A 288,358-nucleotide genomic window follows, 5' to 3' on the forward strand; every position below is an offset into this window, starting at 1 on the left:
TCGAGCCCTCGTTAGCCCAAGAAAGGAATGCTCACTGTCCCCTTTGTTTTTTTCCTCTGCCCTGCTGGGCGTCGCTTGCTCCTGTCTCAGGAACTGGACCGGGAACAGAACCTAGCATTAAGAATTCACATAAATTCTCCCAGACTTAAGGTAGGTGGGATCAGGAACACTATTAAAAGACCCATTAGCTAAGAATAAAACAGGAGGGGAGAATAGGAGTCCTATGTCCAGAGACAGGTGCTGCTGCAAATAGATCTTGCAGAGTTCCAGCTGATTTAGGGCAAGAGGGCATCTCCAGATCGTGGCCTCAGTTGCCCCTGGGAGTAAAACTGGGATGTCAAACCGCAGCGTTTAGTGAGAGGCAATCCCTGGGAAATCAAGGCTAGATTTATGGAAACAACCCTTTCTTTTCCCCCGGGGGCACACCTGTCCAGAATCCAGGAGTCAGAAGAGGTTTATGGTAATAATAATAATAGTACCATTAAGCTCTTACTGCATGCCAAGCACTGTACTAAGTGCTGGGATCGATACAAGGTAATCAGGTTGGACACAGTCCACGTCCATCGTCAGGTTCACGGTCTACGTAGGGGGAGGAAAGGAATCGAATCCCCATTCTGCTGAGTCCCAGAGACATTAAGTGACTCGTCAGAGGTCACACAGCAGGCAAGTGGTAGAGTTGGGGTGAGAAACCAGGCCCTCCGACTCCCAGGGCTGAGCTCGCGCCACTAGGTTATGCTGCTTTGAAGCACCTAAAATCTTAGAGATGAAATTCAACATTGTAAATTGCTATCCAGAAGCAGATTAACAGTCACTCCAGGTCAGAGGTCACTGGTTCATTGTTCTCCACGGGGCTGATGTTCTAAATTATAAGCTCCCTCTAGACTGGAAGCTCATTGTGGACAGGGAACGTTTCCGCTAATTCTATTGCATCGTACTCTCCCAAGCTCTGCACATAATGAGCGCTCGATAAATACAACTGACGGATCAGATCCAGGTCCTCTTCCATTTTCCACGGCTTTGAGACGGGGGAGGTTACTTTTCAGCTCCCGTCATCTGGCTGATTTTCCACATTTTGGATGGTCTCATCCTCTTTGGTGGAAGGCATATTCAAGGATTGATTGCAGCACTCCTGTCACGTTGACTGTGTTGAGAGAAGTTCCACCCAGACTCCAGAGATGTGAGAATAGTGCGCACGGGGCGTTCAAGTGAGGTTGAAGACGGCTGCGTCCCCATTTAAGGAACGTCGTATAACGGACAGCTTCCCTGCCCAGAGCGAGCTTACGGTCTAGAGGGGAGCTTGATGAAATTCCTGCCGAAATCTGTAGACGACAAGGAGATCTCAGATCTCTTCATCGGCTTTTTCTCAACATAGGGATCACTGAGACTTCAAAGACGCTATGATAAGCACCATCTTCAAGAAGAAAGCTGTGAAAGCAGCGCAAGCAACAGGAGGATCTACCTGTTGTCCAGCGCTGACAAGACTCTAGCCAGTCCTTCTGCACCGACTCCTGAAGAACACCGTCAACCGTGCGCCTCCTCAATCACAAAATGGTGTCAGACTAAATTGCCGTTCAGCTGATAGGATATTTGCAGCACGACAAGATATAGGAAAAGTGCAGAGAACACCACCAAAACCTCTCCATCATGTCTGTTGACCTTTGCATTCAACGCCATCAACGGGGAGCTGGTGTGGGCTAAGCAAATAATAGTAACAGTTGTATGTGTTAAGCACGTTCTATGCGCTAAGCATTGTAGTAAGCATGGTGTAGATCCAAGATAATCAGGTCGGTCCTAATCCCGGTCCCACATGGGGCTCACGGTCTAAGAAAGAGGGAGAACAGATATTGAACCCCCATTTACCGATGAAGAAACTGAGGCTCAGAGGAGTCAGTTGCCTTTTTCAAGGTTAGAGCTGGGATGAGAACCCAGGCCCTTTCACTCCCAGGGACCATGTTCTTTCCATTAGGCCATGCTGCTTTTTTAATTTGCCCACTCTGATAAATTCACAAAGATTCTCAGTGATGGACGGATGGTTGGGCTAGAGTTGCAGGAGCCTTGCCTGACTTTCCCCGTCCCTGCCGTTGTGAAAGAGGGTTGTGCGGTTGGACCGGTTCGGTTCAGCCTGTGCTGAAGGATACACGATCGAGGATACAACCAGAGATCCGCAAGGTGAAGTGGGAATATGCTTCTGATCCACTGGGAGGTTCTTCCAGCTCATCATCTTCAGAGCATCATCAAAAGTCTTGCAGGCGGTAGCTTTCGGGCGACTGTGCCCTCGAAGCACACACAGCCAGGAAGACATGCAAATGGTTATGATTATGAATCCCTTTGCGGAAGGGGCACAGTGTTACCAACCGACCATAATTCTGAAGAAAACAGAGGTCACGGATCAGCCCGTACCCGAGAAATCCTAGAGCCAAAGCAGCGTGGCCTAGTGGAAAGAGCAAGTTCCTGGGTTGTAATCCTGGATCTGCCACCTGTCCGCTGTGTGACCTTGGGCAAGACACTTAGCTTCTCTGGGCCTCCGTTACCTCATCTGTAAAATGGGGATTAAATCCCCCTCCCTCCGACAAAGACCGTGAACCCCGTATGGGGCCCAGACTCTGTCCAACCTGATTACCTTGTATGTACCCCAGTGCTTAGCCCAGGGCTTGACACGTAGTAAGTGCTCAACGGATACCATAATAGTAGCAACAATAATTATTATGATTATTCCTCCACAACACGGAACTCAACACAAACACACAATTCAGCTACCTCGGCAGTTGACTGTGACGTGCGGAGTGGCGGAGGCGGAAAACGGAATCGAAAAAGGCAGTCCGGCTTGTGGGAAGGCTGCCAGAAGGAATCTTACGGGAACGGGCATCGAGCTTCATTCTGAGACGCATGTCTATAAGGCTGTTGTGGCGTCTGAACTTCCTTATGGTTTCGTGAAGCCTGAGGTGCAAGAAGGAAGAGTTGAAAACGGAGAGCAGTGATGTGGGAAAAACCCTAGAGCACAAAAAAGATTAATCTTGATTGCAACGATGCAAGAGAGTAGATTGATTCTTCCCCCTCCCTCCCACTTCCATCCTCCATAGGCATTTTCAGCCACATTCCGGTTGCATGGATAGGATCTTACCGTCAGTAATAATAATGTTGGTATTCGTTAAGCGCTTACTACGTGCAGAGCACTGTTCTAAGTGCTGGGGGAGATACAAGGCAATCATGTTGTCCCAGGTAGGGCTCACAGTCTTCATCCCCATTTTACAGATGAGGGAACTGAGGCACAGAGCAGTGAAGTGACTCGCCCACAGTCACACAGCTGACAAGTGGCAGAGCCAGGATTCGAACCCACGACCCCGACTCCCAAGCCCATCAGCTTTGAATAGTAAAGGCGGCATCATGCAGAAGGATAGCCTTTCACTGCCGATGGCGCCGCTTCCCGTATTTAATTTGTTATGATGACGATAACGGCATTTGTTAAGCGCTTACTTTGTGCGAAGCACTGTTCTAAGCGCTGGGCACCGTTCCAAGTGCTGGGTTGTTACGGAGGATGTACCGGGATTCAAAGTGATGATGGAAACTTCGTCACGTTAAACATCTAATGGATTTGAAGGTGTGACGTTATTGTTGTCATTTAAAAAAATCATATTGCCACAAATTCAATCGCAAGTTTATTTAGAAGATCAACCTACCGGTGAAGCGCTGTACAAATTTCGGATGCTGACGACGTGCAAGGTGAATATAAATCTAGAATGCAGATTTTATTTTTACCGAAATAGCGAGCCCCGTGGGGCCCGGGCTACGGATTTCTAATCCCAGAGTTGCCAGGTGCTGAAGCACTGGTCGGCTCTGAATTCCCCCAGCGTGTTCACGTCAGGCCCATCTCTCTCTTGCGTCTTCTGCCTGCGTTGGCCCCTCCATTTATGGAGGTCTGTGGGAGGCAGGGAGGGATCCGAGAAGTGGTGGGACCCTAAAGCAGCCCCTGACTCCCCTCCCCATCTCCTCTCGTCCAGCACTTCTGTCCCTCGGCCCTCCTGAAAACTACCGGCGCCTGGAACTGTGGTGAAATCCATCCGCGGAACCCCAAAAGTGTTGTTCCACCATTTAGCCCGAGATCAACGGACAGTAGTCATTTCCTGGGCCTCTGCTGCATGCAGAACGCTGTACTGAGCACCTGGGAGCGGGCAATATCAATCGACGATATTATTCACTGAGCGCTCGGTCTCTGCAGAGCAGCGAACCGAGCACTTAATACCTAGAACTCGCACTTGGAGTCGGACTCTTCATTCATCCGTCCCTCAGCTCCGCGGCATTTCCGCATATATCCGTAATTTATTTTATTTATAAGAACGTCTGCCTCTTCCTCGAGAAGCAGCGTGGCTCAGCGGAAAGAGCCCGGGCTTGGGAGTCAGAGGTCGTGGGTTTGAATCCCGGCTCGGCCACTTGGCAGCTGTGGGACTGTGGGCGAGTCACTTCACTTCTCGGTGCCTCAGTTCCCTCCTCTGTAAAATGGGGAGAAAGACTGAGAGCCTCACGTGGGACAACCTGATTACCCTGCATCTCCTCCAGCGCTTAGAACAGTGCTCTGCACATAGTAAGCGCTTAACAACTACCAACATTATTATTATTATTATAAATACGAATGAATGAATGCTCCGCACACAGTAAATGCTCAATGAATACGATGGATTGATTGATTGATTGATTGATTGATTGGCTTAGGAGACATGCCAGAATTAGTAGAGGTGATCTGTTCCCTCTAGGAGTTGCCACCGAAGAGGTTACGGTGGAGGGGTCACCCCGGAGAGAAGTGTTGATGGCCTTTCGGCTCAGAGCGAGCAGCGGAAAAACTCTCCTAGCCACGGCGGTTGCCTAGGAATCCTGACGAGGAGAGTCTCAAAGACCGCAAGCCTTCTGTGCTCAGTTAGGTCAGGGAGGGGGCTGACGTAACCGGGGCCACGCTCGCCGGGCTGGAGCTTCCTGCCGGTCCCTTTAGGGGCTCCGGAATTGGACGCTAGCTGAAACACGACTAGATCAAGCCTCGGGCTCGTTGCCCGGGCTCAGGGCTGGCTTGCTGTGGGATGGTCGGGTCAAAGCCCAAGCAGCTGGGCAGTGGCAAGAGCAGGGGTCTGGCCGTCGGGAGGACGCGGGTTCTAATCCCAGCTCCGCCACTTGTCTGCCGGCTGACCTTCGGCAAGTCGCTTCACTTCTCTGGGCCTCGGTTCCCTCATCTGTACAATGGGGAGTCATAATAATAATGATGATGATGGTATTTGCTAAGCACTTACTGTGTGCAAAGCACTGTTCTAAGCGCTGGGGGGGATACAAGGTGATCGGGTTGTCCCACGCGGGGCTCACAGTCTTCACCCCCATTTTACAGATGAGGGAACTGAGGCTCAGAGAAGTGAAGTGATTCACCCAAAGTCACACAGCTGGGATAGGAACCTCTGACTCCCAAGCCCGGGCTCTTTCCAGTGATCCACTCTGCTGTGAGCCCTACGTGGGACAACCTGATTACCCTGTATCTACCCCGGCGTTTAGACCGGTGCTTGGCACCTAGTAAGCACTTAACAAATACCATCATCATTATTATTATTATTATTCTCTGCGCCTCATTTACCTCCTCTGGAAAAGGGAGATTAAGACCGTGAGCCCCAACGTGGAACGTGAGCTGGGTCCAACCTGATTAGCTCGTATCTAACGTAGTAAATGCTTAAGAAATACCATAAATAAAATAATAAAAGATAATCAAAGGTCCAAGCCTTTCGCCCTCCTGAGCGATCCGAAACTCTGGTACTTGGCTAAGAGCCAGGACCGTGTGGTGGGCCGGAATAGCTCGATTTGGCCAGGAGGGCTGGCCGGGGGCAACTTTCTAGACGCCTAGCCTCTCTGCAGAGGGGGCGAGTTGTACCCTGCTTTGGAGTCACCCGTTATCTCTCTTGCGAGGGATTCCCGGGGCTGGGAGAGCTTTGCGACTTCCCCTAGCCCATCTCCTCGCCCGGTTTGAGAAGGTGCCAAAAACACACACTTAAAAATCTCCACCATCTCCACCGGTGACCAAGTCTCAGTCCTTACGAGCGGGAGGTTCATCCTATTGTCCAATCTAAATCCCTCCTCTTGAAGTTTCGGCTACTCACTGTTTGTGTCTGCCCGGGGCCCGGTGGGTGAGGAACGTTCAGATCTCGCCTCGGTTCGATCGGGGGGCCGAAAGGGCCTGAGGTCCCAACCCGATGCCGTGCGGTTGGACCTAAAGTCTGTGGAGGCACAGACATGAAGATTCCATAAAACCCGCCCCTCCGCATGAGCGACCGAGCATTTCAGGGCGTGGAAATTCACTTCCCGGTCCTGCCCCCCAATCTGCTGCTGCGTTCAGCGGCCCGGCACCGTGAGCCAGCGGCTTTCAATCAGGGGGACTCCTGGGACGCCCAGAGATCAGTGTCTCGCCACCACCAGCTCAACTCGCGCTTTTGAGTCCCGTGGGGCTCACGTAATGCAAAAGGCTCCGCGTAAAGACCTCCTCGATGTCTCTTGAGACGTCTCCCCGCCCTATTTCCCCTCCCTAGTGCATCTCCCTTGCACTTGAGTCCTTGTACTTGAGTTCTTGGATACTCATCCCACCCCCTGCCCCAATAGTCCTTATTTACATCAATCGATGGTATTTATTAAGCTCTTACTGAGTACAGGGCACTGTACTAAGCGGTTGGGAAAGCGCAACACAACAGAATTGGCAGACGCGTTCCCAGTCCATAACGAGCTTACAGCCTAGAGCTTACGTGTCCTTAAAGTCCACTCCTTCCCCTCCTCGAAATTTGTTTTAGAGACTGTCTCCCCCTCTAGATTGTAAGCTCCTCGAGGGTAGGGATTTTGTCTACTAACTTGATTGCGCTCTCCCAAGTACCGCGCTCTGGACGGCGTTAGCACTCAATAAATAGGATCGCTCGATTGATCCACTGACCCTGACAATCCCACAGACTACCCAACACCTTCCTTGGCCGCAAAGAAAATCCATTTATCTGACCTGACTCCCAGGATTCTTGAGTGAACTGCAGGTGAGAAGCAGGGCGGTCTCCTGGAAACGGCACGGCCCTGGCGGTCCGAGGACCCGGGTTCTAACCCCGGCTTCACCACTCGTCTGCTGTATTTGCTGTGTGACCTTGGGTAGGTCATTTAACCTCTCTGTGGTTCATTTACTTCTACTGCAAAATGAGGATTAAAACTGCGAATGCTGTCCATCTGATTATTTTGTATCTACCCCAGCGCTTAGTAGAGTGCCGGGCACATAATGAGCTCTTAACAAATACCATTAAAAAATGGTGGGGCAAAGTGTGGGTATTGTAATAATAATAATAATGTTGGTATTTGTTAAGCGCTTACTATGTGCCGAGCACTGTTCTAAGCGCTGGGGTAGACATAGGGGAATCAGGTTGTCCCATGTGGGGCTCACAGTCTTAATCCCCATTTTACAGATGAGGGAACTGAGGCACAGAGAAGTTAAGTGACTTGCCCACAGTCACACAGCCGACAAGTGGCAGAGCTGGGATTCGAACTCATGAGCCCTGACTCCAAAGCCCGTGCTCTTTCCACTGAGCCACGCTGCTTCTCATTGTGGATCCCTACGGTGGGGTGGTCCTCTAGACTTCTCCGCCTTTAGCAGATAGAGCACGGACCTGGGTGTCACGAGGCCCTGGGTTCTAATGCCGACTCCTCCGGTTGTCTGTTGTGTGACCTTGGGCAAGTCACTTCACTTCTCTGGGCCTCAGTTACCTCATCTGTAAAATGGGGATGAAAGCTGTGAACCCCCTGAGGGAGAGGAACTCTGTCCAACCCGATTGACTTGACTCCACCCCAGCACTTAGAACCAGCGCTCGGCACAGAGTAGGGGCTTAACAGATATCGTAATTATTATTATCTCTTCTCCTGGCACACGGGCAGCTGCTTTTTTCATCCAGCTATCCTCCTCTCGGGGCAAAGTGGAACGGGCCGGGCTAAGGCAGGAGGAGGAAGAGACGGGGGAGGAGGGAAAAAACCGGGGAGGAGAAGGTCGACCTCAGGATGGGTCTCAGCGCGATCGCGGCTCCCTGCCTCCCCACCGCAACTTCCCCACCCCAGTGCCTTGCCCGCATCTCGACCGTCATCCCCTGGCTCGACCCACAGCTTCGCGGCAGGTGTCGCGGGTCAGGGCAGTTAAGGCGTGGGTCACAGGGTGTTCGGGTCTGGGCGGGCGGGCCTCCGGTCCCAGGATCAAATTCTCCTAATGTTAACTGCCTTATGAGTGAGCTGGATTACAGCTGGGCCGCTAAAGACGTGGAGATTCCTTAAAATGCTTTAAGTGTGACGCTGGATCGGTCCCCCTGTAGACCTGGCCACTGTGTGTCATTCGGTATCCCTTCTATTTTCCAGACTATAAAACCACAGCTCCTTCATCCTGGGGGGAAAGGACGGAGTGGAGAGCTGATATCATCTTCACGTTATGGAGGGAGATGTCAGAGGGAAGAGAAATAAAACCCCATGGATGACGTCTGGTGGGTAGAGTTGAAACGAGAACCCCGGTCACCGGACTCTTTGGCGATGCTTTTTTTCTGCCGACTCTCATCGTGACCAGTTTGTACGTGGTAAATCTCCACAGCTGAACTCACGTTAGATAGGATTGTATCTGCCACGAATTCCTAAATTCCCTTAAATATCTCCTCACACGAAGGACCCCTCTTCACCTTGCCCAAGCAGATGTCTTGAGGAAAGGTGGTCTTTCCTCCTTCCAGTGCAGAGTTTTAGGTTTGGAAGGGGTCTCTTTGAAAATCTCTCTCTCTCCCCCCCATAGAGGATTTTCATATTTTCTCCCTCTCTCACAGGTCCGCGGTATTGCTCGGCCCTGGGATCTCCCCCCAGAGCTGGTTGCATTTCAGAGAGCGAGAGACTTCCGAGGAGCAGCTTCTCCTAGTGGAAAAGTGCAGGTCGGGGAATCTGGAGACTTGATTAGCTCCTAATCCAGGCTCCAGCCTGGCCGACTGTGTGATCTTGGCCGGGTCACTCAACTTCTCTGTGCCTTCATTTTTTTCACCTGTAAAATGGGGATTAAATAACCGTGGCTTTCCCCCTTAGGCTGTGGGCACCATGTGGGACAAGGACTGTTTCCCATCTGCTTTTACTCTATCTACCCCAGAGTTCAGTACAGTGCTTGGCCCACAGTAAGCGCTGAACAAATACCACAGTTTCGATGATCTTTCTGGCTAGTGTGTGCAACATGGTGGGCGCCTCGGGCAGGGTCTGCCTTTAGGGTTGTGTTTCCCCTTGCCTGACTGTGCAAAATTCCTGAATCGGAGAGTAAGCTGCATTAGCATTTACGTTATGATGGCGGGGGATTCTGAACTAGAGCACCGAATTCCTCACTGTTTCGGTGCATCGAAGTGACAGCAAAGAAAAGTGCAGTCTCCCTCTAGACTATCTGGGCAGGGAACGTTTCTGCTAATTCTCCCGAGCGCTCAGTACACTGCTCTGCGTGAAGTAGGCGCTCGATCAATACCATCGCTCGACTGATACGTGAAAAGCTAGTATAGATGCGCGCCTGGCTGTAGAAGATGAGGACCGTGGAGGGATGCTTTATGGCTTCCCAGTCCAGTCTCTTGGGAAAGACGAGGGGTTGTGGGATCAAACCAGTTGGGATCCCTTGTTTAATTAACAGCAGACACTTGTTCACAGCCTCAGACTGAGGCGGGGAGGATTTTACCCTCTCCGGGATCCGCTTTAATGGAGGGATTCCATGTGAAGGAGAGGCAAGAATATGGTGGAAGCAGCACCGAAGGCATCACCCGTTTTTTCCTCCTCAGAATAGGAAGCTGGATCTGCCTAGTTCGAGGTTCTGTTTCACTAGGGAGATTCCTCCGACTCTCATGTAGGAAGGAAGAGCTCAGACAAAAGGTTCGGGGGGAGGGGGTGGGAATGAGCAAGGGCGGGTTTGGCAAAAAGGGGGAACTAAACCCATCTATCTGTAGCCCGGTGGCACGCAAACCAACCCCCTGGAAGCGGGGACGGAGAGGGGGGAGAGAGAGATGGAGGAAGAGAGAGGAGAGAGATTGCTTTCCTCAGACAGGAGAGGGTTAATCCCTCTGGGGAGCTCAAGTGCGTCAGAGCGGGTTCTTGTCTGTGGCAAGCAGAGCTCAGCTTGGATTGAGAGCTTTTATCCCTTGTTATTTTTCCTGATGTCTTTGCTTTTTATTGTGTTTGGATTTCTGGATTTGGCTTTTCCTTTTCACATTTAAAATATTTGGGGTGAGAGACACTCATTCCATTGGAAGGGCAGGAGACCATTAGACCCAAGGTGGGGAGAGAGGAGGAGAAAGTGCCCGGTTTAGCTGCGGCTCGAGCTGAGCACCTTCCGCCCCCGTCCACCCACCATCCTGGAGAGACACCCCGCCTCAGGGCCGCGGTCCGTCTGCTGGCGGCTCCCACTCCAGCCTCTGCCCTTTTCCCAGTCGCCCTCCAAGAGGAAGGCCTGCTAAGGAACTTTTCCTCAGGTCACGCCCTGGTGGAGAACCCTCGTTTCAGCCTAGAAAGCGGCTCAGAGACCCGGGAGCCAAGCCAGGCATCCTGCCCATCCTGAAATCCCACTGTCCGTTCCGAGCCCCTCGGTCAGGCGCCGTAGGGGAGAACCTCAGGAAGGAGGAGGAAATGGCGGTGCTCAGGCAGAGGTGTAAAAACCACAGCGCAGACGGTAGCTTGGTTGGCCTCACGGGGCTAGAGCACGGGCCCGGGTGTCAGGAGGTCACGGGTTCTCATCCCGGCTCCACCACGTGTCTGCTGCGAATCGCTTCACTTCTCTGTGTCTCAGTCACCTCATCTGTAAAGTGGGGATTGAGACTGGGAGCCCCATCCATGTGGGAGAGGGAGTGTGTCCAAACTGATTCGTTTGTACCTACCCCACCGCTTAGTACAGTGTCCGGCACACAGTAAACCCTTAACAAATGGCACAATTATTATTATCAGACAAATTGGGGCCGAGGATGTTTGAGAGGGAAACTGAGATCACTGCTGGAGGAGAATGGTGCCTGGGAATGAGGGAAGGGCTAGGGAAAAGCTCAACACGAGAATCCCTGAAGGCCGATGTGGGGAAGAGCGGAGGGACTCTATCCCAGGGATTGGGTTGGGCTGCTAGGACTGGAGGGAAGAGATTTATCTGTGTGAGTTCTCTCGCCACCGTATCCGCTGTCCGGAGACCAGAGGGTGCGGGAACTGAATCGTAAAGGACGCAAATGAAATTTCAACCTTTTGGGGGAGAGGACAGCCAACCGCCACTTCCAAGGGTCACAGAGTGTAAGCCAGACTTGAAGGACGGAGACCATCATTATCTGGGGCTACAGCCAAAGGAAATTTCGCAGGATCTAATTCTGGGGACCACCATAAGAGAGCCCCAAGTTATCTTATCTTGCATGGTGTTTCACAGGGAGTAGGGACTTGCGTTTGGGGTTTGTTTGGGGCTCACGCCGTTTCCTCTGACCAATCCACACTGTTCTTCTCTGTAGACCACCTTGGACGTGGCGTGTCTATGTCGAGCGTTCTTGAGGGTGACGTGTGGAAGGGTGGGGCGGAGGAGGCTAAAACCACCAGGACAAAGCCCTCTTCTCCACTTCTTTTTTGAGAACAGGGTGATACTAGGGAGGCTACTTGCTTGGCCTGAGCTCTTTTGGTGAAGAGAAGAGGGTGAAGTTTCAAATCTCAAATGTTCAATGAGAAGCAGCGAGGCCTAGAGGAAAGAGCACGGGCCTGGGAGTCGGAGGACCCGGGTCCTTATCCTGGCTCTGTCACTTGTCTTGCCATGTGTGACCTCGGGCAAGTCATTTAACTTCTCTGTGCCTCAGTTGTCTCTCTGTAAAATGGGGACCGTGAGCCCCACGTGGGACACGGACTGTGTCCGACCGGATAATCTCACATCTACCCCAAGCCTTAGTACAGTGACTGGCCCAAAGTAAGCACTTAACAAGTACCATTTGGGAAAAAATCTCCGATTGGTGTTGTGTTGCTATCTCCCCATCCTGACTGGTGGGACTCCGGACTCCCTCAGGATCCCACACCCTAGGGGATTTTCCCAGTGATAGTTTTGCCTGGAATGACAGGGAAGTGGGGAGAATCAAGGGGGAGCTGGAACCATGGGTCAGCTTAGGGACCACTCCTCCTCACCCACCGTCCCATGTGGCGGCTGCTCGCCAGAATCCCTCTTGGCTTGGGGAGGAGTGAGGGTGGGGGGCAAGGAGGAGAAGGAGGAGGAGGAGGAGGAGGAGGAGGAGGAGGAGGAGGAAGAGGAGGAGAGGAGGAGGAGGAGTTCAGTTTGCAGAAATAGTAGGGAGTGCTCGTGAGCTTTGTCTCCACCAGCCCAAACTCAGGGGACCAACAGCATGGGTGGCTAACCCTGTTGGGGCAGAGATTGCCCCCTCCCACTCAATAATAATAATAATGATAACAATGATGATTATTGTTATTACTGTTATTTTGTTAAGCGCTTACTTTGTGCCGAGCACCGTACTAAGCGCTGGGGTAGATAGGTCCGACCCAGTCCCTGTCCCACGTAGGGCTCATCGTCCGAATAGGAAGGAGGATGGGTTTAATTCCCATTTTACAGATGAGGAAGCTGAGCACAGCTCAGTAAGTGTGCCTGTTAAGTGGCAGTCACAGTTAAGGGATTCGCCCAAGGTCACACAACGGGCAAGTGGCAGAGCTGGGTTTGGGACCCGGGCCCTCCGGCTCCCACGCCCGGGCTCTCTCCACTAGGCCATGCTATGTTTTCACAGGGGGTTTTCTGGCAGGCATTCAGTAAAGTTGAGACTTAGAAGTAGTTATAGAAGAAGTAATAGCAGCAGGAACAGCATTATTGAGCACCCAGGGGATGTGGTACACCGGACTAATTGTTTGGGAAATACAGAATAAAAAAGTAACACTTTCCCTGCCTAAAAGGAGCTTACACTCTAAACAGGGAGGCACGCATAAAAATATTTGCAGCTAGAGTAGTCCAGATAAATAAATTGAGCTGACATACATACTTGAGTGCTAAGGAGGGTGTAAATGAGATCCTAAGCGGCGTGATGTAGTGGATAGAGCACAGGCATGGGAGTCAGAAGGTCATGGGTTCCAATCCTGGCTCCACCACTTGTCCGCTGTGGGATCCTGGGCAAGTCAATTGACTTCTCTGGGCCTCATTTACCTCATCTGTAAAATGGGGATTGAGACTGTGAGTCTCACGTGGGACAGGGACGGTGTCCAACCCGAGTTGCTTGTATCCACCCCAGCGCTTAGTACAGTGCCCGGCGCATAGTAAACGCTTAACAAATACCATAATTAGTAAATACTATCATTATCAAGTGCTAGAGTTGACTGAGGGGAGGACACGGCCCGGGGAGCTGGGAACTTGCTCAGGGACAGCTTGTTGGAGAAGGTGGTGGGATGTTAGGAGGGAATTTGAACGTGGGAGAACCGTGACTGGATTTGATCTTGTAACTCAGAGGTGGACTCCCCCATATCCTACTTCCTGGCCCATCCGGCTGCTCACTCCCACTCCCCCAAAACAAGCGTTCCCTGTTGGCTAAGTTGATGAGGAAGGAGAAGGCCACCGCGGTCCAGAGGAGTTGTAGGAGACTCGCGGCTGGAGGACCGATGGCGGGACTGCGGAGAGACGCCTCGGTCAGATGCCTCAGCCCCTGGGAAGGGGGGCTGTTACGTCCAGCCTGCTGCGGAGGGCACAGGGCCGTCCGCCCGCCCACCTCTCCATCCCCTGACTGCGGGGTCCTCAGCGGGGTCCCTTCAGCCTAGTTTTCCTTGGACAGTCGCGGGGCACACACCGGTCCAGAGATAAGTTCTCACCTGGAATGTCTCCTTCTCATCTTTCGACCCCAGTCGGTCAATCGATGGTATTTACTGAGCACTTACTACGTGCGGGGCGCCGTACTAAACGCTTGGGAGAGTACAGTACGACAGAAATAGCGGACAGGTTCCGTGTCCATAATGAGTTTACCAATCTGGAGGGGGAGGCAGACAAGAATTTATAATATATAGTACATAATTTAAAGATATATACCTAAGTGTTGGGGGTTGGGGACGGGGTGAATATCAAAGGTCCAAAGGTCAGAGATCGAGGTGCATAGAAGATGCGGAAGAGAAAGTGAATTAAGGGAAAAAGGGCTTACTCAGGGAAGGCCTCATGGAGCTTTACAATGTTTTGAAGGTAGAGAGAGTGATGGTCTGGCATATATGGAGGAGGAGGGAGTTTCAGGCCAGGGGAGGACGTAGGGAACCCCTTGGTCACATCCTCACTTCTGCCTGGAATTCCCTGGCTCTTCACATCTGGCAGACAACCACTCTCCCCATCTTCAACGCCCTTCTGAAGTCACATCTCCTCCGGGAAGCCTTCCATGACTAGTTTCTCATCCCTTCCCCCATTCCCCCTCCCTTCTGTGTCACCAATGCACTTACCCTCTAAGCACTTTGATTCTCACCCCGCAGCACTCATGTACTTACCCTTTGGTTCTGGAATTCATTTTAACGTCTGTCTCTCCCAGTACTCAGTAAGCTCTTAGAAGGCCGGGATCAGGTCTACCGACTCTATTGCATTGTTCTCTCCCAAGTCGGTAGTACGGTGATTTGCACATAAGAAGAGAGCAGAAGCAGAATAGAGAAGCAGCGTGGCTTGGGAGTCAGAGGACGTGGGTTCTAATCCTGCTCCTCCACTTGTCTGCTGTGTGACCTAGGGCAAGCCACTTAACTTTTCTCTGCCTCAGTTACCTCATCTGTAAAATGGGGATTAAGACTGTGACCACCTGATTACCTCGTATCTACCCCGGTGCTTAGAACAGTGCTTGGCACATAGTAAATGCTTTACAAATACCTTTATTATTAATAATAATAAGCACTCAACAATGCCACCGATAGACCGACGGACTGTTTGAGTTCGAGGTCCGACGTCGCTTCGAGGAACACGCTCAGCCTCGGGGCTTTGCGGAGTTGATGACTCTGGGGAGTTGGGCATTACCGCGGGGGCCTGCCCACAGTTCTCTGAACTGCCCCAAGGAGACTTAGGAGAGGTACCCTAGAAATCCCTTCCTCTCCTTGGAACCAAGTCCCAGGACCCTTGGGGACTCCGATGAGGCCAGGGGGAAAAGAGAGGACTAAAGTAACGATAATAATAATTTCGGTATTTGTTAAGCGCTTACTATGTGCAGAGCACCGTTCTAAGCGCTGGGGGAGATACAGGGTCATCAGGTTGTCCCACGTGAGGCTCCCGGTTAATCCCCATTTTACAGATGAGGTAACTGAGGCACAGAGAAGTTAAGTGACTTTGCCACCCCCCTTCCCCCATTCCTCAACAGTGTTACATTTCTGCCCTTTCTGGGAGCAACACGTCCTAATTCCACTCACATCTCTCTGATCCCAAACACAAGCCTACCTGGGTCGGGGAGGAGGGATCCTTCTTAGACTTTTAGAATGAGTTGGTTGGATTGGCGGGGGGGCATACAGAATTTGGAGAAGCCCCTCAAGGTGGGTAGTTCGACACCTCTTTGAAGGAAGAGATGCCCTTTGGGCCTTGGGGGAGAGATGAGAGTTTCCCCATTTGCAGGGGAAGAGAGCAAAATTCAGGGGTCCCTTACGGCTCCCCACCGTCCCCTCAATCTCACTCCCCAGCTGTCACGTCAGCCTTCCTTCCCCTTCTCCTTGTCTCGCTCCTTGCGATTTCGCCTTCGCTCCAACCGACATTGATGCCTTAAGCCTGCCCCTGTCCGGCCACAGGCCCCAACTGCCCAGGCTCTCCTCCAGGATGCTCAGCCTTAGGTCCAGCTGCCACCTGCAGGATTTGGGAAGCAACGGGCTGAAGGCGCCCTGCTCCTCCTGGACGAGGAACCAGGACTGATCTTGCCCCCCCGCCCCCCCCCAGACCCCACCCGAGCTGAAGAGCCAGGTCACCGAGGGCCCCAGCCTGCGGTCTCGGGAAGAGCGATCCCAGACCGGCCACTTCCCGAACCCTCGTCCCCTAAAGCTCCCCATCCAGCTTGGAATTTTGTCCTTAAAAAAGGCAAATCACGGCAGCCAGAGTCAAAAGGGCAGACCGATGGGTCGAGCCCCCGAGTCTCCCGAAAGTACTCATTCACTCATTCAATCCTATTGATGGAGGGCTTACTGCGTGCAGAGCACTGGACTAAGCGCTTGGAAATACAATTCGGCAACAAATAGAGACAACCCCTACCCAACGACAGGCTTAGAGTCTTGAACGGGCCAGACGGACAACAGAACAAGTAGACAGGCACACTCATCTGTAAACCCTGAGTAGGACAAGTGGTGTCGCCCGGGGGCTTCTGCTGACAGGGGACCTGGATGTTCCCGTTTGAAGGTGTCATTTTATTACTGTTTATTTCATTTTTAGATTTCTAAAGTCGCGCCCTTCGCTCTAATGGTCTCAGACCGAGTACCCTACTCTGACCCTCACGGAAAGCCGTCTACACCGCGCAAAAAGGCCGAGGATGTCTGTTTCTGGTGACCTTCGGTCCTCACGCCGTGGAGAAGAGTTTAAACCATCCACCTCCTGGGCTCTAGGAAGCAGGTGGACGATCGCAGCGCTCCTTGGTGGAAAGAGCTTAGGCCCCGGGAGTCACAGGACCTGGGTTCTAATGTGAAACCCACCACTGGCCCGCTGTGTGACCAGATCACTTAACCTCTCTGTGCCTCAGTTACCTCATCTGTAAAATGAGAATTAAATCCTATCAATCAATCCTATTTATTGAACTACTGCCGTGTGCAGTGCTTGGGAGAATGCAATAAAACAGAGTTGGCAAACCTTCCCTGCCCACAAAGAGCTTATAGTCTAGTGGGGGAGACAGACATTAGAGAAATAAATTGTAGTAATGAATGTAAACGCTGTGGGGCTGAGGGAGCGGTGAATAAAGGATGCAAATCCAAATGCAAGGGTGATACAGAAGGTAGTGGGAGAAGAGGAAATGCGGGTTTCGTCAGGGAAGGTCTCTTGGCGATGCGCTTTTAAAAAGGCTTTGAGGCTGGGGAGAGCGATCGTCCGTTGGGTATTCGTTCATTCAGTAGTATTTATTGAGCGCTTACTGTGTGCAGAGCACTGTACTAAGCGCTTGGAATGAACAAGTCGGCAACAGATAGAGACGGTCCCTGCCGTTTGACGGGCTTACGGTCTAATCGGGGGAGATGAAGAGAGGGTGCTCCAGGCCAGCGGTGAGATAGATAAGATCAAGGCACACTGTGTAGGTTGGTATTAGAGGAGTGAAGTACGCGGGCTGGGTTATAGTATGGGACCAGGGAGGTAATATAAGACGGGACAAGGAGATTCATTCAATCGTAATGGATGAGTGCTACTTCTTCCTGCCTAGACTGTAAGCTCCAAGTGGGACAGGGACTGTGCCCGATCTGATTATCTTATATCTAAACCAGACATAGTACAGTGCTTGGCACATAGTAAGCACTTAACAAGTACCATTAAAAACCAACCGATACCACAACGATTGTTATTATGACACCTTGAAAGAGCTCGGATCTCTTCGGTCGAGAGACGCTGGGTATTATTTGGGAGTCGTCAGGACGTCGCCTTGGATTTCATCTCCTCGGAGAGCTAGGCCTCAATTTCCAGCTCCCAAAGTAATCCACCAGAAAACACTCTGGCAATTCTAAGTAGGGTGCTCGGAGATGGGAGACACCATTTCCCAGGATAAAGCACCATCAACGAAATGAGCATGGATTTAGTCGTCAGAAGAAGTTAGATAGGCACGCAATCTGGGGGCAGGTTGGGAGGAGTCAGAGAGAGTTCTGGGACAGACGAGCAGATGGCTTCTGGAGCCAGAGTGAGAGATATCGGAAGAAGTAGAGAGAGTAAAATTCACCCTCATGGCTTTGGTGGTTGGAGGTGGTCTTTCTTTGGTTCTCTTCTTCCTTCCCAAGCTGAGATACGTTTCTCTGCATCTGGCTATAAAGGGGGTTGGGAATCCTATGAGATCCAGCTTTTTTCCCCCTTTTAAATGGTAATTATTAAGAGCTTACTATGGATCAAACATTGTTCTAAGAGCTAAGTGGGACACAAGTTAATTAGGTCAGACCCGGTCCTTGTCCTGCATGGGGCTCACGGTCTAAGTAGGAGGGAGAAGTGAGGCACAGAGAAGTTAAATGGTTTGCCCAAGGTCACACAGCAAGCAATTGGCGGAACCAGGATTAGAACCGAGGTTCTCTGACTCCCAGGTCAGTGCTCTTTCCACTAGGCCATCCTGCTTCAAGTCTTGCTCTTATGGTGGTCCCTGTAGTTTCCATTGCTTGAGGTGTGGAAATGGTTTACTTTAGCCTCGAATCTCCCTTCCCTACCCGCACACTATTTCCCGTTCCTCTTTTTCATTTTTGTAAAGGTATTTAAGTACTTACTCTGAGTCAGGAACTTTACTAAGTGCTGGGGTAACTGCAAGATCATCGGGTTGGACACAGAGCCACAACCTCAATCCCCGTTTTTACGGATGAGGTAACTGAAGCACGGAGCAGTGAACTGACTTCCCAAGGTCACACAGCAGCCAAGTGATGGAGCTGAGATTAGAACCCAGGTCCTCTGACTCTCAGGCCCGGGCTCTTTCTAGTAGGCAACACCGCTTCCCTTTTTCTCTCCCTGCTACGATTTTCCTACTCTTAGACTGTTGGGTGTGTGACAAAACCACAGTGGTCGGGCACCCCAGGTCAGCTCACAGATACGCCTAGAGAGAAAAGAGGCCGAGAAACTCTGAATTCACATTAAACTAGATGAATATCTGCCCTCTTACTGAGATCTCCAGGATGGAGATTCTGCAACCTCGGAAGATTTAGTCAGGTGTTTGCCTCACCCCAGAAGTGAAAATTTTTTCATGCCCCACCATAATCTCTGCTTTTAGGTAAACATTTCCTCCTACAAGATTTGGACACGGAAAGTGATCGACCAGCATTCCACTCTTCAAAAAACCCATCATCTACACAGAAATGGTCCTCGGACTTCCCTTCTCTAGGCTAAACAATACCAATTCCTTTAACCTTTCCCCTTGGGACCCAATTTTCCATCTCTTTAATCATTTTTGTGTTTTTTCTTGCTGCCCCTTCCAGATTCTAACCATCCTCTCTAGAGTGCAGTGACCCAGGCTAGACCAAAGTTGACCAGGACAGAGTTCAGTGGATTACTTTCTTGCCCTTGATGTTTTACTTCTGCCAATAGTCCCAGTACCGTGTAGATTTTGAAAATACAGGCACTTTAGCCACGTGACTTAGTGGAGTCAGAGAAACCTGGGTTCTAAAATCTTGACCCCGCCACCTGCCTGCTGTGTGACCATGGGCAAGTCACTTAACTTCTCTGGACCTCGGTTCCCTCATCTGTTAAATGAAGACGCAATACCTGTTCCTCCGCCGTCTTAGACTAGATGGGGAACAGGGATTGCTTCCTATCTGATTACTTTGTATCTATCCCGGTGCTTAGTACTATGGGTGACACGTAGTACTTACCTACGTCAATTATCGTTACGACATTCAAGGGCCAAGAAATGAAAGGTGCTAAAGCTCATCTTTCGTATTTACCGACTACTATGGGCAGAGCACTGTATGAGGCGCTTGGGAGAGCGCGGTGAAACAGAATTAGCAGAAACGCTCCCTGATCACGACGAGCTCGCAAAGAAGGTTAAGGTCCAGTAGTGGCTCCTAGGAGGCAATTTTCCGGGACCAGGTGACGTTACAATGGGGACAACTGTTCTAAGTGGGGATGCGGTGACCGGGTTCTACTGGACTTTGCCGATCCGTATTCACATCACGGTGGACCGTTAAGCTCTATAAGGAAAGTGAGCCCGTTGGTGGGTAGGGATTGTCTCTGTTGCTGAATTGCACTTTCCAAGCGCTTAGGCCAGTGCTCTGCACGCAGTAAGCGCTCAACAAATACGATTGAATGAATGATGGGGCCGATTACCTGACACTTGAGCCACCCACCTGAAGGCAGAGAGGGGTGGCCTTTCAAGGTCCGTCTCGGCTGTCCGCTTCTCTGGTGCCGTTCCCCCTCCTATGGGGCTCGAGAAAATCAAGCAATGTCATTTACTGAGTACATATCGCTGCATTGAGCGTTTGGGAAAGTAATAATATTGGTATTTGTTAAGCGCTTACTGTGTGCTGAGCACTGTTCTAAGCCCTGGGGGAGATACAGGGTCATCAGGTTGTCCCGTGTGAGGCTCACAGTCTTCATCCCCATTTTACAGATGAGGGAACTGAGGCCCAGGGAAGTTAAGTGACCTGCCTTGGGGCAATTGCTTTTTTGCGGGAAGTTAAGTGACTTGTCCAACAGCTGACAAGTGGCAGTCAGAATTCGCACCCATGACCTCTGACTCCCAAGCCCGTGCTCTTTCCGCTGGGTCACGCTGCTTCTACAGCGCAACAGAGTTGGTAGACGCGATCCCTGTCCACAAGGAGCTCACCATCTACAAGCAGCCGCTTAGAGACGTACTCCGGCCAAGTTCTAACTGCTAACGAATGGATACAGTGATTTAGTCGTGCACGGCTCAGACATTCACCCCCGATTATCCCATGCCGGCAATGTCCCAGCTCAGTGTGGCTCAGTGTAAAAAGCCCGAGCTTGGGAGTCAGAGTTCATGGGTTCGAATCCCAGCTCTGCCGCTCTCCAGCTGTGTGAATCAACTTCTCTGTGCCTCAGTTCCCTCATCTGTAAAATGGGGATGAAAACTGTGAGCCCCACGTCGGACAACCTGATCACCTTGCATCCCTCCAGCGCTTAGAACGGCGCTTTGCACATAGTAAGCGGTTAAATACCACCATTATTATTATCATCAGAGGAGCTCGGGGCTGGGAGCGGCTTCGGTTGAAGGCTGGGGAAATGACGACCGATGAAGGGGAGTGGCCGACTTGGAGGCAGTGGTCGTACAGTTGTACCTCCCCGTCCACGGGGACTACGCGTTTCCACCGTCACCTGTTTACTCTGGGCTTTTCATTGCCTAAGTAAGCCACTAGCCTCGTGACCCATCTAAGTCTCTCTCCTGCCAACGCCAACCTCGCCGCCGAGCTCCCATCCGCATTTGGACTCACAACACCGTTGTGGGCAGGGAACACGTCTCCCAACCCCGTTGTATCGTCCTCTCGCGCACAGTAAGGGCTCAATCAACGCGATTGACCGGTCACCCCAAACTAGCCAGCGAGTGATGATTCTGATGCAGTTCAACAGCTCAGAAGACCCTTCCCTTTCCCTTCCAAACCAACGTCTGACGTGCCACTTACCTTCATCGCCATCCACCCGAGTCCAGTTCAGAAGTGTGGCAAGAATCGCTTTCCACGCGACGAAGCGGACCGTTCCCGCCCGGAAGAGGTCTGGTGACGAGAAGACCGAGGCGGACCTATTTTAGATGATCTATCCCAGAGGACTGCGGACAAAGGTGAAATGGGCCGCCTGACAAGGGGACCCCGCTGAGAACCGGACGCAAAAAAGCAATTGGTACAGAGCCGCCAGCCTTACTTTTCTTAGCCAGCAAACGACTTTGTTTCTCTCGACCTACGTGATAGAATCTCTTGGCGTCTATTGGCATTTAGCTACGGGCCGCGGAAGGCACACGGGCAGTTTTGATTTTTTTCTCCCTCCAAAGCCCAAACCGACTGTGCTGTGTTGTGAGTTCTAGACCTTTCTCTGCTACTTTCTGGAAGGCTTCCTGGAGCCCCAGCTGTTACCGGAATCGTGGCGTGGCTTAGGGGCAAGAGCCCGGGCTTGGGAGTCAGAGGTCGTGGGTTCCAATTCCGGCTCTGCCACTTGTCAGCTCTGTGACTCTTAATCCCCATCTGTAAAATGGGGATTAAGACTGAGTCCCACTTGGGACAACCCGATTACCTTGTATCCACCCCAGTGCTTAGAACAGCGCTTGGCTCATGGTAAGCGCTTAACACTATAATTATTATGATTATTATCTCCGAGAGACACCCCTCCTCTCTACTTCACACTACTTTCGGCACGGCCCTTCCCTCACCCTTCTCTGGATCTCTCCGGTGAGAGGACCCTGCCGAAAACGGACCAGCAAGGGGCATCCACTTGACAGGCTCGGGTGATTTTTCTTAACGGCAACTGGCAACCACACGCCTGACCTGAAAAATCCGCTGACGACGTACCTCCCTCCGTCATTCGGAGTATCCCGATAATGACGCCATCCGCTCTCGCGATCCACGTGATCTACCCTCACCTTGAGGTCGCCGGGAGCGGACGACTTAGGAATCATCTGCACCCGGTCTGAAGTCGCGGCTCGGCTTCGGCTTTCCCGAGGGCACCTCCGCCCAGTGGGAATAAAACACACTAAGGACCTGTGTTTTGCTCATAAACATTTTTTTTATTTTTGCCCCAAGTATGTGCCCTTATAGATCCAACAGTGTCTGGAGTTTCCAGTCCTCCCTGGACCAAAGGGAAAAGCTTTTATTTGGAAACACTCAGCCACGGCTCATTCTCTCCTGAGCAGCTTTTAAGTCAGAAGGCCTGAGAGGCAGAGCTTATACTAGCTCCTCGTTCTGCGATGGGTAAAAAAACACAGAGAACCAAGAATTAGTAACACAGAGACTTAGTTCTGCAGAAGGCTTCGAAGATACATACATATATATAAAACCTCTTATATAGGAATTCGACTTATTGGTTTTCTGGTGTTTTGAAATCAAAATACAAATGGTTTTAGATGTTATACATTGCTGATTTTTCCCTTCTCAGCCCGTCCCTCCCCCCGCAACATAGATAGCATCACAAAAGGTCAGATGTTCCTCGGATGTTTTTTGCTTTTTAAATCGCTTTCTCCCTGCTCCCGTGAATACTGCGGCACGTTCTGAAGGAGACTGGGTAAAAGCATGGATTTCCAATGGACGGACAATTGATCATGGATTCTCAGAATCTGGCGCGGAGGACGTGCGTCTGCCTCCGCACCGACTTGAGACGCCACGGCATGAATCGGATTCTTTTCCCAGGCCCGGCCCCGACCCCTAACAGGTGGGAGGTGGTCGGGCGCTGAGAAGATCCCGACCGCTTTGAGACTCGGGGACCGCAAAACATCTTCTGAAGTATCTTGGCTCGGTATTTACATAATTTATCTCAAGCTGCATTTTCCTTTTGGAAGTTTTATTTCCAGAGAGGCCTTGGGGAAGGAAAAAAAAAAACCGAACAAATAGCCAAACCAAATCCCATGTATTTAAAAGTTTTGTTTTAGATCTGAATTATCCTCCTTATCTTCTCACACCTCATTAAAAGCAGATACTGAACAATGATTGGTTTCTTTTTTAAAAAGGGCGGAAAGAGACAGAGAAGGTAGAGTCCGGAGGGGGGTTGATACAGGAAGAGAGAGCGAAGGAAGAACATTAAGGAGAACGCCGGGCTTTCTTCGTGAGTAAATGACACTGGATGGTCCGGAGCCGGTTCTTGGCTGGGGCGAACTCGGGCTGCAGCTTCAGGGTCGATTCGTACCACACCATGGCCTTTTCAAACTCCTCCTGTGTACAGGGGCGGATGTCCAAACGTTAGACACACGGGACGGTCAACAGAACACACGTGCAACAGTCGCAGACGCGCAACGGCCGCGCTTTTACTTGAGTCTCTCGAGTTTTCTACGGCTCTGGCAACCCGGCGGCACCAACGCGTCAGCATCTCTCGTACCGTACGACGGACTGCGTCCAATCTGCTAATACCGGACCCGTCCCCGTGGTTAGCACGGAAGAGCGCGCTCACGAAAGACAATTACGGCTACCGTCGCCAAGCCCTCGCGTGGCTGGGCGGAGTCCAAACCCTGTTTGACCCGTGGGAGGAAATCGCAACCTCTGACGGACCACCGAAGAAAGGCACCGTGAGAGAAAGCTTCCGTTCGGAGGTGTGCGATGCTCTGTTGCCCGTGGAGCTTGTCACTGTGGGAAAACGGACAACTACAGTTCCTCTGGCTGGGGGTGAGTAAGCTCGTTGTGGGCAGGGAAGGTGTCTGTTTATTGTTATATCGTACTTTCCCAAGAGCTTAGGACAGTGCTTTGCACACAGCTCTCAATAAATACAACTGAATGAACGAATGGCTGAGATCTTGTTTGGGTAGCTGTGGTTTGAATGGGTAGCTCGGCACGTGTGGTTGGGTGACCTGGATCCCAGTTGGTGAGTGACTTTGAACTAAATCCACCTCCTGGGGCAGACTTAAAGGAATACTAACTTTATTCCTCTCGGGGGCTAAGTAGGGACCTGGACAAAAACAAAAAGTTGACCTAAGGACACACGTTTTGTCAGAAATTTCCATTATTCTTTTTGAACTGTGAAAGTGACAGAAAGCACGCAGAAGAGTACTTTCCACACAGTAAGCGCTTAATACATACTATTACTACTAATTAATAATTTTGGTATTCGTTAAGTGCTTACTATGTGCCAAGCACTGTTCTAAGCGCTGGGTAGATACAAGGTGATCAGGTTGTCCCACGTGGGGCTCACAGTCTTCATCCCCATTTTCCAGATGAGGTCACTGAGGCACAGAGAAGTGTAGTGACTTGCCCAAAGTCACACAGCCGATAAGTGGCAGAGCCGGGACTAGAACCCATGACCTCGGACTTCCAAGGCCGGGCTCTTTCCATTGAGTCACGCTGCTTCTCAATCGCTACTACTACTAATAATGGTGGTATTTGTTGAGCGCTATGTGCAAAGCACTGTTCTAAGCACTGGGGGGGAGACAAGGTGGTCAGGTGGTCCCACGTGGGGCTCACAGTTTTAATCCTCATTTTCCAGATGAGGTCACTGAGGCACAGAGAAGTGAAGTGACCTGCCCGATGTCACACAGCTGGCGAGCGGCGGAGCCGGGATTCGAACCCATGACGTCTGACTCCCAAGCCCGGGCTACTACTTCATCTGACAAAATGAGGGATCCGGAGCGCTTCTAGGGTGCCGAACAGCCTCACGCTCCCTGATGTCCGATAGGTTAGGCTGGACCTCTTGCTTTTAGTTCTGCACACGGACTTCACGTACGGAACTGAAACTCAGACACTGATCGGGGACAAGAGCGGAGGTGTCCGCTCTAAAAAGCAGGAAGGGGAAACCGTTAAATCTGCCATAGTGAAGTCTCCCTGCCTAGCCCAGGTTTCCAGCTTCCGGGTTCGGAGTCGAGATGCGAACGTGCAGCTCGGCAGCAGCCTTCCGGGTGAATGTTCTCCGCTCATGTTCCAAAGCGGTCGGCTCATGTCGGAGAGACCGAAATCTTCACACGAAACGGGGTGTCCTGCAACGGCGAGTCAGGGGACCCCGTGGCGACTCTTACAGAGACAGCGTGGCCTAGTTGACAGAGCCCGGGCCTGGGAGGCAGAAGGTCATGGGTTCGAATCCCGGCTCCGCCACTTGTCAGCTGTTTGACTGGGGGGGCAAGTCACTTCACTTCTCTGTGCCTCAGTGACCTCATCCGGAAAATGGGGATGAAGACTGTGAGCCTCACGAGGGACAACCTGATTACCCTGTATCTACCCCAGCGCTTAAAACAGTGCTCTGCACATAGTAAGCGCTTAACAAATACCAACATCATTATTATTATTCCAATCTCAGCCCCGCCACTTGTCTGCTACGCGACCTTGGGCAAGTTACTTTACTTCTCTGTGCTTCGGTGAACTCGTCTGTAAAATGGGGGCTGAGACTGTTAGCCCCACATGGGACAGGGACTCTGCCCAACCCGATTTGCAAGTATCTACCCCGGCGCTTAGCACAGTGTCCGGCACAGAGCAAGCAACTAAATACCAGAATTGTTATCACTATTATAATTTCTGAAACTAGGCTTTGTCCCTAAGGTTGGGCATTCTGATGACAGCCTCACCATTATTTCTCTGAAGAGTCATGAACCAAGGAAGCCGGTACATTTTAGGCTTTGACAGTCAATGATGAATCGTGCTCCATCACTGCCGTTGAGCTCTTTGGCAGGAAGAAATCTAGGAGGTCAGGGCAGAAATACTTCCAGACGTTTCATTTATTTTCAAGTGAAAAGGAAAGGGGTTTCCTTTCTCTGACCCAAAAAGACTCGAAAGAGATGGGACCCTCGAGGAAAGGGAACGAGACGGACGTATTCGGTACCCGCTTGGAACCTCCGGCCCCGTGCTCACCATCGCGACGTAGACGTTGGCCAGGGTGAAGTGGTTCACGACAAAATGGGGGGCTATTTCCACTGCCATGGTGGCCACCACTATGGCATCATTCCAGAGCTTTGCGTTGTGCAAAATGTTGGCCAGGCTGATCAGAGGCACATCCTGGAGAGACAGAGCGCGGAGAGAAGATAAAGGAGGAAGCGGTCTGTGTTCTTCTGCTTCGTACGTTTCAGAACACTAAGCGCCTGGTTTCTGGGCTGTGATTCCCACCCTTAGCAAGGCTTGGGCGTCTCACTGCTGGTGTCACCTGTAAAATGGGGATTGAGATGGGGAAGCCCGTGTGGGACGCGGTTTTCGGCCAACCTGTTCAGCTTGCCTCTACCCCAGCGCTTAGCACTGGGTCCGGCACATACTGCTTGACAAATACCAATAAGAAAGAGCCGCTTATGGCGGAGAACACCGTATCGGTCACGGTCTCTCGTCCATTTCTCTGCGGCACACGTACCGGGCAGAAGGGAGGGGATTCAGTGGCACAGACGTACAAAGATATCGCCAGGTAGCACGGTCTATTAGAAAGACCCCAGGACCGAGTCGGCAGGCTCGGATTTGAGGCGCGGCTCCGCCACTGGTCTGGGTGACCCTCAGCAAGTCACCTGACTACCGTGGGCCTCAGTTTCCTCTTCTTTAAAAGGGGAACGATGGACTGTGAGCATCTTATGGGGCAAGAACCCACCCCCTATTAAGTGCTGAATAAATGCCACAATAATGACGTGGCGTGCTGATTGGCTTGGTGATGGTCCCGGTGGTAATTTGTTGAGAAGACTGAGACAAGGGCTCCTCGGGTCCCCCATAGCTTCTTTCTGGCGGAGGGATCCGCAAACGGCACCCGAGGTGAAGAACGCCGTAAAAGGCCGGGGCGTGGGAGGTCGTTTACCCCCAGTGGCTACTACTACAGCTCCACATCCCTCTCCTGAGGACGAGGGGCTAATCCTGGGGGATGTGGAGAGCAGCCAGGAGCTGGCCTTCCCTCTGCTGCCAGCAGGAACCACCGCCTCCACTGCCACCCACGTTTATTCAGGTACTCACAGGGACAGACCAACTTACTCGAAGTGAGTGGAGCAGCTGTGGCCATCACCTCTAGTTGGCTGGAACGCCCAGTGTGCATTCTGAAGGCCTAGATCTGGGCTTTTTTTTTTGCCATCTCTTGCTTCACTTACCTCCCACCGCCGCCCTGCCCCGGCTCCACTCTGGGAGCACCATCCCTGCGGTCAGACAGATCTCCCACCTCCGCTGGCTTCCTAAAGAATAGGCACTGGGGATTCTGGCCAGCCAGAGAGAATGGTGATCACATCTGGTGACCTCTCACTTACCCTCCCCTTGCTGCCTTGCTCGGCAATGAATAGGCCTGTGTCAGGAAGCACGTTAGTCTCCGAGAGAGCGCTGGGTTGGGGTGCGGGTATCTCTGTCCCCCCAACACACACCTCTTTATTACTTTCCCGTCCGTGTGCAAACAATGGATGGGCCTTTTGGCTAACCGAACCATTTTTCATTAAATATGTAAAAGTACAACGAGGACGCTGGGAAGACGTGGCCTCTTCCCCGAAGATATTTACACTTTAGATGAGTTATTCTCCAACTTTTTCATCCTGAGGTTTCCCACGTCCCCTCTGCTACATGGATTCCATCACCATCAGATAGTCGTTCTGACCGTCTGAGTTGAGGGATTTCTCCCGAACATCATAGCAGAAAACTGGAGTGGGGAGGGAGGGGATTCCACGAGGGGGCCAGAGAGTAAAGGGCCCTGATCACCTCGTATATGCAGGACGGGGTTTGCCGTTACTAACCCCGGCACTGCATCTCTAACCACCAAATTACAAACGCTCATCTGGATCAGCAGCATGGATGGGGAGGGCAAAAAAGAAAGCTTGGCCGCACCTAGTCTCAAGCCCCTCAATCCACCAAGGTTCCGGGGGTCCAGAGAGTCGAAGGGAGGGCTTAAGGCTGCGGCATCTTCCCTGTCCCTCCCTCTTCCCCAAGCCCCGGCAGGACCAAAGAGCAGATGTCAAATGGCATATTAGGAAGGAGTTCTGGCCCAGCCTTAGGAGTGTGGAGAAATCCATCAATGATAGTTACTGAGCACTTACTTGGTGCAGAGCACTGTACTAAGCACTTGGGAAAGCACATACAAGAGAGTTGGCAGACACAATCCCTGCCCACAGTGAGCACACAGCTTCCAGTCTCAAGGATCAGACACAAACTGGACCGGTCCACGGAGTGAGGTACAATCTGCCTGGGTATTTTCCCACTGACTCTTTTGACTTGCTGTCAGAGAACCCAAAGAAGATGGCAAATCTATTAATGGCACCAAGTCTCACCTGTCCACTGGGGAGATCTCAAATGTAAATGCAGCCGAAGCCCACAGCAGAGTGAAGACTATAAGTTCACGACTACAATTAGTTCGAGAGTCCTTTACCTAGGGATGGCCCCCTCCGGCGGTCCTGTCGGCTCGCAGAAACCCCGGGATTAACCACTGGGCAACCAAAAGGCTCGGGAATCGGGAGGTTGCCTGAACGGTGAGAGAGAGTCCTCCTAAAGTCCGGGTCACTCACCTTCATGTGATGTGGGGCATAGTGTAAGGCCTGACGCAGGCAGTCGATCGCCTTTTTCCCCTGCCCCTTCACCCGCCAGTACAGGGCCGCCACGCTGGAGAGGACCCAGGAGGTCTGGTTCTGAAAGGGAAAACGGCAAGGGATCGTCCGTTGAAGGTGACCGTGCTAGGGGAACGGTAAATCCGAGTGTCCGTTTTATGAAAAGCTCATACGTGGGAGCTTTCTAACGGGCCCGGAAAGCGGCTTCCCCCTCCATTGGCCGCAAAGAGACGGGTAGCTGCCACAGTCCGATGAATCGTTTCCATTTTACAACCCAGACGGGTAGTTTCAGGAACCAAACCACAATCAAGAAAATAGACTGTAAACCTTGACTCGTCTCTCTCGTTCACCCCACACATCCTATCCGTTACTAAGACCTGCCGGTTTCACCTTTACAATATCGCCAAGTTCCGCCCTTTCCTCTCCACCCAAACGGCTACCTTACTGCTACGGGCTCTCGTTATATCCCAGCTAGACTACTGTGTCAGCCTTCTCTCCCATCTCCCTTCCTCCTCTCTCGCCCCGCTCCAGTCTCTTCTTCACTCCGCCGCCCGGCTCATCTTCCCGCAGAAACGATCTGGGCATGTCACTCCCCTTCTTAAACACCTCCAGTGGTTGCCTATCGACCTCCGCTCCAAACAAAAACTCCTCACTCTAGGCTTCGAGGCTCTACATCACCTCGCCCCTTCCTACCTCTCCTCCCTTCTCTCTTTCTACCGCCCACCCCGCACGCTCCGCTCCTCCGCCGCCCACCTCCTCGCCGTCCCTCGGTCTCGCCCATCCCGCCGTCGACCCCCGGGCCGCGTCCTCCCGCGGTCCCGGAACGCCCTCCCTCCTCACCTCCGCCAAACCGATTCTCTTCCCCTCTTCAAAACCCTACTTAAAACTCACCTCCTCCAAGAGACCTTCCCAGGCTGAGCTCCTCTTCTCCCTCTACCACCCCCCCCTTCACCTCTCCGCAGCTTAACCCTCTTTTCCCCCCATTTCCCTCTGCTCCTCCCCCTCTCCCTTGCCATCCCCTCGGCACTGTACTCGTCCGCTCAACTGTATATATTTTCATTACCCTATTTATTTTGTTAATGAATTGTACATCGCCTCGATTCTATTTAGTTGCCATTGTTTTTACGAGATGTTCTTCCCCTCGACTCTATTCATTGCCATTGTTCTCGTCTGTCCGTCTCCCCCGATTAGACCGTGAGCCCGTCAAACGGCAGGGACTGTCTCTCTCTGTTGCCTTGTTCATTCCAAGCGCTTAGTACAGTGCTCTGCACATAGTAAGCGCTCAATAAATACTATTGAATGAATGAACCCTAAGATGAAATCACGCTCCTGTGCCCTGGCTAAACTCGCAAATCTTTTCCTTTGTCTTTGAAAGACGGACTCGGCGGAGGAGAAGAGATTCGGGAGAGAGAGAGAAAAAACCGGCCGGACGGAGTTCACACGATCCGAGGTCACTGAAAACTGCCCGAGCCATGAAAACCCGGCAGAACAGCTTCTCGAGTACGATAAGTTTAGTGATTTTGTGATTTCCCTTTAGTCGCTGAATGGGGTTCAGTTAAGGGGGTGCCTGAAGGAGGGAGAGCCATCTAGTGGCAAACCAGCTGGACCCGTGCTCTGGGAAACCGCAGAATCACCTACCTTCTCCAAAACTTTCGCGATTCGCGTGCCAATCTGTTCAAACGACTGCTGAGGATACTGATCTTTGCCCAGATTCTGCAACACCTGGATGGGATTAGGAAGGAGACAGTTTAGAGGGACGAAGCACAGGCACGCCGCCGTGACGCGGACCCGGGGGATCTGAGGCAGCGTTAGGAAGCAGCGAGGGTCCGTCCCCTCCCTTCGATCGGAAAGACAGTGTGGCGCAGTTCTAAGGCACGCCACCCAGCCCGTTTTGCTCCTTACCCGGCCACACAATAAAGCTTGAGCCCACGGGCCTAGAGTTAAAAAAAAAAATTAGCCTGTGAAACGCCTCCAGCTCATGCTGTTCCCTCGGCTTGCAATTTCCACCCCAAATCTATCTATTAACTGTACATTTGATTACCTAGTAAACACTTTCATGTCTATCTCTTCCATTAGAGTTTAAGTTCCTTTAGAGCAGGGAGTGTCGCTTGCTCGTTCTGTACTCTAGAAGCGCCCGATAGAGCGTATTGCACCCAGTGGATGCGTAATAGGCGCTACTGCTGCTAACTACTATTATTATATCATCTTCGAAAATGAAGGACGGGTACAAAGAGAGAATAGGATTAAAGGAAAATCAGGCGATGAGTGTCAGAGGATTGGGGCCAAAAAAAAGAGACAGCTTCTAGCCCTACTATTTCAGACCACTTATGCTCACTGCCTCTAGATGAATCCCAGTTTAGACACCCCCCGGTAACACGCTGACTCCCCGTCTTTCCCGAGGCAGAATTCATTCTCCGCCTGGGTCCACAGCCCAGGGTCTGGCTCACCTCCTTCAGCTGACTTTCCCCGGTATAGTGCAGGCTGGCCCGGTTAGCGACCCCATGCAAGTGGTCCAGGGTGTGCATGCTGGCAGGCAGGTTACTGTTACAGAGAGGCTCGAAAGCCGGTTCCTGTAGTTGGGTGGCAAAATCTATGTGCTCGGTGATGCTGGAAGACAGAGAAACTACAATCACCCGGGGAACCCTCAGGTGGCTTGGGAAAGAGTTGGCCTGAAGCAAGTATATGGAGGAGTTCCAACCTCGGACAACACCGGGAATCTTGGTTGGGAGCTGGGTGGCGACGGTTCCTTTTTAGCTTTCTCTGAACGGTACCTGACCCTTAATAAGACTACTGAGAGGGTGGTAAAGCAGATGGATCCCCGCTGCTTCTTTCCTCCTCCCAGCTGCAGCAGAGTATCTGTCTCTCAAGACCAGGATTGAGATCACCGGCCGCCTCGGCCGGGGTTACTGGGACACATCGATTCTTGAGGTGAGGACACTCTGCTGGACCCAGTGGCCATTTCTCAGTACCTACTGGTACTCGGCATCACGTGAGAGGGGTGGTGGGTAAACGCCCTGTGTAGGAAAAGCCACACCCGTGTAAAAGAAACTAACACTTCTTAAAACTTGTCTAGGATTAAAGACTGAGAAGCACCAGTCTCTGAATTCAGGAATTACACTTTAACCCCAATCCAGTCCTCAGGGTGATCCAGATAAGACGGGACGTATCGGAAAGATAACTAAATAATACAGCCGTATTCACCAACCCACCAAGACTGAGCTGGATTCCTCCATCAGAATCGGGAGAAGCAGTGTGGCCTGGTGACTAAGGAGACAGAGCAGGGGCTTGGGAGCCCAAGGACCTGGGTTCTAACTCCGGTTCTATGACGTGTCTGCCTTGAAGCCTTGGGCAAGTCAATTAACAACTCTGTGCCTCATTTTCCTCATCTGGGGACTCAATACCTGTTCTCCCTCCCCTTTAGACTGTGAGCTCCACGTGGCACAGGGTCTGTGCCTGACCTGATCATCTCGTATCTACTTGACTGGCACGTAATGAACGCTTAACAGATACCACCACCATTATCATCCTTGAGTCCTCTCTCTTTTTCAACCCCCATATTCAGTCTGTTGTCAGATCGTCACTTCTTCCGTCACATTTGCAGAATCTGATCCTTCTCCATCCAAATGGGCATCATCCAGGGGCAGGCACTTGGTACGGTCTAGCTTTTAACCGCACCTGCCTCCTCAATGATCACCCTACCTCCAGTCTCTCCAAAATCCAATCCACTGCCCAGATCATCTTTGGAAGAAGTCATTCGGTGTGTATTTGCCCACTCCTCAAAAACCTCCAATGATTGCACGCTCCTCTCCATATCAAAGAGAAATTCCTCACCATGGGCTTTAAGATACTCAATCAGCTCTTTGCCCATCTGCTCTCTTCTCACTCTATAACCGTGGCTGCACGTTGTGTTCCTCTCAAGCTAACCTTACTGTACCCCAACCTTTTCTCTCTTGCTGCCAACCACTGCCTGGAATTTTCATCCCCTTCACATGCAACAGACCACTGCCCTCCCCATATTCAAAGGCCTTCTGAAATCAAATATCCTCCAGGAGGCCTTCCTCAATTAACTGTTAATCTCCCCACCAAACATCTCTTTGGGTTCTCCCACCCACAACCCTCACATACATATCTTTGATACTCTGTTGCTTCCTCCTATTTATAATTCATTTGAGTGTCTGTCTCCCCTGCAGGATTGTAAGTTCTCTGAGGGCAGGGATCATGTCTGCTATTCAATAAATATTTCAAATGATAAGGTGGCGTGTTACCTCTTTGGGGCTTCTAGCAAAGTTGGCTGAGGACAACGGGGCTCAGGTTTTGGGACTTGGTTATGCTCACGGACATGTTACTCACTCAATGTTCTTAGCTGAAACTGCCAGCCAGGTGCTGGCTACAGCAGTCAGCTCCACTCGGCGGAGTTTTAAACACTCGTCAGGGCTGGGCCATCCCAGGCTGCGATAATCTCGGTTTTTCCCTGCAAGAGAAAAAAGGATACAAGTCGGGGTCAGGCACGGCTAAGGGTCAGGACCAAAGGGCGGTAGGGATGCTGGGATCAAGTTAGAGGGAACTGGAAGGGCCGAATTTCCTCCTTGTCTCTAAAACGTGAATCACCTATCACTCTAAAAGAACCCAAATCAAACATTTTAGAGGTGACCCTAGGGAAGAGGGAATGGTCCTAAGGGCCAAGGAAGCTAGAGAGAAGTTATAAGGCATGGTTCCTGTGTTCTAAGAACTTATAGGCTAAGAAAACAGTTTAAAATGTTTTAGTAATAACCATAAGCCATAATCAGAGTACAAAGAGTAGGACCATAATAATGTTGGTATTTGTTAAGCGCTTACTATGTGCCGAGCACTGTTCTAAGCGCTGGGGTAGACACAGGGGAATCAGGTTGTCCCACGTGGGGCTCACAGTCTTAATCCCCATTTTACAGATGAGGTAACTGAGGCACCGAGAAGTTAAGTGACTTGCCCAAAGTCACACAGCTGACAAGTGGTAGATCCGGGGTTCGAACCCATGACCTCTGACTCCAAAGCCCGTGCTCTTTCCAGTGAGCCACGCTGCTTCTCTAGGGGCCGTTACTTCAGTTTTTAAAAATATCTGTTTCATGAAGTTTTTCCTATGGGCAGTAGGTGAGGCACAGCACAAGACCAAGATTCGACTACTGCCTTGACTTTCTTCACCAAGGACCAACACAGGAAGGAATAAGAGTTATGAAGCTGAATTGCCCCCATCAAATTTGCAACTAGTTCCCCTATGCTTTCATTAGATAAAGACAATGTAGGTGTTGAGAGTGGAAGCATCCGTCTTGACAAAAAGACACAGAATGTAAGGCTGACGTGTTTTGGGAAAGAGATGCTTAAGCACCCAAACACCCATCGGCCCCTCCCGCCGAGTTCGCTTAAGAATCCTGATATCGGCAAATCTATCTGGCACTAAATGGTTCGCGTTGGAAGAACTTATGGCGTTATTATTATGGTATCTGTTAAGCAAATACTACGTCTCGAGCACCGGGTTACCTACAACTTAATCGGATCGGACACAATCCCTGGAGCCTAAGCAGACTAGTGACAGAGGGCAAGGAACAGTTCTAGGCCACTAATTCCATGGGCAACAGCTATCGCTCGTGTGGACTTTTGGGCCGATCAAGAGGCTTGCCAGAAGAAGCAAACCCATAACCAAACGGCCCCTGCCCGTGAGTTCAACCGATAGCGTTTCAGCCCTTCCGTGCTGAATTCCAATACTAGCGATCAAGCTTCTTTTATCGCTGGGTTCCAAATGAAGCTGCTAGGAGTTGGAGCCATATTACTCAAAACACAGGATTCATTAATTCGCTTTTTATTTCTACGTGCCTTTTGCCTTTTTAATCATAGTAATATTTACTTAGTGCAAATACACGCAAAGCGCTGTGCTGGGCCCGGGAAAAAACTGGAGGGTAAGAATTAGACAGGGTTCATGGCCCCCAAGAGCTCACAATCTAAGAATGAAAAGGAAAGGGAACAGATTCATAAGGAAAGATGAAACAAACAAACCACAAAATCGTGAAAGACAAGAAAATGATAAATATATTTTAAAAAAACCCAAAACAATATCGCAACAGGGAACTGTGGCTAATGGAGGAGAATTTCGGATTCCTCACGACTCAGAAACCGAATTTAATATGAAGCTTTTAAACCCGCCGTATTTATTCCGGGGCAGTGAATGAGTCAGGCACTTAACTCAGGTCAAGTGCCACACAAGCAGGAGAACCAGGAACCTTGCTTCCAAAGGAGAAGCTCCACTAGAGAACACAGATTTGTTCATGAGTTACAGTGGGTGAGGAGCTTTAAGCATACTGTGGGCCCCCAACAACTCTTGTTTAAAACAAAATATACAGAAGACTTTCAAAGTTTGAGTGGGGCTGTTGGTGGATCGAAATCTGTAGCCTTGTAAATCAGTAAACATTGGCATTTCCGATTTACCCCACTTAAATGGAAGAATTTAATAGACTGTGAGCCCCCTGATGGCCAGGGATTATGTCTAATTCCCTCCTGTGCAGTCCTTCCCGGCACTCACTAGAGTACTCTGCACACAGGATCCGTTTAATAAACGCTATTACTAAATAAGCCACAAGGTCCAAAGTGGAACCTCATTTGAAATCTCTTACTGCGCACTTAAGTAATATGGGTGAGTTGAAGTGATTACCCTGAAGGAAGTCCGGAAAGCTACTGCCTGGCACTTCCAGGGTGACGGACTCCACTTGGTGAGTGCCGACCAGTTACCAAGTACCTGCCGATTCCAACTTGTGTATTAGAAAATTCTATCGCCACAGGCACGTACCTACTTAAATGATGATGCCCCTGGCAGAAGGTGGGTTAGGAGAGGGTGTTCTATTTTGGTGAGCAGGGACGGGGCCATCGCCTCTCCTGGGGCACGGAGGGTCCCAGATCGACCATTTCCTCCCAGTTTACTTGAAAAGGATTCCTTGTTGCCTTGAGAGGTCACACCCGGCCAGTAGGACAACGCGTCTCACCCGAGTTTGGTTTCTTTTCCCCCTCTAGACTTGGTGAGCGTCTACCCACCGTTAACACCTCACTCTCTCAAGTGCTTCGTAAGGTGCGCTGCACACAGTAAGCGCTCAAATGGGGTTGACTGACTGATCTGTTTCAACCCTACAGTGAATGGGATCCTGCCAAATGACGAGGGCCTCTGTATCTGCAGAGCTGAAGACCTAAACTAGCTGAGGCCGAGTGTGCTCATTCCCTGGAGGGAGAGGATCTCTTCCAAAGTTACTTCAGTTGGTAAAATAGAGTATGGGGGGAGTCTGTCTTTTCAGTTTTGTAAGCCCCAAAGATTTTAGAAGTTTGAGTGGGAGTGTGAGTGGGCTGACATATGCAGATTTTGATTTCTACCTATTCTATTTGGAATTAACAGAAAGGTTTACTTTCCTTCTGGAGAGTCAATCCTAGAACTACAGGAAAAACCTGCAACCCACTACCAAATGATTAAGTACACAAATTCAAGTAAGTTGCAAACGGTTTAAAATATTTCTCAACAGCCCTTACACTCTCTAGCGGGATTTTAAGTACTGTTCTGTACTGCCCGCTTTACAGGCTGAAATCTAAAGACAGAGGTACCTTCTCATGGAAAATGGAAATTTACCTTGTGGCCCAGGAGAGGGTATTTTGGGGCCACTGATTTCCAGAGCAGTCTGGTAGGGCTGTTCAATTTCTGCTTGAACCCGTTCCTCTCCATTTCTCCCAGGAGGCTCCAGAGCATCCAGGCTCTCTGCTTTGGGCTTCTTTAAACGTTTGACCTGGAATGTTATCTGAGGAAGGAAAATGTTAGGGAAAAAGGGAAGAGGCCAACTGCCAAGACCCAAAGGAGGTGGGAATTTCATGAGCTTTCAATACAGCTCTTTCTGGAGCTGGGTGTGGATGACAGAGAGGAAAACAGCCTGGCAGCTCTGCTCTTGAGTTGAACTGTAATTCTGGTTCCTGGGAACTGGCCGCTTGGCCAGTAGACATTATGCCAAGGTCTGTCTCAGGTCAAGTCCGCGTAATCTTTAAATCCGACATTTTAAATTACTTATTTATTCATATTAATGTCTGTCTCCCCCTCTAGACCGTAAGCTCATTCTGGGCAGGAAACGTGCCTGCCTATTCCACTGTGTTATCCTCTCCCCAAGTGCTTTGCCCAGTGCTCCGCACAAGGTAAGCACACAATAAATACCGTTGACTGATTGATCGTAACCGCTCCGTGAAAATCACTGCTCAGTAAAGCCACATCACCATTCAGTAGACACCTGGAGAGATCTAGTCCCTCTTCTTGTTCATGCCACTGTTTGACTGTGATATTGGGCAAATCACATTACCCGTCTGTGCCTCTCTTCCCACCTGCCAAATGGGAAGAAACATTCCCACTTCACTTCTGCTCCCTTTGACTTACGCGGGGAGGAATGAGGAGCAACCCACAACGCTTCATGGAGAAAGAAAATGCTGGCTGAGGGGTTTTATATTTTAATCGGTCAACAGTATTTATTAAGCGCTTACTCTCCGCAGAGCACTGTACTACGCACTCGGGAGAGTACAACACAACAGAATTAGCAGATATGCTCCCTGCCCATAATGAGCTCACAGCCTAGAGGGGGAGACAGACATCGATATGAACAAATGAGTAATTTATAATATATAATTTAAAGATATGCACATAAGTGCTGGGGGATCTGGGGATGGGTGAATATCAAGTGTCCAGAGGACACTTGTGTATTTGAATTAGAGACCTAGGGATGAAGAGGTGCCCTTACATTCCATGGGAAAACCTGCGCTTCCAGAAAAACACCCCCACAAGCAAGCATAGGCCACCACTCTCCCCATCTACTAAAATTCTATCTCCAAGAGGCCTTCTCTGGCTAACCCTTCATTTCCTCACCTCCGTACCATGGCCTGAGCCCCCTTAAGCACCTGGATATTCCCCCCGCCCCCATCCCCGTAGCCCTTCCGGGCGTACCGTGATGCGCTGCTGCTTCCCTTATCTGTAATTTCTTTTAACGTCTGTCTCCCCCAATAGATGGGCGGCTCCTTGCGAGCGGGGATGACGCCTACCAACTCTACTGCATTGTGCTCCCCCAGGCACTTAGTAGCGTTCTGCACACAGTGAGTGCTCAATAAATACAAGTGACTGATGGATAAGTACCTGGAGCGAGGCATCGGGAAATGAAAATTGCTTCCGCTTACCCATTCGGCTTCGTCGTCGTCGTCATCTCCGCAATCTCCGAAACAGGAGCCGGCCAGCCCATCCTGTGAACCTTTCTTCAGTACCCGGATGCCCTGCAAGTCCATCCTCCGCCCTTTCACTTCCAAAGCCCCGTCGAAGGCTTCTAGAGGCCACGAGTTTTCAAACTCATCCACCAGAGCCAGCATCTCTTCCGACATCTGGGTTTCGCCTACGCTCTCCATCCCGTCGGAGCCATTGCTTTCCGCGACCACGGTACCTAGGACGCAAAGGTCGGCAGATTCGTCTCCAAATGGACATTCGTGACACTCTGTTACACACCCGCTGGTCGACAAGTGCGAAGATGGACCGACCCCAGAGCTCTTGGTGTGGCTGGATTTCAGGGACACTGGCCTGGTGCAGTGGTCCTCAGAAACACGGTAAGCGACATGTGGCTTGTGACTGTCTGGGCCTTGGTAAGCGTTCCTCATGTTTTCTCTCTCGATCGTGTCACCTCGCTGTCAAGCGGTGAGACATAGGATTTAAAATATTTTGATGGGTCCTTCCCCGGGGACTACCATCCGGGTCTGGAGGGGCCCCAACCTTAATTTCCAGCCACTTGATTAATGGAAGGCCAGAGTTCTGAATTTTCTCCTTCCTATTTATACCTCCTGCTCTCACTATTTTCAGGGATGGCTGAAACCCTGGGAGGATTATCTCACTCTGAGTCTAACAATACACCTTGAAGACTCTGGGCTCATCATCTACTGGGAATTTTGAAAAATGGCTTGTGACCCAAGGAAAGCTGAGGATGTGTTTCAGAAGACTGCTTGGGAGTCTGGTTCCTTTCCAAGATAACTACCGGGTTGCAAACATTTACCTTATTCCTTGTTGCAAACAGACTTAATTCCAAGGGGTCAAAACCAACACTGTTTCTTTTAAAACCAAGGATTTCTGTGGAGAAATCCTTTAAGTACATACAACAGTCTCCGAAAGGAAGAGGGTGAATCCTCTTGTTCCATACCCAGCCCAACCATGTGCTAAACTCTGAAGCCCTTTTTCAAATAATGCATAATTTATAGGATCATGGAAGATTCCTACAGATAACTTGCAGGAATAGTTAGATTTCTTTAAGGTGAAATGACAGTATTTGAAAATAAAGTACAAGGAAGAATCTTGGAAAAGACCAAAGAGGCCCTAATAATCTCCAATTGAAATAACTAATGTTCAAATACCAACCCATGCAAACGACTAATCCTAACCACTATTATTAAACATATTACTGGCAAGAAAGTCAGGATTTTACAACAGGTTCAACCATCCCTTCTCCCTCTGCTGAGAGCACAATCTTCCAAGTGTCTGGTTTTTATCCGATTGGAGCGGGCTCCTCCGAGAGACTGCTCGACGAGGGTCTACCTCTGAACAGAGATGTGTTTCTCCACTCAGGCAATCCCCTTCTGTCCAATAAAAGGCTGACTCCGAACCGAAGGAAATTCTTTATACCCCGATCACTTGATCAGGAATCATCTCTTCCAGCTGGAGACTCTCTTCCACATGAGAGGGCTTCCAATCTGACGGAGGAGTACGATCAGAGAATACTTCCGTTCTGACAGAGGACACGGATTCTCCATCAGAGGTGGCTAGCCCTGACTGGTTCACAGATTTGTCAATTTGAGTCCGCTACGGTTTGCCAATAGTTGAACTGTCAATTCTGATTCTTGACATGGTGGACTATAGGATTTTGTCCATTCTTGACCTCTTTTTGGTCACAATTAAACGGACAGTTTTGACATGTTTTAATAGTATTGCTTCATTTATTCGAATAGCTGAACTTGGATACGACTTGGATCGCTCAAGTGAGGATCACCCTTGGTCACTGACCAGTTGGTTCGCCCATCAAGCATTACAAATATCTTCAAAAACCTGAGCCATGAGGGGATCGTTTCTGATTCAGACTGAATACCTCTTATTTTGTCTGGGAAAATGAAAAAGCCTGTGGGGGAAATAAGATAGGGAAGCAGGAATAGCATTTTTATAAATAGTACATCTTCAGCCTTGCCACAGAGTGTCACACTTATGATTCTCACTGCACACAAAGAAGCTGTCAAAAGATAGGTAACCAACATTTTAAAGAAAAGAGAATCCAGACAAACTCTGGGAACTGTCTTCTCCCAGAAGGCCAGAGTGAAATGTCAACTTCGAACTTACTTTCAAGTCTTAGGGCATCTGAATCCCTCCCTGAATTCTGAATGGAGACTTCAGGGTGGTCTTTTGTTCCCCTCTCGGTGGGTTCTTCTTTTTCTGCTCGCAATGAACCGTCAAAGTATTTCTGTTTGCTGTGGCCGTTGTCCTGGTTTTTTTCATGACAATGTCCTTGACGGCAACAGACGTGAATGGGCACATTAGAAACACCTCTGACAAACTCCTTAGCTAAAGCTTCCGAACAATTAAAACGTAGAACACAGTTTCATCGCTACCTCTCCAATCCCACCCTGCAACATGCAAAGTTGCACTTAAGGAGATAAGACAACTTGATTCTTAGTACGGTGTGAACTTTTATTTGGTGGCCAACTCTTTTTGTGGTCAAGAATACTAGGTGAAGTCAAATACCCAAGAAAAATCTGAATTCACAGAGCTAACTTTAACGAATCACTTTCCACTTAAATTTTTTTGGAGAAAAAAACACCACATTTTCAAAAATTGAAAATTCCAATGAAAATGTATTTCTGCATTTAGTTTTCCCACCCCTGCCGGAGGTGAGAATCTCCAATCAGTAGCAAAAGTCCCCTGAAATAGTAACAAACGTGAAAGAAATCAAGCACTTTTGAAATGGCCTAACACGAATGCTGCCAGAGAGAACAAACTAAAAGAACAAGATTCATCTTTCCCTCTAGACCGTAGGCTCGTTGTGGGCAAGGAATGTGTCTACCAACTCTGTAACACTGTTGTACTGTAATCTGCCAAGCGTTTAGTACAGTGCTCTGCACACAGTGCGTGCTCAATAAATAGGACTGATTGAGAATTAAAGACCTTGCATTAAACACAGCCCTTTTCAGCTATCTCATGTAATCTGAACCTGAATCTATGCTCAAAAAGTCAGGAAGCCTAGTATAATTCTAACTCTCCTGATGATGTGCTCTCACCCTAGCAGCCTCCTTTTCCCAGATATTATTCGAGGATGACAATCCCATATCTTTGGGGAAGGATGTGGAGGATTAATATCTGAAAAATGAGAATCAGCTTTTCATCATGGACCGAACGCTTAACAACAAAGTAAAATAAAATGAGTAGCTACTGTAGGCAGGATATTGTACTAACTGCTTGGGAGCGTACACCTCAAGGAAGAGACGTGGTTGTTGTCCTCGTGAGGCCTTCTAATCCAATGGAAAGGAGAAACAGATTCTTTATATAGAGTGGGAGCAGGAGGACAAAAAGGATATAGCAAGCAGTGGCATGAGTATGCCAGAATGAAGACTGCAGATCGTAGACTCCTTGTAGATAAGGATTGTGTGCCCCAACTCTTTTGGACTGTACTTTCCCAAGTATTTAGTACCCGGTGCTCTGTACATTAAGCCCTCAATAAATACCACTGATTGACTGAGAAGCTGCCTGGCTTAGTGGAAAGAGGACAGACTTGGTAGTCAGAGGTCGTGGGTTCTAATCCCGCTTCTGCTGCTTATCAGCTTTGTGACTCTGAGTCACTTCACTTCTCTGAGCCTCAGTTCCCTCATCTGCAAAATGGGGATTAAGACTGTTAGCCCCATGTGTCCGTATTTCTATATCATCTTGTGTGTACCCCAGCACTTAGAACAGCACATAGTAAGACCTTAGCAAGTACCATCATTATTATAATTATTAATGAAATAGCTGAATAATCTAATGTGCATAGCTGAAATGTATTTATTTACATTAAGGTCTGTTTCCCCCCTCGAGACTCACTATGGGGAGGGAATGTGCCTATCAACTCTATTACAGTTCACTCTCCCAAGCACTCGGTAGAGTGCTCTGCACATAGTAGACACTCAAACAGTACCATTGACTGATGTACAATTGTACACATGTAAGTAGTGGGGATGCACATAAATACTTATGTGCTAAGAGTAACTTAATCTGACACAGCTAGGAATGTGACAAATTAAATCAGGGAAGGCTTTATGATGATGATGGTATTTGTTAAGCGCTTACTATGTGTCAAGCACTGTTCTAAGCCCTGGGATAGACAGAAGGTAATCAGGTTGCCTCACGTGGGGCTCACAGTCTTAATCCCCATTTTACAGATGAGGTAACTGAGGCACAGAGAAGTTAAGTGACGTGCCCAAAATCACACAGCTGAGTGGTGGAGTGGGGAGTAGAACCCACGACCTCTGACTCCCGAGCCCTGGCTCTTTCCACTGAGCCAAATTGCTTCTTGGAGGAGGATATCTTGGAGCAGGTGGAGCTCTATGAGGATTTTGAAGATGGGAAAGCCGTGGTCTGGGGGGTTTGAAGGGGAAGTCGTTTCAGAGCCGGACAGCACCGTGAGCAGGGGACTGACTGAAGGCAGGAGAGTCAAAAGTGAGGTAAAGGTGGAAAGTGAGCTTGGAAAGAGGAAGGAGTGTGAGCTGGTGAGTGTGAAGTGAGGTGAGACATAAGACGGAGGGAGCAGGGAGAGAGTTAGGACGCCAACGGAATGGAGTTTTTTCAGCTGGATGCCGAGGGGAATCGAAGCAATTGGAGATTTCTGAGGAGTGGAGATAGATATATCAAATGATTCATTCATTCAATAGTATTTACTGAGCGCTTACTATGTGCAGAGCCCTGGACTAAGCGCTTGGAACGTACAATTCGGCAACAGATAGAGAAAATCCTTGCCCAGTGACAGGCTTACAGTGATGTTTTAGGAAGATGATGCAGGCACCAGTGCGAGGTAGAGACTGAAGCGGAGAGAGGCCGGAGGCTAGAGACCAGTGAGGAGGCTGATGCAATAGCCTAGTCATGACATGACAAGAACCAGGGTGGTGCCTGCTTGGGAGAAGAGGAAGGGGTGGACCAGGAAATGGGGTGGAGGAAGAACTGGCAGGGTTTAGCAGTTGACTGACTGTGAAAACCAAAAGACAGCAAGGAGATGAGCCTGATGACATGGTTGCTGGCTTCTGGGATATGGAGGACTGTGGTATTTTTTGACAGAGGTGAGAAAATTAGGAAAAGGAGCTGGGTTTAGGGAGAAGAGAAGTTCAGTTTTAAGATGCCTTTGGGATTTCCTTCTCCTGGAGTTAAGGTCTCTGCCTGACGATCATTTCTCTGGTACGGAAATAAACAGCCAGCTCCACTCAACTCTCGTATTGTTGTAAGTACAGAGTAGTTGAGCGCTGGAGCTAGAATTTTGTGGAAAAACAACAAAAACACAACTCCCACCTACCCCATAAGTCAAGGGAGCATTTGTCAAATTCTCTTTTTTCCCCAAGCCAAGAAAACACAGACCCAAAATTCTATGCAATTTCCTTCCCTCCAGATTTGCAGGATTGGAGCCGAGGGACACTTGGAACTGTATGGGATGGGAATTATTCAATCGTATTTATTGAGCACTGTGTGCAAAGCACTATACTAAGTGGTTGGGAGAGTACATCCGATACATTCCAGCCCACAACGAGCTCACAGTCTAGAGGGGGAGACAGACATTAAAATAAAAATATAAATTACAGATAAATACAGAAGTGTGCATAAGGAGCATTCTACAAAGCACCGGCTGAAACAGTAGCAGACTGAGATGCTCTATGGAGCCCGAGAGAGGGGATCCCAGATCAGCTTCTTAGATAAAAGTCTTTCCCAACAACATCTATGGAATTGTCAAAGCCCCCATATCGTATACCGTATTGAAGGATGTATCCATCCATTAAACTCACCTCCTACGCATGAGCATGGGGCATAATTTAACTGCCCCTTGGTTCCCTCAGGTGATCCTCCAGAGTTCAATTAAAATAACTCTGTGGAAATGGGATGGGAGAGAGAGTTCTGGATAAGTGAATGCGCTAGTGGCCAGCTACCACTGACTTTAGTTTTGTTCCAGTGAAGATTCTTCCTAGAATCCTCACGTGGAGCAACGCTTTCTGTTCCGAGAAAGCAAAATTCACGGCGGAAAGCCCAACTCTATTGCAACGTTAACCCAGAGAGTCGTTGGAGGGTTCATCATGGTGACATCTTGTAAGCTGTACTATTCGTTTACATCCCATTTTCAACATTTAATACCGATCCGTGAATGGGGAGAATCTACTCATTGAGTATCGCTGGGTGATCGATTTCACTCTTCCTCTAAAATGCTGCGAGTCTTGATTTCAGTGGCGTTTCAGGAAATGGTTTTTCAGCCCCTCCATAATAAGTAGCGTGCCCTGTGGATACAGCACGGGCCTGGGAGTCAGAAGGACCTGGGTTCTAATCCCGGTCCGCTACTTGTCTGTTGTGTGATCTCGGACAAATCACTTCTCTGTGTCTGTTACCTCGTCTGCAAAATACAGATTAAGACCGTGAGCTTCATGTGGGGCACGGTTTGCGTCCAAGCTGATTAGCTTCTAACTACTCAGTGCCTGACACATAGCAAGCATTTAACAAATAACCCTTTAAAATGAAACCAAAAAAAAAAAACCCCTTGTACTTTGGGTGGAAAGGTAGGAAAATCATCCTTTTTTACAAATGGTATTGTACTCCTGAGTGAAAATCTTTTATGGAATGTTTCACAATCCCCATATCACAGAAGACACCTATCTTTCTGCCCTCCAAGTTCTGTGAATCCCATCTTCAAACTCCCTGCTTCGAATCAGGTGAATCAAAGCAAGGTGCCACGCATACAATAGCTAGGCCCCAGATGTTTTCAATATTGGCACCCACTAAAATTCTTGCTGGCTTTCACACTTGACTACTTCCACCAGCCTATGCCTCTCTTCTCCCTTCCCTCTCCTGCCCCCCGCCCCACTATGAAAATTTAATTGGATTCATCTTTTTAAATCTCTGCAATACGCAGAGTGCTTCATGGGTAATTTATAAGATACGCTGCGCACAGGACCCCAAAGCTAAAATTAGTCCTCCCGTCTGACATCAAACCCAGACGGCCTTTGATGCAAGCCCGGCGCATTCTAAGAATGTGCTGCCCTTCAATAAAGAAGACCTGGGCCAACACCATTTCCTGACCAACGGGAAGACAGAGAAAGAGGTCAGGGTAGAACAGAGGGGGAAGGCAGCTAGAGGTGGGGAGAGAGGATGAGAGGCCCATTTCAAGATTTCGATTTAAATTGCACGCTAAAGAGACGGGAACATCGAAATGGAAAACAAGAATGTGACTTTGAGATTAGAGCCGTTAATATTAACGTTCGTACACCGATGGCTAAAAAAGATTGGGAAAGAGTCCTGGTGTGCTGTGGATAAGTAACGCAGCTAAATATAGAAAGCCAAATTGCCTAATTCTTTAATTACTCTTTCGAGTCGTCTAGTGATGAACAGAAGCAGTATGAAAAGGAACTGAAATTTCCATGAGCTGGGCGACGGATCTCCTCTGGCCCCAAATGAAGCTGAAAAAGGTTTCCTAATCAAAATACACCTCTCTCTCTTCAGGAGTGGGAAATCAGTGTAATCACCAGTGTAAGAAATAAAAAATCGATTGAGAGGGAAAGAAGGGGAAAGGATGATCTGGGCACTAACAAGCCATCTTACAAGCATGTGACTGTATTTTGTAAACCTAGCTCTAGCTTGAATAGAAATGTGTAACTTGGGCTAACCTCATGTCCTTTTGAATACACAGTTAAGTGGGAAAGACCTCACTTTGAATCCTGTGATGTATGTGGAATTCCATATTTTTCCTTATGCACTCCTTGTGTGCAGAGAATTTGGTAAGATAATCTTCTGCTGCCCGTTATGCTTTTCTTAGAATTACATTTATAAGAATGATTTAAAAAAAAAACACCTGTTACCAGGTGGGTACAATATAGCCTTGTACTGTCTCCAAGAACATCCTTTCTAATGTTTAGGGATGCTCCATGCACCATCCCTAACTTGTCCTCTAGCATCTCATCAGGGACCTCTTGGCTTTGAATTTACCCAAGACTTCCTTTAACATTTTGATGATTTTGGCTCTCGCTACTCCTTGTAATGAATTCCACTCACTTCCCCCTGGATGAAGTAGGGCTTCTTTTTGTGTGATCTCGGAAAGGTCTCCGAGCCTCAGTTTCCTCTTCTGCAAATTGGGCATTCAACGCCTGGGCTCACTCCTACTTTGATCGGGAGCCCCATGTGGTATCTATATCTACCCCAGGGCTTAGAACAGTGCCTGATACATAATGCTCAACAAATACAAGATAACAACAGTAATCAGATTGACACCATCTTCATCTGAATTGCTGAGTTTTTATGGGATTTTGAGTACATCTTCTTCTCTAATTCCAGTCTAGAACCTATTCACTGCTCAGGGGCAATTTCTATTTGCCGAGTGTGCTAAATAATTGTGTGAAACATTCCAGAGGGTCAGTAGACTGTAATCTTCTTGTGCGCAGGGATCAGGCCTATCAACTTTGGTATACTATACTTTCCCAAGCGCTTAAGTCCGGTGTTCGGCACACAGTAAGCACTAAAAAAACCCACTGATTGACTGCTTCTTATCCCAGCTGCTTTCTCTGGACAACTGAGATCTTTTTTCTGCTCAATTTTAGACCTTCCCCGGTTTTTCGTTCTTTAAGAAGCAAAGGGGGTAAGAACCTGTTCCTCTCCTGACAAGGAGCTGGCTTGAATTGGGGATCACAGGCTGGAAAGGCCCCGATGTATCAACCCAAAGATCTCGGCCCTCAGGGACGCCCGCGGTCGTATCCAAGAAAGCACCACCCCACGGCCCATTAACCAGCAGTTTTCCAAAGAACAAAATACAGTCGGATTCACTTGTAACAAGTTGGGATTTGCATCTGGGTTTTAGGACGTCAAAGTGAAGAGCAAATGCTGAATGGAAGGTGGTCCTGCAGAGGGAAGTTATTTTAAAAGGTCACCTATGAAGTGATCACCCAAATATATTTGCCTTAATAAACATTAAGCCTTACGGCTTCTTTTCGATGATCTCCTACAAAACATGTCTCAGAGTAGGCGTTCTGATACATTCAATTATAAAGCTCAGTGGTGAGAAATACAGATAAAGCCTTCCTCCGTACACAATCGTGGATGCCTTTTTATAGTTTTTATCCTCGCCCCCTTCACTGCACCGCACTCAAATCATGCAGCTGTACGACTAATCCTTTTCCTAAACTAGCAGGTAACCTAGTAACGTTTTACGTTAACCGAAAACAATTACAGCATCACTCTATGCCATCTCATCCCCTCCCTAGAAAGAACTTGTTTCTAAAGCTTTTCAGACAGCTCATTATGGCGCTGAAGAGGTCACACAGCTGTTCAACGTTTCTTCATCGGAGTCACATTTAAATGCCCCCAGATGCTTTCCCCTGTGATGAGCAGGGCATTAGTGATTCTTGGGGTGACAGTGCTATACGGCTTCAGCCACAGGAATTCAGTATCGCAAAACAATTCCAGGGCATCTTCACACACGGTGAGGAGGTGTAGCTCCTCAGGAAACAAGAAAGCCAACAGGCCACAGAAACTTTAGTATTTCTGACCATACTCGCCCAGTAGGCTAAATGCTTAACAAACATCCGCCGTCGTGAATCCCATTCCCGGCTCAACCCTTGCCTCGCTGGTTGACCCTGAACAAGCCTATTCACCTTTCTCTACCTCGTTTTTTCATCTGCAAGGGGGTGGGGTAGAAGAAAGATAAATTATTGACCTAAATTTCTTGGGAAGCACCTCCAATGAAGTACAGAGGCTCCCACTCTGGCAGGGAATGGGGTTTCAGAAGGACTTTGAAATAAAAGAGAAACCTCTGCTGGCAATATTGGTTCCTTAGAAATGGAGATGCAAACATTCCGCTCCCAGGACCGTTCCCTGCACAGCTGGTGGTGCAGAAAGGACAGGGGAATTTATTTTGACCAAAGGAAAGTTTACCTTAGATCCACTCGCCGGCAGCAATTATGGGCAAGGTTCCTCTTGGAGGCTTTTTAGGGAACGGATTAATCATTTAAAAAATGCAGCTTTACGGTAGAAAATGAGCCAGGTGAAATTTTAGCAAACTTGGGATGGCACGTTCGCCTCCTCCTAGTGACGTAAATGAGAAACCGTAAGAAAAAAAAAAATCCATGAGGCAGAACACCTCTTCTTTGTCCTTGAGCTGGATTTAATTCCCGTTCTCTGTTGTATCAGTGGATAGGCCAAGACAAACTGGGATGTTTAACCAACTGTTTGTACAAATACCCAGCCTCTTTCAATGGCCACAGCAAGCAGGACATACCGGGTGACGCTTACTCAATGGAGTAGTGCTCTGGGCAATTGCTGGGCGGCAGGCAGTAGCCAGCTTAATGGCACGTGTGTGATCGTCTCAGAGCAGGGGATGTTCTACCAAGAGAATTTAGAGAACGCTTTTAGTTTCTTCAAGTGCTTTCACTTCAGTGACTTAATCTGTCCTTGAAACGTTCCTGAGAAGTAGAGGCAAATATTATTATTATTCGCGCTTTACGTAATGGGGAAATTGCAGGATCCAGGGAAATGTTGGCTAAGTGGATTCTGGGAATCAGGAGACCTGCGTCCTAGTACTGATCTGCCTGTGGTTGGCTAAAAGTGGTGAGGCCCAAACACGTACTCCGCACCCATGACCACCTAATTGGGCCGTTGCCCTCCGCGATTCAGCGGGAGCATGATTAACACGGAGAAAAGAGTCCAGGTCACCCCTGTGTGAGTGGCGACCTGTTGCATCAGCCTCCTCGCAGACCTCCCTGCCTCCGGCCTCTCCCATCTCCAGCCAATACTTCACTTGGCTGTTCAGATCCCTTTTCCGAAACAGCTGTCTTCGTACATCTTCCCGCTCCGTAAAAACATCCACTGGTTGCCCATTCCTCTCCAGACCGAGCAGAAACTATCAGCTCTAAAGCATTTCGTCAGCTCCCGTCCCCCCCATTTATCCTGGCTCCTCTCCCACTACACCGCGGCTCGCTTGAGCTTTCCCAAGATCTGCGTTCTGCACGGTGGAAGCGTTCAATACGCTACATAGTGATTAATTGAAGCCACTAGCGCAATAATTCCTCTTCTGAATTTTGAAGCCCACCCTGAAATCTCAGAACAGAGACTCATCCATCTCTCCTAACGGTGACTTCATCATCCAGCCAGTGGTAGCTCTGGGTGTAAGACCCAGGACTGCCAGAAATGTACATTTTCAATGAGGCCGTGGGGCTCCCGTTGCGCAAAACCAATACTATAAACCCTCATTTCAAAATGAATTAAAAGTTAAGGCCTAGAAGACTACTTTCTTTCTTTTATCGATCAGTGCGAAACAAAGAAAGTGGATAAAGCACGGGCCTTGGAGTCAGAAGGTCAAGGATTCTAATCCCGGCTTCACCACTTGTCTTCTGTGTGACCTCAGGCAAGTCGCTTTTCTTCTCTGCGCCTCAGTTACCTCATTTGTAAAATGGGGATTGAGACCGTGAGCCCTACATGGGACAGGGGCCCTGTCCAATCCCATTTGCTTTTATCCACCCCAGCACTTACTCCAGTGCCTGGCACAGTAAGCGCTTAACAAGTACCATGATTATTATCTTTATTATAGAACTGAAGTTTCTGAATTCTGTTTCACCTTGGCACCTAGTATGACAATCGTGGAAAAAATCTAAAATTGCTGAACCAGGATTGTTGTCAGGTCTACTGCATTCGCCTTAGACTGTGAAGTCCCAGATAGCAAGGGTAATCTTTCAGGGAGCCGGTCGGAGAGAAGGACAATCAGTAGTAGAAAAAGCATTTAATTAACGCTTACTGGTGCAGAGTGCTTATACCGAGAAAACAACACCCCGGTGGGAATTAGATATGGCTCCTGTCCTGTGCAACTCTCATGAAAGGCAGCAAGGCCTACAGACAAGGCAAGCAAGTGATGCAACTGGAAGATCTCCATCAACCTCACTAGAAACCCAACTCTCCAGCTCCAGCACTTGTGTGCTGTGTGACCTTGGGCAAGTCACTTAACTCCTCTGAGCCTCAGTTACCTCATCTGTAAAATGGGGATTAGACAGTGAGCCTCACGTGGGACAGGGAGTGTATATCTACCTACCCCAAAGCTTAGTAGTGTTCGGCACATAATAAATGCTTGACAAACACTTAAAAAAGGAAACAAAAAACCAACTCTCACACCCTTCCTGTCTCATACAATTAACTTGATGTAGAAAAATGTCCTACCCTACATTTACTATCGGTATTTTAGGGGTGCTGGATTTTGATTGAGACGGTTCAAAAAATACTCGTGGTATCTGTTAAGCACACAGTAAGTGCGTAAGCGTTGGGGTGGATACACGATAATCGGGTCCTACAGGAGGCTCCCAGGGATTGAAGCCCCATTTTACAGATGAGGGGACTGAGGCACAGAGCAAGTCACAATGCCGACGAGTGGCAGAGCCGGGCTTAGAACTCAGGTGCTCTGACTCTCAGGTCTGTGTTCTTTCCCCTAGGCCACATTACCTCGTAGCATTCCCTCCTGGCTCTCCTTTATAGGAGTCAGGCTAAAAAAGGTGGGGGGGACACAATGACAGTGAGATATCCCAAATATTCAAACTTTATTTCCTACCTGGGGACTCAAAATTTCGCCTTCCAAAATTGCACTGAAACATGTCCTCTACAAGCAACCTAGTTCTGATTTTTCAAGACTTTGGACCTGAGAGACAAGAGAATTTATTGCTTTAAACCCAACACTAGCTTTCTTCTTCACTAGCCTTATCAATAAGCAGACCGAAATTTACAATGTTGCAGCAGTAAATAGAGGGCTTGCTCAGCAGCGGTTGTCTCATCAGATATCCTTCCTTCTTGCTCTTCCTGTTGAAATTTCATCGGTTCTTACTGTTCACGCTCATGACTGGATACTTGTGAGATGACTGTTAGAAAAGCGATGACTGACAGCTAATGAAGTTGAACAGCTTTGCTAAAGAAACAATTAGAGGGATAATTTAGCCTACAAATTCAGACGGTTTAAAAAAAGGAACTGAACCATAAAGAAGTGGAAAAGAAAGTGACATATCTTCCCCGGCAGAATCACAGCCTAAATGTACGCAGAACTGAATTCATGTACTACCAGAACAAAGAATGAATGTGACCAGTTGTATTTTACGCAAACGAAAGACAGTTTTGGAATTTTTAAAGTTTCTTTTCAAGAATATTTCATAGTGGGGTAAAAGTCCCAGGAAAAAAATCTATACACCTCTCCCCCCGACTAGCCAATCATATTTATTAAGAGCTTACTGTGTGCAGAACACTGTACTAAGCACTTGGGAGAGTTGGTAGATACGTTCCCTGCCCACAATGAGCTTATAATAATAATAATAATAATAATAATAATAATGTTGGTATTTATTAAGCGCTTACTATGTGCCGAGCAGTGTTCTAAGCGCTGGGGTAGACACAGGGGAATCAGGATGTCCCACGTGGGGCTCACAGTCTTAATCCCCATTTTACAGATGAGGTAACTGAGGCACAGAGAAGTTAAGTGACTTGCCCACAGTCACACAGCTGACAAGTGGCAGAGCTGGGATTCGAACTCATGACCTCTGACTCCAAAGCCCATGCTCTTTCCACTGAGCCACGCTGCTTCTCATAGTCTAGAGGGGGGAGACAGACATTAATATAAATTATGGCTATGTATTTAGTACTGTGGGGCTGGGAACTAATTCCAGGATGAAAAAAATAAAAGCCAAAACCAAGTGAAACAAGTTCAGCTCTTCCACAGAAACTAAAGGCATCAAGTCAACCAGCTGCCGTAAACTTACAATGGATATGGGGCATTAATTCTTAATAACAACTTCATGCCCCTAAAAGGAATTCACTCCAAAATGGAGGTCTCAGAATACACCGCCTATTTCCAACAGGACACAGACTTGATTTTTCACCTAATGTATTTACGATTCTATCTGAAAATTTTAGACTGAAAGAGGGACATAGAGCAAAATTCCTTTCCTTCACCCCACTTTTGAGAAAAATCAGTTCAAGAACGAAACCAGTGGCAACCCAAGTTATAAATAGCTCATTTAATAATTAATGATGCTGGGGGGAGGGCCCAGTTATAATAAACACAATTTCTCCCTGCTCTATCCCTCCTTCCCCATCCTTCACTGGCTACCAGGAGGACTTGTCCTTTATGACGTGGGCAAAGAAACCACAGCAAGCTCCCTGTGCTGTCTGGGAATGGAGCCCAAATTCAAGAGAATGACATCTAAATTTAACTCTCCAACCCCGTCAGCAGATAAGGAACTACAGAATGCGATTAGTGGGGCCTTTCGTCGGGCACCCTGGTGTCACATATAGAGCAGGAGGGGAGAGCTGAATTGTGGCCTGAATTTCAATCGACTCCCCAGAAGTGTTCCTTAAAGGAACTAAAGTAGGGAGGTGTGTGTCAGAATGAGGGAAGGCCACACACAAGTCTCAAAGATGGAACCGGATGGCTGCGCAAGCCGTGATTTACCTATCAGTCGCAGCGGCAACAAAATAGACACCCCAAAACTGGAAAGACTGGATTTTCAGCAGTTTGCTTTTCCGACTAATTAGCAGGGAAAGGTTGAAACCGTCTGGCAGTCTGTCAGGTGTGTTATCCGGGGTGACCATTAGAAGAGTCATCTGAAAATCACAACACTTTTGAGGTTGCACAGCTCAGCTTCTGCTTTATGTGAGTGGATGATCTCTCTTCTCCCCAAGGCAATGACTACATTCTGCATTCTGCAATCACTCCGCAGGTCCAGGTTAAACAGAACAAAACTGTTGGCATAGTTTCTCTAAAATGCTGCTGGTTAGAGCGGCTTTCGACTAATTAGAACATTTCTTCATGTTCAGAAATGTCTATTATTAACCCACGAACTCATCTTCACCCTATACGTTTATAAAGCGAAGTCAAAACAAGTTCTTCCTTCTGCCTTATTTACACTAAATGGCTCACTAACAGGGCCTTTTAGCATACAGGGCAAGGCTAACTCTTTCTGAATCTATGGCTCACATCAAAAGAAGCTGTTTGGGATCGGCAGAATGGAATGCCAACAGCAGAATAAAAACAGGTCATGTTCTTTTAGAGAATGTCGCTTCACGTTTTAATGAATGACTGTGTTCCCCAAACTCACAGGAGCCACAGTACAAAGGGAAGAAATGAGGTGTTTAAGGTATGGTGGTTGAAACCTTCATTTACCTTGGGGATCCCTTCTAAATTCAATCAGGATGGGATGTAAAAAGTATCGTATTTTAAGAATTTGTCCCTCGTCAAAAATTTTAGTTTCAAAATAGTATTTCCCAGGCGGTTTAATGAAATCTTCACTGATAAACTTACACTAAAAACTGAGAATCGATTTATGAATAAGAGACAAAATACTAGCTATCATTTTCTTTAACCGAGATCAACGGGTGATGCAGCTAAGAAATGACTGCTATTAGGCAAGCGAGAACCAATATGATCACAAGCAGGGACGAGACACGGTAACTGCTGTTGAGCTAGAAAGCTTAAAGAAGCTCTATTATCCCAGAAAGGAGGCACATGGGACACAACAGTGCTATACAAATTACCAAGGATTCTTTCTCCCCTTTCTCTCTTCACCTCTGAGGATTTCTTCACCCTTCATGGACCTGGGTTGCTAAGGCTAAATTCAATCAATTGCATTTATTGAGTACTTATTGTGTTCAGGGCACTATATTAAGTGCCTGGGCAAGTACAACACAACAGATACATTTCCTGTCCACAGTGACTGTAAGCTCACGGACCGGTCACAGTCCAACCTGATGAGCTTGTGTCTCCTCTAATGCTTAGTAAAGTGCCTGGCACAATAGTAAGCGCTTAACAAACACAAACCCCACAACACACCCAAGAGCTCATCCTTGGGAGTCAGCGGTCAATTTCTGCTGTTCCTCTCTGCCATTAACACGGATTATCTTTGGTGCAAGCCTACAGGACTGACGAGATACACTGAGCTATTTAAGTAGAGGAACGGAGCCATTCTGAAGTCTTCAAATTTGGGGAAGCAGTGTGAAGCATAGGTAGAATTAGGATTAACTCTTCCAGAAGCCCAGTCAGGGAATCTCTGCGAAATTCAACCGGATGACACCAACGGAGTGGGAGAGCAAAAGCGTGGAGCTGGTATGCTGCCAACTACACACTTTGAATATTTCGGGTTTCAACCGGAGGGATTTTCCGCTATGAAAGACAGCGTAGACAAGAACGGCCAGGCGGCCGTGCCTGTTGAGGTTTCATTCTCGAGCAAGTTGGGATTTCTGTGTTAAAAGCAGCATAAAGGCATCAACCTACTGAAGGAAAACCATAACCACCTCAGCTTCCAGATCAATGAAAATCCTTGTCAGGATCCTTTCACTGGAGGATCTGAAGGCAAAAAATATACACCGATCAGATTCTGTCAAACTGTCGACAGCGCATCCTCTCCCAACTGCGTTTCTACAGTTAGGTACCACGAAATGCCGGTGGTGAAACAATGAAGGTCCCTTTTTCTTCCGGCAGAAGCATGCTGACCTCTCGGCTATTTCTTTGAACAACGGTGGGGAAGGAGTTAGGAGAGAGTAACTAACTGGCAAGCAAGATGTGCACTTGAAACTTGTCTTCTTCCACACACTAGCTCGTTAAGAAAGTGACTCCACTGCAGTACATTTCAATTTACCCAAGATGCTGAGTTGGCACTAGTTTACCGACGCCCGACTATTTTTACGGTTTAGAAATTCAATACATAGCGACCTTGAACTTGGGGAAATCAGAATGAGGAGGTGACTGAAAACAGATTTTCACATTGTTCCCTTGATTAAAAATCTCTCTCTCAACAAATGATTCATGCAGTGCTTATGAGGATGGGCCATCTGACTCTAGAACTAGATGCAAGGTACACAGTAGAAGTGAGAATTGAGGACTGAGGCTTCTCCTCCCTGCGCCGCCTTTCTCTTCCCCACCCCAAGGTTTGCAAGATTTCAGCTAAAGCGTGTGAGAGGAGATGCTAGGGAGACTCTCCCTTCTTTTAATAAGGGAACACCGGTGTATTTTCCCCAGGGAGCTGATCAGGGTGATAAAACACAAGGGTTATGGAGGAGACAAAGTAAAAGAAAGCAACTGTTCTGGGAGGTGAGGCAATTCAAAACTGTACAATCCAAGGGCTAAAAGGGACCCGAGATGTCATTTAGTCCACGATTTTGTTTCCATTAAACAGGATATGGCTTGGTTCCTTAGCCATTGTATAAAATGCCTGGCCTCCCTCTGGCAGGCAGATGGACTCAAATTCCCCTATAATGTGAAGACTGCTTCCTTGCAAAACCTCATTTTAATAAAAACTTGTGCTGTACGACTTACCTCTTCTACTGAGGTACACGTGTGCACAAGCAGTTTTTTTGACAACTCATTATGTCAAGCCCCAAACAAAGCTGGCATTGTTGAGAGAATGTCCCTTAAAAGCGGTCTAGCCAAAATTTATATTGAAAATTTGCCTGGTGGCACAATGGAATGTGTCTGCTTAGGCAGTACACAGACAGTAGGCCGACTCCCTAAAATAATTTTTTATGCAAGGAAGAAATGGGCTAATAACAGGAGAGCGTTCAAGTGGTCCTTACCTCTTTACAGAAAAGGAATTATTGAGAACAGGGGAATCAAAGATGTCAGTTAGGATGGATTGATCCATCCTGCTCTGCATACAGAGTATTCAATAAATATGACTGAATGAAGGAATACTCTCCTGACTAATAATAATAATAATGTTGGTATTTGTTAAGCGCTTACTATGTGCCGAGCACTGTTCTAAGCGCTGGGGTAGACATAGGGGAATCAGGTTGTCCCACGTGGGGCTCACAGTCTTCATCCCCATTTTACAGATGAGGGAACTGAGGCGCCGAATAGTGAAGTGACTTGCCCACAGTCACACAGCCGACAAGTGGCAGAGCTGGGATTCAAACTCATGAGCCCTGACTCCAAAGCCCGTGCTCTTTCCACTGAGCCACGCTGCTTCTCTACTCAGTACTCTACTCAGTACTGTACTACTCAGTACAATGCTCTGCATACAGTAAGTGCTCGATAAATACCACTGAATGACTGCAGAGTCTGTGTTACATGGGCTGAAACTTCTCTTTTCTGTGGTAGTATTCCTAATGCTAAAAGAATCGCTCATTGCAAAATGCCACATATCATGCCAGCTACGGGTGAGATTCTTATCACTATGGGGATAATTTCAGATCACTGAGTCGGAAGCAAAACTTCCAATTTAGTATCGGGGGCAAAAACTAGTATAATATTGTCTAATGGATACAACACAGGTCTGGGTACTGGGAGATCTGGTTCCTAGTTTACACTAGGCCACTTACTGTATTCTTTCAGGCAAGTGATTTTACCTGTCTGTGACTTATTTTTCCAGCAGTAAAATGGGGAAGTCCCTTACTTTCTTTATACAGGTTTTCTGAAGACATGGGAGAGTAGTAATAATAATAATAATAATAATAATAATGATGATGTTGGTATTTGTTAAGCGCTTACTATTTGCAGAGCACTGTTCTAAGCGCTGGGGAGCTACAGGGTAATCAGGTTGTCCCACGTGAGGCTCACGATTAATCTCCATTTTACAGATGAGGTAACTGAGGCACAGAGAAGTTAAGTCACACAGCTGACAAGTGGCAGAGCCGGGATTCAAACCCATGACCTCAGACTCCCAAGCCCGGGCTCTTTCCACCGAGCCACGCCGCTTCTCGTGATTCATGAAAACGTTCGGCGATTTCGGGAGGAAACGGTGCCACGGAAATCCCAAGTCACAAACTACCTGCAGAGCTACCTCCTGTTGATTGGGTTCAATCGCCGAATACGAAGACCCGCGCCGAGGATCAAAGCTGTAGCTCCTCCAAAGAGATGGACACCCTGATGGTAAAGAAGGTGTCAACGAAGAGCCGAGAAAGGAAAATACAGACACAGGATATTACCTATTAAAAAGCAGGTGATGTTTTCTTCTCGAATAGCGAAGAGAAGAGAAAGAAAAGAGGCTCGACTACACGCAGTGAATACCAGAGAGACCACGAGAGGGCACCAGAAACCTAGTGTTTTTCCTCCGCGACGTGCTGTGCACATTTGCTTCCCGATGCAAGCTATTTAGGGAATCCAGAAGGTGAGAAGAACAATACGTAGGCTAACTAATTTCGAAGACAGAAGGCAGTGAAACCAAGTTCTCTAAGGAGATGAGATCTGTGTAAACATTGTGCCGTAAATATAGAAACGCTGCGCTACGAGAACATGTTTCACTGAAACGCATGTACAGCAGAAACCGACCATCTGAACACTGGACCAGAGAAAAAGGGCATGACTCAATACTGGTGGAGTTTAGGTGTCAAAGTGAACGTGAATAAAATACAGTAAAATCCAGGAAGTGTGCAACCTTTACAGAACAATCATGGACTGTAAAATCTACAGTGTGCACAAACATACTCAAATTAGAAACCCTTGTATAAAGGAGTTCATGTTTTATCAACCTAGAAAGTCTGGCCCATTTAGAAAAATGAGCCTACAGCTTTATAAAAGGCAAGGAGACTAAGGGAACAAAGGAAAGGGTGGAAACTGGGACTGTAACTTGGGCCCTGCTACAAACTCTGCTATTCTCTAGTTGCAAAAGACTCTCCCTTCTTTACCAATGTGAGAATGATGTGCCTAAACAGAGTTGGAGAAAGCGAGGAGAATTAACGTTAACGGTGAACTCTGGAAACCTCGTGTGCTCTTTAATTGGACACAAATATACCGCTGGGGAAAAACCCCTGCAGTTTAGAGGGGCAGTTATCAGGGCTTTCGAATCAAAGGTGAACTGGTCGTACAACAACGAGAGGTTCCACTTGCATTTAATGCTGCTTTGAAAGGGGTCAGTTGAAGAGATATAGGATCGGCGGGGAGAACTAAGTAGGGGTTGTGAAAATCGACTTGTCAAGCAAATTCAAAAATGCCATCATCAACGAGTCACCTGTTCTTATAACGCATCTGAACCTGAGTTGAAGGTTTTGCCCTGTTGGGGGCAAATCATTTAAGCGAAGTCTAATTTTAGTAACCCACGTACATGGACCCTACATTCCCTAAAAGAAAAAAAGAGCTGTAAAGCATTCTCTGGCATGCACACTCTAAAAGCACTAAGAGCCGGGTTAATATCTGGCATTTAAAATTTTCTTCCAAGCATGCGGCACGGGGTAGGATATACATAGGTACAAAAAGGCTTGTCCCAAGCAGAGGGAACAAAGTACAGCTGCACTGTAAGCCCAAATTATTTGGAACACACAGGACAGACGCCAATACAGACACCCAGTGTTCTAGAAAGCTGAGTCCGGTGATAACAGAACAGTAAGCCTGCTAAGATTAGCATGCCTGCTGCTCTACTAATGGAGCTGTGGGACTCTGCTCTTAACTTAGGGCAGCTGCTAAATTTAGCACTTCTGCTGGTCTAATATCAATGCTGTGAGAATCCTCAGGGTTATTTTAGGTCAAGTCCCAGCCCCTGGAGTTAGTTCCTGGGAATACCCCTGACCCTGGATGGCTACTGGGTCCTCACGGGGGCCATAACAGACCTTTTAGATAAAGCCCATTATGGTTGTGGCTAATCAAATAACTAAACTCCACGAGTCCACGGAAGCTAAGTCGTCTGACATGTGCCATCTGGCATTTTTTTTTCTGTAATTGAAGGAAACTGCAAGAGTTCATACTGAAGCAGAACATCAAAAACTATGGTTTAACACTTTTCAGGCAACAAAATAGGCTCCCAAAGTCAAGGATCAATTTCAGTTGTTGGGTAATAGGAGCTGGAAAAACTTGTACTGACTGGAGCCGACCTGGATGATCCTCTAAATCCTGCCTATTTCCAAACAGATTTCGAGTATATTGGTACATACACTGAGGGTTTTATCTGTGGGTTTCGTCTTATAGTACATTAACCATAGGCAATTATTCAATCATTCTGGTTCGAGTGTCCTATTTTTGAACACTTTTCAAATATTACATTAAAAGCTGCAACAGAATGCACGTTTCTAGAGGGCGGGGAGCGTACCGATTATCTTTTAGCATACGCTCTCAAAAAGTCAGTACAGTGTTCTACACCTAATAGGTATTCGATAAACCTGACTACTGAACGGTTTGCAGCATATATTCTGAATGTCCAGAATATTAAAGGAAACATGAGGATTCCCTGTTATGGTGTATGGAGAGGTTATATTTCATGACACGCTATTTACCCAGTAAAGCAAAGTGCCTTTGACTCTGATTTTGTATCTAAGCTTATAAAACGATTATAGTAAAACCTTACGTAGCACACAATTGTCGTTTTGGGAAAACATATCTTGAAAAGTCACTGAATGGGAAAATGGCAGATTTGGACACGTACACGCACAGATATACACGCCACCCCCACAAGTAGGAAAATCTGTTTTTCAAATAGGTGATGTCCCTCTGGTCCTTGTCGATAGGTTTGTGTGTTTCTGTTGTTGCTGTGTGTGAGCACACGCCACTGTATCAAGGCCCTCCCTGTGTGCGGATCTACTTACCAGCTAGTGCTGCTACAAGAGAAAGCCTAATACAAATTGTCTGAAAAATGACTTTATAAATGGGCTTCCAAACTTTTTCTTTTGTTCCAAATCTTAAATTCCAATTTGCCTGCTCCACAGTCATTCCTTCCTGGAGAAAAAAACAAACAAAAAAACCAAAAACCTCCCTCTTTCATAGTAATTCAAATACCAGAATCCAAACAGAGCTGAATAATCTGCTCTTTCAGGATGTACAATCTGTTCTGGTTTTCAAATATTTGAAGTGGTGAAGTTTGAGGACTCATTCCGACCCTCTTCTAATTACAGCCGGAGGTGGAACGGTCAGACCTGTACCGAAAAACATCAGAGGTCTTGCTAATTTGGTGGAAAGTTTTTGAAACACAAGGAAAGGTATAATCTATTGGCCATCTCCTCAAATGAGAAAATATTAAAATACTAGTCCAATCTGCCGGTCCAGTGACAAACTTTTTGTACCCCAGTACCAACTTCATGCAACAGAAGCTATGATGGAGGAAATATAAGCACTAGAATCAGAGACGCAACTATAGCAGTTCATAAGCCAGGAGAGACACTTTGACAAAGCTTTTCATTACGAGGTAGAGTAGGATGCTACAGTTGAGCTTTTAAGGAGGAAGATCAGTAGTACTGGCAATATGGTTGACCTTCTCCCCTCACCCCCACAACCTTTCCAGAAAACTTTTAGGTTGCCCATGGCTAACAGGTTTAATTCATAAGCTAAGTCATCTCAAGGGAAAAAAAAAAGACCCCGGGGTCAGATTCACAGAAGGCCTACTGTGGAAATTGCTCATCTTAATGAACTCCAAACTGTCCCCTTAAAAAAAGATCTAACCGACTTGTTTACTCCCGGCTCAAGTACGGTCTTAGTGCAAGAACTGGAAATAAAATTTGCATAAAGAGAAATCATCTAGCTTTGCAAGCACGCCCCATAATTTAACACTTTCCAAACTGGGAGCTATAAAAGAAGCTTTAAGAAGAGCCGTAGGACACTGAGGGACTAAATCTCCAGTGCTCCCTCAATCACTACTTGGCAAAGGCATCAACTAACCTGTTTCCCACTCTTACGATCTTTAAGATCCGTTTGCCACAGGCAAAGAGCTTAAAAAAAAAAGGGGGTGCTGATGTGGACAGTGGAGCTCCCAGAAAAGTTACAGAATAAAACATGTTCTCCAAACAACTCCTTACTGTTTATTATGGCAACACATTACTGCCCAATTCCACTGTCCACCTTTGGGCTCTGAGTTTACTGCAGGTAAAACCTGTTGCGTACTGTCACAGCTGCAAAATTCTCGAGAACACCTCTGGGAAGAAATAGGAGACGAAATCATTACCCTTCATGACATGTGACACTTCTTTGAGGACTGAAATTCGAATTAAAAGCATCTGTAAATATCCTCTGGCTGAGATTCTTGAAAAAGAATTGCCGCACACATTCAAGGTCCCTCTTTCCAGGAAGAGCAAGATAATACATAGCAAGCTTAGAAACTACAGAAAAAAGTAGAAGTTCAGTCGGGAGCGAACAACTGTCTACAAGGCTGCTTTGAGGCATCTTACAATTTTTTTTTGGCGCCTGGATCACGTGTTCTTAGGATCCCTATAATTTGAATCTATGAGGTTCTAAATCCTCAAAATTGATAACCATCATCTTTTCTTTATCCACCAATCTGCAATTATTTCAAATCACCAGCTTCGGTACGAAAGCACACAATAGGTCTCCCTTCACCTGTCTACACAGCAATAAATGGCAGACCTAAAGCGATCCAGTGAAAAATATCTGTGTGTACAGTATCTATTTACACACATTTCCTGGGACGCTTTTTGGCTCTTCAGCTCTTCGTCAGCTTTCCGTACGACATTCAATTATTTATTCTGAGGATTCCATTTGTATTCCTCCTGGGCAGGGACAAGATCTACCAACACTATTTTACTGCGCTTTCCCTACTGCTCAGGAAGGTGCTTGGCACATACTAAGTGCTCAATAAATACCACTGATTGATTACGTCTGCCTTCCCTATTAACAGTAGAAATTTCTTGTGGGCAGGGGACTTGCTCTGTGTTTCTATTACACTTTTCCGAATGCTTAGAACGGTGCATTACGTTTAGTGGACGCTCAATAAATTCATATTACTACATGTCATTCAAACAGTCACAGATACCTCCAAATCAACAACTAGGGAAGAACTCGGAGATATTGGCATGAGCAGATAAAGCCCCACCCCCAATCCATTTAAAACCGATTCCAAAGAGTCATACCGCCTTATCCTCCACAAATATACAGAAGCATGCCTGGGTAAAAAGCAGTACATGAATTCACTTTCCGCTGTGAAACCAGGCAGTTCAGTGACTCGCAACAATTTTCTCTATGACCTGCATAGGGAGATCTTGAGAAGGCACAATTCTACAAGAGGGATTATGAACAAATAGGAGTGCTCTACTGCCATTCAGTGCTCATCGAGACCTCCCTCTGTCACGATATAATGCTCATTCTGAGGTAGACCTTTAGTGGAACACCTTTTGGTCTCTAAACACCCAAAAGCCTTGTAGTCAGGGTACACTCCAGATCACTTTTCTGCCAGGTCTCAGCAGCCGCTTACCACTGCAAACAGAAGAGGTGATGTTGTACAGAAAAGGGTAAAACTGCACACAGCGGATCAATCTCAGGCTGTTCTCACACTCAGGGCATTTGGTCGTCAAATCCAGAGCCTGCCTGAAGGCCTTAAGCGCTCCACTGATGTTCTTCAGAGCAAGATAGGCATTTCCTAGGCTCAAAAAGGTCAGGGGCTACGAAGAGAAAAAGCAATCACATGTTAGAGAAATGTCCCAGATTTAGCAGTGGAACAAAACTCCAAAATCTAGGCAGCTCCCAAGTGCAGCAACCAGCTCTTGCCCACCGATAAGTCTTGAAGCCAAATCGTTATTCTCACGTTATTGGATATTCCAAGAATGCCCAGTGTAAATGAAACTGCTTTTAATTTGCAGCTAACGCTTCCTTAGTTTTGATCCTTCAACTGGTTTTCATTGTGCAAAACGTATCCTTATGCCATCACCATTGCTCTTAAATTTATACTGAATCCCAGACCCCTCTCTGTTTATGCTCAAGCCTTACAACACCACTGAATTTCAAGCTCTCCAGAGCTCCATATTTGCAGGTATGAGATAGCAGGCACAGAGATCAAAGTGAAGGTAGAGCAGCACCAAAAGACACTCATTAACGAGTTAATTTCATTAGATTGTCCAAGATAAATAGATAATATCAAAATGGAAACTTCTTGAAAGAATATGTAATTTAATTATAACTCGTTCATTACCCACACTCCCTTCATGCCCTCTATTTACTCTCTTGTCCAGAGAGTAATTTAATTAGGACAAAAATTCAATGTGAGAACAGAATTGTGCTTTAATTGTTACTCATGTTTACAGTACTAAACTGACACGTTCATTCACTGTTGTTAGCTTGCTAGAAATGTCTCATTTTGAGGAACCAATGCATGAGAAGCAGCGTGGCTTAATGGAATGAGCACGGGCTTAGGAGTCAGAGGACATGGGTTCTAATTCCGGCTCTGCCGCTTCTCTGCTGCGTGACCCTGGGTGAGTCAATTAACTTATCTGGGCCCCAGTTACCTCATCTGTAAAATGGGGGTTAAAAGTGTGAGCCCCACGTGGGACAACTTGATTGCTCTGTATCTACCCTAGTGCTTAGAACAGTGCTTGGCACATAGTAAGCACTTAAACACCATAATAATTATTATGATTTAGTGCAGCAATTTCCCTACGGTCAGAATGACCATTCTAATACTGCACAGGGCAGCCCTATTTTCTCTATTAAATGTGCTTTTGTGTTCACAGAGGATCTAAACCGGATCAAAAAAGTTAGTGTTTAAAGAATACTAAACTCACGATCAAATGCAACTTCTCCCTGGAATCCCAAAGAAGTGATGTTAATAAAATACTAATTCATACATGACCAAAGCCATCGATTCTTTACTTGATTTAGCTATTGTAAACCTGTTTCCATTTTGTTCCTAGTGGGTTTCCCCTTAATTCCTTCCCTCTGAGGCTCTTGATAATTCTGAGGGAACTCAAGAGTTTACGTAGTATAGTTCCTTTCTCCCAGGCAGGACACCTGAGGTTTAATGGAGGTCTGCTACCCAACTACTCTCAGTTCTCCCCTAACACAAGTTTTCACTAAACCTTTTGGCTAGAACACTGTGGGCGAATTAGGAAATATTTTAACACCAACATGCATCAGGATGAAAAAGCAATGTGAGGCCTTTTGCACGCATATTGCGATGTGAGTTTTTCTTAATTGCAGGGTTGTCAGGAACGTTATGCCATTATCAACGAACTAGCTAGAGCCAGGCCTTCTGTATTTTCAAGGCCGTAGTTCATTCAAGCCAGAACTCTTTGGATTCTTCAGGCACTAGCCTTCCCAACTGGGTAACTGTACACCCAATAATTTTCTACGGGAAGTTGGGCAATATTTTTGCATCTGTGGCAAATTAAAGCGGCTGCCAGCGCTAAGAGGAAAAGATACCTCCCGCTACCAAAGTGCACTTTATGTCACTTGTGGGCTTAGTAAGAATAAAGATGCCAAGAAGAATATACTTAGCATTTAACCAAAAAATTACAGATGGATGCATGTTATGGTAGCTTAGAAAGCAATTCATATTTCAAAATCAGGAGATTAGAGTTTCATAACCTCAGAAGTCATGTCTTTTCTATTAAAGTTTGAGTTTCTAGAAAAAGGAAATGCCTGTGACAGTAACTCCCACAGGTAATGAAAATTTGAAAAAAGGGAAACAAACGATCAAGCACGCTACTCTTCGTAACCAAACACACAATTCCCCAAAAGAAGCAACTCCTGGAGAAAAAAACTACAACACCCATAGTTGTAGTTAGTCTTCAAGCTATTAGGCTGAGAGAGAGCATTGAACATCTTACTTCAGAGCTATTAATCGTCAGAGCCTGGAGTAGCAGCTTGCTGGCATCAAGGTGTAGACCGTAGTGAATCAGAAGGTTGGCCAAGTTGACAAGAGGAATATCCTGGTACTGGTGTGGGGCTAAATTCAACGCTCTCTGAAGACAAGCAATGGCAATTGTGCTATTTCCTAATGCCCGCCAATAGAGCCCGGCCTCATTGAGCATGATCCAGAACAGGTCATTTGGCTGAAAAGATATATATGAAAGTCTCCAATTACTATATAAAAAAACACCCCACTCAAAATGGGATTAAAATAAATCCAATCTGACTTTCAATTTACAAGGCCTAATGTTTCAGGCCTGATTCATAATGGCCCAGGATACCCGGAATCCCCAACTCACCTTTTTGATCGAGTGAAACAAGAACGTCCCTATTTCTTCTTCTGTGATAGTGTGGTTGTTGATACGGGAAAACAGAATCTGAAAAGAATGAAAATGTCTTATCTAGGAACAGCAGGGAAAAGGTAACTGTGAGAATTTATTGCCACATTCCAGAGAATGGGCCTTATTGGAATACTCCCAGTTCTTGGAGAAAAGTCAAGTTGTCGATAAGAGAGTTACAGGAAGTCAAAATTTCCCACCGTACAACCACTGGCTGGTAAAAAGTTGGGAAATGAGGGGTAAGTAGTTTCCATGGCATGCAAATATTGATAGCGAGGATAACACATAAGTAACTCAGGGGGTTTCTCGGGGTTATGTCTGGCTTAACCCAGATGCAATCCTTATGAATGGCACTGACAATCTAGTTTATGAGTGAGTGGGAAATTATACGGAAGATCGGGATTTGAAATAGCTGAATTAATTGAAAAATAAATTCTGCTGCCTTCCCTGGATAAAATGAGAGCCGAAATCCTCAGTCCTCAGCCTGATTGCTTTTCACTATCTAAATAGTTCTAACACCAGTAAAAAGGTCACCATTTCCAGGATGAGATCACAATCTTGAAAATTTTACACCAGTGAAATGGCATCGGCATGGACAAGCTACACTGGGTACTCTATCACCTGCCAGTTCTCTGCTCTGCGGAAGACAGCTTCCTTCATAAAAAGCCATCCAGAATAGAATGATTATCAATCAGAGGGCAGCTTACCTGTCGTGCGTGGTCATCGGGCATCTTGAACTTCAGATCCAGGTGGCTGTCTAATTCTTTGACTAAGAAGTACAGAGTTTCATTGTTCCGGAGGTCAGTTATGGAAGAGCAATCTGGTGTGCTGGGCTCTCCTGAAAGTTCTTGCTTATCGATAGACGTATGGACCCTGGTATAAGAAAATGAAAGAAAATTCACATCGCCGAAGTTGGGACTTGAGAGGCCAAATGTCTTCTTTTCAAGGCTAAGTAAGGTGGGTGACACCAAAGAACAGGTCGTAAATTGTAACGGCCATATAAAAAAAAGATGTGGATTAACTGGTCTCGTTTTACCGAATTTCTTCAGAACTTGCCTGAGTCCTCTGTTTTCGGGAGGCAGGAAATACGTTGGCAATTCCTCAGCCTGAGGAATTGTGGGATAGTTTTCTGCACAATCTGTTCTTTTAGGCCACAGAATATGCTGCTTGTCCTGAACGATGAAAGACAGCTATTTTAGATAAGTTTGGGTTGTAGCACTCTCTTCCTGAAGATCAACCTTAACTAGACAATATTTAATCCAAGGATCTATGCTAATAACATTTTAACAAATGTGAGGCCATATCCTTTTAGACAATACCCCAGTGGGGGTTTTAGAAAGGCCAAAGACCATGAGGGTGAAGCTCTGGGTTTTTCGGTGGGACCCCCTTCCCCCTACCATTCAGGCCATCAGGAAGTCTGGAGGACACAGCGTTAAAATGGCAGTATTTTAAGACCCAGAGAAGAAGTTCATGGGAACCGGTTCACGACTCTTTGAGTTTATTTGCCTATACATGGTAAAGGATCCTTGCTTTAAGGGAGCTCCACTTTTTGAAAAGCGTTTTCTCCTCCTCCCCCATTCAACTTACCCTATAAGCATCAGATTCCATGCCCCAGATCCAGACAACAGAACGAGCTACAGGGGAAGACTGCAAGGAATGGTTGAGCTCACTCTGATTTGCTTGAACATCCAAAGTCACAGATGTCATAGTGGAAGTTGATGAATCTTCCCCGAACTGGTCAACGAAAGAAGAGATCTCATCAAAGCCGAGTTGGAGGTCTTTACGTAACATCATACAACAGTGAAAATATAAGGGGCAATATGGAAACAGCAGTAAGTCAGAAAGTCAATAAAATACATTCACAACCAAAAGAGGAAAGAGAGTAGACTTACTAGAAAACATCTGTTTCTTAAATCGTTCAACAGTATTTATTAAGCACTTTACTGTGTGTGGAGCACTGTATTAAACGTTTGAAAAAATACAATACAGTAGAGTTGGTTGACACTACTGTATGCCCTTGAGGAGCTTCCGGTTTAGAGGGGGAAAGGAATTAACACAATAATGCCAAGAACGCAAGGCAGTTTAAATCATCAATCAGTGGCATTTTCCCGAGTACCTTACTATGTGCAGAGCACTCCAATAAGCACTCGGGAAACTACAAGAGCTGGCAGATAGGTTCCCAGTGTAGAAGGGAAATACCAAAACATAAATAAATACCAAACGTAGACGAGCCATCTCATCTAGGTACAGGGAATGAGAAATCCTACAAATGATATCTCCTGACAGTATGACGAGAATTAAGAATAATGAGAGTGATGATATTTACCTGTCTTCCCTTTCTCTGCCAAAGCTTCTTTTTAGCTCCCTTAACTAGGTGAAGGGGTTATTCTGGTTCTCCTTCCTTCCCATTTCCTCTTTATTTCCAAAACGGTACAGACTCACACTGAAATTACGGCTCTTGTGATGACAGCAGGCAGGAGCAAGGGCACTTTTTAGGTTGGAAATATTGACGGAAGCTGCTGTGTTGAACTGATGTCTTACCTGCAACACCCTCTTTCACCCCGCCCTCTCCTTTCTCTCTGTTCATAAAGGGCACTGGGACTCCCTATCTACTGTACGAAAGTGCGAGAAGGTAGATCTAAGCCAATGGAGTGGAGGCAGTCTGCCTCCAGCTGAGGTATTGAAAATGTCCTCAGAAGACGACTTGAGTAGTAATGACAGAGATGATTCAAGTGGCAGGAGCTGGTTAATAAGAGATGAAAACTCAGATGCCAAATAGGCGTCGTTTCTCATATTAGTTCATTACCAAGAGGTTAAATGTGACTTCTGGAAGATCATGGGGGGGGCGGGGGCACGGAGCCATTCTACCTTCAAATGTGGAGAAGGAACCGATCAATTCCAATTCACGCTTAGAATTAAAACCAACGGAGAAAGAATGAAGACATATACATCAGTTGGTCTGACAGACTGATGTTCAGTGTAAACTTCACCTATCTGAACCTAGTGCTATCTCAAGTAACTAGGGTGCAACCACATTCGTTTCATAATATTCTGCAGCTGTTCAAACGGGACCCAGAATGGACCCAAACAGACAGAGCAGCCTGGAGGCCGCATATACCAACCCGCTAAAAAAACCGAAAACCACACACTTGAAAATGAGCTTGCGCAGAAGAGTCAAGAGCAGCAGAGGCGCACTGAAAAAAGGTACCTGAACACGGTCGACGTTTTCAAATATATCTCCACGATGATAGCGCACAGGTTGGTCCCACTGGCAGTGCAAACTGCGCTGCTGGTTACCCAGACGACAAATTTGATGATTTCCTGGAACGCCAGGGGAAGATCACAGATAACGGGAAGAGTTAACACCCAAAAAACAGGAGAACTTTCCGGGCTGCAGAGTATTTGGAAGCCAGGCTGCTTGTTTCATTAACTCTTGGAGAGATACATTAACATAAAAGGGCTATTCTGGAACTCCTTCGTTACGTCTGTTGTACAAGACCGACTCGGAAACGCCCAGCAGCCCAGCACGTACAGCTCACAGGAGGAGCCCTGACTGCATTACAGAGAGGCCCGATGCACTTTCCAGAGGATCTGATTTTTGGTTTTCAGTATGAATTGGGAAAGGGAGATCTCTCAAGGGCAACCGGAAGCCTCCCCACGGGGAACCCAATGGACTCATCCGTTGCAAGGATCATTTACTGCTAGCTAACCTTGGATTCAGAGGCTCTTCTGAGCCAACGGTTCTACGACCGCATAACGACGACTGGTGGTATTTGTCAAGTGCTTCCTTATCATGTTGCCAGGCCCTGTAAAAAAGCGCCGGGCAGACAAGAAGACACTCCAGTCAGCCGAGTCCCTGCCCCTTTCGGGACTCACAGTCTGAGGGGAGAAGAACAGGTAATTTAATCCCCCATTTTTGCAGAGGAGGAAATGAAGCCCAGGAAGTTAAGTGACTCGCCCAAGGTCACAGAGCAGGAAAGCGACAGAGCTGGGACTAGACCCAGCTCTCCTGACTCCCAGGCCCACCGTCTTTCCACTGAGTCGTGCTCCTGCACGCGAATCACGGAACGAGCCACTCGCTTGGGTGGAGCCAAGGCTTACCTAACTGCGCCTCTTTGGCCACCTGGGTCTCGTGGATGATGTTTCGTAGAATCTGCTCCTCCTGAATCAGCTTGTGCTTCTCCAGGATCTCCTGCTGCCTCAGGTAGTGGTCATGCTGCTTCTGATATTCCTTTAGCTCGTTCAGGGTGCGCTGGAGGGATCTTAATTTTCATACCGGGAAAGAGTTACATGCCTTTAAAAAGGTTTCTATTTCTATCAGATGCGTGTAGTCTGATCCAAGCACAGCCTACATTCTCTTCTTCTATTGGATTTTTCAACATTTGTTCTATGCTAAAATGTCTATGGTGAATGGAAAGCAAAAACAGATGCCACCACTAACAGTTCTGAGCGGTAATATTGGGACGGAGGAGGATTCCCGCAATAAGCACAACACTGTTTAACATTAAATATTGTGCTAGGCTTGCAGATTGGCGCATATTTTAATGCTGCCTTGGAAATGCTCCTTCAGTATCATCAGGTGTCCACAAAAAATAACCTCTGCTCTACTTACAAAATCGGCATCATCTCTATCCACGATGACCGATGCCAAACGCTCCCCCAGTTTCCAGTATTACAATTCTACTGGCCTCTTGGTTACCGGGTTAATTACACTCAAGCAGCTGACTCAAACAATTCAGCGTTCCCCGCAAACAGATTCCCATGAAGGCCAGACAAAAACTACTGGGAAGAAAGAACATCACATTTATTTTCGTGGCTGTAGAGGACACTCATTTAGAATCCACATTATCGGTCGCCCGTCCTAAAAATGAGAAAGGCCCTGTCCAACAACACTCGGACCCCTTCAATTTAAGAACGCGCTCTGGAGGAGGCTAACTCTTCGGCGAGCACCATTTCAGAGGGCAAGTTCGGAGAAAAGGACAGAAGCAGTTTCGGCTTCTACTTCGGCACAGCTCTCTGCCCATCTGACCGAGCTCTGACTTGCCATACCCCGCCCCTCCAGTCTGTTTCCAGCCAAAGAAGCTTCCTCAGCAGAGATGGAATAATTATGCCAAATTGCACGGAGGTTTAGAGTTTAAGCTGACTCATGAAGACCTATTATTACATTTCCCATGGCATACAGGAGCCCAGGACTGGAAGCCTAGTGGCTAACTATTTGTGCTATTTATTCCTAACTTTAAAAAATTCTACTAGCTTGAAGAGTAGAGGTCAGGTTTTTCCCTTGGGCACATCAGTCAGTTATTCCCGGGAAAGCAATCGGAACCAACAATCCACTAAATCGTAAGCACCTTGAGGGGTATTTACTAACTACTGTACTCTTCCAAGGGCACGGTATAGCGCTCTGCAGAGTATCACTCGATAAGACCTACTGATCGACAACACCGAGGCCGGGATTACATGACGCTTACGGCTAATTACTCGGACCTTCGGAAGGTTTATCTATAAGCTTATCGGCACAACCGAAGTTGAATGTTCACTCCAAGAGTGGAAAGGATTCCAGTGCCATCAGAGAAGTGAGCCGAGTCAACTTGGGCTGGTGGGAGGATGCTGATTTGCTTCCAAATGCTATGAATCAACACTGGTATCGTTTCCCAGGTACAGACCCAATCTAGAGTTTCACGATGCTAGGAATATCCAGTGGGTCTTTTGCTTCCAGTTACCTATGTTGAGCCTCCAATTTCTGCTCAAGTTTTTGCTGACACAGGACCGCATGCTTCCTCTTTATAGCTTGTTCAAACCCGGGTTTGGCCTGTAAAGCATGATCATAACATAGCACTGAGTGGTTGTATTCCCCAAGCATCTGAAGAATGAGTAAGAGAAAAAAAAAAAAGAAAAAGGAAAAAAAAAGAAAACAAGTTAGCAATGGCCCAGCTTAGCTTACCAAAGCCTTCAAATGATTAATAAAAAGGATCATGCTTATATCCTAGTCTCTGATGAGTACTTTTTTGATCACTAGCCAGTCTCTTCAATCTGGGGCCATGTTGTCAGAAGACTCAACCAGAAGTTGAGGGGCTATGCTAGGAAGTGCGCTGCTCCTTAAAAGGTCTAACTTCTACCAATCAGAGCAACTTTTTCCCCTGCAAAGAGCCTGGACTTTGATCGACTTAGTTCAAAACCCATCAAACATTAATACTGCCGATCTTCCAGTAATTTTTCTTCATTTTCCCCCCAACCCGGATGATTTGGAGGAAAAAAAAAAAAAGATGGTATTTGATCGGAAGAAAACAGTGATTAGTTTCGTTCATGAAATGAAAAGTGGTATTTACTGCATATATATTCCCCAAAGTGTAATAGCTGGTAAAGAAGTCACTCTCATCCAGAGCTGCGTGGATCACAATAGCTGCGTCGGCGGAGAAGTGGGCTCTGTGTAAAACATTTGCCAGGTTGACCAGTGCCACATCTTTATTGTGCCTGGAAAGGAAAGAAACCAATAGGATGGTGTTAATAAGCTAGCAGGGATATTCTGGCTCTGCTCTTTAAAGACAAGAACGCAGTATTGCACTGGCAGCACACAAAAGTGGAAATGACAATCCTCTACGCTAAAGGCAGCTTTTGCAACTTCAGTATTTGAGACTCTTGCCCTCTGTTCCCCGAGTTGGTGACAAACCACTACCCAAATATGTTGGGAATGAATGCTCCGCTAATGGATTTCCCCCACTTCAAGTCCCTGCGAAACGAAGCCTGGAAAAAGTATCCAGTAGCCTTTACTAAATTGGCAAGAACAAAGGAAGATGTCCAAGTCCTGATTACCTGTTTCTTTGCTGAGTTGTGTATGTAGTAGGCATGACCATAAACTGCTTTAAAAACATTAAAATAATTGCACAGCTTCTGTGATGAGCTTTTCAGCCTCTACATCAGCACAAGATTCTCTTGCAAGGTGGCTGATGCACGACGGTAAACGTGGAAAAAAATCCATTGACTTTTATTTCAAGACTTCATACCATCTACAGTAATTTCACCTTTCAGTATTCTCCTACATCCCAGGCCACTGCTATCCTCAAATCGTATTGTTGGTGGGGAGGGTAAGGGGAACTTAAAAAATCACCCGGTTTTGAAAGAGCTTTTCTTTCAGTAAATACACTAATTGCAGGTGCCCAATTTGGAACTCTGGCTCATGTGACATCTGAGTAGACTTCATTTTACATGGCCATCTGAAGGCATTTAAAGCCATTTTGCTCAACAAGGTATACGGTAGAGACAAAACTTGCTCTCTTCCACAAATGTATTGCTGTGGAAAAGTTTTTCAAGGTGAAATTATTTCTTTAATATGCTTTTAATAAATCGGGATATACATTATTGTGTTCAATACATTCTGACACCTGCACAGTATGCTAGACACATGCACTATAATCTGCCACAAGATTTGACGGACATTTTACAGTTCCCAAAAGCCCCTCAGAATCCCCCCAAAAAGTTACATCACAAACTCGAAAACTGATATCAGTCTAAAAATACAAAACAAAACCTTTCCGTTATTTGTCCCTTCTGATTTCTCAGAGCATTTTAAGGAAAGATGTGTCACGATTCAGGCGTTTCACTTTTAAAGGTGGATAAAAACAACTGAATTCCTGTCACGTATTTTGAACTCAATTATAGCTTAGGTATATTTCTCCTTCTAACAGCATACTCTACTGAAGTGAGAACTTCTCCCTTTTAGATTTTTACATGCCAGGTTTTTGGATCTTAATGGCCTTCCCTTATAGGAACCGAGAAGAGGTGTAAAAAAAAAAAAAGTCGGGGGAAAAAGGCAGAGAAACCAAGCGGCGTACAGCTGTTCTTACCTGGAAGAGAAATGAAGTGCACGCATAGCACATTCTACTACCTGATAGGGCTCATTCTTTATTCTCCAGTAAAATGAGGCCATGTTATACAGAACCCACGAGGAAGAGTTCTAGAAATACAATGTAAAATAAGGCAAGTTAATTGCAGTCCTCAATGTGGAGGACTTGAAACTATCAACCTACCACTTCCTGGCGCTCCAAACAGCACGTGGGTCTCCCGAAGTTCACTGGCAAGGTGAAACAACTGGCAGCCCAAGATAAGGTGACACGTTGTGAATAAATCCAAATCGATCAATTGCATTCATCGAGCGCTTTAGTGTGCAGAGCACGGTACTAAGTGGGCGAGTACAATATAACGGAGTTGGTAGACACGTTTATGTCTATCAGGAGTGGCCAAACTATGGCTCGCAAGCCACCTTTGTGTATTTTCACCTGTTGAGCAGCTCATAAACACAGAGTTTACTATTTATTTTGTCACTATGTATAATGTGCCGCCCTGCTGCTACGCAGGCCCTATAGGTGACGGTGGCGGGGAACCCGTCCCTACGGACCCAGGTCAGGGAGGAGTTTGGTATCCAGCCTTGCTCTCAATCCTGATTCTCTTGTTCACCTCCACTCCCTGCCACCCTCTCAAAATGTCTGTATGCCACTCTGATTGAAGAAATTGTTTTTTGTGCTTTGGTCTATATTAGGTTTTTGGCTTATGAGCTCTTCTGTTCGTGAGCTTTAGTCACCCTAGTTTAAGTGTTGGCCCAGGCATCTAGTTAGCTCAATTCCAAAGAACATCTTAGAGACGTCTTAGGAAGCACTGTGATGATCTCTAAAATAAACTCATGCCTATCTCAAAGTGCTATGAACACAGATATGTCTATACATGGGATACGTTTTTAGAACTACCTATGTATTTGTCTTCCCTCTGTAGGGAATTCATGTATCGGAAAGCAGCATGGCCTAGTGGAAAGAGCGTAGGCCTGGGTTCTAATTCTGACTCCACCACTTGCTCTGTGACCTTAACGTCTCCCTACTTCAGTTTCCTCATCTGTAAAATGGGTATTAAATCCTAGACTGTGAACCCAATGTGCGACAGAGACTGGTTCAGCATTTAGTACATTCTGTTATAATTAATCAGCGGTATTTATTGAGCGCTTACTATGTGCAGAGCACCATAGAAGTGCTTGGGAGAGCACAATACAACAGAACTAGCAGTCACGGTCCCTGCCCATAACGAACTTACAGTTTAAAGAATATAATATATAATAGTGTGGCCAGTGGCTCATATTTGCTTCAAAAATATCTTGCTTGCCCCATATTCTTTTAGATTGCATTTTTTCAGGCTCTGGGTCAGTGTTAATTTCAAAGGCCAGCATACAATGTCACCTGATCACCATCTATATTCTTACAAAGCCTGACAATTTCTAATATAATGAATCATAAAGTCACGTATGCATATTTCATGAGATGAACATCACCACAATTAGACCCTGTTAACTGTTTAGGAAGCAGAGTTGTGCTTTTTATACATTTACGATGACATCTCATGCACACGCAATAAAACTCTCTTTGGAAGTTCTTTCAAAGTTTTTCAGAATGATACAAAGTCTGAGGAATTGTTGTTACGCTTGGAAATTCTCCACTTCTCAGTTGGGAAATTTTTAGTAGCTGCTGTCTTGAAAATTGTCCTAGGAGGATTTTACTGTACATGTATTCATGATTAGTTCTTCATATTCAGAAAACACACTGGCTGATAATATACTTCCAATGTGAATTAATGGGAAGACAGATGACTTATCTGACTTCTTCCTCATTAAAAACATGTAAAATCTAGTCTTTGGGTAGGCGTGCCTGTTAATCCTGTTATTACCTTGTAGTTATGCCCTCTTGTTTTACTGTCGTAATTATTTTTGCCAAACGAGTCACTCTTCTGACTGCTACCTACTAGGGTGGTCTGTCTGCTGCTATAAATGAAAAATGTTTGGAACCAAGGATTTTCAGACGTTAAGTGAACACGAAAATCACTAATAATCACTTGACCGAAGGAGCGGAAAAGAAATTTCTTTAACAGAAATTAGATGTTCAAAGCTTCTTGAACAGAGACATCTTGTGAACACGAAAGGTCAAAGATAGATGACCTACCTTTAATAGACCTTCATGAATACGGTGGCCTATATCATCTATGCTTCTTCCCAAACGTCTGGATAGGTAGGTGAAGATTGGATCTTCTTTAGATAATAGAGGGGCAGAAAGATTAACTCTCTCTTGTACACCCTATTATAGGGAAGAAGAAAAGAAAGCATTCAAAGTCCATTACCATTAGATTCAGAAAGACAGACACATATTAGCACGGGCAAGCTTCTGAAAATTCCCTTTCGGTAACATGCTACACTCAGGTCTGCCATGATATGTGTTTTCACTAGGAATAAGGAACGTTCTTCTGCCAATGGGTGACTGTCTGAATACACTGCGATGTGATATCCAGAGAAAAGACCACAGAGAGAAGCAAAAGCACGGGGTTAGGGGTCAGAGGACGTGGGTTCTGATCCTGGCTCTGCCACTTGTCTGCTGACTTGGCCAAGTCACTTCACTGTGCCTCAGTTCCCTCATCTGTAAAATGGGGATGAGCACCCCATGTGGAACAACCGGATTTCCTTGTATTTGCCCCAGTGCTTACAACAGTGCTTGGCGCATAGTAAGCACTTAACAAATACCATCATTACTATTATTAATACTATTACTAGAGAAGCAGCATAGCTCAGTGGAAAGAGCACAGATTTGGGAGCCAGGTCATGGGTTCGAATCCCGGCTCTGCCACTTGTCAGCTGTGTGACTGTGGGCAACTCACTTAACTGCTCTGTGCCTCAGTCACCTCATCTATAAAATGGGGATTAAGACTGTGAGCCTCACGTGGGACAACCTGATTACCCTGTATCTACCCCAGCGCTCAGAACAGTGCTCTGCACATAGTAAGCGCTTAACAAATACTAATTTATTATTATTATCATTACTTGCAGCATGAGACATGGGGGCATTCTCCAATGTGAGTGTTCCCTAATGTACGGCTCTTAAAAAATTTATCTCGGAAAATTACCAAGAGGTTTTAAGAGAGAGAGAGACAGAGAGAGAGGGAGGGGATAGAAAGGGTGGGCCTCAGCCCAAGGACTAAATCAACTTTTGTTTGTCAAAAACTGAGCGTCACTTCCGGACCAGGGGGAAGAGGAAATAGGCAGATAGATTTAGAAGTTGCCGCTTACCCTTAAGTGCTGAAAAGCGTGTATACTATATGGAAGCTCTAAAATTTTTGTACAGTCTGGTTTCTCTAGGTCTGGAGGAACGGGAGACTGTGTGTCTATGTAGTCTTCCGGCCTGTGATAAAAAAAGCAACATATCAATCAGAAAACACTCTGGTCAAGAAGATAGCAGTGAAATCGACTCTACAGGAGAAGTGACAGATTGGCTTTTTCCTGAATGAAATCTTTTAGGACAGGGGTCGGCGAGTTGCATCTGGTGGTTCTCCTAACCGCACGTGGCTGGGTGGGCTCCAGTCTCACTCTGCAAGGTAGCTCCAACCGAGGAAAAACTTAGAACAGACCTACAAGTGAATCATTAAGCTGATTAAGCAGCAAAATGGGAATAAGGGGAGGCGGGGGGAATGACGACGGTGTTGGAAGCTCTTGCCGAACCGGCAGCTAAGCCTCAGTCCCGAGTCTTCGGGACCAAGAACTTGCATGAAAGAATCATAGTGAGAGCGGTTTGTATCCTGCTGCTCACATAGTCTCATCTTTGCCCGTCAGCTTAATGCTGGGGCACAAAGTACAATTAGGGAGTAGGTTGGCGGTGCATTTCAAAAATCCTGCCAAAGTTGGTTTTTCTTGTGTGCGGGATCTATTTAAGGCCAAGGTAAGCTGCCGATTGCCCTCTCAGGGTCGCACCCTGGAAGCGTTCCTGTACTCTACCAGTCTCGGCTACGAGAGGGAGGGTCGAGCAGAGGCCTGTCCATTCCATCCCTAGGTTGGGCAGTGGCTAGCGAGCGGAAGGCCATCTGCTCCAAGTCAAAACTCACCCGTGCTGGGCAGCAGCGGCACGGGAGAGAGTCGAGGGCGGAAACTCATGTCTACTTCCCGGAAGGAGGCAACGGTAAACCACTTCCGTACTTTGACCGAGAAAACTCTACGGATCCACTAGCAGAACGATTGCGGAGGGAGAGCGAGGCGTTCTGGGAGAGATGCGTCCGTGGTGTCGCTAAGGGCTGGAAACGACTGGACGGCGTAAGGCGAGACACGCTGTCGATATTGCCGACGCTGAGCCACGGCATCTTAACTCAGCAAGCAGCTGCCTCGGTAGGCGCTGCGGTCTTCTCTGCCCACATTAGCCAGCTAATTTTAAGGAATACTGTTGCACCTGTCTACTTCACCCAAAGCCCCATTTGAGCCCGGTCTGGTCAGAAACCCTCATCCCTGATGACGTAGCTCCGGCAAGTATTCTCCTATTTTCAGCCGTGAGACTAAAGCTTTTTCCCCAAGATGAAAAGCAAGGAAAATTTCACCATAATGGGGTAAGCAAACCTGACAAAACTTTACTTATATTGATGCTACTGAGGCCTCTTTACTTGTTTTGATGTCTGTCTCACCCCTTCTAGACTATGAACCCATTGTAGGCAGGGATTGTCTCTTGCTAAACTGTACTTCCCCAGCGCTTAGCACAGTGCTCTGCACACAGTAAGCTCTTAATAAATACGATGGAATGAATGAAGACTTCTTAATACTGATTAAGGTTTAACTGACGTGACTGGGAAACATCTATAGATTACCAAGAAAATCTTTGAAGTAATAAGCTTCAGCATCACATTCTGCAAAGCTTTACTGCAGCACCTGGGCTCTGCCCTCCGAGAGACTCTGCCTGGCCCCCCGGTGTCCCCGTGAGAAAAGCTCACGTGAGAATCGGAGTCGCCACCAAAGCAATGGTGTCGGAAGAGGACGCTCAGCTCTGCCAAAATGTGTGCTTTCGCTGGAATGTGCTGGCAGAATTAGGGAACGCTTGTCGAACGATGTAAGCCTGCGAGGATAGACAGCAACGGGATGGCAGGAGAAACATAGGTAAACGAACTACAATGGGCACATTAAGCACCACCACCGTAGTTTTCTTTATTTAAAGCAAAGTTTGCAAGAAAGCGGCCCCCGCATTACAAGAGAACTGGGTGTACATCTTCCTAGAAACCCTCCTTCCAACATATGGAAGTCCAGTCTTTAAATCTTTTCCCATTCCCAGATCGCTCTTGGAAGGAACAGGGTCTCCAACCTGGGACCTCATTACCTGATATTTTTGCTCTCCAAGGTGATATATGTGCCATCGTACAGATCGAGGTCCCCCAGGGGCACTTTGGCTTTGATGCAGTCTGGATCTTCTTTATTATGTCTTTGTTCCAGTCCTGTATCTCTGTCCTCATTCTCCTCTATGTGAATTTTTTGAGCAACCAGCTGCTTCTGTTAAAAACACAAATTAAAATCGGAGGCATTTTTAAATGCATTTAGTTCATTTACCACCAACCTAGACAAGCTGGCCAAAACACTGCCTTGAAATATTTTTAACCAGCTCATCTGACATAACTCCTCTCTTACCGACTTCACTCGGATAGACCGCCTTCCTCTGGGAGAAAAGTGTCATCCTCAGCCCTGCTCTCCCATCCTTACTTTTATGTTGCTAATTTCTTTAGATTACTCTGTGCCTATAGAAAGGCCAAGAGGGGGCTTATCAATCAACCAATAGTATCTATTGAACGCTTAGTGTGTGCAGACCACTGTACCGTGTTCTTGGGAATATAACAGAGTTGGTAGACACGATCCCTGCTTACAGCCGATAGGAGAGGGCCCTACAGGGATCTGAATCAAGTCTGCAAAATCACGTGAGTGGATAAGACGAACACAGAATTCTTGCTCACTGAACACCTCATCACCAGAAAGAGGGGACAACCAGGGAAGCTCGCCAAACGAAAAAGAAACCTTCCTCGCAAATCGGTGGTAGGCATATGGCATTAACGAAGGAAGCCGTGCAGACAAAATACCAACTCCATTCATTCAATCGTATTTATTGAGCGCCTACTGGGCGCAGAGCACCGTACTAAGCGCTTGGAGAGTACAATTTGGCAATAAATGGAGACAATCCCTAGCCAACAGTGGGCTCAACTTCAGTACACAGGTGAGCGGTCCATTGTATGTTATTAAAAAGCAGAGTTGGGGATGTTAGAGGGAAGAGTTACTGCTGTTAGACGGTTCACACCCGAACAAAAAGATGCCAAGGAGCCATCCGTCAGACTACTCTTCCAAGCTTTCTCCTGTAACCTTAAGTCGCACTCGAAGATGACTTACAAAAATGAGCGTGGGCACACTGGTGTGGTGCTGCTGGTGAACTCCGAGACATTCTGCTTCGTAACCACAGCCCGTACCTGCTCTCTCCACCGGCGGTCTTGCAATGGATGAGTGTGCGTGGAAGGTTCAGGGCAAACAATTACCATTACCACAAACGGCAACTCACATGCAGGACCTGCCGACGACGGGACACACCTCTTCCCTCTTAACCACTGCTGTGTCCATAATGCTCACTCCCAATGGCAAGGGACCCCAGAGAGGGCACGAATGTACGTTCACAGGCACGGTGTGCAAGAGCTTCTTGGGGTGACCCCCTCATAGCTGCAATCTCGCCGACGGCAGCACTGTCTCAGAGTCACGGACAACTCTATCTATAAGAGAAGCAGCGTGGCTCAGTGGAAGGAGCCCGGGCTTGGGAGTCAGAGGTCATGGGCTCGAATCCCAGCTCTGCCACTTGTCAGCTGTGTGGCTGTGGGCAAGTCACTTCACTTCTCTGTGCCTCAGTTACCTCATCTGTAAAATGGGGATTAACTGTGAGCCTCACGTGGGACAACCTGATCACCCTGTATCTACCTCAGCGCTTAGAACAGTGCTTGGCAAATAGTAAGCGCTTAATAAATACCAATTTTTTTTTTTAACTGTATCGCTGTTCACTGACACTGCCAGACGCAGGAATACTTGGTTGAAGAAACCCCTGGTCTCTTCCAGTCTGGCATTCTAAAATTTTCTTCAGCTCCCCTTTATCCTCTGTTTTAAGGAAGAGTAAGGCTTCCTCAGGCTATCCAGCTGCCTAATGTACGCCTTCCCTCCATACTTCTTTCATGCTATGCTTAGAAATCAGAGGTGAGCGGGGAGTGCCAGTCGAGCTGACTGACGGCAGTAGGGAACGGCTGAAAATGCACATCTGCAGTCCCTCATATACTCCCAAATGACACCTGCAGGCATACAAGGATGTGGTGTGGTCAATTAATTGTATTTATTGAGAGCACTTATCCTGTGAAGAGCACTATAAGTGCTTGGAAGAGTACTAACAGTTACTAGATATGTTTCCTGCTCGTAATGTCTACACACTGGAAGTGAACCCATTCTTCTCCTCCTTTCTACTCTAATAATAGTAATAACGTTGGTATTTGTTAAGCGCTTACTATGTGCACAGCACTGTTCTAAGCGCTGGGGTACAGCTACAGGGTAATCAGGTTGCCCCACGTGAGGCTCACAGTCTTAATCCCCATTTTACAGATGAGGTAACTGAGGCACAGAGAAGTTAAATGAGTTGCCCACAGTCATACAGCTGCCAAGTGGCAGAGCCGGAATTCGAACCCATGACCTCTGACTCCCAAGCCCGGGCTCTTTCCACTGAGCCATGCGGCTCCCTACTCTACGAAGGTGTATCTTCAAAGACTCCCCCCATTCAGTGGAGGGAATGATGGACTGAAATGCTGAGAAATTTCCTCCCTAGCGTCCGCTTATGGGAGAAAATAGGATGAGAGCAAGCAACCAGAAGTGCCCCTTTATGCCAATTAATATACTATTTGGTATGGAGAAAAATAGCCTTGAGCTAAGGTGAAAAGGGCAATGCTATTTAAAATATGAAGCCCACGATTTTCCAAGAACCCAGAAGTTTCAGGTGTACACGACGTGAGCTCACTGGCACAGTCTGGGGAATGATGTTTTTTTGCCCAAATTATAGTTCAGTTCTTTCGTTCGAGGGCTTCGGGCCGACGGTACTAGGCATTTGAGAGAGAACAATATAAGCATAAAATAGGAAGCGGCATGGCCTGGTGGACAGAGCACAGGCCTGGGAGTCAGAGGACCTGGGTTCTAATCCTAACTCCACCACTTGTCTGCTGGGTGACCTTGGACAAGTCGCTTCACTTCTCTGGGCCTTAGTCACCTCGTCTGCAAAAATGGGAATTAAGACTGTGAGAGCCACGCGGGACATAGACTGTGGTACCGGAAGGATTGGGTCTGACTTGACTAATTGGTATCTATCTCAACGCTTACTACGATGCTTGGCATAAAGTACATAAGCGCTGAAAAACTGTTCAATTAAAAAAAAAAAAAGACACGGTCTCAATCCCTGAAGAGCTTACAACCTAATTTTTTAAATTGGTATTTAAGCGCTCACTATGCGCCAGACATTGTACTAAGTTCTGGGGTAGTTACAAGATAATCAGGTTGGACACAGAGCTCCTGTCCCAGTAAGGGCTCACAGTCTTAATCCTTATTTTACAGATGAGGTGACAGACACAGAGAAGTTAAGTGACTTGCCCAAGGTCACAGAGTAGACAAACCGCAGAGCCAGGAGAAGACTCTGACTCTCAGGCCCAGGCTCTTTCTACTAGGCCATGTTGCTTCTCCCTGAAGCACAATGTTCTACACAGTTCTTTAGATTCTATCTTGTGCCTGGGAATTAGTAAAAAAATTCAGGTAATTATATATATATATATATATATATATATATATATATATATATATATATATATATTTAAAAATAACTTTAATGACATTCTTTCCAAGAAGATTTTTGCATTATCCAACTAAGTATCTCATATCCTCTCTCTGAGCTCTATAGGTTGTGAAAAAGATGATTTTCATTTTACTGAGTGAGCAAATGAGGCACGGAAAAGGCAAATGATCTGCTTAAGGATATGAATGAATCAGAAAACCAGGCACAGACCCCACATCTCCTGACTCCTGATCCTGACTCCTATTCTCTTTCACTGCCTCATACGAGGCTTTCATCTGGGCTGGGATTTTTTATTTCTTCCACCTGTTTAAAAGACCATCCGGCCCCGCAGAGGCCAGCAGATTAGAGCCTAGAGCTGGGTACGATGTAACGCTCACTTCTACATCAAGGACACTTTCAAATGCAACAAGTTCCAGCCCCAAACTTCACAGGCTGGGCTCACCTCCAATTCTTTGAGGTAGTTAACTGTTGTTTCTTGTCTCATTAATATGACCAAGTCATGGGGATGCTTCAAGTTCATTGGTGAATCCACCTGCAAACAAAAGCGAAAACGCCATGAAAAATAGATTGGATTGGTTTTTAGGCAAAGCGAAGCATTTTAAACCCTTAATACTTTTATAATCAGTATTCGATCAAGGTGGGGGGCAGTTTTGGGGGCACAGTAAAACTTCTAACGGGCCCTCCACACAGGCACCCATTCTGAACTCTACTGAGATCAGTCGTATTTATCGAGCGCTTCCTGTGTGCAGAGCACTGAGCTAAGCGTTTGGAGAGTACAACATAACCGAGTTGTTAGGTGCATGCCCGGCCAACAGGGAGCTTGAGGGGACAAACTTTTAACGCCAAGAACTTCACGCTGAATGGACATACCCCGGGAGCAGCAACCAGCTCCAAGAGACTCGACAGATTGTCCTCTTGCTCCTGAAATGTGTCTGTCCCGTGATAACTCTCCCCAGACCCTCCCCATCATCCCTCCACCGGTAAGGCAGTGCAGTAGGATTCCCAGGCTGTTGGGAAGGGGAGGACGACTAACTAGAGAGTAGACTTATCAGGGAGGAGATAAGTGGGAGAGGTGAGTAGGAGCCCAGATGTGGCGGCCGGGAAGGCACAGAGTTAAAATTCTGAGAAGGAGGTTGTTGTAATGAGCTGGACAGCTCCACTGAACAGCTCACCTTCCCAAAAATCCCCTTTGGGGACCTGACTTCCAATATGAAAATCACCGATCCTCTCCTGGACAGTCAAGTATACGCCAACTCAATTTACTGATTTTGACCACTCTGGTTTGAAATATTTTTGTATTTGTCTCTGGCATTACACTGTAAGCTCCCTGTGGGCAGGGAACCCATCCTTTCATTATCCTGTTCTTCTTAAGCGCTTCACCGAGTGGGCACTCATATGCTGCTGCTATTTCTACTAAGACTGCGTAATACTAGACTTACTGAAAACCAGCCGCTCAACAGGGGAACAATCTCACTCTAAGTTTGATGGCCGGAACAGACCACGGCGCTCAAAAACGAGTGTTCTGCCTCTGCATTCTTCTAAAACATCACTCTGCACATCTTCCCCCTTCTCGAAGTGTTGCGATAACTGCCGATTCCCTCCACATCAAACAGAAATTCCTGACCGTTGATTTTAAGAGTCGGCTCTCTCCCTACTTATCTCACTCCTCTCCCCTACAACACAGCTTGCGTGCTCTGCTCTTCCCAAGTCTACCTAACTCACTCTACCTTGTCCTTGCCCTGCTCTCGCCCTCCCTCCTGCCTGACACTCCCTCTCACTTCACATCCAGCAGTCCACTCTTCTTCCCGTAGGCAGAGCCCTTCTTAAAATCACATCTCAACCGGAGAACTTCCTTGACGAATCTCTCATCCCTCCATTTATTTCCCCATCGACACTCAAGCCTTTCTGGGCCACCATCTATGCACTTCTGTCCTCACTCTCAAGCACCTGGGTAAAAGCCCCTTTCTGCCCTTCCTCTTCCATTTATGTACATATCTTTCATTCTGTTGATTCACCTTACCTGTAAATTATTTTAGTCTCCATCAGGCTGTAAGTTTCTTGAGGACAGGAGTTGTGTCCACAAACTCTGTACTCTCCCAAGCATTTAGTACAGTGCTCTGCCAGAGTAAGCAATCAATAAATACTACTGATTGATAACGAGCAACAGCATTAAACAGTCGGAAGAATTCAACAACTCCAACAAAAGAACTATTCCTTCGCTGGAAACGAAGCCTCACATGAACCTCCTAAATTCCACCTCGAGGCTCATTCTTCTCGGCCACAAACTAAATCAAAAAGGGAACGATACTTCCCTGTATCGTTCCCATGGAAAACAAATACATATGCCAACGAAATAAGATTCTTAATGTAACCCACTTCTTCCCTAAAGGTAGGATTTTTAATGCAACTAAATCGAGGTAGACTGGTCGTGGGAGGGAGCCTGGATTCACTGAGTAAGAATTCGCTAATATCAGAAGTGTGTCAAAGTTTGGTAGATGCCTCAAAAATTTACTCCACTGTGACCCTCTGTTATGCTGTTTAAAATGAAACCCCATCTCCACCCCTTTTTTTCAAAGAAAGTATTCTGAAACAGTTTTCAAAAGATGTCTCCACTTTCCAGTGAGTCAACTGCCTCCTTTCCTTCCCCAGCTAAGTTCATTAAAACTTGGCTCAAGAACTATAAATTGTAGAAATCAGAATGCCTGGTCTGCTGCTTACAGCCCCCCTTTTGGGAAAAGCCAGATTTGCAGTAAAAGAAACGGAAGTCTTTTTGCCTCACCTCTCCCCATTATGCTGTAATGCGGGCGGGGCAGGAAAAGTTACTATGACTGATAAAATTGGAATTTTGCCCATTAAATTAGCTCCGCCACCTAGACACCATCTGTTTCATAAATCCATATAGCATAAAACATTCTAATCTAATAAAAGAAGTACCCAGGTATAAAATGACCAGCCAGGGACTAGAAAGTAAAACTATTCAGAAAAACTGAAGATGGATTAAAAGCACAGTTAACTAACCGACTCTACAAGAAAATTTCAGTGTTTTATGGCAGTGATTAATATGGGGGCAGAGAAAATATTGACAGAGTGCCACTGAAGACAAACCCTAAATTAGATGAAAAGACAAGTGTACACAGACACCTCAGCTCAGAGGGACTGAGAACAAGATGTCTGCTCAGTTGTTAATTATCATGTAGTACAAATTAGGCAAGGACAGGAGCAACAGAAGCCACCAGTGAATGTTATGTTCACAAAGAGCTGGGCAGGCAGGGGGCATTTAAAGAAAATTACAGGAGATACAACTGCCAGCTGCAGCCGGCACAGGCATAATTCCTGAACACATTTCTTACCTGTCCACTGCCAAAGTAGAACGTGTCTAACAGCGGGAGCACACAGTGTGCTTCTGAATTTTCTACCTGTCCTCGGACTGGATCTTTAGAGGGGAGTGAAATTCTTGGAAATGTCAGGATCCTACAGTTGCTATTCCGGTGCTTGGCAGCTGTGAGCTTTCTTTCCAAAATGCAGGCCCAACAACAACTCAGCTGTAATACTGCTGAGCTCATTTTGTTTCCTGGGAGCTTCGGGGACCACGAGCCCCCTCCGCTTAAATCAGAGGCACTGACTACGCTGACAGGCCCATTAATGGCTGACCTTGGACACTGCGAGATCGGTCAATCGATCATATTTATTGAACGCTTACTGTCTAGGCGCTTGGGAGAGTGTAATATCACAGAGGTGGTAGCCTCTCCCTGCCCACAAGGAGCTTACAGTCTAGTGGGGGAGAAGGACATTAATAAAAATAAATTAGAGACACACACCTAAGTGTTGTGGGGCTGAGGGTAGGGAGAATTAAGGGTGCAAATCCAAGTGAAACGGTGACGGAGAAAGGAGTGGCAGAAGAGGAATCGAGGAAGGAGTGGCGGAAGAGGAAATGAGGGCTTAGTCGGGGAAGCCTTAGTCGGGGAAGGCCTCTTGGAGATGTGATTTTAATAAGGTTTTGAAGGTGGGGAGAGTGATCACCCGTTGGATACGAAGGGGAACGGAGCTCCAGGCCAGAGGTAGAACTTGGGTGAGGGGTCGGCAGAGAGACAGATGAGATCGGGATTACAGTGAGTCGGTAGGCATTAGAGGAACGAAGTGAGCGGGCTGTGCCGTGAGAGGAAATCAGAGAGGAAAAGGTAGGCAGGAGCGAGGTGATTGAACGCTATAAAGTCAATGGTAAAGAGTTTCCGTTTGACATGGAGGTGGATGGGCAACCACTGGAGGAGTGGGGAGGCGTCGACTGAGCGGTTTTGAATAGACGATCCTGGCGAGAGTGTGAACTACGGACTGAAGTGGGAAGAGACACGAGGCATGGAGGTCAGCCACGAAGTTGGTGCAGTAATCAAAGCGGGATGGGATATGTCCTTGGATTAATATGGTGACGGTTTGGATGGGGAGGAAAGAGAGGATTTTAGCAATGTTGTGAAGGCTGAACTGACAGGATTTGGCGACGGACTGAATACGTGATTTGAATGACAGATACGAGCCGACGGTAATGGCCAAGGTTACGGGTTTATGAGACAGGGAGGATGATGATGTTGTCTGCGGGGATGGTGGTGGTGCTGTCTACGGGAGTGAATGAGTTCTCCAAGGGAGTGGGTGTAGATGGAGAATAGAAGAGGACCTAGAACTGAACCCCGAAGGACTCCCACGGTTAGCGGGTGGGAGGCAGAGGAGGAGCCCACGAAAGACTGAGATGAGCGGCCAGAGCGACGGGAGGAGAACCGGGAGAGGACAGCGTCGGTGAAGCCGAAGCTGCATAAAGTTTCCAAGAGAAAGGGGTGGTCCACCATGTCCAAGGCAGATGAGAGGCCGAGGAGGATTATGAGGAGGCTCGAAGGCAGTTGAGAGGTCGAGGAGGATTATGAGGAGGATCAGGATGGTGTAGAGGCCACTGGATTTGGCAAGGCGATCACTGATCACTTTTGAGACGGCGGATTTGGTGGCGTGAATACAGAACCCTATCAGTTCTACAGCTGGAGTTTTTCTGCTGAGGAAACTTTCCAATAGGATTACTCTTTGAGACGGTCTCCAGAACGATCCACAAATGGGCCTGGGAGTCAGAGAATCTGGGTTGCAATCCGAGCTCTACCTCTTGCCTGCTGTGTGACCTTGGGCAAGTCACAACTTCTTGGTGCCTCAGTTATCTCATCTGTAAAAGGGGGATTAAATCCTCCTCCTTCCAACTGAGGGTTCTATGTGGGATAGGGACTGTGTTCAGCCTGAGTATCCAGCATCTACCCCAGGTCTCAACAAGCACCGTAATAAATATATAAACGGAGACGGTCCGGCTAGGCGTGGGCAACTACTTTGACCCTGGTATCATTATATTGTTTAGTGCCTGCAGGCTGGCAAACAGCGCAGGGGGGAGGGGGGAGGGGGCGTCAGGTGTGAAAATGCAGTCACTTGCACCCAGTGAGGCTCTGCTACGATTCTCAGAGGCTACAGATTAGGTTTGCGATCCCCGATCGCCGGTCTTGGTGTTGAGGCGTGACGGCGAGCTGCCATGGCAGAAGTGTCTGTCTCAGATCTAGTCCCAAAGTGCACCACGTGCTGGGTTGAATTATTTGGTGAGCTATGTCTGACCTGTAGATCCCATTCTAGAACATTCTCAAGGGGGTAAAAGGGTTTTAATCAGGGTTCAATCAGTCAATACACAAGTCGTATTTGAGAGTTTACTCTGTGGAAGACACGTTCCCTGCCCAAAATAAGCTTCCGGCTCTTCCTCCAACTTACGAGGTGACCACATTCAGGTAGGACACTGCACGATCCATCAGAAAGCAATAGCAGTTGTGGACATACAAATTCATTCATTCATGCAATAGTATTTATTGAGCGCTTACTATGTGCAGAACACTGTACTAAGCACTTGGAATGTACAATTCAGCAACAGAAATATAAACAGACAAGGATAAGCTATTTAACAGCAATTTCCTCACCTAAGTCAGCGTCACTTAAGGGTTGTGAGGAATAATGTATATAGTTATTTTAAAAGTACTAGAGCTATACATACCAAAATTACTAATTCTGCATTGTAAAAGGGAAAATGGGTGTTTTAATGCCCGCTAAACCAAAAAAATTGTTGTTACAGGCATAGATCAGTTGTGTCGATGAAGGCGCTGATAAAATAACATCCCACCACATGCTAAGGTAGATAAGTGGCAAGAACAAAAGGAATATTTGGAGAGAGACTGACTTATTTTACTCATGCCATCGCATACTATATTCTCCTGGGAATACCGTACAGTTTAATTTCTCTTAAATTTGTTCACATTATAAAATCTGTACAAAAATATCAACACCAAACCGATAAATATTAAACCGAGAAGCAGCGTCGCCTACCGGAAAGAGCACAGGCCTAGGAGTCAGAGGACCTGGACTCTAATCCCGGTTCTGCCACTTACTGTCTGGGTGACCTTGGATGAGTCACTTAACTTCTCTGGGCTTCAGTGACCTCATCTGTAAAATGGGGATTAAGACGGAGTCCCAAAGGGGCAGACATTGTGTCCAACCTAATTATCTTGTATCTGCCCCAGCACTCACTATTATTCCTGGCACAGAGTGAACGCTTAACAACTACCATTAAAAAAATAACTCGGAGCTAACTCTCATTTGCCACGATTCCTAATTATTCCAGATAGTGCGGATTAAACAAAAGCTTTCTCTCTCGGATCACGTGCCCCTCCGACTCCAAGGCAAACTGCCGTGACCTCGGACGCAAACGGATGGCGGTATCGTTTCAATAGCATCGCTTCAGTCCAGAATCCAGAACCGGGGGGAAATATTCCAGTTCAAAGACAACTGAGGTCTGCTAGCTGACATAAGGGGAAGCCGGGGTCAAAGGGGGAGGGGAGAAGCATCTTATCTGAATGGCTCCAGGCAGCAGAGCAACAGGAACAGATCTAGAAGTCAGGGTCGGGCAGAGCTCAATCTGACAGTCTGAGTTGGTTGCTTCCCGCTTGCCCGCTGCTTTGGTCCAGAACCCCTTTCAAAAGACACACTGCATCTCTGTCCCTTTTCAAGTTGGCAACCTGGGCCTGCAGAATTCTCTGGGATGGAACGACTGTGATTAAACCGTAGCCAGGGAGGACACAGTCGTGCTGGCTGAGAGGCGGAGAGCTGAACTTTCTCTCTCTATTTCTGAGTGGGTAGGTGGTGGGTGCCGACTGCACCTTCATTTAATGACAGGCAAGAAGAAACAAATACGGATTATCAGGTGATCGCTTCTTAAGCACTTAAGACTTGTAAAATCCCCTCTACTAGGCATTCCCACGTGAGAGGGTTGCTCTTAACTTTTTAAAAACCGAGACCCCTCACATCCAGTGTGTTGGTGAGAGGAGCCAAGGAGGGAAAACATATTGCTGCAGTGAAAGAGAAAATACGGAGTTGGCCAAATTGCCCCTCCTTTAAGAACTGTGGCATTTATTATATGTTTTTATAAGTCACGCACTGAGCTAAGCAGTGGGGTAGACAGGCAAAGATCTTACTGGACACAGTTCCTGCTCCACTCGATGCTCATTCTAAGAGGGAGGGACAGCACTCGTCTTCACTTCGCAGATGAGGACGATGGGGTCCAGGAAGGTTAAGTGACACAACAGGCTAGTGGAGGAGCTGCTCTTGCTCTCGCCACTAGACCATTCATTCAATAGTATTTATTGAGCGCTTACTATGTGCAGAGCACTGTACTAAGCGCTTGGAATGTACAAATCGGCCACAGATAGAGACAGTCCCTGCCCTTTGACGGGCTTACAGTCCAATCGGGGGAGGCGGACAGGCGAGAACAATAGCCTTCCTTCATCCCCGGGCATTGCCAGAGACTCCTTTCTTGGTCTTTCTTCCTCAGCCAAACCCAGGGCCAGAGGGAGAGGATTTCTCAGCATTAGCAAAGGCGTCAGAGTGCTATCTCATCCCTCAGTCTGGGATTACCCTGCCCCAGCTGGAGAGTCCTTCCCCTTGGCTCCCGATTCCTCTCCGAGGCCAGTGCCGGAATGGGATATGAGGGAAGGGCTTCGCCTTCTGGATCACTTGGGTTCTGGGGACGGGACTGCACCGGTACTGGACGTTACATTTCCCTGGCCTTCCGGGGCACTGGGAATCTTCCTTCAACATCCTTATGGGTACCAGAATTTTCTGTTCCTCTACGCTGGCACCGGGTTCCCGTCTTCCAACCCAACGCTGGACTTTATCCCTCTTCTGGCCCTTGTGGGCACATGATCTCTGTCTTCCGGGAAACTGACAGAGGAAAATCCCCAACAGAACTGGACTCAAACATGGCCACATCAAGGTGCGGTACCATCTGCCTCACTGGGCTAGGTCTCGGTATTTGAAAAGTTAACTGGCCACCCTCTCACTTGGAGATGCCTAGTAGAGAGGGTTTTGCATACCCTGAATGCTTAATAAATGATCAACTGAAATCAGCATTTGTTTCTACTTGCCTGGCACGCATTTTTTTTTTACCCCGGGAGAGTGACTGCTTCTGAGACCACGGCCGAGCCTTTTAAGAAATGCCAATTAGTCAAATTACAACATGGCTCCAATTAGAAGTAGGTTTCTGAGGGGTTACTTTATTAACACTTTGATCCTAGCTTGGATCAGGAAGATGCAGTAGTTACAGACGTCTCTGTTCTTACAGTTCCTTCTTCTAACCCAAGTGGGAAGATTTCGGGACTGAGGTGCTCTTAGAAAACCTGCAATCCGATGGTTCTGGCAGGGCTCTTGTGTCTCTGTGAAACTGGGTCAATCTCGGGTCATCTCTTCTCTAGGGCTGAAGAGATCACCGGTGGAGCTATGGTACTTTCAAGAGGCGTGACTTCCTTTACCGACCATCTCGGAAGAGTCGATGCCCCTATTTCTTTGTTAATAAAAACTGGCAATAAAGGAAGCACAGAGAGGGGAAAGTGGAAGAATGCAGAGAAAAGTAATAGCAACAGCCCAAGCAGAAGTTTAAATTGTTCCACGGTGAGGGAATACAATCTCTTTCAAATTCATGAAGTTCTCAACCAATGTTATGGCCTACTTTATTTAGCTCTCAATTTAAAGGTGAAATAAGTTAACGACTGGAGTATGTGGGCATTTTATAACGTGCTGGATATTGCAAATCAGAAGCAGCTATCAAGATAACTAAACGATAATAATTACGGTATTTGTTAAGCGCTTATGATGTGCTAGGCACTATTCTACGGGGTGGGATAGATACAGGATCATTGGGTTGGACACAGTCCCTGTCCCACGTGGGGCTCACAATCTTAATCCCCATTTCACAGATGAGGGAACTGAGGCACAGAGACAAGGTCGCGCAGCAGACAAGTGGCAGAACCGGGATTAGACCCCGGGTCCTTTTGACTTCCGGGCCCGTGCTCTAGAAGGTATAGTAAATCAAGACAGGAAACTTGTCTTCCTACTGACATATTTTGCCATTGGAAGATATGGCCAAGTAACCCTAGAAAATTTCATTTAGCGAGTCATAAACATCACTTAATCATCAGGGCGGCTCCAATGATGGATCTGTCAACAGACAATAAAAAAAATACCCAGCTCAATTTATCTCTGCCTTAGTGTGCTTTCCTGGGTTTATCTCTATTTTGGTTAGCTTAATGTTTTATCTCAAATACTTATGGGAAACTAGGCAGGCTAATAACAAGCAGCCTTGGCCTACAGGAAAGGGTAGGGGGCCTGGGAATCAGAGGATTTGGGCTGTGTCACACGCCGACGGGGGCGACCTTGGACAAGTGCTTCAGTTTCTCATTCGTAACATGGGAAAATCAATATGTGCTAGCCTGTGAGCCCTGTGTGGGACAGGGACTGCGTGTGACCTGTTCAGCTTGAATCCACCCTAGGGCTCAGTACAATGGTTGGCACCTAATAGGCACGTAACAAATACTACATTACAATTATTAGCAGCCAATTGTTAACCTTGATAAACACACTCCACCCTAGTTTAATATTTGCAGAATTTACGAGCTATATTCTGAATTTCAAAGTATTACTTGGACACTAGTTTGACCGACTGTGAAACTAAATGCAGAAAATGTATTCTCTAAATTTTCGGCAAGCAGATTAGTAACATGACAATGATGGTATTTGTTAAGCGCTTACTATGTGCCAAGCACTGTTCCAAGCGCTGGGGGAGGGGGGTACGAGGTAATCAGGTGGTTCCAAGTGGGGCTCACAGTCTCAATCCCCATTTTACAGATGAGGGAACTGAGGCACAGTGAAGTGACTCGCCCAAAGTCACACAGCTGACAAGCGGCGGAGCCGGGGTTAGAATCCATGACCTCTGACTCCCAAGCCCGTGCTCTTTCCATTGAGCCACGCTGCTTCTATAATTGCACATTTCCTACACCACCCACCAGCTAATAAAAAAAGCAAACAAGTTCTTCTCTTTGGGAACCAAATGTTCATTTGATTTGGATGTTCTCCTTTGGAATCTATCGGAAGTAGAACCGTGTAACCAATCCCTTTAGGTAATTTTACAATCATCGATAAAATCTCATTCCACCCTCTGAAAGGTAAGTCAATGTTCTCTTTGGGTTTACTCGTCAGAAAACTACCACTCAAGGGAATAAATATTTGTTTGGGGCCCCACAGCGAAACAGAGGTTGGATTAAAATTCCAACTAATTTTCTGTGGCCTCTCCTAAATAGTAATTTAGTTAGATAGTTCCCCTCTTTGCCTATAATAACGTGTAATCTAAAGGGCTCAAATGACAGGCTTTATACGTGTACATATAAAAAGTAAGAGGTGACTTTGGGATTCGCTTCTACGTTAATGATTGAACTTTTGAAAGGAGAACTCATTTGAAGAAACATAAATATGACACTAAAATCACATCCAGTAATTGGATCTCAGAAGCTTTATCATTTCTAAGGTGAAAGCCTGTCAATTAATGGAATTAATCCGCTGTGTCGTCTTGACAGTCTTAAAAAACAACAACAGAATAACACAACCCCATCATTCAACCAAATCATATATTCAAGTGCAAAAACAACAGGATGATATTCAGCCCAGGGCCAGCAATCCTAAAGCAAATATTCAGACAAGTCAATGGTCAATTTTCCAAGAAGAAAATGAAAGCAAACTGACAATGTCTTCTTTATTTCTACCACCTACTGACAAGGCGCAAGTACCTATTCCCTAAAAGTTATCTGTAGTTAGTACTACGGGATGATGTTGATCTCACTGTAACCGAGAAAAAAGGACAAGAGAAGCAGGACGGCCTCGTGGATAGAGCACGGGTCTAGGAGTCAGAAGGACCTGGGTTCTAATCCCAGCTCCACCCCTTGTCTGCTGTGTGACCTTGAACAAGTCACTTAACTTTTCTGCGTCTCTGTTATCTCACCTGTAAAATTGGGGATTAAGACTGTGAGCCTCACGTGGGACACGGACGATGTCCAACCTGATTAGCTTTTATCTATCTCAGCACTTAGTAAGTGCCTGACACATAGTAAGCGCTTAGATATCATGAAAACAGACAACATCTACTGAAGGGACAACTGAGTTTGGTAAAAACCTTGTGGTGAAAATGAAAATCATTGTTCTTGAACAACTTACAAATGCTAGAAATGTGATGTTAATTAAAATTCCCTTCTTTCACTCAAGTCTACTATCCAAGACTGGGGTGACTCCTGTTAGAAAATAAGCTTTTCCCTTCCCCGGGTTGACGGGTTGCTTTCCTCCTATGCATCATCATCATCACTCCTAGCATTTACTTAGCACCTCTTTGGGGGAAGAACTCTGTAGTGGGCACATGGGAGTAGGCATCAAGAAGCTGAATAGTTCATGGAAAAGACAGGAAGGCTCTGAGCCCTAAGTGGGACAGGGACTGTGACTAACCCGATTACCTTGTATCTACTCCGGCGCTTAGTAGAGTGCCTGGAGCATAGTAGGCGTCTAATACCATAAAGGAGGAGGAGACACGGTCTGCTCCACCGGGAGCAACGTGGAACACGTAGCTACAACAGGCAGCTATAAAATAAATAGAATAAATTAAGAGATCTGTGGAATCAACCGAGGACGGCCATCACAGCGGACCCTCTGAACTTGCGGCATGTTTAAGGTCACCAGCGCGGCCACAGCAGTGACCTCTGAGACTACTGGTCTGAGCCACGAAGAGTCTGAAATCCTGCTGCTCGCTGTCTGTCATCTCTGTCTTTTGTATTTTTGTTCCCCATTTCATACGTGCGGTTCCCCAAACCCCCACCCAAACATTCTAGGATGGTGAGTCACTAGAAGCCAGGGTCCGGTCTATATCTCATCTCCGTAATTCTCTCTTGGGGCTTGGTACAGTGCTTTGCACGCAGAAAGTGATAAATACAATCACTACTATACGTACACAGGTATTTAGGGTGGCTAATGGAATGACCCATTCAGGGAGGTGGGAATTAATTGGACACATAGTAAGCACTTATATGTGAGAAGCAGCGTGGCGAAGCGGAAAGAGTACGGGCTTGGGAGTCAGAGGTCATGGGTTCGAATCCCAGCTCTGCCACTTGTCAACTATGTGACTGTGGGCAAGTTACTTAACTTCTCGGTGCCTCAGTTACCTCAGCTGGAAAATGGGGATTAAGACTGTGAGCCTCATGTGGGACAACCTGATGACCCTGTATCTCCCCCAGCACTTAGAACAGTGCTCTGCACATAAGTGCTTAACAAATACCAACATTAGTAGTATTGTTATTATCATTGTTACTACTACTATTAAGAAAATGGACAGGGGTGGGGGGCAGATGGCACAGTGAGTCATAGGCTACAGAGGGAAACAGGAGCACCCGATGCTGAGGAGGCCTATCAGCCACTGATATTTAACATTTACTGTGCGCCGGGCACTGGACTAGGCCCTTGGGGAGAGAATACGCTTGAATCGATGGACAAATTCTCTGCCGCCAGAGAGTTTAAAGGGACTGCCATTTGGAGGAGGTCTCTTTCAGGAGGGGCTTTGAAGATGGAGAGGGGATTGGTTTGATGGATCTGAGGGGTCAGATGAGGGGAAAAGCTGTGTAATAAATGGGAAATGGGTCAGGAGTGAGATATAGCTAAGCCCCCTTTCCCTCTGCTCCTCCCCCTCTCCCTTCCCTCAGCACTGTGCTCATTTGTATATATTTTTATTACCCTATTTATTTTGTTAATGAGGTGTACATCCCCTTGATTCTATTTATCGTGATTATGTTGTCTTGTTTTTGTCCGTCTATCTCCCCCGATTGGACTGTGAGCCCGTCATTGGGCAGGGATTGTCTCTATCTGTTGCCGAATTGTATATTCCAAGCGCTTAGTACAGTGCTCTGCACATAGTAAGCACTCAATAAATACTACTGAATGAATATAGCTAGGATATCTGGAGAGGGGTGAAGAGTGCCAGCTGAGATGTAGAGGATGAGGAAAGCGGAATGGGAGACATTTGATTTTGCTGCTGTCGTGAACCACTTGGTTGATAGTAGATCAGTTTAAATGTCTGCTCTACCTCCTTCCCCTCCCCACACCACTTGTGTATATTTGTACCTATTTATTAATTTTATTAATGATGCATATATATCTACGATTCGATTTGTCTATTTTGATGGCAGTGATGCCTACTTGTTTTGTTCTCTTGTCTGTCTCCCCCTACTAGACTGTGAGCCCGTTGTTGGGTAGGGACTGTCTCTATCTGTTGCTGAATTGTCCTTTTCAAATGCTCAGTACAGTGCTCTGCCCACAGTAAGCGCTCAATAAATACGATTGAATGAACTGAATGAATGAGTGTAAGGTTTGGAGTAAAAAACTGATTAAACAGGCAGAGGTCAGCTTGAAAAAGCATCTGCCAAAATCACAACAGCTGAGGAGACTCTGGTCAACTTCAACTGGGATAAATTCCTGTTTGTATTGTCCTCCTTTGTGATACCCTTTTACAATCCTAAAAACTGAAGCGACTTCCTGGGGCTAAGCATTCTGTCTAAATTCCTTCAAGGCACCATCTCATCAAGTGCTCAAACTGTCTACCTGGCATTTGGAAGTTATCTCCACAAAGGGAAAATGCTAGGCATCTTGCAGTTCGGAGAAAGCCGCTACAACCGGCCACGTTAAGATATTTGTTGGAGAGAAGACAGTCTACAACCGCTGGAGCGGAAGGCCAGTAACTTGAAGTTTAGTGCCAACACTGGAAACCTGCGAGAGGTGTGCAGATAAAACTGAAAATAGGTTGCACATCAAAACCCCACTAAGAAAATAAACTGAGCACTTCTGGAAGACACACGCTGAAAGGGATGAAAATACTCCAGTTAGGCAACAAAAAGTTCTAGGGAAAAATGAATTGATTAAGATATCTAAAGTCCTAGCTTGTTCCCAAGCTACTGCAATCTACTAGTCAGCAGACTTAGAGAAGAAACACAACCGTGGATCCCTGCCTGAGTAGAAAAGGGGTTTCCTCAAAGATGATGGCCATCTTGATGCCAAGGCTTATGATAAGCCACCCAAGGAATGCAGAGGGCCTGAAAGTAGTGAATCACTCCCGGGGCCTTTCATATCCAGAAAAATCACGGATAAAAAAGAAAACAGAGGGCTTGCTACAAGATAGTCGGAGAACAAAAGGAAACTAAGATAAGGCCTCCCAACTTCCTCAACAGTATTGCTGCTCTTTCCATAGCGAAACCCAACGGTTCATAATAATGTTGGTATTTGTTAAGCGCTTACTATGTGCCAAGCACTGTTCTAAGCGCTGGGGTAGACACAGGGGAATCAGGTTGTCCCACGTGGGGCTCACAGTCTTAATCCCCATTTTACAGATGAGGGAACTGAGGCACAGAGAAGTTAAGTGACTTGCCCAAAGTCACACAGCTGACAAGTGGCCGAGCCTGGATTCGAACCCATGAACTCTGACTCCAAAGCCCGTGCTCTTTCCACTGAGCCATGCTGCTTCTCTAAGGGGATGCAGGTTCATCCCCTGACCAAAATCACACCACATCTTTACAAACTATTAAAGACCCGTAGATAGATAAAAGGACCGAATCGGCTGGCTAAATGAGATGGCTTTTCCTTCGGTACTATTTGCTACCTATATGGTGACTTTCCGAGCAGTTCTCACTGAAGAGTTTTTGTTTCTTGCATAAGCATGACTAGAAACTCCACTTATCACCGGCAGTTAAAATAAGCTGTTCTCCCAAGTTACCGATCTGAGTTTACTGGAAGCAAAAGGACTACATGAAAACAACCCATAGTTGCAATAACACAGTACTGTGTCTACAGAGAGGTCTAACTTCTGTTTTCAGAAATCAGCCAAAAGCATTTCACAGGGGCACAGTATAGACCACAGAGACACTGGGAATAAAATGGAGAATCTGCATTCCCCCACGGTGGTCGGACTTCGGAGAAGGCTAGGCAGAAAGAAGACGCTGCATGATGTATAAGGGAAGACTTGGAGTGGGGAAATAATGTGCTCTGTGGTACGGTTTCCTCTTCCCTCTCCTCCTGCTCCTCTTCTGGAGGTAGTTTCCAGGTCTGTGTCCGGGAGGAAAAGTCACTCACGCTTTGAGAGACTGTCTTATTTGTACCGCTTCGACTCAAAGGTTGAAAAAGCTTAGGCATGGTGGTACATGTCCTCTCCTGGGAAGATTACCACATTTAATACTTTCAACCACCATTATTCTAGGGGATTGTCCTGTTGAAAATTTAACTTTTAGTCACCTTGAGTCATAAAGAATACTTTCAATATATGAGAGAACGACGGCACGGTAGACGGGCACATTTCTTGGTACCCGTCAGCTGGGCGGTTTTAAATGTCACAGGAGACCGACGGCTTCAAAACACCCTCCTTTTTGGAAAGCGCTCTCAAGGCAGAAGCCCAAGTCTTCCCCAATAACTTCCAGGAAATGTTCCTTTCAAAAGTACACGTAATGGGGCGGTCATAATGCTCCAATGATTCTTTTAGAAGATTCACACGAAATCAAGGAAGAAAGAAGAAACGCTTTTTATCGATAACCCCTTTGAAATAACGGGTTTAAATTCCTACGGCTTTACAATCAGCCGGGTCAAGAGGAAACCAGAATCACTAGGCCTCCCCTGTCCCCCGAAGCAGAAACTCAGAGATTGCCGGGCACGGGCAATAGCGAGTGACACACTGCAGTGGACTCCGATCTCAGTCGCGGGTGGGTTACTCTTTTCCTGGTTCAACTTGTCTTACTGCTTCAAGGAAAACTAAAGGATGTGTGTCTATTTCTAGGTAGGGGATGGGGCTTTTGGAAATGCAACAGATTCCCTAATTCCCTAAAGGGCTGCAGGGTACAAGGTAGAGGGAGTAGAAAGATGAGCAGCAGCTTCACTTTATTCTTGACTTTTAGCAGGGAAAAAAGATAACATCGCAAGGAGAACACGGTAGACTCTCTTTTATACATTAAAATTAGTTCGGTGACAACAAAATCACGCCCCGCCGCCCGCCCCAGTGGGATGTGCTGTAAAGAAACTTATTTTATTTTCCCACGTTTCAGAGCACAGAATAAGCTGACACGCTTCATCGGCTTTCGTTTCTTTCCAGGACCATTCCGCTCGGTGGTAAGACACCAAGATGAGAAGGAGATCTCAAATGTCACCAAGTATAAATAGACGTGGGCAAGAACAATGTCACGGACTAGAGCCAACAGGGAGCCGGCTCCCCAAATTGCAGAAGGAACCTTGATTCGGTGCCTCACCAAGGCCCTGAGGCAATCAGAATCAGAAACGGGATAGAGGACGACGAGCCCTCACAGCGGACTTTTTAACCACGTTATAAAGGCTTATTGGCAATGGTGATGAGGGGATGGAGAGCCCCCGGGGGGATATCCTTAAGCCCTTAATCGGCCCCGTTCGTAAATAATGGGATTTTTGGGTAGGAAGCAGCACGGCCTGGCGGACAGAGCACGGGCCTGGGAGTCAGGAGGAGCTGGATTCTCATCCCGGCTCCGCCACTTGTCTGCTGTGTGACCTTGGGCAAGTCACTTCACTTCTCTGTGCCTCAGTTCCTTCATCTGTGAAAAATGGGGATTAAGACTGTGAGCCCTATTTGGGACGGGGACCGTGTCCAACCTGAGTAACTTGTATTTACCCCGGCGCTTAGAACGGTGCTCGGCACAAAGTGAGCGCTTATGAACACCACGATTATTATTTCCTCCGTTTAGACCGTGAGCCCGTCGCTGGACAGGGACGGGCTCTATCTGTGGCCGAACTGTCCCTTCCAAGCTCTCAGTCCAGTGCTCTGCACGTAGTAAGCGCTCAATAAATACCACTGAATGAATGGATGAAATGAGGAAGGACACCTGTTGGCTCTGAAATACTCGGCCCGCTGCTTTCCCGGTGGCTCTTAGGAAACAAAAACCAAGGTGGTTTCTAAAAGTTATGCCATATTTATATCTCCAAATGCCACCTTTCAGAGTCAGTCAGTTGTTCAACGGGCTCCCAGGGCTACACCTAGTCACCGACGGCAACCTGAACGGTTTAAGGGCCGGCGCCGGTTCCGCGACCGCGCGCATTTACCATTCCGTCGACGGTATTTACTGAGCGCTCACTACACGCGGAGCACGGGACTAATCGCGTGAAATGTACACTGCGGCGACCGAGACCATCGGACGGGGAAGGCGGGCGGCAGAGGAGACGAAGCGTTTCTGACGTCTTCTCTGCCCCTTCAGAGAGGCTTCGGCCTCACGGGGACCCGGCCGCAGAGAGGGAGGACAGAGGCGCACGGAGGGTCGCGTCGGCCGTTTCCGAGGCCGCCCCGCGGTGCCGCCGGCTGCGGGGATGACGGGCCGGACCCTGGGCTTGGGCTGGGTCCCGGGGACGCGGGGGCATCTTTTGGTCCTTTCCCCTCTGCTCTTCCCCCTTCTCCTCCCCACAGCACTTGTGCATATTTCTATATTATTACTCTATTTATTTTGTTAGTGATGTCTATAGATCTATGATTCCATTTATCTTGACGGCATCGACGCCTGACTACTCGTTTCGTTCTGTTTTGTTGTCCGTCTCCCCCGTTTGGACCGTGAGCCCGTCGTTGGGCAGGGATGGTCTCTCTCTGTTGCCCAACTGTCCGTTCCAAGCGCTTAGTCCAGTGCTCTGCACATAGTCAGCGCTCAATAAATACGACTGGATGAACGGATGAATGACAGAAATCGGAAGATGTGCAGTCTAATCCCAGCTCTGCCACTTGCCTGCTGGGTGACCCGGCCAAATCACTGTGACATTTTTTGCTTCAGCTCTGTCATCCGTGGTCTGTCCCCCCCTTTTGTGGGCAGGGATCGTCTCTCCGTTGCCCAATTGTACCTTCCAAGCGCTTAGTCCAGTGCTCTGCACATAGTCAGCGCTCAATAAATACGACTGAATGAATAAATGACACCTTCCAAGTGTTTAGTCCAGTGCTCTGCACATAGCGCTCAATAAACACTACTGAATAAACGGTACCTTCCAAGCGCTTACTAGAGTGCTCCGCACATAGTCAGTGCTCAATAAACACTACTGAATGAATCAATTGTACCTTCCAAGCGTTTAGTCCAGTGCTCTGCACATAGTAAGCACTCAATAAATACTACTGGATGAGTGAACTGTACCTTCCAAGCGCTTAGTAGAGTGCTCTGCACATAGTCAGCGCTCAACAAATACCACCGAATGAATGAATCAATTGGATCTTCCAAGCGCTTAGTAGAGGGCTCTGCACATAGTAAGCGCTCAACAAATACCCACTGAATGAGTGAATCAACTGGACCTTCCAAGCGCTTAGTAGAGTGCTCTGCACATAGTAAGCGCTCAATAAATACTACTGAATGAATCAATTGTAGCTTCCAAGCGCTTAGTCCAATGCTCTGCACATAGTGAGCGCTCAATAAATACGACTGAATGAATGGCACCTTCCAAGCGCTTAGTCCAGCGCTCTGCACATAGTGAGCGCTCAACAAATACGATTGAATGAGTGGCACCTTCCAAGCGCTTAGCCAGTGCTGTGCACATAGTCAGTGCTCAATAAATACCACTGAATGAGAGGCACCTTCCAGGCGCTTAGCCAGTGCTCTGCACATAGTGAGCGCTCAATAAATACGACTGAATGAGTGAATGGTTCCTTGCTTAGTCCAGTGCTCCGCCCATAGTGAGCGCTCAATAAATACGAGTGCTCTGCACATAGTGAGCGCTCAATAAATACTACTGAATGAATGGTTCCTTCCAAACGCTTAGTCCAGTGCTCCGCCCATAGGGAGTGCTCAATAAATACTACTGAATAAATGAATGGTTCCTTCCAAGCGCTTCGTCCAGTGCTCTGCAAAGAGTCAGTGCTTAATAAATACCACTGAATGAGAGGCACCTTCCAAGCGCTTAGCCAGTGCTCTGCACATAGTGAGCGCTCAATAAATACGACTGAATGAGTGAATGGTTCCTTCCAGGCGCTCAGTCCAGTGCTCCGCCCATAGTGAGCGCTCAATAAATACTACTAAATGAGTGAATGGTTCCTTCGAAGCGCTCAGTCCAGCGCTCGGCACCTAGTGAGCGCTCAACAAATACCACTGAATGAATGGCACCTTCCAAGCGCTTGGCCAATGCTCTGCACAGAGCGAGCGCTCAATAAAGCCGACCGCATGAGTGAATGGTTCCTTCCAGGCGCTTAGTCCAGCGCTCTGCTCATAGTGAGCGCCCACTAAAGACGACTGAGTGAGCGAATGAACGGGCCGCGGGAGGGGAGGAGAAGAGAGGAGAAGAGAAGAGAGGAGAGGAGAGGAGAGGAGAGGGCGGGGGCGGCTACCTGCTGCTGGATCTTGCCGTCTTCGGTGACGATCCAGTGTGTGGTGGCGGAGGCCCCCCTGAGCGCCACGTTGAGGAGGACGGCCAGGCTGAGCAGCCGCCCGGGGCCGGGGCCGGGGCCAGGCCGCCGCCCGCACCGCCCGCAGGACCCCGACGCCGCCGCCGCCGCCATCTTCCCCCTCCCTCCCTCCCTCCGCCCGCCGCCGCTCACACCGGAAGCGGAAGTGCGTGCGCGCCTGCGCGTGAGAGGGGAGCCGGCCGCCATCTTGGAGAGGTCAAGAGAAAAGGGGGAGACGAGGACGGGCCGGCCTCGCTCCCTCACACCGGAAGCGGAAGGGCGCATGCGCGGGGGGGACGGCCGCCATCTTGGGGAGGGCAAGGGGGGGGACGAGGACGGGCCGGCCTCGCCCCTCACACCGGAAGCGGAAGAGCGCGTGCGCAGGGGCCGCCGTCTTGGGGAGGTCAAAAAGGGGGGGGGGGAGAAGAGAACGGCCCGCAGTCGCCGCTCAAACCGGAAGCGGAAGTGCAGGCGCGGGGGGCGCCGGACGCCATCTTGGGGAGGTCAAGAGGGAAAGGGAGGGAGGAGGAGGGGCCGGCGCCGTCCCCTTGGCCTCAGCGCTGCGCGGGTGGCAAGGCGCATGCGCACGGGCCGCCCTCCACCATCATCGTCGTCATAGTTAGAGGCGGCCGAGCACTGTCCTCAGCGCTGGGGTGATGATAATGTTGGTATTTGTTAAGCGCTTACTATGTGCCGAGCACTGTTGTAAGCGCTGGGGTAGACACAGGGGAATCAGGATGTCCCACGTGGGGCTCCCAGCCTTCATCCCCATTTTCCAGATGAGGGAACTGAGGCCCAGAGAAGTGAAGTGACTTGCCCACAGTCACCCAGCTTGACAAGTGGCAGATCCGGGATTCGAACCCATGACCTCTGCCTCCCAAGTCCGGGCTCTTTCCGCTGAGCCACGCTGCTTCTCCGGGATGCAGGACCTCCAGGTTGCCCCCCCGTGGGGCTCGCGCTCCTCATCCCCATTTGGCAGATGAGGCCACTGAGGCCCAGAGACGCGAACTGCCTTGCCCAAGGTCACACGGCAGACCAGTGGCGGAGGCGGGATTCGAACTCACCACCTCCGAGTCCCCACCCCGGGATCTTCCCCCTGAGCTCGGGTTGTCTCTCTTGGTTGCTGAATCGAACTCTCCCAAGCGCTTAGTACAGTGTTCTGCACGCCGTAAGCGCTCAGGAAAGACGATCGAGTGCTAAGGAGCTCAGTGGAAAGAGCCCGGGCTTGGGAGTCCGAGGTCATGGGTTCGAATCCCGGCTCCGCCCCTTGGTAGCTGTTTGACCGTGGGCAAGTCACGTCACTTCCCTGGGCCTCAGTGACCTCATCTGTAAAATGGGGATGAAGACTGTGAGCCTCACGTGGGACAACCTGATGACCCTGTAATAATAATAATAATAATGTTGGTATTTGTTAAGCGCTTACTCTGTGCAGACCACTGTTCTAAGCGCTGGCGTAGACACAGGGGAATCAGTTTGTCCCACGTGGGGCTCACAGTCTTCATCCCCATTTTACAGATGAGGTCACTGAGGCCCAGAGAAGTGAAGTGACTTGCCCACAGTCACACAGCTGACAAGTGGCAGAGCTGGGATTCGAACCCATGCCTTCTAACTCCAAAGCCCAGGCTCTTTCCACTGAGCCACGCTGTCCATCCACTACACCGTGCAGCTCCTTAGCTGCTGAATGAGTTCTACTTATCTTCCTCATCTCCGGGCAGTAGTTACCTCGGCAGCTCCGCAAATGTCTCTTCCTGGCCTCATTTACGGTTCCGAGTCTGTGCTACGCTGTGAATCTCGAGACGCTTAAACCTCCTAAATAATAATGTTGGTATTTGTTAAAAACTTACTATGTGCAGAGCACTGTCCTAAGCGCTGGGGTAGACACAGGGGAATCAGGTTGTCCCACGTGGAGCTCACATTCTTCATCCCCATTTTCCAGATGAGGGAACAGAGGTAAAGTGAAGTGACTTGCCCACAGTCACACAGCTGACAAGTGGCGGAGCCGGGATTCGAACGCATGACCGCGGACTCCCAAGCCCGGGCTCTTTCCACTGAGCCGCGCTGCTTCTCTACTAATATATCACCTCTTCAAACCTTCCGCGTCTCCTAATTAAGCAGGCAGGCTGTCTCAGATTCCTTACAAGGCCATAGGAGGACATCACGTTCCTTTCATAGAAACAGAAGAAACGCTACTCCGCGTTCGGAAAATAGCCATTCATGAAACAGCGCGGCTCAGCGGAAAGAGCCTGGGCTTGGGAGTCGGAGGTCATGGGTTCGAATCCCAGATCCGCCACTTGTCAGCTGTGTGACTGTGGGCAAGTCACTTCACTTCTCTGTGCCTCAGTTACCTCATCTGTAAAATGGGGATTAAGACTGTGAGCCTCACGTGGGACAACCTGATCACCCTGTATCTACCCCAGTGCTTAGAACAGTGCTCGGCACCTAGTAAGCACTTAACAAATACCAACATTATTATTATTATTATGATCTCTCTCCCTGGAAGCAGAGGGTGGTGGGAGGGACAACGTTTTGGTTGCTCTTTGATGGTTATATAGACGAGCCACCCATCAACCTTAAGGCCTCCTCGAATAATCTCATATAGTCCCTGAAATTATCTCGCTTGAAGCTTTTGTTCTGGGGGAACCTCATGACTTCTACAACCCCATCTGTCCACCTTGCTCCCAAGTCTCCAACCCCAAGCCCGCCACCCCGGAGGGACCGTGACGGAGCAGGAGAGTGCAGATGACCTTGTGCAAAACACTAAATACTATCAGCAATATCATCACTTCCTAAATAATAATAATGTTGGTATTGGTTAAGCGCTTACTATGTGCAGAGCACTGTTCTAAGCGCTGGGGGAGATACAGGGCCATCAGATTGTCCCACGTGGGGCTCACATTTTTTAATCCCCATTTTTCCAGATGAGGTAACTGAGGCGCAGAGTAGTTAAGTGACTTGCCCAAGGTCACACAGCAGACAAGCGGCAGAGCCGGGATTAGAACCCACGACCTCCGACTCCCAAATCTGTGCTCTTTCCACTAAGCCACGCTGCTTCTCTAATAGTCAGGTGCGGCTTTGATGCTTGACAGGAGATTTCATCCTCCTTTCACCGACTCTGTCATATTGCATTCCCCCAAGCGTTTAGTACAACGGTGCTCGGCAGATAGGAAGCGCTCAATAAGTATGATTGATTCCTCACCCACATCCTTCCTATCCCAAAGGCTGGAAATTCATCTTTGATCTCTTACATTTACTTCCCATGTAAGTATTGATGGTTTTTCCTCTGCCTTTTCCAGATCTTCCCAAACTAGTAACTCTTCCTGCTTTTTCTGAAACCCACCTCCTTATTGGTCTCCTTGCTGCATGTCTCCTCCACCCCACAGTTGTACCTATCAATGTTTTTAAAACTCCAATTAGTACATTTCACTTCCCTTCTCAAAAAATCCCCCTGGTTCTTCAATGCTACTCAAGTAAAATTTGAACTCGGTGCAAAATTTTCTCTCACTCGGGGTGAGTGAAGGGAGAATTATTTGAAGCTTTAGTCAAAGACGGGTTATGTGTGATGATTCTCGGTCTTGTCGAAAATATAAGCACCGGATCGTTTGGGGTGAGTGAAGGGAGAATTATTTGAGGCTTCCGATATCGTTCTTCGGCCATATATGCCAAAGAAAAGTTTGGTCCTTGGGGAGCTTCCTATCCTTATTCCACATTAATAAGCCAAATGGGATGAAATTCAAAACAAATGGGTTGCCTTATTTGGTAAGAAGATATTTTCAGTGAGGCACTTGCATTTATTAAGCATCTGGTGACAGCTCTCCTAAAATACATTTATATAAAGATAACTCCTAGCAGAACTGCTTCTCTCTAAAATCTAAAGAATTTATGAAGGGAGAAGAGTTAGGGCCTATAATTTTTCTGCACTTTGAAGATAAACTATTCATACATTTGGTTACATTTAGATTCAATTTATACATTCTACTTGGATTCAATCATACGATGGGGGCCAGTGCCTAGTTGCCTCAGTTTTACTACCTGTAAAAAGGGACCGGTATTTTCATCACTCTGGGATTTGAGTGGCATAACGGCTCAGTGAGCACTACTAGCCAGAGGACTTGGAAGGGAACGGGAAAACTAGCTTGCCACGTTGCAGCCGGTCACCAAAAACAAAGCAAAAACACTAAAAAAACCCCCTCTTAACACGAGGATGCATTTCACGTGATTACACTGGAGACCGGCCATTACTAATGAACTACAGTTTTCTTCTGGGTGGTTAGATTGTCCTTGCCGGAGGGACTCGTTCCATTTAGACGTCCTCTATTAATTCACCGACTCTGAACGTTAAAGGATGCTTACACATTATTCATTCAATAGTATTTATTGAGCGCTTACTATGGGCAGAGCACTGTACTAAGCGCTTGGAATGTACAATTCGGCAACAGATAGAGACAATCCCTGCCCAGTGATGAGCTCATGGAGCCTCAATGCTCTACCAACAGATTAGACTGTAAGCCCGTCGATGGGTAGGGATTGTCTCTGTTGCCGAATGGTACCTTCCAAGCGCTTAGTACAGTGCTCTGCACATAGTAAGCGCTCAATAAAACTACCGAATGAATATTTTCTGCGTAGGTTTTCCCAAGTGCTGCGCATACTAAATTTTAAAACCTACCAATAATCAGAAGTTTCAAGTCTTCTTCCAGATATCACCTGATCCGGAGGGATTTTAAAGGGATTTTTGTGTTGCTTTTGACAAAAAACCCTGCTGGGAAATTAGGAAAAAATATCTAAGACTAATAGAACGGTAGAAAATTCTCAGTAATGTACAAAACCGGAACGCTCACTACCGTCCAATCCAGGCAACGTTGGCATTCAACACTGGTTACGTCTCCTAATGGAGTAGAGCAATTTATGTTATTGGGGTGCTTGAGAGTTTTCATAATAGCTACTGATAAATGTAAAAATGGATAAGCGGGATCTAGCCAAATATTACAACAATCGCATTTAAAAGGCCAAGTAAACAGTTCCAGTGCTCAACTATATTCACCTCATCGGAAAGGTCAAAAGCACCTGAGTTTTGGGTCTTCTTAGAGTGTTTGCTTGTGAGAGAGTGAGCACTCACTCATTTTCACACTCCGCTGAATATTAGACTTTGAAGCCGCAGAAATACAAGCTACATTGTTTTAACTGCTAAATTATGATTTAATGAACACTGAATTCAAGACAAACGAGACTTCAGAAAATAGTTTCTGGAAAGCTTAAAAAAAAGGGGTGACAGCTACAGGCCAGCCAACACCTTTAGCTCTTAATAAGTCTCTGAGCTCAATTAAAATTTCAAAAGAAGCTCAGTGGTTGAGGCACTGAATATTCACTATTATACAACACTAGTACAAAAAATACCTAGTTATCTTCTGCACTGATGACCAATAAAGCTACGCACTTTTAAAATAATTTGGGGCTTCCTTCTTAATGTGGGCCCAAATGGCTACCTTTGAAGTAGAAATGGCCACCTTTAAGTTAAGAGAGGGAATGTCTCCAGCCATTTTGAATAGCTCAGTCTCTGGGTGGGCTTGGGTGAACCCGACATTAGCCCATTTGGCCCTACTGCCAAAAATTTTTTTCTATCTACTGCATGAGGGGAAAAAAAGAAAAATAATAATTAATAAAAAAAGAATCAGTGACCCAGGTCAGATGAGTCTTGCAAAACCTACCCAACTCTAATACCCAAATGGCTCATTTGAAAAAAACAAACAAAAACCAAACCACAAAAACTCCCAAAAAACCAAAAATACCAAACCAAAACCAAACAGAAAAACTACAAAAAAATTTGAAGCTTCCATTATCACAAAGCACGGAGTCACAAACAAAATTACAAAATGAATTTATTCCAAAAGCATAAGGGAACATTTACAGTTGAACAAGGCAATAAACAGGTGTCTTCCAAAAAAAAAAAAAGAAAAAAAAGCCTCTGAATATGAAATTATTTGTATTCTCAAAACAAAATAGTCCAGAAGTGTGCACAGTTGCATGTGAAGACGGTCAACCCGACAATTCATACTTTTGTGAGTCACTTTAATTCAAACAAAAATTACAAACCTGATATATTGCCTCATAGTTCCTTTAATCAAAAGGTTTTGCCAACTGTTGATTTTATATTTAAAAATCCAAGTTAGTTTAAAATGAAAAGGTCAGTGATTTCCTATATTTGATTAGATTTCATGAAAGCCTAGATTTAATTAAAATGCATTAGGAATGTCGGAAAGTTATTGCCAGCACTCAGAGTTCAGGTAGTTTGGCCTAAAAGGCCTTCGCTCGCCTCCATCCTGGTTTCTCTAGTCTTTTAAAAAAATATTTCTGCTTGAGATAATGTGCACTAGCTATAGCAACAGAGACTGAATTTCCCCAACTGCGCTAAGAACTATTAGAGCACGTTAATGAAGACACCCGCAATGGACTACAAGCTATTCCTCACGAACACAGGGAACTATTCAGAAATGTCACTCAGGCATTTGTCTTGGGGACCAAACTCTAAACAAGCATCTCGGGGTGGTGGGAGAGACTACGCTATTCCAAAACACCTACATGTTAACCTCCTCAAACCTACTTTTATTACTGCCACGTAAAACATGCGCCATTGCCCATTAGATGATCTTGACGATGTTTCATTTTGAAGAAAAACGTGAGAAATCATGGTCTCAAAAGTGGCAGGACAAAGAGTACTCTATGCCTAAATCCATTCTTCTTAGTCCTATTTTTCCCGGGGGTAGCCCCTGGTTTAAAAAAAAAAAAAAAAAGACGTGCAGTAATGTATTTGGAATTCAAAGTCTATCCCTAGCTGGATGTTTCCACGTTTCTCCAAATACACCTTTTCAAACGTGATCTTTCTGCCCTTTTATTTTTTAAATAATCTGTTTCAAGTGCAAACTGACTCAGAAATCCCCACGGTGGAGGAAATGGCCAAGGAGATCGATTCACCTCAGGCAGACAATCACTGCATCACAGATTACCCACTCCTCAGGTACTTCTATCATGTTTATTTGATTTGAATCATCACGTTTCACAGCATATATGTGCACACGTTTTCATACCGAACATTAAAACCCCATATTAAACATTTGCATTACAACACATGGAGAAGAGTTTTGTAAGCAGTGCAGAAGCAATTTACTTTCTCCTATGAAAGTAAAGACATTTCCACTTATCGCTAAATCAAACGTTGCATTTAAGAAGCTGGTAAATATTCGGCTCTCATGACACAGAAATCACGAGTCCCACAATTCGATGGCCAGCAGCTTACTTAAAAAAAAAAAAAAAAAAGTAAATGTCAGGTTAACATTCAGTTTTACTCTTCTCCATATATTGGGTGAGAGGACTAGACGAGGAGGAGAGGAAAGAGTAATCTCGCCACTGATTCGTGCCATCCTAATCAACCATTTCCATCAGTTATAAAAGAAAACCTCTAATCCCATTACATGTTTTATAGGTGTATCGCCCGTAGGCTAATAAACTGCCAAGGTGTTTTGGATAAAACATTTTCACTGCCATTTCCAGTGTGAATAAATCCCAAAGACATCGCTAAAATAACTGAAGATCGCTGACAGAGCATCCAAAAATACAGCTGTGGTTTTACCATGGACGTGTCTGTAGTTCATTAGAAAAGTAGATCATACATACAAAGGTATAAAGAACATTTAAGTCTTTAGCTGAAGACAGCAGTCCTTGGAAGGGATATTCCAGGCAAGTCAACGAGTGGTAGGTTAACGGTGTTTCAGCTTGAGACGGCACTGGAGAAGGTAACGCCCGGTTCAGTACAGTCTTCCTCGACTACGATTTCCTCTTCCTCCCCATCCTCGGCCACCTCTACTTCCCCGGAAGCCCCCTCTCTGCTCTGCGGAAAAGCGAACAAGGGATTAGGTCTCGTTCGGGACAGGCGGACAGGACAGACGCGAGAAGAGAAAAGGCAGTGTGGATCCCGGGACCTGGGATTTACTGATTTTTTGCCTCTTGGCTAAATTCCAGTCCATCTCAAAACATCCCTTCTCTAGAGTGGGATGAGTCACGTGTGTTAAAATACGAGATAACGTAAAAGTTGCACTCTAAGGTTGCCCTAAGACAATCAGTAAATCCATATACTTGATATAATCAAATGATGATTCTTTTCAAAGGTTACAGTGGCTCACTTGCAATTAATGAAAACACCAAATGGCGTCGGATCTGACATCCAAAAGCCTTTATTCAACTGTGGTATTTTTTAAGCGCTTCCCATGTGCCAGGCACTGTCTAAGCCCTGGGGTAGATACAAGATAGTCGGGTCTCACGTGCTAATAATTACGGTACTTGTTAAGTGCTTACTGTGTACCAAGCACTCTTCGTAGCCCTGGGGTAATCAAGGTAATCAGGCTGGACACAGTCCCTGTCCCACAGCGGGCTCTCGGTCTCAATCCCCGTTTCACAGACGTGGGGTTCGCAGTCTAAGCGGGAGGGAGAACGGGTGCCGAATCGCCATTTTGCAGATGAGGGAACTGAGGCCCGGAGAAGTTAAATGACTTATCCCAGATCACACAAGAAGGCAAGGGGAGGAGCCAGGATTAGAACCCAGGTGCCTCTGACTCCCAGGCCTGGGCTCTCTCCGCCAATCCGTCGGCTCTTAAATTTGATAATGTGCTTAACAGATACCATAAACCACCCCTGCCAAAACTCAGGCACTGGGGAAGTCCACTTTTACAGTACTTAAGATAGAACATATGTGATTCCTTACAGTTTTCTACCTCTACCCAAACGGCAACGCTCACCATAATTAAAGTTGCCCAAATTGCTGCTGTATTTCCCGCTGGGAGGATTATATATCTGACGGGCATCCCTTTTTGGTCCGGCTGGAGACTTCTTGGGTGGTGAACCTGAAGATGTATCTTCACTGGCTCTCTTTTGCCTAGGAAATAGGGAACAACAAACACCTGAAAAACACTACGCGACGTTAGAATAATTAATTTCACAATGAACTGGGAATCGGTTCCCCCTAAATCTGTATACAGATTGCACTGTGACCATCAAAATCTAATTTAATATTTTCGTGCAAGTTTTCCCCAAGTTTCACTTCAATTCTTCATTGTTAAAGCAGTTTACTACTCTTATTGGCATTCCTTACCCTGATTCAGCCTTCTGTACAGGTTTCCAGGACAGTGTAACTGTGCTCTTGTAAGAAGGAGGAATGTGGAAGAGATCCTGAAGAGACAAAATCCACAGGACCTCTCATCAACCTCAAATATCAGAAGGACCACAGTCCAAATAACAGAGTTTCCAAGATGAATTATTTGAAGAACGTGGTAGCATGCATTTCTTAAAAGTTAAAACGGAAGGACAGGTTTTTCATTCAACAGAAAAACGTATTCGTTTTCCGTAACCTGTACGAGCACATATAAAACTGTAAACTAATATTCAGAAAAATCCCAAGAGTTAGACACTGAAATCTTTTTTTGTAGGACGTAAAATACCGTAAGAAACCAAAGCTTATTTTAACTTTAAAAATTAAAAAAAAAAAAATTACCGGCCCCTACTCAATATTCAAAAAACAACTGAGTCCCCTCAGCGTCCAGTCGTGCTGATGTTTTCCACGACAGTGGGCCACGGTAGCCTAGAACCGTGATCGCATGAGGGTCGTAAGTTTAAATTTTTAATTTCAATTCCTATTTGTTCAGAGACTGATTTATTTCCTTTAGCTCCGGTGTAACTTTCATAAAGTCCAGCCATTTTCATCTATATCATCTTGCTTAACAGAGTATTGCTATTATACTAACAGGCTCCAGTTGATCTATATTTAATTGAATTAAACCGCCGACTTAGAGCACAGCAATTCCAGAAGTCCCAAAAGGGATCATTTAAATGATACAACTTGAGACAAGTGTCGACAACTGATCTTCATTAGCGTCCCCTGAAAAATCTGGAAAGCTTCCTGGGATTTCACCTGCCCAATTTTATGGCCAGTGAGATGGTGAAGGAGAAGAGTAGGTGGAAAGGAAAAATTACCTTGATTAAGACATTGATGTTGTTCGTTATTTTCAAAGCAACGACTTTAATTTTGTTCTGCAAAAGAGAAGATTAATAACAATTTCAATCTAAATCTGAGTGCATCGTGGGTTACAGGCAAACCTTATTATGGGGAAGGAAAAAAGGCACTATTGTAATAATTGGCTATGGGGTTACTTTTAGAAAGTGAAGTTTCACCAGAGCGTTTGCTGTTTCCAGCTCTTATCCAGGAACAGACGGAATAGACAAAAGAAGTAAAAGACACAAGGCCTAATGGGGGAAGACAGGTGAAGAAGAACAACCTGGGTTAACTTTATGCATATTTAGCTGGGCCAGGAAGGTGGCGAGATCAGCTTAAATCAACCTAGAAGTTGTTTTTTTTTAGATGGCGTGCGGATAAACAGTATTTTTTTAAAACACTGTAATAGATGGCGTGCGGATAAACAGTATTTTTTTTAAAACACTGTAAAAGATTAGAAAGGAAAGACATTGGTGAGGCTTTAACACAAAGAAGCAGTGTGGCTCAGTGGCAAGAACCCGGGCTGGGGATTCAAATCCCGGCTCTGCCGCTCGTCAACTGTGTGACTTTGGGCAAGTCACTTCACTTCTCTGGGCCTCAGTTTCCTCATCTGTAAAATGGGGATGAAGCCTGTGAGCCCCATGGGGGACAACCTGATTATCTTCTATCAACCCCAGCGCTCAGAACAGTGCTTTACGCATAGTAAGTGCTTAAGAAATACCATCACAGAGAAGCAGCGTGGCTCAGCGGAAAGAGCCCGGGCTTGGGAGTCGGAGGTCATGGGTTCGACTCCCGGCTCTGCCACTTGTCAGTTGTGTGACTGTGGGCAAGACACTTAACTTCTGTGTTTCAGTTACCTCATCTGAAAAATGGGGATTAACTGTGAGCCTCACGTGGGACAACCTGATTACCCTGTATCTCCCTCAGCGCTTAGAACAGTGCTCTGCACATAGTAGCTTAACAAATACCGACATTATTATTATTATTAAATAACTAACAAGGGAGAGAAATCCTAGGATTAGCAAGCATCTATTTCGAGTGAACAGTCCAATCTCTCACTTTTTTTTTTTTTTGGGCAAAACTACTGATGACATTTGTTAACAGATTTCTAACGGGTTTCTAACTATGGTTTTCCATATAGTGAATATTTGGTAGAGAGGACGGACACGTTTGAAATTTTTTGACTGGGGCTTGGCTGTTCAGCATTAATACTTTGGAACACTCCTGGCCAAAGGCTGACGAGAGCTGGGCAAAGGCGAACAGACTGCGGCTCGGCAAGTACAAACACTTAGTACAGTGCTCTGCACCCACTAAGTCCTCAGTAAATACCACTGATTAATGGACTGACTTCTCAAAATCCAGAGGACCTCCTCGCAACCTATTCCTGGGCCAACGTCAACCATTCATTCAATTATTCGATTAACCCACGGTTCAAGGCAATACATTCAACTGCATTAGAAAGAAGGCAGCTTTATACCCCTATTCAACTACTTTAAGAGTTAAAGTGACTACCAATAATATGGAGGGAAGTGCTTCCAGATAGTCTTACCTCTTCTGTCTTTAAGGCTTCACCCGTTTTTCCCTGGAGAGCCAATCGAAGTTGCCTGATATAAACTTGTAGGCCTCGAGCAAAGTACTGTAGCCTAGTACAGAAAAGAGTTAGACATCGACTTAGCCCCGCCTTCAACCGAGAACATTTCCTTGCCTTCCTTAGAAACGAGGAAATCGCAATACTTGTTTTTAAACAACCTCGAGTGGAAATTTTCAGCAAGGTCACGGCTCAATAAATCAAAAGCTTAAACAAGAATTTTAGAGTAGATCACGAGCATCACTAACTCTAAAATTCTTGACAGCGTCTGATGGGTAATGCGAATTGCACATTGCCGGTCAAAGACAGGTGGGAAAATCTCCCTTCTGTACCAACTTGGGTAAAGGGCTTGGACATTGTTTATTCAGGTGGATCAGAGGGATCTCAAATCATCAGCTCGAAGCAAGAAGTCCTCTCTGGGCAGTGAAGGAGTTGAAGAGGAGGAGAATGTGGTATGGCTACACTTTTACAGGCTTCAGGCCAGCGTGCTGCTTGTCCAAGCGGCTAATCTTCGGTTTAGTGTGTTGCATGGACAGTTGAATTGCAATCGAGATTTAAAATGTCCACTTAGCCTCTGAGGAAGTAGTACACCGGAGGCCAAGAAAATACCGATTTTCCCGATACTGCTTCCTTTAGCGTCTTTCAATGTGGGTCAGAGGTGCTTGGCACTTCTGAACGGACACTGGAATGCCATCACACTGGCTCCACTTCAGTTTTCAAACGGAAAGGCCAACCGGGAGTTCCTAGAACTGTCTCCTTTAAGGGCGCTCAGTAGTAGGAGGAGTATTAATTATTAATTACAATAATAATGTTGGTATTTGTTAAGCGCTTATTATGTACAGAGCACTGTTCTAAGCGCTGGGGGAGATACAGGGCAATCAGGTTGTCCCACGTAAGGCTCGTAGTCTTCACCACCCATTTTACAGATGAGGTAACTGAGGCACAGAGAAGTGCCCAAAGTCACACAGCTGACAAGTGGCGGAGGCGGGATTAGAACACACGATCTCTGACTCCCAAGCCCGGGCTCTTTCCACTGAGCCACGCTGCTTCTCTCTTACTATATTATTATATCATATTATTATATATTATTAAGCACTTACAGGCAACTAAGCGCTGGGAAAAAAAAAATGCAGTGAGGAATCAGACTCAGTCCCTGACTCTTGGGGCCCAGTGTGTGTGTGGGGGGGGCTCACAATCGAAATAAAAAAGGGGAGAAGGGACTGGGCTAGACGCATAAGAGATAAGACAAAATAAAGATAAGAAGGAAGATCAGCAAGGTATTAGAGAAGCGGTGTGGCTTCCTGGAAAGAGCACGGACTTGGGAGTCAGAGGTTGTGGGTTCTAATCCCTGCTGTGCCACTTGTTAGCTGTGTGACTATGGGCAAGTCACTTCATTTCTCTGTGCCTCAGTTACCTCATCTGGAAAATGGGGATTAAGAACGTGAGCCCTCCGGGGAACAACCCGATTACCCTGTTTCTACCCCAGTGCTTAGACCAGTGCTTGGCACATAGTAAGCGCTTAACCAAAACCATCAATATTATTATTAGGACAAGAGAAGCAGAATGTCAGGCTCCTCCTGGCTCAGAGTCCACGTCACAACACATTCAAGCCCTTGAGATCGAAACGGAATGCAGAAGTTTGGCAGCTTTGCCCCTCTCATATCAGCAATCACTAAAACAGCGTGGCTCAATGGAAAGATCCCGGGCTTGGGAGTCAGAGGGCATGGGTTCGAATCCAGGCTCTGCCACTTGTCAGCTCTGTGACCGTGGGCAAGTCACTTAACTTCTCTGTGCCTCAGTGACCTCATCTGTAAAATGGGGATGAAGACCGTGAGCCTCACGTGGGACAACCTGATTACCCTGTATCTACCCCAACACTCACAATAGTGCTCTGCACATAATAAGCATACCAACATTATTATTATTAAAGCACAGGGATCAAGTCTTCTCAAAGAAAAACAAATGTAACACGTTGGGTAGAAGCCTATGTAATTCTGTTGAGCCATCCATTACCTGATTTTGAAGTCCTTGATTTTTTCTGCATTCAGCTTGGCTGTTAAGAAATCCGGAAGCTTCCGACCCAGCTGGTGAAAGCTATAGAGCAGACACTCCACGTAGCTGAACTGCAGCTTGGGTTCTTCATTGCCAGCATTCTCTCCGTTCTCAGCTTCTTCCGGGGGAAGTGGCATGTACTCCTAATGAATGGAGGTGAGAAAATGGAGAATGGGAATGTTCACACTATTTTCTTAGCATTTTCAAGTGGAAATACACTCACAAGGGAGAACGTATATTTTGAACACTATATCAGGGTTCGGAGCGAGGGGCTTCATGAAGGATGTGAAGTGAATGTTGATCGTTTTCATAACACGTTCAAGAGGATTTATGACTGCAAAATAGAATTTTTTCATATCAAAAAAACAAGTCCCAGCATGGGAGTAGAATGTGATGCTCTTTAAAGAGCATACGATCTGAGCGGATAAGTGGTAATTGGTACTTTTCTGGCTTAGATCCTAGTTCTGGAAGTTCTCCGTGGTCTTGGGAAAGTCACTATCTACTGTGACTTTCTTACTTGTACAACCAATCCATTCATACAGAGTACCTGAGCTTTACACTATTGATTTTGCAACAAACAGTACTTACCAGGAGTTTATCAAAGAGTTTCTTTAAGTTCGTTTCTAATTTTTCCATGTCACCACAAAATGAGCTCATCTCTGCCAGCAATTTCAACACCTAACGATATGAAGATTTCACATAATTATTCAGAACATGGCTTGTAAACGGTTCTGTTCTAGATCTGTAAAACTTCTACGTATAAGAAGTTCTACGGATTTCTAACTATGGTTTTCGAGCAGGGGAAATGTTATACCTGAGCATGATTCTGCTAGAAAGAGTTAAAAGGAAGAGTGTCTTTCCCAGGAATCAATCTCTTGGGTGCAATAGGCTAGTTTTCTCTACCTGGGTACCGCAAGTCAGGATTCAAACAAAATCCTTACTTGTCCGTAGTCAGGTAAGGAGAAACAATCTGTTAAATTCTTGAATATTCCTATCATTCCCGATTCATCATTTTAGAGCATCCGCTCTTCCCCTCCCCCAAGTGCTGTGTCTTTCTGAAAAAGAAGGCCGATATGTGACAAACAAGTGGGGACAGGTCAGTCTGTCTTTCCACTACTGGGAATCAGCCGTAACTTACCTCTAACTGAATATCCAGGCCCTCGACTGGTGTAGTCAGAGAACTGAGGTTGGGTAGCACATGCTCGCAGAAGTAAGTCACAAACCTTGTAGAATGAACATTTTTCTGTAAAAATGGAAACACGTCGGGTTACTCAATATACACGAACGTGGTCTCTATCATGTTTTTCTTCGATCGTATCAGTAAATGAAAAAATCCCAAATCTACCTATTCGAAAGTAAGCCAACCCCAGCAGAATCAGATATACCAAGCTCAAGCAGAAACCTCATCGTTCTCTTACTCGTGTTTCTTCAGGAGACACGACGAACTCATTCCTGTGGATCTGGCACATTTCCTGTGCCCTTCTGTTTTAAGGGTCTGAAGGAGTATAACAGAATAAGATACAATCCCTGCCCTTGATAAGCTTACAAAGGCAGCAGTCCTTTCACGGTCTGGAGTAGGAACCTGGAGCGAGGCATTAGAAAAGGTGGGTCACGGGCCACTCGGCTGCCCTTCGGACCTGCTGCTTCCATCTGTGGGATGGCCCCAACCAGAAAGCGGGGCGGGAGTGGTCTGTCAGTTTGACCCACCCGCTCTTCAGGAAACAAACCTACTTCCGCTACGCTCCCTTTTTGCTGCAATGAGCTCAGTCGCTTTCGTGAACCAGACGTTCATGACACAAAGCAAACGTCTAGAGACGCTACAGTAAACGGCCCCCGAGAGATCATCTATAAAGAAAACAGCAACGGCTTACCGAGAAGAGCGGTACTGCCTGCCGGGTACACTGTAAAAGTCTGTCCACGCAGTCTGGATCGGCTGGATTGAAAGTTTGTTCCAGATCGGCTTGTTCTGCCACCAGCTCCACTAGCTGTTGCCGCCCGCTCACAGTCTGCAGACTCTTTAACCCAGACAGTATTTTCATGAAGAGCACAAACTCCTCACCAGTCACATCCTCAAGGACCTAAAACAGCCAAGAGCGGAAATGTTAACTTTAGTCCTTTCAACACGTCCAGCCCTACTCCAACACTTTCCGGCGTGCGAGGTCCTACTAGTCTGATGAAACGTTTCCCTCAAGGTGGATACATTTCTCACTGTTTCTGTCGGGATCAAAATCTCACAGATGGGGGCCGCTCTATCACTTGACTTAGGTGCCAGCGTGGACATTTTCGGTCTCCAGGTTATGGAGAGAAAAGTTACCTTTTTGGACTCAGTTAATATGAGTTCTTCTATTTCCTTTGTTAGCACTTCCTCCGGTAAAGTCTTCAGTTTTGTCGAGAGGAACTTGATTGCTCGTTCTCTGACGATATCCTCTCCCTGAAGGATCTGGCTGAACAAGCCTCCCAGAGTCCCTGAAAAACAGTACAGAACCACTGAGGTCATGCTAAAAATGCCACCTTAAATTAAGTAGAATATAACTCATACTGAAACGGTCCAAATTCGCAAATTCTATTCTAGTCAGCCCCCAAAATGCCTATTTGTTATTCAACAAGTTGTTAGGGTGTGACCTCGCTACTCTTCCAAAAAGAGAAATGCCTGGATAAGAATACTTGTATCACTACGAAGGTATTACTCTTGGTGTGATATAATACTCATTTTCTTTTTCACAAACAATTAGTTATGCTTTTAGAGTTGGAATGAACTTGCTGCCCAATTCCCTGAATCGTATCGGGGCTAAACAAATTATATCAAACGGTGAAAGTTATTAGGTTCCACATTACAGAATCTGTATAAAACACATCTGATTGAGATTTAGTCAACGGCAAGTCTCATTTTACATTAGGAGTTTAGACTCTATAAATGAACCTATTATTTTAGGCCATACATGTAAGACTGTGATTACCTTTAGCATCCATCTTAAATATACTGAGTAAGGCATTATTCACCAAGTTAAATTCTGCAGAGTCATCTGGGGAAGACAAAAGAACATAAATGGCACACAGAAGATAGAAGGTTGCCCATTTGATCTTTGATGTAAATCAAAAAGACAATAGGTTCTAGAATATTCCGTTAGGTGAAGAGAGAGTGGGTAAGGGGGAGCTAACCATCCTCCAAAGACCTCGGAAACATAAATCGGGGTGACAGTCTCACTCCCTGAACCAGTTTATAGTCACGTTTTGAGACTATAAGTGTGAAGGGGTCATGTTACGACAACACCATTTACACTCTGGAAAGTTCTCCAAAATCAGAAAAACTCCAGGCAATTGAAAATGGTTTAGTAGGAAACGATGACCCAGACCTTTCCCAAAAGAACAGAGAGCCATCGGTACGTCTGTATTAAAGATCTGCTGAAAGGAACACCAGAGGAAAACACACACACGGTTGAGTCAATACGCCGCAGAGCACTGCACCAGCCTAAAAGGGGCTAATGAATAGACGGAAGGCTTCAGTCTTTAGGACAGTCTTTACGTCAGCAATCCCAGCCCCAGACAGACTCCTAGCCTTTCAGAAGGAAGCGATGTACGGACATCCAAAGGCCATACCTGTCTGCAAAAGCTGGGTCAATATGTCAGCTACTCGGGGAAGGTTATCTCCAGTGGCAAACTGGGGCAGCTCTTTAATCGCTTGGCGTCGGATCTACAAACACACACAAAAAAAGGCGATCGGGATGAACGAAATGCTTTAGACGAACAAATCTTAAAATAACCTTAAGCATTACTATTCACTACCAAATACGCAGGCCTGGGAGCAGTCAATTCAAGGTAATTTGGGTGGCCGAGACCCAGGTAACTCAATGATTAAAATAGTAATAATAATCTGGCTTGACCATCAAAAGATTTTCCAGTAGCCTACGGGATTTAAAGAGATGACTACCAGCAGCTGCATAGGAATAGGGGCACTGGGCTTTCAATTTTTATTATTAATTTAGTCATATTCAACAGCAGCACGAGAACGGCTACTGTAGCCTGACTGCATTAACTGCCGCTTGGTAACCCTCTGATCTACTCTTATTTCCGAGTATCCGAGGAGGAGATCGCAAATGTCGGTGCTGGTTATTTGGCTGTTTCACCTTAAGACCCGGTGTAAATTACTGCACTGATATTGTTTGAAGGAATTCTATCTATGACTTTAAAGTAGATACCTGGCACATTTAATTTTGTAGTTATTGAATGGTTATTTCAATTAGGAAAACATCCTAAGAGGGTTATATACCTCGATAATTTTTAAAAAAACAAAAACACCTTTGGCATGAAACATGCTTACAGTGAAGTTATCAAAATTTAGGACAAAATGATTTAGTGATAGTTCGAGAGAACCATACAAATGTTCAGCAAAATGAGTCATTACTTCCACTTCCTGGACACGTACACTTACTTTCAAAAATGAAACACACTTGGAAGGTAAGAAGGAAATAATGACGTTCTTTCAAATTTGGAATGCTTTTAAAGAAGCCGTCTTGGACTCCATCCTGGCTTATGGCAAAATCAGCATATGACCTTTTCTACACCTGCCAGGAACCTGACCGACACCTCTGGGTCTTTTGAAAAATGAAACAATTTAACGTGTCGTTTATTGCTCAATATATAGCAATACAACGGGAGCCTACTTTACAAGACAATCCATTAAGAAAAAGTGAAAGATAGCCTAAAGTCTTCCTGAAAGGTTTCTAACTTGATACTTACAGACACATCTTCATCTTCACAGAGATCTAGTTGTGCATTGATTGCGGAATCTGCCAACTCCGGGAAATGCTTGAAGAATTTTGGAATAAACTGTGCTGCTAATCGTTTTTCTTTGGCACCTCCTTTCACACCATCCAAGATTACTTGATAGGCATCTTTATGCTACAAAAATGGATTTTAAAAATTGGGAAAGCTGAATACGATTGGACTCCGTTCACAAAACACTGAAAATTTCACTTCTCATTCAAAGACATTTTAATGAGTTTTTACCCAACACAGGCATACCCGTTCTGTGACTATATTGTAACAGTCCTAGTAACCGCCATCTTAGCTGAGGGGCTTCAACTTAAGTATTTTAAATTGTACAGAGGAGAAGCGTGGCTTAGTGGGCAGGTGAGGATGAGTTTAGGGTGAATGAGGTCAGTCTGGTTCAGACTTCTGCCAGCAACGTATGTGCCAAGCACAAGAGCACAGGAAATGTCCTGCGGAGGTGATCCAGGGATGCATCCTGGTGGTACACGATTGACGGAGGGACGGGTGAGTGAGGAAGTTGAGTTTAGCGGAGAGGGTGAGGACGCGTGCATCAAGGGACCAGAAAGAGCACGATGACTTTGGAAAACTAGGTTGGTTCGAAAGAATAGGGTTTTCTGTGGGGAAACTGGACTGTTTTATGGGGAGGGGATGTGATGAAGGCAGCTGAGGAGCTGTGGTTAGAGTATGGAGTTTCAGAGTTGGTGAGGTTAGAGACTGCAGTGACCAGGCAGGATGAGATGAAGCCTGTGTCCAAGTTGGTGAGTGAACGAGGTGGAGCGGAGTCGAGGCGTGAGAGGAAGCGGGCAACGGGAAGCGGGGAGGTCACTGGGAACATCTGCGTGGGTAGTGACGTCCCTGAGGATCAATACAGGGATGAAGAAAGAGAGGAAGAATGTGAGAAGGGGTTCAAAATGCTTCAGGAAGTTGGAGGTTGGGCCTCGGGGACGGTAGATAATGGTTATCAACCGCGGTGGGTGAAGGCATTTTGCCAAAACTCAGCAGGACAGGGGCAGACTCCAGTTGGCTGAGCCCACCCCTAGTACCTTGGAGAGACAATGAAACATTTTCACTTGCATAAACACTACCAAGCCAAGCGTCTGCAATTCCAGTAAATCCAACCCGGGCAGGCCCGGCACAGAAAACTGCACACTTGCATGGCTGACTAGCTATGAATTCAAGGATTTGGTTCTGTCAGGACTCCTGAAGCTTGAGCTGAGTTCCTCCAAGTCTCTGAAGTCCCACATATGCAGTCAAGCCTGCCCAAATCCCTTGAACCGTGCCTTACACCACCCAAAACCACAAGCAACTTTTTCCTTAAAAGAATAATCCCCCCACCCTAAACCGAGCTGAAGACCATGCAAAATGGATGCCACTGGAATGCATTATAAGATATGAGAACTCAAAGACAGAACCTGTTGCGTAAATAATAATAATGATAACAGGGTGCAGTGTTCTAATCCCTTTCATCTGAGACTCTCAAAGGCCTTCATAAACATCGACTTTTTATAACATCCCTGTTAGGTAAGCATTAGCTGTTTTACAAAGCAGGAAACAGAGGCCTGGTATAGCCCCTTCTCAAGGCCCTCAGCAAGTCAACAAAGAGATATTGCAACTCCAATAATATATTCACTGCTTTTCTTTTTCTCATTCTTTTTCACTTAATACCATTATTATTATTCACTTTTTCTTTTTCTCATTCTACTGTAAAATTGACAGAATTCAGAGTAAAGGAATTAATCCCACAAATCGTAAGAAACATCTATAAATGAATATGTTCAATGTTTTCACTTCTGTGTTCATTTACAGGGCTAACGATCCAGCCAAATGAACCTATTCCCAGGGGAAATTCTGAGATGGTCGGGAAAACTCAATCTAATCAAAGGAGCATAAATTTTTATTAATCCATGTGCTAAAGCGCACGCAGCACTGTACCACACACTTGGGAAAGAACAGCTGAACAGAATTGGTAGATGTGACCCCTGCCCAAAAGAAGCTTACAGTCTACGGGGGAGACCGACAGGTGATCTAGGGACAGGGAAAATAATGCAAAGACCAGGCTTGCTGGCATTTCTAGGTACGGACTCTTGTAAGATCCACCATTATATGTGGAGTCATTTAACTGCTAGCCCCTGTGGCTTAAAATGCCATTTAAAAAAATATAATAATAATTATGGTACTGGTTACGCGCTTACTGTGTGCCAAACACCATTCTACTCGCTGGCATAGATACCAGATCATCAGGTTGGGCACAGTCCCTGTCCCACGCCGGGCTCAATGTCTCAATCCCCATTTCAGAGACGAGGGAACTGAGGCCCTGAGAAATCAAGCGATTTGCCCAAGGTCACACGGCAGACGTGCGGCGGAGCCGGGATTAGAGCCCATGACCTTCTGACTTCCAGGCCTGTGCTCTAGCCGGTACGCCAAACACAGACAAACAAACAAAAAACCTTTTCTGGATCCCTCTGAACACTTTAGAGGTTGTTTAGGGTTGTTTTTCCAAATCTCGGCCTCTACAATCTCCCACTCTAGCCTACAAGCTCATTACGGGGAGGAGGGAACGTGTCCACTGATTCTGTCGTACTGTACTTTCCCAAGTGCCTTTTACCCCTGATTAATCGAAATCACTCTGCACGTCTCCAATCCCACAACACGACGTACCTCCTGACCATCTCTCCCTTATTTCTCTTCTATAATTTTGTATCTGTCTCCTACTAGACAGTAAGATCTGTCTAGATCCGTGAGACCTATGAGGTCAGGAACTGTTTCTTCACCCTCTCTCAAGCACCGAGTTCAACGTTCTGCACGCAGCAGGTGCTAAATATTCCCGAAAAGGAAAGGTGCTAGAAAAATGAAGTGTTAAACCACGGTTCCATCTCAAGAAAGTTTGTCTCCTAGCTGTAGAAACTTGAGTTCTTACCACATAAAAGTTCCATAAAAGACCTTCAATAGGAAGGAACGATGTAAGCTTGATATGAGAGCTTGGCCTGGGTTGGAAATCCGGGGTCCGGTCTCAGTGCCCCCAGATTTATTTCCAACTACTTCTGCTTTAGCCTTAACTTCCCCCACCCCGTTGAGAAACCGTGCCTGGACACGGTTACGTGAAAAGTGAGGGTTCCATAGGGTCCCGGGATGGGGCTCTTACCCCACAGATTTCTCTTCCTCTAGACTGTAAACTCGTTGGATTGGATCAAATCTAACAAATCTGTTGTACGGTACTCTCAAGTGCTTAGTACAGTGCTCTGCACAAACTAAGCCCTCCATAAATACCCTTCATTTGATTCCTTCTCCCACCTGCCCACCACTAACTACTAGAGAAGCAGCACGGTGTAATACTACTAATGTTGGCATTTGTTAAGCGCTTACTATGTGCAAGGCACTGTTCTAAGCGCTGGGGAGGATACAAGGTGATCAGGTTGTCCCACGTGGGGCTCACAGTCTTCAGCACCATTTTACAGAGTAGGGAACTGAGGCACAGAGAAGTGAAGTGACTTGCCCAAAGTCACACAGCCGACAAGCGGCGGAGCCGGGATTTGAACCCATGACCTCTGACTCTCAAGCCCGGGCTCAGTGGCTGCTGCACAAACACTGGACAGAGCCCGGGCCTGGGAGTCAGAAGGTCATGGGTTCTAATCCCGGCTCCGTCTCGTGTCTGCTGTGTGACCCTGGGCAAGTCACTTCACTTCTCTGGGCCTCAGTTCCCTCTTCTGTAAAATGGGGATGAAGACCGTGACCCATGTGGGACAACCTGACTACCTTGTACCTATCCCAGTGCTTAGAACGGTGCTTGGAACATAGTAAGCACTTAAACACCACCATTATTATTATTATTCCCGCTCTAAGTCCCTCATCCTAACCCGCTCTTGGGTTTCCGTCGAATCCAAAAGCATCTTTCGACGTGGAATTGCCAGCCTGCAAAGCGACTTTAGATGGCAATAAAGACTCAGTCGCCGACATCCTCGGGATTTGCAAATTCCCTCTCCTGTACCTCCACCAGCATAACTACTTGAGCAGCAATCAATCCATGGTATTTACTGAACACTTCTTATGCTCGGGAGAGCACAATACAAAGTTAACAGACCAAAATGACCTTATAGTTTAAAGAGGGAGACAGACATTAAATAGAAATAATTGAAAGATAATTAATAATAATGTGGTATTTGTTAAGCGCTTACTATGTGCCGAGCACTGTTCTAAGCGCTGGGGTATACAGAGTAATCAGGTTGTCCCACGTGAGGCTCACAGTTAATCCCCATTTTACAGATGAGGTAACCGAGGCACAGAGAAGCGAAGTGACTTGCCCACAGTCACACAGCCGACAAGTGGCAGAGCCGGGAGTTGAACTCATGACCGCTGACTCCCGAGCCCGGGCTCTTTCCACTGAGCCACGCTAGGGGGGTGAGGGTGGACGAATATCAAATACCCAAAGGTCGCAGATCCCTCTAGACTTTAAGCCGTGCAGGGACGCGTCCGCTAATTCTGTTGTTTCGGACTCTCCCGAGCATTTAGTTCGATGCTCTGCATAAAGCAAGCGATCAAAAAGCACAAAAAACATTTGTGATTGATCCACGGGGCGCCGACGAGTAACCATAACAATACATCCCACTCTAAGCTCATTACGGGCAGGGACCGTGGCCACACTGATTCTGTCTTGGGATACTCTCCCGAGTGTTTAGTACAGCGCCTTTCACCACTTCGAATAATCGAAGTCTACTGGGGATGGGGGAGGAAGCTCCGGTCCGTAAAGGTCACGGAGAAGCAGTGTGGCTCAATGGACAGAGCCCGGGCATGGGAGTCAGAAGTCCTGGGTTCGAATCCTGGCTCCACTTGTCAGTTGTGTGACTGTGGGCACTTCTCTGGGCCTCAGTTCCCTCATCTGGAAAATGGGGATGAAGACTGTGAGCCTCACGTGGGACCACCTGATTACCCTGTATCTCCCCCAGTGCTTAGAACGGTGCTCTGCACAGAGTAAGCGCTTAGCAAATACCAACATTATTATTATTAAAATCCTAATGGTCATCTACTAATTCTGTTGCACCTTTGCTGTCCCAAGCGCCCCGCACACGGTAAGCGCACAGTAAGCGCTATCGATGGATTGAAAGGGAAATTCCGGGATGTGGAAGATAGGAGGGGGAATAATATTAATTGTGATATTTGCTAAGCGCTCACCACGTGCCAGGTGCCATTCTAAGCAATGGGGTAGACACAAGATAATCAAAAAACACAAAAACCCCCTGCGATTGTTCCACGGGCACAGAGGAGTAGACACACTCTTCCAAAAAGAACAAAATAAACAACCCCCCCCCCCCAAGGCAAAAATTAGCACAGTTTAGCGCAAAGAGTCCGGGTTTGGGAGTCGGAGGACACGGGTTCTAATGCCGTCTCTGTCACTTGCCTGCTGTGTGATCTTGGGCAAGCCATTTAACTTCTCTGTGTCTCAATGACTTCAATTGTAAAATGGAGCTTAAGATCCTGGGCCCTAAGTCGGACAACCCGATTACCTCCTATCTACCGTGTCCATCTACCCCCACGGTTAGAACAGTGCTTGGCACGTCGGAAGCGCTTAACAAAGACCATTATTCTTATGAAGTCACCTCACTTCTCTGGGCCTCAGCGACCTCATCTGTAAAATGGCGATTAAGACCGTGAGCCCCACGTGGGACACTCCGATTCCCTTGTATCTATCCCAGGGCTTAGGACAGTGCTTGGCGCCTGGCAAGCGCTTAACAAATACCTTTATCATCGAGTCATGTCACCTCTCTGTACCTCAGTGACTCATCTGTAAAATGGGGATTAAGACTGTGAGCTCCATGTGGGACGCTCCGATTCCCTTTTATCTACCCCAGCGTTTAGCACAGTGCTTGGCGCCTAGGAAGCGCTCAACACCATCATCACTATTCTACTTATTATTAATATGAAGACTTCACTTCTCTGGGCCTCAGCGACCGCATCTGTAAAATGGGGATTGAGACCGTGAGCCCAACTTGTGACCACCCGATTACCTCGTATCCACTCCAGTGTTTAGAACAGTGCTTGGCCCCTCGGGAGTACTTAAACACCATCATCATGATCATTATTATTATCGATATGAAGTCACTTCTCTAGGCTTCAGTTCCCTCATCTGTAAAATGGGGATTGAGACTGGGAGCCCCATGTGGGACAACCCGATTCCCTCGTACCTACCCCAGCGTTTAGAACAGTGCTGGGCGTCCAGGAGGCGCTTAACAAACACCACCATCATTATTAATATGAAGTCACTTCACTGGGCCTCAGTGACGTCATCTGTAGACTCCCTCGTATCTGCCCCAGGGCTTAGGACAGTGTTGGGCACCTCAGAAGTGCTTAACGCCATCATCATCATCACCATCACCGCCATTATTGCTATGAAGTCACTTCCCCGGGCCTCAGTGACCTCCTCTGTAAAAGGGGGATGAAGAGTGGGAGCCCCATGTGGGACAGCCCGATTCCCTTCTATCGAACGCAGCGCTTAGGACAGTGCTGGGTGCCTAGGAGGTGCTTAACAAGCACCATCATCATCATCATTATTATTACTGTGAAGTCCCATCTCTGAGCCTCAGTGACCTCCCCTGGAAAAGAGGGATGGGGAGTGGGAGCCCCACGGGGGACCCCCGATTCCTTTTCATCTGCTCCAGCGTTTAGAGCAGTGCTGGGCGCCTTAGCAGCGCTTAAGAAACACCATCATCATCATTAATATGAAGTCCCATCTCTGGGCCTCGGTGATCTCCCCGGGAAAAAGGGGATGGAGAGCGGGAGCCCCATGGGGGACCCCCCGATTCCCTATCTCCCCCAGCGCTTAGAACAGTGCTCTGCACACAGTAAACACTTAAATACCAACCTTCTTACGATCATCATCCTTATTATTGCTATGAGGTCACTTCACTGGGCCTCAGTAACCTCTCCTGTAAAAGGGGGAGGGAGAGTAGTAGCCCCATGTGGGACCCCCCCCTCCCCCCGATTCCCTCCTCTGTGCCCCAGCGCTTAGAGCAGTGCTCTGCACAAAGGAAGTGCTTAAATACCAACCTTCTTATCATCATCATCATCCTTATTATTGCTCTGAAGTCCCTTCCGTGGGCTTCAGTGACCTCTCCTGTAAAAGGGGGCTGGAGAGTGGGAGCTCCATGGGGGACCCCCCGATTCCCTTCTATCAAACGCAGCGCTTAGAGCAGTGCTCCGCACACAGTAAGCGCTTAACAAATACCAACATTCTTATCATCATCCTTATTATTGCTATGAGGTCACTTCCCTGGGCCTCAGGGGCTGGGGAGTGGGAGCCCCACGTGGGACCCCCCGATTCCCTCCTCTGTACCCCGGCGCTTAGAACAGGGCTCTGCACACAGTAAGCGCTTAAACACCCACATTCTTATTATCATCATCATCCATATTATTGCTATGAGGTCACTTCGGTGGGCCTCAGTGACCTCTCCTGTAAAAGGGGGATGGGGAGTGGGAGCCCCATGGGGGACCCCCCGATTCCCTCCTCTGTGCCCCAGCGCTTAGAGCAGCGCTCCGCACATAGTAAGCACTTAAATACCCATCTTCTTATCATCATCATCATCCTTATTATTGCTCTGAAGTCCCTTCCGTGGGCCTCAGTGATCTCTCCTGGAAAAGGGGGAGGGAGAGTGGGAGCCCCATGGGGGACCCCCCCCCCCCCCCGATTCCCTCCTCTGTGCCCCAGCGCTTAGAGCAGTGCTCTGCACATAGTAAGCGCTTAAATACCCATCTTCTTATCATCCTCCTCCTCCTCCTTATTATGGCTATGAGGTCCCTTCCCTGGGCCCCGCGGCGGGCTGCGGGCCGGGCCGGGCCGGTCGGGGCGGGTCGGGTCGGGTCGGGGCGGGGCGGGGCAGAGGGGCAGCACGAGGCCGCGGGGGGGGGGGGGGGGGGGGGAGAGGGGGAGGGCGCGCGGCCCGGGGCCCCTCCTCACCTGCCCCACTTGCTCGGTGGCGTCGGCCAGGATCCCGTAGTTGCGGTACAGCTCCTCCACCGTCGGCATGGCCACCTGCTGTTGCCGCTGCTGCTGCTGTTGCCGCTGCTGCTGCCGCCTCCGCCCTCCTCCTCCACCTCCACCGCCGCCGCCGCCGCCGCCGCCGCCTCGGCCTGGGCCTGGGCCGGCAGGGGGAAGGGAAGGGGAAAGGGAGGGGAAGAGCGGGAAGAAAGGGCCACTTCCGGCCGCGCGCCCCCGTCCGCCGCCAGCGACCCCTAGCGGCGAGGAGGACCCGCCGCCTCCCGGGGCCTCCCACGGCCTCCCACCCTCGTCATAACCTTCCTTCCTTCCTTCCTTCCTTCCTTCCTTCCTTCCTTCCTTCCTTCCTTCCTTCCTTCCTTCCTTCCTTCCTTCCTTCCTTCCTTCCTTCCTTCCTTCCTTCCTTCCTTCCTTCCTTCCTTCCTTCCTTCCTTCCTTCCTTCCTTCCTTCCTTCCCTTCCTTCCCTTCCTTCCTTCCCTTCCTTCCCTTCCTTCCTTCCTTCCCTCCCTTCCTTCCCTTCCTTCCCTTCCTTCCCTTCCCTTCCTTCCCTCCCTTCCCTCCCTTCCTTCCCATCCTTCCTTCCCTTCCCTCCCTCCCTCCCTCCCTCCATTTATTCCTCCATTCCTCCCTCCATTCCCCCCTCCATCCCTCCATCCCTCCACCCCTCCACCCACCCCTCCACCCCTCCACCCCTCCACCCCTCCACCCCTCCACCCACCCATCCACCCACCCACCCACCCATCCACCCATCCACCCATCCATCCATCCATCCATCCATCCATCCATCCATCCATCCATCCATCCATCCATCCATCCATCCATATTTATTGAGCGCTTGCTATGTGCAGAGCACTGGACTAAGCGCTCGGAATGTACAGATCGGTAACAGAGAGAGACAATCCCTGCCCTCTGACGGGGTTACGGTCTAATGGGAGGAGACAGGCAGACAAGAACAATGGCAATAGAGTCAAGGGGAAGAACGTCTCGTAAAAACAATGGCAAATAAATATTCATTCATTCATTCATTCAATAGTATTTATTGAGTGCTTACTATGTGCAGAGCACTGTACTAAGCGCTTGGGGTGAACAAGTCGGCAACAGATAGAGACGGTCCCTGCCGTTTGACGGGCTTACAGTCTAATCGGGGGAGATGGACAGACGAGAACAATGGCAATAAATAGAGTCAAGGGGAAGAACATCTCGTAAAAACAATGGCAACTAAACAGAATCAAGGCGATGTACAATTCATTAACAAAATAAATAGGGTAACGAAAATATATACAGTTGAGCGGACGAGTACAGTGCTGTGGGGATGGGAAGGGAGAGGGGGAGGAGCAGAGGGAAAGGGGGAAAAGAGGGTTAAGCTGCGGAGAGGTAAAGGGGGGGTGGCAGAGGGAGTAGAGGGAGAAGAGGAGCTCAGTCTGGGAAGGCCTCTTGGAGGAGGTGAGTTTTAAGTAGAGTTTTGAAGAGGGGAAGAGAATGAGTTTGGCGGAGGTGAGGAGGGAGGGCGTTCCGGGACCGCGGGAGGACGTGGCCCGGGGGTCGACGGCGGGATGGGCGAGACCGAGGGACGGCGAGGAGGTGGGCGGCGGAGGAGCGGAGCGTGCGGGGTGGGCGGTAGAAAGAGAGAAGGCAGGAGAGGTAGGAAGGGGCAAGGTGATGGAGAGCCTTGAAGCCTAGAGTGAGAATAATCATGTTGGTATTTGTTAAGCGCTTACTATGTGCAGTGCACTGTTCTAAGTGCTGGGGGAGATACGGGGTCATCAGGTCGTCCCACTGAGGGACTCACCGTCTTCATCCCCATTTTCCAGATGAGGTCACTGAGGCCCAGAGAAGTGAAGTGACTGGCCCAGGGTCACCCAGCTGGCAAAGGGCAGAGGGGGATTGGAACCTAGGAGAGGACGATCACTCGTTCCTTCCCATTCGAGTCAATAATAATAAGAATGTTGGTATTTCTTAAGCGCCTACTATGTGCAGCGCACTGTTCTAAGCGCTGGGGGAGATACGGGGTCATCGGGTTGTCCCACGTGAGGCTCCCAGTCTTCATCCCCATTTTCCCGATGAGGGAACCGAGGCCCAGAGAAGTGAAGCGACTCACCCGCGGTCACCCGGCTGACAGGTGGCGGAGCCGGCATTCGAACCCGTGACCCCTGACTCACAAACCCGGGCTCTGGCCACTGAGCGGAGTCATCGACTGTGAGCGTCTGCTTCCTGGGTTAAGGTGCTAAAGATGGAGAAACCTTGACTAAAGGCAGTTTCACACTCCCTTGACCTCTGCTGGCCAAAGCCTTAGTCCCACAGGCTTTTCAAGCAGTATCCTGAAGAAAACTTCTCAGCCTCAAGAAGAGCTGTCCATTCAGGATGGTGAACGCTGGACTGTTAGCTCGCTGTGGGCCGGGAATGTCGAAGCGGCGGCGTTCGGAGGAAAGAGCCCGGGCTTGGGAGTCCGAGGTCGTGGGTTCGAATCCCGGCTCCGCCACTCGTCAGCTGCGTGACTGTGGGCGAGTCACCTCACTTCTCTGGGCCTCAGTTCCCTCATCTTCATGAAGACTGGGAGCCTCACGTGGGACAACCTGATTACCCTCTATCTACCCCAGTGCTCTGCACATAGTAAGCGCTTACCAAATACCAACTTTATTATTATTATGTTTCTGCTGACTCTGTTGTGTTCTCCCAAATCCTCAGTATACGACAAACACTCAGTCGATACTGTTGATGCCGAACGGAGCTAACCGGACCGATTTTCCAGCTTTTCCTTGCTTTTTCTTTCTAGAGCCCAGACGAGTTCTGGGTGGTCTTGACTGTAAACTCGCTGTGGGCAGGAAACGTGTCAACGATTCTGTTGTAGTGTAATAATAATCATGGTATTTGTTAAGCGCTTACTATTTGCCAAACACTGTTCTGAGCGCTGGGGGAGATTCAAGCTCTCGGTCTTAATCCCCATTGTACAGATGAGGTGACTGAGGCGCAGAGAAGTGAAGTGGGCACCCAGCAGATAAGTGGCAGAGGCGGGATTAGAACCCCCGTCCTCTGACTCCCAAGCCCGCGCTCCTTCCACTGAGCCACGCTGTACTTTCCCCAGCACTTACTACAGTGCTTTGCACACAGTATGCACTCAGTAGGATTGATTGATCGATGGATGTACCTTCAGGAGCGGTTCCCGAGGAATTAATCAGAGCGCTCAGTGGCAAAGAAAGGTCAGTGGTTAATGATGCATCGCAGAGGTAGGGGAAGACGGTAATTACACACATCCTTATGTAAAAGACAGGTAAAATAATCGGGAGCCCGTGAAGCGAGGAGGCCTCGCTTCGGTCCTCTCGATCATTTGAGGAAGAGAGAGAGAGGATGCTGCTAACACGTTCTACTGGCCGGACCCCCATTTAGCTGGCGCAGACGTTGGGCGGCTCAGTGGCCAGAGCCCGGGCTGGGGAGTCAGAGGTCATGGGTTCAAATCCCGGCTCAGCCGCTCGTCAGCTGTGTGACCGTGGGCAAGTCACTTCCCTTCTCTGTGCCTCAGTGACCTCATCTGGAAAACGGGCATGAAGACTGTGAGCCCCACGCGGGGCAACCTGAGCACCTCGTATCCTCCCCAGCGCTTGCTTTGCACGTAGGAAGCGCTTAACACATGCCATCATCATTATTATTATTATTATTATTGAGTCTGGTTGGTGTGGCTTTAAGTTGTCATCGTTAGGGCCCCTGCAGTCATGGAGTAATAAAAAATCCTTCGGGGTGTCTGGACTCAAGAGCGTTCCCTGACGCTTGGTAGTCCTCGACTGGCTCAGCAGAGAGAGCCCGGGCTAGGGAGTCAGAGGTCATGGGTTCAAATCCTGGCTCTGCCCCTCATTAGCTTTGTAACTGTGGGCAAGTCACTTCACTTCTCTGGGCTTCAGTTCCCTCATCTGTAAAATGGGGATGAAGACTATGAGCCTCACATGGGACAACCTGATTACCCTGTATCCTCCCCAGCGCTTAGAACAGTGCTCTGCACATAGTAAGCGCTTACCAAATACCAACATTATTATTATTATGTGCCAAGAATTGGCCTTTGAGCTCACTGTGGGCAGGAATGTGTCTGTGGTTACATTGTACCCTCCCAAACGCTTAGTACACAGTAAGTGTTCGATAAATACGATTGAATGAATGAGCCGCAGCCTCCCTCCCTCTCCTCAAGCTGTCGGGGGGTTCGGTGGGCAACTCCACCCTGGAATTTATATAATAATAATGTTGGTATTTGTTAAGCGCTTACTATGTGCAGAGCACTGTTCTAAGCACTGGGGTAGATACAGGACGATCAGGTTGTCCCACTTGAGGCTCACAGTTAATCCCCATTTGACAGATGAGGTAACTGAGGCACAGAGAAGTTAAGTGACTTGCCCACAGTCACACAGCTGACAAGCGGCAGAGCCGGGATTCGAACCCATGACCTCTGACTATCCCTATCTTTCCAACAGTGGGCTTCAGGCTTGCGTGAGTTTTTTTCTCTGCAGCAGAAAGCCGGCAAGTGTTCACGGCCCACATTACCTGGGCCGTCAAAGCTCGGTGCCCTTCGGGACCAGATAGAGCGAGTGACTAGCTTCCATGTGCACGTCCCGATTTCTAGACATTTATTTGCCGTGCTGGAGCCAACTGCCCTTCTAACCTCAAAACAGAAGTCTGCTCTTCAGAAGGATTTCCCCCAACCTCAGGTTTCTTATCAAGAAGTTTCCCACTAAACCTGCACTTTTACAAATGAAGTCTGTAAAAGTTTGAGAAGCAGCGTGGCTCAGCGGAAAGATCCCCGGCTTGGGAGTCAGAGGTCATGGGTTTGAATCCCGGCTCTGCCACTTGGCAGCTGTGGGACTGCGATTAGACTGTGAGCCCGTCAATGGGCAGGGACCGTCTCTATCTGTTGCCGATTTGTACATTCCAAGCGCTTAGTACAGTGCTCTGCACATAGTAAACGCTCAATAAATACCATTGAACGAATGAATGAAGTCCTTCACTTCTCTGTGCCTCAGTGACCTCATCTGCAAAATGGGGATTAAAACCGTGAGCCCCACGTGGGACCACCTGATCACCCTGTATCTACCCCAGCGCTTAGAACAGTGCTCTGCACACAGTAAGCGCTTAACAAATACCAACATCATTATTATTATTTATTCTGGGAAACGGTGATCGTTGGGACGGGAGGGGGAGAAGACGTAGCTGCTTTTTCCTCGGAGGAATACCGGGTTGACGTGGGAAATCTGAGGAGGATTGTAACAGAAGAAGAAGCGGGAGTACATGCTTTCTCCTAATTCTGTCAACATGTTTTAGGACAGATGGAGACCCTTTTTTTTTTTTTTTCCAGGACTTCAGTATTTTACTCGCATCTCATTCATCCTCACTACTTAGCTGACATCCCATCTACCCTCATGCCATTTTGGGGAAGTAAGGGAGAGCCAACAACCAATATTCTCCATTCCAGATGATAGTAACTTGCCAAAAGAGATCTCTCCAGGGCTATTGGTACGGTACCTAAATTCATTTTGGGAAAAGTGTGGGGTAGAGGGAGTGTGGAAGGAAAACTTCATGGACTCTGCATTGTGCCGGGGTGGGTGTGTCAGACACAAGTTTATTTACTACCATTCATTCATTCATTCATTCATTCGTATTTATTGAGCGCTTACTATGTGCAGAGCACCGTACTAAACCCTCGGAATGTACAATTCGGCAACAGATAGAGACCATCCCTGCCCAGTGACAAAGCGGAAGACAGACGGCAGAGCAAAAGAGAACAAAACAAAAACAAGACATCATCAAGATAAATAGAATCAAGGGGATGTATACCTCATTAACAAAATAAATAAGGTAATAAATAAAATATGCAGATGAGCACAGTGCTGAGGGGAAGGGAAGGGGGAGGAGTAGGGGGTGGGAGGAAAGGGAAGGGAGGGGAGCAGAGGGAAAGGGAGGGCTCAGTGTGGGAAGGCCTCCTGGAGGAGGTGAGCTCTCAGTAGGGCTTTGAAGAGGGGAAGAGAGCTAGTTTAAAGTGTCTTCTAGTACTAGTAAAAAGTGGTGGTTGACAGGCAGAGTTTCCCCTGTTAATAATAATAATAATGGTATTTGTTAAGCACTTACTAGGTGCAAAGCAGTGTTCTAAGCACAGGGGGGATACAAGGTGATCAGGTGGTCCCACGTGGGGGTCACAGTTTTAATCGCCATTTTCCAAATGCGGTCACTGAGGCCCAGAGAAGTGAAGTGACTCACCCAAAGTCACACAGCTGGCAAGCGGCGGAGCCGGGATTGGAACCCATGACCCGTGACTACCAAGCCGGGCTCTTGCCACTGAGCCACGCTGCTTCTGTGTTAGTCAAGGCCAGCTCAACTCTGAGTACCCCAGAGCTTCTTCATATACTGTCAGTCGGACGGTTTAGTCAGGGAGCGGAGTACAGGAGAAATACACCAGGATGGGCGGCAATAACTCTGTGGGAGGGGGTTTGCTCATCCAGTCCCTACCTGCTTCTTAAAGTGATTAAACCCCACCCAACCCACCTAACAGAGTCGCTTCATCTCGTTTTCAACCATCGCTTGCAGGAGACCTAGAGAACAAGAGGAAGACAGGGTATGAGGTGTTTGCCATGGCAACCAAGCACACCCAGAGGTCATTCATTCATTCATTTATTCAATCATATTTATTGAGTGCAGAGCACTGTACTAAGCGCTTGGAAAGTATAATTCAGCAACAAATAGAGACAATCCCTGCCCAACGACGGGCTCGCAGTCTAGTAGGTGATCGAGCAGGACTAGAGCTGAAAAGACTGAGAGAGAGAGAGAGAGGAGGAGAAAGGCAGGGGAGGACACAAATGCAGGACCTTGACCGTTGTGCCTCCATAGAAGGAAGAAGAAGAATAATAATGATGGTGTTTGTTAAGTGCCGAGTGATGATACCTGTTAAGGGTTTATTATGTATCAGACACTGTACTAAGCACTGGGTAGACACAAGTTAATCAGGTCGTCCCACACAGGGCTCACAGCCTTAATCCCCACTTTCCAGCTGAGGTAACCGAGGCACCGAGAGGTTACCAAGCCACGCTCCGTTCCGAGCACCGAGGTAGATACAAGGTAATCGGGTGGACCCACACGGGTCTCACGGTCTTTATCTCCATTTTACAGTTGAGGTAACTGAGGCACAGAGAAGTTAAGCCGTTTGCCCCAAGTCACACCGCTCATAAACGGCAGAGCCGGGATTAGAACCCACGACCTCTGACTCCCAAGCCCATCCTCTGGAAGAGCTGTCCGTTCAGGACGGTGAACCGTCGGCCTGTGGTGGACGGGGAATGTTTCCGCTAACTCTGTTGTAGGATACCCTCCCAGGCGTTCAGTACGTTGCTCCGCACACAGTAAGCACTCTGATGATGAACAGAGCTAATCCGACCGATTTTCCAGGTTTTCCTTGCTCTTTCTCTCCAGGATTCAGACAACTTCTAGTTGGATCATTTGGGGCTTGGAGGAAACAGGCTAGATCCCGTGGCTGTTGATAAAGAGGATTCTTGCACTGAACCTCTTTCACGAAAATTTAGCTCCTCTCCTCTGGCAGAATAGATTCCGACCACTATCTGGGGGCCAGACTCTTCCTTTAGGAGAAACAATCGATAGAGAAGCAGTGCGGCCTAATGGATAGAACACAGGCCTGGGAGTCGGAAGTACCTGGGTTCTAATCCCTCTCCTGCCAATTGTCTGTCGGGTCACCTCTGGCGAGTCGCTTAAAAAAAAAGTTGGTATTTGTTAAGCGCTTACTATGTGCAGAGCACTGTTCTAAGCGCTGAGGTGGATACAAGGTCATCAGGTTGTTCCACGTGAGGCTCCCGGTCTTCATCCCCATTTTCCAGATGAGGCCACCGAGGCCCAGAGAAGTGAAGTGACTTGCCCACAGTCATTCATTCATTCATTCAATAGTATTTATTGAGCGCTTACTATATGCAGAACACTGTAGTAAGCGCTTGGAATGTACAAATCAGCATCAGATAGAGACAGTCCCTGCCCTTTGACGGGTTTACAGTCTAATCGGGGGAGACGGACGGACAAGAACAATGGCAATAAATAGAGTCGAGGGGATGAACATCTCATTAAAACAATAGCAAATAAATAGAATCAAGGTGATGTACATCTCATTAACAAAATAAATAGGGTAATGAAAATATATACAGTTGAGCGGACGAGTACAGTGCTGAGGAGAGGGGAAGGGAGAGGGGGAGGAGCAGAGGGAAAGGGAGGAGAAGAGAGTTTAGCTGAGGAGAGGTGAAGGGGGGGGTAGAGGGGGAGCAGAGGGAAAAGTGGGGGGCACACAGCTGACAAGTGGCAGAGCGGAATTCGAACCCATGACCTCTGACTCCCAAGCCCGGGCTCTTTCCACTGAGCCACGCTGCTTCTCGTGGCTTAACTTCTCGGTGCCTCGGTCGCCTCATCTGGAAAGTGGGGATTATTAACTTGTGTCTAGCCAGTGCTTAGTACAGTGCCTGATACATAGTAAGCGCTTAAAAAGTATTATTTTTTTTAAAAAAGCTGGGTGAATGATAATCACTAGATGGCACTCCCACCACACGATGAGTCCGGTGAGGACAGCACAATTTCGGCCTTAACTCCTATTGCTTGCTACCATCAATAATAATAATGTTGGTATTTGTTAAACGCTTACTGTGTGCCGAGCGCTGTTCTAAGCTCTGGGGTAGATACGGGGTAATCAGGTTGTCCCACGTGAGGCTCACAGTCTTAATCCCCATTTTACAGATGAGGGAACTGAGGCAGCGAGAAGTGAAGTGACTCGCCCCCAGTCACACAGCTGACAAGCGGCGGAGCCGGGATTCGAACCCATGACCGCTGACTCCCAAGCCCGGGCTCTTGCCACTGAGCCTCGCTATTATGTAACGGTGAAGGGCTTGACATGGAGAGGGATGATATACCTGGAGAAGCATTTAGAACTTCACTCATTCTTTCATTCAGTCGTATTTATTGAGCACTTACTAGGTGCAGAGCACTGGACTAAGTGGTTGGGTTGTACAATTCGGCAACAGATAGAGACCATCCCTGCCCAGCGACGGGCTCACGGTCTGATCGGGGGAGGCAGACGGCAGAGCGAAACAGAATGAAATAAAAACAAGACAACATTATTCCGATAAATCCAATTAAGGGGATGTACACCTCATTGACAAAATAAATAGGGTAATAAATTATATATCCAAATGAGCACAGTGCTGAGGGGAGGGGAAGGTAGAGGGAGAGGAGCAGAGGGTGGAGGGGGAGCAGAGGGAAAAGGGGGGAGCTCAGTCCGGGAAGGCTTCTTGGAAGAGGCGAGCTCTCAGTTTTGTCTTGTTTTTGTTTTGCTCTGTTTTGCTTTGTTGTCCGTCTCCCCCGTTTAGACTGTGAGCCCGTCATTGCGCAGGGATGGTCTCTATCTGTTGCCCAATTGTCCATTCCAAGAGCTTAATACAATGTTCTGCGCATAGTAAGCTCTCAATAAATACCACTGAGCTATGGTTCTGGATACTCTGTGGTCCCGGAACTCTATGAGTGGATGCTTGATTCTATTTATCGCTATTGTTTTTGTCTGTCTGTCTCTCCCGATTAGACTGTGAGCCCATCAGTGGGCGGGGATGGTCCCTATCTGTTGCCGAATTGTTCATTCCAAGCGCTTAGTCCAGTGCTCTGCACATAGTCAGCGCTCAATAAATACTATTGAATGGATGAATGCATATGCGGAGCCATATTCCTACCTCCCTACTCACTCGGTTGGCCTTTGTACTCCATCGATCCACCCCATTTCTCGAGCGCTTACCCTATGCAGAAAATTCACCCAGGAGCGCGGACGCTACCGAAAAGACCAGTGCAGCGTTTACGGTCCTGGATGCACGAAATGGCCGTCCCTTGTGTTGTCGTGTTTGATATTTGCAGCGTCTGGTGCCGTTTGCCTCATGGCCTCTCGACGTTCGTAGGGGTTGTCGGGACGGCTTAGGGAAGCTCAGTGGGAAGGCCTGAGTTGACAGTGGAATGAGCTCTCTCAGCCTCCCTTATAGATGGGGACTCAGCTGCCCCCGTCACTCCCAACCCTGAGTTTTAATTTCGGGGAAAGCCACAGGCAGGTTCTGGGTGGGAGTGGTGAGCGGTGGGTGAGTGTTGACGGGGAGAGAAACAGAAAACTGAGGGCGAGCCTCCTGGGGAACGTGAGATTCGTACACTCAGGGAACGTGGTCAGGGAACCTGCCTCTCTGTCATGTTGTACTCTCCCAAGGGCCGAATACAGAGCACCGCACAGAGGAAGCGCTCAAAAGTACCACTTGTCTGCTGTGTGACCTTGGGCGAGTCACTTAACTGTTGTGGGCCTCAGTGCCCTCGTCTTTTAAATGGAGATTAAGACTGCGAGTCTCATGTGGGACGGGGACTCTGTCCAATCCTGTTAGCTTGTATCAACCCCAGCGCTTAGTACGCACTTGATAAATTTTTCTACAAAAACACTCAGGACACGTTTCCCCACTCCTCAGAAAACTCCAGTGGTTGCCCGTCCACCTCTGCGTCGAACAAAGACTCTTCACCGTTGGCTTTAAAGCACTCCATCACTCGGCCCCCTCCTACCTCACCTCGCTCCTCTCCTACTACAACGCAGCCCGTACGCTTCCCGCCTCTAATGCCAACCTTCTCTCTGTGCCTCCATCTCTTCTGTCTCGCCACCAAACGCTCTCCCGCGTCCTGCCTCTGGCCCGGAATGCCATCCCTCCTCAAATCCAACAGACGATTACTCTTCCCCCTTTAAAGCTTTATTGAAGGCCCATCTCCTCCCAGAGGCCTTCCCTGACTAAGCCCTCCTTTCCTCTTCTCTCCCCGCTTCTGCGTCGCTCTGACTTCTTCCCTCTGTTCATCCTCCCTCCCAGTCCTACAGCACTTGGATCCATATCTGTATTTTATTTATATTAATGTCTGTCCCCACTGCCTTTAGTCTGTAAACTCGTTGTGGGCAGGGAATGTGTTTATTATTCATTCATTCATTCAATAGTATTTATTGAGCGCTTACTACGTGCAGAGCACTGGACTAAGCTCTTGGAATGGACAATTCGGCAACAGATAGAGACAATCCCTGCCCATCGACGGGCTTACAGTCTAATCGGGGGAGACAGATGGACAAAAACGAGACAACTTAATCGCGATAAATAGAATCAAGGGGATGTAGACCTCATTAACAAAATAAACAGGGTAATAAAAATATATACAGATGAGCACAGTGCTGAGGGGAGGGGAAGGGAAGGGGGAGAAACAGAGGGAAAGGGGGGAGTATTGTATTGTATTATTGTATTGTACTCTTCCAACCGCTTAGTTCAGTGCTCTGCACACAGTAAGAGCTCAATAAATACGACTGAAGGAATGATCAGAAACCGCAGTTCACGATGACGATGATGATGCTGCTCAGACTGGGACCGGCTTAGTAAGGTAAGTGAGATAAGCCGTTGCCTCCGAGCAGAATCCGACAGGGGCAGGCCGAGGTGGGGGACACGTGGAGAAGGGAGGTGAGGGAGGAAGGGAAAGGGCAGACCCGGGAACGATGAGGCCAGAGAAGGGAGTCGCTGCTTCAGAGAAGACGGGGGGCGTCTCGGCCGCGAGCGCCCAGAGATGCCACCCGGTGAGGCTCGGCAGCCCGGGCAGCGTGAGGTGACGGGGGCGTCATCTGAGAGACAAGTGTCGATTCATCACCAGGTCGGAAAACAGCAGGATCTGATGACACCCCACCACGAGACGTGGCACGTGGCGTACGAGGGAGGGCATTTCGATCGCTTGCCTCAGGCCTCACGGGAGCTGAAAGGACCCCAGCTCGGCCCAGAGCCCCTTCGTGGCCCTACGATTCCATTCACAAAGATAGAAAGGTCACAATGTACCCAGTGTCCTAATATCCCCACGGTCCTGGGATTGCAACAGATTCTCTAGACTTTCTTCCCCTAAATTCCAAGCGTGTGATCTCTCTCATGCCTCTCCTGGCTCCTCCTGTCATTCCCTCCTTTCCCTGCACCCGCTTTTCCCCAGTCGTCCATCGATGGTATTTATTGAACGCTTACTGTTTGCAGAACACTGTACTAAGTGCTTGGAGGGAATAATGATAACAGTGTTGGTACTTGTTAAGCGCTTACTAGGTGCAGAACACCGCTGTAAGCGCTGGGGGAGATACAGGGTCATCAGGTCGTCCCACGTGAAGCTCACAGTCGTAATCTCCATTACGACAACCTGATTCCCCTGTGTCTCCCCCAGCGCTTAGAGCGGTGCTCTGCACCTAGTAAGCGCTTAACAAATACCAACATTCTTATTATTCTCTGGGCCCAGTGACCTCATCCGTAAAAAGGGGATTAAAACTGTGAGCCCCCTTGTATCTACCCCAGCGCTCAGAATGGTGCTCGGCACAGAGTAAGCGCTTCACAAATACCGTCACTATTAATTCTTCTTCTTCTTCTTCACCAATCCCACCACAAAAAAAGAAAAAAACGATGGGAAGGGAGAGGATGGGAATAGCCACCTCCTGAAGGGGCCTTCTACCTCAGGTGGCGCCTTCCCTACCGAGAGTTTGGAACTGGCCGTGTGTCTGCCAGAACCGGGAGGAAGGGCACCGGAGCCCGTGTGGTGATTTCCAGAATTTAGTCAAATGTTCCTTCTAATCCCAGCAGGTGGTGACATGTCCCCGTGATTTATCACCAGCCCGAAGCACGGTCCCTGCCTCCAGAGATGGAATTTATCATGGGGGGAGAGCCTCTGCCTGGGTGCTTGGAACAATATTCTGAGATACCTTCCCACTCATCAGATTGGGGGGGCAGGCTGATGTATGGTTTGAATAATAATAATATCAACGACAATAATAGAAGTGATAATAATAATGATGATGATGGTGGTGGTATCTGTTAAGCGGTTACTATGTGCCAGATGCTGTATTAAGGCCTGAAGTAATTACAAGATAGGTTGGACGTAGTCCACGTCCCTCACGGGGCTCACGGTCTTCATCCCCATTTGACGGAGGAGGGAACTGAGGCACAGAGAAGTTATGTGACTTGTCCAAGGTCGTGCAGCAGATAAATAGCATAGCTGGGAATAGAACCGTGGTTGATTGATTGATTGATTCATTCATTGATTCAATAGTATTTATTGAGCGCTGACTATGTGCAGAGCACTGGACTAAGCACTTGGAATGCACAATTTGGCAACAGATAGAGACAATCCCTGCCCAATGATGGGCTAACAATCTAAACGGGGGAGACAGAGAGCAGAGCAAAACAGAACAAAACAAAAACAAGACAACGTCACCAGGATAAATAGAATCAAGGAGATATACACCTTCCTTGGCCCGTGCTCTAACATCAGTAGCCCTCGAGGTGCAAGACTTCTGTCTCCCATCCTAGAGAGTCCCGGAGAATTTCTCAGAATTTGTGATGATTAATCCCACTAAGACTACTTATATTTCTTATCTTTTTACTTTTGGGTAATTTGCTGGCTGGAATTCAGAAAAGATGCAGAGTGGCCTAGTATACTGAGCGCAGCCCTGGGAGTCAGAAGGACCCGGGTTCTAATTCTGACTCCGCCACTTATCTGCTGCATGACCTTGGGCGAGTCACTTAGCTTCTCTGTGCCCCGGTTACCTCATCTGTAAAAGGAGGATGAAAATTCTGAGCCCCAGGTGGGACACGGACTGCGTCCAACCTGACCATTAAGCCCAGTGTTTAATACAATGCCTGGCACATAGTTAGCGCTTAACAAGTACCATAAATAAAAAAGATGTATTTAGGTCAATCAAAATTCAAAGCTCAAAACAAGTTTGCAGCCTACAGTCACGGTAGCATCTAGGATTTCTAGGAAGTCTTTCTTTCAGGGATCTCAGAGCATTTCGGTGTAGATATCATTTTGAGCTAATCAATCCATCCAGCAAGAATGCTTATTTATTTATTTAATGCTATTTGTTGAACACTTACTATGTGCCAGGCAGGGTATTAAGCACTGGGGTGGACACAAGCTAAGCAGGTTGGATACAGCGTATCTTCCACATGGGGCTCAGAGTCTTAATCCCCCTTCGACAGATGAGGTAACGGAATCCCAGAGAAGTGAAGTGACTTGCTCAGGTTCACACAGCAGATGAGCGGCGGAGCCGGGACTAGAATCTGACCGAAATAAAGGATGAACAAAAACTCTGCCCCTGGCCCTCAAAGGGCTCCCAGTGACTCCTGGCCTTACGATCATCCCCCTCACCTCACTGGTGCTTCCTTTTGAAAACGTGTCTGGGCCCCCCCGCCCCCAGCCTTACATTTTGAGAGCCTTGCACACAGATCCCACAAATTTTCCAGCCCCTATAGCTTTTTCTAACTTCCCCCCAGAGGGAACATCATAACGAAAGAAATGAAATCAGCATGTTTGCTATTACACCCGGCTTTCGGTATTCTTCCCCCCCGGGGTGCAGAGCAAAGCCTGGTTAAGGGGTTTTGCTTTTGCACTACGGAGGAGCGATCGACGGATTCTGAGAAGCAGCGTGGCTCAGTGGAAAGAGCCCGGGCTGGAGAGCCAGAGATCACGGGTTCAAATGCCGGCTCAGCCGCTTGTCAGCTGCGTGGCTCTGGGCAAGTCACTTAACTCCTCTGTGCCTCGGTTTCCTCATCTGTAGAATGGAGATTAATTCTATTTTCTCCCTCCTACTTAGACTGTGGACCTCACTTGGGAGAGAGACTCTGATGTTCCAACCAGAGTGGATCTTGTATTTACTCCAGTGCTTAATAAGGAAGCAGCGTGGCTTAGTGGTAAGAGCACGGGCTCGGGAGTCAGAGGTCGTGGGTTCTAATCCCGGCTCTGCCACTTATCAGCCATGTGACTTTGGGCAAGTCACTGAGGCCCAGAGAAGTGAAGTGACTTCATCTGTAAAATGGGGAATTAAGACTGTGAGCCCCACGTGGGACAACCTGATTACCTTGTATCTACCCCAGGGCTTAGAACAGTGCTTGGCACATAGTAAGCCCTTAACAGATCCCATCATCATCAATACAGTGCTTGGCAAATAGTAAGGGCTAAGGAGATATTATTATATTATTAGTGATAATAATAATATTGATAAAATTTCCAAACAAGCAAAAACTAAAAAAAAAAAAATGAATTGTTAATGATGTGGGAATGTGAAAACTCTTTTCCCCCATCTCCATTTCTGCCACAAAGTAGTCCTGAATGGGCAAACCGTCCAGTCCAAATGTTAGCCACGATTGCAACCGGATTAGGTGTCCTCGCCCCAGTACACATCCTGCTAGGGCAAAGTATGCTTGCTAAATTCAATTTTAAAAGCATCAGGAAAGCCTGTGTCTGTCAAGGTGGCCCACGCTGGCCTGGGTCACCACGGGCCCCGGCTAATCACGCAGGTGTTAGGTTGGGATCGGCTTCCCGCCGCGGCTGCTGCTATCCGCTCCTACCTGCTCAGGAGTCAGCTGAGGGACTGAACACACAGCAGGCCTCCGAGCCAGCGGCTGCCAAATTACTGAGCTCTGAGCACTTAGGGTAGAGGGAGGTCGGGGGGAAAGGGAGAGATTGCAGGCACGTCTTCCAAAGAGGATGTTAACCAAACAGGCTGCCGCCCCTTCGAGGCCTCCCTCCGCTCCTGCCTAAATGTGTACTAATTGAAAATTAAGTTTTCAATTTGAATCCATTTTCTAATTCTGTCTCATTCAGGAGCAGTTAGAGCTCCGGTAGTTCCCGGATTCCCAGTGTGCTTTTCGTGAGCTACATTTAGAAGCCAACCGAAGAACTTTTCACCATGGTAGTGACAGGTTGGGGGGGGAGGCGGGGGGGGAGGAGGAGGGGGAGAAGAGGAGACTTGTCACGGAAACCACGGAAAGCGAGGGGAGAAGGGGCTGCTCCCCTCAGGCCTCGGATTTTCCTAACTGGTGACCAGAGCGGCCAGCCTCTTTGGTTGCTTTTTTTCCTTTTTATCTCCTTTTCTAAGTCGAACTTCAGCTCCCCTGTCCTCCTGCTCCACGTGGCTGAACCCCGCTTCATTCAGTTCTCAACTCATGGCAGCCCACATCAGGACAAATGGTATTTACGACATCTCTGAGTTTACAAATTTCAGAGTTACTCCATCCGATTGTCTTTAAGGTACTAAAGCAGCGGGGCTCAGTGGAAAGAGCCCGGGCTTGGGAGTCAGAAGTCATGGGTTCGAGCCCCAGCTCTGCCCCTTGTCAGCTGTTTGACCGTGGGCAAGTCACTTAACTTCTCTGTGCCTCAGTTACCGCATCTGTAAAATGAGGATGAAGACTGTGAGCCTCACGTGGGACAACCTGATCACCCTGTATCTACCCCAGCGCTTAGAACAGTGCTCTGCACATAGAAAGCGCTTAACAAATACCAACATTATTATTATTATTAGGCCTGCACTGAATAACCCTACCCTCTCTGACCTCACGGCTTTTCTGTCAGGAACAGTGGCCTAGCGAATAGAGGACGGGCCTGGGAGTCGAAAGGACGTAGATTCTCATCCCGGCTCCACCACTTGTGTGCTACCTGACCTTGGGCAAGTCACTTACTTCTCTGTGCCTCAGTTACCTCACCCGTAAAATTGGGATTAAGACAGGGAGTCTTTTGTAGTATAGTGACTGCATCCATCCCATTGCTTAGTACAGTGCCTGTAACTATTATTATTACTATCATTATCATTATTCCTCACCATCTTAACTCCCACCATTTCCCTGTGCCTCCCTAGCAGTGGTATTTTACTGAGTATTTGTTGTGTTCTAGAAAACTTTATTAAGCCTTAGATTAAGCCCCTTCCTCTTTTTAAGGGATTGGTGGAAAGAAAAGATCACAGCGTGGCTCAGTGGAAAGAGCACGGGTTTAGAAGTCAGAGGTCGTGGGTTCTAATCCCGGCTCCACCACCTGTCAGCTGTGTGACTTTGGGTGAGTCACTTCACTTCTCAGTGCCTCAGTTACCTCATCTGTAAAATGGGGATTAAGACTGTGAGCCTCAAGAGGGACAACCTGATTACCTCGTATCTACCCCAGCGCTTAGAACAATGCTCGGCACACAGTGAGCGCTTAACGAATACCAATGTTATTATTATTCTTATTATTATTATTAACTACCTCTTCAGGCTTTTTCCTCTTCCCTGCCTCCCCTACTGGATCCTCGTGGCTTCCCGGCCCCTCCCTCTGGGAAGCCTGTAAGAGTTCAGCCAAAGTCCAAGTCCCTTCCGATCGCCCTGCCTTCTCTCAGTGCTTTGCTATATGTGATGAGTTGGCTGTGGAGTTAAACACTGCTCCACAATGCTGCCTCAATTAAAACGTCCTCACTTAAGACCACATATTTACAAGTACTGAAACTGGAAATCATTAAATCAGACAGCAAAGCAATAACTCCATTAGTTATTTCCTTCAGTCGTTTAAGGGGCTCCAGAAGGGAATGGAGTAATGATTGAACGCCCCGGGCAAAGCCGATTCCCCCGCCGTGTGCCCCTTTCACGGCCTTTTGCGGGCGGGAAACTAGCCGGAGGTGTTGTGGAGGATGTCTCATCTGTCCTGTCTGGCCGCGGCCCTCTCAAGCCCCGCTTCACTGGGGCTTCCCTGACTCCTTCACTGACCTTGACTTGACTCCCAGCTCTGAGCTTTCCTGTGGCATCGGCTCCCAGTAGCTTCTCCTGGACAGGCTCCAGGTGCTCTGCTTGAAATTTTACTCAACATACCCTTTATCCATTTCTGTGGGAAAGCCTGGAGCTGTGAGCTGAGGGGGGGCGGTTTCCAAAGAACCAATTCACAGGAACCTGGGCCCCTCCCCCCACCCTCAATCTGGCCCTTATGGCATTTTCCAGAGACACAAACCACACTGTTTCCTCATTACCGTTATCACCTCAATGAACCACTTCACTTAATCCTCTTCCTCCGCCATCCAACCTACAGCCCTCCAACCGGTTTCCAAGCAGGATCGGATTAATTTTATGCCGCTTCAAAAGGTGGGTGAGAGAAAACGAAACAATTAAATGCTAAGAACGGAACCGAGCTCCCCGGACTCCGTTAAGAGAAGAAAGACTTTCTTGGAAAGAAACTCTGGCCAGACAAAGGGCAATTGATTCTGGAGAGTTTTCAAAGGCAACTAGAGCACTACAGTTGGGTTTTCCCCACGTCTGGTAGATCAGCCCTGCTCTGAGGTGTCTGACAGTATATCCCGGGGCTGAATTAAAAGTTTTCTGGGAAGATAAAGACTTGACTACCAATGATTCGTTTCAGTTCTAACGACCCTTTCCCAGAGAGTTGGAGACGTAATGCTCTCTACTGATATTTCAGTTAGGGGAATTAGATTTTTACCCAATAGCTACGAATGAAGGCAATTCTGAGAATGGGATGGATTTAATCCATTGCTTGACATAGAGGGAGCAGATCTTCTAAGCTCACACCTATCGCTTTCTGAGCAGGGCAGAAAGGGACACTAGAGGCAGCTAACGGAAGGAAGTGAAAAGGACGGGCTCGGTTGCCGTTGGCTGGATCCAACTCTACGATCACCCCTCTTCTTGGTTTGGTGCAGCACTGTTAATTTAATTTACTGCTTGCCGCAGTTACGCTAGAATATTCTATCGTTCACCGGTTCCCTGTTCTGATCTTATGGAACTATGGGCTACTGATCAGGAACTATCTGATGGTGGCATTTTGGACAATCAGTTAAACCTATGCTTTATTTTATAACGCGTTCTATTGTAGCATTTGTCATACTGTGTGCTTGGTGTAAATGAGTTATCGTTGCTATGAGAACCATAACCTCTCCTTTATGAGTTTAAATTTTCAGGCTTATTGTTATGTTGTGCCGCGCGCTGGCATCTCATTATCATTTTAACTCTTTTGCAGCCTAGAGCGGCCTATTTATTGAGCCAGTGTTCTGAGACGCTCCAGCATCCTGAAGGTTAATATTTTGCCATCCACACTTTGCAGGCAGGCACCAATTATGCCGTAACTACTAATTAAGGGAAAATGCATCGTTTTACCATAATGTAATTACATTAACTGATACTAGTCACGTCCGTGCAGCCAGCAAGCAGTCACCATGATACCCCGCTCCCTTCTAACTGATGAGGAGTTAAGTGAAGCAGGAAGCAGCGTGGTCCAGTGGATCGATCACAAGGCTGGGAGTCAGAAGGACCTGGGTTCTAATCCCAGCTCTGCCACTTGTCTGCTGTGTCACCTCGGGCAAGTCACTTAAATTTCTCTGGGCCTCAGTTCCCGCATCGGTAAAATGACGATGAGGACAGCAAGCCCTACTGTGGGGCAGGGACTGTGTCCAACCTGATTATGTTGTATCTACTCCAGCGCTTAGAAGGTGCCTGGCACGTAGTAAACACTTAAGAAATACCGTTTAAAAAAGTGGAATAGGGTAGTTTTGCATTTCACTTTACGACTGGGTCAGCCTCCGTCTTTTCCTCACTGAAACTTCTTTCAGGCCTTCTCTCGAGTTGTGATTCATTGCGGTTTGTCATGGCGAAGTAGATAGATGGTCTAAATCCCACACTTACTCCAGGCATAGCAATTCATTCATCATGGGCTGGAGGACAGAGCATGGGCCTGGGAGCCAGAGGACCTGGGTTCTGATTCCAGATCTTCCAGTTGCTTGCTGTGTGACCTTGAGCAAGTCACGTAACTGTGCCTCAGTTTCCTCAACTGCAAAATGGGGATTCAATCCCTGTTCTCCCTCCTATTTAGACTAGCAGCCCCATGTGGGACCTGATTATCTTGTATCTACCCCAGTGCTTAATACGGTGCTTGGCACATGGTAAACACTTAAAAATACCACAGATATTATTATTTTCAGTTTATTTTATATCTACTTCGATGCTTGGCCCTAACAAAGTGTTCTTCTCCCGTCACGTCTCCGTAAATATTTTTCCCATGAGCTTAGTACGGTCTGTCTCCCACAGTAGGTGCTCAATAAATAACATTTCCATGATTACTATTATTGTTATATACAGTAAAGTATGTTTTATACTATATAATATTTGTATATCTGTCTGGTGCTTGGTTATTTAAAGCACGTGCCTTTGAGGGGGGTGAGGACCAAAATGATTACTCTCATTTAATAGATGGAAGGACTTTAGCTCAGGAGAATTAAAGTCAAATAGAAAAAGAGTGACAGACCGTCTTACCACCGTAACGTGTCATCAATTCTTCCGCCTCCGATACCTTGAAATATGCTCTATGCTATATGTCCTGCATGGAGTAGCCTTCGAAGAAGAGGTTAGAGAACCTCCGATTGGGTTGGTTTTATTACGGTTCAGTTTGGGTTAAACAATAGATTTCGTTTCTCCTCTTGCCCTCGGATTCTCCGCCCAGGTTTATAACGGTGGAAGCTTGGGAAATTTGCTAGATCCTCAGTTCTGGCCAAAGAAGAAGTGGCTCTCCTTTTCTCACGAGCTGCCTCGTATGCAGAAAACTTCGTCCTACAAGGCTGAAGAGTGGTCTCGGCGAGTGATGGCCTGAACAGCCTCTCCCAGTTGTGCCAATCTGAAGGTGCACTTTGGTACGGGAGGATATACTCCTCCCAGGGGTCTGGATGATAATGTATTCGATTAGTCACAGAGAGGGAAAGCCCCGAGGAACTGGAAGTCAGTGACTCATATACATTCGCCGGTGGAGGAGCCAGCACCGTGAATTGAAGCAGCATCCTGGACTCAGGGACAAATTGCATTTGGAATTTGTATTTATGTATTAAAAACTAATTACTGCAGCACTCCACCTCAGTAACACTCAGTGATTTCATTATTAGAGCTAATTGGACTTTTACTCAGCATGAGGGTTTCAAGTTTTAATTGACGGAGAAAAATCGAAGATTTCAAAATGTCAGAACAGGAAGGTCTGTGGGCTATTTTTTTTCCCCTTTGACTCTCCGAGTCTTGGTGACATTAAGGTGTTTCTTAGATGGGGTTAAAAATCACGGGAGGCAGCATGGCCTAGAGGAAAGAGCACGGGCCTGGGAGTCAGAAGACCTGGATTCTAATCCTGACTCAGCTGTCTGCTGTGTGACCTTGGGCGAGTCACTTAACATCTCTGTGCCTCACTTTCTTCATTTGTAAAATGGAAATTAAATCCTACCCTCTCCTATTTAGACTGGGAGTTCCATGTGGGACAAGAACTCTGTCCCCTCTGGTTATCTTATATCTACGCCAGCGTTTAATACAGTGGGTGGTATATAGTAAGCACTTTGCAAGTGCCATAATAAAAAAAAAGATAAAATAATATGAGATAAGCAGAGAAAGCAAACTGCCTTCAACTCTGTACATTAGTCTTCTAGGACACCTTGTAGACAACTCTGTCAGGGTAGGTCTGCCCCTATCCCCACTCAGCATATCTGTAGAATTACTTTTTGCCCATTCTGCCAGGAAATGGAAGGCAAAATTTGTTTCTCTGTCACCTATTTTAGAGTCTAAAAGCTCTGTCATTACAATTCTTCCTCAAGTCTAACGTAAAATATTCTTGCTCCAAGTTGAAGGTAGAATCCCTCGTAGGAGTGGAATCAATCAATTCCACTTATTCAATCAGCAATGGTGTTTATTTATTGAGTGCATACTGTGTGCAGGGCCCTGTTCTAAGTGCTTGGGAGAATTCTCTCAGTTCCCTCATCTGTAAAATGGGGATTAAGACCGTAAGCACCACGAGGGACGACCTCATTACCTTGTATCTACCCCAGTGCCTAGAACATTGCTTGGCACACAGTAAGTGCTTAACGAATACTTTTATTATTATCAGTATTATTACAGTACAACAGAGTCGGTAGGCCCGTTTCCCGTCCACAACGAGTTTACAGTGTAAAAATAATAACGATGATGGCATTTGTTAAGCGCTTACTAGGTGCCGAACACTGTACTGAGCGCTGGGGTAGACACAAGGTAATCAAGTTGGACACAGTCCCTGTCCCACATTAGGCTCACACACTCAATCCCCATTTTAGAGATGCGGGAACTGAGGCCCAGAGAAGTTAAGTGACTTGCACAAGGTCACACAGTCGACACGTGGCTGAGCCGGGATTAGAACCCGCGATCTCTGACTCCCAAGCCTGGGCTCTCGCCACTAGGCCACGCTGCTTCAGTGGGACGATTTAGTTGAGGGTCGCGGCGCAGAACTTCGGTCGTGTGGTGGAGACTAGGCCACAGACCTGTCATGACTGGAAATGAGCCTGTTAAGAGGCCCCAGTGCAGGAAGACTGACTGAACCCGTGTGATTCTAACCAGAGTCCTTTGCTCAGTCTCTTCTTTTCTCTTGGTCAGGCTAAATGATCCCGGGCGATTCTACCGCCTTTTAATAATATGGTATTTGTTAAGCGCTAACTATGTGCAAAGTACTGTTCTAAGCGCTGGGGCGGGGTGGTACAAAGTGATCAGGTTGTCCCGTTTGGGGCTCACGGCTTTTAATCCCCATTTTCCAGATGAGGTAACTGAGGCCCAGAGAAGTGAAGTGACTTGCTGTCCCACCGTGGCCCTGGGGTACCGACCATCTCAAGGTCAGATGCTATCCCGTGACCTCCTGAGCCAGCAGGCGGAACTCGGAAGTGAGGGCGGGACACCGCCCCACATCCGAAACTGCCGGATTGACAGCCCCAGCTGGGAATACAGAAGGTGCCCCTCGCCCCCGTGCCAATCAAATTAGGAATGGAGGAGGGGGGAGGGCAGAGATTGGATAAACTGAGGCCGGAAGCTGGAATGGCCTAAGGGCAGAGGTGATAAATACCTGCCGCCTCTAACCTTCTGTGCAGAGAGGAACTAGACTTACAGCAGCCGGCCGCGGGTAGCCTCCGTCCAGAGCGTGAGAAGGCCGGTCCGCCTGCACCGAGTGAGGAGCCGTGGGATGGGTGAGTGTCCCATCCCGCTGAGCGCTCGTGGAGTTGGAAGCCAGATGCTTCACCGTGAGTATGTGACATTTAAATGGATTTGATGTCTAAGTGGGTGCCTCCCCAGTGGGACGTGAATATGGTGGGAGGTAGCCGCCTCACCCCGTGCAAGTAGAGCATATGTGAACTTAACGCATAAGTGGGTTTTAAACGTACAGAGTGGGTCTAACGCATAAGTGGGTTTTAATGCGCAAGTGGGTTTAACGCCTAAGTGGGTTCCTCCTGAGTGGGTGCGCACCTGGTGGGAACTAGCCGCCTCACCACGTTGTGAGTACACCATAAGCGAGCTCTGCCTGGGCGGGCCCTGGTGTCCGCCCACAAGCTAGTAACATACCGGTGCATTCCTTCCGTTAGGGAAGCTCTAACACCATATTCCTCTCAAAGGGGAAGCTTTAACACCATACTTCTCCCAAAAGGGAAGGCCGATTGTCACGTCTAAATGATTGATTAATTCAATTCGCCCCGCGGAATAAATTCCGTACAAGACTCAGGCTTTCCGTCCCCCTCTCTGGCCACACCGATTCCGAAAGAACCTGTCCCCGGCGACGGGTGACACTCGCCCAAAGTCACACAGCTGGCAGGCGGCGGAGCCGGGATTCGAACCCATACCGTCTGACTCTCAAGCCCGGGCTCTTTGCACTGAGCCACGCTGCTTCTCTACCTTTTCGTACCCTTTCACACCCACTTGACATTTTCCCTTTCCCAAGAACACTTTGGATCCCAGTCTGCTTCTTAGCCTTTATGATGTTCTCCTTTAATTCAGTTTGGGCTGTCTCATCACCGCCCTTTTCATGTTGCCTTTCTGGTCATCACTTCTGACACCGCGGGCCCAGGAATCTCAACTCCCGTCATAGCGATTTAGTGCCATTTCCTTTGCCGGCCGCCTAGAGTCCTATCTCGGGGAAGCAAGGAATCCCAAGTTAGTTTCTTCATGTCAATGTGGACGGCCCAGGCGGAGCGAGCTGCACTCATCTGTCTAACGTACATCCTCAGATCTCGGAGACTCATTTAGAGGACCGTCCATCACCGTGTGAGGTCGTCAGAGAAGACGGCAGCAGCAAGGTGAGTCGTACGTCGCTCGAGGATAGGGAATAAGCACCTTCACGGCCCCGAAGGGCGGCAGCCAGACGATCCCGGTCACGCCGGCCGGAGGTCGCTGAGATCCTTTCCTCTGTCCATGCCTGTCATTCTTCCCTTCCTCACAACACGTCCTCAAGCCCCAGTGCAGGAACACGGGCCGAACCCACTTGATTCGACATAGGAGGGGCATCAAGGGACACAAAGAACGGGCCGGGGCCTGGGACTGGAACCACAGAATCTTGAGACCTGAGTTTGGGATTTAATGTGAGGTTAAATCGAGAGGTAGTACTGCCCAGTAAAGAACAAGGGTTAAGGAGTAAGGAGCCCTTGGATCTACTCTCAGTTCCACCGTTTACCTGTAATATGCAAGTCATAGAAATGGAGATAAAATACTTCTTCACCTCTTCCCTCAGACTGAGTTTTGTGAGGAACAGGGACTGGGTAGGATGCAATCATCTTGTATCTACCCCAACCCTTAGCCCGTAGTAATAATGATAATAACAGTGTTGGTATTTGTTAAGCGCTTACTATGTGCAGAGCACTGTTCTAAGCTTTGGAATAGATACAGGGTAATCAGGTTGTCCCACTTGGGGCTCACAGTCTTACTTCCCATTTTACAGATGAGGTAACTGAGGCACAGAGAAGTTAAGTGACTTGCCCACAGTCACACAGCCACTGGCAGAGCCAGGATTCGAACCTATGACCTCTGACTCCCAAGCCTGGGCTCTTTCCACTGAGCCACGAGACAGTAAGCTCTGTGTGGGCAGGGAGTGTGTCTGTTTATTGTTTTGCTGTATTCTCCCGAGGGTTTAGTTAAGCGCTTAGTAAGCACTCGATAAATACGGTTGAATGGTTAAGCGCGTGCTTGATAAATGACATCATTATTATTGGATCTTTTTGAGCTGTCAGTGTTTCCGAGCTCACACCCTCCTCCTGTTACCAACCTGTACTTCTAAAACTGTTTAAGTCTGTTTTGGTTTTTTTTCCCGAGAGCTTTGCGAAACTCTCAAAGTTGTTGACATAAATCAGTCAAGTTCTGACATTGTGAATCATTTAGGTGCCTTTGCTTCTCAGAGCCATGGCAAATTCCATCAATCAGTGATATTTATTGAGTATTTACTGTGTGCAGAACACTGAACTAAGCACTTGGGAGAGGACAATACAAAGACAATTACCCAAACCCGTCAAAACTGATACTGTAGGTGAGTTTGAAATATACGTACTTGTACGGTCTCGTTAATTCTATGTGAAGGACCTGGATATTCTGGGAGAATTTATTGCTTAATTATACAATCCAAGCGCTTAGTCCAGTGCTCTGCACACGGTAAGCACTCAATAAATAATACGATTGAATGAATGAATGAATGAAGTCTACTGAGAACAAGGAGTTGATCGATGTTGATTTTCCCAATCCAGATTCACCTAGTAGCATGACCGTGAATTCAAACCCTCTCTCCATGGATTTTCTGTACAGGTGATCTGGGAGATTTACAAATCCCACTTAATCTTTGAGGTTCTTCTGTCATGGTAAAATGGTGCTACTGTCGACGCTCCTCTCCTCCACAGCTACGGACTGTGCACTGTAATTGTAATATAGATTTGTAACATTGTACAGTGCCCCAGTGTTTAGAACAGTGCCTGGCATATAGTAAGTGCTTAACAAATCCCATTATTATTACTATAGAATACAGATATCTATTCCTACTGGTGGGAGATGAACAATGAGTAAAACCTTCTCTGATGGAGCATAAATGAGGAAAATACTGCTATACCCTACTTTATCTTAATTGGTTCAAAGAAAATAATAATAATAATAATAATAATAATGTTGGTATTTGTTAAGCACTACTATGTGCAGAGCACTGTTCTAAGCGCTGGGGTAGATACAGGGTCATCAGGTTGTCCCACATGAGGTTCACGGTCTTCATCCCCATTTTACAGATGAGGGAAGTGAGGCCCAGAGAAGTCAAGTTTCTTGCCCACAGTCACACAGCTGACAAGTGGCAGAGCCGGCATTCGAACCCATGATCTCTGACTCCCAAGCCCAGGCTCTTTCCACTGAGCCACTCTCTTTAAGTGAAATAGCGGTAAATGAAGAAGAGTTACTCATATAAATCATGTCAAAAGCATTAATGCACCCAACGATGGACCAAAACAATACAAGATCTGATATCAGTGATCAAATATGTACCAATAATAAAATATTTTTAATGCAATATTTTCTGTGTGCATATGCAAATACAGTATTGAGTTTTTAGTAATCATAATAATAATGTTGCAATTTGTTAAACACTTACTATGTGCCAAGCACCGTTCTAAGCGCTGGGGTAGATACAAGGTCATCAGGTTGTCCCACGTAGGGCTCACAGTCTTCATCTCCATTTTACAGATGAGGGAATTGAGGCAAAGAGAAGTTAAGTGACTTGTCCCAGGTCACACAGCTGACAAGTGGCAGAGTCGGAATTAGAACCCATGACCTCTGACTCCCAAGCCCGGGCTCCTTCCACTGAGCCACGCTGCTTCTAAAGTGTTATGCATTCCCATTCAGCCAAAGGCACCTTTGTCTTAACTGGTGATATCAGATGCATTAGATAATGCCATCTAATTAGCACAGATAAATTGAAATGGGCTATAATCACTCTATTCATATCAGTCAAAATACTTCAAAGGGACAGGAAAGAGTTATTTAATCAATCAAGGGTATTTATGAAGCTTCAACTGTGGGCAGAGCACTGTGCTAAGTCCTTGGAAGAGTACAATAAATACAGTCTTAGCAAGAGAGACAGACACTGTAGTAAATAAAGGTACAGGCTTGGGAGTCAGAGGTCATAGGTTCTAATCCCGGCTCCGACACTTGTCAGCTGTGTGACTTTGGGCAACTCTATTTCTCTGGGCCTCAGTGACCTCATCTGTAAAATGAGGATGAAGACTATGAGCCTCACGTGGGACAACCCTATCACCTTATATCTTCCCCAGTGCTTAGAACACTGCTTGGCACATAGTTAAGAGCGTAACAAATACCAACGTTATTATTGTTATTAATTTAATTCAGGCTATTAAAAGTCAGTAGCTTTATCAAGAAAGAATGCCAAAGACAAGCTTTAGAGAGGGGGACCCGACTGGATTATCGTGTCAGCCTCCTCTCGGATCTCCCTTCCTCCTGTCTCTCCCCACTCCAGTCTATTCTTCATTCGGCTGCCCGGATCATCTTCCTACAGAAACGGTCTGTGCATATCGCTCCCCTCCTCAAAACCCCCCAGTGGTTGCCTATCAACCTTTGCATGAAGCAAAAACTCTTCACTCTTGGCTTCAAAGCTCTCCATCTCCTTGCCCTCTCCTACCTCACCTCCCTTCTCTCCTTCTCCAGCTCAGCCCGCACACCCCGCTCTTCTGGTGCTAACCTCACTGTGCCTCCATCTCTCCTGGCCCGTCGACCCCTGGCCCACCGTCGACCCTTGGCCCACGTCCTACCGCTGTCCCGGAATGCCCTCCCTCCTCACCTCCGCCAAACTAACTCTCTTCCCCTCTTCAAAGCCCTACCGAGAGCTCACCTCCTCCAGGAGGCCTTCCCAGACTGAGCCCCCCTTTTCCTCTGCTTCCCTTTCCCTCCCTTCCCCCATCCTCTGCTCTTCCCCCTTCCCCTCCCCTCAGCACTGTATATATTATTTATTACTCTATTTATTTTGTTAATAAGGTGTACATCTCCTTGTTTCTATTTCTCTTGATGATGTTGTCTTGTTTTTGTTTTGTTCTGTTTTGCTTTGCCGTCCGTCTCCCCGTTTAGACTGTGAGCCCATCCCTGGGCAGGGATTGTCTCTATCCGTTGCCGAATTGTCCATTCCAAGCGCTTAGTCCAGTGCTCTGCACATAGTAAGCGCTCAATAAATACTATTGAACGAATGGATGAATGAAGTCCATATTGAAGAAGGTTCATTTAGAAATTGTCGGTGGTGAAAACACTGGAGGGAACACGAGGGACCCACATCTCGAGCCTCTGAGCCGCTATTAATTTAAACAACCACTGAACCAGAGTTTCAGAGTAAATTGTCTTGATTCCCAGAGATTGGACTAGACATTTTACATCATAAAACAAATTTCACCGATATGCACCCAGGAGGTCCTGCATTCCCCAAGATGCTTAACTGAGGGAGGGGGTTACTAGAAAACTCACTCTCTTCTGCCCGGGTGTGAGCCATTGAAGACCCCAGAAAGTATCCCACTCCTGGGGCGTGTGTTATCTTCTCCAGATGTTTTCTTGTTTACCTGTTTTCTGCACTGTCTGCTTTCATTTTTAGGCTTCCCAGATTGCTGCTTCAGCACTTCTCCTTCACCTAAGCACATTTATATCCATTCATTCATTCATTCATTCAGTAGTATTTATTGAGGGCTTACTATGCGCAGAACACTGTACTAAGCTCTTGGAATGTACAATTCGGCAACAGATAGAGACAATCCCTGCCCATTGATGGGCTCACAGTCTAATCGGGGGAGACGGACGGACAAAAAACAAGACAACTTAATCACGATAAATAGAATTGAGGGGTTGTACACCTCATTAACAAAATTCCAAACCTCCAGTAGCCCTTCTGTACATATCTTATATAACATTTCTGAAGCTCTGACTCTTCTACACTTCTCTTTATCCTTCTTCCAATAAATTATGTTAGTATCTGCCTCCCTATTAGACTGTACATTCCTTGAGCGTTGGGAGTTTGTCCACTAACTGCATTGAACTCTCCCAAATACTTAGCATGGGGCTCAACACAGAGTAGCGGCTCAGTAATACTATTGATTGATTGATTATAACTGATTTGCTTGAATCCACCCCAGCGCTTAGTAAAGTGCCTGGCACATAGTAAGCACTTGACGAATGCCACTATTATTATTATTATAACTGGGGAATGATCGGGCAACGGTGAGGCTTCGAGTATTTTTGACCCCACCCCTGAGTCGTTCCCGAACACCTGATTGTTCAGCAGCTTGGAAGGAGAATTAGCACAGATCAGAGAGGTCTAGGTGTAGAATGGTGAGAGGGGGAAAACCCACTCCAGGTGAGTCAATGATTTGAGCAGCATTGCCTGATGGATAGAGCACGGGCCTGGGCGTCAGAAGGACTCCCCGCTCTGTCTCTTTTTTACTGGGTGACCTTGGTAAAGTCACTTAACTTCTCTGTGCCTCAGCTGCCTCGTTGGTAAAATAGGGATTAAGATTGAAATCCCGTGTGGGCCAGCACTAAGTCCGAACCCGATTTGCTAGTATCCACCCCAGTGCATAACCTAGCACAAAGTAAGTGCTTAACATATCAAAATTATTATGATTTGAGCTGGGCCAAGTGCTTCGGAGAAGTGGATTCTGGGCCTGTCATTTTCAGTCATCACCGTCAACGTATCTGCCCTTAGCGCAGGGGAGGAAGGGGTTATTATTCCTATTTTGCAAGGTAAGTGCGGTAGAGTGGGAAAATTTGATGTAAGCCCGACAGTGGGCAGAGAGTGTCTCTATCTGTTGCCGAATTGTACATTCCAAGCGCTGAGTACAGTGCTCTGCACATAGTAAGCACTCAGTAAATGCTACTGAATGAATGTTATCATCTTGGTGCGATGCCGCCTGCCCCCTGAGACACAGGGTGACCTATTAAAAGGTGAGAAGAGCGAGGGTTAAAGATTAATCTCGGATGACTCATTTTATACCAGGCCTATCAAAAGTACAGGCAGAGTAGTTCTTTTTTTAATGATAATAGGGAAGTGCTGACCGTGTGCCAGGCACCGTATTAAACTCTGGAGCAGCTACAAGCTAATCATGTTGGAAAGTCCTGGTCCCCCTTGGGGCTCAAGGTGTTGGCTTACAGGCTTCATTAGAGATACACTTCCGCTGTCTCCTCTCTTAACAGTTCCAAGGTGCCGTTTCAACCGAGCTAAAGAGGACCCCCAAATAGTAAATGTACTAAGCGCTTGAGAGAGTGCAATACAACAATAAACGGACACATTCCCCGCCCACAGTGAGCGCTTACTATGTTCAGAGGACTGTACTCAGTGCTTGGGAGAGTGCCCACAAGGATCTTACGGTCTAGAGAGGGAGACAGACAAGAATATAAATAAATTACCTGTATTAATTAATTAATAATTAAGTTTAACTATATGTACATCAGTGCGGTAGGGTTGAGGATGGGGCAACTATCAAATGCCCGAAGGTCACAGACCCAAGTGCATCAAAGCAACACGGCCTAGTGGAAAGAGCATGGGCCTGGGAGTCAGAAGGACCTGGGTTCTAATCCCCCCTCTCCCCGTTGCTTGCTATGTGACATCGGGTGTGTCACTTCCCTTTGCCTCAGTTTCCTCAATTGAAAAACAAGGAGGAAGACCGTGAGCCCAATGTGGGACGGGGACTACGTAATGATTAGGTATTTGTTCGTTAAGCATTCACTAAGTGCCAGGCACCGTACTAACGCCGAGGCTATAGGATTAGCTTGTACCTGCCCCGGCGCTTCGAACGGCGCTTGACACATAGTAAGCGCTTAACAAATACCACAAAAAAATAGATGATGCAGAAGTAAGAATGAATGTGTCTACAAACACACTGGGACCCAGCATGGCGTAGTGGATAGAGCGCGGGCCTGAGAGTCAGAAGGTCACGGGTTCTAATCCCGGCTCCGCCACTTGCCTGCCGTGTGACCTTAGGCAAGTCACTTTTCCGTGCTTCGGTTCCCTCATCTGTAAAATGGGGAATAAGACCATGAGCCCTATGCAGGACAGGGACAGTGTCCAACCCGATTTGCTTCGTATCCACCCCAGTGCTTAGCACAGTGCTGGGCACCCGGTAAGCACTCAATGAATACCACCGATCGACTGAATGGTTCAAGTGAGCCGGTTCATTATTGGGCGAAGGTTGGGAACCCAGGCCGAGAGGAGGAGCGACCAGGTCGGCATTCCACCGTCGGGACGTGGCCGGAGAACTTCCTCAGTCACCTTCTCTCCTGTTCGGTCTTCACCCTTTCTGACACCAGCGTATCTCCCCAATCTCAGCCACCCCCCTTGCTGCGAAAGGATTACCCATCAAAGGTAGCGGGTGGGCGAGGAGGAGTGGAGATGAGAAGAATCCAGAAGTGACCTTCAGGGAAGTAGTAATAAAATTTTAATTTGAAAACGGAAAAGAACGGATTGGACAGTCTGCTGATTATATGGGAGTTCTATGCAAATTCACTGTCGACCCCTCTAGCTAACTCAGATCCCCGAGGCAGTTCTTGTGAAGAATACTAGCCTCAGTCTGATTACTCCGATTCGCTGTAAGGGCATCCCACCTCACCTAGGCCCTACGGGAGTACTGGGCAGGTGGAGGGACAAAGGGGTCAGAAGCGCCAGTCAAGGGGCGTGATGGGCCCCGTGCCCGTCGCCGTGGCAATCGTCAACGGCGGCTCGTGGCTCAGGACTTTGCCTTATCTTGAGCTCGACCCTTGGAGAATGAATCTCCTTAACGAGCTGTCAAGTTCAGGAGAATTGCCAAGTCTTTGCTTTAATAACTTCCAGGTTTTTAATACCCAAGACTGTAAAGATGATATAGAAGCCACAGAGGATGGAGGGGGGAAAAGGAAGAGGGAAGAAGGAGGCGGGAGTCGAGCTTCATCTCTTGGCTGCCCATCTGCTTCCCGAGCTGGGACCGAGGAGGAGAAGTTGCAGAAGAATGACGTACAGGTTGCTGGTAGGGCAGCGTGGGGCGTTCTAGGGAACGTCCGGGAGACACCGTGAACCTTTCCGATCCCACGTTCCCTGCATTTCGAGCTGGAGGAGGGATGAGGGAAGCAAATCCTCCTAGGAAGAAGCATTTTTGGTGGGACTGTGGAAGCTCAAAGGAAAGGTTGAGTGAGCCTAGCAAGGCCAATCCTAGACATTTTTATTCCCAGAGGCTGGGGACATTTAGAGCCTCGCTGTAAGCCTTTCTCCTCTCTTGTTTCACTTACTACGCCGAGCTTCACGACCTTTAAGCCACAGTTTTGAGTGGAAGAGGAGTCTCTGTTCTAGGCTCCTTCTTAAAGAAGCAGCGTGGCTCCGTGGAAAGAGCATGGGCTTGGGAGTCAGAGGTTATGGGTTCGAATCCCAGCTCTGCCACTTGTCAGCTGTGTGACTGTGGGCAAGTCCCTTAACGTCTCTGTGCCTCAGTTACCTCATCTGTAAAATATAAAATGGGGATTAAGACTGTGAGCCCCATGTGGGACAACCTGATTACCCTGTATCTAACCCAGCGCTTAGAACAGTGATCTGCACATAGTAAGCGCTTAACAGATACCAACATTATTATTATTATTCTTAAGAGATAGGCCATTATGCCCAGATAAATTAACCAACAGAAACTCTGGTCAGCTGTTTGTGCCAAGGTGCTCTGATTGGAGGATGGCCTAAAGGAAAGAACACGAGCCTGGGCTTCAGGAGAGCGGAGTTTTAATCTCCGTGCCACCGCTCGCCTGCTATGTGACCTTTAGCAAGTCACTTAATTTCTCTATGCCTCCATATCTTCATCTGCAAAATGGGGATAAAACCCTAGCTCTCCCTCCCTCTATGACTGTGAGCCCCACGTGCCTGTCACATAGTAAGTGGTTCGCACCACGATTTTCATTCAATAGTATTTATTGAGCGCTTACTATGTGCAGAGCACTGTACTAAGCGCTTGGGATGAACAAGTCGGCAACAGATAGAGACAGTCCCTGCCGTTTGACGGGCTTACGGTCTAATCGGGGGAGACGGACAGACGAGAACAATGGCAATAAACAGCGTCAAGGGGAAGAACATCTCGTAAAAACAATGGCAACTAAATAGAATCAAGGCGATCTACAATTCATTAACAAAATAAATAGGGTAACGAAAATATATACAGTCGAGCGGACGAGTACAGTGCTGTGGGGATGGGAAGGGAGAGGTGGAGGAGCAGAGGGAAAAGGGGAAAATGAGGCTTTAGCTGCGGAGAGGTAAAGGGGGGATGGCAGAGGGAGCAGAGGGGGAAGAGGAGCTCAGTCTGGGAACGCCTCTTGGAGGAGGTGAGTTTTAAGTAGGGTTTTGAAGAGGGGAAGAGAATCAGTTTGGCGGAGGTGAGGAGGGAGGGTGTTCCAGGACCGCGGGAGGACGTGACCCGGGGGTCGACGGCGGGATAGGCGAGACCGAGGGACGGCGAGGAGGTGGGCGGCGGAGGAGCGGAGCGTGCGGGGTGGGCGGTAGAAAGAGAGAAGGGAGGAGAGGTAGGAAGGGGCAAGGTGATGGAGAGCCTTGAAGCCTAGAGTGAGGAGTTTTTGTTCGGAGCGGAGGTCGATAGGCAACCACTGGAGTTGTTTAAGAAGGGGAGTGACATGCCCAGATCGTTTCTGCAGGAAGATGAGCCGGGCGGCGGAGTGAAGAATAGACCGGAGCGGGGCGAGAGAGGAGGAAGGGAGGTCAGAGAGAAGGCCGACACAGTAGTCTAGCCGGGATATAACGAGAGCCCGTAATAGTAAGGTAGCCGTTTGGGTGGAGAGGAAAGGGCGGATCTTGGCGATATTGTAGAGGTGAACCGGCAGGTCTCGGTAACGGATAGGATGTGTGGGGTGAACGAGAGGGACGAGTCAAGGATGACACCGAGATTGCGGGCCTGCGGGACGGGAAGGATGGTCGTGCCATCCACGGTGATGGAGAAGTCTGGGAGCGGACCGGGCTTGGGAGGGAAGATGAGGAGCTCAGTCTTGCTCATGTTGAGTTTTAGGTGGCGGGCAGACATCCAGGTGGAGACGTCCCGGAGGCGGGAGGAGATGCGAGCCTGAAGGGAGGGGGAGAGGACAGGGGCGGAGATGTAGATCTGCGTGCGTGATTTTGGCGTGGCTCAGTGGAAAGAGCGCAGGCTTGGGAGCCAGAGGTCATGGGTTCTAATTCCAGCTCTGCCACTTGTCAGCTGTGTGACTTTGGGCAAGCCACTTCACTTCTCTGGGCCTCAGTTACCTCATCTGTAAATGGGGATTGAGACTGTGAGTTCCACGTGGGATAACCTGATTACCTTATATCTCACCCCAGTGCTTAGAACAGTGCTCGGCACATAGTAAGCGCTTAACAAATACCATGATTGTTATTATTATTTTTAGTTATAACAGCAGCAGTAGTAGTACTCTGACACTTTACTTTGCACTTCTGAATAAATTTTCTCCCTCAGAGTAAAAAAACCCAACTGCTTATAGCCGGAATCAGATTGCGGAGCTGAATATCACTCAATCATTAGTTTTTATTGAAATGAAATGAAATACATCCCCTCCTCCTTCTACCGCCTGTCTGCAATCTATCAGTGGTATTTACTGAATGATTACTATTTTCAGAGCACCGTCCTAAGCTCTTGGGAGAGCACGACAGAAAGAGTAGACATGATCCCTGCCTTCCAGCAGCTTACCGTCTAGTCGGGGAGACAGACGTCAAGATACGTTAGAGATAAATTACCGATATGGTTACATTAATATCTGTCTCCCCGTCTAGAGTGTAAGCTTCCACTGACCAGCAAACAGCTCTACCATCTCTGTGGTATTTTACTCTCCCAAGTATTCGTTAGTGTGCTCTGCACACAGTAAGTGCTCAATAAGTATTATGGATTGATTGATAAATTATAGTTACATTTGTATTGAGGTCTGTCTCCCCTTTGGAGCATAAGCTTCTCGTGGGCAGGGATTGTGTCCTCCCACTCTGTTGTATTCTCCCAAGCCCTTAGTACAGTGCTCTGCACATGGTAAGCGCTCAGTAAGTACCTTTGATAAATTACCGGTGGGAAGGGAAGAGGGGTTGTATTGAATATCATTTCATTTCTGTCCATTCTCTGTTTGCAGTTTATTTCAGGATGGCTTGACAAAATGGAGGGCAAAGGGTAAAGGAAATAAATTGGAAGATTTCAAGGAGAGAAAAGAATGATAGATCTTCAGACTGGCTCTTGGCTGAAGGAATCCTTCATAAGGAAAAGCAAAAGTGTATTGCGATTTCCCACCGAGGAGTCAGAGCCCATGGCATCTTAGGTGTTGTACAGAACATGTGAGGCCGAGCTCTTTCTTCCCAGCTCTCCACCCCCACCCGCTCCAAGCCTGTCTTGACCTGCTAAATTTTGGGTGTGTTTGTGAGGGGGGGTGTTTTACAAAAAGGCCAGAGGCAAGAGTGAGACTTTATACTCCTCAGATCAGCCTAAAAGCACTTACTTACCAGGAAAGACAGAGACACAAAGACAGCTGCCAGCCCTTTTGCTATTTTTCTAGAAACTAATGGACCAAGGGGATTGAAAATTTTCATCCTACTGTAAACTCAGCAAAAATAATTGCTGCGGAACTTGAGATCTGATGTTTTCCTTTAGAAAAAAAAAATTGCCTGTCTGTCTTGACAAGAAATGGAGGATGATTAGATATGGCACTTTGAGGGTTCAGTTGGGCCCCCCCGTCTGCTGAATTGAACTCCTATCTCCAGCTCTGATGGGCCTAGATTTGAATGAGTTGAAAGTCCTGCTGGAATCCTTTGGGAAAACGGTGAACTGATGGAAAATGCCGGGGGAGGGAGGGGATGACTGGATTTGTCTTGAGGCTTCAGATCAGGAATCTTTACAGCTCCACAGGGAAAGGCTAAGGATGAAGATTTTTCACTAAACAGATGGACATGAGCACCCTGAAAGCGATTTTATAGGAAGTCAGAGGCTGAACCACAGATTCTCTGTCCTCTAGGCTACGTCCTCATTTCCAGAGTCCTTTGAGGTCAGTCTCACACATATAATCTCACCAGAAGTGGACCTCTAGAGGAAGTTTGCCCACAGGTGATTTTTTATCCTTGACCAGGCTCTGAGGGAGAGCATCTGCAAGGCCCACGGCCCGCTGCCCCATTCGAGGAGGTGCAACTGAGGGCTATTTTTTAAAAAAATGGAATTTGTTAAACACTAACTATGTGCCAGGCACTATATTAGGCACCAGGTAGATAAGAGTTAATCAGTTGAGAAAGAATCCATGTCTGCCACGGGGCTCACAGTCTTAATCCCCACTTTACAGGCGAGATAACTAAGGCACGGGGAAGTTAAGTGACTTGCCCAAAGTCACACAACAGACAAGCGACAGAGCCAAGATGAGAACTGAGATCCTACTGACTCCAAGGCGCAAGCTCTTTCCACTAGGCCAACCTGCTTCTCACAGGCTACTTTATCCAGTCTGTCTATCCTGGACCCCGATGCTGTTACTGGAAGATATTTCTTGTTGCTCTACCCCTCCTCCAAGTCCTCTTTCTGGCATTGCTTTGGGTGCTGAGAGTTGGTCTAAATATGATTGAATGAATGAATGAATGAATGAATGAATGAATACCATTTGGGTTCGTGACCTTCCAACCTCCCGTCTCTCGCCACTTCAGTCTGTACTTCGCTCTGCTGCCCGGATCATCTTTCTACAGAAACTCTCTGGGCAGGTCACCCCACTTCTCAAAAATCTCCAGTGGTTGCCTATCAACCTTCATAGCAAGCAAAAACTCACTACTGGCTTCAAAGCTCTCCATCCCCTTGCCCCCTCCCACCTCACCTCCCTTCCCTCCGTCTACAGCCCAGCCCGCACACTCCGCTCCTCTGCCTCTCACCTCCTCACTTGGCCTCATTCCTGCCTGTCCTGCTGTCGACCCCTGGCCCACATCCTACTTCTGTCCTGGAATGCCTCCCTCCTCACATCCACCAAACTAACTCTCTTCCCTCCTTCAAAGCCCTCCTGAAAGCTCATCTCCTCTAGGAGGCTTTCCCAGACTGAGCCCTCCTTTTTCCTTTTCCCCTGCTCCTCCTCCTCTCCCCATCCCTCCAACTCCCTCCTTGTGCTCTCCCCCATCCCATATAAATATGTATATATGTACACATTTATTATTCTATTTATTTTGTTAATGATTCAATAGTATTTATTGAGCGCTTACTATGTGCAGAGCACTGTACTAAGCGCTTGCAATGTGCAAATCGGATGTGTATATATCTATAATTCTATTTGTTTATATTAATGCAATTGATGCCTGTGTACTTGCTTTGGTTTGTTTCCTTGTTTGTCTCTCCCCTTCTAGACTTTGAGCCCGCTGTTGGGTAGGGATCGTCTCTGTTGCCGAATTGTACTTTCCAAGTGCTCCGTACCATGCTCCGCAAATGGTAAGCGCTCGATAAATACGATTGAATGAAGGAATTTCCTTGGCACGGCCTTAGGGAGCTGCTCTGAGTCACAGACACTCTGGAAGAAGAAGCCTAGATACAACTCCTGGAACAAGGAATAGGGCTTCGAGGGCCTGCTAGGGGCAAGATATGTGGGAGTGGAAAGTGGGTTTCAAGGAGCTGGATTCTTCTGAAGAAAGGGTGTGAGGAAAATCTGATGCCATTCGTTAATCACGACTCCAACAAAGCAGGATACCCTACGAAGCAGCAGCTTGGCCGAGTGGAAAGAGTACGGGCCTGGAAGTCAGAGGCCCTGGCTTCTAATCCCAGCTCCGCCACTCGTCTGCGGGGGATCTTGGGCAAATCACTTTATTTCTCCATGCCTCAGTTACCTCATCTGTAAAATGGGGATGAAGACTGTGAGTTTGATGTGGACAGTGTCCAACCTGATTATCTTGTATCTGCTTCAGTGCTTAATAGGGGTTCCTGGCTCATATTAGGCAGCTAACCGATACTACAAAAAAAATAGGGAAAATCATCTAAAAGGGACCCACATGCCTAAATCCACGTGTCTCATAGCTGGGTTGTTTTTCTCATTGCAATCTCTCTCTTAGGAAAACATTGTTCTTTTGCCTCTAATCTGCTGACGATCCTATATTTCGATCTGTGGCTATTAGCCTGATGTTAATTAGATATCAGCTTTGGAAGATTGCTGAAAAGTCAAGGGGTTGGGTGGAAAGCAATGTTCCAGTGTCTAATAGCCCGTCGATAAGAATATTCGTTCCCATGTCAAACCCAAATCTTTCTTGCTGCCGTTTAAACGACAGGGTAGAAAAGGCTCCTTCATCGAGCTATAAAACAGCCCCCTTGATTGAATAATAATAATAATGATAATCTTGGTATTTGTTAAGCGTTTACTATGTGCAGAGCACTGTTCTAAGCGCTGGGGTAGATACAGGGTAATCAGGTTGTCCCACGGGAGGCTCACAGTTAATCTTCATTTTACAGAGTTAATCCCCATTATACAGATGAGGTAACTGAGGCCCAGAGAAGTTAAGTGACTTGCCCACAGTCACACAGCTGACAAGTTGCAGAGCCGGGATTCGAACCCATGACCTCAGACCCCCAAGCCCGGGCTCTTTCCACTGAGCCACCCTGCTTCTCTAGAATGACATTATGTGACCATAATATAGGTGACCGTAGTCAAAGATGATCTTAGATTCACTGTGTGTCTGTCAACTCTGTTGTATTGTGCCCTTTCATGCATGTAACACAGTGCTGTGCACATAGTAAATGCTCGGTAAATACCATTCACTGATTAACAGGAAGATCTTCTCTCACATGTGGGTGTAGTTGTAAAGACCTGTGCAGGATTGAATCTCCATTCCTCTTTCCGTTTTCGAGGAGTTTTCTATTGGAGATGACGTCTCAAGATTTACGAGCATCACTTTGGCTGTCTGTTGGATCTGTTTCGAATGTGGCAAAAAAATTTTTGGGGGGTCCCTTTCTAGCTGCTTTCCCTCGCAGGAGAAAATAGGACTGGCTGCTCAGACAGCCAGGTTGTCTCTGAATACCTCTCTCCATCTCTTCATTGACTTAGTAGCTATCTATTTGCAAAGGACTTGTGTTTGGCATAGAGTTGTGGGAATCCCTCCCATTGAGTTATTTGTCTGGTAGTGGGGTTGGGTTGATAACTGTGTGGTTTGGAAAGCCCTTACTTTGGGCCAAGCATTGTGCTAAGCACTGGGATGGATACCAGATAATCAGGTTGGACACAGTCCCTGCCCCACAGGGGGATCCCAGTCAAAGTAGGAGGGAGAAGAGCTATTGAATCCCCATTTTACAGAGGGGGGGGGGAACAGAGGCTCAGGGATGTTAAATGATCTGCTCAAGGTCATAAGGCAGGCAAGATGGTGGAGCTGGGATTAGAACCCAGGTCCCCTGACTTCCAGGCCCGTGCTCTTTCCACTAGACCACACTGCTTCTCCAGACCGAATCATCCATGCAGTTTAGCCTGGACCCCTGGTGACCAGTAGGTATGCTTTGTGAAATGTCTGGCCAAGCATGGTGTCATGGAACAGAATATCTGTGTCTTCTGCTCAGAAGCAAGCGCTGCTGTTCTCCGAATTGCTTCACACTCCACCGTGGAATGACTTCCACCCTAGGATCCGCTGGATTCTTCTTTATATAGCAGAGGGGATGGACGGGGATTGACTCTCTCTGTTGCCCAATTGTACATTCCAAGCGTTTAGTGCAGTGCTCTGCACATAGTAAGTGCTCAATAAATACTATTGAATGAATGAATGAGGGGAAGCCGTTATCCAGACTATTAAGCTAAGAAGGGTCCTCCTTAGTAGCCACCTGGTTTACTGGCAGCTGGAAAGATGGTTGCCATCATTAACGTGATGAGGGTCATGAGAAAGGGGAGAAAAAGGAGAGAAGAGAAGAGAGGGGGAGGAGAAGTAGATTGCTCAAGGCAGGCACACGTGTCTGTCTTCTCCTTGGAAGACCTTACGTTAAAACCTCTTTTCTCACGCTTAGGATTTCCCAGGAAGTTTGACTTCCATCCCTTCATCCCCACTCCTCTGCCAATCTTTCCTCCGGGATGCTTCTCTAGGTGCCAGCCAGCTCCCAGATACCTGCACTATTCCAGACTTAAATTCCGAGCCACTGGATCCTTTTTCTAGAGCCATCGATCAGCGCTCGTGGTTTGATTCCAGGTGATGTCATTTGGAGTGTATTTACTAGGGGGACGTTTATTAATTCAAATTAAACAAAGGAAAACAAAGCACAAATACTGTTGACTTAATGATTAAAAACTAGTTTCTCAGGACCAGGGAATTTAGTGTCTTGGGGCTTATTTAACGGGATCGGCTGTGGGCCATTAAATGGGGAAATGCCGAACACTAGGCCATACCTCTCCTCTCTTTAACTTTCCCTGGATCGCCGCCTCCCCAGCTCCCTGCTGCTTTGATCGATGAGAAGGGTAGATATTGATTATCCACAGAGTGGAAAACCGTAAAGTGGAGCGATGTTTCCGCTATTGAGCTATTGACTTCCAGCCAGCTCCCTTTAGAGGACCCAGAATAAGGGTGAGCCACGTCTGTTCCACTTATTGCTATATCATACTCTCTCAGGCACTTAGTACAGTGCTCTGCACACAGTAAGGGATCAATAAGTATTACTGATCGATTGATTACTTAAAGCAAATAGCCTCTCAGTTACGTGTCTCTCTTGGAGCCCCGCATTGAGCCCCAGTGATTTGGGAAGCAGCGTGGCTTAGGGGAAAGAGCAGAACAGGTCCTCCGATGCCCAGGCCAGTTCTAATCCTAGCTCTGCTACATACCTCCTATGTGACCTTGGGCAAGTCACTTAATACTCCGGGCTTCAGTTACCTCATCTGTAAAATGGGGACTGTGAGCCCCACTTGGGACACAGACCGTTTCCAAACTGATTAACTCATATCTACCCTGGTGTTTAGTACAGTGCCTGGCATATAGCCAGCACTTAACAAACACCATAAAAATGATATAATAATAATTATGGTATTTCTTAAACACTTACAATGTGCCAGGCACTGTACTAAACACCAGGTAGATGCAAGCTAATCAGTTCAGAAACATCCATATCTAACACTGGACTCCCAGTCTCAATCCCCACTTTAGAGGTGAGGTAACTGAGGCACAAAGAAGTTAAGCGCCTTGCCCAGAGTCGCACAACAGACAAGCGGCAGAGCCAGGATGAGAACCCAGGTCCTTCTGACTCCCAGGCTCGTGCTGGGAGTCCACTACATCGTTTAAATGAGTAAAGAAGGAAGGTTCCATTCAGAAAAGTTCAGACTTAAGCAGCAGACTTAAGCTGAAAGAAAATCCAGTCTTTCCACTGGACCGGTGAGTGAAGCCACTGCTAATCCCTGACACCTTCCCATCCCCTCCCGCTCCCCCTGGACCTCCTAGTCCACCCCATTCTCTATGCCCCCGGTACATGATGGGCTGTGAGGGACGTAAACGGTGGCATTTCACAGCCTTTACCGATTTTAGAACTCTGGGAAGCCTTGGATGTAGCCGCATTTTCATTCATTCATTCAATAGTATTTATTGAGCTCTTACTGTGTGCAGAGCACAGTACTAGACGCTTGGAATGTACAATTCGGCAACAGATAGAGACAATCCCTGCCCAACAATGGGCTCACAGTCTAATTGGGAGAGACAGACGGACAAAAACGAGACAATATAATCACGATTTTGGGAGTACCACTCTGAAGGCGTTCTAATTATATTAATGTCTGTCTCCCCCTCTAGACTGTAAGCTTGATGTGGGCAGGGAATGTGTCTGTCGTACTGTTATAGTGTATTCAATAGTATTTATTCAATAGTATTTATTGAGCGCTTACTATGTGCAGAGCACTGTACTAAGCGCTTGAACTGTCCCAAGCGTTTAGTACAGTGGTCTGCACACAGTAAGCACTCAGTAAATACAATCGACTGACTGACTTCAAGTACTTTTTACCAAAGAATTTGTTGGACTCTGTGTTTTATGCTGTCCTTTATGTTGTCTAGTATTTATAGTCCTTCATTTTTCCTACATTCTCTGTTGCCAAATTCTTCTCCACCATATTTTCAGATTGTGAGGTCCTGCAGGCACTGGGACCGTGTCGCACATGTCTCACATGTGCGTATTTTTCCCGGAGCCCAGTCCAGTTCTCGGAACACATTAAGCACTTAATAAATCTTTAAAAACCGGTATTGCTAGCACTAGCCTGGGAGGTAAGGAAGGAAGGAAGTGAACGATGTTTGGGCAGCCATGATGGAAAAATGGATCTTTTTTGGTTGAAGGAGTTACCTTTATTTTGTAAATGAGATGATTTAGAATGAACTATGCTGGCTGTCAGCAACTTCTATCCTTAAAGCAGTCTGGATCTTTACAGGCTTTGCATGATAATAATAATAATAATAATGGTATTTGTTAAGCACTTACTATGTGCCAGGCACACTACTAAGCGCTGGAGTGGGTATGAGCAAATCGGGTTGGAAACAGTTCCTGTCCCACGTGGGGCTGCCAATCAATCCCCGTTTTACAGATGAGGAAACGGAGGCACAGAGAAGTGAAGTGCCTTGCGTACAAGGTCAGCCAGCGGACAAGTGGTGGAGCGGGATTAGAACTCAAGTCCTTCTGACTCCCAGGCCTGTGCTCTATCCATTAGGCCATCCTGCTAGATAAATTGGAGCAGTCAGCAACTAGCATGAGTTCCAATCAAATAGGGGTGAACTGAGCAGATCAGATGCCACGTTTTCTGTTTAAATGCCTCTTGGGATTGGGTTGCAGATCCCAGGTTACTTACGATTTCTGAAACTTGGCAGCCAAACTGAAAAGAAAATGACCAACTTGCAGCTCAGGTACAGTTGGGAGAACAAAACATCAAACTCAAGGCAGCCTTCAAGCCTTCCAATTATATTTTCTCGCCTCATTCCACAGGAAAAATACCAGCCTAAACTTGAGTTTCATTGCAGACCACTGAACTGTGAACATTACATCTAGGAACTGCTATACCTTGAAGGATGAAATGGTAGAGGGATGGTGAGGCCGGGGTGGGAGGGGAGAGTTTTGAGGAGATTTCATCAAATGGGATTTGCCATTTGACTGACTAAACCATAAAACTCCAGTGAAACCTGGCCTTAGTATCTCAGGCTGGTCTTTTGCAGTTTTCTAGGAGAGCGTCATGGGTTCTCTCAGATGGCCTAGGGAATATTTCTAGCGGAGGGTCATTGATACTGGAGACCCTCCATATAATGACTGTTTCTAATGGTCCCAAACTATAGCATTAAGCATCCATTATATCCAACAATTACGCTCCCCACGCCACCCTATTAATCAATCAATAGTGTTGATTGAGCAATGACTATCTGCAGAGAACTGTACTATGTACTTAAGAGAGTATGATAATAACAATAATAATAATTTTGGTATCTGTTAAGTGCTTACTATGTGCCAAGCACTGTTCTAAACACTGGGGTAGATACTGGGTAATCAGGTTGTCCCACATGGGGCTCGCACTTTTAATCCCCATCTTACAGATGAGGTAACTGAGGCACAGAGAAGTGAAGTGACTTGCCCAAGGTCATATAGCAGAAAAGTGGCGGAGGCGGGATGAGAACCCACGTCCTCCGACTCCCAAGCCCCTGCTCTTTCCACTGATGGAGTTGATAGACACCATCCCTGCCCTCAAGGAATTTACCATCCGGCAGGGGAGAGAGCTATTAAAATGAATTACAGATAGAGAAAGCAGCACATTTCTCAGCTCCTCATACCTATTTCCCACGATCAGGAGCTGAGGTCTTGGAAGGTCCAATCTGGACTACTAGACAGCTGATAGAAATATCATCCTATGAATTCTGGAGGAAGAAAATGAAGAAAAGTTGTTTATACTGACGCACTAATAGTTGCAAGTGTTATTCATTGCACTGACAAGCTCCTAGTGGGCAGTGAATGTGTTGCCTTAGTTGTATCTTTTCAATCACTTAATAAAGTGCCTAGCACCCAATGGATGCTTCATAAATACTATTACTAGTCGCTAGTCATTTAATAATTAATTTAAGAGAATACAACAAGAGTTGGTAGACACATTCCCTGCCCACAGAGAGCTTACAGTCTAGATGGGGAGACAGACATTAAAATCGATTTTGGATATGTTTATAAGTCTTATGGGGCCGAGATTGGGGCCAATCTCAAATCAGATCCAAGTGCATAGGTGATGCAGATGGGAGAGAGAGCAGGGGAAATGAGGGCTTTGCCATTCAAATGCCGAGGAAGGTTCAGTTTTGGATTCCTCTCGAACTATTTAGAGATATCTTTTTGTTTTTTTCCCGAGTTATAAAGAGAGACTACTTTGTGGGATGGGTCCTGCTGTTCTCTGTCTCTCACTGTTCCTCATTGGAAAATGGCAGCCCTTAGACTCCGTGAGGGAACATAAAGAATTGGGAAAATGTCCCAGGTTTGTTTGGGGTTACTGTGAGGTGTCCGCTGATGTTGTGCTGAAGGTCCAAGTGGACTGTTCGTGGAATGCAGAAATGGACATCCCCTGAGCGATTAGCCTGTAAGCCCGTCACTGGGCAGGGCTTGTCTCTATCTGTTGCCGAATTGTGCATTCCAAGCGCTTAGTACAGTGCTCTGCACATAGTAAGCGCTCAATAAATACTATTGAATGAAAGAATGAGTCGGTCTCCAGACTAATGGCGGGAGTTCCTATTGGCACTGTTCTATGACCGTTTTTTTAGCGTCCATGGAGTAGGCTTTTGGGAATTGTCTGGACCATCTCCTTGGTGCCAAAGCAAAGCAACCGAAGGCCCAGGAAGGGTATTTATTTACCCAGTCAGATTACTTGCACAAAGCAGCCCCAGCACATTTCTGGGATTCCAGGCCACAGGGAAAGGTTTCTGGAGATTTACAGCATCCTCTGCATCCTCATTAAGGCAGATCAGAGATGCCGCTCTCCTCCCCCACATCCTAGAAACATATGAAAATTACCTCTGACCATCAGGCAAATACTTACACGCCCCCTGAGGCGGTCAGACCATACTGAATTGGCCCAAATCAGAACAGAACAGTGGAAAAACTTCCATTAGACTTCCTGAGTCTCTAATCCTCAGAATCTCACCCAGAAGACTGCACTGCACACCTTGGAGTGGATACCTCTGGGTCAAACCTGAGCCGGTTCACTTAGTCTGGTGAGTCTCGAACACGTCTCCCTCTCCACTTAAGGGTGGATTCCTGCCGCATTTCAATGAGCCCGGGGAGAGCCAGTGGTATTTAAAGGTCAGTCTGCAATTGCCATCTTTGTTTATTCCACGCCAGAGGTGTCATCTGGGGCTGAGGAGCATCTCTTCTCTCCTTTCAAGAAACATTCATTAGTACCGGAGAGGTTGAGGCCGCGTCTCGGATTAAAATCAAACGAGGAGAGGTTCCGTCCTCTCAGGGCTTGGGAAGCAGAGAGAAGGTGGAAGAAGAGGGCAGGTCCTATCATGGAAGCAAATGAGATGATCCCCTGGGGTGCTATTTGAAGAGGGGAACTTCTTTCCTCTTTCCCACTTCCACTTCTTGCTTAGTTGTTTTGGCTGCTGCGTGTCCCATTATTTTGTTGGCGGGCGTGTTGGGCAGGTGGGGGCAAAGTACCCTCTTCTGTTTCTCCCTGGAGCTGGGCGTGAAGGGTAGTGGGGCTACTGCCAGAGCCAGAGGCGAGCCCAAACTCCAGGGGCAGAAGGACAGAGGGTTGGGATGAACGTTGTGCTGGGTCGACCCGGCCTCCTTAGTAGCCATAGCATTTATTAAGCAGTGACGTGGCGAATTCCCACTTGGACGGGACTTCCCGGCGTTTAGTTCAGTGTTCTGCATGGAATGGGTTTTCAGTAAATATCGCTGAGTGACAGAATGGTAATAAATTTTATGATTATATGCTTCCTAAGGGCCAAGTTCCTTGAGGGCAGGGAACATATCTTTTATTGTATGTTGTCAAGGGTCTCATACATATTCTGCACCTAAAGGAGCTCACAGTCTCCTTCTATGAGTAGTTGGAAATTCAGGGCTGGGTTTATTTTCCATTTGCTTTTCTATCATTGTTGATCTGGTAAATCCCGTTCCTCCCTGAGTTTCTTAATCGGGCAGCTCTGAAACCATTCTCCCTGAGCACTTTTCTCGGGTACAGTCTGACCTGAAGTAGTTCTGCATTTCCAGCCTGGACGTGATTTTTGTGTCAAAAAAAAAGGGATGTGCGATCATGTCCAGTAACAGGGACCACAGCCCAAACGAAGGCAAAAGGCCCGGTGTTTGCAGCTTTCATTAAGTTCGTTAACTTCCTTTTGTTTTCTACTGAACCTGGTCCCTTCCCATAACCACCCTCTTGCTCCCTGGCTGTGAAATCCATTTTCACCACCTACTCTGGGTTGGTATTTTCGGTGGGTCAGCTCTGACGCCTTAGGAATGAATTTCAAAAAAGTTGTAACAGTAGAAACTTGCAGAGTTTTTAACTCGATCGAGTGATTGCTTTCCCCTCCCACTTCCTTAGGTACATAGATTTTTGTTATTTATGTTTTACTGCGGTGATTTTCCTTCCATGAGTATAGCATCAGGCCAAAAGCACAATAATTGTTTCCCCAGTTCGTGCAGTGCCGTCTGTGAGCTTTGAAATGGATTGCAGGACTGTCAGCTAGATACATACTGCATTTCCAATCCATCTGTGTTAAGGCGAGAAATGCAAGCATTCTAAAAATAAATTTTTGGGAAGTCAGGAGCTGGAGAAATCAGAGTTTGAATAGAATCTCCCGGAATATTCAATCTAACACCGTTGTCTGGCGGGAACGGGGGAAGTTTCCAAATGGATGGCATGGAGGATGAGGACTGGGCATATTTGCTGGGGGGCAGCATGGCCCAGCGGATAGAGCACAGGCCAAGGAGGCCCTGCCTCTTGTCTGCTTTGTGACTTCGGGCAAGTCACTTCACTTCTCTGTGGCTCAGTTGCCTCATCTGTAAAATGGGGGTTGAGATCGTGAGCCCCACGTGGGACAGGGACTGCATCCAACCCGATTTGCTTGTGTCCACCTCCGAGCTTAGTACTGTGCCTGAAACATAGTAGATGCTTAACAAATATGATTATTATATTATTATTATTATTGCTAAGTCCTTTCACTACTCTGTGCCTCAGTTACACCATCTGTCAAATGGGGATTATGACGGTGAGTCCCATGGGGGCCATGGTTTGTGTCCCACCTGATTAGCTCGTATCTACCCCAGCGCTTAGTACAGAGCCTGCCACACAGTGAGCACTTAAATACCAGAAAAAGGGGGGATTTGCTTCTGCAACCTGAGGCTCTTCCCCCTTTTAACCTCCTTCCTTGACTCAGTATATAGTATCCTTACAAGACTGAAGGGTTCTTCTCAGCCTAGAAGAATTGGGCATCTGAGGCTCTGTGCTTTCAAAAGAGAGAGCAATACGGGCAGAAGAGAAAAGCAACCTGTCAAAGAGGTGACGGCTGCTGTGTCGAGTCTTCCTGCTGGAGCCGGGAGCTCTTGTGATACGTGAATTCAAGAGACGCTCCGGACTCAGTGACAGATCAGATGTTTAGATGAGCTGCGAAGTAGCCATAGGAAGCAGAAAAAGTGCCCTTTTTCTTTCCATCTCTCATAGCCCGAGGTAGACCGCACTGGGATCTCATTTACTTTTCTCCACCAGGTATTTTGGCCTCACTGAACCGCTGGTTCCCAGTGACAGGCCAGGAATAATTCTGGCCTTGCAACCTGCATGCGATCGTGAGATTCTCTCACTCCTTTTAGGGCACTATCTCTAAAAGACTGGGACTAAAAGGGTCTTGGCAGAGAAATCCCTCAGGGTTGCTATGGAGCTTTTAGAGTTTGTGGCTTTCTGGCTCTTTCAAAGACAATTGGTTCCCTGTTCTTTCTTTCGCTGCTTTCCCTCGTTCCCCTGGCTGGGGGTTTCTGTTGAAACTGGGTTTGCCTCTTAGATCGAAGATGGCACTAAAACATTAGAGAAGCAGCGTGGCTCAATGGAAAGAGCCCGGGCTTGGGAGTCAGAGGTCATGGGTTCGAATCCTGGCTCTGCCACTTGGCAGCTGGGCGCCTGTGGGCGAGTCACTTCACTTCTCTGAGCCTCAGTTACCTCATCTGTAAAACGGGGATTAAGATTGTGAGCCTCACGTGGGACCACCTGATGACCCTGTATCTACCCCATTGCTTAGAACAGTGCTCAGCACATAGTAAGCGCTTAACAAATACCCACATTATTATTATTATGATCGTGCCCATGAAGAATGTCTGAAGCTACGTGATTCCCCCTGTTAGACGGTAAGCTCTAGGCTGAGCTCGTTATGGGCAGGGAACATGTATTATTCTCTCCCAGGTGCTCAGTTCGGTGCTCAGTCAATTGTATTTATTGAGCACTTATGGTGTGCACGTAGTAAGCGCTCGAGAAATATCATCGACTGCTTGTAGACCGTAAGCTCCTTGTGGGCAGGGGTCTCGTCTGCAACTCTGTTGTGTTGTAGAGAAGCAGCGTGGCTCAGTGGAAAGAGTGCGGGCTTGGGAGTCAGAGGTCACGGGTTCTAATCCCGGCTCCACCGTTAGTCAGCTGTGTGACCTTGGGCAAGTCACTTAACTTCTCTGTGCCTCAGTTACCTCATCTGTCAAATGGGGATTAAAACTGTGAGCCCCAGGTGGGACAACCTGATCATCACCTTGTATCCCCCAGCGCTTAGAACAGTGCTTTGCACATAATGCCCTGCACACAGTAAGCGCTCAGTAAGTGCTGTGGATTGCTCTTCCCCCAACCTTGGGCTTGCAACGGAGGTCTCTGTTTCCAGGACTGCTGTGCATCAACTCAATTCTGGTTTCCTCGCATCCTTGTCCCGAAAGCTGTTCTTCAACTCGTTGACTCGTTATGTGGGTCATTCCACAGTGCTCTGAGCTTTCTACCTTTCTTTCCTTTCAAAGATATCTCCCACTTTCAAGGACAGTATGTCAAGGAAGTTTCCCCCCACACCCCTTCCCTCCTCACCTGCCCATCAGAGCCTCTGTGTTCCTAACGTCAGGATACCTGGTTTTCGTGCGAGACTGCGTATTAAGCCCAGTGGGTTGTTTCTGCCTTCGTAGTGGGCTCAGGATAATCGATTTTCTAAGATGATGGAGGGAATTTGATACAGTTTCCTTGCAGTCTTTAAAAAAAATGAAACGGTAGGCTTAAATTGGCTCCAACCGTCCTTTTTTAATTGTAACTTACAGGACCGCAATGAATCGCTTGCAGAAATGTCTAGGGGACACCCTGCTGCCGTCGAACAAAACTCCATTCTCTTGCAGGACTGGATACGGAGATTTAAATAAAAAGGAGCGCGGGGTTCCATCCTTTCATAATGATGTCCAGAATGCTTTGCTGGCCCCTTAGCGAGAGATATTCCCGGCAAATGCTGGCGTCAGAATCAGGGAGAGGGGGAAACGAGTCTGGATGTGAAAACCCCTGCGGGGCTTCGGCTTCAATGTGATTTTTTTCTAGAGGTGGAGAATTAGGTACCACATTCTTTTCTACTCGACCGAAGCTCTGTGAGACTTTGGGAAAAGTTGCTCCTCTGTGGGGTTCCTCAGTCTGTCCACGGGTAACACGGGATACTAGTGTTCGGCCGAACCGGGACAGATGTGTATATTTAGTCAGTAAATTTGTTTGGGACTCTGAAGATGGACGTCTTGGGAAAACTAGAAACGTAGAGAAATTCTGCAAAACACGTAATGTCTAATGATATTGTGAACTGGCTTCTGGTTATTGGGATCTTTCTCCTGGATACCACTTTGGGGTCAGTGAAGTGGGAAGCAGCACTGCCTAGTGGGAAGGGAATGGGCCTGGGAGACGGAGGACCTGGGCTCTAATCCTGATCTGCCCCTTGTCTGCTGTGTGACCCTGGGAAACTCACTTAGCTTCTCGGTGCCTCAGCTACCTCATCTGCAAAATGGGAATTAAGACTGTGAGCACCATGTGGGACATGGACTTTGTCCATCTTGATTGGCTTGCATCTACCTCAGTGCTCAGTACAGGGCCTGGCACATACTGAGCCCACCCTAGCCACTCGTCAGCTGTGTGACTTTGGGCAAGTCACTTAACTTTTCTGTGCCTCAGTTATCTCATCTGTAAAATGGGGATTACGACTGGGAACTCCACGTGGGACAACCTGACTACCTCGTATCTACCCTAGTGCTTCGAACTGTGCTTGGCACATAGTAAGCGTTTAACAAATGCCGTCATCTTCATTATTATTATTATTGTTAACATATACCATTAAGAAAAAAAGTGAAAAGTTGACTTTTTCCATCCCTTTTCAGACCTTCTTTCTGAAGTCTTTAGCTCAATGATCAGACTTATCTTTAGCTCAATGTTCAGACTTACCAGTGACACTGTACGTGGAGATTAGCCTTTTGTAAATGCTTTTTCCAGATGGGGAGATTAGGTGTTCAATCAATCAACTGTATTTATTGAGCTCTTACAGTGTGCAGAGGGTCCCACGAAGGATTATCATTATTTTCAACTACAACACAACCCATAAAAGTGTCATAAATCAACACCTTCAACTGCGTGGAGGATGATGAGATAGAGGGGCCCAGGCATGCTCATAACATGTTCAAAACTGAGCTCCTCATCGTCCCTCCCAAGCCCTGTCCTCTTCCTGACTTCCCTATCACTGTGGATGGTACGACCATCCTTCTCGTCTCTCAAGTCCGCAACCTTGGTGTCATCCTTGACTCGACTCTCTCGTTCACCCCACACATCCAATCCGTCACCAACGCCTGTCGGTCTCACCTTTATAATATCGCCAAGATCCGCCCTTTCCTCTCCACCCAAATGACTATCTTATTGGTACGGGCTCTCATAATATCCCAGCTGGATTATTGTGTCAGCCTTCTCTCGGATCTCCCTTCCTCCTGTCTCTCCCCGCTCCAGTCTATTCTTCATTCCGCTGCCCGGCTCATCTTCCTGCAGAAACGCTCTGGGCATGTCACTCCCCTTCTTAAAAACCTCCAGTGGTTGCCCATCAACCTCCGCATCAAACAAAAACTCCTTACTCTGGGCTTCAAGGCTCTCCATCACCTTGCCCCCTCCTATTTCTCCTCCCTTCTTTCTTTCTACCGCCCATCCCGCACGCTCCGCTCCTCTGCCGCCCACCTCCTCACCGTCCCCCGTTATCGCTATCCCGCCGTCGACCCCTGGGCCACGGCCTCCCGCGGTCCTGGAACGCCCTCCCTCCTCACCTCTGCCAAACTAATTCTCTTCCCTTCTTCAAAACCCTACTTAAAGCTCACCTCCTTCAAGAGGCCTTCCCAGACTGAGCTTCTCCTTTTCCCTCTGCTCCCTCTGCTGCCTCTCTACCCCCCTTCACCTCCCCTCAGCTAAGCCCCCTTTCGCCCCCTTTCCCTCTGCTCCTCCCCCTCTCCCTTCCCTTCCCCTCAGCACTGTGCTCGTCCGCTCATTTGTATGTTTTTTATTACCCTATTTATTTTGTTAATGAGATGTACATCCCCTTGATTCTATTTATTGCTATTATTTTTGTCTGTCTGTCTTCCCCGATTATACCGTAAGCCCGTCAATGGGCAGGGATTGTCTGTATCTGTTGCCGAATTATACATTCCAAGTGCTTAGTACAGTGCTCTGCACATAGTAAGCGCTCAATAAATACTATTGAATGAATAAATGAATGAATAACCCAATCAAAAATAGTTTAGGCAATTTGTACCCCGATCGTGTACCCACTGTAGAGAAGGCGGGAGGGGAGAATTGGGCAAGAGCAATAATAATAATAATAATGTTGGTATTTGTTAAGCGCTTACTATGTGCAGAGCACTGTTCTAAGCGCTGGGGTGGACACAGGGGAATCAGGTTGTCCCACGTGGGGCTCACAGTCTTCATCCCCATTTTACAGATGAGGTAACTGAGGCACAGAGAAGTGAAGTGACTTGCCCACAGTGACACAGCTGACAAGTGGCAGAGCCGGGATTCGAACTCACGACCTCTGACTCCAAAGCCCATGCTCTTTCCACCGAGCCATGCCTACTACTCAAGAGCAGCCCCAGGATCCCCGCTCAGACAGAGGGAGATGATGATCTGGGAATTTTCATTCATTCATTCATTCATTCATTCATTCATTCAGTTAAATTTATTGAGTGCTTACAGTGTTCAGACCGCTGCACTAAGCTTTTGGGAGAATACAATATAACAATAAACAGATACATTCCTGGCCCGCACGAGCTCACGGTCCGCTGTGCCGTTTGACCCCTCCTACCGGCCCTCCATCATGAACCTTGGTCACTGGGTCTTCCTTCCTGCTGGCCCCGGCCCTGGGGTGGGTGGGAGTGTGGGATCGCTCCTGTGCCTGGCCACGTCGACCTGTCTGTCTCACAGTTGCTGCCGTTGCTGCTGGCTGCTTTGGTGATGATTGAGTGAGGACGATTAAGTATCTACTAATCTATTTGTATTGTACCCTTCCAGGGTTTAGTACAGTTCTCTGCACACAGTAAGCGCTCAATAAATACCACTGATTGACTGATTGCAGGGGCCAAACTTGCCAGGTGAACAGGCTTCCTTTCCAGCAGGTCCTTCTGCTGGTGAGGGGATCTGGCTGCCTCAGTGGTAGTTGACTAGACTGTAAGCTCACTGTGGGCAGGGAACGTCTCTACCAACTCTGTTATATTGTACTTTCCCAAGTGCTTGCGCTCAATAAATACGACTAAGCCCCCCTTCTCCTCAGCTTCCCCCCGGATCGCCCCGACACGCTCCCTTCGCTCTCCCCCCGACCCCCTAGCACTTGTGTATATACATATCTATAATTCTATTTATTTATATTAATGCTTGTTTCGATGTTAATCTCCCCCCTTCTAGACTGTGAGCCCGCTGTGGGCAGGGATTGTCACTCTGTGGTTGAATTGTACTTTCCAAGCACTTAATACAGTGCTATGCACACAGTAAGTGCTCAATAAATATGACTGCCTGAATGAATGAATAAATGTGATTGATAGATTCTACCTCTGCTCCTCATTGCCTCTCCACCTGTTGTGAGTTGGGAGCTCTTCCCTTTCCCCTCTTTTTTCTCTTCCCTAATAAGTTAATTGTGGTATTTGTCAAGCACTAACTATGTGTCAAGCACTGTACTAAGAGCTGGGGTAATAATAATAAAATAGCTGTGGTATTTGTTAAGCACTTACTATGTACCAGGCACGGTTCTAAGCGCTGGGGTAGATACAAACTAATCAGGTTGGACACAGTCCCTGTCCCATGTGGGGCTCCCAGTCTCAATCACTGTTTTACAGATGAGTAACTGAGTCACAGAGAAGTAAAGTTATTTGCCCAAGGTCACACAGCAGGCAAGGGCAGAGCCGTGTTTAGAACCCATGACCTTCTGATTCCCAGACCCCGCTGCGTCCACTAGGCCATGCTGCTTCTCGGTACTCAGTACACGTACTCAGGTCGGACAGAGCCCCTGTCCCATATGGGGCTCCTGACCTAAGTAGGAGTGAGAACAGGCAGTGAAACTCCATTTTACACAGGAGGAAATTGAGGCTTAGAGAATTTAAATGATCTGGCCAAGGACACGTGCCAGGCAAGTGGCAAAGTCAGGATTAGAACCCAAGTCTTTTGATTCTCAGACATTCCACTAGGCCTCGCTGCTTCCCCCGTTCTCCCTTCTGCCAGTATGGCTGTGAAAATAGTGATTGGGAGGAAAGGTTCTCACAGATTCTTGCTATCTCGGGCCCCAGACTTCACGGCCTCGGCTCTCTCTTTTGGATGCTCACAGATCAAGTCCGCCTGGTCAGACTTCTACTTCCCCTTGCTTATTTTAAACTAGTTTTTGGATCAGAACCACCAAAATGCATCACAGATGCACTGTAAATCAAGCTGACAGTCCATTACGAGATGGATGATGCGCTTTGAACAAATCTAGTTCCGGCAGCCCGGCCGTCTCTGATATGCTTATGCGACTGGAAGTCCCCTTTCTCCCAGGGCACCTGGGTCCCCGCGACTCCCTCACAGCTGAGCCTCGAGGGCGCCATCCAAAAGACTAAAGGCTCAGGGGAATCTGACTGGAAACACTTAGAAATGTAGCATCGTTCTCAGTCTCTTTAACGGGCTCCAGCTCTACTTTCCACCCTCTAATTGAGGGAGTCCTTGAAGGCTCAATTCTGGGTTCCCTTCTCTTCTCCATCTATACCCATTCCCTTAGAGAACTCATTCACTTCTATGGCTTCAACTGCCATCTCTATTTGGGACCTCTCCAGTCCTAACTTCTCTCCTCCCCTGCACTCTTGCATTTCCTCCTGCCTTTAGGACACCTCAAATTTATCATATCCCAAATAGAACTTCTCATCTTTCCAACTAAACCCTGTCCCCCCCCGTGACTTGTCCATCACTGTGAGAAGTAGCGTGGCCTAGTGGAAAGAGCTCAGGACTGGGAGTCAGAGGACCTGGGCTCTAATCCCCACTTTGCTACTCGCCAGCTCTGTGACCTTGGGCAAGTTACTTAAGTTCTCTGTGCCTCAGTTTCCTCATCTGTGAAATGAGGATTCGGTACCGAACCTCCCTCTGACTTAGACTGTGAGCTCCATGTGGGACAGGACTGTGTCTGAACTGATTATCCAGTATCTACCCCAGCATTTGTACAGTGTTCAGCACCTGATAAATACTTAACAAATATCACAGTTATTATTATTAAAGAATACCGCAAGAGAGACGGGGGGAGAACCAGGAGAGGACAGTGTCAGTTAAGCCAAAGTTAAAGTTTCCAGGAGAAGAAGGGGTCGAGAAAGATTAGGCTAGAGTAGAGTCCAGGATTTGACAAGAAGAACTAGGGAATCGGGGTTTTATTTAGACTTGTACCTAGCTAGTGCTCACTGTCATCTCCATTTTCCTATTGGAGAAACCGAGGCCCCAAAATGTAAAGTTTCTTGTCTCAGTTTACTCAGTCAACTCAGGATGAGTAATCAATCAACCAGGCAAAGGTATTCATTCATTCATTCAATCAATCATTCGTATTTATTGAGCGCTTACTATGTGCCAAGCACTGTACTAAGTGCTTGGAATGTACAATTCGGCAACAGGTAGAGACAATCCCTGCCCAACAATGGGCTTACAGTCCAAACGGGGGAGACGGACAACAAAACAAACAAGTAGTCAGGCATCAATATCATCAGAATTAATAGAATCCTAGAGAAATACACATCATTAACAAAATAACTACAGTAATAAATAATATATACAAATATTCACAAGTGCTGTGGTGGGGAAGGGGGAAGAGCAGAGGGAGGGAGTCGAGGAAATGGGGAGGGGAGGAGGACCAGAGGGAAAGGGAGGGCTCAGTCTGGAAGGCCTCCTGGAGGAGGTGAGCTCTCAGTAGGGCTTTGAAGAGGGGAAGAGAGTTAGTTTGGCCGATGTGAGGAGGGAGGGCATTCCGGGTCAGCGGTAGGATGTGGGCCAGGGGTCGACGGCGGGACAGGCGCGAACGAGGGACCATGAGGAGGTTAGAGGCAGAGGAGCGGAGTGTATGGGGTGGGCAGTAGAAGGAGAGAAGGGAGATGAGGTAGGAAGGGGCCAGGTGATGGAGAGTTTTGAAGCCAGTAGTGAGTTTTGCTTCTTATGAAGGTTGATAGGCAACCACTGGAGATTTTTGAAGATGCGAGTGACATGCCCAGAAAGTTTCTGTAGAAAGATAATCCGGGCAGAGGAATGAAGAATAGACTGGAGAGGGGAGAGACAGGAGGATGGGAGATCAGAGAGGAGGCTGATGCAATAATCCAGTCCAGATAATATGAGAGTTTGTACTAGCAAGCTAGTAATTTGGATGGATTGTGAAGACCGGCAGGTTTTGGTGGCGGATTGGATGTGTGGGGTGAATGAGAGAGCAGAGTCAAGGATGACACCAACGTTGCGGGTCTGTGAGACGGGAAGGATGGTAGTGCCGTCCACAGTGATGGGAAAGTCAGGGAGAGGACAGGGTTTGGGAGGGAAGATAAGGAGCTCAGTTTTGGACATGTTGAGTTTTAGGTGACGGGCAGACATCCAGGTGGAGATGTCCCTAGGTAGGAGGAGATACGAGCCTAGAGGGAGGGGGAGAGAGCGGGGGAGTAGATGTAAATTTGGGTGTCAGCTGAGTAGAGATGATAGTTGAAGCTGTATTGATCACTTACTTTGTGCAGAGCACTGTAAAAAGCCCTTGGGAGAGTACAACAGAGATGGTAGACGCTCCCTTCCTACAAGGAGTTTACAGAAAACTAGAGAACTCTCCAAATTACAATAATGATAAGAATTACGTATTTTTTTTTTTTGGTTAAGTGCTTGCCTTGTGTCAAGCACTGATCTAAGCCCTGGGGTAGATACAAGTTAATCAGGCCGGACAGAGTCCCTGTCCCACTTGGGGCTCACAGTCTGAGTTGGGGGGAGAATAGGGATCCGCATATGGACTAATGACTTCCCTCTTCCCTATCTGGTTTTGGTGTCAGAGGGAAAACTAATCTGCATCTCCCTAGAATCTGTAGAGAGGGATTGAGCTGAAATCAGCCTGGCTGGAGTCAGTTATTCATTCATTCATTGATTCAATTGTATTCACTGAGTGCTTACTGTGTGCAGAGCACTGTATTAAGCACTTGGAAAGTACAACACAGCAATGAAGAGAGACAATCCCTGCCCACAAGAGCTCTCAGTCTAGAAGGGGGGAGACAGACATCAAAACAAGTAAACAGGCATCAATAGCATCAGTATCAATAAATAGAATTATAGATATAAACACCAAAAAAAAATGGAGTGCTTCACGAATTTGCATGTCATCCATGCACAGTCATATTTATTGATCACTTATTGTGTGCAGAACACTTTACTGAGTGCTTGGGAGAGTACCAGCATCGCAGTAATGGTCCCACCCAAAGCCTTCCCAATTACTACTGGCCCAGACAAACCCAGTGACCTCGCTGGGACAATTCAGGTCTTTTGACTCCTCTTCCTGTGCTCTACATAGCGGAGTGCAAGCCGCCAATACTCCCACCAAAGTGAAGTGACAAGATGCTAGCCCAGATTCTCTTTAAATCATTAATTTTGACCATATTCAGCTCTGTGCAAGATACTCACACCTACCAATTCTGACGCTGGAACACTTAGCTTTCCAAGTCCATGGGACACTAGGTAGGGGATTTTTTTTTTCTATTGGTTCACCTAGAATAGTTGTTGGGGGGGTCCATTTTTTTCCAAAGCTTTGGAAGAGCGGGATGGCTCACGTTTTTGGATTGGGCAACCCTTTTGGGGAGTTCCTTTTGGAGATGAGGGAACCGAGAGACCAAGAAACAATAGTAAAAGAATTGTACGCAGACCAGGGTGGGAGGAGGGAGGAAGCTTCTCTTTACTTATGTGGACCACACCAACTCCCTTTCTAACCCCAGCTTCCAAACATTCGTGTTTGTTCTTACCAGCTTCATCATTCCTTCATCCTCTGGGTTTGCCGAATTAGTGACGGTCAAAGCTCCTTTTTTTTCTTTTTCCAGAAAACCCTCCCTTCCCTTCCGCCAGCGGGCTCTTATTCTCCCACCCAATTTTTCCTCCCTATTGCTTCAATAGTAGTGCATTAAGTTTCATCTCTTAATAATAATAATAATAATGATAATAATGGCATTTGTTAAGCACTTATTATGTGCAAAGCACTGTTCTAAGCGTTGTGGGGGGGCGGTTCAAGGTGATCAGGTTGTCCCATGTGGGGCTCACAGTCTTCATCCTCATTTTACAGATGAGGGAACTGAGGCTCAGAGAAGTGAAGTGACTTGCCGAAGGTCACACAGCTGACAAGTGGTGGAGCTGGGATTAGAACCCATGACCTCTGACTCCCAAGCCCGGGCTCTTTCCACTGAGCCACGCTGCTTCTCTAATCTCTTAATCACTGCAGTACTCACCCACCCCTGTGTTCATGTCCTTATACTCTGCTACTTCCCTCACCTGTAATTTATTTTAACACCTGTTTCCTTCACTAAACAACAAGCTCTACCTACTCTATGTACTGTACTTTCCCAAGCGTTTAGGACAGCGCTCTGCACCGAATAATCCCTCAATAAATACCACTGACTGAACTTTGGAATTGTGCCAAGTTCTTCAAAGGGCTTTCTGAATTTTTGGTACTGATCTTGGTATTTTCCTTACTTTAGGGAAAAACAGACACCAAAAACAAAACCCAGGCACGTCTCACTGTGTCCTTCATCTGGGACTAAAATGAAGCATGAAAAGTCAAGAAGATAAGGGGATTAGAGTCCCTTGTCCTGAGCCCATTGTTCCTCACTGTTAAGTCCAGCTAGTAGGTGCCCATGGTGTGGAAGTGTGGGGCAGAGGGCTCTGGGAAAGGCTGGGGGGAGGTTTCACTGCCTCGTTTAATGAGTCTCATGCTCTGTCTACTAACCTTAATCCCCGTGACTCTCCGTCCATATTCTGGAATGCCATGACATTTACCAGGGCAGCTAATGTCTTCCTCCAGGCTATAGGGCAGCTAAATCTGTTCTACTTTCAATTACTCACTTTCAAAGAAAACCTTCAAATACTCCCTCTCCTTGCCTGTAGTTAAGGAAAACTAATTTTCTGCAGAACTCCTCCGCTCAACCAGAGGAACGGACTGAGATTACATACGGGAACACGTTCGTGTTTGTTCTTACCAGCTTCATCATTCCTTTATCCTCTGGGCTTGCAGAATTAGTGATAGTCAAAGCTCCTTTTTTTTTTTTTTAAAGGGATGGAGGTTTTGGGTCGGTGACCCAGCATGATCCCCCAGAAACTCAGTCCTGGAGGTTGTTAACGCTGAGAAATCAAGATGGGGTTTTTTATCATCTTTAGAACGGAAAGAACCTGGAGAGATCATCGAATTTATTCCCCCGGCCGGCGGTCAGGACCACTACTATCCCATCTCAAGGTATCAATCAATCAAACGGTCAATCGAACACATTTACTGGGAACTTACTGTGTGCAGAGCACAGTATTAAGCAGTTGGGAGAGTACAATACAACATAAGGTTGGGAGACATAAACTCTGCCCTCCAGGGGCATACAATCTAGAGGGGAAGACAGACATTACAATAAATTACAGAGAGGGAAAGTGGCAGAGTTTAAAAATATGTTCATAAGTGCTGTGGTGCTAGTGCAAGGTGAGAATCAAAGTCATCAAGGGGTACAGATCCAAGTGCATAGGCATGAGAAGTTGAGAGTACACTTGTAGCCCTGGGATAATTCTTGTCTTATGCCGTAGCATCTTCTTCGACCCATCGCGACGCCATGGGGGTCATCTCTCCCAGAATGCCTCACCTCCATCTGCATTCGTTCTGGTAGTCGCTTTCTTGCTTTTCTTGGTAAAAATCCAGAAGTGGTTTACCAGTGCCTTCTTCCGTACTATAAACTACAGTCTTCACCCTTGATTCTCTCCCAAGCTACTGCTGCCCAGCACAGGTGAGTTTTGACTCGTAGCAGATTGCCTGCCACTCTCTAGCCACTGCCCAAACTAGGAATGGAATGAATATGCTTCTGCTTGACTCTCCCTCCTTTAGTCGAGACTGGTAGAGTACTGGGAATTCTCCAGATGTGACCCTGAGAGGGGCCTGGGATAATGGATGGGAGAAAATTAATAGATCAATCTCTCACTTATTGAGTGCTTACTTTGTGCAGATTAGAGTGGCTCAGTGGAAAGAACCTGGGCTTCGGAGTCAGGGGTCATGGGTTCGACTCCCGGCTCTGCCACTTGTCAGCTGTGTGACTGTGGGCAAGTCACTTCACTTCTCTGTGCCCCAGTTACCTCATCTGTAAAATGGGGATTAACTGTGAGCCTCACGTGGGACGACCCGATTACCCTGTATCTATCCCAGCGCTTAGAACAGTGCTCTGCACATAGTAAGCGCTTAACAAATACCAACATTATTACTGTACTAAGTGCTTGGAAGAGTTGGTTAACACATTCCCTGCCCACAGCAAGCTTACACTCTAGGGGGGAAGACAGATATTAATAGCCTCCAACCCAGTTTGCTCATATTCAGCACAGCTCTTAGTATGGTGCCCGGCACATGGTAAGCACTTAACAAATACCTCAATTATTATTACAAGTAATTTATAGATATGGACCTAAGTGCTGTGGGCTGAGGGTGGGGTGGATATCAAATCTCCAAAGGGCACCGAAAAGATAATGATCCTTTCTTCTACTTGATTTTCTTGCTCTTTAGTCGGAGGTTTTTATTGGCAGAATGAACTAGTAAGGAGGACAACAAGGCTCATCAATGAATTTTTGAGCCCGCGTGGTGCTAGCCCTGTCTGACTCCAGTAAATTGTCTACAGTCCGGATATTTGGCTTGCACAGAGCCCAGCCAAACTTTGACTCCTATCTTTATTATCCCATTGATTTTGTTAATGAGGTGTACATCCCCTTGATTCTATTTATTGCTATTGTTTTTCTCTGTCTCCCCCGACTAGACTGTAAGCCTGTCACTAGGCAGGGATTGTCTCTATCTGTTGCCAAATTGTACATTCCAAGCGCTAAGTACAGTGCTCTGCACATAGTAAGCACTCAATAAATACTATTGAATGAATGAATGAATGAATGAATGAACCCCTGGCTCAGACTATTTGGTTCTTGATGTGGCTACTTCTGGCCTCAGATTGGGCTTTTTTAAAAATGGTATTCTTAAATGGTATTCTTATTCTTTTTTAAAAATGGTTAAATTCGTACTATGTACCAGACACTGTATATGGGAAGCAGCGTGGCTATGGGAAGCAGCGTGGCTCAGTGGAAAGAGCCTGGGCTTCGGAGTCAGAGGTCATGAGTTTGACTCCCGGCTCTGCCACTTGTCAGCTGTGTGACTGCAGACAAGTCACTTAACTTCTCTGTGCCTCAGTTCCCTTATCTGTAAAATGACGATTAACTGTGAGCCTCACGTGGGACAACCTGATTACCCTGTATCTACCCCAGCGCTTAGAACAGTGCTCTGCACATAGTAAACGCTTAACAAATACCAACATTATTATTATTAAGCAATGGGCTAGATACAAGCTAACCAGTTTGGACATAGTCCATGTCCCACGTGGGGCTCACAGTCTTAATCCACATTTTATAGATGAGGTAAGTGAGGCACAGAGAAGTTAAGTAACCTGACCAGGGTCCCTCAGCAGATAACTGGTGGAGCCAGGATTGGAACTCAGGACCTTCTGACTCTCAGACCCATCCTCTATCCACTAGGCTACCCTTTTGGAGTTTGAGTTTCCCCTGAGCAATGCTTAGTTTGTATGGTGCTGGTCCACACTTAACCCTGGCATCTTGGATTTGGCAGCTCTGGGTTTACCGTGCTGCAAGTGAAACGAAAATTTGATGCTTTGGATTTGTAAATATTTGAAATCTTATGAACATGGGAATTCAAGTAGCAGTCTACCAGTAGGCTTGTCCTTCAACTAGCCACGCGGTGATGGAATGCTTAGCAATGTAGTGGGAAGACTGATCCCTATTCAAAATCATTACAGATCGCAAATGTAGAATTACATCATCATTAGAGCCTCAGCACCTCTTTCAGTTCAAATTAAAGCCATCTTCTGTGGATGCGTCTTGCATACTGCCTGGATCCAGCTTGTCCTACCGTATTGAAATCCAAAGCCAAAGTCCCACGTCCATTTGCTTCTAGCAGGAAACCATCAAGGGACTGAGGGTACAGGGGAAGCAGAGCTGAAGGGAGAAATTCCATGGACTAGAGAAAAAGTTGTACATACATGAGTGATTGAAGAAATTGTCATATCCAGCTAACTAAAATGAAAATGACTTTCCCTAATTCCCATTTCCTTTTGGAAAGATTCTGCTTCAGCTCTCTTGAGAGCTGTTTTACTGTGAGCCCGTCATTGGGCAAAGATTGCTTCTAACTGTGGCCGAATTGTACATTCCCAGCCCTTAGTACAGTGCTCTGCACATAGTAAGCGCTCAATAAATACTCTTGAATGAATAAGGGTGGTGAAGTGATGGTGGTGACGGTGAAATAAGAAGCAGAACTAACTAGCTGCTCTCTGTCTCTCTTTCCCCTCTCTCTCTTTCTCTTCCTCCTCCCATTCCTTTTCTTTCTCTCTCTTCCCCATAGACTTTCTCACCTCACCCACTAATGAAGAATCCCATCATTTGCAACCTTGGATTTTGTCCCTCCCCTAACAAGCTGTTCTAATAATGTTGGTATTTGTTAAGCGCTTACTATGTGCCGAGCACTGTTCTAAGCACTGGGGTAGACACAAGGGAATCAGGTTGTCCCACGTGGGGGTCACAGTCTTAATCCCCATTTTACAGATGAGGGAACTGAGGCACCGAGAAGTTAAGTGACTTGCCCAAAGTCACACAGCTGGCAAATGGCAGAGCTGGGGTTCGAACCCATGACCTCTGACTCCAAAGCCCGTGCTCTTTCCAGTGAGCCACGCTGTTCTTCTTCTCAGTGCTTATAATAATAATAATAATAACTGTTAAAGTGTTTGTTAGGCTCTTAGTTACTAGCCGAGCACCATAGTAGATGCAAGATAATCCAGTCAGATGCAGTTCCTGTCCCAGATGAGGCTCACAGTTTAACGAGGCGGTGGGGGGGGGGTGACGAGAAGAGATATTGAATCCCTATTTTACAGCTGAGGAAACTGAAGCACAGAGAAGTTAAATGATTTGCCCAAGATCACACAGTAATAATATTGATATTTGTTAAGCGCTTACTATGTGCAGAGCACTGTTCTAAGCGCTGGGGGAGATACAAGGTAATCTTGTCCCACGTGTGGCTCACAGTCTTAGTCCCCATTTTCCAGATGAGGGAACTGAGGCACAGAGAAGTGAAGTGACTTGCCCACAGTCACCCAGCTGACAAATGGCAGACATGGGATTCGAACCCATGACCTCTGACTCCCAAGCCCAGGCTCTTTCCACTGAGCCACGCTGAAGAGTAGGCAAGTATCAGAGCCGGGATTAGAACTCTGGTTATCTGACTCCCAGCCCCGTGCTCTCTCCCCTAGGGCCATACTGCTTCTCTTTGCTCTCTTTTTTCCAAGCCCTCACCGAATGAATTGAAAGCACTTGGTAGGTGAATCATTTGATGTCACTTCTTCATTTGGCTCATAGCGTGACAGTTTTTGTGACTCAAACCTCAGAAGGCTGTCCTTGGGCTGTACTGAGAAAAGTAGAGGAGCATTTTAGAAAAGCAGAGTGGCTCAGGTGAAAGAGACGGGCTTGGGAGTCAGAGATTGTGGGTTCTAATCCCGGCTCTGCCGCTTGTCAGCTGTGTGACTTCGGACAAGTCGCTTCACTTCTCTGGGCCTCAGTTACCTCATCTGTAAAATGGGGATTAAGTCTGTGAGCCCCACGTGGGACAACCTGATAGCTTCATAATAATAATATAATAATTATGATATTTGTTAAGCGCCTACTATGTGCCAGGCACCGTTCTACAGCGCTGGGGTAGATACAAGGTAATCGGGTTATCCCATATGGGACTCACACTTTGAATCCTCATTTTACAGACGAGGTAACTGAGGAACAGAGAAGTGAAGTGACTTGCCCAAGGTCACACAGCAGACAAGGGTTTAGGATTAGAATCCACATCCTCTGACTCCCGAGCCCGGGATCTTTCCACTAAGCCATGCTGCTTCCGCTAGTCACGCTCCTTCCGCTATCCCAGCGCTTAGAACAGTGCTTGATACAGAGTAAGCGCTTCACAAATGCCATCATTATTATGTCAAGAGAGGATAAGGTCGAGGCAGACCGTGTGAATACTACGGACAATTACCCGGTGACCTCTTGGCCTAAGCAGAGCAGCCAACCTGCCATGTTTCGGCTCAATACGTTTGGCTTGTCCCCACTAGAGTAATATTCCTAACAGGAGGCCAAAGTCTGACTGAGAAAGGCCCGGACAGTTCCTCGGAGAAAGAAACTGCTCAACAAATGCTCGACTGCAGGAAAATGGGGAGCAAGGCAGGGCTGTTCCTAACTGGGGCTGATTCTCGTCCGATCCCCTAATTATGGGCTCTCTCTGGGTCACTCCAGCTCCTCAGAGAACCGGGCCCGTAGCCAGTTTGCTCTTCAACTCAGTGAATACAGTTCAATTTATTGAATATATTGTATAATATAATGTCCATGATCGTGTCCTACCTCCCCTCGCTTCTCTCTTTCTACAATCCAGCCCTCACACTCTGCTCTTCTAATGCTAACCTTCTCATTGCTCTGTCCCTTCTCAGCTGGGCAAGTCACTTCACTTCTCTGTGCCTCAGTTGCCTCATCTGTAAAATGGGGATTAAGACTCTGAGCCCCACGTGGGACAACCTGATCACCTTGTATCACCCAGCGCTTAGAACAGAGCTTTGCACATAGGAAATGCTTAACAAATACCAACATTTTTTTTATCTTGCCGCTGATGCTTAGCCTACATCCCGCCTCTGACCTGGAACGCCCTCCCACCTCAAATCTGAAAATCTGATCAAATTTTACTCTCCCCCCTCTTCAAAGGCTTGTTGAAGGCCCGTCTCCTCCGAGAGGCCTTCCCACACTAAGCCCCACATTTCCTCATCTCCTACTGCCTTTTGCGTCGCCCTGACTTGCTTCCTTCTCTCTTCCTCCAGCCCAGTCCAACGGCACTTGTGTACATATCTACAATTTTATTTATTTATATTGATGTCTTGTTTCTCCCCCTCTAGACTGTAAGCTTGTGTGGGTGGGAAATGTGTCTGTTTATTGTTGAAATGTAGTCTCCCAAGCGCTTAGTACAGTGCTCTGTACACAGTAAGCTCTCAGTAAATGCCACTGAACGAATGAAATGAATGAATGTCCCAAACAGCTCCTCGTCTGCCCAACCAAATCCTGTTCTCTCCCTGACATTCCCGTTGTTATAAGAAGCAGTGTTACCTAGCGGAAAGAGCACAGGCCTGGGAGTCAGAGGACTTGGGTTCAAATTCTGACTCTGTGACCTCAGACAAGTGACATAACTTTCCTCTGCCTCAATTTCCTCATCTATGAAATGGGAATTCAGTACCGGATCTCCTTTCTACTTAGATTGTGAGCCACAAGTGGGACAGGGAATGTGTCTAATAATTCATTTGTATCTGCCCCAGCACTTAGAACAGTGGTTAACACATAACAAGCACTTAACTAATGTAATAATAATAACATATGTTGAGATGCACAGTTTTACAGCATATACAAAGTATATAATAATAATAATAATGATGATGATCTATGTTAAGCACTTACTATGTGCCAAGCACTCTTCTAAGCACTGGGGGAAATGCAAGGTAATCAGGTTGTCTCATGTGGGGGTCATAGTCTTAATCCCCATTTTACAGATGAGGTAGCTGTAGCCCAGAGAAGTTAAGTGATTTGCCCAAAGTCACACAGGCGTCAAGTGCAGAGGTGGGATTAGAACCCATGACCTCTGACTCCCAAGCCCATGCTCGTTCCACTGAGCCACACTGCTTCTCTGTACTGTATATATATATATGAACTTTTCCAGCTCCTAGTACCGTGCTCTGCATATGGTAAGCGCTCAATAAATACGATTGAATGAATGAATGAATATATGCACATACACAGCAATCAATCAATCAATCAACCAATTTTATTCACTGAGTGCCTGAGCTGTACAGAACACTGTACTAAGTACTTGGGAAAGTACTAGACCACAGTATAATACAATCCTGTAAAAATAACTTTATTTTAGTGACTTCTATATGAGGTTGAGTTGGTATAACTAAAGCAGAAGAGTTTTGTGTTTTATCCAATTAACTACTGAATTTTGACCTATGCAGTCCATGAATCTATAAAATCAAGATTTAAAAAAATCATTTATTAGGCCATGAAAGTGGATTTTGGCAGTGTGGCCTAGTGGAGTGAGGCCTGGATTGAAAGTCAGGAAACTAGGGTTTTAATCTCAGCTCCACTGCTTGCCTGCTGTATGACCTTGGGCAAGTAACTTCACTTCTCTGGGTCTCAGTTTCTCTGAAATCCATAAAATGGGTATAAAGTACCTGTTCTCTCTTCTTCTTAAACCGTGAGGCTCATGTGAGTTGTTTCTGATCTGATTATCTTGCATCTAATCTGGTGCTTAGCCTGGTGCTCTCCTCAGAGTAAGAATTTAAAGAAAAAACAGCACTATCATCATTATAGTTCAGAGGCTGTTATTGTCATTATTATTCCTATTAATATAATAGAATATCTATTAATATTGAGAAGCAGCATGGCCTAGCGGATAGAGCATGGTCTAGGGAGTCAGGAGGATCTGGATTCTAATCCCAGCTCTGCCACTTGGCTGCGTGACCTTGGGCAAGTCACTTAATTTACCCGTGCCTCCGTTATCTCATCTGTAAAATGGGGATTGATATTGTGAGCCCCATGTGGGATATGGACTGTGTCCAACTTGATTAGTTTTTCTCTACCCTAGAGTTCAATACAGTGCCCGGCACATAGTAAGCGCTTAACGAATACCGTAAAAAATATGTACTTTTCACGATCAATATCGTGATCCAGGAGCCTGGATGGGATTGTTGTCAAATGATTTGCATGTTGGTACATGATTTTCGTAGAGCTTGAGTTGGCAGCTCAAGCACCAATTTTTCTTGCTCTGTTTTCCTCCTCTGTGAGTTCATTTCTATCATAGAACTCTACACAGTCTTTATTTTCTCTCTTAATTTCCAGAATTAGCTGGATTAGCCAAAATCCAGGCCCACCCACATATCCAAGAAAGTGCCTGGCCTCTTCCGAAAATATGACCTATCATTTTTCTACTTTAGTCAAAACTCTTGTAATGATTGCAGCAGCTGGCGAAGTCTCAATTCTGTTTTTGTGATTTTGCTTTTGGGGGATTTAAAATAAATTCCACTAAATGTCACCAGTTTGTTGCTTGAAAGTTGTTTGAAGTAAACGTTTTTTTCAACTTCACTAAATGAAGAGTGTAATGCAATGCTCCTGGTAAATTTGAATCAGATAAGCAGCTGGCTGTTAAAAAAAAAGGCATCCAAATGAGATTCAGCATGGGGAAATTCAGAGTCGTTCTCCTAGTTAAATTGAAATGAAATTCCCTGAAACAAACATAGGTTCTGTGCAATTCAGCAAGCATAGAGTTTCAGTTCAATATGAGCTTATAAAATCCTCTTTGCTTTCATTTCCTAAACTATATGAGATTGTAAAACAAGTATATGATAAAACAGTTATGATCCAAGAACACCAGAAGCAACTGTGTCAGAGCTTTGATAAAACGGAAATAGAGGTTCTTTCGATCCCGACCGTAGCGGTCGACAGGTTTAATGATGAATGGATGAAAATCTCCAACTCGATTCTTTTTTTGGTCAAGTTAGCGGATATTTCGTATAAATAGTCTCAACCTTTCATGCCTCTTGTGAATTATATCCTGGAAGCTGCCTCAAGATTCTAACTCAGAGGCGGCCTCGGAGCCCTCGTGACAGGTTTAGAACATTTTCATATGTCTAATGCTACCAAACTGCAAAAGAAAATTCCACTTTTTAAGCCATGTTCTCCTAAATAGGACTACCTTTAATAGGTGACCTTGCATTATGAGAACTCAATCTACTAAGAAGTATCCAGAGAAAATGAGCAAGTGGCATCTATAGATAAACATGCCAGAGTTTGGAAAGATATAATTTAGAGCAGAGATACAGTTCTCAGAGATCATAAATGCTTTTCAGATTTTAGTAGCATAAAATTGATAATGGTAATAATGAAAATAATAACTTTTTTATATGCTCATTATGTGTAAGCACTGTACTAAGCACTGGGGTAAATGTCAGATAATCAGGAAATACACAGTCCCTCTCTGAAATGGGGCTCACCATCTAAATAAGAGGGAAAACAGATATTAGATTCCCATTTTACAGATGAGGAGGCCGAGGCACAAAATAGTCTCCCTGCTTCATGAAACCTTCTCCACTTCATCCACCACATCCCAGCTGTGTCAATTAGCCGTCCTTCAAATTTATGTGTCTGAATTTTCTCTTCATCCCTTTAGGGAGTGGTAGAAGAATAGGTAGCCATGTGCCCCTTCCGGTTGGAATAGTTTTTTTTTTAGTATTTTGCTTTTTTTGATGCTGAGCCATACTGCCTGGATTGGGGGCTTAACTGAAGAGGGAAACAGGGATTCATCTTCCTGGCACGTGGGCCAAGAAGCCGACTGGGCCCTGAAATGGCACCAGACCTTTCCCCAGGCCAGGAAGCTTGGGGCAGATCATCCCTTGAGATCGATCAATCAATCAATCATATTTATTGAGCCCTTTCTGTGTGCAGAGAACTGTACTGAGTGCTTGGGAAAGTACCGTACAATCCCTTTCGGGTCTATGATTCCCTCCACAAGAATAGTGTGTGTGTGTGTCTGGCAGGAGGAAGAGGGGGAGCTGGAGCAGGCAACTGAGTCTTGTAGAAAAAGCCTGGGACTGACAGTCAGGAAACTTCTGTTCTTATTTGAACTATGCCACTGGACTACTGTGTGACCTTGGGCAAATCAGTTAGTCCCCCTGTGGCTCGGTTTCCTCACCTGTAAAATGGGGATTAGATTAGTGTGGCTCAGTGGAAAGAACACAGGTTTAGGAGTCAGAGATCATGGGTTCTAATCCTGGCTCTGCCACCTGTCTGCTTTTTGACTTTGGGCAAGTCACTTAACTTCTCGATGCCTCAGTTACCTCATCTGTAAAATGGGGATTAAGACTGTGAGCCTCACGTGGGACAACCTGATTACCCTGTATCTATCCCAGCGCTTAGAACAGTGCTCGGCACACAGTAAGCGCTTAACAAATACCAACATTATTATTATTATTATTATCCCTGCTCTTTTTAATACTTAGGTTATGACCCCACATGACCGTATGTAATCTGACTGCCTTCTATCAGTTGCAGTGCTTAGTACAGAGCCTGGCTCGGAGAAAGCACGTAATGAATGCGACGATAATTATTATGATTGCTGTTTTGTTAGATGCCTGCTGGAAGAAACATCAAAGTATGGTGGATCCCCAAACCGAAACTGCCCATTTGTGCTCTTCCCCTTTGCGGTGATGAAGCCCAGGCCTCTTTTCTCCAGAAGAAGGCCTTGGTGACCTGAAGCCCTCCAACTGCAGGATGCCCAGTTTTTCTTTGGTGATTTCTCTTTTCTGTACCAATTTGCATTCAAATTGCTTAAGATAACGGTGTCAGTCCGCTTTGCCGCCTGCAACGTTTTAGGGGAATCATAATGGGAGACAGATGAAATCACACTTAATAACATTAAAGTGATTTGCTCAAGCACGTAAAGATCTGCTTAGGAAAAGCACAACAAAATCTCTTTCTCGACATGACAAAATATCAAAATGTTTTCTCACAAAAGGAGCCTTAGTCTTGAAACAGATTCCAGGAAGGAAGCGAGGCCTTAATCTGAATATAAGGACAGTGTGAAAAGAAGAACCCGGGGAACCTCTATACTGTAAGCTCCTTATGGACAGAGAAATTGTCTACCAACCCTGTTGTACTGAACTCTCCCAAGTGGTTATTACAGTACTCTGCACACAGTAAGCCGTCAATGAAATCGACTGATTGACTTCAGTTCTATGAGAAAGGGAGAGTCAGGGTGAGCAGTCTTACCTGTTGTATTGCTGTCTGTGGGAGTGTAATCTGCAGGGGCTACTCCAGAGATCTGGGAAGACATCAGAGGCCCCAAGATTACGGACTTCTAGACTTTTCCTCAGGGGAAGGTCCTTCCCGGACCTTCAGTTTCCTCACATCTCTTGGCTGCGGCAGCGATGGAAAAGGCTGCTCTGGAAGTCACACCACCATATAGCTCCAGACTCACCTGACATGGCACCAGGAGTGGCCTTTGATTTTAACCCACTTGGGATTCCTTCTTCCGATTCAAGTGGCTCTATCAATCAATCGGTCAATCAGTCATATTTACTGTGTGATCTGCACACGATATTATAATATACATTGCTTATAAATTGTTATACATTATAAACTGCTTATATTATAAATTGCTTTTTTATTCTATTAATGTCTGCCTCCCCTCTAGACTTTATGCTCGTGATGGACAGGGAATGGGTCTGCTAATTCTGTTGTATTGTTCTCTCCCAAGTGCTAAGTACTGTGCTCTGCACGTATTAAGAGCTCAATAAATACCACTGATTGATTGATTGATTGACTGTACTAAGCCCTATGGGAGAGTACAGTATAACAGAGTTGGTATACATTCCCTTCCCAAAAAGACCTTACAGTCTAGAGGGCTCTACAACTGCACGGGATGGTCAAGGAACACGTCGACCAACTCTGTTGTATTTTCCCAAGTTCTTAGTACAGTGTTCTGTACACAGAAAGCGCTCAATAAATACCACTGATTAACTGACTGATGGTCAGTGATCTCCTTTTGATGCCACATTCCTGATCCCTGGACTTTGACCAAAAAAAGCATATACTATGAATTGTGGTTAATGATCTTGCTTCATGTGCGACACTACAGTGTGGTTTTGTGGAAAGAACATGGGCTTGGAAGTCAGGGGACGTGGGTTCTAATCCCAGCTCCACCATTTGTCGGCTGTGTGACCTTGGGCAAGCCACTTAACTTCCCTGTGCCTCAGTAAAATGGGGATTAAGACTGTGAGCCTCATGTAGGACAACCAGATAACCTTGTATAATAATAATAATAATAATAATGATGACATTTGTCGAGTGTTTACTATGTGCGAAGCACTGTTCTAAGCGCTGAGGGGGATACAAGGTGATCAGGTTGTCCCACGTGGAGCTCACAGTTTTAATCCCCATTTTACAAATGAGGTAACTGAGGCCCCGAGAAGTTAAGTTTCTTGCCCAAAGTCACACAGCTGACAGGTGGCGGAGCTGGGATTAGAACCCATGACCTCTGACTCCCAAGCCCGTGCTCTTGTATCTACCCCGGCACTTAGAACAGAGCTTGGCGTATAGTAAGTGCTTAACAAATGCCATAATTATTACTATTACTAAGATATCATTCAATTAACAATCATTTATGACAGATGAATATCCAATAATGCTAATTAAACTTATGAACATTCCCAGGGGACAAACTGGGAAGAAATGTGGGTCAATATCAGCAGCTTCTTGAATGTAAAGCACTCTGGGAATGTGTAGAAGAGGCCTAAGACATGCCCCTATCCTAAAGGGACTTTTAACCTAAATGGAAAAGGCTAAAATCTAATTGTCTGGGTTAATTATTTTTTTTCCCACTCATTTTCAAAGCTGCATTAATATGGCTCATTGTTGAAGGAACAACCTCAGGTTGGATTCTATCACAAGCTTCTATCCTCTTTTCATCTCAGCATGTAAAAATCTTAGTTTGGACAGTTCAGATTCTAATTTGTAAGTTCTGTTAGCATTAATAATAAGAGGCAGTCACAGTCCAAAATGAACAAGCTACTTCAGTACAGGTCTCTCTGTTAGAGAAGGTCATTGCCTATATTCCTGATTAAGACAGTTCCTTTTTTTTGCAGGAGATAGCACCCTCAAATTTCTTGAAATGATTGCCAAGGCTACTGACTCGAATCATATTGTAAGATGGTTGCCTCGAGACCCGACTAAGAATCACCCTGGTGCTGGCATTCAGATGGACTCATATGCATCTTTGCGGCAAAAAATATGAAATAAAGATAAGGGAAAACGACAGTGAAATAAGAAAGTCCTTGGATTGAAGCAGTGGTTTTTTTTTTTTGTGTGTGTGTGTGTCTGTATGGTGGAGGTGTGTATATAAAGCCAAATACTGAGAATGGAAAAATACCACAGGGACAATCTTTATGTGCATATTATGCAGAAGGGATTGTGGTCTTCTTAGCTACACATGTGTGCAATGATAAAATCTCCATCAGTGATATCCCCTTCAAACCCTTAAAGTAGCTAGTGGTCCCGTTCTCTCCCTTTATCCGCCTTTCTATCTATATATGTATAGGTGGGGAATTGGGGAAGAGAGTGTGGATGACTCAGTGTAGTCCAGCAGCACTTCTGGAAAACAACTCCAGTGCCTGTCCGACTGAAAATGGGGAAATCTAATCAACAGTCCTATGGAAGAAAGGGGCACAGGATTTTATTTTCCTGGTCTTTTAAGAGGTAGCAGCAACATTTGTTAAGATTCCGAATACGTAAACGCCGTTTTTTAAGGAATGCATTTCTCACTTGGAATGGCTAGGGGCGTGAGAAAAGATGCACCTAAAACTTACTTGCCTCATCCCAACTAGGCTCATCAAAGGGAGATGAGTTGTAGGCTTTAATACTTTAGTGCTAATGCTGGTCATGGAGCAGTATTTATTGAGCACTTACTGGGTGCAGAGCACTGTACTAAGTGCTTGGGGGAGTATACTATAGAGTTGATAAACATGATCCCTGCCTAAAAGGAGATTACAATTCAGTGGGAGAGACAGACATTAAAAGGTATTATCTACTGATGAGGGAAGGGGCAGAATACAAGGATATGGACCTAAGTGCTGTAGGGCTGAGATTGGGATAAGTATCAGAGTGTTTAAGGGTACAGACCCAAGTTCATAGATGATGCTGAAGGGAGGGTGAATAGGGTGGAGGAAAAGAGAGGTTAGTCCGGGTAGCCTTCGTGGGGGAGATCTGATTTTAAAAGGGCTTTGAAGATGGGGAGAGTGGTGGTATGTCCAGTCTCACTGTTGGGAGGATGCAGTTTTTCTCTTTCACCTTCTCTCTTTCACACCTCCCTATTTCCTCTTTTTCCTCTTCTTTATCCTCTCCTTCCTACCCTGGAAAATTTACACACTCAAGTGCATCAGTGTAGAAAATTCCCCAGTGGACTAATGTCTCAAATTAGGTGTAAATACCTGAATATTCCTGAATTTAAAAACTGCCCAGTGGTTGAAATACTTGAAATACACCCCATTTAAAGTCAGTTTTCATTATATAGAGGCTTACTTCTAGAGGGCCCAGCCGGTAGCAGAAACACGCTGGGTTGTTTATTGGTTTGGTTGAGAGGAAGTGATAAAGAGAAACAGTGAATAGGGCTTTCAGGATAGGTATTATAGGCAGTACTACAGAAAAGGATGTCATTTCAAAAGTGGCTAAATCATCTCATAATAATTATATCTGTTAAGCGCTTACGGTGAGAAGCAGCGTGGCTCAGTGGAAAGAGCACGGGCTGAGTCAGAGGTCATGGGTTCTAATCCCGGCTCTGCCATTTGTCAGCTGTGTGACTTTGGGCAAGTCACTTAACCTCTCTGGGCCTCGGTTATCTCATCTGTAAAATGGGGATGAAGACTGTGAGCCTCATGTGGGACAACCTGATTACCCTGTATCTACCCCAGCACTTAGAACAGTGCTCGGCACATAGTAAGCGCTTAACAAATACCAATGTTATTATTTTTATTATTATTACTATGTGTCAAGCACTATTTTAAGCACGGGGTAGATTAAAGATAATCAGGTGAGGCTCAGTTCTAGTCCCACATAGGGCTCACAGTCTAGGTAGGAGGGAGAACAGGTATTGTATCTCTCTTTCACAGATGAGGAAACTAAGGCACAGAGAAGTTAAGTGACCTGCCCAAGACCATGCAGCTGGCATGAGAACTCAGGTCCTCTGACTCCCAGTGCCTTATTTCTTCCACTAGACTTCACCCATCTTCATGCCATGAAGGGCTATTACCAGAGGGGAACTAGAAAAGACAGTGTGAGTCATTTGATTAGATATCAATCAGATATTGCGACCTGGGTGAAAACAAATGATGAAATTTCTATGGAAACCTTTTGGCTGTGAGGTCAAATCACTGATGATAGTAATGCCGGGGAAAAAAAACAACCCAGGACTTTCTGAGGTACAAAGAAGCAGTGTGGCCTAGTGGAAAGAGTATGGGCCTGAGACCTGGGTTCTAATCCAGGCTCTGCCGCGTGCCTGCTCTTTGACCTTGGACAAGTCATTTAACGTCTCTGTGCCTCAGTTACCTCATCTGTAAAATGGGTATTAAATCCTTCTCCCTCCTACTTAGAGTGTGAGCCCCATATGGGCTAAGGACTGTATTCAATCTGATTAATTTATATCTACCCCAGCGCTTAGTGCATGTAGTACGTGTTTAACAAATACCGTGATAATAATAATAACAATAATAATAATGATTATGCAGAGAGACAGGTTGATAGCACTAACGGTTGAACCTCATGGAGCTTTAAGTAAACCATTGTAATGCTTGTTTTACTAAGGGAAAAGAATGGTAACACAATTGCTTATTTGTTTACTTTTGATAACTACTGGGCTTGCAGTGTAAAGGGGTTACTTGTTACAGTTTGCTATGCTCCATTAAGTGTTATTTTGATGCTCCAACTTGGATTTATCATCTGTTGCTCTTCTCCTTAAAGAAGTCCTCCAGCGATTTAGGACAAGAGGCCAAATACCTGAGCAGCCCCCTTGAAAGGACCGATCCAGGGTGGGTTTAGACCGGAACTAAAAGTATGGGAAGGGGGGGTGAGGCAAAGTAAAATCTCTGCTACCAAAGCTGACCATATTGACTGTTCTGAGACTAAACAGCGGGCAGGTTTAGCCTCCTGAGAAGGCTGAGTGCTTTTCAAACAGAGAACAAGACAGTATGTTTTCTTTCAAGAGGAAAAAATACATAGGTCTGAGCCCTAATTATGTCTGGGGGAGTGAGATGCTGAGATCCATGTGAGTTTTGCCACTTCGAAGTTCATAAGGGCAGGGACCTGAGGTTCCATCTGTTCATTTCCTGTCCCTTAATGGTTTCATCAAGTGTACAGCTGGGATGATGAGATCATGGTGCTTTCTGTAAATCTGCTCCAGCCCGGGTACCTCTCAGTGACTTAATGGACCATTTCATCAAGAAGCTGCTCAAATGATCAAAACTTACTTTGCAAATGGTGGCATAATGATCGCTTCTCTCTCTCAGAGGGAAGAGGTAGGAGGAAAAATAGAGTAACCATTTCTGCTCTAGGATTATCATCTAAGAGCACATTAATTTCTTTTTGGATTAGAGGGAGATTTATATCAGTTGCACGACTTGATCCAAAGCAGCTTTTGTGTAGTGTTTATGTCAGTCTTTTGGTGTAAATGGTTTGTTCATGTCACTAAATATTTGTAGAAGAATGCATGCATAGATGGAGTTTGATTTGCTTCTTTATCTTTTTCCAAGAGGCAACTGATCTGAACGTTTCCTCCTTGCACACGCAGTTATTTACTGCTAATAAGAGGCCAAAACTGTCATAAGGCTTGGCTATTAGCATTACTCATTCGGTAAAGCCAGCGTTGTGTTCCTAGTTTTGGTCCTGGGATTTGAGCAGGAGAAAGAATAGCCTTAGGAAAGGATGATTTTTCAATGGGCTCCCAAAGACATACACTGTGCATTAAGGAAATTTTCTGATAAATGTCTCCTGTTCTGAGATTTGGGCAGCAAGAATTAGAGACTTTAAAAAATTTTTTTAAAGGGGTATTTAAGTGCTTTCTATATCTCCAGCACTGTACTAAATGCTGGGATAGAAACAAGCTGATCAGGTCGTACACGGTTGCTGTCCCACACGGGGCTCACGGTCTTAACCTGCATTTTAGAGATGAAGTAACTGAGGTCCAGAGAAGTGAAATGATTTGGTCAAGATCACAAACGAGCCTCCTTTTCCCAGTAAGTTTGAAAAACAAAATACTGAGGGTCTTTCACCCCTCTCAAGGTCACACCTGGAGAGTTTCCAGTACTCTACCAGCCTCTGCTATGGGAAGGATAGTCAAGCAGAGACCTGTCCATTCCATTCCTAGCTTGGGCAGTGGCTAGCAAGTGGAAGGCAATCTGCTCTAAGTCAAAACTCACCCGTGCTGGGCAGCAACCGTGTGGGAGTCGAGGGCGGAGACTCAAGTTGACTGTGTGGAAGGAGGCATTGGTAAACCACTTCCTTATTTTTACCGAGAAAACTCTACGGATACACTACCAGAACGATTGCAGATGGAAAGCGGGGCGTTCTGGGAGAGATGTGTCCGTGGTGTCGCTATGGGTCGGAAACGACTCGAACGGCATAAGACAAGACAAGAGGGTCTTTCATTTGTGTTTAATAACATTAACTGTCTGCACCTTTCAAGCAATCCCAGCTAGTTTCTTGTTGAAGCAGAGCCTTGGAGACTATTTGGTCAGCCCACTTTATAAGCCCAAATGATTTTTAGTTCATAGATTACTCAAACCCTAGTTGGCATCAAATATATATATATTTCCAGTCATAGTTGTTAACTATGAAAAATGCCAATTCAGTTCCCCTCATCTTCCTCATCTTGTTTTTCACAAAGGCAAACTCTGTTTTATCTTCTGCTCCTTATATACAGAGTGTCAAGTACATAACCAAGGTTGGTGATTTTCTAGGGGTGGAATACTTTCATATTTTCAGGTTCAAAAATGCATACATGAAAATTGGTTTTCTTTCTTCCGAATGGAAGAAAATCCTCTCATGTTTCCGAAGATGACAGAGATCCAATTGCTCCTGCCACTGTTGGCCAAACTCACTATTGTGAGCGATTACATCTCGAAGCACTCGTATGATCCTAGGAGATCTGATGCTGGGACTGGGTGATGTGGAGCGGGGGTGCCGTACTTCCTGGGGTTACTCCAGCAGAGAGCTTTTGGCTGGGTGACACCCTGTCCGATATTGAGGGGGTCACACGCCTGAGCTATGCTGGTTACATCGGCAGGCAGAGCCCAGGATCCCATCCAGGAGTGTGCGCTTGATGGCTGCGGCGAAGAGTCGGGTGTTTTGGTGACCCTGGGATGCGGGTGAGTGGGATCAGTGAGAACACTGGCTCTGGGGTGTGGGAGGGAGCGAGGGTGGGCGTGTACATCACACGGAGAGCTCAGGCTGCCGCTTGAGAGAGCAAAATACAACAGTGGGGTGGACGAGGGTGGACCTGCGTACCACACGGATAGACTGGGCTGCTGCAGGGCTGGCGTCCCCTGCCCCCTCTCCTTGGAGATTAGAGCCCTGATTCCAATCTCCTTCTCCCCCGCTCCACGTGTTCTGGAGTCGACGGCAGGTGGAGTTTGGCCCGACTCCTCCCAGGGGGCCTCTTTCCTCTCCCTCTCCCCATACTTATCCTCCCGGCAGTGAGGTCCCGGGCTCCTCCAACCTGCACTTTGGAGCCTGGGGATGTTCCCATCCCAGTGCCTCACCTCTGCCCAGCCCTTCAGTCCCAGGCCCTGGCCACCAGGTAACAAGGAGCCCAAGATGGCGGGTCCTAGTGTGTCTCAGCAGGAGGGTTGCTGATAGGGATAACCTCTGATTGACTGAAGAAACTGACTGACAGCCTGGCAGCTAAGGGAAGGACAGGGAGGATTTGTGCTGGAGTGAGGGTCTGGTTGGGGGGGGATTAGGTAAATTAAACAAAAAGCTACAAAAGGCCAGATTTGGAGGCAACACACGCTTGGGGCCTGGACCAGTGGACATTTGCTGGGACCTCCCAGGAGGAAGAGAGAATAAAAGCACCGGGACTGGAACAAGCTGCTGTTCAGGTGTTTTATAGGCTATACTCCTCCGGGGAGTGGTAACATCTGGTAATTCTTCTGAGTCTTCTGTCTTTACAAATCGCTCACCGCACAACTCCCAAGAATGCTTGAGGCTGAATTGGAATCTTCTCAACTCTCTCTTTAGCCTCCAAAGAGGTACAAGTACTGTATCTTCTTTGGTGTGGAGGGGAAAAACTCCCTTGTCATCAGTTCTCTGTTTGATCTGGGCATCGATATGAGGGGCATGTAATTCCTTCGGTACCTTTACCAAGGGGGAGGAAACATTCAAGACTGGGAAACAAGGGAGGTGGGATATCTGAGTCATATGACCTCTCTTGTCCCTACAAAGGAGTGTCATCCCTAGGTTAATGTTTTTCTTCTTTCTTTCTTAATGGTATGTGTTTAGCATGTGCCAAACACTATCCTAAGGTGCTAGAGTCAAAACAGGAGAATCAGGGACACAGTCGCATAGTCACATAGGTCTCACGGTCTAAGTGAGAGGGAGAAGAGGTATTGAATATCCATTCTGCAGATGAGGAAACTGAGGTAGAGAGAACTTAAGAGATTTGCCCAAGGTCACACAGCAGACAAGTCACAGAGCCTGGATTTAGAACCCAGGTCTTCTGACTCCCAGGCTTGTTCTCTTTCCCTTGGGCCACACTGCTCCTCCAATTCTTGCTAAGCATCCTTCAGCCAAGGTGTTTTGGAGTAACCTTTCTGCTCCCCCCTGTGTAGATATGTGGGGCTTGCACACTGAATTGTACTTTCCAAACACTTAGTACAGTGCTCTGCCCACAGTAAGTGCTCAATAAATACGATCGACTGAATTGAATGAATATACTCTTCTCCCGGGGTCGGGGGAGGGAAAAGAGAGAGACTAAGGGGATTGTTTGAATTTATAAATCAGTGAGGAGCTGTGATATGGGAGGTCCCTTTATCCCTAAAAATTCAATGAAGGTCTTTATTGGTCATCCCCCTTCCATGCTTGAAAGTACCCCGTGCCTTTTCCTTACTGCAGGTCTAATCTAGGCATCTCCACCTCACAGACTGCTGTTCTGTCTCACAGCAGATTCATTCATTCATCCAATAGTATTTATTGAGTGCTTACTATGTGCAGAGCACTGTACTAAGCGCTTGGAATGTACAATTCGGCAACAGATAGAGACTGTCCCTGCCGTTTGACGGGCTTATGGTCTAATCGGGGGAGACGGGCAAACAAGAACAGTGGCAATAAATAGAGTCAAGGGGAAGAACATCTCATAAAAACAATGGCAACTAAATAGAATCAGGGTGATGTACACCTCACTGAACAAAATAAACAAAATAAATAGGGTGATAAAGATATATACAGTCGAGCGGATGAGTACAGTGCTGAGGGGGTGGGAGGGGAGAGGGGGAGGAGGAGAGGGAAAGAGGGAAGAAGAGGGTTTAGCTGCAGAGAGAGGTGAAGGGGGGTAGAGAGAGCAGAGGGAAAAAGGGGGGAGCTCAGTCTGGGAAGACCTCGTGGAGGAGGTGAGTTTTAAGTAGGGATTTGAAGAGGGGAAGAGAATTAGATTGTCTGAGGTGAGGAGGGAAGGCATTCCAGGACCACAGGAGGATGTGGCCCAGGGGTCGACGGCGGGATAGGTGAGACCGAGGGACGGTGAGGAGGTGGGTGGCAGAGGAGCGGAGCGTGCGGGGTGGGCAGTAGAAAGAGAGAAGGGAGGAGAGGTAGGAAGGGACAAGGTGATGGAGAACCTTGAAGCCTAGAGTGAGTAGCAGATCTACTCTAGAAACCTCGGCCTCACAGTGTGTCTACCCTGGGTCACCTCCACTGGACAGCAGCAGGTCTCCTCTAGGCACTTCTGCCTCACGGCAGGTCTTCTCTACACATCTTCACCTCACAGCGGGTCTACTCTGGCTACTTCTGCCTCACAGCAGCTCTACTCAAGGGACATCTGCTTTTTTTTTAGGCCAATGCCCCACCTCCAACTTCTGGGTTCCTTCAGCGCTTCATGTTTCTTAGTGACGGAAAAGGCTGCGTAAAAACCAGACGCCGTAACATTTGGGGCTGTGTTATTTAGTGATGGGAATTGATTTATGTTGGCTTGGCACTTCAAGAGCTGACTCATCATCAACGGTATTTATTGAGCACTCGCTATATGCAGAGCACTGTACTAAGAGCTTTGGAGAGTACAGTACAACAGAGTTAGCAGGCAAGTTTCCTGTCCACAGTGGGCTTAAAGTCTAGAGGACACTCGGAGGCTATCAGCCCCTGCAAGTCATTGATACTGTAGTGGAGGAAGGGAGGGGGAAACAGCTAGCACCTACCAGACATCTGCTCAGTCACAGCTCTGAGGCAAGGAGGACAGGATTTGAGCTTGCTTAAATCACTGGAGCTCGTTCAACTCCGAGGTTAGTAAGCTTGGTCACGTGAAAGAAGAGGATTGCTGTGTCAGGGATAAGGGAGAGCAGCCACCACTTAGGCAAGAAAATGGGATGGCATAAGGAAGACCAGAGGCCTTGAGGGAAAGTTGAATAAGGCTAGTGACAGTTAGAAATTCCTTTAGAGGAAGTCTGGATTTAGCATTTTCTTTTTGTCCCTTTTATCTCCTGTCTGTCTCGTATTTCAGTTTTATTGTCCCTCTTTCTTTGGCTGTGGTGCTGAATTATGATGAACCTAAGATTTACTTTAATCTTAGCTATTTCTTGACCTAAACTTTCTTCTAGGTAAGGGATAGCTCATATTACCTCTCTGTTCACCTTCTCCCAGTGGCAGTCATACTTATTTTTATATTTCAAGTTTTAACAGCTGCCCTGCTTAATTTATTTTATGATGATTATCACTACAGATAAATTACAGTTATGCAGAATTCCTGGGTTGGTGGGAACTTGTTAATTAATCCCCTGCAGTGGCTGGGGTCCCTTTTCTGCAGGCCCAGAGGTCAGTTCTACTTGTTGTGAACTCATTTATCCCACGCAACAGCTGATAAAGAGGCAGCTTCTCAGATTCCAGATGACATCAGCAGGAGAAAACATAGCAACCAGGAGACTTAAACACTCTCATATGCTATCCTGGTGATCTTTTTCTCCCTCCCCTAGACTAAAAAACTCCAGCCAAAAATCCTACTTCCTCCCGGAAGACTTCCCTGATTAACACCAGCACCTGAATCACATTAACCCATCAGTCCCTTCTCATACTTACCTGTTAGAACCTTCCTCTGCTCCAGTGTATATGTGTTTAATTGATTTTAAAATCAATTTATTCTGATTGCCCTATTTACAAATATACTTTTATCTACCCCATTTGTGTGTGAGCTCCTTGGAGTCAAAGAATGTGTTTTGTCATTCTGTTGTATGTTCCCAAGCACTTAATACAGTACTTACTACTACTATTATGTTTTTCAACAGGATTATTTTCATCCCGGTCTCGCTAGTAAGCAATCAGCAGTCTTTAATTGCAGCAAGGGTGATTTTTGGACTCGTTTTTTCAGGAATGTGGGGATAGCTCAGGTGGTAGAAATTACTAGCTCAGGCAAGTGAGAAGCAATTGAGAAAGAGAGTGGGCAGCGAATATGTCTACTGACTCCTTTGTATTCTCCCAAGAACTGAATACAGTGCTCTTCACACTCTAAACACTCAATAAATAGTACTGATTGATTCAGTTTCCTTATCCTTAGTACAGTGTTTGGTATGCATTAAGCATTTAACTATTGCCAGTATAATTATTTTTGAGAAAGTTAATTCAAGCAGCTAAATGAAGCACCATTCAAAAAGTATCTAGAATTCTCTCAACTGAGGGTTGTAGTCATGTCCTGGAATTATAAAGTCCCTTTGGTATCATTCCTTTTATTGTTAAGCCTGTACTAGCTTAATAGCAGCTCTGCAGTAACATATTTATTCTTGTTGTCTGTCGGGACAAAGTGAATTTTCCATTGGGTTGTGTGAAAAATTCCCCCTAAGCTACCAATAAATGGGATACAAGCAAGTGAGGATGTTGTAGACCTTTGTCCCTTCTAAACTACTTAGGTCAAAACAAGTATCATTTTATTCCGAGTGTAGATTCAGTACATAGGGCATGGGAAAAGAGGATTGAGGGAAAGGGGTAAGAGGAGTGAGGAAAGGTGGTAATAATAATGATAACAATGAAGGTATTTGTTAAGCGCTTACTATGTGCCAAGCACTGTTCTAAGCGTTGGATTAGATACAAGGTAATCAGGTTACCCCACATGGGGCTCACAGCCTTAATCCCTATTTTACAGATGAGGTAATTGAGGCACAGAGAAGTTAAGTGTCACAGCTGACAAGCGGAGTCGGAATTAGAACTCACGACCTCTGACTCCCAAGCTCGTGCTCTTTCTGCTGAGCCATGCTGCTTCTCTTATTATGAGAGCGACAGTGTGGTATCTTCTTCAGCGGGTGGTTTTTCCTTGATCAGCCCCTCAGTTATTAATTGTTCAATTGGGAAATAGACATAGTACACTGAAGCTTTGGCTCTTAATAAAAGGCAGAACACATGGTCTTTTACCACCTTGTCCAGAGCTATTTCAGTTGAGCATAAGACACAGAGTGCTTTGATATTAACTATCCCTTGAAGGACTTGGCTGCTCTAACAGTCAGGACTTAATGATTTTGTGTCTCACAACAGGGTAAGTGACTTCTTTTTTTATGTACCAGTTGGATAATTCAGAAGCTCAAAGTGACAGAGCGGTAGGTGATTGTCTCTCCTACTTGTGTGTGTGTTTTTTTTTAATGGTTTACTATGTCTGGACTTTTGATCCCCTTTCCTGTGTGTTTTCTTTTATGTGGGACAAAGCAAAATTTATTCCTCCCTTTGCTCGTCACTGCTGCCTCTACTATTATAATAATAATAGTAGCATTTGTCTGAGCCAAGCACTGGAAGCCCTTTGTGGGCGGTGATAGGCTATTGCTGAATTGTACTTTCCAAGTGCTTAGTACAGTGCTCTGCACACAATAAGCGATCGATAAATACAGTGGAATGAGTGAATGAAGCACTCTATTAAATGCTGGGGTAGATACAATAATTATGGTACTTGTTAAGCGCTATGTGCCCAGCACTGCTCTAAGCAATGGTTATAAAATAATCAGGCTCCACACCTTAGATTCATGGCTTAAGTAAGGAGGGAGAACGGGCATTAAATCTCCAGCTTGCAGATGAGGGAAGTGAGGCACAGAGAAGCTAAGTGACTTGCCCAAGGTCACAGAGTAGGCAAGTGGCAGAGCAGAGATTAGAACCCAGTTCCTCTGACTCCCAAGCCTGTGCTCTTTCCTCTACACTATGCTGCTGGCCTATGAATCCAATCTCACTTTTATAGCTTTTGTTTGGTGCCTTTTCAGATCTAGACCAAAGAAGGGTTTTCTTTGTTTTGTTTTGACCACGATACTTCCTTCCTTGAAGTTCTGGAACGTTTTGCCCCTGTTAGTCCAAAAGGAAAAGACAGTTATCAGTCAATCAATTGTATTTATCGAGTGCTTAATGTTTGCCGAGCGCGGTACTTTGTGCTTGGGAGAGTACAATATAACAGAGTTGGCAGACATGTTCCCTGCTCACAACAAGCTTTAGATTTTGAATTAGTGGGCAAAGCTGGACACATGATTCATTTTTCATGTACTATCTTTCACATCTTCTCATAAAAGATGCATACTGCTAACATATAAAACATTATCTATGCCAAATGAATCTCAGTATCCAAAACAGAATGAGATTGTTGCAGTCGTTATCGTCTATGCACTTGAGCCCAAACAGGACTCACCCCACCCCCAACTTCACCGCCTTTATGTGCCTATCTTTATACTTCATTGCTTCCCTTACTGGCAATTTATTTTCTTGCCTGCCTTCTCTGCTAGACTGTAAACTCCTGAGGACAGGGTTCTTGTCCACTTTATTTTAATCTCTCAAGAGTTTAGCGTGGTGTTCTGCAGAGAGTAAAAACTCAATAAATCCCATTAATTGATTGATTATTTAGCATTTAAATGCATCAGTTTAGGTACTTTGAGAGGCATATTAATTTGAAGTACACCAGGCTACACCATAGGGAGCGACAAGGAGATAGGGGGGATAAGGAAAAAAGATTTAGTGATACTGAGCAGCAAAAACTTGCATCAAGAAATTTTAAACACATAATGATTTTTTGCTGGTTTATGATGCACTGTAATTTAAAAAGGGGGAAAATAAATGTTCCAGCAAGCATCTTCTTGTTTGCATATTTTGAGCAGCTGTTGGGTGAAAGTTTAACATAAAATTTAGTGGAAAAGAATGTAAAATCATGTTTCAGAGCATCATACACAAACAATGGAGAGATAAAAAGCGTGTGGCTGTGCACCCTTTAAGCACTTGATCTTCGCCCCACTCTCAGCCTCTCCACACTTTACACCTCCCATTTATTTTGTATACCTCCCCTTCTAGAATGTAATCTCCTAGAGGATAGGGAACATGTCTTCCAGCTCTGTTTATTGTACTCTCCCAAGTGCTTAGCATAGTGCTCTGCACAGAGTATGCACTCAAGAGAGCGTGGCCTAGTGAAAGGGTTGGGCCTGGGAGTCAAAAGGACCTGGGTTCTAATTCCCGCTCTGCCACTTGTCTGCTGTGTAACCTCGGACAAGTCACTCCCTTTCTCTGTGCCTCAGTTTCCTCCACTGTAAAATGGGGATTAAATACCTCTTCTCCCTCTTTTTTAGAGGGTGAGCCCTGTGCGGGACAGGGACTGTATCTGATCTAATTAACTTTTAACTATCCCAGTACTTAGAGCACTATTTGACACATAGTAAGCCGTTAACAAATACCAAAAAATAAATAAATAAATAATCCAATTTATTGATTTCCCATTAGCAGGAGAAGTCAGAAGGCCAGAAATAGGACAGATAAATAACAAAGCAAATTGGTATCGAATTCATTGGTGGGGAATGAATACTAATTACAATATGGTCAGGTCTGTTTATCAGAGTTGCATTTTTGCACAATGCCACATTCTGACCTGATTATTTTGTATCTACCCCAGTGCTTAGTATAGTGTCTGTCACATAGTAAGGGCTTAAAAATTACCATAAAAAATTAAGGACCATTCACATCGTAGCAGTCATGATTTGATATGCACACATAGGCACAAATGCTTCTGACGTTTTGTTTTTCTATCCAGACAGGAGTGCCTTGTTTGAAGAATATTCCCTATTCTCCTGATGAATTCTATCTAAAGCTTGTATTGAAAACACAGATGAATGGATGTTATTAAGATAATGTAAATGGAATGCAAATATTAATAAGGTTTGGGTCATGTTTATATTAGTATGTGCTTTTCTATATTAAGGAAAGATTGAAAATCTGAGCTAAGAGTTTTGGAATACTTCCTAAAACTACGATTTTGCTGCATTAAGGGAAGATTTTCCAGTGTAATTGCAAAAATCAAGATATCAGAAGAACAGAAACTTTTCCCCACTTATCTTCAGAAGTCAGTCCTGAGATTATCTACCACTACACTCCTGAACGCACCTTTCAGGCAAATGTTTCAATTTTCAATAATCTGTTACAGATATTCAAAAGGGGCCTTGTTGTCTTTAGGTTTAAATAGCTTATTTAACACTGGAACCCTGGAATAGGGGTAGAACATGTAAATCTTAACAGGCAGTTTTGCGTGGATTTTATGAAGACCTCTATTTCAAACTCACAACAATTAAGTATTCTCCCTCTCCATTTACTTATAATGCTCATGAGCATTTTGGGAGGATAATCGAGTCACTTAAACTGTTTCTTACTTTGATGGCTGACTGTCGGTAACGCAGATAATGGGTCTTCAAAATAAAATGGTGTCTCAGAACACTTGCAGATATAGTTAAAAACAAAAATCAAAATTACACTTCCTTATACCCTACTCCTTCTTCCCAGCATTTATTCAGTTCTTTATGATTTTGCTAGCCAAGGCCCAAGGAGAGAGATAACTCGTTTAGATGAAATGGAGTGATATAATAAACAGTAACGGGATGAACCTGGCTAAGAGAAAATACACCATTTAGCAAGACACATTTCCCAAGCCTGGATTGATTAAGCTTATGGGGAGCAGGAAAATAAAGAGGAAAAGCGAAAAGGCCTAGTGGAAAGGGCAGGGGTCTGATAGAGTACCTGTGTTCTAATCCTGACTCTGACACTTGTATCCTGTGTGACCTTGGGGAAAGCACTTAACGTCTCTGTGCCTCGGTTGCCTCATCTGTAAAATGAGGATTAAGACTGTGAGTCCCATGGGGGGAAGAGACTGCCCTACCTGATTATCTTGTATCTACCCCAGCACTTATTACCGTGTCTGAAACATAGTAAGCACTTAGCAAGTGCTATAAAGAGGGGAAAAAAAGGGAAAAGGAGGAAAAAAACATCACTGGTGACCAGTTTAAAGCCAGACACCACAAAGAAGGGCTTTCTATAGACTGTAACTTCTGTGTGGGCAGGGAGCATGTCTACCAACTCTGTTCTAGAGTACTCTCCCAAATGCTTAATACAGTGCCATGTGCATAGGTAGCACTCAATCAATAGGATCGATTGATCAGTTTCAAAGGGAGCGATTTTAGCTGAAAAGATAGAACAGGTGAACTACTAGGTACTTCTCTTCTGATTCACTTCTCTTTGTGAGCGACTGAGAGGAAAGGGCCTCCCAGGGGATGAAGGCCTTCAGTGGATAGCCACACATATTCACAGTGGGCCCAGAGCTACCAGGTCGATGATGAAGGTTGGAAAGCTTATCCAAAATAATAATAATAATTGTGGTATTTTTAAGCACTTACTATGTGCCAAGCACTGTACTAAGCACTCAGGTAGGTACAAGATAATTAGGTCAGACACAGGCCCTATCCTATACAGGGCTTACAGTCTAAGACTGTAAGTTCGCTGTGGGCAGGGAATGTGTCTGCTTTGTTGTTATAGTGTATTCTCCCAAGTGCTTAATACAGTACTCTGTACACAGTAAACGCTCAATAAATATAATCCACTGACTCTAAGTAGGAGGGAGAATAGGTATTGGATCACCATTTTAAAGATGAGGAAGCTGAGGCCCAGAAAAGTTAAGTGATTTGCCCAAGAACACCCAGCAGGCATGTGGCAGTGTGGCTCAGAGAAGCAGCGTGGCTCAGTGGAAAGAACACAGGCTTGGGAGTCAGAGGTCATGGGTTCGAATACCAGCTCTGCCACTTGTCAGCTGTTTGACTGTGGGTGAGTCACTTAACTTCTCTGTGCCTCAGTTCCCTCATCTGTAAAATGTGGATGAAGACTGTGAGCCTCACGTGGGACAACCTGGTTACCCTGTATCTCCTCCAGCTCTTAGAACAGTATTCTGCACATAGTGAGGGCTTAACAAATACCAACATAATTATTATTATTATGTGGCAGAGCCAGGATTAGAACCCATGTCCTAATTATAATAATTATGGTGTTTTTTAAAGCACTTGATATGTTCTGTAAGTCAGTGAGGTAGGTACAAAGTTATCAGATTGGTCACAGCTCCTGTCCCACCTAGGGCTCACCGTCTGTTATATATTTTACAGATGAGGAAACTGGGGCACAGCGAAGTTAAGTGACTTTCCCATGATTGACTTTCTCATGATCACACAGCAGTCAAGTAGCAGAGCTGGGACTAGAACCCAAGTCCTCAAGCTCCCAGTCCTGTACTCTTTGCACTAGTCCAGGCTATTTCTTTAAAAGCTGCTCTTCGTTCAAAACCTTTCTCCACCTCTCCATTTCAGTGCACACTTCCGGACATTTAAGATCATCCCCAGACCCTGCAGCTTGGGAAGTTGGAGAAAATTCCTTTAGAGATGGAAAAGCCTGATTGGACCTATTATTATCCCCAAAGAATCAAGTGGGTAAGGCAAGTTACCAGTTTTTGTTCAATATTATATGAATGACTTCATCAGTAGGTGTCTCACTGGTCCACTAAATTGTAAACTCCTTAAGGGTAGAGATCCTGTCTACCTACTCTACTGTACTCTCTCAAGAGCTTAGATTAGTTGTCTACTCACAGTAAATGCTAAATAAATACCACTGATTGATTCGATTCTTTCATTCAATCATACCTTGGTTTCCTAGGCCTTTAGGGTTTTTTGCTCTTTGAAGAAAGGGGAGGATATTGTGTGGCCTTATTGATGGCTCAGTGGTTCATGGAGGATGGACTTTAATCCTAAAGAGGCACCTTGGGGAAGCTCATATTCTGGGCTAGTTTAATTCATTAGCCAGGCCAGTGGTACCCAGCCTATTCTGTGTGGTGTGTAAGAAGATTCCAACATAAATTTAGTGTCACAGAGACTCCATCCTCAGTGGTCCCATTAAAAAAGTCCAAATTAGCTATTCATGTTTATCCTTTGTAGAATTAGCCTATTCACTCTTTAATATTCTCATTTATTTAAATCGATCAATCATATTTATTGAGCATTTACTATCCACAGAGCACTGTACTAAGCTCTTGGGAGAGTACAGTATATCAGGAGAAAAAAAAAACCTCCCTTGATTCCATGCCTCCCTCCAGTTATTGCTCCATTCCTCTCCAAATTCCTTGAGTATGTTGCCTACATCATCACCTCCAACTCTTTCCTTGAGCTCCCCTCCCCAGTCTGGCTTCCACTCTTTCACTTCTTGGAAACTGCTCTCTTAAAGGTCACCAATAATCTCCTTCTTGCCAAATCCAATGGCCGTTGGATCTTAATATCTCTCCATCCTAATATCTCTCAACTGCCTGTGACACAGTTGACCACCCCCTTCTCCCGGAAACATTAAGTGACCTTGGCTTCACTGACACCATCCTCTACTTGTTCCCGTCCTATATTTCTGGCCACTCATTTTCAAGCTCTTTTGTGGCTTCCTCCTCCACCTCCCTCCTCCTAACTGTGTGAGTCTCTTAAAGCTCAGTTCTGGGTCCCCTTCTATCATCCATGTCACCCACGCCCTTGGAGAACTCATTCATTCCTATGACTTCAACTATCATATCTATGCAGATGATTCCCAAATCTCCATTTCTAGCCCTGATCTTCTTCCTTCTCCACAGTCTTCTCTTTCCTTCTGCTCTCAGGACATCTCTATTAGAATATCCTGCCAACATCTCAAACTAAACTCTCATCTTACCATCAAAACCCTGTCCTCCTCTGGGTTTTCCCATCCCCTCCCCGTCTCACAAGCCCGTAACCTTGGCATTATCCTTAATTTATCTCTCTCCTTCAATCCACATATTCAGTCTGTCACCAAGTCTTTGCAGATGAGGAAATGAGGCACAGAGAAGTTAAGGAACTTGCCCAAGATCACACAGCAGGCAAGTAGCAGAGACCAGGTTCTCTGATGCCTAGGCCCATGCTCTTTCCACTAGGCCATGCTGTTTCTACGATTGAATGATTGATTGTCCCCTTGTTACCAGGGCAACAGACATTGGGTTATTTTTCTGACACAGTCCAGAAGAGATGGGCCCCCAACCAAGTGATCTAGCATAAGCAAACCCCTCAGACCCAAATGAAAACTACGGCCTGCTGACCTGACCGACTGTCGGATACCAACCTGACCTCTGGTCCCAAGTTCCTGGATCAGTGAAACAAAACTAGGAGAGGAAGACCAGTGATGCCATTTGGGTTCCAGTGTTTTCTACTGAAGAGGAGAAGGGGAAGTTCCAACATTGATTTATCCCTTTCTCACCAGTTGACCCCTGTGACCTCAGCTGAATTGACTCCCCTGCTCTGAAATTCTGATGCCTTTTCTTTCTATTGAAAAGAGTCTTCTCAAGGGCCTTTAACGATCCAGAGAAGAAAATGTTAGAGATCGGCAAAGCAGCTTAATCTGGGAGAACTCCCTGCTCCTCTTGGGATTGGATTTACTCTTTTGTCCTTCTCTCTTTCTTCTCAAATCTTCTGTCTCTGCAAGAATCCATTCTTCCTCTTCTCCCTCTCGGCCCCCAATTTCGGGAGGGCTTGCCTCCCAAACAGGCAGTGTGTGATTAAGACTGTCGCACGATCTCCGTGAAATGCCAAGAAAGTTTTTGGCCTAAGGATGTAGTCCCATTAGGATTCTGGGCTGAGCATACAGTAGCAGCAACAATGAGGTAAAATTACCATGTTAATTAAGCAATTACTAAAATTCATGATTAAAACACGAGGTTGTCTTTCGAAGGAGAATCTCCGTAATAAATGTTACGACTTTTCATTGTCACTGCCTGGGAGGCAGAGAAGCCATATCAGTTGATGCTGAGCTGTGAAATTCACTTTACTCTCAGGGAGCTTTTGAAGAAGATCCGGCAGAGGTAGGAAAAAGGCCCCGTTTAAACTGTGAGCCCATTTTTGGGCAGGGATTGTCTCTATATATTGCCGAATCATACATTCCAAGTACTTAGTACATTGTAAGCGTTCAATAAATACGATTGAATGAATGAATGAAAGGAACCCAGGTGAAAGGTTGGTGAGGGGTGGAAAGACATGAATGAAAAGTGGGAAAGTGTGTGACACTGGAGCTCTTCTAAGATCAATAACAGTTGGCAAAAATCCTTCCTCTTTACCCTACCCATCCTTCTCCCTCACCAGGTTTACTCCTTCTCCAGGAAGGATGGGAAATGGTTGGTCGACCATTTCCTTGGAAGCCTCTCTGCAGATTTGGTGGTATCATACAGGGCTGTCACAGTGGTGAAGCAGCATGGCCTAGTGAGTAGAGCACAGGCCTGAGAGGCAGAAGGACCTGGCTTCTAGTCCCAGCTCCGCCACTTGTCTGCTGTATGACCTTGGGCAAGTCATTTCACTTTTCTGTGACTCAGTTATTGAATCTGTAACATGGGGATTAAAGCTGTGAGCCCCAAGTGGGATATGGACTGTGTCCAACCTGATGACACTGATGACTTAGTAAAATGCCCGACACATAGTGAGCGATTAACAAATACCATTGAAAAAAATGGCAGGTGTACCGGTTTATTGAGAAGCAGCGTGGCTCAGTGGAAAGAGCACGGGCTTTGGAGTCAGAGGTCATGGGTTCAAATCCCAGCTCGGCCATTTGTCAGCTGTGTGACTTTGGGCAAGTCACTTAACTTCTCGGTGCCTCAGTTACCTCATCTGTAAAATGGGGATTAAGACTGTGACCCCCACGTGGGACAACCTGATTCCCTTGTGTCTACCCCAGTGCTTAGAACAGTGCTCGGCACATAGTAAGCGCTTAACAAATACCAACATTATTATTATTGGAAGTGGATCATGTGCTTGCAAGACTTCGAGCCTCTTCCTGGTGTGGAAATGGCGACGGCCAAGCCTTGGCAGCCAATACCGTTCTCGCAGCCCCGGCTGGCCATCCTGAACTTTTCCGGGAAATGTACTTCCAGTTACTCTGGATGCTTCGAAGCAGAGAAGGATCTTTCTTCCCCTGCTCTCTTGCTCTCGCGTGCTTGTACCATTCTCCTGGGGCGTGATCACGGCACTCTAGACCTGTGGTGAGAGGTATGCTTCTATCGGGATCATCTCTTAAGTAACATGGGAATCCCCAACAGCTTAAAGCCTGAGGACATTTTGCTGTCTGAATCAATTCCTCAAATCATCCCTAGTTCGCAGTTCCAGTATCCTCTTCTGCTACTAATGCTCAGAAATGGGGTTCACCCTTTACTTCCCGACCTGGCGGCACTGAATTTGGGGTAGGGTCCACAAGGGAGATGCTGAATGACAAACTAGATTTCCTATCGTCTAAAGAGACTGATTTCCATTTTTGGGGTGGTGGCCTTCTGGGTCTTTGACCAAAATGAAATCCAACTCATTAGAAACGATGCCATCCTGGGGTAGAGTTCCAAACCAGCAGGGCCTGGGGGGAGGGACATCCAGAGCAGGATGCTCAAAAAGAGAACTCATGATGAGATTTCCTTTGGGGTCACAGTAGGTGTCCTTCCAGCTCAATGACCCCTGTTGTAGCAGAGCTCTAAAGGGGCCTAATCCATGCAGACAAAGCACAGGGCGCAGATGGGTTAGTCTTAAGAAGATGGGGAAAAAGAGAGATGAGGAAGTAACTTCTACTGAATGTCTTCTGACTGGATCTCCTTTTTTATGGTGTTTGCTACCTGCTTACTACGTGCTGGGCACGCTCATAATTTCAGGTTGGATGCAGTCCAAGTTCCACGTGGGGTTCACAGTCTTAATCCCCATTTTACAGATGAGGTAACTGAGGCTGAGAGAAGTGAAGTGACTTGCCCAAGGTCACACAGCAGGCAAGTGGCAGAGCTGGGATTAGAACCTTGGTCCTTCTGACTCCCAGGCCGGTGTTCTATCCACGAGGCCACGCTGCTTCTCTTACAGATTACTTTCCCTTGTGGTTCTGAGCTAAATCAGGGCCGCCTAGTTGATGACTAGCCTATTTCCAAGATGTCAAGTCGAAAGGCTCATTCCCTTAAAGGAGAAGACTCTTTCATGAGAGCTCCTGTTGTTGCTGAAGCTATTGGTGAGTTCTATTTTGATTATTTCCCGAGTTTAACTTACAGCCAGTAAGTGGAGCTAAAGCTTCATGAGACAATTTGGAGTGAAAATACAGGCGGGAATCACTGAAGCAACACCTTCTCCTCTTTGTATTTATTTAGCCCCTTGTTGCTCACAAATAGTTGCACTGCCAAGAACTCACAGACTTATCTCTTTTCCTATTCCATTTCTTTTCTTGACCTGTGGACCATAATGAGTGTTTTTCCTGGCCTCATCTCCGCATTATCCCTTTTCTATTCTGGAAGGATTTTTTTTTCTCTTTGGCAACATTTCTTTTACTCTGCTGGCAATTGAAAACTATGGCCACCAGTTTTCTTAGGGCTAATATCCTTGGATGTCTACTGGTGTTTTATTAAACTACCTAGTCTAGAGATAAATCGAGCAAAACAGATGCTTTCTCTTATTCTAGGAGGCGAAGGCATATAATTCAGTAATTTGCACGAGGTCCTCTTGAACTCCCAAATCTCCAAGGAGCTGAGTGTTTTGTTCCCATCTAGTGAAGAAGAAACTCTCCGTCCCCAGCTACCTCCACTTCATCCTACTTTCAGAGGATGGAGCTGTTTGTTAACATTCCTTGATGATTCTCAGAGAATGAAACTTGAGAAAACATTCTAACCATTCACAAAACTTTGTCTCAATCAGTCAATCAATCAGTGTACTTATTGTGTGCAGAGCACTGTATTAACATTGCCTAGGGAAAAACGAAGGTACATTAAACCAATATACATGGGTTGCCTGTAGATTAGTAGGTTACAAGCTCTAGGAGAACTTTAAATTCCATCACCTTTTTTTGCATGATGGCCCTGTGGAGATGTGTTTACTCACCAGAGGCGTTACAGTTGGATCTATCAGTTTCATTTTGGCCTCCTTCTAGGAACTTTCTTAGGTTCTTGTACCTCTTAAAATGTCCTGACTTTAGAAGTTTCCTCATAACATTTCAAACTTGCACCAGGGAGCAGGAAATCTGAATTCCATCATTATCTTTCTGAGTGATCTGAGAAAGCTTTTCTTTAGCCTGCGTTTTCCCTAAGAAAGAATTTGGGGAATGATGCCCCAATTAACCATTAATTAGGACCATTCTAACTGCCACTCCATGAGATAACACTAAAAAAAAAAAATCATGTTTTGGGATAGCAGTAGAAATAGTGGTAGAATAATAATAATGTTGGTATTTGTTAAGCGCTTACTATGTGCCGAGCACTGTTCTAAGCGCTGGGGTAGACATAGGGGAATCAGGTTGTCCCACGTGGGGCTCACAGTCTTAATCCCCATTTTACAGATGAGGGAACTGAGGCCCAGAGAAGTTAAGTGACTTGCCCACAGTCACACAGCCGACAAGTGGCAGAGCTGGGATTCAAACTCATGAGCCCTGACTCCAAAGCCCGTGCTCTTTCCACTGAGCCACGCTGCTTCTCCATAATGGTATTTGTTATAAGCACTGTTCTAAGCACTGGGGTAAACACAGGGGAATCAGGTTGTCCCACGTGGGGCTCACAGTCTTAATCCCCATTTTACAGATGAGGAAACTGAGGCACAGAGAAGTTAAGTGACTTGCCCACAGTCACACAGCTGACAAGCGGCAGAGCTGGGATTCGAACTCATGAGCCCTGACTCCAAAGCCCGTGCTCTTTCCACTGCAATGCCTCGAGTTTTATGTACTGCACTAAGTGCTTCGAGAAATACAACAGAAAACAAAAAGCTCATCCTCTACTCACAAGGAGCTTACAATTTAACAGCAGACAACACTCATCTCAGCCCAGAGAGTGGAAAGAAGGTCATCTAATTAATATTTGTAAAGAACATTTTTTTTCAAAATGTAAGGTAAATTCAAAAGACAGTTTTTCTAGGAAAGTTTGCTTTACCTCTCGGTCATTCTGAGAGACATTTTAATCCATCTCCTTACACACTGATTGGCACAAGACCACTGGTATATTTCTGCGTACGCTAAGCCAGTCGTCGCTGCAGCTTTTATGGGCTCTGAAATCGACCAATTAACATAAATGAAGGAAACGATGATGCCTATAGGAAGCTGGGAAAAACAAGAAGGTATTTGGCAAAATCCTGTTTCCTGGAATGGCTCAGCATTAAAAGTATGGCAGAGAATTGTACTGAGTGCCCTGGAGGAGCTGTGATCTCAGAAGACACTGCAGATGGGCAGAAATGGCAATCAGTTGCTAAATTAAAAAGGGAATGGTATAGCCTAAAGGCAGTCTGGGCTGTAGAGACTTTCTGGGAATTGAGGGAGGATGATGAGAGAGAGTCCCCAGGAGCCAAGAGAGCCAGTACTAATAACAATTTTGGCATTTGTTATGCGTTTATCGTGCTCTGGGCACCCCACTAAGCTCTGACGCAGATACAATATAAGCAGACTAGAGTCAATCCCTGTCCCACATGAGGATTACAGTCAAAGGTGCAGGGGGAACATCTGTTTCATTCCCGTTTTACAGATGAGGAAGCTGAGGCACTGGGAACTTAATTTACTTACCCCTAAAAACTGTAAGCTCTTTGCAGGCAAGGAACATGTCTACCAACTCTGTTATGTTGTATTCTCCCGAATAGCTACTACAGTGCTCTGCATGTACTAAGTGCTCAATAAATATCCTTGATTAATTGATTCTCCATTTACAACTGTTTACTTGACTGGACCAATCAATTAATTGTATTTATTGAGTATTTTATTGAGTACTTGCCACGTACAGAGCATTGGACTTACTAATTGCTTGGAAGAGAAAAGTAAAATAAAGTTGGTAAACGGGTTCCCTGCCCACGCAGAGCTCACGGTCTAGAGGAAAATATCATGGAGGGAAAGCTGGAGCTGTAGAAGTTATTCTCTAGGTTTGAGGGAATGGAAATGGTAGATATTTGCATCCAGCATTTTTTTTTTTTAAATGATACTTGTTCTGCTCTGATTTTGTGCCAGGCACTGTTTAAACTCAAGGGTAGATACAAGATAATCAGCCTGGGCCTAGTCCCTGTCCCACATAGGGCTCAAAGTCTTAGTCCCCATCTTACACATGAGGTAACCAAGGCACAGAGAACTTAAGTGACTTGACCAAGGTCACACAACAGACAAGTAGCAGACTCTGGATTAGAATCCAGGTCCTTTGACTGCCAGGCCCATGCTCTTTTCATTAGGCCATCCTGCTTGGTTGAAGTGGTTTCTGAACAGGTTTGAGGGCTAAAGGATGAAGACCGATATCCAGAAGAGACTGATATCCAGAATTTTTGGGGCTGTTGGGGGAATGGTCAGAAAGGACTGATGCTGATGGGCAGCTGGAGGAAGAATTCCAATGGGCACAAACACTCCCAGAGACACACCCTGTCGTTTCGAGGCGGTAGCTAAGTGGTCCCGTTACAGAACTAGCCTTTGATATTGATTTTCAGTCCTAGGTCTCCTATCAGGCACTACAGCACCCCTAGAAAGTGCCATGCCGACTTTGAGCTTGGCATTTCTAACTTCACTTGCCATGCTTGTTTGGAGTCACTGCAGAAACTTCCCTCTAATGGGCTGCACCCGTGTTATGGGCTCTTTATATCATTTCAGGCCATTTCACTGAAACCCGGCTAAGTGATTGATCACTTCGAAGCAGGAAACAAATGGTCTCGCTGGGCTATCAGACCTCCTTCCAGCCAGTGAACATTTGTGCACCTTGAGGCAGGCACAATGTCATCAGCGTCTGATGACTGGAATTTTCTCCGCTGTGACGAACTGGAACTATCCTAGGTGGCTCGCTGGGCTGCAATTAATGACCAGAAAACTCCTGAAAATGGGATTGGGAGCCTGGATCACTGTGTTTAGTGATTTAAGGATGAAGCCCCCATGGCAGGGGACTTCCGGACAAGGAAGGGCAAATGGCAAAGACAGTTGGAGAAATCAATCATACTTTTTAAAAAAATTATGGCATTAAGCGCTTAATATGTGCCAGGCACTGTACCACACACTGAGAAGATAATAATAACGGTATTTGTTAAGTGCTTACTATGTACTATGTGCCGAGCACTGTACTAAGTACTGCAGTAGATATTAGCAAATCCGGGTTGGACACAATCTCTGCCCCACATGGGGCTCACAGTCTCAACCCCCATTTTACAAGTTAGGTAACTGAGGCCCAGAGAAGTGAAGTGACTTGCCTAAGCTCACACAGCAGACAAGTGGCAGAACTAAGATTAGAACCCTTGACCTTCTGACTCCCAGGCCCGTGCTCTATCCACTACTTCATGCTGCTTGATAAATGCAATTTAATCAGGTTGGACACAGCTCAAGATCCACACGGGCTCACTGTCTCAATCCCCATTTTACACCTGGGCTAACTGAATTGCGTGCTTACTTGTGCAGAGCGCTGTACTAAGCATTTAGAGAAGCAGCGTGGCTCAGTGGAAAGAGCATGGGCTTTGGAGTCAGAGGTCATGAGTTCGAATCCCAGATCTGCCACTTGTCAGCTGTGTGACTGTGGGCAAGTCACTTAACTTCTCTGTGCCTCAGTTACCTCATCTGTAAAATGGGGAATAAGACTGTGAGCCCCACGTGGGACATCCTGATTCCCCTGTGTCCACCCCAGCTCTTAGAACAGTGCTCGGCACATAGTAAGAGCTTAAGAAATACCAACTTTATTCTTCTTTCTTCATTTGGGACAGTACAGATAGAACAGAGTTTGTAGACATGTTCCTTGCCCACAGTGAGTTTATAGTCTAGAAGAATATTCATATTAAGAGCAGAGGAACGGCGGGGAGGATTTGCTTAATGGTCATGGGTGATTTCAGCTTTAGGTCATTCAGACCTGAAACTCTGACTGCCAAATTTCTGACTGCCAAATGGCTGGGCTCACTGAATGGGAAGGAAAGAAAAACAGAGACGGATAGTTCACTCGAGGGCCAGGTTGTGAAAAATGCTCCTCCCCAGTTCTATACCCTTTTCATTCCAGAGAACCCATTCTCAGTTTGGCATTTATTGAAGTCTATACTTTGTCAGTTGGTCCTGTTTTATGGTCAGATTGTGAGATCCTCAACTTCCCTGTCTCCTTCCTGGATCTAGTTACCTAAATGAAGGGTCTTGTGTAATCCTTTCGCAGCTGTCTTCTCTCTCAATACCCTCTGACCCTCTCCCCCCTACTCCACACCACTCTTGGGGTAAGCAGGAGGTGAGGGAATGAGGTAGAGTTATTAATCACAAAAATAATAATAAAAATTGTGGCATTTGTTAAGCGACTTACTATGTGTCAAGCTCTAATAATAATAATAATGTTGGTATTTGTTAAGCGCTTACTATGTGCCGAGCACTGTTCTAAGCGCTGGGGTAGACAAAGGGGAATCAGGCTGTCCCACGTGGGGCTCACAGTCTTAATCCCCATTTTACAGATGAGGGAACTGAGGCACAGAGAAGTTAAGTGACTTGCCCACAGTCACACAGCCGACAAGTGGCAGAGCTGGGATTCGAACTCATGAGCCCTGACTCCAAAGCCCGTGCTCTTTCCACTGAGCCACGCTGCTTCTCTTAGCTCTGTACTAAGCGTTGACATAGGTATAAGACAATCAGGTCCCACATGAGGCTCACAGTTCAAGTAGAAGGGAGAAAAAATATTGAATTCTCATTTTGCAGATGAGAGACTGAGGGTCACACAGCAGGCAGCGAAAAGAAGAGAAGGTGTGTGATCCATGGAAAGAGCATGGGCCCGGGAGTCAGTGGACATGGATTCTTATCCCGACTCCACTACTTGTCTGTCGTGTGACCTTGGGCAAGTCACTTAACATCTGTGTGCTTTAGTTACCTCATCTGTAAATTGGGGAATAAGACTGTGAGCCCCATAAGGGACACGGAAAGTTTGCGTTATACTCTCCAAGTCTTACTACAGTGGTCTGCCCACATTAAGCGCTCGATAAATACAAATAAATAAATAAATAGATTGATTAACCTACCCAGCACTTAGTACAGTGGCTGGCATATAGTAAGTGCTTAACAAATACCAATTAAAGAGCAAAAGTCCTCTGATGCCCAGACCAGACTCTTTCCACTAGGCCATTGGTGTAATTCTGTGGAGGATAAGACTCAGACTTCTTATTGGGACCCCATGATCACAACATTGAGTCTCCATGATCAGGAAGAAACTGGTGATTGTAGCCAGAGGGTCTCTGATTCATCCTTCTCCTCCTCCTTGTAATCCTCTTATCACCCAGAGAGGGTCAACGAGCTCTGTGGGGAAAGAGGAGTTTATAGTCCAGCAGGGAGAAGCCTGCAGGTCACAGGTCTAGCTAGGCTGACAGGCTTGGTTAAGAAATCTATCAGTTTGTTTGATTAGTGTTCGTCTTTTGTTCTGCTGCCCCGACCCACTGCTTTATTAGACTAGAAGCAAGAGACCTAGCGAAGGGTTTAAATATGGCAGAGTGTCACGGCATCAGCTCTGAGCTGTCATTCAACTGGAGACCCTGTTAGTCAGGATAGCATGCGGGCACCTCCAGCTAATATTGTTGTGGCTAATTCCCGTGTTATTGCTCTCGATCCCCAGGGAAAACACACCTACCTCAGTGTAGCTCAGTAAAGGCTCATAGCCGTAATCTTTGCTCCTTCCAATGATAAGCCGATTATTGTATGTGTTCTCTTTCATTCAAGATGCTTTTCATAAATAGCAGCTGGGTGATTTCCCGTCTCAAATTCCCTCCCAAGGCCACCGAGAGGCCAACTATTTCATCGTGATGAATAAATCTAATCACAATAATGTTGTCTTACATTTGGATACTGCCAGTACTGAAGGGCTCATAGGGTTTTGTGAAAGGATTTAATCAATGCTTACAACATTCAGGGAAGGTTGGTTGAGGGTATTATTTATTGTCCTTATTTTATGAGTGGAAACACTGAGGCCCAGAGAGATTTCATGCTTTAGTCACAGTCACCCAAAGAGTCAAATGGTCAGGGCTAGGGAACGGAACTCAGGTTTATTGTCTCCTTTTGTACTATGCCCATTAAATCTCACTGCCTCTGTTTCACCATGCCAGAAGCTTTTTGGCACAGCAGAATCTTGTGGACTTTGTTCCCGTTTTCATTCCGGTTGGTGAAGAGTGATCTTTCTCTAGACTGTAAGCTTCTTGTGGGCAGGGAACGTTTCTACCAACTCTGTAATATTGGACTCACCCAAATGCTTAGTAGAGTGCTCTGCACACAGTCAGTGCAAATACCACTGATGATGATGATGATGATGATGATTTACTGGAGATTCAAAAGTAGCTGGAACTCGAGGTGAGCAGAACATAATAGTCCAGAGGTTAATCACTCATTCAGTCGATCATTGGTATTTAATGCCACTCTGCTAAGAAGTAGGAGAGTCCAGGTTTGCCTAGACACCCGTGTTTCCAATCAAAATCAATCTATCAATCAGTGGTATTTATTGATTTGGCACTGTGTGCAGAGCACTGTGCTAAGGGCTTGGGAGAATACAAAGCAACAGAGTTGATAGACATGTCCCTTCCTCACAAGGAGCTTAGAGTCAAGAGGGGACTCTAGGGCCTAAAAAGTGGCTTGCAGGCTATTTGATGATGCTACTGATGTGGTAAAGTTAGAACATACTGCCTGCCCTATTAAAAAAAAATCTTATGTACTAGAAACGTAGAACTGAACTTGGGGAAGGATTTCTTTAATATGAAGCCTAGCATTAAGGCTTGTGTTTGGAGTTCTCTTTGCAAACCAACGTGAGATGTTCTTCACTGGAGTCTGTGCCATCAACTGCTGAGAAAAGGAAGTGACGAGAGGACTGGGGAGGACTGGTTTGAGGGCTGACAAATCTTTTCCTCCCTGCTGTTGGTCTTGCTGCCCTGGAGGGTCAATCATGGGGAAACAGAGACGTTGAGAGGAGTGAACTGTCCCAGGCCACGAACCGGGTGGGACCACTGCCTCCTGGTGGGTCTCTCTCCCCTCTAGTCCCACTGAGAGGATCTCCGGGGCGAGGGTCCCCGATCCAACCCTCCTTCCAGTTCTGCGGCATTTTGAAGACTCTTCACGCACGACAAGTAAAAGGGCACTAAATATTTAATGCTTAAAAGTTAAATATTATCATAAAAGTAATTTAATATAAATGGCTTTCAGCAAATCCTTATCCATATTTCATGACTGAAATGGGTGTCTGGTTTCTAATGTTTGCGTGCAATTAATTTTAATGGGTGCAGACTCTTTATTTCCTTTTGTGTCTCGTCTCCGGGAGTCCCCGGGCCCAGCAGAGAAAGCAAAGACCTGGACATCAAATGTCACAGAGAACAAAAGGAGACATGAGGCCTTGAAGCCGGGCCTAGGAATGGCAAGGTAATGGGCCTCTGGCATTTAGCAAGTGTGGTATTTATTCTGACTCCCCTCCCTGTGCTCCAGAAAGTCCAGGGAGCTGAAATATTATGGAAAGCAGGAGACTACCTGGAGAAGATTGATTTTCATTATGCCCTACTGTCTAAGAGCGAGCTCGATGTGGGCAGGGAATGTCATTGTTTATTGTTGTAGCGTACTTTCCCAAGAGCTTAATAGAGTGCTCTGCGTACGGTGAGTGCTTAATAGATATGATTGAATGAATGAATAAGAGGAAACATGACCTCTGTTTATCTTCAGATCAGGATAGGATCTTCTCCCTACATTACTGCTTTGCCACACCATAGTGAGAATGATTGGGATTATTTCTTGGATCAATCAATCAATTTTTTAATAGTATTTGTTAAGCACTTACTATGTGCCTGGAACTGGACTAAGTGCTGGGGGAGATACAAGGTAATCAGGTTGGACCAGTGCCTGTCCCAGCTGGGTCTCACGGTCTTAATCCCCATTTTACAGATAAGGTAACTGAGACAAGAGAAGTGAAGTAATAATAAAAATTATAGTATTTGTTAAGCGCTTACTATGTTCCAAGCACTATTCTAAGGGCTGGGAGAGATACAGAGTAATCAGGTTGTCCCACGTGGGGCTCTCACAGTCTTAGTCCCCATTTTACAGATGAGGCACAGAGAAGTGAAGTGACTTACCCAAGGTCACACAGCAGACAAGTGGCGGAGCGGGATTAGGGCAAACGTCCTCTGACTCCCAGGCCCATATTCAATCCACTAGGCCATGCTGCTTCTCCAGCAGTGCTTATTAAGTGCTTACTATATACAAAGCACTGTAGTAAGAGTTTGGGAGAGTACAGTATAGCAATGACATTCCCTGCCCACAATGAGCTTAGATAGAAGGATTGATCAGCTCACGGGCTGCTTCCGTGGATCCGCGAAAGGGCTCGGGGGCTTGGGGAATTTTGATGAGCCCCGCTTGTGGCCAGCTGGAGGGTGAACTGTAGAAGGGCTGATGTTGTCGTAGCCCTCCTGTTTCTGAATTTTCAATTCAGCATTGTAGGGCTGATGGGGTCCCCTTCCTGACCTCGGCCCAGTTCATTTTCCTCTGATGTGAGCAGAGACTGGCTCCCTATTACTAGCATTTGGATCTAACTTTGCTTTGTTTTCCAGCCCTGTGGCTTCCCTGGCCCAACCACTATTAATCATTAAACTTCCTTTACTCCTTTACATGCCCGAAGAGACTAGAGCTTACTATATCTCCATGAAAAGCTATGCAAACAGTTTCAACTCTCTTCTTATAAAGTTTGGAATAGAGTAATAACATTTAATAGAGGCTCCCTAGTCCAACACATTGTAGTAAATACCGAGGGTTTGACAAGAGGAATTTAAGATAAGGGTCTTACCTCTTGAAAAGCTTATGAGCCAATGGTAGAGACAAGAAAAGATAAAACTCAACGTAAATACATAAACTTCCAGGGAAATATATAAATGCTTGAGAGGCTGAGGTGGGTCTTGAGTTCAGAGCAGCGGGAAGAGTGGTATGGGAGGGATTTTAATAATAATAATAATGTTGGTATTTGTTAAGCGCTTACTATGTGCCGAGCACTGTTCTAAGCGCTGGGGTAGACATAGGGGAATCAGGTTGTCCCACGTGGGGCTCACAGTCTTAATCCCCATTTTACAGATGAGGGAACTGAGGCACAGAGAAGTTAAGTGACTTGCCCACAGTCACACAGCCAAGTGGCAGAGCTGGGATTCGAACTCATGAGCCCTGACTCCAAAGCCCATGCTCTTTCCACTGCGCCACGCTGCTTCAGTAGAGTTTTAGTAGAGTTTTGAAGGATACGGGTGAGTGGTTTGCTCATGCCAAGTGGTGAGAGCCTTCTGGGAAGGGAGGATGATGTGTGCGGTAGCTTGTTGAGGGAAGCTCCCAGTGGGTAAGGAAGATGCCTAAAAACTCTGCTTATGTTCTTTACCAAGTGTCAAGTACAGTGCTTAGCACATGATAAGCGCCCAATACATACCACTGATTGAATGAAAGGGAGAATGGAGGAGCAGTATGGCATTTCTCCCAAATGTGTCCAACACCCATTGCTGGCCTTCTATTTTCCTAGCGAGAATCACACTCACAATCACCCTTCCCCCCCTTCAAAGCCCTACTGAAGGCTCACCTCCTCCAGGAGGCTTTCCCAGACTAAGCCCCCCTTTTCCTCAGCTCCCCCTCCCCTCCCCATAGCCCCGACTCCCTCCCTCTCCTCTAAGCCCCACAGCACTTGTCTATGTATGTACATATCTCTAATTCTATTTATTTATATTAATGCCTGGTTACTTGTTTTGATATGTATATATCTATAATTCTATTTATTTATATTTATGCTATTGATGCCTGTTGACTTGTTTTGATATCCATCTCCCCCCTTCTAAGACTGTGAGCCCATTTGTGGGCAGTGATTGTCTGTGTTGCTGAATCGTTCTTTCCAAGTGCTTAGTACAGTGCTCTGCACACAGTAAGCGCTCAGTAAATCCGATCGAATGAACAAATGAATGAATAATGCACATCGTGGGTGTTCAACGGGACAGGTGAATGAGAGCCAGTGGAGTCAGTGGCCGTGGGATGATTGGTTGGTCTAGATTTGGAATGAGTTTCATCACATTCCTTAGGCTACCAACCAGGGTATTTGGGGAGGAATGACAGTATATTCAATGTCTGTAACAAACGCAACAGAAATATGCCGCTTTCAGGATTCTCAACTGAAGTTAGATTGCAGATGGTCGTGACTTTATGACCTGAGGCTGGCCCACAGAGGTAAAAGGTTTAAATCCCCTTAACAAGAAGCAGTTCTGAGGTCAACAGCGCTGTATTCAGGAGGGTCCTGCCAGGACCATTTAACACAGGTGAGATGATGAAAACCTCTGGCTGCTAAATCTAGTTTGCAGAGATCCTACACGATACCTATACGTGCCGTCCTATACCTGCTGGGTCTCTACATTCTGACCTTTGATTGTTGATTTCCAGAGGACTTGGTCCAGGTTTTATTAGAAGCAACTTAACGTTGGTTGCTATTTTGTTCCCTTAAGGGGGCTAGTGATGTCTTTGTTTCATTCAGTCGTATTTATTGAGCGCTTACGGTGTGCAAAGCACTGTTCTAAGTGCTTATAACAAAACAAATAGAATTATGAGGTGAATAAATGGATTATCTGGTTGATCTTGATTTTGTAGTGTGAAGAACTACCAATATTGACAGAAGGGATGGAATTTTAGGATTGGCTGAAATAATTTTTGGGCAGCGAGGTTGTAGTGATCTTCAGCCAGGTGGGTCCAAGCTGGGGGAGATGGGGAGCTTTTTTATAAATGAGAAAAGTTTTGGATAAGCTTTTGGGTGGTTTATATTTTGCTGCCCTTGTTAGAAAATGGCTTCCCAACTGGGATTGCAAATCAAGTTGCTGAAAAGACAACGGATCAGATCTCTGGACTCTCCCTAATCAGGAAATGAACAGTTGCTATAGAGTCCAATATGTTAAATAGAAGAACAGGGAAGTCAAAAAGGGGAACTCCTTCCCCCTTGCATCACTCTCCCCATCTTCAACGCCCCATTAAAAATCATATCTCCTCCATGAAGCCTTCCCTGACTACCCTCTCTTCTCCACAACCCATTCACCCTCTATTTAGTGTCACCTGTGCTCTTCTGTTCTGTACCTCTTTAGCACTATGATATTCATCCACTCTCACCCCTATAGCACTTAGGTACATATCCTTCTACTCCACTCAATTTATTTATTTATTTATATTAATGTCTGTCTCCCCCTCTAGATTGTAAGCTCACTGAGGGCAGGGACTGAATCTGTTATATTGTGATAATTTACTCTGCCAATTGCTTAGTACAGTGTTTTGCACACATTAAGGGCTCAATAAATACAATTGATTGATTGCCATTTCCCCTCTCGGTAATTTATTTTAATGCATCTCCTGCACTAGGCTGAACACTTCTGGAGGGCAGGAATCTCATCTACCAACTCTATTGTACTGTACTTTCTAGGTGCTCTACACCCAGTAAGTAATCAACAAATACCATTGATTAATTAATTTAAAACACTGTTTTATTTCCCCGTGGTTCCTGGGCTTTCTTCTCCCTTTTCCTTGCACCCCTGAATCCACCCCCCACAATCCCTCAGTGTCTAGTGCTCAATAGATACTTGCCTTTGATATTTACTAGTAAACTCGTGTCTACCAGCTTCTCTACCCTCGCTCCTTTCCATGTGATCAGAACTGTCTTTTGCATAATAATAATAATGATAATTATGGTATTTATAAAGTGCTTACTATGTGTTTCTCTGTGCCTCAGTTACCTCATCTGTAAAAAGGGGATTAAGACTGTGAGCCCCAAGTGGGACAAGCTGATTACCTTGTGTCTCCTCCAATGCTTAGAACAGATGATGTAAGTGAGGCACAGAGAAGTTAAGTGGCTTACCCAAGGTCACACAGCAGACAAGTGGCGGAGCCGGGATTAGAACCCACATCTTTGGACTCCCAAGCCTATACTCTTTCCACTAAGCCACGCTGCTTCCCCAAAAGGCAGACATTCAGACAGAACACCGAGTTCTGGATGAATGGGAGTGGGCTTCTTCTCTCAAAGTATTGCTGGGTGTGTTTTTGTGTTTGTGTATATATGTTTTAATCCCCTTTCCTCCATCTCTTCACTTTCCATTTAAATCGGCTTCGGATTAGAGTTTCAGATCAACTTTCAATTCTTTTAACAGATTTTTTAATTATCCTGCAGCCACACTGAGAGGAGGCTGGTTCAGAGGCTCTAGCCAGCTTTGAGTCACTTCTGCATATCACGTAGGTATAATCTCTATGGTAACTGACCCATATTGAGTGAGAGAAAATAAGCTCAGAACTAAAGGTTAATTGCTATTTCATTTTAGCCTTTTTTTTTTTTTTTGCAATTCCAGCATTGTGGATTGAGGTTCTAATTAGAATCAAATTATCAGCAGATTGAACATCTTCTTTTTTATTTCAGTGGCTGAAAAATTGCTCTGGCTGGTTTTGAAATGGGAAGTGGATGGTCTACCTCCTCTTTGTCCCGTCACCCACCTTTCCCTTTTCCCATATAGTAATGGCAACTTGAGTAGCAGAAATGTATGCCAAATCATCTCAGCCAGCTACACCCAGCCTCATTTTCATTAGTTTTTCACTTTAGATTTCTGGCTATTCTCTCTGTTTGCCAGTAACCCTTCTAGAATTCCAGGCTGCTCCACAAGAGACTTGGTAGTTATTATTATTATTATTTATGAAGTGCTGATCTAGAACTGTTCTAAGCAGTGGGGTAGATATAAGTTAATCAGGTCAGACACAGTCCCTGTCCCACATAGGACTCACAGTCTACGATTGCCTCTATGGACTGGGTTCCAACTTCTCTCCTTTCTTTATCCTTTTCATCATTAAGAGCCAGGGATTTGATTAAATTTGCATCTTGTGTCTCTCTTCCTGGAATGGGCATCCACAGTGAGAACCAGAAATTCCTAGCAATAACCCTGAGGTGTCATTGAGTCTATTTCCCTGCCTTCTGGAGGATCCATTACCACGCTATTCCTGAATTTTAGAATTTGTCCTGTTTTCAAGGAATTCTAGAAAAGATTCCAGCTTTTTCTTTGGTCATCCATTTCAGCCTCTAATGTCCCTTACTTCTTGGAAGATCTTCCTCATATCCAACCTTAATCCAGCAGGCTGCAATTCCAACTTGTTTGGGTTAGTCTGTCCACATAAAGCATTCTGTATGTAGAAACCCTTTCTGTACTGGAAGATACTAGTGGATTTTCCTTTTAATTTCTCTTTTCAAGACTAAATAGACCCATATTTTAAATTTATGGGTGTAATTTTCCTCCAGTCTCTCTCTGGACTTCTGATCATGCGCTTCTTCTCTGAAACATATTCAGAAGAGCAGAAGCCATGGCTTAAACTTAAAGATTTCTCCACCTGGATCTTCCTCTTCCCCCTTCTAGTCATTGGGACTGTTCTCTTGGCTCTCCGCTTCATGGGGGCCTGCTGCTAGGCTGGGTGGGTGAGCAGGGATTGAACCAAAACTCACCCCTCTAGGCTTCAACACGGTAATCTTTCTTTACACTGTATTTGTCCCTTGGGTGCTCAGAAAGACGACAACAAAAATTACCTTGGATTTTTGAGGAGCCCTTCTGTTCAAATGCTTTTTCACATTTCACCCTATTTTAAACTCCCATCCCTCTCCAGATGGGAACCAGAAAGGTTAAGTGACTGGCTCCAGGTTATTCAGTAGGAAAGCTGTGCTGAAATTCCCAGTTCAGTGCTCTAGTATCAGAAAAGCAGCACGGCTCAGTGGAAAGAGCCCCGGCTTGGGAGTCAGAGGTCAGGGGTTCGAATCCGGGCTCTGCCGCTTGCCAGCTGTGTGACTTTGGGCAAGTCACTTAACTTCTCTGTGCCTCAGTTACCTCATGTGGAAAATGGGGATTGAAACTGTGAGCCCCACGTGGGACAACATGATCACCTTGTATCTCCCAGTGCTTAGAACAGTGCTTTGCACATGAGCACTTAACAAATACCACCATTTATTTATTTAAGCATTAGAAGCAGCGTGGCTCAGTGGAAAGATCCTGGGCTTGGAAGTCAGAGGTCATGGGTTCGAATCCTGAATCTGCCACTTGTCAGCTGTGTGACTGTGGGCAAGTCACTTAACTTCTCTGTGCCTCAGTTACCTCATCTGTAAAATGAGGATTAACTGTGAGCTCTTACCCCATCTGTAAAATGAGGATTAACTGTGAGCCTCATGTGGGACAACCTGATTACCCTGTATCTACCCCAGTGCTTAGAACAGTGCTCTGCACACAGTAAGCGCTTAACAAATACCAACATTATTATTATTATTATTATTGTTAGTAGTATTTACTGAACTCTTACTATGTGCAGAGCATTATACTAAGCACTGGGAAAGAATGCTCATGTAGGAATTAGACAAGGGGATCCCTGGCCCACAGGGGGCTCACAATCTAATATAGGGAGAGGGGACTGGTTTATTATTATTAATAATAATAATAATAATGATGATGATGATATTTGTTAAGTGCTTACTATATGACAAGCACCGTTCTAAGTGCTGGGGTAGATACAAGGTCATCAAGTTGTCCCAAGTGGGGCTCACAGTCTTAATCCCCATTTTACAGATGAGGTAACTGAGGTGCAGAGAAGTTAAGTGACTTGCCCAAAGTCACACAGCTGATAGGTGGCAGAACCGGGATTAAAACTCATGACCTCTGACTCCCAAACCGGGGCTCTTTCCACTAAGCCAAGCTGCTTCTCAAAACTGCCAAAATAACTTATTAAGCACTCGCTAAGTGCAGAGCACCGTACTAAGCGCTTGGGAAAGTACAATACAGCAATAAAGAGTGACAATCCCTGCCCAAAGTCAGCTCACAGTATAGGACTAGGTGGGGAGATAGACATCAATAGAAATAAACATACATCAAAAGAAATAAATCGAATTACAGATATACATAAGTGCTCTGTGGCGGGGAGAAGGGGGAAGAGCAAAGGGAACAAGTCAGGGTGAGGCGGAAGAGAGTGGGAAATATGGAAAAGTGGGGCTTAGGCAGGGAAGGCCTCTTGGAGGAGATGGGCCTTCAGTAAGGCTTTGAAGGGGTAGTGACGGCCTTATAAGGAGGGATGAAACGATAAAGGGCTGCCGCACTATAAAAGACCAAGACAAATACACACAATAAAAACAGCAATCAATAGGGTGCTGTGGCTAGAGGATCAGAATTTCAGGCTCTTTGTGGCTAGAGAAGCAGCGTGGCTCAGTGGAAAGAGCCCGGGCTTGGGAGTCAGAGGTCATGGGTTCGAATTCCGGCTCTGCCACTTGTCAGCTCTGTGACTGTGGGCAAGTCACTTCAATTCTCTGGGCCTTAGTTACCTCATCTGTAAAATGGGGATTAAGATTGTAAGCCTCACGTGGGATAACCTGATTACCCTGTATCCACCCCAGAGCTTAGAACAGTGCTCTGCACATAGTAAGCGCTTAACAAATAATATCATTACTATTATTATTATTGAGTTCAGGGCAAATTGCTACAGCAGCCGCCAGACTTCCCAAGGTTTTGTGGAGGCAGAGTGTTACAGATCTTTTTCTCTTGCCCGATGGGCTGGACACTAAATACATCATCGACTGTGTTTATTGACTACCTATTTTGAACACATCCCTGAACGAGGCACTCGGGGAACGTGGAAGAAAGTCAAAAATATGCTTCTTGCCCTTGAGGAGTTTACAGTATAGCCAATAGTAGTTCCTGAATTTCCAAAGTGTGCTTATGAGTTTCAAAAATATTCATTTTCTGCCTCGAATAGGCAGATCATCATGCTAGGCATTTGAATAGATCCATCCTTACCATTGGGCAGGACCTATTCAAGTTTGACATGATCTTTGCCTTCAAGGAGCTTAATGTCTATTAGGCTATGTTTCTTCGGGATCCAGAGAGCCCCTGAAGTACTGTTAATGGATCGTCATTTCTCCGCACTTATTCCCCGGAAAACCCATCTATCTTACGATTTGCTCGATTCTTACTGACTCCATCCTTCTAGCCACCTATCAGTGGAGAGCTTTTCCTGCAAAGACAACTAGCTTACATGCAGGGATAACTTTTACGTCTCACCTTAATCATGGGTAGGAAATCCAGCCTGATCAACACTTTGAACTATAGATCTGCTTAAACCCTTCCTTGAGGTTTCGGCAACCACACGGGAGTATTTTCTTAGAAGAGCATGGCAAGACTGGAAGGAAAGAACAAAACGCTGATTCCTTTCCAGCAGGCATCAAAGGGAAGAGGCAGTCTCGGGGGTAGGTGGGGAAACCCGAACGCTTGGAGCTTGGTGGAGTTGTGAAGTTCAAAGATGAGACGGGCTAAGCCCATTGGCCCCGCGTTGTAGTTTGTAGTTCTGAGTGAGTAGGAAGAGACTCCCTTGAAAGCATTTTCGGGCTCTCTAGGGTGGGACTGGCCCCGGTCTTTATATCGGTCTCGGTTCATAAAGGGAGTTTTAAGGATGAACTGATCTTGTAACAGCACTTTAAAGCACTGGATTCTAAATTGGTGCCTTGTCCAAAATACAGGTCGTGTATCTTGATTTGAGCGAGGACGTCATGTTTCACTGCACTATTCTAAAAAATCAGAATTTATATCTCTGTTCATTTTGACCGTGGAAAGGGAGTTTCGATCCCTGCTTACAGATCTCTTTCAACTGCCCGGCTCTGTCTGGTGATGAACAAAAGTTTAAGGGTGGGACAGTGTAGGACTTTACCTTTACTAACACATCACCCCAAAGAATTTTGTGGGTGAAAAGTCTGTCCCAGGGAAACATTGTGTTTAATGGATAGATCATGGGTCTGGGAGTCAGAAGGATCTGGATTAAACTCTGGCTCTGCCACTTTTCTGTTGTGTGACTTTGGGCAGGTCACTTCACTTCTCTGTGCCTATCTCATCTGTAAAATGGAGATTAAGACTGTGAGCGAAGACTGAGCTCCCTTCCCTCCCAAACCCTGTTCTTTTCCTGACTTCCCTGTCACTGTGGATGGCACTACCATTTTTTCCATCTCACAAGTCCACAGCCTTGGTGTCATCCTTGAGTCTGCTCTCTCATTTACCCCACACATCCAATTCTTCACCAAAACCTGCCGGTCTCACCTTCACAGAGTCGCCAAGATCCACCTTTTTCTCTCTATCCAAACTGCTACTGAGCTGGTACAAGCTCTCATAATAGCCCAACTGGATTATTGCATCAACCTCCTCTCTGATCTCCTATCCTCCTGTCTCTCCCCTCTCCAGTCTATTCTTCACTCTGCTGCTTGGATTATTTTTCTACAAAAACCCTCTGGGCATGTCACTCCCCTCCTCAAAAACCTCCAGTGGCTGCCTATCAAGCTTCGCATGAAACAAAAACTCCTCACTCTTGGCTACAAAGCTCTCCATCACCTTGCCCCCTCCTACCTCACCTCCCTTGTCTCCTTCTACAGCCCAGCCCACACACTCTGCTCCTCTGCCGCTAACCTCCTCACAGTCCCTCGATCGCCCCGTCTCGCCGTCGACCCCTGGCTCATGTCCTACCGCTGACCTGGAATGCCCTCCCTCCTCAAATCCGCCAAACTAACTCTCTTCCCCTCTTTGAAGCCCTACTGAGAGTTCACTTCCTCCAAGAGGCCTTCCCAGACTGAGCCCCCCCTTTCCCTCTGCTCCTCCTCCCCTCCCCACTCCCCCTACTCTCTCCCTCTGCTCTTCCCCTTCCCCTCCCCACAGCACTTGTACATATTTGGATATATTACTTATTACTCTATTTATTTTGTTAATGATGTGTATCTATGATTCTATTTATCTTGATGATATTGATGCCAGACTACTTGTTTTGTTTTGTTGTCTGTCTCCCCCGTTTAGACTGTGATCCTGTTGTTGGGCAGGGATTGTCTCTATCTGTTGCCGAATTGTACATTCCAAATGCTTAGTACAGTGCTCTGCACATAGTAAGCGCTCAATAAATATGATTGAATGAATGAGTGAATGAATGTGGGACATGGACTGCATCCAACCTGATCAGCTTTTATCTACCCCACTGCTTAGTACAGTGCCTGACACATAGTAAACGCTTAACAAATACCATGAAAAAACCAAACCAAAACAAAAAAAATCAACACCAGAAACCCAGCAACCCACACTCAGATCTGAAGTGCATTCAAGTTGAGAGGGATCTTTGCAGACCTAAACACATGCACATTTGAAGTAGTAAGGCCTAGTGTAAAGAACATGGACCTGGTAGTCAGGAGGCCTGGGTTCTAATTATCATTAGTAGTAATTATATTAGTAGTATTAATGAATTAATAACAATGGTATTTGTTAAGAGCTTACTGTGTACCAGGCACTTACTAAGCACTGGAGTGGATAGAAGGAAATTGAGTTGGACATAGTTCCTGTCCCATGTGGAGCTTACAGTCCAAATCCCCATTTTACAGATGAGGTAACTGAGGCTCAGAGAAGTGAAGTAACTTGCCCAAGATCACACAGCAGACAAGTGGTGTAGCCTGGATTAGAACCCATGTCCTTCTGACTCCCAGGCCCATATTCTGCCCACTACACCATACTACCCCTTCTCTTTTAGACTGTGGGCCCGTTGTTGGGCAGGGATTGTCTGTGTTGCCAAATTGTACATTCCAATAGCTTAGTACAGTGCTCTGCATGCAGTAAGGGCTCAATAAATACGATTGAATGAATGAATGAATGCTAGGCTACATGGGACAGATCTCTTAATTCCTCTGTGTCTTAGTTTCTTCATCGGCTAAATGGGGATTATTAAATACTTGTTCTTCCTCCTTTAGACCCATTTGGGACAGGGACTGTAATAAACCTAATCAATCACTCATATTTATTTAGCTCTTACTTGTGTGGAGGGCACATTAAGTATTCGGGGAGTATAACGCAACAATATAAAAGACATATTCTCTGCCCACAGTGAGCTTACTGATTATCTTTTATTTATCTCAGTTTTTAGTATTGTGCTCAACACATAGTAAAGAGTTAAAAAAAACTTCGATTATTACATTCCGCTTTGCTTAAAAGTCCTAGCCCAGAGATGGGCCTTAAGGTCAATAAACCCAAGTTCTGTTGTATTGGAATACGGAGGTGAGCTATTTCATAGCGAGAATTTTGGACCTGAGGGCTTTCATAGACAGAGCTTGTCCTACTGTGCTCTGCACATAATAAACTGTCAATAAATACATTCGACTGATTGACTGATTGATCGGGGGCCCAGGACACGCAGGCTTTACAAATGGAAACTCATCTTTTCAGCTATCCCTCCACACCCGACTCCTGACTCTCCACCACCAGCCTCTTCCTCCTTTCCCCCCTCACGTTACATATTAGCAAAGACCACAGTTATCATTTTTAATTCATGCCCAAATCCTTATGAGAATGCACATGCATTCACTGCTATACAGATGAAAAAATCCCCAACCTCAATCTTGCCTGCTTATATCTGAGAGCGTCTAGGGGGAGCCCTTTGATATCCTCCCTCAAGATGAACTGAGAATTGTAAGTCATATTTTGCCCCCTGCCACGGGACAGACTATCTGCCTGCAATCTGTTGCAATTAAAAATTCTTTCAGAAGTTCCTGCGGAGCTTGGGGAATATCCATTTTTTTCAGGGATCTCGGCAGAGTGAAGTCATCTATATTCAAACAAAATTAGAGATGCAATTACTTGATAACCTTTCAAAGGATAATTATGTTCTTGATGCCTTCACCCTTGTTTGGGGAGCTGATCCCTCACGTTATGTTAGAGTGCAATTCAGACATTGCTCAGTCGCCCCAGGGCAACAGCGGTTTACCCCACGTCAAGATACGGAGGAGCTATGGAAGCCGAACAGTTAGAGACAGAGTCCAGGGTAAATCAGTTGGCAAATCCAGAGTCCAAGAATCCCCGGTGTGGGGGAACAGATGGTACTTCCTCTTGTCCTTTCCCCATTAATCTGGGTTGCGACGTAAGTGCCAGAAGAGCCTGGAAACTCATTTCCTGCTGCTTATGTCTGCCCAACTCAATTGGATTATACTCTCTCAAGTGCTCAGTACAGTGCTCTGTACACAGTAGGAGCTCAATAAATACCATCCACCGATGGATCTCCAATTCTGGATTTCTCACCTGAGGGGAGGGGAGAGCTGGATGGATCTCTGACAGAGGAGCTCCAGGATTGAGAGACTTACTCTTAGAGAAGATGTCAGCTGCTCTGGAGTCCTGGAACCCTCTGGCTGGGTCTCACTTTCTCTTATCCCATTGCTCAGTCAGACTCAGACAACATTCGCTTCAAATTTGAGAAACATCCATCAACGTACATAACGTGGACAATTCCCGGGAGTAGCCTCAAGGGGCCTTCCTTCCTTCTGTCAAGCCACATTCTAATAACGTCATTCAATTCTGAGTTGGAGAGACTCTCCGGGAAGGAGTCTTGCAGTCGGAGAACCTACCCTCTGCTTCCGTATGTTTGGCTCTGACCTTTCAACTCTTGAATTCGCTTGGTCATTTTCACCTGGTGCTCCTTCTTGGAACAGGAATTTTCTGAACTACTCCTTGATCTCCCCAGTGAGGCCAAGGTAGTGACACCCCAGGTTCTAAGATCTACTTCACGAATAGCTGCTGCAGGAAATTTAATGTTGGGGTGCCAGAGGGATTCGCGGATCTGGGAAGTCCAGGCTACGTTGCTCCCTTCTCCCATCAAGCATTTAGTAGGTGACATCTGGGAAAGGTTGTCATGGTCCTAGGAGGAAAGGATCAGCCTGGAGTCATGTTTATTCCAGAAAGGAGAAAATAACGAGCGAGAAGAAGACCAGTGCCTTTAAGTGATGCTGTTAGGATTCATTCATCCAGTCGTGTTTATTGAGCGCTGACTGTGTGCAGAGCATTGTACTAAATGCTTGGAAAGTACAATTTGGCAACAAATCCTCCAAGGGAGATTGGCATCTTGGTAGAATCAATTCTGTAAAGTCCTATTTGCAATCCTCATGATGGTACTAAACTCTTTGAAGACCGGGAAGCGGAAGCCTCAGTGACTATGACTGAATTAGCGAGAAGGCTTGGCCCTGCTCTAAGCAACAGTCTTCAAAGAAGAGTAGAAAGATGTTTGCCCTTTCTCTTACTGGATTTGGATATTATTGAGCCCCAAAGGTAAACCTCTCATCAGAGATACCTGAAAAGGGGAAGGATGAAGAAGGGAATCTTCTGTTGTTTGAAGTAATGTTAGTTTCCCTCCCTGCTGACGAGAAATTCAGAGGGAAAACCCAGGGCCTGATGTTAGGTGGGTAAAAGCATTAAGATTTCTTCCTCTCTTAGCTCTGGGCCCCTTGTTTCAAGGCATTTGAGCATTTCCGGGGTTTGTGGGTTTCCCTGGTCTTTATCTAGGGTAAGGAAGAGCAGTGGAAACGCTGGCCAAGTTTCACTTACAAGCAGCGTGGCTCAGTGGAAAGAGCCCAGGCTTGGGAGTCAGAGGTCATGGGTTCTAATCTTGGCTCTGCTGCTTGTCAGCTCTGTGACCTTGGGCTAGTCACTTAACTTCTCTGTGCCTCAGTTACCTCACCTATAAAATGGGGATTAAGACTGTGAGCCCCAACGGGGACAACCTGATTACTCTGTATTTACCCCAGTGCTTAGAACAGTGCTTGGCACATAGTAAGCGCTTAACAAATACCAACATTATTATTATTATTATTACTTCTGGACCAGATGTAGCCCTTGCTCCTAGAGATCAATGTGTGTCAGGGGGTCTCTAATTCCCAGAAGTCTTGCTCCCCTGCTATTCTCTCTATTAAAAATAAACCCAGTTCTGTGGTCAACCAGGTAAAGGCCGCGCGATATGGCCTGCAGTTCTGGGTGGGAAGAAGGCTCTTCATCTGTATTTCATGGTTGCTTTACATTGTGGCCTGCAGACCTAACAAATGAGACTATATTTAGTGATCGTGGTATTTGTTTAGTGTATAGTTCTGAGAGGAGACTGACCCTCCCCATACATACGTGATTATGAGCGGGAATGGCATGACAGCACTGGCCAAACCAGCAAATGCTTTTCTCCTCATTTTCTCATTTTTCTCCTGCTTGGTGTTCACCTTACCCCTCTGGATTCTCCCTCTTGGCCTGTCTGGAGACGGCCTTCCTGGTTCCATCCTCCATGCGGTGGTTTTTGGAAGCAGAGTGGAGGTAGGGAAAAGGACGCAGACCGAAGCCGCCCATTTTTCTGGCCTCCAAAGTGACCTCAGAAACCCAGAGGCTGCCCTCCATGTCATCCTTACCTGGTAGTCCCAGGAGATGGATCCCCTTAAGGATTGATCGATTACCTCCTGGATCTGAACGCGGAAACTTTTCTGAGGCAGGGGGAACGGGCTGGATAGGTAAATTGCCACCGTCCCCGCTGAATGAGCCCGCAATTGAACATCTCTTCTAGTTTCTATTTTATCTGACTATAGATCTGGGTCTCTTTCATCTCTCTCTCCCCAACCCCGAAGAGTGTCCTACAGCTGGAAGCTGAGCCATCCATCTGGTTTAGTAAACACAGAATTAACTTTATGACCAGAAAGTGCCAAGCACTGCACATTTAGAGGGAAGGTAATGAAAGACTCGCTAATGCTTCCACTGTCCACATTGGATATTTAACAACTGCTGTCAAAACTCATCTGTCTTTTGTCAGGTTTGGAAGACAGTCTCTCACGTATTTACGGTTTTGACAGGACGGCTGCTGCCAAGACAAGTAGCACAGCTCAGATCTTTCCACTGGGGCACCAGGCTTTGGTCATCCACCGTTCCTGCTGGTTCTATGTGCCTCCATGTTGTCCTACCACCCGCCGGATTCCCGCCGGATTCTTGGTACGTTTCCAGGTGCCATTTTAATTCAGATCATTTGATCCAACACTTTAAGACTGTCAGAGAAGCTCTGAGAGATTCTGAGGCTAAAGTGAGGTTTCTAGAAGTAAAGGACTTTAAATTCTCAAGTTATGACAACTTCAATCCCTGCTCTGCTCTGGGATGGTAAATCTATTGGTATATTGAAAACATCTGACACTTTCTGAGTAGAGATGGGAGTACAGTCTGTGTTTTAGTAGAAGGACAGATTTCTGGCTTCCAATTAATCATTCAGTACGGTGTTCAGCACCTAGTGAGTGCTTAGCAAATGCTTTGGCTGCCCATGTTTGACTTGACTTGGGCTAGGCTTGTGCTCATTACAAAGCCTTTCTCCCTATCAAGTGGCTGAGAATTTGCCTTTCTGTTTCAAAATCCTCCAATAACACAAGTCCTCCTGCTCTCTGACAATGTAGCTGGGTTTCCTGAAGCTTTTTCTTTCATCTTTACATTGACTTCAAAGCTTTCCTCTATAGCAGTTAAAACATGAAACAGGGGCTCTGCATCTTCTTTACAGAATCTTGTTGTCGGAGAACTGGAAGGTGACGTGACCTTATCTGTACCAGGATGTTCAAACTTAGTCGCATTCATGCCAAAGGAGGAAAGAGTCTTTGATTGTCCTTGTCTACCAACCTCATTGTTTTATTTTTATTCTTCCCTTGCTCCAAGAATTCCGTGACACAGCAGTGGCTGCCGCTCCTGTATCCTCCTGGTCCTTGTATTTTTGGTTAAAACACATCACGTTGCTCTAGGGGTGATGAACTGAGATAATAATACCATTTAAGAGTTTGTAAAGACTCATTCTGCCCACCCTCCTGGGCACCCACAATCAACGCAGCCAATTTTCAGAGTAGGAAAACTGAAGTCCAGTGGGACTTTGTTTTGGTCCCAGAACAAAGTGGAAAGCTTCACTGTCAAGGTTGACAGCTCCAGATATATATCTTTTAAAACTTGTGGTTGCCCGAGGATCTTTTTTGCAAGTGGAATGAATAATCTGTATATTTAGAATATTCTTCCTGCATCCTCATGGACTTATAAAACTCTGAAGCCTTCATGTAAGTTTTAACGAGTTTATCCAGCCCCATTCTGGAATACTCCCCTGTCTTTGAAATGGAAACATCCGCAGGTTAGGAGCCTCCTATTATTTTTGATAGCTTTTCAGAAGAAGTGACTTATAGCACTGATGGTGCCACTTCCACTGTGCATGTGTGCTTTTATTTTAAGTGTTTTGGTTTGAGAGAAATGACCCAACCATAAAATGGGGCCAGTCAAAAGGCTGTTTAGTCGAACGGGTCCTCTGAAATGACAGTTCTGGGCTTTAGGGCACTGGTTTCGTTCCTGGCTAGAGATGACAAACTATCTCCTTCTCGACTGCTTTGTGGGGAAATGAATGTGGGATCTGATACCGCTCTCAGTGGCCAGGAAGCCTATCAGGACTATGGTCAGTTGCAACAGAGAGTTTGATTGACTCCTAAAGGCCTCTCTCTCTTTCCCTCCTTCAAAGATCTTCCCCCCAGGGCAAGAGGCCTTCCTAGACAATGTGGCATAGTGCAAATAATGTTAATAATAATGTTGGTATTTGTTAAGCGCTTATTATGTGCAAAGCACTGTTCTAAGCGCTGGGGGGATACAAGGTGATCAGGTTGTCCACTTGGGACTCACAGTCTTCATCCCCATTTTACAGAGGAAGTAAATGAGGCCCAGAGAAGTTAAGTGACTTGCCCAGAGTTACACAGATGACAAGCGACAGAGCCGGGATTGGAACCCATGACCTCTGATTCCAAGCCCGTGCTCTTTCCACTGAGCCACGCTGCTTAAGCACGGGCTTAGAAGTCTTGGGAACTAATCCCAGCTCTGCCACTGATCAGCTGTGTGACTTTGGTCAAGTCATTTGATTCTCTGTCCCTCAGTTATCTCATCTGTAAAATGGGGATTAAGACTATGAGCCCCATGTGAGACAACCTGATGACCTTGCCTACACCAGCTCTTAGAACAGTGCTCGGCACATATTAGTGCTTAACAAATGCCATCATTATTATTATTATTATTATTACTAAGCCCTTATTTCCTCTTCTCCCACTCCCTTCTCTGTTGCCCTTGAACTTGGATTTGAACACTTTAATTAACGTCCCCTTCAGTCCAACAGCACTTCTGTACATATTCATAATTCATTTCCTTATATTAATTCTGTCTATCTATAGATCAATCAATCATATTTAGTGAGCACTTACTGTGTGCACAGCACTGTACTAACTACTTGGGAGAGTGCAATGTCTCTTGGAGGAGATGTGCTTTTAGTGTCTAGCTTCATCGCTCAGGGGTTAGAGCACTGGTCTTGTAAACCAGGGGTTGTGAGTTCAAATCTCGCTGGGGCCTATATAGCCTCATTTTAGGGAAGCAGCATAGCTCAGTGGAAAGAGCCCAGGCTTGGGAGTCAGATGTCATGGGTTCGAATCCAGCTCGGCTACTTGTCAGCTGTTTGACTGTGGGCAAGTCACATAACTTCTCTGTACCTCAGTTTCCTCATCTCTAAAATGGGGATTAAGACTGTGACCCTCACGTGGGACAACCTGATTATCCTGTATCTACCCCAGTGCTTAGAACAGTGCTCTGCACATAGTAAGTGCTTAACAAATACCAACATCATTACTATTATAAGGCTTTTTTTTAGTATTTGATAAGCACTATAATAATAATAATAATGTTGGTATTCACTATGTGCCAAGCACTATTCTAAGCGCTGGGGTAGATACAAGATAATCAGGTTGGGTACAGTCCCTGTCCCACATGGGGCTCACAGTCTTAATCCCCATTTTACAGATGAGATAGCTGAGGCACAGAGAAGTTTAGTGACTTTCCCAAAGTCACACAGCTGACTAGTGGTGGGGCTGGGATTAGAACCCATGACATCTGACTCCCGAGCCCAGACTCTTTCCAAAGTGGGGAGAGTGATCGTCTGTCAGATATGAAGGTGGAGGGAGTTGCGAGCCAGAGGCAAAATTTGGGCGAGGCTGCTGGTGATGAATGGAGGTACCGTGAGGAGGTTGGTGTTAGAGGAGCAAAGCGTGTGGGCTGGTTTGTAGTAGGAAATCAGGGAGGTAAGCTAGGAGGGGGCAAGGTGATTGAGTGTTTTAAAGCCTGTGGTAAGGAGTTTCTGTTTGATGTAGAGGTGGATGGGCAGCCACTGGAGATTTTTGAGGAGTGGGGAAAGTGTAATTAGCACTGTTGGGTTTATGATGACAGAACTTGTGACCATAGTGGTGGGAATAAAAGAAAAACATGAGAAGAAGCATGGCCTACTTGGATAGAGCCTGGGCCTGGGAGTCAGAAGGACCTGGATTCTAGTCCCGGCTTTGCCATTTGTCTGCTGTGTGGCCTTGGACAAGTCACTTCACTTCTGTGTGCCTCAGTTACCACATCTACAAAATGAGGATTAAGACTGTGAGACCCATATGGGATTTTGGTCAACCTGATTATTTCGTATCTGCCCCAGAGATTAGAACAGTACCCGATACATAGTAAGTGCTGAACAAATGCCATTAAAAACTAACAAAAACCAACAAACAAAAAAAGCCTTCCTCCCAAAACAAAAAAAATTCAATTTTGCCAACATAAAACACAAGTATATCCAACAAAATAAGAGTAAACAGTATAGAGTAAGCAGTCTATCTATATGCCATAGCACAGCTTAGTTATAGAGCATGAACCTGGGAGTCAGAAGGATGTGGGTTCTAATCCCTGCTCCGACACTCATCTGCTGCATGACCCTGAGCAAGTCACTTAAATTTTCTGTGCCTCAATTACCTCATCTGTAAAATGGGGATTAAGTCCACGAGCCCCATGTGGGTCCAATACTCAGTCTAACGTGGTTTGCTTGTATCCACCCTAGCGCTTACTACAGTGCCTGGCATATAGTAAGTTTTAAATAATAATAATCATAGTATTTATTAAGTGCTTACTATGTGCCAGGCACTGTTCAAAGCACTGGGGTAGATATAAGGCATTCGGGTTGGACCCAGTCCCTGTCCTACATAAGGCTCACTGTCTTAATCCTCATTTTACAGATAAGGGAACTGAGGCAGAGAGGAGTTAAGTGACTTGCCCACAGTCACACAGCTGACAAGTGGTGGAACCAGGATTAGAACCCATGGCCTTCTGACTTCCAGGCCTGTGCTCTACCCACTAGACCACACTGCTTCTCTACAAATCTCATAATTATTATTACTGTTATCAGTTTTGTAAAGACTAACAAAGGACCACTTTCCCATATACGCTGGTTGCCTTTTGTGGTAAGCCCACAACAAGTGGCTTTTTTAGTGACTGTCTGTGGAACTCATTCGCTCTCATGGCTTTGACTACCATCTCTACGCAGATGACACGCAGATCTACATCTCCGCCCCTGTCCTCTCCCCCTCCCTTCAGGCTCGCATCTCCTCCCGCCTCCGGGATGTCTCCACCTGGATGTCGGCCCGCCACCTAAAACTCAACATGAGCAAGACTGAGCTCCTCATCTTCCCTCCCAAACCCGGTCCTCTCCCAGACTTCTCTATCACCGTGGATGGCACGACCATCCTTCCCGTCTCTCGGGCCCGCAATCTCGGTGTCATCCTTGACTCGTCTCTCTCGTTCACCCCACGCATCCTATCCGTTACCGAGACCTGCCGGTTTCACCTCTACAATATCGCCAAGATCCGCCCTTTCCTCTCCACCCAAACGGCTACCTTACTATTACGGGCTCTCGTTATATCCCGGCTAGACTACTGTGTCAGCCTTCTCTCTGACCTCCCTTCCTCCTCTCTCGCCCCGCTCCGGTCTATTCTTCACTCCGCTGCCCGGCTCATCTTCCTGCAGAAACGATCTGGGCATGTCACTCCCCTTCTTAAACAACTCCAGTGGTTGCCTATCAACCTCCGCTCCAAACAAAAACTCCTCACTCTAGGCTTCGAGGCTCTCCATCACCTTGCCCCTTCCTACCTCTCCTCCCTTCTCTCTTTCTACCACCCACCCCGCACGCTCCGCTCCTCTGCCGCCCACCTCCTCACCGTCCCTCGGTCTCGCCTATCCCGCCGTCGACCCCCGGGTCACGTCCTCCCGCGGTCCTGGAACGCCCTCCCTCCTCACCTCCACCAAACTGATTCTCTTTCCCTCTTCAAAACCCTACTTAAAACTCACCTCCTCCAAGAGGCGTTCCCAGACTGAGCTCCTCTTCTCCCTCTACTCCCTCTGCCATCCCCCCTTTACCTCTCCGCAGCTAAACCCTCATTTTCCCCTTTTCCCTCTGCTCCTCCACCTCTCCCTTCCGATCCCCACAGCACTGTACTCGTCCGCTCAACTGTATATATTTTTGTTACCCTATTTATTTTGTTAATGAATTGTACATCGCCTTGATTCTATTTAGTTGCCATTGTTTTTACGAGATGTTCTTCCCCTCGACTCTGTTTATTGCCATTGTTCTTGTCTGTCCGTCTCCCCCGATTAGACTGTAAGCCCGTCAAACGGCAGGGACTGTCTCTATCTGTTGCCGACTTGTTCATCCCAAGCACTTAGTACAGTGCTCTGCACATAGTAAGCGCTCAATAAATACTATAAATAAATAAACCTGTGAACAACAACAACAACGAGGAAGAGACTGGGAGGGCACTGATGGACTCTACTTAAGGCAGGTGAAGGGAGGCAGGTGAAGGCTGGCCTGTGGGGGTGAAGGATGGAGGGAGGCGTGGCTTTCTCTCTATTGCTTTCTACCCAGGATTGGGTCCAGACCAATCAGCGACTGCTACGTAGAACCAAAGCTGCGATGCCAAAGGCAGATAAGCTGCGGTTGCTGTGATGAGTGAGTGGGCACCTGGAGATATCATGAAAGCACCTGCAGACAGAGGCTTGCAGAGAAGCAGCTCAAAGGAGAAGGAAGAGGGGAACATGCTGAGAGCAGCACTTGGAAGCAGCAGAAAGAAGAAGTGTTGGCAGAATGGGCTCCTTTGACCACAGCCTGGTATTGGAACCTTGGTTGAGTGGATGAGTGTCTGATGTGTTGCTCCCTTGCACACTGGTAAACCTAAAAAGGTTTCCACACTAACCTTAGTGATCAGAGGTATGGATTGACTTCTACTATGTGTCACTGAGGCTCTCCTGGTCCAGGAAGGTCCTGGTTGGTATGAACTGGGGGCTTGCCATGCTTTTGTTTGCTTATCAACTATATGCTGTTTTTTACTGGATCAGCAGTTTACTGAGAGCTCTTTTGAAGGACTTAGACTGTAATGTCCTAGATGGTAGGAGACATGTCTACCAACTCTATAATGTACTCTCAAGTGCTTAGCATAATGCTCTGCACACAGTAAATGCTCAAAATTGATTTACTTACCTCTCTAGTGTTCCCTGTTGGCTTGCAATTCCAGGGATGTTTTCAGAAAATATCCCAGTCATTATTTCAGGGAGCAGTGGAGAGGGGACAACAGCAGCACTGTGGACATGTGGTGGTGATTCAAAAGTGAAAAGCATCCAGTCTGTTACCATCCATCATGAGTTAGCAAGGACCTGGGTGAAAAGCTTAATGGCTCTCTTGGTTGGGAAATTCAATGGAGCTTCCTCGTGATATTATGCAGAGTAACTTGGTGACATGACATGGTCTGTGAAAACAACTGAACTTCCTTCACCCATTTTAATAACTAACAACTCAGGATCAGCAAGTTCTCATGGCCCCTAAATTTATTTTTTACAGAGGTGCACTTATCAGCCACAAAGCCAAATTGACCAGCATTGCTCTGGAAAACTGACCTCATTAAATCTGTTTTAATCATTTTATTAGCTCACTCACAACTGCAGCTTTGTTTCTCTTGTTTCTTAGCAAAGCCAAAGATCACTTTGGGGGCTTGGGGACAGGAAAATGGTCAATCAGTAAATGGAATTTATTGTTCTTTGTAGAGCACTGTATTAAACACTTGGGTAGGTCCAAAATAAGAGTTGGAAGACACAATCCCTGCCTTTTAAGAGCTTACAACTTAGTGATGTCTAAGCTGCAAAGCCCCTGTCAGGATCATGTATGGAGAGTTTCCAGTACTCTACCAGTGTTGTCTATGGGAGGTAGAGTCGAGCAGAGGCCTGTCTATTCCATTTCTAGCTTGGGCATTGACTAGTGAGTGGAAGGTAATCTGCTCCAAGTCAAAACTCACCTGTGTTGGGCAGCAGTGGCATGGGAGAGAGTCAAGGGCGATGACTTATTCTTATTGCATGGAAGAAAGCAATGGTAAATTACTTTTGTAATTATACCCAGAAAACTCTGTGGATATACTACTAAAACGATTGCAGATAGAGGTGGGGCATTCTGGGAGAGATGTAACTACAGAGTTGCTGTGGGGGCAGAGACAACTCAATGGTATAATGTAAAACAAGCTGCTAAGAATCCACTCGCTGGAAGTCAAAATTCAAGATCACGAAGCATCAGCATGCTATTTGAGTCTTGGAAATGCTGCTCTTGTTTAGATGCCAGTCAAGGAGAGACCGACCAGAAGACCTCCCCCCATCATTTACTCTAATTGTTTTTTCCTAAAATGTTAGAAGATTCCACAAGTTGAACTCTGAGAAAATAGCTGCATAAACTATGCCTCAATCAGGCCCTCGGAGAAGAGGAGGCCATGAATAATTCAGCAGATGACTTGGGTTTGCTTTTTCCTCTAGTTGTCCCACAATAGGTCACAAGTGAATAAGCTCAGTGGAGGATGCGGCCTTCTCAATATAATTAGTCTTCCTTTAACACTACTGAATGAGCACTTCTGTTTTATTGTGCCCTGGAGCTAAAATGGTTATTAGGTTATAGAACAAGCAAATTATTGCTAAATGCCTTGGGTGGATTATTCAACAGCTCCTACCACTTTATTAATCGTGTTTTTACGTCATCAGACAGATTTAAGCTGTGGATTATTGATGTGGACGATTAAAAGAAATCTGCCTTTCTCTTTATGGGTACACTCACGTCCACACACTCAAAAGCCTACTGGGGCAGGAATCCTAATAAATGCTCTAAATCTGAAATCTTATCTCAAACAGGATCATCACTGGGCTTTGAGGAAACTTTGCCACCTCAATTGTTCCTAGTTTTTTTTTTTCCAGGATTGGTGCTGCATTTCCCCATCTGACTTGCCTCACAAGGAATCTAGGATAATATTTATTAAGTGCTTAGTAAGTGTGGTACTAGACTCTGGAATAAATATAAGATAAGCAAGTCAAATACAGTCCCTGTTCAATGTAGCAGTTATGAATATTTTACAGATGGCGATACTGAGGCACAGAGGTTATGTGACTTGCCCAGGGTTATCCAACAGACAGGTGGAAGATCTGGGACTGGAACCTAGGTCCTCCAACCCCCGTCCCTGGCTCATGCTCTTTCCACTAGGCCAGTTAGGCTACAATGAAAAGTGCTTCTTTTGGCTCTGTTCCATTGGAAACAGAAGATCCTTAAAGCCTTATGTTGCATGGAAGTCTCAGCCCACTTAGAGACTGGTTCTACACCACTCAAGTCAAGAGGAGATTTTGAGCAATTACCTTTCAATACTGTTAAAATAATCTATTTGGAGAGCTGAATGTTCCAGCTGGACTGTATTCATGGGTAATTACTCAATCTTCCCCTTTACTTTGGCTCTGTGGACAAGGGCTTGGTTCTTGGGTTCTTCCATAAGGACTTCCCACCCTCACAATGCTTCAGTATTCTGTAAATATTCTTATACCTTATTAACTCCCCAGCACTCAGAAGGACCTGAGTTCTAATCCTGACTCTGCCACATGTCTGCTGTGTGACCTTGGGCAAGTCACTTAATTTTTCTGTGCCTCAGTTACCTCATCTGTGAAATGGGGATGAGGGTGTGAGTCCCATGTGGGTCAGGGACGGTATCCAACTTGATGAACTTGTATCCACCCCAGTGCTTAGAACAGTGCTTTTCATTCATTTATTTGAGCGTACTTATTAAAGTGCTTATTTTATGCAGAGCACTGTACTGAGCATTTGGGGAAAGTACAGTGCAGCAATAAAGAGTGACAATCCCAGCCCACAATGAGCTCACAGTACAGGGATGGGGAAACAGCCAACAATACAAATAGACACCAATATAAATTAAATTACACATGTATACATAAGTGCTGTGTGGTGGGGAGAGGGGGCATATAGTAAATATTTAGCAAGTACAAAAATAATTTGTAATATGCACCTCTCCCAGTAGACTGTAAGCTACCTGTGGGTAGGGATCACATCTGCCAATTTTGTTGTATTATACTTTCCCAAACACTTAGTTCAATTCTCTGCACACAATAAGCACTCGTTTAAAAAAAACTGATTAAATGATTACCTAAGTCAAGGAGGATCCTTTTGTTTAAAAATGTTTTCTAACTGAAGACAGGAGGTGAGGGGTAGACACCCAAGAGGGAAGATTGCTAAGAAGGGCACCAAGAGTGTGCCCTCTTAAGCCATGCTGTATATATGAGTGGTGTGGGCAGCAACAGCCAACACAAATAGGCCCCAGTTGACACTGCTTTACACAGAGTTGAGTTTTATTTGATTTCAACTCAGTCACTAAATGACTGGGTCACAGGCAACTGTCCAGAGACCAGGGAAGATGAGTCAAAAGAAATGAGCTGAGAGATATTTATGTATGTTTTGGTAGCAGTGTGTAGACTCAAGCCTGAATCTTTAAACAGGTTTATTGCACATTATACCAAGTGCATCTCTCTATAAAGGTCCATGAAACCCTACTGTGTTTTCAGCTCTCTCTGCATATGGAGAATCATTTCTTAAATTTTAAATGGTATTTGGTAGGCACTTACTATGTGCCAGGCAGTGTATTAAGTGGTGGAGTAGATACAAGCTAATCAGATTGGACCCAATCCATGGTCCGCGTGGAGCTCACAGTCTTAATCCCCATTTTACAGAAATAACCGAGACAGAGAAATTGAGGTGCCTGAAGTCACACAGCAGATAAGTTACAGAGCAGAATTAGAACCCAGATCCTTTTGACTCTCAGGCCCGTGTTCCATCCACTAAACCACGCTGCAAGAGTCTCAAAACTAATGCATTAGTTACTGAATTCCTGGATTGGATTTGGTGCTTTAAAAACCCAGGTGGGTTAAAAATAGATTCAGCCAAAGGTCTGATCAAGTTAAGTAATAATATGACAGAAAACCTTAGAATATTAGGAGGAAAATGGGGACAAATCTCAGCAGATCTGATACCCTCCATCTTTTCAAGTTTTTCTTAGGACATTAAGAAGGAATTTATAGATGGAGATGGGGTAGCCGCTGTGACAAAGCTGCCTATTACCCCTGGGGAACGTTCAGTACTTCCCTTGCCTGGTGTCTGCTGTGGCCCATGACCCCTCTGCTTCTTTCCTGCTGGATTTTAGCTGACGTTCTCCAGTCCTTGTGGGCAGGGATCATATTGTCCAACTCTACTGTATTGTACTTTCCAAAGTGCTTGGTACAGTGCTCTTCATAGAGTGGGCATTCAATAATTATTGATAAAAATAATAATTGATTTTATTAAATAGATTTTAGGGTTTTAAGACCTTGCCCCAGGACTCACACTACTCTTTGTTGAAATGTAGGTGACTCTAGCTGCAGCATTAAAGCTTCTAGGCTACTAGAGAGTTGCTATCTTAATAGAGTGGTAAAGTTTCCTGAGCCACAGGCAGGGAATATTTTAGACACTGCGAAAAATCTAGCTCACTGAGAAATGGCAGAGTGTATGAGTATGTTTGGAGGAAGTTAGTGGCCCTTTGTCTAAACAGGAGACAAAAGAAAGTAGGAAAGAGGATAGAAAGAAAAAAATAATTTAAGAAGAAAAGTAAGAGACAGACTGTTTCATTCTGGCTAGCTGAGGGCCTTTGAAATTAAACACCCATCACCCAGGAATCTTCTGTAACACCTGGAGAAAACTCTGAGGAGGACAGCCTATTTGGGAGTGTGGGGAGAAGTTCAGATATCCATAAAGACCAGGTTGGAGGAAGGATTTGAGAGTATCAGGAAGTGGGGAGATTATCTCTGGAAAACACTGCAAGAAAATGGAACACCTTCACATCTCAGGAACTAGGCTCCTGGACAGCTTACTCTCACTGATCCTCACCTTTGGGGAAGGTCAAGGTACTCTGAGGCGGTGGGTTTGTGAAACTTAGACCCTGTTGATTTCTGTAATAGGTAGCATTCAGAATTATTTCAGGTAATTACCAGATAAAGTGTTTGGGGGTTCAGGGGTGGTTGAGGCCTCAGCTAAGGATGTGCCAACAATAAGCTTTGGGTGCAGGGGTATAAAATGGATAGGATTTTGAGTGGGGGAGATTGAGAGGGAAGAGACATTTCAAGTCTTTATAGCCCTGACTGGAAAAATCTAAGGTCTTATCAGGCTTGGGCTAAGTAAGTCTGGGAGGCAGTTTGGCTTAATGGAAAGAACATGGTACTGAAAGTCAGAAGACTTGGGTTCTCGTTCAGACTACATCGCTTGCATTCTGTGTCACTTTGGGCAAGTTGTTTAATAATGATGGTATTTGTTAAGCGCTTACTATGTGTCAAGCACTCTTCTAAGCCCTGGGGAAGATACAAGGTAATTAGGATATGCCACATGGGGCTCATAGTCTTAATTCCTTTTTTTACAGATGAGGGAACTGAGGACCAGAGAAGTGAGTTGCCCAAGGTCACACAACAGACAAGTGGCAAAGCTGGGATTAGAACTCCTGGCCTCTGACTCCCTAGCCCGGGCTCTTTCCACTAAGTCACGCTGCTTCTGTGCCATCTGTAAAGTGGGAATAATAATAATAATGTTGGTATTTGTTAAGCGCTTACTATGTGCAGAGCACTGTTCTAAGTGCTGGGGTAGATACAGGGGAATCAGGTTGTCCCACGTAGGGCTCACAGTCTTCATCCCCATTTTACAGATGAGGTAACTGAGGCACAGAGAAGTGAAGTGACTTGCCCAAGGTCACACAGCAGACAAGTGGCAGAGCTGGGATTTGAACTCATGACCTCTGACTCCAAAGCCCATGCTCTTTCCACTGAGCCACACTGCTTCTCTAATCAAATACCTGCTTTCCCTCCCTCTTATACTGTGAGCCTCATTGTACTTATTGAGTGCTTACTGTCTGCAGAGCACTGTTCTAAGCACTTGGAAGAGTGCAATACATCAGAGTTGGGAGACACGTTCTCTGCCCACAGTGAGCTTACAGTTTAGAAGGCCTAGTCTACAGTCTAGTTTGGCACGTGTTATACTATTATTATTAGAGTCCTGCTCAGGAAGCTGTTGGGGCGAATACCCCATCACCCTCTGGAATTGGTACCTATGCTGACATGGATGAACATTTTTTCACACACGGTATTCATCCAGTTTTTGTGAAGTTTGTGATCACCATCGCTCCTTACACTGTAATAGGAGCACCCACTTTGGCCATGAGTTCTGTCGTGGTCTCAGGTTGTAGTATGGAAGTTTCCAGACAGCCCACAAACATGATGATGATGATGATGATAATAGCAGTATTTGTTAAGCTGATATAAGGATATAAAGGAAACTGATATAAGGAGCTGGAAAAGCAAAAGAGAACTCAGGATAGCCTCTTCTTCAGCATTAGCACTGCTGCCTCTACTGACAAACTCGGCCCTTCCATGGACATATATTTCCTGGAGGCAGCAGTGCTAATGCTGAAGAAGAGGCTATCCTGAGTTCTCTTTTGCTTTTCCAGCTCCTTATATCATTTTCCCACTCTCACTGGTATTGTTTCCTTCTCACACTTTGGTCCAAGGAGGAATGTAATGGACCACTCGTAGTTTTCATAGTCATAGCACAGTGAATAGAGCATGGGCTTGGGAGTCAGAAGGTCATGGGTTCTAATCCATGAGACTGTGTCCATCCTGATTTGCTTGTATTCACCCCAGTGGTTAGTACAGTGTCTGGCGCATAGTAAGTGCTTAAGTACCACTATTATTATTATTATTGTTTTTTTCAAGATGTGGGCAGACAACCCAGGCTTGGGACTCCCCTCCTAGTGGAAATGTCTCAACTCATCAGCTAAACAATAGTATTTGAGCCTCTAAGGTGTGCAGAGCATTCTATCAAGTGCTTAGGAGAGTAAAAACAAAGGTAGGAGACATGATCCTTCCCACAAGAAGATAAACCCCTTCCCCCTTTAAACTGTAAGATTACTGTGGGCAAGGAATATGTCTACAAACTTTCATATTATATTCTCCCAAGCACTTAATACAATGTTTTGCACACAGTAAGTGCTCAATAAAAAAGATTGCTTGATTGATTGAAGGATCTAATGGAGAAACTTGAAAACCATCACAGAGATGGTCTGGAAGAATTCTGAAAAAAAGAGGGTGGCATATCCATGAAAAGCGGGAGGAGGAGTGATTGGAATAATTAATTGTGAAAGGCTACAACTGATACTTGAAATATGGGGAAGCAGCGTGGCCTAGTGAAGAGAGCACAGGCTTGGGAGTCAGAGGATCTGGGTTCTAATCCCAAATCCATGACTTTTCTGCAGTGTGACTTTGGGCAAGTCACTTCACTTCTCTATGCCTCAGTTTCTTCATCTGTAAAATGGGGATTAAGACTGTGAGTCCCATGTGGGACACTGATGGTGTCCAACCTGATTATCTGGTGTCTATCCCAGTGCCTGGTGCAGAGTAAATGCTTAACAAATACTATAGAAAAGCCTAAGCAGAAATAGGGGCATTCTTATTAGTGGTGCACTTTAGAATGTAAATTTCCTTTTGCAGTGATAACAACTTTAGCACAGCAGTTCTAGGGTATTGAACTGAAACTGAACCTGCAGATATACAGAAATGAAGTATACCAAATCAGTATCGGAGTCCAAAGTTCTGAAAAGTGCAAAAACCAGGGCTTTTCTGCTTTTCTTCCTTCTAAAATAGTCCCAGAACTTGTAGGTCCAAGCCTGACCAAAGCCTAAGAGCCAGTGTGGCCTAGCAGAGCACAGGCTTGGGAATCAGAAGCACCTGGGTTCTAATTCTATCTCCACCACGTGTCTGCTGTATGATCTTGAGTAAGTCACTTGACTTCTTCATGCCTGTTACCTCATCCGTAAAATGGGGATTAATACTCTGAGTCCCATGTAGGACATGGGCTGGGTCCAACAGGATGAGCTTGTATCTACCCCAGTGCTTAGAATAATGCCTGGCTCATAGTGAGCACATAAATCCCATTTAAACAACAACAAAAAATGCCAAGTGAAGATGAGGAAGAAGAGAGAAGCAGGAGCTGGGGACTTCAGGCAGCTGTTGGAAGGTGGCAGGGGAATGGTGGCGGTTTATAAAAACTTCCTGCCCCCTTGATCCATTCCGAGCTATGGGGTTTGTTCTTTATTCCTTCCTTTGTGGTCAATAACTATTGAGCCTTACTGAGAACCAATTGAATTCTTATCATGGCCCCTATTCACAGATGAATAAGAACCTAAGAAATGCTACCACAGGATCTGACTAAACCTTCATCCCGCCCAGTATTCTGTCTCTGATAGTAGCAACAGGATGCATGGAGGAACTACGCCATATATATGTGTATAGATATATTTCGTATTTAAGTCCATACTACGTGCCAGATAATGTACTAAGTACTGGGGTGTTACACAACATAATGGGGTTGGACACATTCCCTGTCCCACATGGGGCTCACAGTCTTAATCCCCATTTTATAGATGAGATAACTGAGGCAAGAGAAGTCACTCGGAGCTCCAGCATCTTTTCAACCAATCAATAGGATTGTTTGTTCATTATTAATTGATTTTTGAGAAGCAGTGTGGCCTAGTGGATAGAATATGGGTCTGGGAGTCGGAAGGACCTGGATTCTAATCCCAGCTCCATCACTTATGTACTGTGTAACCTTGGGTTTAAATTCTCTGCCTCAGTGACCTCATCTGGAAAATGGGGGTGAAGACTATGAGCCCCTTGTGGGACATGGACTGTGCCCAACCTGATTAGCTAGTATCTTCCCCAGCGCTCAGTAAGGTGCTTGGCACGTAATCACAACAAATACTGTTTAAAAAGTGCTTTTGGTGCTAGAGCACTTTACTAAGTGGTTTTCCGATTCAAATTTAAGCTCTGCAAGATGGCCGATGTCTGTATTCAATTCAGTCATTTGGTGGAAACGGGACTGCCTCGGGAAGGGTTACAGCCAATTCAGTGGCCCAGGATCTGGGCTGGACTCCCTGAGGAACTGGTGACTGACTAAAGGCTCTTCAGAAGAAGAAAACTCCAGCTGTCTGAGGTCAGTTTGTGATTAAAAAAGATATTAAGGAAAAAATAATTGGATGTAACTTCAGTGACATTTGACTGAGCAATTCCAACTATTAATTGAGTTTCTATATTGTGCCCAATTAGGTTGGTGAACCCATCGGGTTACTAATTGGCACTGCCCAGCCAAGTGCATGCTTTCAGAGTGAATTGGTAGGTGATACCCATTCTCCCTCCTACTTAGACTGTGAAACCATATGAGATACGGAATTGTCTGACCTGATTAACTTGTATCTACCCCAGTACTTAGAACAGTGTCTGACACACAGTAAACACGTAGCAAATGTAATAACAGCAATAATAATTAGCCTCATATGGACAGCAAAACTGCAATGGATGGCAAGTCGAGAAGCCCCATATTGCCCAATGGATAGTGCATGGGCCTGGAAACTTTAGAAGGACCTGGGTTCTAATCTTGCCTCCTCCACATGACTACTGTATGACCTTGAGCAAGTTCCTTAACTTCTCAGTGCCTCACTTCATCTATATAGTAGGGATTATGACCTGTGAGCCCCACGTGGAACATGGGCTGTGTTGAATCTGATTAGCTTGTCCCTACCCCAATGCTTAGTACAATGCCTGGTACATTGTAAGCGCTTAACAAATACCATTTAAAAAACAAAAACAGATTTCAATGGAGGAATGATTGAAAAGACAAAGGAAAAACTCATATATCCAGATGCTGATGATACAAAACGCAGAGTTATCCAAACTCTTCAGAGTGTGAGAATTGTCTGAGGGATTTGTCCTTCAGTGAATTCTATTTCTACCTCTATAGAAAGCATGGAAACACAAGATACACTAAATAATGTGACACTGAGAATAAATGAGAACCTAAGATAGTTTGACAAAGCTGAAGGTTGAGGCAGATGGACACTCCAGCACATCCAGATCTTCATTTTCAAAGGAAAAAAGTGAACAAGTTAGTAAATATTGCCTGTGGTGCTTTCCATTTAACCAGTCAATGGTCTTCTTCGAGTGCTTACTCTGTGTGGAACACTGTACTAAGCCCTGGGAGGGTACAGTGATGTAAATAGATGTGATTCTGCACCTAAGGAATTTGCAATTTAGTAGGGGATATCCCTGAAACTAAATTACAGCCAGAGGAAGCATTTCTTGCCAACTCCTTGCTATCTTCCAACTGTCTTCTAGTTTTTGCTATTTTATTTACAGATAACACAAATGTGACAGAATATCAATAACAGTAGAAATCTCCGTTATCTAGAATGTTCAGGTAGCCAGTCGGATCTTAGTCTGAGCATCTGGATAGTGCCGCTTTTATTTCATTAGAAAAAGTACTTAGTCTAGGACTTTCCTTTCAAACTCCTTCACCTTTAGAGAAGTTCAGTGTACAGGCAGTTCTTCTATAATGTAAAGTTGGGTTTCTAAAGAGCGTCATGTTACGGGAAATTCGAGCTGTCGTACTCAGGCCTGGACTGATATCACATGCCCGCACAAATACAGTTCTTCCACCACTACCTCACGTTGTAACCAGAGACATGCATGCTATGGGAAAAACATTCCCCATTCCCTAATAGCTCTATCCAAAATGCTATTATCCAAAACTCTCTGGATAATGAATTTTGGGTCTGACCACCTTTATAGATCTTCCTCTCCTCTTTTATTTACCCTGGAAAGCACTTAATGATCTCTGATTGTCATATGAAAATGATCCCAAGCATGCAGAACATTCTATTTAAATGTGTGGTGTCTATCACACCTGCAGAATGAAACCGCTCTTAGAATACGCATTCAGCATGACTCAGTGAAAAAAGCATGGGCTGGGGAGACAGGTCATGGGTTGAAATCCTAGCTCGGCTGCTTGTCAGCTGTGTGATTTTGGGCAAGTCACTTAACTTCTCTATGCCTCAATTACCTCATCTGTAAAATGGGCATTAAGACTGTGAGCCCTACGTGGAACAACCTGATTACCTTGTATCCTCACCACTTAGAACAGTGCTTTTGCACATAGTAAGTGCTTAACAAATACCACCACCATTATTATCATTATTATTATTATTATTCCTCCCTTGGGTGTGGCAGTGGGCCTCAGATTCACTCAACTCTATCTAGAACTCTGTTGCCCTTTGACCCTCAGAGAAAGTCCCGCTGAGAGACCAACTCAGTTGTCCCCTGGGATCAATTTGGGCTCTCCCATTAGACTGCTTGACCCCAATGCACTTCTTCAAATTCATCACTACAAAATACAACTCTCCACTGAAACAGTGTGCCAAGTTGCTACCTCTGTCTGCATCACTTGCCCTGTGACAAATGAGTAGCCAAGATGTCAGACCATATTTCCTTCCTCCAGGAGCATTAAGAGAAGACAAATGTCAGCTGTTCAGGTGCCCAGCAGCCTTCTCCAGTGACTCTGAAGAGTAGGAATGTCAACAAGATATGGCAAGTTGGGCGGCAGGTTTGGGAGAAAGTACGAAGTTAGCAATCCCCATTAAAAAATGACACCAAAATAGTTATTGTTTGTGCTAATGAGCAATGTGAGTTTGGGACTGGATGCCTTTTTTTTTTTTAATGGAATTTGTTAAATGCATACTATGTGCCAAGCATTGTCCTGAGCAGTGAGGTAGATAGAAGCTAATAGTTTTGGAACAGTCCATGTCCCTCATGAGACTCACAGTCTTAATCCCCATTTGCAGATAAGGGTACTGAGGCACAGAGAAGTTAACTGATTTGCCCAAGGTCACACAGCAGACAAGTGGCAGAGCCAAGATTAGAACCTGGGTTCTTCTGACTCACAGGCATATGCTCTACCCACTAGGCAACACTGCTTCTCTTGTAGAGAAAAGCTGGAACATGGATATTGAATTTGTGAATTATTTTTGAGGACAAGACATAAAAATTCCTTCTGTTAAAAAAAAAAAAAACAAACCACAAAAAAACAAAAACCACAAAACCAAACCAAAAATTACCCAGACTATTTGGTTTGGTTAGGAAATGTCTGATGAAAAATACTGAGGTCAGAGAATTCTAAAGGAAACAGTTAAAGATGAGGCTTTTCTTCCAAGAGGCTCAGAAGGAAGTCTGTAGAGATGATGAGAGTTGTTCCTGGTGAAGCAAGTGGTACTTTGTTTCCTGAGCCCAAGCACAGAAAAAGCAGAAGATTATTAATCCAATATATCTGTTCTTTGAGAATGGCTCAGAGCAGTTTCTCCAGTTTTTCTCCAACAGTTTTCTCCAGTTTCTCCAATACCCAAATTGTGTTGGTCATCTTTCATCTGAAATCCTTCTTGTTTCAACTTTCTCAATTCTCTCATAAATGTCTGTTTTTGAACCAATTATCTTCTTCTCAGATTCAATTTTGGTTGACATATGGGGGAAAAAGGTGCCCACCTCTTTGCTATGATCGATATCGCAAACCTTGAGGTAATTATCTTATTGTTTTAGATAAATGTTGAAACAAACGGCAGACAGTTGAATAGACAGCTCTATTATTAAGAGTCCCTGATAGGGTCCAAGACAGGTCTAGTAAGCCCAAGATCAAATTTATTCCTTATACCCGGCCAAATACCTGCCAAATCTGCCAGTCCAGCATGTGAGGTAAAAGATCAAAGGCCGCAAACATTGCTTGTGTGACATTTCCGTCTGAGGGAGAGGCTGCCAGACGGTTAGTAATGCTGATTACTAGCCTTTAGTCTTATTAGTGTCTTTTTAATGGTGAAATGTGTTTGGACTCCAGCTGCCTCACTTGATGGATTTCAATTTGGAAGCTGGAGGAAAATACAAATGGATTCTTATTATCTAAGAGTTTTAAAATATCATTGCAGTCCTTGTCTCCAGCCTGCTTGCTTTCTCCAGCGTGGCACACTCCAGATAAGAGAAATTTCATTTCTTTTCTCTAGCTGACTCTCCTGGAAATAAAGGTCAATGAGAATCCTGTCAGAAAAAAACAAACTTTTAAGGATTATGATCTTCAAGCTTTGAGGCCTCCCAAATTTACATACATCCTCAGTGTTGTATTTCTAAATGTATAGCCTCTGGTCCCTGCGCTCTAGACTGTAACTTCAGTGTGGGCAGGGAACAAGTCTACCAACTTTGTTATACTTAGTGCTTGGCACAGAGTAAGTACTCATTAAATGAGTGATCCTATAAGACAGGCTTTTTCAAATGAATTATTTTAAACAGCATATATATAACTAATGATAAACAATATCCACTATCCTGTATGTGTAGGTGACAGACTGTAAGGTCCCCCTCTAGAATTTAAGCTCCTTGTAGGCAGAGATCATATCTATAAACTCTGCTTAGAACAGTGCTTGGCACATAGAGCTTAATAATAATAATAATAATAATGATGGTATTTGTTAAGCGCTTACTATGTGCAGAGCACTGTTCTAAGCGCTGGGGTAGACACAGGGGAATCAGGTTGTCCCACGTGGGGCTCACAGACTTCATCCCCATTTTACGGAGGAGGTAACTGAGGCACAGAGAAGTGAAGCGACTTGCCCACAGTCACACAGCTGGCAAGTGGCAGAGCTGGGATTTGAACTCATGACCTCTGACTCCAAAGCCCAGGCTCTTTCCACTGAGCCATGCTGCTTCTCTAACAAATCCAATCATTATTATTATTGTACTGTTCCAAGCACTTAGTACAGAGCTCTGCACACAGTAAGTTTTCAATAAATACCACTGATTGATGGGTTCATTGATTACTTTGCATTTGTCTGGGCTTAGATGACAGAAATTATTACTGTACAGAAGGATGTTTTATGTGAGGATACAAGGTATGCATGTGTGTGTGTATTCTCACATATATGTACACACACACTTACACAAAGTAGAAGTTATCGACATCTGGAACACCACTGACTATACTGACTGGCTTACAGACATCTCTCAGGTAGCACTAGCCTGTGATGATTGAACCAGAGAAAGAATAGAAGCCAGAATGGGAGCAATGAGAGATGGAAAAGAGGAGGAAATGGCAGGGAAAAGGAAAAAAGAGCAAGGGAAGCAGGTGTCAGGGATGCTGAGGTAAAGTGTCTTAGCCAGGTGCTAAGGACAGGGTCTGATTGAGGCAGGGGTGGGAGCAGGAACAAGGACCCTGCCAGGAAGAGTAACAGGGAGAGTGCCGGGACAAGGACAGAGAAACCCTGGCTGCACCTGAGCATTTCTAACTAATTTTATACAGGTATTCTGGGCACCTTTCATCAAGAAAACCTGCTTTCTCTCGAGTGTGATTCAATCTGGTATTTGAAACACATAAAATGTAGCCACAGCTTCAAGACCAAATCATTTTCATACCAAGAGAGGCCTCTCTCAGGATGGCATCTGGAGAGTTTCCACTACTCTACTAGACTCGGCTGTGGGAGGAAGAGTCAAGCTGAGGCTTACCCATTCCATTCCTAGCTTGGGCAGAGGCTAGAGAGGGGAAGGAAATCTGTTACAAGTCAAAACTCACCAGTGGCATGACAGCAAGTTGAGGACGGAGACTCAAGTTTATTGCATGGAAGAAGGTAATGATAAACAACTTAAGGAAGCAGCGTGGCTTAGTGGAAAGAGTACGGGCTCCGGAGTCAGAAGTCATGGGTTCTAATCCCGCATCCACCACTTGTCGTGCAACTTTGGGCAAGTACTTAACTTCTCTGTGCCTCAGTTACCTCATCTGTAAAATGGGAATTAAGACTGTGAGCCCCACATGGGACAACCTGATTACCTTGTATCTATCCCAGTGCTTAGAACCGTACTTGGCACATAGTAAGTGCTTAACAAATACCTTCATCATCATCACTTCCGTATTTTTAGCAAGAAAACTATGGATACAATATCAGAATGATTGCAGATGGAGGTGGGGCATTCCGGGGGAGTTGTGTTCTAATCCCAGCTCCGCCACTTGTCTGCTGTGTGGCCTTGGGCCAGTCACTTCACTTCTCTGTGGCTCAATTACCTCATCTGTAAAATGGGGTTTGAGACTGAGTCCCATGTGGGACAGGGCCTGTGTCCAACCCAATTTGCTGGTATCCACCCAGTGCTTAGTACAATGCCTGGAACTAAGCACTGGCATAGTAAGTGCTTAACAAATACCACAATTATGATTGTGTCCATGGAGTTGTCATGGGTCGGAGATGACTCGCCAGCATAAGATAAGAGCAAGAGAGGGGTAAGGTGGCTGCGGGGCCTTAATAAATCACTAGCCCTTATTCATCCTTCTGAGTTCTTTCCAAAACCTGATTTTAAATCTAGAATGTCACTGTTAGGTATTGGGAACAGGGAAGAAGTGTTGGTAAGCTGGATGTGTATTATTTTCTTTTGTCGTCATCACCATTGAGAAGAATTTGTTTGGTGTCTTGGTTTTCTTGATGCTGTGCTAGGTCGCTCTAAGGTAAGAATGAAGCAGGATCTGCCTCCTTACATTCTTACATGCCCCCTTACATTCTAATTCAACAGACAAGACAAATCCATAAGACAAAGTTAAAAACCTGTAAGGTTGTTATCTAGATAAGATGCAAAATGCGATTTCAGGGAAATAAATTCCTTCTCAAAATGCCTGTGGGTGGATAATTACCTTTATTCAGGTCTCATTTTTCCCTTCCCCAAAATGGACATGTTTCCATTATGTACTAAATCTTAGTCCTTGGGAGTCCTTGACAGTCCTTGGGAGTTCATTTGACATTGGCATATTAGCATACAATTGCCAGTATGGTACATGGAGAAGTTTTTGTAGGTCCAAAGCAATTTCCAGTTCTAGGACCACTCTATTGTGCTTCAGCCTTGGTTCAGCTATAACCAGGTTCTGAGAGCTCAGTTCCTTTCTCCTCCATCCCCTGCCCACTTGCCTTCTTTCTCTCGCTCTCTCTCCTCCTCCTCCTCCCTGCCTCACAACAGACTAAATTAATTGGGGCGTGCCCACATTCATTCATGTGAAAAAGAAATGCTGTATCACTATTTCCTGGAAAGGCAGATTTGTTAGAATATGAATTAGCCATGCCTTTCACTCTCAATCAGCAGTATGATAGATGCCTCAGTAGGACCTTGCTCACCTATTGGCTTCCAAGTCTGTGGAAACTTGCCAATCACCATTACAATGTCTTAATGAATTCAGCTTGTAAGAATCCATTACCTACACTGCTGCTGATTCTGTTTGTCTGCATCTATTTTTTTCACCAGGAACTTTCAAGTTTGGTGGTGGGGAGTGCAAGTTTGTCTTGTCTTATACCGTCGAGTCGCCTCTGACCCATAGCGATGTCAAGGACACATCTCTCCCAGAACACCCACCTCCATCTGCAATCGTTCTGGTAGTGGATCCATTGAGTTTTGTTGGTAAAAATCCGGAAGTGGCTTACCATTGCCTCCTTCCGTGCAGTAAACTTAAGTCTCTGCCCTCGACTCTCTCCCATGCCTCCGCTGCCCAGCATAGGAGAGTTCTGACTTGTAACAGATTGCTTTTCTCTTGCTAGCCACTGCCCAAGCTAGGAATAGGTAAGCCTCTGCTTGACCCTCCCATAGTCGAGACTGGTAGAGTACTGGAAACTTTCCAGTTGAGACACTGAGAGGGGGCAAGTTTGATACTTTGCTGTGAAACCTCCTGAGGAGGATGTCACTTGGCTATATAGGCCAGCAACGCCCCTTTTCCTCCTCCTTTCATAATTATATAAACCCATGTGAAATTGATTCTGGCCCGCTGTGCCTGAATTTGGTTATTCTGACATGAATTTTCTGTAATTACACGTTGTAATGGTTCCTTATGTCTAAGTAAAGAAATATGACAGGTGATCCTTAACGTTATATCTGGTTCAACTCCCTCAGTCATGCTCTCTCTCCAACTCCATTATTCTAGGCAATTTAGTCTCCCAGATTATCTAGTGTTTTATTCATTCAGTAGTATTTATTGAGTACTTACTATGTGCAGAGCACTGTATTAAGCGCTTGGAATGTACAATTTGGCAACAGACAATCTCTGTGCAATGACAGGCTTACAATTTTATCTAATTCAGTTCAGATTTCCATAGTTATGAAGTCTCAGCAGTGTTTCTGGAGGGAGGGTAGTTTGCTGAATAGTTTTTCCACCATCAAGGAATTTGGGACATTCATGCTTAATGGGAGAAAGTTTGGCAAGAGAAGGTCAAAGTAGAGCAAGGGTTTTGGGTGGAGTTAATGAGAAGGAAAACCGTTGGAAAGACTAGTTGAAATGAATCAGAAATTTCTAAGAGGTGGCAGAAGGCAGATTTCAGAAGCCACAAAGAGTTGGAGGCAAGATGCTTTAATTTGATCGACCCCAGAGAGGAAAGATTCTCACTGACCACTCGCTAGCCAAGTTCAGGTTTTTTATTAGTTGTTTCTGTGTATGGAGAGATCAGCCCCAGGCACAGCAGACTAAAAAAACATTTGGAGAGATGAAATGGTGAGGGGAAAGGTCAGCAGGATTAATAAGACAAGAGAAAACTTAAAAAGAATGAACACAAATTTGTGTGAAATGAACAGGTGACATTAACTGCCTTCTGGGTGTCCAGGTCACTGAGGAAAATATCTCTTATTCGATACTAGGTGACAGCCAAACTATCAAGCATACATTTTATAGGTGAAGTGGATTCTTAATTTAAACTTAATATGGTAGTTGTTTATGTCAGGAATATAGCAAGTGATGGTTCCATTATAGAATATTGATTGCACTTAATGAATATGAATGAATAGACTTTAACTCCACAGGACAATGAAGAGAGCGTAATTCAAAGAAGACTTGTTATATCACTCTGCTGTTTAATTTTCCATTTTCACAGCTCACAGAGACCTGCAGGGGAGCAGATTTCCTGAAACTATTATTTCCTCTAGGCTATCTTTTTTTTTTAACCATTGTCCATTTCCAAACTATGCCATTTTGAGGGTTGGGGGAAAGGGAGAGGGATGAATTAGTAGTCGCCGGCTGTTTTTTTGCTGAAGAGGTGATTTTGCTCTTCTCTAGGTGGCGTTATTTAAAATGTTCATTCCGGCTGCTCTTTTCTGAATAACGTTCCAAAGACACAGTTGTAAAGAGCAATCTTGAACAAAACTGCAGCAGACAGAGCAGCCTGGCAGGGAGCCATCAGGAGTGGTGCTGCTCTCTTTGAACAGAGGCTCTGGAAAGATTTGGATTCCGTGAGGCGGATTTGAAGTGATGATAATCACTGTGGCATTTGTAAAAAACTCTCACTATGTGCCAAGCATCAAGCACTGGAGGAGATAGAATACAGTCATTTCAGGCGCCATCCCCCCTCTCATCTGGGGCTCAGGGTCTTAGGGAGGGAGAAGGGGTGAGGAGACAGATGAGGACACTGAAGCACAGTGGAGTTAAGTGACTTGTCCAAGGTCACCCACAGGCAGATGCGAAGCCAGGATTAAAACCTAGGTCTCCTCTCACTAAAATCTGTGCTCTATTCACTAGGCCATTTTACTTCCTGGCATAGAAAGCAACGGTAGAGACTGAAGTGGAAAACGCATCAGCATGACAAGGGACAATCTTTTGTGAACTAAAGGTGAATAATTAGTAATTGTGCAACAGTTTTATTCAACCATATGTTGCAAACATCAATTATTGCTATTTATGGAGTGCTTACTGTGCGTAGAGCCCTGTACTAAGCACTTGGGGAAGTACAATGCAACAGAGTTGATAGTTGCGATCCCTGCCTACAAGAAACTTACAGTTTACAGGAGGAAGCAGACGTTAAAAAGGATTAGGGATAGAGGAAACATGCTCCATAAGTGTTGTGGGGCTGGGGTGAGTATCAAATTGTTGGATAAGATCTTATTGTCACTAGCAATTATCTTCAAGCAAGAGGACAGATAGATGTGAGTGTGCATCTATGAAGTGTTTGGAAACATCTTCCAGAATCCCCCTTTTGAACTATTATGGTATCCTTGAAGAGAAAATGATGTTTTTGGTGCTGAGGTCTCTAATGTCAGGAGCACAACCCTGTTTCAAATTACCAAATACAGGCTGGCTGATGTAATGCAGTTGTTTCTCAACAGTATTGCACTGTTTGAAGCTGTGCTTCATTATGCCTTTAAAAATGTTGACAACAGCCTATAAAGAGCACGGGCTTTGGAGTCAGAGGTCATGGGTTCAAATCCCGGCTCGGCCATTTGTCAGCTCTGTGACTTTGGGCAAGTCACTTCACTTCTCGGTGCCTCAGTTACCTCATCTGTAAAATGGGGATTAAGACTGTGAGCCCCAAGTGGGACAAGCTGATTCCCTGTGTCTACCCCAGCGCTTAGAACAGTGCTCGGCACACAGTAAGCGCTTAACAAATACCAACATTTTTTTTTTTCCCCAGAATCTCCTGGGACTGAGAGCCAGTCGAGTTTGATGGAACTTTTTAAATGCAGGAGGGAACAGTTTGGGGTTCTTCTGAACTCTCTTGCCTTGGTGGTAGTCATTTTGAAGATCTGGCAACATGCTGTTTGTGAGTACATGTGCTCAGAATATTGCTTGTAAGTTTATATGATACGTGGAATTGGGTTTATCAAACTGATACATGCACATCTATAATGTATCAATTGGTTCTGGTTGAGTTTTCCTCTTTCCCTTCTTCGTGGGCAATTTTAACGCCTCTGTTTCTCAGTTATGCATATTTAGGGAAAGTTAGAATTGCTCTTGAAGTAACCTTGAAAGACCAGCTTTTGCTAAATGCCACTTTGGTTTGGAATCCTGATCCTGAGACCTCTTAAAGTTCAGGATTCAGAACAATCTTTCTTGTTTTTTGGCTTGTTTTTTTTTTTTTTTCTGGGCACTACCAATACTTAAATATTTTAGTATGACCAAACCTGTCATTGAATATATACCTGACATTTTACTTGTTTTGGGTTGTGCCTTAACTGGTCAGGTCACCTGTGATAAATCCTTCAATCAATCAGTCTTTGAGTGCCTACTGTGTGAAAAGCACTGTCCTGGGTGCTTGGGAGAGTACAATATAACAGTCTGAGTTGGTAGGCACATTCTCTGTCCACAGTCTGGGGTGGTGGACAGATATTGATATAAATAAATAAATTACAGATATGTACATAAGTGCTGAAGGAGTGATAAAGGGAGTTAATCAGGGCAATGCAGAAGGGACTGGGAGAAAGGAAATGAGGGCTAATCAGGGAAGCCCTCTTGGAGGAGATGTGCCTTTTTAGTAAGACTTTTAAGGTGGGGTGAGAAATTGTTGGTCAGATAGAAGGTAGGCCATTCCAGGCCAGAGACAGGAAATGGGCAAAAGATCAGTGGTGAGATAGATGAGACTGAGGTACAGTGAGAATTTTGGCATTAGAGGAGCAAAGTGTGCGGGCTGTAGTAGGAGAGCTGAGAGGTGAGGTAGGAGAGGACAAGGCGCTTGAGTGTTTAAAAGTCAATGGTAAGGAGTTCTTGTTTGATGTGGAGATGAATGGGCAAACACTGGAAATTCTTGAGGAGTGGGGAAACTTGGCCTGAACGTTTTTGTAGAAAAGTGATCCAGGCAGCAGAGTGAAGTATGAACTGGAGTGGAGAGAAACAGGAGGCAGGGAGGCCAGTAAGGAGATGGATACGGTAATCAAGTCAGGATAGAGTTGATGCTTGTATTATCATGGTAGCCATTTGGGTGGAGAGGAAAAGGTGGATTTTGGTGATATGACGGTTGAACTTATGTGATTTAGCGATAGATTGAATATATGGGTTGATGAAAGAGGTGAATCGAGAATAATATGAAGGCTATGGATTTGTGAGACAGGAAAGATGGTGGTGCTGTCTACAGGGAGGGGAAAATGAGAGAGGACAAGGTTTGGTTGGGAAGATAAGGCGTTCTGTTTTGGAAATCTTAAGTTTGAGGTGTTGGCAGGACATCCAAGTAGAGATGTCTTGAAGGTAGGAAGAAATGCGAGACTGTGGAGAGGCAGCGAGATCAGGGCTGGAGATGTAGATTTGGCAATCATCTGCACAGAGGCGGTAGTTGAAGCCACGGGAGTGGATTAGTTTTACACGGGAATGAGTGTAGATGGAGAATAGAAAGAGACCTAGAACTGACCCTTGAAGGACTCTCACAGTTAAGGGGTGGGAGGCAGAGGAGGAGCCCATGAAAGACTGAGAATGAGGGGCCAGAGAGCTAGGAGAAGAATCTAATAATAATCATTGTTTTATTTGTTACTTTATGCCAGACACTGTACTAAGTGCTGGTGTGGATACAAGCAAATCGGTTTGGACACAGCCCGTCTCAAACAGGATTTACAGTATTAATCTCCATTTTACAAATGAAATAACTGAGGCACAGAGAAGTTAAGTGACTTAACCATGGTCAATAAGTGACAAGGGGTGGTGCTGGAATTAGAACCCAGGGCCTTCTGGCTCCCAGGTCAATGCTCTGGAGAGAACAGTGTCAGTGAAGCCGAGGTTGGATAATATTTCCAAGAGAAAGGGGTGGTGGACAAGGTTAAAGGCAGCTGAGAGGTCAAGGAGGATTAGGATGGAGTAGAGGCCACTGGATTTGCCACAAAGAAGATCATTATTGTCCTGTTGTCTCTGGAGATAGCTTTACGTTCATTCAATCGTATTTATTGACCACTTACCATGTACAAAGCACTGTATTAAGTGCTTGGAAGAGTACAGTAAAGCAATAAAGCAGCGTGGCCCAGTGGAAAGAGCACAGGCTTGGGAGTCAGAAGTCAAGGGTTCGAATCCCAGCGCTGCCACTTGTCAGCTGTGTGACTGTGGGCATCACTTAATCCCCATTTTACAGATGAGGTAACAGGCACAGAGAAGTTAAGACTGTGAGCCTCACGTGGGACAACCTGATTACCCCGTATCTACCTCAGTGCTTAGAACAGTGCTCTGCACATAGTAAGCACTTAACAAATACCAACATTATTATTATTATTATTAATAAGCTTACAGTCGAGAGGGGGAGACAGACATTAATAGGAATAAATAAATAACTTCCGTTTGGGAGTATTTTTCCAGTTAGCTTCTGCCACAAAAACCGTCCTGTAGTTTCAAATTGTTCTTTGCTGTAAGGGAAGGGTTAAGTTTGCCATCCAGATTAACGGAAGACACCCCATATCTAGTAAACCTTCTTTTGGAAGGCTGAGGTGTTATGCCTCAGTAGTAAGGACAGGGTATGCTTTTGCCAAAACCAAATTTTGCCTGAGATCTGATGGCTCAGCAGCAGAATTGTTCTCTATGTAATACTTGGGTGGATGGGGAGCCAATTAAATTACCATAGAAAAAACACAAATGTTTACTTGGAATAATTTCCCAACTTATTAAATTGCAGAGCTAATGAAAAAAATAGCATTTAACAATTTTTACAATAGTTTAAAACCTATTGAGCACCACAAGACAAGTGTTTTAGATATCTGGAGGGAAAGCTGAGCAGTGTAGTGGAAAAGGAAACGATTTAAAAATATGAGCATTTTAAAAATTTAGCTGACTCCCTCCTCCCACATCACGTAATTAAAGTTCTTGACTTGTTTGAAAATGGCTCAGATTTAATTTCATTTTGTTAAGCACCTCAATTTTTCAGCTCAGGAAAAAAAAAAGACCATTAGGAATTTGCATTATCCATTACAGCCTTCTTCATAATAAGAAATTTATATGGGAAATACTAATTGGACGTTCATCATCGTAAAGATAATGATTTCTGTACTTTTCGTGGTGATAATTAAGATGAAAGATGAAAACTATGTGGGTTGAAAGTCAGATTTTTTTATCTGTCTGCCACCGAGCAGAAACGGAGAGATGCATTTTGTTCCTGGCTTCGGATGGGTGGCGGTGGAGAGCAGAGCATAGGCGGCGGAGTCTGGGAGGAGGCAAGGAATGACACACAGATCTGACATGTGGTAGCTACCTGGGGATTGTAATGGGCGCAGTGCCCTTGGAATTAATCCAGTTCCAGATGAAGAAGGTGGGAAAGAGGTATGTCTCCTCAAGAGACAGATGCATTCTAAAAGACCCTTTTTCATTCTGGCTTGTTGCGTTATGGATAAGAGCTCTTCTGAGCTGCACCCTCATCAATCCTTGTTCCTACCTCAGTGATGGGAATAGATGGCTGAAATTGGCTGCAGTTATTAAGAGTAATAGGAAAGTCTCCAGTAGGCATTTCCTCTGAGCATTGGTGCATCCCTTGCCTTTCAGACGGAGCTAAAGCTCACCTTTTGGAACTTAACCCTGATGGACGATGCTCAGATCCGATGGAATCAAATCTCCTTGTTTGGCTTACAGGTCACATTCTTGTCATTTTTTGAGAGGTAGAGATAGCATTAAACTTTGACACATGGAAGGAATTCAGAAAGATTCAATTTAGCACCACCAACAGTACCTTCTGAACACGAAACCTCGTAAGTAGATTTTGTTAACCTGCCATCGTGAATGAAAAATGATCAGTTTGTTCCAGTTTGTTTATACTTCCTCTTTCCAAAACTCAATATCTTCTGTCTCCTGAAGTCATTTATGTGATTTTATATCTGAAGGGAAAGATATGATACCTTTACCTGAAGAGAAGGATAACAAGGCTCTCATTTCCTTTAAATGATTTGGTCACTTTCTTTGTCCAGCAGGAAGGATATATTTCCATTGGCCTTAATAAAGTTTTAAGTCTCTCAGCTATCATGCGGAGTATACTCCCTGCCCCTAACACCCAAGGAAGTGACCGTGGAAGGTATTTTAAAGATGGACCAAACTAGATAAAAAAATCTCAGGGAAGCAGTTGGAATTTCCTCTGCAAGCTTGGGTGCATAGGCTCAGCATCAGCAGATTTTTTTTTTTACTTAGAGAAGCAGCTTGGGAAAATAATGAAGAATGTGTGTAAGCACTAAAGAGGCCTCCTCAGGTATCCTGGCAACACAAGTGAGGTCAGCGATTCTCTGAGCAAAATAGGTTTCATTATACCTGAGCATCTGGAGGATTCTCTCACATCAGGCTCTCATTAGAAGGAAATGGCTTAAATCGTAAGTTCCTGGCCTTGTGGCTCTCTGCTTTTGCTGAGATGTTGGAAGAGGAGAGGGGAGCAGTGCCTCTCTGAGTGATTTCCCAACTTTAAGTTTGTTCTTTTACCACCGGCATGGATACGTGGTATCTGTTTCGGCGTTCTGCAGCTCCCCATTGAAGAAGGAGCCATCCATGGTGGATTAGGAGTTGAGTATCATGAGGCGAATGGCTGTTTGGGCCTCTCTATGTGTAATGCAAATCTGGTCTTGAGAAGTTTTGGGTCTGTGATGGGGATGCAACTGGCAAAAGAGCTGTTTGGTTTACGAATTAGTCTAGGCATTCTATCAGTTCTATCAATCTTGAGGTGAAGGGGATGAACTACATTCCAACATGGCTCCGCCTCCTGTTGGTCATTTGACCCAACCTGATGCCAGTCCGGTTGTTGCCCTCCATGCACTGTCCTGCTTCCTACCCCTCTTTGTGGTCCCGGGTGTGGCGGTGGGGCCAGGGATCCATAAATCGATAGAGCTCTGGTCTCGTCTGCTCCACTACTCATCTGCTGTCTGATACTGGGTAAGTCACTTCTCTGTGTCTCCGTTCCCTCGTATGTAAAATGGGGATTAAGACTGCGAGTCCTACGTGGGACAGGGATTGCATCCAATCCGATTATCTTGTATCTACCCCAGTGCTTAGTACAGTGCCTGGCGGTAAGCACTTAACAAATGCCATTATTTATGGCAGAGCACTGTACTAACTGCTTGGGAAAGTACAGTATAATAGAGTTGGTAGACATTTCCTGCCCAGAATGAGCTTAAAGTCTAGAGCGGCAATGAGGACAGTTTTCCGTGCCCCACTAGGAAGGCCTTGGCTCTTACCCTTCCCAAAGCTCTGGGTGCAATAGTTGATGATGGAAGCTTGCCCAGGCTGGGGTCTCCCCAATCCAGTTTCTGCTGTGGAATCAGTTCAAGAGGAACATCCCCCCACCACCCCTTTTCCAAGGCCGGAAGGTCCGGCAACTTCATAATTTAAAGTATGCAGGCAGCAGAGCGTGAGGTGCTATAAAGTGCTGCTTAATGGGATCGTTTGGAAGGATTTCATAGTGCAAAACGTGCCAATCCATTGTAGAACCGAAGTCTGGTGTAGAGAAGCAGCTTGACCTGGTGGAAAAAGCAAGGGCCTGGCAGTCAGAGGACTTGGCTTCTAATTCTGGCTCTGTCCCTTGACTGCCATATGACCTTGGGCAAGTCACTTAACTTTGTGCTTCAATCAGTTCTGAGTGCTTAGTGTAGAGCACTGTACTATGTGCACGAGATAGTACAAGATAACAGAGTTGGTAGAATGTTCCCTGCCCACAAGGAGCTTATGGTTTAGAGTTTCCTCATCTGTAAAATGTGGATTCAAAACCTGCCCTCCCACCTACTTAGTCCTTGTACCACATAGGGCTTACGGTCTTTGTCTGACTTGATTTAAAAGTGTCTACTCCAGTACTAAGAAGAGTGTTTTAGTACTTACTAAGCACTTGAACACCACACATTATACTAATGTCTGTCTCCCCCTCAAGCCCCTAAGCTTATTGTGGGCAGGAAACATGTCTGCCCATTCTGTTGTGTTAGTGCCTATACTGTACTTTCCCAAGCAGTTAATACATTGCTTTATTGTACTCTCCAAACACTTAATACAGCGCTCTGCATTAAGTACTCAATAAACAAGATTGATTTATTGATAGTAAGTGCTCAATAAGTCCCTCTGGTGATGGTGATTGGTCCAGTCTAGGCTTGAGAAGGATTTAACCTGTCCAGTCTCTCTAGAATGGATGAGTCCACTTCAGTTCTAGGGTCTCCGAGCAGTTTGGGCTCCTCGGTTGGAATCCTGGTTTTAGTTTTGGTCTGCTGAGGGAAGACTGTGTCTCCAACACCCTACTCATGACTCACCTGCTTCAGTCTCTGAGGAAATCCACATCACATTTTTCCTGATGCTCTCCTGCCTGCCCATCCTTCTAGGGGGATCCGGGCAACCTCCTAAAGTCCCGTGCCTGCCGGAGGAGGGCCTCTAGAGTGCTGGTTCTGGGGAGGATGGCAGGAGGAGATAGAGGGGGACAGAGAAACAGTGTGGCTTAGTGGAAAGAGCCCGGTCTTGGGAGTCAGAAGTCTTGGGTTCTAATCCCGACTCTGCCACTTGTCTGCTGTGTGACCTTGGGTAAGTCACTTCACTTCTCTGGGCCTCAGTGACCTCATCTGTAAAAATGGCGATTAAAAAATGAGCCCCACATGGGACAATCTGATGACCCTGTATCTACCCCAGCACTTAGAACAGTGCTCTGCACATAGTAAGCGCTTAACAAATACGAACATTATTATGTTGACAGGGCCCCAGTGACTTGGGAATGTGAATCATGTCTATCATCTTTATTGTTACTTTTCCAAGCACTTAATGCCAGTCCTCTGCAAAAAGTGTTTCACTAAAATACTATTGATCGACAAAGCCAACTCAGTTGTACTCTCCCAAGTGTTTGGTACAGTGCTTTGCCCATAGTATATTCTCAAATACCCTTGAATGAAAGAAAATACCTGCAGCACAACAAACACATAAACTAGAAACACCCCTCGTCCGCTCCCTTCCCCGACCACTTCCATGGCCTCAGGATATCATCCGCATCCTTCTCTGCTGCTTCACAAGGTAGCAGCTCTTCAGAGTCCCCACTGTGAAGAGGATCCAGGGGGTTCTAGGGACTCTTCCCTATTGACATTTCATAGAGGTGGGTTTGCTTCTGACTGGACTGTTTGCAGTTCCTCTTTCCTCAGTCAATCGATTGTATTTATTGAACACTTATGATGTGCAGAGCACTGTACTAAGCTCTTGGGAGAGTACACTACGACAGTCAGACGTTCCTTGCCCATAACGGGCTAACAGCCTAGAGGGGGAGACTGATGTTAATATAAATAAATGTTACGGATATGAACATAAGTGCTGTGGGGCCAAGGGAGGGGTGAATAAAGGGTGGCACAGAAGGGAGTGAACCTATGAAAAAAATTCACTCTTCTAGGAAGACATCATCCCAGTTTAACTTTCCCATGTACATCAGCAATCTCACTAGAGGTTGCTATTGTTACCATTGTATATCCATTATTATTGTGGTATTTAAGCGCTTACTATGTGCCAGGCACTGTATTCCTCTCTGCCGTCCCCTCTACCCTCTTGAGTTTGTGATTTTTTCACCATTAGGCCTATAGAAGGGCTCTGCCCACAGTGAGTGCAGTGTGGCTCAGTGGAAAGAGCCCAGGCTTGGGAGTCAGAGGTCATAGGTTTGAATCCCGGCTCTGCCACTTGGCAGCTGTGTGACTCTGGGCAAGTCACTTCACTTCTCTGTGCCTCACTTACCTCATCTGTAAAATGGGGATTAAGACTGAGCCTCACATGGGACAACCTGATGACCCTGTATCTACCCCAGCGCTTAGAACAGTGCTCTGCACATAGTAACGCTTAACAAATACCAACATTATTATTATTATTATTATTATTGAATCAGTTCACTAATCAGTTGAATTGGGAGAGAGGTGAAGCTTCGGTCCAGTTGCGGCTAGCATTCTATCTATTCTTGCTAGAACTCAATCCAGAATGACTGATGAAACATTAAAGACATGGTTCTAGAAGGCTGGAGCACCTCACGGAATGATTGGAGAATACCTACTCTTCTATAAAATTTGGGAGTTGTGCTTTTCAGGAAGGACTAATGAAATTGAAAGCTGAGGCCCTATTTTGCTACTCCTCTCTCTCTAAATATAAATAACAAGAGAAGACTGGCATTTTTACTTCCCTTGTATAGCAAAATTTGTTGCAATAAGGCAATTCAATTAATGCAGCACTTTGTGGTTTAATAGTTACTGTATTTAAGCAATTTCAGTAGTGCTCTTGCTGTTTTATGAGGCTATAATCTGGCTCCCAAAAGAAGAAACAATAAGATCAAGTGAAACAATGAGACAGAAGTGCTGTGCATACAGGGCAAAAGGTTAGAGGTTAGTTTCTACGTTTTCTTTAATAGACAGCTGGGGGTGAGGGCATGAGTAATCAAGATAGCTTGGAATAAGAGGTTTTGAGTAAGAGGGGCTGCAGTCAGCACTTTCACTTCTTGGGTGATTTCTTAACCACTCCCCCAACCCCCCCAACTGCAAAAATCATACTGGTTTTAGTGTAAATGAATTTTAACTGAACCCTGACTCCTGGGAATCACTTTGACATCATTTAGAAAGAGTGTGTCTTAGTGGATAGGGCACGGGCATGGGAATCAGAGGGACCTGGTCATGGCTTCTAATCCTGACTCTGCCAACTGTCAGCTGAGTGACTTTGGGCAAGTCACTTAACTTCTCTGTGCCTCTGTTACCTCATCTTTAAAATGGGGATTAAGATTGGGAGCCCCATGTGGGACAACCTGATCACCTTGTATCCCTCCCAGCACTTAGAACAGTGCTTTGCACATAGTAAGTGCTTAACAAATGTCATTATTTTAATTAATTCCAGCTCTGCCATTTGTCTGCTGTGTGGCTTTGGGAAAGTCCCATAACTTTTCTGTGCCTCAGGTACTTCATCTGTAAAATGGGGATTAAGACTGTGAGCTCCGTGTGAGATGAGGATGATGTTCAACCTGATCAGTTTATATCTATTCCAGTGCTTAGTACAGTTCCTGGCACATAGTAAGTGCTTAACAAATACCACAATTATTAGTTATTATTACCAACTGCATTATACTCTCTCAGGCACTTGATCTTGTCCAAAGTATTAAGTATAAAGTAAGTACTCAAGCTCTCACGAAGATACAAAGTTCACAGTGTAAGTGCTCACTATAATACCGGATTGACAAATACCTGCAGCTCAACAAATTAATAATCAGGCTCTTATGCTGTTTCAGTGTTTCTTACACTGTAGGGTGTAAAAGATTGGAAAGCATTTCCCTAGGGAGCTATGTAATGAATGATCAAAAAACAATGCCAAAATTTAATTAACTAATTGTCTAAAGATAAATTACCACACAAATCATTGACAGAACTAGTCAATGTCACCTATGTAACCCTAGCTCAATTTAGATCAAGGTTGATGAATGGAACTATATGGCAGGGCTCTAAGTGTAGAGATTTTTCCCAGTGATCTGTAAGAAAGACACAATGAAATAATTGTCAATTGAAAGTGTTAAAATGCCCAAAGTCTCTGTCCTTAAGGAACTTGCAATTTGAGAGGAGATTGGGTTGGAGCGGGAGAAGAGAAGAAAGGGAGAGGAAGGTGAGGTGGGAGATGATGTCCAAAGAAAAACTAAATTTTCAAGGAAAGACTTTTTTCCACTTGGAAGTAACAGATAATACCTATATCAATAGGGCTTTCTATGCATGTTCTTTGAGGTTGCCTGAGTTCTTAAAATTGCTTGGCTGTATTTCACTACCTGTGTAGTGAAGAGAAAGTGGAATGAATATGGTTGTGCCTGAAGAGCATGTGATCAGTTAGTGTTCTGAGCTGAGTCCAGTTTCTCAATTAATTGAGCATTTATTGAGCACTTACTATTTGCAGGGCACTGTTCTAAGCACTTGGGAGCGTACACTACAAAAGTTAGACAGGTTCCCTGCTCATACCACTAGCCTACAAGCAACACCCAAGGGGAGTCTCTCTGGTACTTAAACACTCATCTCTTTTTGATCTGCCAGGGGTCCTTCTGGATGAAGTTGGGGTTCTGGAATTCCCTCTCTTCTCCTTCCCAGGTGGCCCCAGGTTCAGCTCTCTATTCAGTCTTCCTTTATCAGTGGAGATTTGGGTTTCCACCGCAGTCAATTTTTACAGATGTGATCATTTTCTGCTATGATTAAGCAATGTCTATTGACTCTGGGGACCCACTAACATATCCAACCTTATTTATTGGGAATTTAAAATTACCATAAATCCAGTGGAAAGGTAGCAAAGAATCATTTATCCGGCTAAGTGTCTTCTTAGAGGTAATCAATAACCTCCCCAGAATGAAGAATTGCATCATTTTATGAGGTCCCTTTCCTGGTATAGAAAGTCTGTTTGGATGAGTGTGTGTGTAAATGTGTGTATATATATTTCTGGGTGTTCTCGAACCAAAGATGAAGCAACTGTCCTCTTTACCAGGCTGACATTGGCTTGTTCTCCCACCCTCATTTAAATTAAATCAACCAGTCAATTGTATTTGAGTGCTTATTGTATGGGGAACACTGAACTAAGCATTTGGGGAAGAACAGTGCAACTAATAATAATAATGTTGGTATTTGTTAAGCGCTCACTATGTGCAGAGCACTGTTCTAAGCACTGGGGAGTTACAGGGTCATCAGGTTGTTCCATGTGAGGCTCACAGTTAATCCCCATTTTACAGATGAGGTAATTGAGGCACAGAGAAGTGAAATGACTTGCCCACAGTCTCACAGCTGACAAGTGGCAGAGCTGGGATTTGAACCCATGACCTCTGACTCCTAAGCCCAGGCTCTTTTCACTGAGTCACGCTGCTTCTCTATTATTGCCTTTCAGCAATAACAACTAGTTGAGGCAAATATGTTGGATGGCATCAGTGAATGGTGGGAATGAAGGCTCAAGGGAAGTTTTTTCAGAATCTGTAACAAACACAAATTGAGAGGAGGATTTTGATTGGGTTTTGGACAGAAAATGATGGACTAATGGACTTGAAAAGGATCATTATTTTCTTTGGATTCTACTACTGCTACTAACTGTAGTATTTGCTAAGTGTTTCCACTGAGCTATAATAGTACAGTGCTTGGCACATAGTAAAGAGCCCAGGTTTGGGAGTCAGAGGTCATGGGTTCTGATCCCGACTCCAACACTTGTCAGCTGTGTGACTTTGGGCAAGTAACTTAACTTCTCTGTGCCTCAGTCTGTAAAATGGGGATTAAGATTGTAAACCCCACATGGGACAACCTGATCACCTTGAATCCCCCTGAGGGCTTAGAATAGTACTTTGCACATAGTAAGCGCTTAACAAATATCATCATCCTATTTGACTGTCCCGGCCCACACCTGGGCTCACAGTCTAAGGGGAAGAGGTAACAGGTACTGAATCCCCATTTTACAGATGAGGGGATTGCGGCAAAGAGAAGTTAAGTGACTTGCGCAAGGTCACACAACAAATAAGTGGTAGGACTGGGATTAGAACCCAGCTAAATAGAATTGTCCCAACAGATTTGCTTGTGTCCATCCCGCTTGTGTACAGTGCCTGGCACATAGTAAGTGCTTAATAAACACTACCATAATGTTCTCTGACTCCCAGGGCCCTGCTTTTTCCACCAGGCCATTCTATTTCGGCAGAATTCTTTGCATTCAAAGCTTCCTGTGAGAGCAACATTTGGAAGATACTCACTAAAGGAGATCTTCTTATAAGCTCACGAGCCTTCACAATTTGGTAACGTTGATCTCCACAACCATATGTAGTGAAAGTTTGAATGCAGTTCATTTGGCAACTTAGTGTCGGTATAGACTGGCTCTAAAAAAGAGAGGTTAATTTACATTTTTAAGGCCATGGTTCTGTGAAGTTAGGGAAGGTCTTTCCTCAATCCTGAGGCACCTTTGTATTCTTTTTCAGCTTCTCCTAAACTGCACAGAGTCTGTCACCATTCTGACAAAAAACATTTTTCAGAGTTGGGGTTTAGTTTGGCTTTATGCTATGGGAGGGCAATAAACCAGGAAGTCCTTTGGCATATGGCTTTGGTGAGCTTAAGATATTCAATCAGGGCTTTTAGACAGGGGTCATTGGTGCTAAAAGTTAATGAGGTATGGTCTCATCCCAACGCCCACTTTATTTTGCTTTTATTTGTAGCTTCCCAGAGACATAGAGCAATAGCAACCCAGGATTCCTAACTGGGATGAGTTGTTGATGCTGGGAGAATGCCAGTGTACTGGTCTCATCACCACTTAGAGACCCTGGTCATGATTGCAGAACCTCAGAAGATATTCAGACTTCAGTTTAATGGCCTGTGGAATAGCTGTCATTTTCTAGGGGATATATTGACTGACTGAAGAGAAAGAGCCATCTTCTGAGTGAACTTCATCTTTGCCCTAGATCTTATATCTTTGATATTCTCAAACTTCAGAAGCCCAGAGAAATCTCCTTGAAACTCCTCATACTGTCTTGGCATTTTGAGAATTTGCTCCTCTGCTCAGTGAAGACAGCTGGGTTTGGAGCAGAAAATGCAATTGGTTTAGGAAGCCTAATGTGAAGTGCCTTAGGATCAGATAAACTCAGGATAAAATACCCTTTGAGGGCAGCACTGGTGATGGGAGAGCTCACTGAGGTGATGAAAGAGATTCTTTGATAAGGTTTTGTCTATGAGCTCCTGTCTGTCACTCATAGAACCCAGAATCTGAAAAGGTTAATCATAAGTCCCTTTTCTCACAAGGCAGGTCAGATCAATACCTTTCTTTAGCTAATTCAGGGGGTGTTTAGTGATACTAATGCTTTCCATGGGGATCCTAAAGTTGTAGACAGTAAAACTGGAGGGACTTCTTTTAGCTAGCTAAGGCAGAAGAAAACAAGGGAATCGTGTACATGTTTGGGTGAAAATGCTATCAGTCTCATCCCTTGAATTACAGAATGTGCATCTTCACTTCCAAGTGGAGTGTTTACCAAAGACTTTTGTGACCTTCCTTGATGCAGGAAGAGCCTGAAGAGCCTGTATAGCTGAGTCCTGTGTAGGTGGGCTTTCACTTGAAATAACTCTAAAGCCATTTTGAATGGCTTGTTTCTAGCTATTGCTTGTTTCTAGCTCAATCTCTGGTTTCATCCCTTTCATCTCCTCCTAAGCATGGGTCTGATACTGGTTTGATGGCTGAGAACTCTTTACTCTCAGTAACGACTGACTAGTTATTCAGAAGAGCAACTTGGCTCATTTCAGACACCAGTACAAACCCTCAGCTTTGCTCTATACATGTCTGGCTGATCCTTAAATTGTTTAAATCTCTCTTTTGGAAGGGGATGAGAAGCAGTTGTTCTAGATGTAAAAAATTAAGCTCTGCCATTTGTACTTTCCAAATAAATATCACATTTGTTGCCATAGCAATTATGACAGTGGGATGTGGTTGGTTAAATGTAATCCTTGGTAGGGAGTTAGATCATCACATTAAGATGTTTACATCATTTGGGGTTGGGATGGAGGGAGGGGAAGAGATGGAGAGGGAAGTAACGTTAAACTTCAATTTAGCTAATTTATAGTTGGCACTCTCAGGAAGAATTGACTTTGGAGGGCAACATTTTGTAAAGAGCATTTTTTCACGTCATTTGACCCTTCTCCAATCCTCTTTCCTTCCTAGGCTTCTGTTTCCCAGAGTTTCCTCCCTTGCCCATCTAGATTTGGCCACTGGATGAGGGGAGGGGGAGGACTGAGCATTGAGGATCCTTGGATCTTCTGGCATTTGCTGTCCACTTCCCCTCCTCCCTAACCTCCCAATAAAGATAGTGCTTTGAACAACTTATCCACAGATAGTAATCAATTAGTCAGTAAATGGGATAGTACTGGTTCAGATGGAGAATGCAGCAGAGGATGACTTTGGGGTACAGAAGAGTAAAGGACCGTTACAGCTCTTTTTCTACTTTTCCATTTTTCTCCTGCCCTATCCATTTCTGAGCACGACTCATACTTTAGCTCCCTATTCTGCATTTCATAGTATTTCCATTACTGAGAAGCAAAAGTGTGTAAACATTGAGGAAACCTGTTCCTTAGTTACCAGCTGTTTGTTTAGATAATTAATTCATGATCCTCCAAAGGGGCATTGATTTGAGACAGGTGATTAAAAGCACTCAATAAAGAACCTGCTCAATCTATTCACCTGTGTCTCACTGATTATGGAAAAGGATGTACTGATCCTTTTCATCCAAGTGATTTCTTTTCGTCCTCTCCTTCTCCCCTTTCTTGCTTCACTGAGGCTTTCAACTAGGCCTAGGTGAAATCTTGGTATCGCAGGAGAGGTGGGAAGGACTAACTGATCCTTGGAGTAGCTGGAATGAGCTGCGGAGTTCCACTGTGGGAGACTAAAGCAGAAGGAGGGACAACTCTACAATTTTATATACAGGTCAGATTTCTGTATCATGAAGAATTACTCTGTTGATGTACATTAATTTGAGGAAAATAACCCCATTGAGAATCCAAGCTTATAAATAACTGCTTTAAAGTTGTGCCCACTTTGGTCAATCACTTGCATTTTTGGACACTGGCACAGTACTAAATCCTTGGGAGAGTATGGTGTAGTGGAGTTTGTAGACATGTTTCCTTCCCACAAGGAGCTTACAATCATTCACAAGTATTTCTTGAGTCCTTACTGTGTTAAGGGCACTCTACTAAATCCTTGGGAGAGTACAAGAGTTAATAGCCGTGAACCCAGCCCTCAAAGAGTTTATAGCAAGGGAGACAAACTATAATAATTTACAGATAGCAGGAAAAAAGAGCGAATATGTACTTGAGTTAGTGCTTAATAGGATATGCAAGGTATGTAGATAAGGACAAGAGAAGGTTGGAAGTTCACAGGAATTTAGGCGATGTGGTAGTGATCATTCCTAATGGAGGAACTGTGGTTTCAGAAGGGATTTGAAGATGAGGGCCAAATTTTTTTAAAAGGGGTGGGAGTTCCAGACAGGGGACAGGATGGGAGCAAGAGATCAGAAGTGGGAGAGATGAGAATGAGAACAAGACCCAGTGAGTATGTGGGATTGAGAGGAATGAAAGTTGCAAGCTGGGTTGGAATGGGAGAAGAATGGATAAGTAGGAATGAGGACCCTAATTGGATATCTTAAAGGCCACAGTCAGTTCTATTTATTGTTCTTGTCTCTCCGTCTCCCCCGATTAGACTGTAAGCCTGTCAAAGGGCAGGGACTGTATCTGTTACCGATTTGTACATTCCAAGCGCTTAGTACAGTGCTCTGCACATAGTAAACGCTCAATAAATACTATTGAGTGAATGAAACTTCTTGAGTATAGGTACAAATGTGCAGAAACTTTTCAGTAGAGAATAAATCTGTAGTCACATGGAAGCTTTTCTCTGAGGAAGGTCAGTTTCAGCCTTTTAATAGGTGTGCTTATGTGTGCATGCATGATGGATTCTTCCAATGAAAAAGCCTTGTGAATTCAGGACCAAAAATCTGCATGGAGGAATTGATTTTAGTCATAGTGGTTTGCACGTTACCTTTCATGCACTGTCGTTTTTCCGAGTCATGTTCCTGTTGGCGCATTGAGTGTAGTGAATGAGTAGGTAGACAAAGGTGTAACACTGAAGTCAATCATGTTAATTTAGTACTTACCTTGTGCAGAGCACTGAACTGGGAGAGGACAATATAACAAAAGGATACATTCCCTGCCCACAACGAGCTTTCAGTCTAGAGGTTCTGTGAAGTGCATGCAAAGTGTTTGTTTTGGGGTTTTTTTTAATGTGTAAGACCTGTTTATGGTCAGCTTGACCTCAGCATAGTGCCAATGTTGTGCAGTAGCTAGTCTATCCACAGGGCCTAGCAAGACAGCAAAGCCTTGTGAATAGAACACAGGCCTGGGAGCCAGAAGGACCTGGGTTCTAATCCAGACTCTGTTGCTTGTCTGCTGTGACCTTGGGCTAGCCACTTAACTTCTGTGCCTCAGTTTCCTCATCTGGTCCCATTTAGGGCCAGGATTGTATTCAACCCAATTCCCCTATATCTACCCCAGTGCTTGGCACATAGTAAGTGCTTAGCAAATACCACTATTATTATTATTATTACAGCCCAGAAGGTGGTTGCCATGGTAGTCCAGCTATTTAGGATGTTAGCCAGCTATTTTTTTAGGATTCCTGCTGTGCCTGTCTTTTTCAGTCAGAAATTTTCACAACTGTTGACATTCCCCCATTGTACAGTACCAGACCAAAGATCCTTATCTTCTGTTTGTGAGAACTGGACCACCGGCGGGGATTTTTAAACCTCTAGATTGTCAACTTTCTGAGAGCAGGGAATGTGTCTACCAACTCTGTTGTATTCTCTCAAGCACTTACCACTGTGCTTTCCACACTAAGTGTTCAATAAATACCACCGATTAATATAGGCATGTCCATTCTTTTGGTTTTCTTTTTTTTTTGTAATCAGAATATGGGCCTGGGAGCTAGGAAATCTGCATTTTCATCCAAACTCTCTGCTGTGTGTGACCTTGGTCAAGCTACCAAACTTCTCTGGGACTCAGATTCCATTTCTGAAAAATGGAGATGCTGTTATCTGCTGCTTTCTACCTCTCAGGAAAGTTGTGAAGATGAAATAAGGACTTGAAGTGAAAGCACTTGGGGAAAGAAGAAAAATGGTATAGTGTATTAAAAGCAAGGTGGTATTATCTTGTAACTGTGGATGTGGCTAAAAACACCTAAAGGGATTATGCTGCAGAGGTGAAGCCGTTTCACATTTTAGAACACTGGAAATTGTGACTGGATTCTGAATGACTTGGGCCAACAGCACCATAAAGCCACTACTGTTTTCCTTTATCATCAGATATGTTGAATGCTGAGCTGTTTTTTACGGTGTATTTGTCACCAAACCAGTCCACATAGTATTCTGACTATGAACCCCTGGAGGGCCAGGGACTCTGTTTAATGCTTACCCATATATTCTCCCCCTTCGCCCCCCCAGTGCTTATTAAAATGATCTGTGCCCACCAAAGGTGCTCCCTATATATTTAGTGCTACTTTAGTCACCTTCCACTGAGTAGGGAAGTTTTTCTTCTTGAGCTACTATTTTGTAGGATCTGGACAGTGGATGACTTTGTCATTCTGCTTCATGGCCGTGTTGAGAGTTTACTTCTTCCCCATCCCGCTCAAACCTGAACAGCCTGACTGTCGCCCACAGTGTTTTAGATGTTGCCATCACACATCGCTTCAAGCTGAGCCCTAATGATTCTGCCACCCAACTGGGTTTACAGCACATCTGTTCACTATTCTGCAGTTGCTTCCATATCTTTGTCCCATCCATCTCTTATACACCTGGTTTGAGCTAAGGAGCAGGCCTTCAAAGCTGGACAATTCCTTGTTCTCCAGGGCCCCTGATTGAGGCACCAAAAGTACCAATTTACCAGAGATGAAAGCAAAATGAAGTCTGGGCAGAAATGGGACACAGGTCAACAAATTCTTGGTCCTGGGGTCTTTACCTTACCAAGCTGAGAAGCAGCATGACTTAAACGAAAGACCACAGCATAAGAAGCAGACTAGCCTAGTGGAAAGAATTAGGGACCTAGCTTCTAATCCTGGCTCTGCCACTTGTCTGCTGTGTGACCTTGGGCAATTCGCTTAACTTCTCTGTACCTGTTACCTTATCTGTAAAATGGGGATTAAGACTATGAGACTCATGTGACATAGGCAGTTTCCAAACTGAATATCTTGTATCTACCTCAATATTTAGAACAGTGCCTGGCACATAGTAAGCATTTAACAAATACCATTAAAAAAAGAAAACAAAAAACACAGGCTTGGGAGTCAGGGGACCTGGGTTTTAATTCCCACTCTGCCACTTTTCACTTAATTTCTTTATGCATCGATTTCCTCATCTGTAAAGTGAGGATTCAGTGCCACCTTAGACTGTGAGCCCCTTGTGGAACAGGGACTGATTCCAGTCTTATTACATTGTGTCTACCTCGCCATTTAATACGGTGCTTAGGCCATAACAACATACCACAGTTATTGCTATTAGGCCCCTGCTTGCAAGATGGAGTCTAGCTGTCAGTGCAAATTTTCTGCCCTCTATGGCTTGTAGAACTTTAAATGAGGGCAAGTACCAAATTTGGATTTGATTCTGTAATTACTTCAAAACATAGGCTAGAATGCCAAGGAGATAATTGCAGAATGGTACAGCTAGATTTTGCGATGTGACTTCTGTGTGAACCTGGTTCCCAACTGCCTTCCAGAATCACTGTAAATAATACGGGAAACAGGGCGATGTGGGTGTAAATTACTGCAAACTGGTATGAAGACACTGTGGCATGAATATATTAAAGTGAGGCAGAGGAGATAATTTTCAGCTAGCAGTCTGGAGGAGGAAATGTTTGATTCTCTTGCCAGAGCCTACATTAGAAAGCGAAGTCCAAGTACCAGACTGGTTTTCCTGTCCAGGAATTGGAAAAGTTCTGAGGATCAATCTGAGCTTGCAGGCCAGAGTGAAGAATCCCTCTTCCTTGCCATCCCTCCTTTCGAGATGACTTGAGTGACTCCTAAGTATGAGAGGAACACTTTGGAGATGATCTGGGGAGACCCATAGCTTGCAAGTGGAAGGAATCTGAGGTACAAAAGGGTAAACTGATGTAAAAGACTCCATTATATTGGGTCAGCAAAGGCCAAGATTTTTTGCTTGTGAAAAGAAATTCCCTTTTTACTCAGTTGCTTCCCTAGGGGAGTTGGTCCTTCTGTGGAAGTAGTTCAAGGCCACAGTTTGTCATGTTTGCTGAAGGAGCCAAATGTGTTGGAGGAAAGGTGTGTTTTCATTAGCTTCAGGAACAATTTGGATTGGCAATCTGGTAGCCTAAAAGAGCCCTGGGAAATCATCTGGTCCAACCCTATACTAAGCAGGAGGCTACCTAAACCATTCAGGAGAGAGGACTTTCTAACATTTCTTCTCGGCTTTCTAGGGATAGAAGATAGAAATGTGCCCTCTCTTCTGTGTCATCTATGCACTTGGGTCTGTATCCCTTAAGCCCTTTGATACTCATCCCACTTTCAACCCTACAACATTTATATTCCTACTTTCTGCTGCTTCTCCTATCTGCAATTTATTTTAATGTTTCTCCTCCACTAGACTGTAAGCTCCTTTTTATGGTATTTAAGCACTTACTATGTGCTGGGTACTGTACTAAGTGCTGGGGTAGAGAAATCATAATCAGGTTGGGCACAGTCCAAGTCCCCCAGCTTTATTCCCCATTTTACATATGAGGTAATGGAGGCACAAAAAAAATAAGTGACTTGTCCAAAGTCACACAAGTGGTGGGACCGGACTTAGAACCTAGGTCCTTCTGATTCACGGGCCCATACTCTATCCACTAGGACACACTGATTCCCATGGGCCGGGACTGTGGCTACCAATGCTATTGTGGCTCACAAGCTCTTAAAACACTACTTTGCAAGAAGTAAATGTTTTAATAAATGCCATTGTTTGCCTGAATGCCACAACTTCCCTAGGAAGCCCATCCCAGGA

At 46.0% G+C, this 288,358-nt stretch overlaps 2 protein-coding genes and 2 non-coding genes across 5 annotated transcripts; 1 reads left to right on the forward strand and 3 right to left on the reverse strand.

Annotated features, from left to right (window-relative positions):
• Positions 1 to 22,316: 22,316 nt before the first annotated feature.
• Positions 22,317 to 101,478, reverse strand: TTC17 (tetratricopeptide repeat domain 17). Its single transcript, XM_029059321.1, has 25 exons — positions 101,308 to 101,478; positions 81,991 to 82,080; positions 78,027 to 78,196; positions 75,968 to 76,079; positions 74,853 to 74,984; positions 72,720 to 72,829; positions 71,205 to 71,349; positions 70,599 to 70,738; positions 68,980 to 69,140; positions 68,087 to 68,199; positions 66,466 to 66,612; positions 65,935 to 66,050; positions 65,586 to 65,751; positions 64,840 to 64,917; positions 64,459 to 64,683; positions 62,112 to 62,298; positions 40,114 to 40,278; positions 37,929 to 38,185; positions 36,355 to 36,520; positions 33,069 to 33,189; positions 31,166 to 31,325; positions 30,357 to 30,440; positions 28,680 to 28,799; positions 26,089 to 26,232; positions 22,317 to 23,475 (listed from the first exon to the last, which is right to left on the reverse strand). The coding sequence occupies exons 1-25, from the start codon at positions 101,476 to 101,478 to the stop codon at positions 23,344 to 23,346; spliced, it is 3,612 nt and encodes a 1,203-aa protein (XP_028915154.1). The 3' UTR covers positions 22,317 to 23,343.
• A 5,741-nt stretch (positions 101,479 to 107,219) lies between these two features.
• Positions 107,220 to 127,821, reverse strand: API5 (apoptosis inhibitor 5). 2 transcript variants are annotated; one of them, XM_007659032.3, is made up of 14 exons: positions 127,753 to 127,821; positions 119,775 to 119,936; positions 118,635 to 118,728; positions 117,995 to 118,060; positions 117,352 to 117,503; positions 116,909 to 117,115; positions 116,176 to 116,280; positions 115,626 to 115,715; positions 114,999 to 115,180; positions 112,947 to 113,040; positions 111,379 to 111,435; positions 110,501 to 110,577; positions 110,148 to 110,284; positions 107,220 to 109,238 (listed from the first exon to the last, which is right to left on the reverse strand). In XM_007659032.3, exons 1-14 carry the CDS (start codon positions 127,819 to 127,821, stop codon positions 109,216 to 109,218), a joined length of 1,515 nt encoding a protein of 504 aa, XP_007657222.2. In that variant the 3' UTR covers positions 107,220 to 109,215. The 2 variants fall into 2 exon arrangements, with proteins under 2 accessions (XP_007657222.2, XP_001509256.2); XM_001509206.5 differs by having other exon boundaries at positions 107,220 to 109,243.
• Positions 127,822 to 186,864: 59,043 nt separating this feature from the next.
• On the reverse strand, positions 186,865 to 187,002 carry LOC114810394. The gene has a single exon (XR_003758094.1). It is a non-coding gene; the product is annotated as a small nucleolar RNA SNORA7 (small nucleolar RNA).
• Positions 187,003 to 245,350: 58,348 nt separating this feature from the next.
• On the forward strand, positions 245,351 to 245,423 carry TRNAT-UGU. Its single transcript has one exon. It is a non-coding gene; the product is annotated as a tRNA-Thr (tRNA).
• Positions 245,424 to 288,358: the final 42,935 nt, after the last annotated feature.

This window comes from Ornithorhynchus anatinus, chromosome 3, assembly GCF_004115215.2.
Source record: "Ornithorhynchus anatinus isolate Pmale09 chromosome 3, mOrnAna1.pri.v4, whole genome shotgun sequence".
NCBI classification, from domain to species: domain Eukaryota; kingdom Metazoa; phylum Chordata; class Mammalia; order Monotremata; family Ornithorhynchidae; genus Ornithorhynchus; species Ornithorhynchus anatinus.

What these genes read in the sequence shown, in the direction of transcription:
- TTC17 (XM_029059321.1), bottom strand. Translation starts at nt 101,478, where the DNA reads ATGGCGGCGGCGGCGGCGTCGGGGTCCTGCGGGCGGTGCGGGCGGCGG. An exon ending in AGATGCCCTAAGACTTGAAA is followed by an intron (nt 38,186 to 40,113) that starts GTAAGTTCGAAG and finishes TTTGCGTCCTAG; the next exon opens with GTACCGTGGTCGCGGAAAGC. An exon ending in GGGAAAGTCAGCTGAAGGAG is followed by an intron (nt 30,441 to 31,165) that starts GTGAGCCAGACC and finishes AATCCCATCCAG; the next exon opens with GTGTTGCAGAATCTGGGCAA.
- API5 (XM_001509206.5), bottom strand. Translation starts at nt 127,821, where the DNA reads ATGCCGACGGTGGAGGAGCTGTACCGCAACTACGGGATCCTGGCCGAC. An exon ending in AACTCTTTGATAAACTCCTG is followed by an intron (nt 115,181 to 115,625) that starts GTAAGTACTGTT and finishes TCCATTCATTAG; the next exon opens with GAGTACATGCCACTTCCCCC. An exon ending in ACATCAATGTCTTAATCAAG is followed by an intron (nt 110,578 to 111,378) that starts GTAATTTTTCCT and finishes TTGTCTCTTCAG; the next exon opens with GATCTCTTCCACATTCCTCC.